General features: G+C 42.3%; 3 protein-coding genes across 4 annotated transcripts in view; 2 read left to right on the forward strand and 1 right to left on the reverse strand.

The window, feature by feature from the left end:
- Nucleotides 1-24,171: 24,171 nt before the first annotated feature.
- Nucleotides 24,172-50,906, reverse strand: dctn2 (dynactin 2 (p50)). Of its 2 annotated transcripts, none has more exons than XM_056273630.1 (14): nucleotides 50,743-50,906; nucleotides 50,334-50,402; nucleotides 47,143-47,239; nucleotides 45,527-45,588; nucleotides 45,164-45,262; nucleotides 38,352-38,512; nucleotides 37,240-37,387; nucleotides 36,340-36,405; nucleotides 35,975-36,013; nucleotides 34,440-34,517; nucleotides 29,926-29,997; nucleotides 29,595-29,697; nucleotides 28,276-28,367; nucleotides 24,172-24,990 (listed from the first exon to the last, which is right to left on the reverse strand). In XM_056273630.1, the coding sequence occupies exons 1-14, from the start codon at nucleotides 50,776-50,778 to the stop codon at nucleotides 24,904-24,906; spliced, it is 1,209 nt and encodes a 402-aa protein (XP_056129605.1). In that variant the 5' UTR covers nucleotides 50,779-50,906; the 3' UTR covers nucleotides 24,172-24,903. The 2 variants fall into 2 exon arrangements, with proteins under 2 accessions (XP_056129605.1, XP_056129604.1); XM_056273629.1 differs by having other exon boundaries at nucleotides 35,975-36,016.
- Nucleotides 50,907-51,751: 845 nt separating this feature from the next.
- kif5ab (kinesin family member 5A, b) lies at nucleotides 51,752-209,172 on the forward strand. Its single transcript, XM_056301645.1, has 29 exons — nucleotides 51,752-51,880; nucleotides 90,962-91,049; nucleotides 93,792-93,865; nucleotides 94,336-94,440; nucleotides 95,094-95,142; nucleotides 106,193-106,248; nucleotides 108,497-108,584; nucleotides 109,431-109,555; nucleotides 114,713-114,817; nucleotides 124,569-124,717; nucleotides 126,259-126,407; nucleotides 133,152-133,351; nucleotides 134,460-134,528; nucleotides 136,874-137,080; nucleotides 152,318-152,464; nucleotides 159,353-159,541; nucleotides 160,212-160,329; nucleotides 164,692-164,760; nucleotides 166,333-166,450; nucleotides 167,384-167,485; nucleotides 168,307-168,367; nucleotides 168,593-168,664; nucleotides 168,847-168,951; nucleotides 171,303-171,519; nucleotides 175,706-175,973; nucleotides 176,849-176,910; nucleotides 186,425-186,452; nucleotides 187,050-187,162; nucleotides 209,086-209,172. The coding sequence occupies exons 1-28, from the start codon at nucleotides 51,752-51,754 to the stop codon at nucleotides 187,147-187,149; spliced, it is 3,249 nt and encodes a 1,082-aa protein (XP_056157620.1). The 3' UTR covers nucleotides 187,150-187,162; nucleotides 209,086-209,172.
- A 2,310-nt stretch (nucleotides 209,173-211,482) lies between these two features.
- The window catches only part of soat2 (sterol O-acyltransferase 2), a 21,949-nt gene continuing 4,414 nt past the window's right edge, over nucleotides 211,483-229,017 (forward strand). Inside the window, exons 1-10 of the mRNA XM_056301654.1 lie at nucleotides 211,483-211,583; nucleotides 211,697-211,751; nucleotides 211,880-212,016; nucleotides 213,441-213,548; nucleotides 217,286-217,568; nucleotides 224,938-225,013; nucleotides 225,350-225,434; nucleotides 225,655-225,700; nucleotides 226,772-226,901; nucleotides 228,424-228,482. Coding sequence (XP_056157629.1) covers nucleotides 211,483-211,583; nucleotides 211,697-211,751; nucleotides 211,880-212,016; nucleotides 213,441-213,548; nucleotides 217,286-217,568; nucleotides 224,938-225,013; nucleotides 225,350-225,434; nucleotides 225,655-225,700; nucleotides 226,772-226,901; nucleotides 228,424-228,482 — 1,080 coding nt within the window. The remainder of the gene's footprint in view (nucleotides 211,584-211,696; nucleotides 211,752-211,879; nucleotides 212,017-213,440; nucleotides 213,549-217,285; nucleotides 217,569-224,937; nucleotides 225,014-225,349; nucleotides 225,435-225,654; nucleotides 225,701-226,771; nucleotides 226,902-228,423; nucleotides 228,483-229,017) is intronic.

Consider the following 229,017-nt stretch of genomic DNA (forward strand, 5'->3'; position numbering starts at 1 on the left):
TTAATTAACGCTGTGTAAAAGCGTAGCCTGTCACAGTGACACTGGGACCAAGGACCCCCTGATTCCTTCTAAAGCTTTATGTATTCATTGGAGAAAAAAACATCTTCAAAAGACGTTAAAAACGAGCTATGTGGTGTCGGAGGACAAGTGTCCTTTATTGTGGGGCTGTGTTTGTTTTGTACGGCAGTTCCCTCACAGCGCATGTCGCTGGTGTTCAAGTATTCTCACACATGCAAGTCCGCGGAGCGTCTCTGGCGCGAGTGGCGGAGCCCACCAACACCCCCTCCACATAAAACGGCCACCGACGCTCTGTTATCAGCCCAACTGGAGAAAACCATCTGTGTTGACGCTTAAACAAAACCAGAATTCAATTAGTCTGGGGGGGGGGGTCATGGGAATATGTAACATCCAACTGCGTCTGATAGCGGTCTTACCCTTTTTTTATTATTAATATATAACGGGGTAAACAGGTGACCGCGCCTGTTTTTTTTTTCCTCCTTTTTTTTTAATCACGGTAGACTTCTTGTTCTTAACCCCTCTGACGTTTCGTTGCCCTAATCCCAAACTCAGCACACAACTGTTTTTAATGCATGGTGCAACACGCACGGTTCAACATGCACAGCCTAGCAACAGCGCAAGTAGCGAATAGAAACCTCAAATACTGTCTCTAGGACCCGGGTTAAAGCGCTGGAGGAAGCGCCGTTTCCACGTCACGACTTGAGTGGCTGTTGCTGAGTAGTTGAGCATACTTTCTCGCCCCCCCCCCCTTCCTCCATCCCTCCATCCCGTCTGTTTATTTTGTCACCCCAGTTGTCTGCGCTGTATTCATCTTAGAACACTGTTTACATCCCCAAATCTGGGTTGGCAGAGACTTTTTTTTTATTTTTGGGGGGGAGGGGGTCGGTTTAGTTTTTATTAGGATGATTGGGGGGAGGGGGGCGCTTATGATCCCTGTTGTTTTTCAAAGTGATGCTCTTTTGTATTCAACGCTGAAAAAGCCAAGTAAACCTGCGCTACACAATTGATGTGTTGTTATCGTCATTGTTATTATCATTATTAGTTATTGTTAAATAATCACTAAGTTGATTTGTAGCTTTTCTTTTTCTGTCATTTATCGTTGTTTCCGATGGTGTCAAGGAAACTACAGAAAGGATGTAAACAAGTGTTCCCAACTATTCACAATTGGAAAAACAACTGATATACTAGAAAATTCACTTAATCTACTGCTAAATGTAATTTGAGAAATAGATACCACAACATTTCTGTCACATCATTCACAATCGTAGTCAAATTTACTGCACCATCAGAATTAAATCGGTAAATTCACTCATAAAGTACTGTCCAGCTTGCTATGCCATGGTTTGATAAATTGTTTTATTTTATATTATTTATTTATTTATTTATTTATTTTTGGCCAGATAAAAAAAGAAAGAAAGAAAAAAGAAATACAAATATACAACAATATAAAATTGCACTCATGGTGTAAGAAAACCCTAAGGATTTGTTGTAACAACCACCATGTAAATTATAATTCTATGAATTCACATACCTATGTCATACGTATTCAAACACATCCACGTATACACGTACGCAAAAATATAACCATGCTCAAAACCGCGTATGCCCACACACACATGCACTTAATAACCAAACACTCAAGACGACAAACCAACGATCAATAATACATAAATTAACATTACATAAAGGAATACAAACAGAATCAGAAAGGCTGTACAATACGCAATATATGAACTGACATAGATAAAAGGGAAAGGGAGTAAAAAATTTGTGATATAACATGCCATGTTATACTGCACTCTGTCAAGCAAAATGGAGACAAAGGTGTTTTGTTTTCTCTCTCACTTGTTCTCTGCCATAACACTACATTGATTCAGTTTCAGAAGTAATGTCAGTGTGGGAAAATTAGCAAAATTGATTATTACATAATTATTTTCTATACATCACTATTTTTGCTCTATTTTTCTTTTTCTTTTTCCCAGGCAGACATTATATGGAAATTTTTCTGTTCTGTTGTGCGCCCTTGGTCAAGGCTCCACGCCCTACTCCTCGCTCTCTCTCTCTCTCTCTCTCTCTCTCTCTCTCTCTCACTCACTCACTCACTCACTCACTCACTCATTCTCACACACACACATACACACATACTCACTCACTCACTCTCTCTCTCACACACACACGCGCACACACACACACACACACACACACACACACACACACACACACACACATACACACACCAGCTGTCGGAATCTTTCCCCTCTATGAACCGAGGCCAACTGGTACAGCTGTTAATATGTATTGGTGATCTGGTACATCTAACCCCGTCTCGCCTTCTCTCATTGTGTGTTTTCAGCCCAGGCTTCCTGAAGCAACAGGCAGAGAACCAGAGATCACGCTTTATCAACAGACATGAGAGCGGTTCAGCAAACCTGGAAAAAGCAATAGCCTGTAATGAACTGTGGAAGTATTTCAAGTACGAGAAAGCTGGTAGTAACTATTTTTATCTTGTGTGGGTGGACAAAATGTTTTAAATTTGACCATGTTTTCTCAAGTCGCGTCAGCTCAACGTAATTTATCCAGCACTTAGAAACACAAAGCAGAACTTATGCTTTACAAAACAGGGGGAATAAGTCAAATGATAAGGAAAAAAAACAATAAGAATAAACAGCAAAAAGTTTAAAAAAAGTAACATTTAAGAGAATAATTATGACACATTGAAAGGACAGTGACTATGAAGAGTTGTTGCGGCGATGATTAAGCCGCTCTGTTGTGAGGCGACAGCATAATTCACGGTCTTGGAGCAGCCACAGCAAAGATAACATTTTAAGGCAATATTTCTAGATCTGCAGGTGGCATTTTAAGACAAAAGGGAAAGGTAAGTTCACAGTTTCATTACCTTTTTTTGACTCCTTACTCTCTGCTGTTATCCTATTCATCTTATATATCAATTTCCATCCCCGTCAAAACCAATTTTGCATATATGTAATGTCTACGGAAGTTGCCATTTATCATTCTCTTGACAGGCTGCATATCCAGGGTGTGACTACTCTCTCTCTTGCCTTCTCTCTCTCTCTCTCTCTCTCTCTCTCTCTCTCTCTCTCTCTCGCGCGCGCGCGCTCTGTAAACGCAATGAAATGTTATTTCAGTCTTGTTGTTATTGTTGTTAGGTTGTAATGAGCTTTGGGAGACATCCCAGAAAAATCTTGTTTGTCCATTAAACCTCCTTCTACCTCCTGCCCTTCCCTCCTGGTGCCCTCCCTTCACCCCCATCATCTCTCCCTCTTCCCCTCTTTCATTCGCTCCCTGGAATCATTCTGCCCCACAACCATATTCATCCACCCTCCTTGACTCCTGCCTCCTCTCTCTCTCCCTCTCTCTCTGTCTCTCACTCTCCCTTCCATCCCTCTCTCTCTGTCTCTCACTCTCTCCTGTCCTTCCCTCTCTCCCTCTCCCTCCCTCTCTCCTTCCTTCTCTCCAGACACTTAACCTGTCCAGACCCATTGAGGAATTCTGACTGACTGAGAGGTTCGGAGGCTCCTTGCTTTCTCTTCTCTTCCTTCTCATCTCTCTGTGGTTTCTTTTTCACTTGTCAAGATATCAATTGATCGTTCTCTTCTCCCGTATTTCCTTTCAGTCTCTGGAATATTATCATTGTTATTATCATCATTAGTATTATTAGTGTTAGTATTAACATTTATTATTTTTAATATTATATTTCATTAGTATCAGATTTATATTTTATCAATTATCGTTATTATCATTGTGATTTCTATCTCTCTCTCTATCTATCTATCTATCTATCTATCTATCTATCTATCTATCTATCTATCTATCTATCTATCTATCCAACTATCTATCTCGCTCTCATACACAAACCCACACAAATTTATGAACATAATTGTTAAATGCTTACTTTAAAATGAAATCACTTTTAATCAACCTTTGATCATTTCAGATGTGAACCTCTACGTGCGACACTGCTAACCGTCACTTACTCGTATGATTTTGATGGTTTTGTTTCCAGTTACAAGAATACAGAAGTTATAGAGGGATATGTATATTTAAATTTACAGAATGCATTTCAATGGTGTTATTTTCACCTTTCAAAATCATTATAAACGATCATAAAATGCTGGCAAAACATTTTTTATGGCATTTGCTTACACGTCAAAGACAAAAGATTACAACGAGAGGGGGGGGGGCAAAAGCAGCGTTGAGCCGAAGTAAAGACTGCGGAGCTATTAAACATTAAAGGGCTGTCTGAGGCAGGTGAGTGTATTGCCAGGGAGACGGATACTCCGGGCTCTTTCCCCAACAGTCTCTTCCCTTCCTCTTAGATCCTCCCTTCTTGTTTCAGAGCCAGAGATGAATAGATGCTCTCGGTCTTGCCCTCTCTTCTTAGCCTCACAGCACCAAAGCGCAGGTCCTGCGCGAAGTAAACCCAAATATCAGTTATCCAGTGGGATGAATGTTGGACAGGAGATGGGATGAGGTGAATTTCAGGTTAGTTATACCAACCCCATGCTATATCTATCTATCTATCTATCTATCTATCTATCTATCTATCTATCTATCTATCTATCTATCTATCTATCTATCTATCTATCTATCTATCTATCTATCTATATATATATATATATACGTGTGTGTGTGTGTGTGTGTATGTGTATATATATGTATATGTATGTATATGTATATATATGTGTGTATATATATTTAGCATTTTTTCCCCCGAAACCGTCAATGGTGCTGATAGAAGTGCTCAACTAATGAGGATGGAATATGATGAGTTCACAATGCACAAAACAGGCTTGTACTGCTATATATTAAAACTTTTTTCCTGCATCTGTATTAATATATATATATATACATATATATATATTGCAGTGATGGTGTCAGGAATAATTTTGGCTTGTTTATTTTTGTAACTATATTTCTCCTAAGACTGTTTGTTTGCATGTGTATCCTGGTGCTAAAATTAATTTTATTTAGTTTATTTTTTTATGTTTATTTTTATTTTCAGCTGGGCTATGTTTGTAGTTCAACAGGTCATTTTGGACTGATCCTGACTCTAACGGCAAGCCCTGATGGAAAATGCTGTTTAAACGGACTGTGTGTATTTTCTAAGTGCTGATCAGGTACGTGAAATACCTGCAAATCAACACAGTTGAGCAAGTGGAACAAGAAAGGTAGCAGACACCCAACACATTTGTCGACATCTGCCATTTTCGAACACTTTTTTTTCATAGATTTGAATTTGCTGGGATTGCTGCATAGTTCATTAAGGGGTTGTGATTGCGAGCCAAGTGTTTGGGGTGTGGTGCAAACCCTGCTTATATTCACTGGTCATATTATGCTTCAGGAAAGCTGAAATGCCACACATTGCCTCTTTAAATGTAACTTTGATGGATGGGGTGAGCTGGTCATATCTAGAACACAAAAATAGAATGGACATGATATATGTTACACAGCGCTAGCCTGCGCTCATCCGGGCATTCCCCTCTAACTGGAGGCTTACGGTCTAATTACCTGTGTGTCACATTTTATCTGTCCTGGCTGAGGTTACTGTAGGATTTGGCAGCTGCCCCGTTTTCTGTTCTCACAGCTCGACTCCCCAACATGTAGAGGGGAGAGAATGGGCGAACCGTATCTGTGTTCCAGTTCTCCTCAAATAATGTATGGACATGATGTAAGCCTTCAGATGCCTGTGTGGTCTCTCTCTGGGTCAGTTTATTATTGCAGTGAAATACAGCTATAATGTTCAACTGAGACGATAAGAGAGAGGCACCGGTTCAGCAAGAGGTTTTTCACACTTGATATAGCATATCCAATGTAATCTCCCAATCAGACAAATCAACCTGCAGTGCCCATGGTGTCAGAGAACAGCCAGCTGTGGAAGATATGTTATCACGATGTTTTTATTATCATGAAATAGGCCTCCTGAATAAAGGGATTATGTTGTTAACTGGTGCTTAACTTTACTTCCCTGTAATCCATTCATCCCCTTCTCAGGGCTTAAAGATCTTACGGTACAGTACTTACTTTACCGGAGCTGGTCCGTCTGTCTGGATGACACATCGAAAAACATACCTGATGTCAATCTAACTCTTGCCATCTTTCTCTGTCACTAATACTGCCACCTCATTCTCAAGATTCAAGGACGTTATTGCCACATGGGTCAAAGATTGTTGTGAATGTTACTCACAGGGTAAAAAGCATTTGCAGCTTCCATTTCCACCGCAGGCCTTTCCCCCAAAGGTATCTTCCATTCCTCTTAGGTTCCCTTTCCTGTTTCGGAGCCAGAGACGAATGGATGCTCCCCATATTGGCCTCTCCTCTTAGCCTCACCGTGGCCAAGCAAAGAGCCTGCCTGAAGTCTTGTAAACCCTTATATCTTCTTTCCATCCTAGTGGGATGGATGTCGGGAAGGAGTTGGGATGAGGTGAATTAAGCCAATGACACATATAATTTCTATTATGCTTTGTTTTATTCCGCTGAGGTGCCATTACAACAAGTGCTACCGAGGTTCCCACTGTCTGGAAAAAGCAAGTGTTTGAGGCAGCATGGCTCAGGAGGTGGAGCGGGTCTAGTAATTGGAGGGTCATTGGTTTGATCCCCAGCTCTTCCAGAGAGCATGTCGAAGTGTCCCTGAGCAAGACACTGAGCCCCTAACTGTTCCTGATGAGCAGGTTGGCGCCTTGCATGGCAGCCTCCACCATCAGTGTATGAATGGGTGAATGTGAGGCATACCTTGTAAAGCGCTTTGAGTGGTCAGTAGACTAGAAAAGTGCTATATGAATGCAGTCCATTTACCAGTATTTGAAAGTCAAAATCTTTTTCTTTCTTTTTTTTTTTGTCATTTCAGTTGTACAGGTGCACCAATAAAATTAAATGTGCTTCTCACAGGTCAGCCAGTGGACATCTAATGGACACCTTATCAACAGCTTACTAATGAGTATAACAAGTATGTGGAAATTAATCATTCAGACACATAACCAAGTTTGTTTTTCAGTGCAGTTTAGATAGAGCACTGGTTATAATCTGTTAGTAATATTTGACCCCCTCTGACATAGCTTCTGGCCTTTTTCATCAACTGACCTCAGCATTTTCAGTTCTTGTCATCTCTGTGCAAACAAAATGGATTATACACTGTCAATGCCTGCACTTTTAAGGTATTAAATCTTTTCTTTAGCTGCAAGATACAACCAAATCTGTGATCCCCATTTAATAGGACTATACAGTGATGAGCCAAAACATTATGACCAACTGCCTAATATGCTGTTGGTCCTCTGTGTGCCGCCAAAACAGTGCCGACCCACCGAGACATGGACTCCACAAGACCCCTGAAGATGTCCTGTGGTATCTGGCACCAGAACATTAGCAGCAGATCCTTCAAGTCCTGTAAGTTGCGAGGTAGAGCCTTCGTGGATTGGACTTGTAAGTCCAGCACATACCACAGATGCTCAATTGGACTGAGATCTGGAGAATTTTGAGGCCAGCACAACACCTTGAACACTTCGTGTTCCTCAAATCATTCCCGAACAATGTGTGCAGTATGGCAGGGTGCATTATCCTGCTGATAGAGGCCACTTCCATCAGGGAATACCATTGCCATGAAGGGGTATACCTGGTCTGCAATGATGTTTAGGTAGGTGGCACGTGTCAAATTGACATCCACATGAATGGCTGCACCCAGGGTTTCCCAGCACAGCATTGCCCAGAGCATCACACTGCCTCCACCGGCTTGTCATCTTCCCACAGTGGATGCTAGTGCCATCACTTCCCCAGGTAAACAGCACACACGTACATGACCAGCCATGTGATCTAAAAGAAAACGAGACTCATCAGACCAGGTGACCAGTGGCGCTTCTTGCCATTCTAGCCCCCTAGGTGAGATCTCCAAACCGCCCCCCCCAAAAAAAACCCCCCACCATTTTCAGGGGAAACTACACTTTTTAATTTTACTATTATAAATATGCAATAAATAAAAGTGTAACAGCAGGTGTGCAAAAAAAAGGAGACAACATATTGTGTGCTGTTATCTTCTTATTCTTTTTTCAGCTGGTCCTGTTGGGGGTCGCCACAGCGGATCATCCATTTCCATCTGTTCCTGTCATCTGCATCTTCCTCTTTCACACCAGCCACCTAAATGTCCAATCTCACTACATCCATACACACAGTATATCTACCTTCCTTCTCTCCATCACATCAGCCAGCTCTCTCCTTTTACCAGTCATAGTGCCAACATTCAAAGTTCCAACTCTCACCTCCACGCTCCTACCCTTCCTCCTCTCCCGCTGCCTCTGGACATGCCTTCCCTCTCACCTTCTCCTTCGCCCAACAGTAGCATAGTTTCCACCGGTACCCTGCTGGCCAACAGTACTGGTGGTGGTCGTTAGTAACCTGGGCCTTGACCGATCCAGTACGGAAATCTGATTTATGATCCACATATTTGATTTAGCAAAGATTTTATGCCAGATGCCCTTCCTGACACAATCCTCCCCATTTATCCGGGCTTCGAACCGGCACTAATAATGCACTGGCTTGTGCATCCCCAGTGGCTGAGTTATATTGTGTGTAGTTATAAAATAAATAATTAAAAAAATATAAAATTAGTAACTACTAATGTGCAATAAAATATTTAACAGGGTGCATCTCTCTCATCTCACTCACAATCAGGGCCATTTTGCATTTTTGCATTATAAACGACTGCAATGGGCCGCCTAACCACCAGGCGGTCCTCGTGAGGCTGCCCCCCCCCCCCATACACACACACACACACAGAGGGCTGCCATACGATGACATCACTGACGAATTTGAATCAAAAAATCCAGTAAACAGAAATTCTTTAGAACATCATGAACACATCCCACACAGACTATAACATAATCACACAGAATTCACTTTACTGAGGTAGTTTTTAAACAGTTTGTTAATTATTTAAAAGGTTACATTTTCATTATTTTTTAATTCTGTTTACATTTATTTGTATTTATTTAGTCACTTTCTTTTTTACATGTGTATACACTTATTGATTTGTTAGTATTCTTAAATGTTCTAGTTAAAGGTTATTTATTGTTTCTATATTGCATTATAACAATCTTGTAATTTCCACTGAAAGGATTTGTGTTATTCTCTTTTTCTAATATTTGGGCAATTTCATTTTCTAAAAAAAAATGTTGTACATAATTATTTGTTTTCATATTGTGGTTTATAGGATAAGATACTTTGTCATTGTGCGCACACAACGAAATTGCATTTGGTGACTCTCAGACCAGCAGCACTAGACAAGGTAAATGATTAAAAAAACAAAACAAGAATAAAAACAGGACAAACAACATTTAGTATAAACAAGTGAGGTAGAAAAATTATGAGACAATAAAAGATAGCAGCGGCTTTTAACGTTCAAAAATAGTGCATGGGGTTATTGCACGTAGTTATCCATATTGCAGCGGCTTTAGTACCAGTTAGTCCTCAGCAGGTGTGTGTGTGTTGTGGGGGGGGGGGGGGCTACAGCTTTGGGGAAGAAGCTGTTCCTCAGCCTGTTAGTCCGGGTTTTGGTGGTGCAATATCTTTTCCCCAGTGGCAAGGGAACAAACAGACAGTGACCTGGGTGTGTTGCGTCTTTGCTGATGTTGCTGGCTTTCCTCTGTAGGCAGCCAGCAAACACAGCATCCAGGTCCGGGAGTGCAGCTCCCACAATCCTCTGTGCTATCTTTACCACCCGGGCCAAGTCCTTCCTATTCTCTGCTGTGCGGCTGGCATACCACACTATACGGAGGATGCTTTCTATTGTGCTTCTGTAAAAGTTGACTAGCAGCTGAGAGGGGAGACCAGCTTGTTTAAGTTTCCTGAGGAAGAAAAGCCTCTGTTGTGCTTTCTTCACTAGGTGGGAGGTGTTGAGAGACCATGTGAGTTCTTTGGTTATGTGGATTCCCAGGAACTTGATGTTATCCACAATATGCACCTCTTCACCATTTATGTGCAGTGGGGGTGGGGTGGTCTTCCTGGATCCCCTAAAGTCCACAATGATCTCCTTTGTTTTACTGGTGTTCAGGACCAGGTTATTGTCTGAACACCACCCAGCCAGATGTTGGAGATCCTCTCTCTAGTGTGTCTCCTCGTTGTTAGTTATGAGTCCCACTATAGTGGTGTCATCAACAAACTTCACTATAGTGTTGGAGGAGTGAATGCGGGTGCAATCGTGGGTGAAAAAGGTGAAGAGGGCTGGACTGAGCACACAGTCCTGCAGCACACCTGTGTTCAGGGTGAGGGTTGAAGATGTATGGTTACCTATCCTGACATTTTGTGGTCTGTGAGTGAGAAAATCCATAATCCATGAACAGAGTGAGGTGGTTAATCCTAGGTTGCTGAGTTTGTGTACCAGTTTATGGGGGATTATTGCATTGCAAGCGGCGCTGAAGTCAATAAAAAGCATCCTGACATATGTGTTTGGATGCTTCAGGTGGGACAGGGCTGTAAGAAATGTAATTGCGGCTGCGTCCTCTGTTGATCTGTTCCCCCGATAGGCCGATTGGTGGCTGTCCAGATCTATGGGGATGATATCCTTTATGTGAGAGAGTATAATCCTCTCAAAGCACTTCATAATAACTGGAGTCAGGGCAACTGGGCGATAGTCATTGAGGCAGTTGACTGCTGTCTTCTTGGGTACAGGTACGATAGTGGTGGATTTAAGGCAGGTGGGGACTACAGGCTTTTGTAAGGAGAGGTTGAAGAGGTCGGTGAACACCCCTGTTAGTTGGTCAGTGCATGTCTTCAGTGTGCGGCCCGACACTCTGTCTGGTCCTGCCGCTTTGGAGATATTGATTCTCCTCAGCGTGGATTTCACCTGATGGTGCTGTAGGATGAGTGCATGCTCTTCCTTGGGCAGGGTCATTTGAGCCCCCACTCTGCTGTTCTGCTTTTCGAAGCATGCAAAGAACTGGTTAAGCGTGTCGGGGAGTGCGTTGTCACAGGTGATGTGTGGGGTGCTGCAATTGTAATCTGTTGTTTTTAATACCTCTCCACATGCTCCAGGGGTGGTTGTTGTGTGTGATGTGCCCCTCAATACACTGCTTGTACCTGCGTTTAGCCTCTCTAATGTCCTTCAAGTCCCTCTGGGCATTTTTGTCGGCCAGCATGTCACCTGTCCTGAAGGCAGCATCTTAGATGGCTCAGAGCTTAGAGCATTAGACAGTGGTAGCGGAGAGGCAGACAGGAAGTGGGGGGAGAGAGAGAGGGGGTAGGTAGGACATGCAAGGTTCCATCCATCCATCCATTACCCAAACCGCTTATCCTGCTCTCAGGGTCGCAGGGATGCTGGAGCCTATCCCAGCATGTCATTGGACAGCAGGCAGGGGGGACACCGTGGACAGGCTGCCAGGCCTGGAATATTGTTTGATTGCTTTGTTGTGAAACAATTAATTTCTTAGAATGGATCAGTTAATAGACATTGTTTAAGTTATGTCTCCTGTAATGTTACTGCCTTCTTTGCATAACACTTTTTTTCACATTAAGGAAGTAGATGAATGACTCAGTAGGGGACTTTAATCTGAGAAGTGGTCTGTGGTTTTAAAGATATTGATGTTTTGGAGTAATTAGGATACCTTACATCAGTTGACCAAGGGAATAATATGGCAGAAGAGGTCACATATATGAGTCATTTAGAAAGCTCATAATGAATGAACCCATCCATATGTAGATACAGTATTCTTCCGTATTACAAAGTGCCAAGTGATGACCACTTACTAGCTATATTGTGTTGGTTGAGAATCTACTACTACTTTCGGCTGCTGCCATTAGGGGTCACCACAGCAGATCATCCGTTTCCATCTCTTTCTGTTCCCTGCATCTTCCTCTGTCACACCAGCCACCTGCATGTCCTTCCTCATCACATCCATAAACCTCCTCTTTGGCCTTCCTCTTTTCCTCTTCCCTGGCAGCTCCATATTCAGCATCCTTCTCCCAATATACCCAGCATCTCTCCTCCACACATGTCCAAGCCATCTCAATCTTGCCTCTCTTGCTTTGTCTCCAAACCGTCCGACCTGAGCTGTCCCCCTAATACACTCATTCCTAATCCTGTCCTTCTTTGTCACTCCCAGTGAAAATCTTAGCATCTTCAACTCTGCCACCTCCGCCTCCTGTCTTATCGTCAGTGCCACTGTCTCTAAACCATATAACATAGCTGATCTCACAACCATCTTGTAAACCTTCCCTTTAACTCTTGCTGGTACCCTTCTGTCGCAAATCACTCCTGACACTCCTCCACCCACTCCACCCTGCCTGCACTCTCTTCTTCACCTCTCTTCTGCACTCCCCGTTACTTTGGACAGTTGACCCCAAGTATTTAAACTCATACACCTTCATCACCTCTACTCCTTGCATCCTCACCATTCCACTGTCCTCCCTCTCATTCACGCATAGGTATTCCTTCTTGCTCCTACTGACTTTCATTCCTCTTCTCTCCAGTGCATACCTCCACCTCTCCAGGCTCTCCTCAACATGCTCCCTACTCTCGCTATAGATCACAATGTCATCCATAAACATCATAGTCCACGGAGACTCCTGCCTGATCTCGTCCGTCAACCTGTCCATCACCATTGTAAACAAGAAAGGGCTCAGCTGATCCTTGATGTAATCCCACCTCCTCCTTGAACCCATCTGTGGTGAGGTGTGCAACAAAGGTTGCTGGCCTGAATCGAACTGGCGACATTACCACCATGTGGTATGCACTGTAACCATTCAGCCATGGAGGCGCCCCTCCTTATTCACATTTTGGCGTGTGTATTAAATTCTGATTTTCTGCAGTGAATACAAGATACTAGGAGATATTACATACATTTATTCAATCAAATGGACAACCATTTCAGTTATTGGGGTAAAAAATATTTGACACTAGCTTTAGTGTGTGGTGCAATGAAGTCATCAGGCCGGGATGCCCTTGGTTCCTTGTATTCCCGGCAAAATCTGGTACTTTCTCTTCTTTCCACTTTTAGTGTCACACAAACTAAGCACCTTTGCATCACCATGCTCTACGTCTAGTTGTCCTTCAGGCTATTAGTGTAAGGTTAATGTAACGTTACTTAGACTAGCCGCCGACAGAGAAAAGCAGGCAGGTGAGAACGGGAACAGGGGAGCGTCACGTAGTGCCCCCAGTGCCCCCTAGAAGTTTATTTAAGGGCCATTATGAATCGCCCAGAGAGCCTGATATGGAGAAGGCAGCTTGTGAGAAGGGCCGGTGTGTAAGAAGAAGTCACGTTACACCAAAGCGTAAAATGTAGAAGTACCGATACAGCGTACCGGTGAGTACCGGCCCACTTCAAGCATTGTGTGTGATATAACTCATTTTGATGTGATTATGTTAGGGTTAGGGTTTTTAGAGAACAACACAAATCTTAAATAGGGCACTATAATAAATTCAGTCAAATGATAATAAACATTTGTTAACTAGAAAATATTAAACACCGCTCATTGCATGGTGTTGTTGAATCAGGGAATTCGTGTGTCCAGCACGACAGAGGATCCTAATTGACTTTCCATTGGCGTCGTTTCCGTGGTGCCGGCACGTAATTTCAGCACATTACGTGCCACCACCTTCTAATGCGAGCGTTAAGAGGTCGTGGTCCTTTCACGCATTTCTGTGAGATCAGGTTATTTTTATATGCAGTACGTTGTGAAGTGATAGGGACTTCGTGACTTGTTCAACCAAGAAGGAGGAGTTTGAAAATTGGTGAAGAAATTAGTAAAGATGTTACTTTGCACAAGTTTGATCTATCATCATAACGTGATTACTTCGGTATAACAAATATGTGACTAGTATCGTCCGGTCCAGCTCTCTTGTGATATGTACTCCATATCAATAACGACCTCATGAGTAATTCAAACAAGAGTAACGGGTGTGGAGATGGACGCAGAGCTGTATGCAGATCGTAACTGATTAAATTTGGTGTAAATTTAAAATTATTTTTCTCGCCAACACTTACCAGAGGTTCCCAAATGGTATGCCGTGAGGCAAGCCCAGGTTTGCCGTGGGATTTTGTGAAACCATACTGTGACGTGCATGGATAAGTAGACAGGCAGTACAGGAACCGCCGTGGCCGGTACGCGAACCCGTATCGCCTGCACCGCGGGAGACATCGGTAACCGCTCGACTAAAGAGTCAGACCCGTTAATTAAGGACCAACGTATCTACTTATCCATGCACGTTACAATACATTATTATTGCAATATACAACTAAAAAGTTATTCATTAATTAGCTGTCAATATTTTGTACACACTCATTTCCCATTAAAGAGACAAATTATCCGCCTAAAAAAAATTCTTTAAAATCCGTCCGTCAAAGGGAACCCGTTTTCGCTGTTCGCGCAGCAGATGTGGGAATTATTAGAGCGTGACACGTCGAAGGCCCTGATTGACAGCCAGTGTGAAGTAGGATAACAACACGAGAAATCCGTGAGGGGTAAAACGGATCGCTTTCTTGTGCGGAGTAAACCACCACTAACCATCAGTGCGGACCACGCAGCTACAAAAAAAGAGGGGGGGAACTGTCAGTAGACAGTATCACGAAAGCTGCCTGTGTTATGGCTTCACCTGGACCGGGGACGCCAACGGCCCTCAGCCCAAGTGCGTCATCTGTTGGTAGAAGTTGGCTAATGCTAACATGGCGCCAAGCAAGCTGGAGAGGCACTTGGAAACCAAACAGCCCTTCCACATTGAGAGAGACTTGGCGTACTTCAAAGAGCGCGGGATCTGAACCAGAAGCAGCAAGACCGTTTGATGGATTGTGTGAAAGTGTCTGATAAGGCTATGGAGGCAAGTTGCAAAGCAGAAGAAATCTCACACAACTGCAGACAGTCATCCTCCCCGCTTGCAAAAAATTGCAGGCGTCATGCAAGGTCTAGATGCTGCAAATAGTCCATGGGCCAGAGCCCAAAATTTCCTATTTCGGTACACTCAAGGTGGCAAAACTTACTTATAATTTTTGAAAGGATCCATGTCTGTAGATGATATTTTGGTATGATAACCATTCCTGAGTGGCAGCTGTATCACAGTTATCAGCTCATGAAGTTAACCACCCCCTAAAGTAAATTGCATTTTAGACGCTGGTGCATATCCTGGTTTAGCCTCATGGTCAGGACATTTTTCAATGTTCTATAATATTGTCTTTGGTATCATTTTAAAGGGGACATTCTTAGCTTTCATTCAAGCCCTGTTGTGGATATTTCTCACAAATATAGAGGTCACTTGAGCTCTTCAACCCGTCAATAACACACATCTTTCTGCAATGTTCGCCTAAACTATATACTTTCTTTTAGCCCTGTGGCATCTAGGAATATCAGGGACACAAAACACAAAAACTGGAATACTCACAGGACTGTAAAGATTCAGGAAATGTATAATATACCCATACTATTTCATTGTGTGAGGTGATTGTGAACCTTAAATTAGAAGGGCATTATTACTAAGAAACTAACTAGACCAAAGCCAGTAAGTCCGTGGGTCAGACCAGATATCGATATCACCCAAGGTGACACAACTTCACTGGTGCCATTTTATTTGGTACACTAACAGAAGTAAAATAATACATGATAACCTTTCCAAATGAGCAGCTATTTCATTTTTCTTTCAGGAAACCTGTTTCTGTGCCTCTCACGATTGTGTATTTGCCCAGATTTTTACAAATATAGCATTTCAACACCCCTGGTACTGATTAGCCTAGCTTAAACTCTGGGACAGTTCTTAGTTGTCCAACAACCAAGGATAACCAGTACTGTGTACTTCCATTCATTGTGCTAAGCTAGGCTAACGTGCAGCCAGATAGCTTTCTACTAAACACATATAGAGGAAACTGGTATCTATCTTCTTGTCTCACTCTGGAGAAGATTGTAAGCTAATTTACCATAATGTTAGCATGTTCTTTTAATGTATATGTTAATATGATTAGTTAAAGTGGCTACGAGGAACTTTCATCTTGTGTTGATTTTAGCGGCCTCATGTGGACAAAATACAGCTGTTGCATAGCAACTAGGTAATGTATCTATTTGTGGCTATGTAAGATAAATAATGGTAATATGACGCTGGTGAAGCAAAGTAAACTTTGTTTTAGTAGTGTTCATACACCTAAGTTACATGTATTTGTTTGTATGTGGCAGGTGAAAACTGACTGAATATGGCCACTGGTGAACAAGCAAGTTTTTACCCAATACCAAAGTGCCCACGGGTGGAGTGCATTATCCACTGTTCTGATGATACAGATAAGCTGGTTTCACTACAAAGTGTCGACTCATGGAGAACTCTGCTCAGGGCAGCTCAGATACGAAATCATGCACCAGTTTTGAAACTGGCAAAAGACATTCCTGAGGGACAGATTCCAGCAATCTACTACCACAGAAAGTGTCGCAGTATCTTCACTATGAAGCAAATTCTTGATGGCCTCCTTGCAAAAGAAAAGAAAAGTTGTGTCTCTGCTGAAGAGAAACAATCTAAGAGAGTAGCTCGACATGCTCCAAATACATCTAGGACTTATGATGCAGAGTGCATATTTTGTCAGAAAAACAGCAAATATTCCAAGAGACAGAATACGAGAGAAGTACTGGTGCAGTGTCGAGAACTGCGAGCTGATGCAAAGATCAGGAGTGCAGCCACAAAGAAAAGGAACAGCAGAATCCTTGCCATTGTGAGTAGAGACCTTGTAGCAGCTGAAGGGCACTACCACAGGTCATGCTATAGACTTTACACCAAAGAAGAGGTTTCCAAAGGAGAGGTTGCCAGCAATGAAGATGATGATGCTGCAGCCCAGTATGAAGCTGCTGTGAATAAGGCATACAATGAGCTGTTCCTCTTCATCAGGATGGAGCTTTTTGGCAATCCTCAAGTGATGACAATGACTGATCTCTCTTCTAGACTGGTAGCTTCAATGAACTCCCAAGGCATTGCCCAAGTCAAGGAATCAACCAAGAAGCACATAAGGCGAAACCTGGAGAGTGAGTTTGCTGGAACCTTGCAGATATTCCCCGATGAGAAAGGAAAATTCCTCCTCTATCCCGATAACTTGTCCATGAGGGAACTTGCCAAAGAAAATCAGTCTCTCAAAAGGGAGCTGCAGACCCTGAAAAGTGTCAGTGCACAAGATGTTATAGCCAAAGCAGCCATCAAATTGAGAGCAGACATTAAAAGTCAAGATGTTCCTCAAACCTGGCCGCCTGAAGTCAAACCAGAAGCAGAATGTCCTACCATTCCAGAGTCGCTCATTATCTTCCTGTACTCTCTACTCACAGGCTCAAATGATCCTGATCATGCATCCCAGAGAGTGCAGTGCCTTCTGCAGTCATTTGGCCATGACATAGTATATGCAGTGACATGTGGAAATACCAAGCCTTCCAAGCACATTGTTCTGCCATTCAGTGTCAAATCGTTGACAGGAAATGTAGAGTTGATAAACATCCTCAACCGACTTGGTCACAGTGTGTCCTATTCACAGATGGAAGAGATCAACACTGCTCTGTGTCTCCAGAAACTCTCATCATCAGGGAGTGGCATTGCCCTTCCAGCTAACATCCATCCTGGCATATTCACAACTTTAGCCTGGGACAATATCGACCGTCTTGAAGAAACTGTCAGTGGTGAGGGAACATCTCACAGAGTCAATGGGATTGCTGTGCAAGCAAAGCCAGTCAACCCACTTCCTGTCCAACCCATGCCCACTGTTCCCAAAACAAAGAAGAGAAGCATTGATGGACCCCCACCAATGTTACCAACTTACAATGCTGGACAACGGGTAGGGCCACCACAAAGCAAAAAGTCAGATGCCGATACTGCAGCCAATACTAAGCTTGCCAGAGAGAAAAACTTTCTTTGGGTCCTAGCACGCATGTCACAACAAGAAGAACAGTCAGTCAGCAGCTGGACAGGCTTCAACATCCTGACTCGAGGAGAGATGACGGTCATCCCCGACAATATAGGCTGTCTGCCTACCATCAATGCTCCAGCGACACAAATGTCTACTGTCAACGAGGTGCGTAACCAGTCACTGAGCATCATGCAGTGCTTAGGCCTGAGGAAGATTGTCTGTGTCTTTGACCAAGCCCTGTATGCGAAGGCTGTCGAGATCACATGGAAACACCATGACAAGTTCCATGATATCATCGTTAGGCTTGGGGTATTCCACACCATCTGCACACTGCTGGCAATAATAGGAAAGCGTTTCCAAGATGCTGGACTCAAAGACCTCTGCATTGAGTCTGGCATGATTGCAGAAGGCTCAATTGCTGGTGTTATGGATGGCCGCAAGTACAACAGGGCAGTGCGACTACACAAGCTCCTGTATGAGGCTCTCATGCGACTGACCTTGAATGGTTTCCTGTCCTGGTTGGAAGAAACTCACAGGAATGACATGGTTCACCTGAGTGAGACACTGAAGACCATTGACAGCCTTGGGAAAGAAGTCTCACAACATGCTTTGAAGGAGGTCCTCGAGAACAGCTCTTGTACACGCATCATGGATCTATTTGAAGTCTACCGTGAGTTCCTTAGAGGTGGAAACGGCAGCCTCTCGAACTTCTGGATGTCGTATTTGGACATGGTTGAAATCTTGTTGGGGCTCATCCGAGCATCCAGAGAGGGAGACTGGATGCTACACTTGGCTAGCATTCGAGCAATGATCCCATGGTGCTTTGCTTATGACAGGATGAATTATGCACACTACCTCCCCTACTACTACGCCCAGATGTCTGAGCTGCCCATCACACACCCAGATGTGTACACAGAATTCATGGAAGGAGGCTTCTCAGTCCAACTGGGCTCCACCAATCCCTTTGGCCGAATCCCTGTTGACCAAGCTATAGAAGAAACGGTGAACAAAGACACCCAAACAGCTGGAGGGACAAAGGGATTCAGCTTGAAGCCAGGAGCTGTGACCAAATATTATCTCACAGCTGAGTATAGAAGCATGTACCTCAGACAGCTGAGAGACCTGACAGGTCAAGGCAGGTGCAAATGGTCTCATCCAGATCTACAGAGTCCAAGGATCAAGAGAGATGAAGCAGATGTCCAGTATCTCATGGACCTTATGGAGAATAACATGGCTCAATCCTATGTCCCCTGATGAGATTGATTTGGTTAGCCTCTCCACTGGCAACATGGCTCCACCTGATGTGACCATAGATCTCTTGAGAGCTCTTGAGAAAGGAGAAGAGGCCTACCAAGCATTCCAGCAAACAAGGTTAGATGCAGACCCACCACCTGTGAAATTCCACGACAAGATGACCAAGCAAAGTCTGAAAACATTCTCCAATGTCAGCACAAAACAAGCTCATGGAAAGAAAGCACAGGATGTGGTTCTGAAGGCAGATAGAAACCTTTTCAGTCACATGATCCTGGTGGCTGAAAGCAGGAAGGTGAATCTGAAGGATGTCCTTGCCTACCCATTGGGCCCACTACCATGGGCACTGGCAAATGCTGATGGGTCCTTACGAAAAACAAACAAGGCTGCACTTGCCAGAGAGCTTGAAAAGAATGTATCTCCTGCAGAAGACATCCCAATCCCATCTACTTCCATCATTGATGGGATGAGCCTGGTCCAAAACATGAATGGCAACAACAAAACCCTTGCACAGATGGCAGAGTCAGCCTTGACCCAGGTCCTCCATGAGGGAGCACAGAGTGGGAGGATTGATGTTGTTTTTGATGTCTATCACCAGACTTCGATCAAAGATGCTGAACGACTGAACCGGGGTGGAGACATCACTCTCCAGTACAAGAATCTTGCAGGGGGACACCACGTCCAGCAGTGGAGAAAATTTCTGTGCAGTTCCTCCAACAAGACCAGTCTCATCAAGTTTCTGGTGGAAGAGTGGAAACTCCCACGATACAGAGCTATGCTGCATGGCAAGGTGTTGTACATGACCTGTGAGGAAACCTGCTACAAGTTGACAGAAGATGGGTGTGAGGAAGCAGCAGAACTGCACTCCACACATGAAGAAGCTGACACCCGTCTGCTCCTGCATGCATTGCATGCAGCAAATGCGGGCTCAAAGTCAGTTATCATCACAGCCGAGGACACTGATGTCATGGTGCTTTGTCTTGGCTTCCAGAAGGACATCACCTGTCCCATCTACCAGAAGTGTGGGACTCAGAACCGCACACGGTTTGTCGACATCACCAAACTGGCAAGTTCACTTGGAGACAGCATCTGTGACAGCCTAATTGGCTTACATGCCTTCACAGGCTGCGACACTGTCAGTGCATTGGCTGGTCGAGGGAAGCTGAATGCCCTGAAGATAGTGAGAAAGCACACTTCCTGCCAAGAGACTTTTAGTCAACTGGGACAGACATGGAATGTGAGTGATGAGCTGTTCCAGAAAATTGAGCAGTTCACCTGTCGGATGTATGTTGCTAATAGCAGCACTGCTGAGGTGAACAAACTGCGTTACCAGCTCTTCTGCACCAAAAGGGGAGAGGTTGAGTCCAGCCAGCTGCCACCATGTAGAGACTGTCTCTTTATGCATGTTCAACAAGCCAACTATCAGGCAGCAATATGGAAGTGCTGTCTGCAGGCTAACCCTGTGGTGCCAAGCCCTACTGAGTATGGATGGACAGACGATGAAGGCAAGCTGGCCATTTACTGGATGCGCTCCCCACCTGCACCAGATGTGGTCTTGGAAATGCTAACATGCAAGTGTGTGCATTCATGCAAAATGCCAAGCTGCATGTGCCTGTCAAATGGACTTCCATGCACAGACATGTGCAGGTTACAGACCTGCAGTAACCAAAAACAGCAGGATGGTCCAGAACTGGACTTTGAACTTGGGGAGTCAGATGAGAGAAACGAGCAGTTTGATGAATGACAGTGTGATGATTCTGATGGTATTACTGTGGTAGTAGTCTATTGATGCACAGGATGTTGATTCTGGACTTGGTTACCCAGAGCTTGATAACAATAATGTAACCATATTCACATATACCCATTACCCTACCCATTACCATTACATATACCCACTAATGATATGGGATTACATGTATCATTGACTAAGTATATGTAAATGTCAATGTTGTTTAAAATATTAAAATAGTTCATTACCTCACTATGGTATTCCTTTTTATCATGTATTTTGATTGTGTATTTAAACAAATGTATAGAGACCAGTTTGTGACCTAACTGGCTTTGGTCTAGTTCTCATTTAAGGCTCACAATCACCTCACACAATGAAATAGTATGGGTATATAATACATTTTCTGAATCTTTACAGTCCTGTGAGTATTCCAGTTTTTGTGTTTTGTGTCCCTGATATTCCTAGATGCCACAGGGCTAAAAGAACGTATATAGTTTAGGCGAAAATTGCAGAAAGATGTGTGTTATTGACGGGTTGAAGAGCTCAAGTGACCGCTATATTTGTGAGAAATATCCACAACAGGGCTTGAATGAAAGCTAAGAAGGTCCCCTTTAAAATGATACCAAAGACAATATTATAGAACATTGAAAAATGTCCTGACCATGAGGCTAAACCAGGATATGCACCAGCGTCTAAAATGCAATTTAGTTTAGCGGGTGGTTAACTTCATGAGCTGATAACTGTGATACAGCTGCCACTCAGGAATGGTTATCATACCAAAATATCATCTACAGACATGGATCCTTTCAAAAATTATAAGTAAGTTTTGCCACCTTGAGTGTACCGAAATATCGTCTGGCCCATGGACTAAAATGCGCTATCAAAAGTGCCTTCGTCTGACAAAACAAGCAAAAGAAGAACCGACATCACATGTCAGGTGACACTGAGCAACAGCTGACCAAGAAACTGCAGATGAGCGGCACATTTCCTCTACAAATAGACGAATCCACAAACACAAGTGGGGCTGACCAACTTCTGGCAAACGTCAGGTATGTTGATGGTGACTCTATTAAAGAGACTTTTCTCTTCTGCAAAGAAATAGAAAGCCAAACAACGGGAGGAGAAATATCCAGGGTAACAGTTAATTTAACTATTAACATATTTATTTTTATACTGTTAGATAACTTGAATTCTCTCTCTCTCTCTCTCTCTCTCTCTCTCTCTCTCTCTCTCTCTCTCTCTCTCTCTCTCTCTCTCTCTCTCTCTCTCTCTCTCTCTCTCTCTCACACACACACACACACATTTTTTCTGTCTCTCCCTCATTTCAGTTTTAATTTTGTGACCCGTTTGGTATAAAATGGTTGTGTTGCCGCTCTTTTCGATGACATTTTACAAAGTTTAAAATGAATTATTGAATTATTTTGTTAATATTTCATGAGTAAGTTGTTTGTCAAATTTTGTTTCCTACCACAGTCCAAAGAAATGTAGGTCAGGTGACTCGGCCATACTAAATTGTCCCTAGGTATGAATGTGTGTGTGTGTGTGTGTGTGTGTGTGTGTGTGTGTGTGTGTGTGTGTGTGTGTGTCGTGATGGCCAGGCAGGCCTGTCCAGGGTGTCTCCCCGCCTGCCGCACAGTGACTGCTGGGATAGGCTCCAGCATCCCCGCGACCCTGAGAGCAGGGTAAGCGGTTCAGATAATGGCTGGATGGATTAGTCAATAAAAATAAACGTTTACAGAGTGATAACGGGTTATAGAGGCTATTTTGCACGGATTTGAATACAGGTGTGTCTTGAGATTTTGGCTTGCCCTTTGGTGTGCCTTGGGCAGAAAAAGTCTGAAAACCACTGACTTAGACAAACAACTAGCATCGTTGGAAAGCGCAAGTCGTGCCGTTTCATTTGATATGCGATCCACCTCGCTGCTGCAATGAACACTTCGTGAGCAATTCAACCGAGAACAAGGGGATGTCAATTTGGACGCAAATTGCGCCTGTGGTTGGGTTTGGGATGGGGGGGCACTGTAAGATGTCGCTTAGGGCCCCAAAATATTCAGAAACAGCCCTGCTCATAAATAAATCATTCTGAATGCATGCGTTATTCGTTTCATTTTTACAATCATTAAAAATACATATTGATCGAATTGTCCCCAAAATACATTTTTAAGTAGCGGGTGGGGGCACAAAGGGTGCCCTAGGCGGCCGCCTAGGTTGCCCATGGTTGCCTAGAAACGCCCCTGCAGGCGACCCTCTTCCACTGCTCCAAGGTCCAATTCCGACAGTGTCCATTGTAAATGCTTTCGACAGGGGTCATCATAGGCACTCTGACCGGTCTGCGATGCACGGCTGTGACACATTCCTGCTGTAATCAACATTAAAACTTTCTCTGAAAGTCACTCAGGTCTTTACTCCTGCTCGTTTCTCCTGCATCCAATACCTACGAGAACGGGACTGTTCGCGTACCATCTAATCTACCCAGACCTTGACCATGAGTCCTTGTTTGAAGGTTATCAACGTTATTCGTTTCGCCTGCGTGGTCAGGTTTCGGCTCATCAGTGCATATAATTAGGACCTTTGTGTCACAGATATAACTTGATGCTAATCAGACTGGATTGCATAAGAAACCTGCCTATTCTTTAATCAGATCTCATTTGCGCCAAACAGTTTAAAGTGAAATCAATCGTAAAATCGCGATGCTTTTAATTTAGTCATTACAATTAAAGCCGATGTTGAAGGTCAGCAAGATACAACTGACTTGATGTTAAGTCGTACAAAGGCTTTGATATTTATACATCGTTCCAAAGATCTAACTGTACTGCTTACTGGTATATACCGAGTGTAGACGTCAACAGCTTGAAGACCTGCTGGCACATAAACACCATCCAGGTGGGCTTATGCTTCAGCATGCCAGTTTTTAAAGGCAACACACTGCCATCTAGTGGCTACACATAGGCAGTAGAACGTAATTTGTTCTTGCACTGTCTAGATTTTGAGACATTGTGTTATCTTATTAATGTATTAAAATTATACTTTACATTGTCAACATATTTTGCAAGTAGGTGTCTGGGTAGATAGGTGCATCATTAACCAGTTACACATCCAATATGTCCCATAGCATTCTGATAGGTTATTGAGGTACCAATTCGAAAGTTATATTTTACAAACTTCACAGCACTGTGGATTTTTACCCCCCCCCCCCCAGTCGAGGAAATTACAGAAGTGATATAATTAAAGTAATGCTTACATATTTATCTTTAAGTAGTTTGTATGAATTCTTCAAATGATTGAGCATTGATCTATTGATCTTCCATTAAGTAAAATGAGTCCAGCTTATAGCACTTTATTGTTTCCTTGACCACAGATGTACAGTATAGTCCATTCGTAGGCAAAGACACAGCAGATTAAAAGCTCATCTGTGGCAACTCGTCTCAGTCATAATAGTTTACAAGTGACTGACCATAAAGATAAAAGGTACACAGGCATATTTACAAGCATTCCTTCTGTGACCTGACCCGGACAAAAGCACACATGGCCTCCTGCAACAACACTAAGACGATCGAACGTGATTTTTGTGCACAGAGGATGGCGTTGTTGATCTTTCACAAGGCAAGTAGCCATCTTGCGGTACGGTGAATCATTTCAGGTGACGAAAGCATATTGTACATAACCAAAACCGGTGTGATGGGTTTGATAAGGGAATGGACATGCCCCCCCCCCAATGTTTAATATCTATAATTACAAAAACAAGCTGATCTAAAATGTAATAGGCTTAGCAGGGAACTGCAATCAGTGGCATGTATTGAGTGGAAGAAAGCATTTTCAGCTGATATCAATATATTTCAATGCGAGAAAGGTTGGATGGGAGGGAGACGAGTGTTTAATCACCACTATTTGATATTCGCTTTCCACCTTTACAATATTTTGCTTAGCAAAGAAATGGTAGAGATGGAGGAGTGGAGAAAAATATTAGCCTGAAGTGAGTAAGAGACGGTCTATCCCCCTCTTATTCCTCCCTGTTCTCCACATTCCTAAACTGCTCCAAAATGTGGTCTGTATTTATTTGGAGACCTTCTTCATTCTCTGATCCAGGGCAGAAAAGTTTTCCTCTATGGACATGAGGTTCTCCTTCATGGTCTGTTGAACCTAGGGGAGGAGAGAAGAGGAAACACTGGTTAGATGTAACAAGAGGAAAAAAAGTGGAGCGGTTAGGAAGCAGTGAATTAGTTTGAGAGTAGGAGGAACGAGTCTGTTGATAACAATGATAAGGACAACTTCATAGAACTTTTCTTTTCCAAAACAGGATTTACAAATTAAAACCAAACATTACAACAGAAATTAAAATAAATAAGGGCTATACAAAAAGGCCAGTTTGAAAAAAAAAAGAATCTTTTAGGAGTGGATTTTAAACTATGATAATTCCATCCATCCATTATCCAAACCGCTTATCCTGCTCTCAGGGTCGTGGGGATGCTGGAGCCTAGGGAGACATCCTGGACAGGCCGCCAGACCATCACAGGGCCAACATACACCCACACATTCACACCTAGGGACAATTTAGTACGGCTGATTCACCTGACCTACATGTCTTTGGACTGTGGGAGGAAACTACTACCCTGTTACTTGCTCTTAGCACTTATTGTATTCACCCATTTAAAAAAAAAAAACCTTCCTGCGCTTTTACTTTAACACTGGCTTTGCTCTTAGATGTTTGTTTAGAGAGAAGATGCACTTATGACCTCTGACGACTTGTAGTTCTCCTGATTTCCTCCGTTAAATGCACTTATTGTAAGCCGCTTTGGATAAAAGCATCAGCGAAATGACTAATGTAATGTAATGAAACCGGGGAAACCCACGCAGACCCAGGGATAACATGCAAACTCCACACAGAGGATGACCTGGGATGACCCCCAAGGTTGGACTACCCAGGACCTTCTTGCTGTGAGGCAATCGCGCTAACCACTGCGCCACCGTGCCGCCGCTATTATAAATGTTATATATTTAAATTATTACCATTTATTATATCCAATTTACAAATCTCTTCGATACCATCACTTCACCACTTATTTTTCAGACAATAGCTAATTAATCCACAATTATCCATATTAATAATGCTCTTGTAGTTACTTTTTCTTAAGGGTTACCATCTAGTTGGAATTTTCTGGCTAAAATCATACAGCACAATCTTTTATGGCTTCACCGTGGTAGCAAAAATAGTGAGAATAAGGAGGACAGAGGAGGGTTTGGAAAAGAAGCAAAAATAAACAGATCAAGCTCGCAAAGGGCCTTTACCAACAAAGGGGCCAACACATTTAAAAAAAAAAAAAAAAAAAACAAACATGATACACACAAAAGTCTAACATTTCTGGACATTCATTACACCTACAATCAAAAGCCCATTATGTAGGCTGTGCACTGAAATCAATAACTAGAACTCTGGTTTAACAATGTTTTTTGTTCGGCGGTGGGAAAGGCGCTCAAACAACACACACAGGTAGCCATTTCATTTCAAATTATTCTCTAGGATTTGGAGTGGTCAAACATCAATCTAATTAATTCTTATCCTGATAGCTGTCACTGAGTTACACAAAACCGGTGATCTTCAAGATTGCAGCTTTAAAAGATGGTTATCTATGATGCTATCCCAATCGAGAGGAGGGAGAGGAGACTACACTATAAGCAGTGAGAGGAAGGCTATGGCAGGATGAGAGAAAAGTTTGATCAGAGAAGGGAGAAAATATTAAGAGGAAGGCAAAGGTGAGGCAACTGAGGGGAGGAGGAAGGATGGGGTGGGAGGAGAGAGAAAACTTAAGGATAAGGAAAGGAGCACAGATGAGGTGCATACTGGAGGGGAGTGGGGTGGCCCGGAAAGTAGCACGAGGGGACGGGCAGAGCAGAGGAGGAGAGCCGTGTCAAATAAGGGAAGAGACATGCAGGAAGTGGTGATGAAATGAGGGAAGAGCAGGGGATAAGCTGTGAGGAAGAGAAACAGAAAAGTTACCAGAATAGCTGGGTCCATAAATACTAAATTAAGCAACATTACGTAAACATAAAACCTTGGCCTAGATGTGAAGGGTGTTAAAAGAAAAAAAAAAGTGACAGTGCTGTTAAAAGCCATTTTTATGCAAGCATTTTTGAAAGGTTAAGGAGCAGTGGAGCTTGCAATAGCAGGGCGAATCGTTTTCTGTCAGGCAAAGCTGTGAGGGCATGTCAATTTCAGATTCAATAAAGCACTAAGGCCTTGACAGAGACTTCAGAATTCATTCAATCAATGTAGGTCTTTAGAAAGTAAGGCCAACATTTATCTGTAACACAGAGGTCATTTTGAAATGAAAGAGCTGGAACAGAAGGCTTTGCTCTTTTAACTCATTTAACCATCAAGCCAAAGGCCTTGGACTATGAAAAAAACAGCACAACCAAATGAGCATATGGCCTTCGAATGTTTTTATTCTCAGTGGAGAAAAGTGTTTTGTGCTCTGCATTTATTCAAAGATCTATTTGTAATTGTTAGTTTCAATCTAATTTACACACAATAATTAAATACCTATTTTTCCAATTTTTTAAAATCTAATTTTAAATTTAATTTAAAAAAAATTTAATTTAAAATTTTCCGACATCTTAATATTATTCAAATTTCTATACCTTTTCTTAGTAACCCACAAGTATATTACATGATGTTACATATAATTAGTCATAATTAGATATTGAGATTTTTTTATATTCTTAGGTACATAAATACTCACCAAAGGATATTGTTTAGGTAGCCCTAGGGGTTTTTTTCTACTTAATTTAATCTCGTTCATGCCCTTATTTTTATTCTAAGAATTGAAATTAGTCAAATTCCTTGTGTGTGTAAACCTACTTGGTGCTCATTACAATTAGAACGTCGAGTCAAGGCTAGGTGTGGGGTTTTATATCGGAATGAATAGTAGCGACCTCCTTCAGTTGCGTGTTTGGTTTTGTAGCGACCTCCTTCAGTTGCGTGTTTGGTTTTGTTTTTGGACTTTTTTCACCCTTTATCTCCCCAATTGTATCTGGCCAATTACCCAAATCCTGTGAGCCGTCCCGGTCGCTGCCCCACCCCCTCTGCCGATCCAGGGAGGGCTGCAGACATGTCTCCTTTGATATACGTGAAGTCACCAGCCGATTCTTTTTCGCACCTGACAGTGAGGAGTTTGGCCAGGAGGACATAGCGTGTGGGAGGATCAAGCTATTGCCCCCAGTTTCCCCCCCACCCCCCAAACAGGTGCCTCAACCGACCAGAGGAGGCGCTAGTGCAGCGACCAGGACACATACCCACATCTGGCTTCCCATCCGCAGACACAGCTAATTGTGTCTGTAGGGACGCCCGACCGAGCCGGAGGTAACACGGGGATTCAATCCAGCAATGTGTCTACTGGTGTTGGTGTATACTGGCCTTTAATGTCATACCTGTGTGAGCAATGTGTTATTGTCCTTCAGAGAGTTGTTGATCATCTGTTGAGTCGTGTCCAGGTGGGTCAACAGCTGGCCAAACTGCATGGCTGAGAGTGAGAGAGAGAATTGTGAGTAAAACTGATGAAGCAACCAAACTGAAATCAATGAATTAATGCTCAAAAAGCATTTTTTTGTTTGTTATTGTTTGTTTACTTGACAGATGATGCATTAGACCTTCAGCTGATGAATCAATGCACATATTGAAATGAAAAAAAAAGCACTTATATTTTTCCTCAATCAGGAGGAGAGAGACAGAAAAGCCGTTAAACCATATTGACTGCATAACATTGTCTAAGACTGAGATTGGAGCGAACAGAACTGGGATGATAAATGACCTCTTTCAGCAACGAGATGAAATTATCAATCCATTAATGTGAGGGGAGGGTTCTACTTTCATGTGCTAAATAGAAAAAAAGACGATAATGTCATATGTAATACTATGCATCTAATTTCTTCCTTCGGGGACGCTGAATATTATTGTGGGGTTTAATCTAATTCAATTAACCATACTGAACACCCCTCTTCTATTCACTTTTGGACTCTTGTAGTAATATAATGGCATGGTTTAGAGTAATTCCATTAGCCCTTCGAATCCTATTTTTGCTTACTTTTCATCTGTTGTGTCAGTCATAAATTGCCACTGTGGGTGCTAATCTCTCAAGCAAAGTTGTGGTTCCCAGTGTTAAAATAGCATGTTTGAAATGGGACCCTGGTTCAGATGCAGCAGCTACTTACTAAATTTTCTGGGGTGCATGTGCTTTTGTGTTGAATACAAACCATGGTAAGATAAAGTGCTAAGCGCAAGTACGTATACGAGTGTGCTTCTGGGCAGTGTTCTGGGGGTGGGCATCCAATGGTTAGCGTAAAAAGAGGGGGAATGTGGTTGTGTTTGTTTTTGAAGGATTTTGAACCAAGGCTTGGATAAATACAAACGAAATTGTTTGCATGCGTCAGTGTAAATTGCTAATGGTAAGGCTGAATTACGGACAGCCTGTTTAACAATATCAAGTGCAGGAGAAAATCATTACAGGCTGCTATAACATGAAATATTTCTAATTGAAATTAAAACTGAAAAAGAAAAAACTATCATTAACAGCACCAAAATAAAAGCTACTTATAAACACACCAGCTGAGATGATTTTATCCATTCTCTTGTTGAACCCTACAGGGGGCATTACTTCAGGCTTTATTTGTGTGTGTGTGTGTGTGTGTGTGTGTGTGTGTGTGTGTGTGTGTGTGTAGACAAGAGTTGTTGGCCTACTAAACTGTGTCACCTTGCTCATGTAACTCCTTGACAGCTATGAGCCTCTGCACCACCTGGGGTATGGAGGTAGCCATGGCATCCCACTTCTGCACTGTGTCATAAAGTTGTGACACCTGAAAGGGAGTCACATAGTTAAGACCAGCAGTCAGACCTCTGTCTAAAATAATACTTGTTTTCAGGATTCAGTATGTATAGTTTAGTAAAGTTTGTTGAAGATTTTACAAAATGTGAAGAATCACAGAAATAACAAAAATTACAGCTATAGGACTCTACCAAGTGTGTTGGATGGAAAAGTTAGCATCTGTATCAAGACTGTTCACTCACACACAGGGTTGCCCCACCTTATTCTGTGTGTCAGCATCCTCAATGGTTGCTTTGTGCTTAGCAATCTCATTCATTTTCCCGAGGACACTCTGGAAAAAAAAAAAAGTTTAAGAAAGGGAATAATTCCAAGGTTAATCAGTTCTCAGTACAGTTGTGTTACCTGTCATATGCCAGGCCGGGCCTCATTTATCAAGCAGGGTATAAACACTTTTTTTGCAAATCATTTGCAAAGACATTTATGCAAGGAGTACAGTATTTAAAGTCTTAAGGAGTCACGTTAGTTTGGGAAAGTGTATTTTGCAAGAGCAGAGCACTCGCAAATTCTACATAAAGAAAAATCTAAATCTACGTTATCTATTTGTTTTTTGGGCTTTGACGGGCTAATGATGAATTGCTTTTCATAAATTTGAATACATTAATTAACATGTTTGGGCAAGGAGGAGTACACTAAGTATTTAATTGCAAATATCAGTTAACAGAAAATAATGTATAGCCCAATTTTTTTCCCTCCTTTGTCTCCCCAATTGTATCCGGCCAATTATCCCACTCTTCCGAGCCATCCCCGGTTGCTGCTCCACACCCTCTGCCGATCTGGGGAGAGCTGCAGACTACCACATGCTTCCTCCAATACGTGGAGCCGCTTCTTTTCACCTAACAGTGAGGAGTTTCGCCAGGGGGACGTAGCGTGTCGGGAGGATCACACTATTCCCCCCAGTTCCCCCTCCCCCCCGAACAGGTGCCCCGACCGACCAGAGGAGGCGCTAGTGCAGCGACCAGGACACACCCACATCCAGCTCCCCACCCGACATGGCCACTTATGTCTGTAGGGATGCCCGACCAAGCCAGAGGTAACACGGGGATTTGATCCGGCAATCCCCGTGTTGGTAGACAACGGAATAGACTGCCATGCCACCCGAACGCCCTACAGCCCGATAATTTAATAAAGGTTTGGCATTTCCTTATTTGAACTTCAAGTGCAGGTTATTTGTATAGAAAAAGTTAACATTCTGTTAATATAAACCTTAACTGCTTTTCAGCCATTTTCCTTTTTGAATAATTTGTTGGTCATTTTTTTCTTCTTCTTCACCAGCATTGTACTCTGTTGAAGACACTGCATTAACCTCCACTCTCATTCCCATAAAGTTGAACCAGTACATCCGAACACAAAATTTATAGGGAGAAATATTTCATCACTCATCTAAATGACTTTGTCAGTCTTAACTGACTGCAGATATGCCCCAACCTTATAAACAGCACAGTTGCATAGTGACCGAAACCAATGATTGGTTTCATATGCAAATTGCCATGACCATTAACCAGAGTTACAATGACCATGTGTACTATTCACAGAGGATTGGGGAATAGTTGCAATCACAGCACTGTAAGATGGTGACAGATGTAACCTTAACACCCCCCCCCCCCCCAATTCAGAGATGGTCGTTCCCTCTTCACATAGATGGCCTCTTTGACTCCCCGTTCAAACCAGTAATCCTCCTAATCAAGGATGTGCACATTATCATCCTTGAAAGAGTGGCCACTGGCCTGTAGATGGGTGTAGACTGTGGAGTCCTGGCCTGACAAGGTAGCTCTTATGTGTTGTTATCCTCTTCGCCAGCATCTGGTTTCCCCAATGTACAAGTCACGGCAATCCTACTGGCACTTCACAGCAAACACTATATTGCTCCGTTTGTGCTGGGGGACCCGATCCTTGAGATCCAATTTCTGGTGCAGTGTGTTTTGGGGTTTGAAAGCAACAGAGACATGTTGTTTGGAAAATACACGTCACAACCGTTCTGACATTCCCACCACATACAGCATCACCACTGCTTTACGCTTAGGCAGCGGTTGCCCTTCTCTTCTCTTCGATTGGCTGGTGCACTGTTTGTGCATCTTCCTGGCTTTGACAAATGCTCAGCTGGGATAACCACACTTAAGAAGAACCTATTTTATGTGAGATTTTTCCCCTTCCCCAGCCGCTATGTCGGTGGCAACGTTGTTAGCTCAGTGCCACAGCACCCTGATGACTCCTAGTTTGTGCTCCAGTGGCTGATGAGAGTCAAACCTTAAGTACTGATCAGTATACGTTGGTTTATGGTAAACAACAATCAAATGTCCCATCACCAATTGCAATTTCACAGGCTAATAAGGCTAACCTGTCATTTTTCCACATCCTCCCTGGTGAACTTCATGTGGTTGTCCACAGAGTTAATGCGGTCGGTTAAATGTGGTACGTCCTGAGATTTAATGTTAAACCAGGTGCCGTCCATAAATCTGAACCAATGGCTAGGTGGTGTCCCTGGGTAAGACATCAGAGAACCTCTTTTCCTCCATATACAAGTTTGCCACTACAGGTGAGACTGGGGAACCCATAGCACACCTATGCTTCTGTCTATAGTACTGCCCCCTGTATGTGAAGTATGTGGACTGAAGACAACTTCAGGAGCAGACACAGTTGCTCAGTGTTTAAGGGTTGTCCTATTGCTAAAGGTGGAGTCGTCCTGTTATTTCATATGGAATACCTCCACTGCATCATCAACAGAAACGCACGTGAAAAGACGTAACATCATAAGAGACCATTGTTCCATCTGCCTCTATAATGATGTCCCTCACTTTATCCACAAAAACCATAGTGTTCTGACTGTGATGTTTAAGCTAAAAGCTTAAAGATGTTATAGGTCACTGAGTTAATTATGCTAACAATAGGCCATAATGGCACATCCTGTTTATGTATCTTAGGTAACCCATACAGACTAGGTGTAGCTTCCCCTGAGTATAATCTATGGTACAAAATCTGTCGATAGCATTGTCCTGTTCTAACAGCTTCAGCCAATATACCACCTTTTTCTTGTAACCACTGCCTGGATCTCGTTTCTGGGGCTCCTAAGTATTTATGTCGCTAAGTACCATCATAACTTTCTCATGGTAGTATGTCTGGTTTAATAAAACAGTATATCTGCCTTTGTCTGTCCCAAGGATGATGACGTTATTATCCTTACTGAGTCGTGAGTGCATTCCTCTCATCTCTGCTTATGTTTGACGGCGGCGGCTTTGCATTGCTGAGGCAGACTGAAACTTTTGCTCACAGTTGCTCCGCTTCCAGGTCTGTGATGTTGTTGTGACAGATCACCAATTCCATGGCTGAGCTCAGTTCCATTAGTAGGATTTGCCTCGGCATGACAGCAAAATTCACCCCCTTACCAAGGATGTCTTTCTCCACCTGAGTGAGTTGTCTGTCAAACTGATTCTTCACCAACTTGTCCGCATCACTGGCGTGTGTCTGGCATCCGTCTGCTGTTGAGGGCACCATCCATTGTCTGCCGATGTCTCTGGCGTGCAGCAAGTGGGTCTAAATTCTTTTGCTAGCTGGTTTTTCGACTTTCTATGTTGTGCTAGACGAGCCTTCTCCATGAACTTAATCACATATTGGAAAGTGGTCTCATCTAGACAGGATGCAAGTCTGTTGGATCTACCCTGTCACCATCTTACAATGCTGTGACTGCAACTATTCCCCAATCCTCTGTGAATAGTACACATGGCCATTTTAACTCTAGTTAATGGTCATGGCAATTTGCATATGAAACCTATCATTGGTTTCGGTCATTATGCAATTGTGCTGTTTATAAGGCTGGGGGATATCTACTGTCAGTTGAGACTGATGAAGTCACTTAGATGAGTGATAAAATGTTTCTCCCACTAAACGTTGTGTCCAGATGAACTTACTCAGCTTTCTGGGATTTCCTTACCTGGATTACTGAGCATGCATCAAGACCTCCACTGTCATTTCTTCCCAGATTTTTTTGTCTGTCTGGCACAGTAATGCCACTGCCAACACTCTTGAATGTAATGTGGTTTCAAAGTGTACAAGGTTCAATATAAAGTCAAACTCCGCCTCTAGCTACGATTTGGACACCATTTTGCTCTGTTGAATTAGCAGCCCAATTTATTTTCCTTACATAGAGAACAATGGGTGTCAACACTTTTCAGCCACAAAGGGTTGGTATTCATCAACATGCTAATGTGAATAAAAATGAAATCTGTGCTCTTGCCAGTTGTGTAAATCTGGCTAGGAAATTAGATTTGGTTATGTGCACAAGAAAATACACATTTTTATTAACAGATTAATAATTGAGCCCCAGTGTTCAGATTAGAGAAAGATAAATATTAGTCAACTAATGACCGATATAAATCCATATTCAATTTAATGTTATATTAGTTTTCTATGCCTGTCCTTTTGATTCAATTTCCCCCTCACCAATTGACATCTGACCTCATCACTCAAATGTGCAAAATGTATTAAGCTAAAAGTACAATAGCATACACATATAGCAAGCATTTTAAAAGAATTTCACACAATTTCACTTTTTGAAAAATTTTCCCAATTAGCTTTTGGGAGATATTACTGCTCCTCTGCAGCAAGAATGAGGTTCAAAACAGATAAACTACAGCAGATTTACATTTTCCATGCACATTCTTTTCAGGGATGGAAGATTTCTGACTCAGTGCCAAGTAATTTGTACCTGGGGCAACCTACCTGCAGTCTGGCTTCCACCTGATCCAATGTGGTGGAGTCCAGGGCACTAACCCTTGCCTGCAAGAGCTCCATGGTGTCCTGATATATCCACACACAAATACACAAATGAGCCAACAAACCGGGAAAAAAAAAACGATCCACAAGTGCTTAGACAGCCAGCCAAACAAATTCTAATGCTGATAGAGAAGTTAGCTAATGGGCACTGATATACACTCACTGGCCACTTTATTAGGTACACCTTGCTAGTACCGGGTTGGACCCCCTTTTGCCTTCAGAACTGCCTTAATCCTTCGTGGCATAGATTCAACAAGGTACTGGAAACATTCCTCAGAGAGTTTGGTCCATATTGACATAATAGCATCACGCAGTTGCTGCAGATTTGTCGGCTGCACATCCATGATGTGAATCTCCCGGTCCACCACATCCCAAAGGTGCTCTATTGGATTGAGATCTGGTGACTGTGGACGCCATTTGAGTACAGTGAACTCATTGTCATGTTCAAGAAACCAGTCCGAGATGATTCGAGCTTTATGACATGGCGCGTTATCCTGCTGGAAGTAGCCATCAGAAGATGAGAACACTGTGGTCATAAAGGGATGGACATGGTCAGCAACAATACTCAGGTAGGCTGTGGCGTTGACACGATGCTCAATTGGTACTAAGGGGCCCAAAGTGTGCCAAGAAAATACCCCCCACACCATTACACCACCACCACCAGCCTGAGCCGTTGATAGAAGGCAGGATGGATCCATGCTTTCATGTTGTTGACGCCAAATTCTGACCCTACCATCCGAATGTTGCAGCAGAAATCGAGACTCATCAGACCAGGCAACGTTTTTCCAATCTTCTATTGTCCAATTTTGGTGAGCCTGTGCGAATTGTAGCCTCAGTTTCCTGTTCTTAGCTGACAGGAGTGGCACCCGGTGTGGTCTTCTGCTGCTGTAGCCCATCTGCCTCAAGGTTAAACGTGTTGTGCATTCAGAGATGCTCTTCTGCATACCTCGGTTGTAATGAGTGGTTATTTGAGTTACTGTTGCCTTTCTATCAGCTCGAACCAGTTTGGCCATTCTCCTCTGCCCTCTGGCATCAACAAGGCATTTTCGCCCACAGAACTGCCACTCACTGGATATTTTCTCTTTTTCGGGCCATTCTCTGTAAACCCTAGAGATGGTTGTGCGTGAAAATCCCAGTAGATCAGCAGTTTCTGAAATACTCAGACCAGCCCGTCTGGCACCAACAACCATGCCACGTTCAAAGTCACTTAAATCACCTTTCTTCCCCATTCTGATGCTCGGTTTGAACTGCAGCAGATCGTCTTGACCATGTCTACATGCCTAAATGCATTGAGTTGCTGCCATGTGATTGGCTGATTAGAAATTTGCGTTAACGAGCAGTTGGACATGTGTGCCTAATAAAGTGGCCGGTGAGTGTATATGCCTTTCCATGTACAGGTCAGTTCTCCAGTTGGAGATCAAGTTCAGGGGAAAGTACCTGAAAGTGTGGAATGTTTCAAGAAAAAGTAGCTCGTGACTCACCATTAAACTGACCCCTTGTACACCAACACTCAAGGGGCCCTGCTATACATACATACACACACACACACACACACACACACACACACACACACACACACACACACACACACACACACACACAAAAAACACCTTTTTAAAAGCACATCTATAAAAATACAGACGTGAAAAGTCAGTAAGGGAAAATGCACAGGTTTGTGTTTATGCGATTAAACAAAAATATACTTCTGTGTGTACACATGTCTGTGGATGTGTTTGCACTGTGTGTGTTTGTCTGTCTATGGTGTATGGAAGGTGCTTGTAGCATTTGGATAGCGTTTCTACTGCATGTTTGCGTTCTGTGTTGTTTGTGCCAAGAGCCTAAGTACCTGTTTGTCTGATCCTGAGCCAACAGCAATCTCCAGTTCTGCAAGACGCTTCTCCAGCTCTGACATCTACAAGGAGAGAACAGGACAACACATGACCAAACAAGACAACACATGACCGGACCAGACAAGACATGACTAGACCGGACAGGACCAGACCGGACCAGACATGGACCAAACCGGACCAGACATGACCAGACCAGTCTAGACAAGACATTGACCAAACATTGACTAGACCAGACCAAACCAGACATTGACTGGTCATGACCAGACATGACTGGACCGGACATGACCAAACTGGACAGGACCGGACCAGACAGGACCTGACCAGACATTGATCAGACCAGACATGGACCAGACTGAACCAGACATTGACCAGACCAGACCAGACTGGGCCAGACCGGACCAGACACTGACCAGACCAGACAAGACCAACATTGAAATGACCGGACCAGACATGACATGACCAGACCAGACATGGTCGGACCGGCCCAGACATGACATGACCAAACCAGAACAGACATGACATGACCAGACCAGATATCACCGGACCGGACCAGACATGACATGACCTGACCACATATGACATGAACGGACCAGACATGACCTGACCGTACCAGACCAGACCAGATCAGACAAGACATGACCAGACCAGACCATACCACATCAGACCAGACCAGACCATGACCAGCCCCCCCCCCATGACCAGCCCCCCCCTCCACACACACACACAGGCTTTTTGTCCAGCCATTACCATCTAATATTCTAACAAGCCCCTCACAAGACTGAGAACAGATGTAACAAATTAATGACTCCCAGTGCTGAGACAACCATTTACTGCAGTGAAACTATCATCCCCGATACTTGCTACAAGCCCATCTTCCTTTTTCCCCTCTGCCTTACCTTAGCAGACTCGTTGAATTTCTCCTGCTCTGGTCTGCTGTGGAGCTCATACAGAACCACTCCGTCTGGGCCCTTGGCTGCCACCTTGCTGTCACCAGTGGAGGTGCCATGACTACTTCTGGCTGCCTCCAACTGAGTTAGCAGACGCCTAGAAGGGGAAGAGAAAGAGAGGAAGGAGAGAGGTAGATGGAGAGAGAGAGATACAATGTATTCAAGTGACTGCAGTCATTATTATTGGTTAGCCTCTGCCCTCCTACTATCCAACTCCCACTCTTTCCAAATGTTCACCACTTGCCCATATCGGGAGGGGTAATGCGGTCTTGGGTTATGACAAGTGGGTCCGAGTACTCTTCTCTCTGCCCAATGCATAACCCCTCCCCTTTATCGTCTCTGCATTTTCCCCCTTCATCTCACAACCTATACATTCACTCATCCCTTGTTCACTTGTTTGGTGTGAAGCTGAGGTTTAATAGGTCTGAGATCCTGATTTCTTTACTCCTTCCTCCTGCTCTCTTTTCACCCCCTCCTACCCTACATCAATCCAACTTCCTGCCTGCCAAGTCCAGTTGGCAGGGTTGATGTGATGGGCTGCCTGCTTTCTTGCTGTAGCCTTCATGTTTTTCTGTTTCCCTTTCATCAACTTGTTTACTTGGAAGTGATCTGTTTAAGTCTGCAAGGGTCTATGTTTCCCTCCTCTCCCTCCTTCCCATGCTGGGAGTCCACCAGGTTGCAGCCTAGGAGATGAAAAGGTGAGCCCCACTCATCTTCCTGCCATCTACCACTTCCTTTCTTACCTCAAGTTTCTTTCACTGCCCTTTTCCTGTTTCTTTCACAATAACTATCCTTCCATCCCACCCCTGAAGATACCTACACATCTGTCTTTTGGTCTACCCATCTGACTGTCTCACTCGCACACCTCAAGCTGACTTGTGGTGAGCATTCTGGTGCAAAATGGCTGCCGTGCATCACCCAGGTGGGTGCTACACATTGGCGGTGGTTGAGGTGAGTTTCCCCCCTTCAATGTGAAGCACTTTGGGTGTCTAGAAAAGTGCTACATAAATGTAATTATTATTATTATTATTATTATTATTACTCTCTTCCTCCCAGCTCACCTGGTCAATGCTCCATCAGGATCAGCCAAGTTGATGTGGGCCTGGGGTCCCAGCAGCGAGTCCAGGTGGGCTGAGACCAGCTGCTGTTTGAGCTGGGCCGCCTGCTGGGCCAGCACCACTGGGGTAAGACGTTCCTCCGTACTGGCCTCTTTTGTGGTGGCCTGGAGGGGAAGACGACAGCACATACGTTTAAACCTAGACAACACAAAAAGAGCAATCAAGTTTCCTTGACAACAGCCGCCATGCTTCCAATCAAATGTTAAGCACAGTTTAAGTAAACTTGTAAAAGTTAAAAGGGGGATGGAGCTGGACAGTTGAATTTCCATTTGCTGATTTTTGACAACAATTTCCCTGTGTGCAAGATGAACTCATCAAAAACATACAAAAATAAAAAACAGCTGCCATTGACAAGTAATTGAAACTTAATTTTCAACAGGGAAAGTAAAAATCTTTTAATGGTTGTGTCCTTACAGGAGAAAAATTTTCAAAAAATTATTCCAAATAAATGTCAGCACAGTAATTGGAATTGCAAGCTTTTGGGGAAATATACTGTAATGAATTAGAAAACATGAATAAATACAAAAAGCTATTAGCCTAAGTCTAGAATGTTTCACAACCTGAATCTAACAAGAGTCAAACAGACATACAAACGCCCATATTTCTGTTATAACAACACTTTTAATGAGATAGCCATAACAGTGTAATACTCCGATGTTTTTCTGACAAAGAAATCACAAATCACCCAGAAATATAATTATTATTATTTTTACCAAATTTGGAGGAGGAATGAAGGATTTTGGAGGAATGAAAGTCAGAAGGCGCAAGACAGAATACATATGCATGAATGAGAGGGATAGTGGGGCAGCTTAGCATAAAAATTGTGCATTTTGTGATAAAAGTGTCAAACTTGGTACATATGTAGCTTAATAAATTTAGAAGAAATTTGGATATGGAGCCACTGAAAATTAACCCTGTAGTGGCCATGGGAGGCATGGACGTTATTAGATCACTTTTAGCGGGGCTGTGGCCTCCCTAAATTTCATATCAGCCATTACATCGAGACAGAGGAGAATGTTACCTTTCCAGATATACCAATATTATTGTTCTAGTCCAAACAGAACCAGAGATATGCCATTTTACATATCGGATGTCACCAATGCATGTTTAAAAAACTAAGTTCCCAGTCAATTTTGAGACATTATTCCTCTATACACTATGTATAGACATCTATACCTAAACACTCCTCTTTCTGTTGGTCAAGGTTAAGAACCAGCGATTGCAGGAAACAAAACACAATTCAGTACTTCAACAGTGTATATTGTTTTTTTTTTTACTTACAAAAGTAACTGCTTATCAACTGGCTCTTGATCTCAAACGTCTCAATCTCACTTGAAAAGTTAACTGTGTTAACACTCCCCCTCACAGGCACACAGGGCAGTGCATTCAAGCGCTGCTTTTTTGCACTTGCAGCGCTTCACACAGCCGTTCTTGCACCTGCATGATACTAGTTCATGGCAGGTGTGGGAGGCCTCGGGTAGTTCTGTCTAATATGACTCCAAAATTCCTTCCTGGTTCCTGGTCCAGCCCCAGTTGTCCTCTGGTGAAGGCAACTCTGGTGTAGGTAACAGCATCTGGCCCCACACATATCCTCCCTGATAGACTGCCCTCTTCACATGTTGCTCCAGGGCTGCCTTTGTTGGTGGTATCAGCTGAACGTTGTTTTTCTTTGCAAACATCTTCTTTCGTGCTTTATTTATGTCCATGCACTTGCTCGTACTGTCATACAGGAGTATGACAAATCTTTCTATGCTCCTCATGATCTCTTCTGGTATGTCACCTGGTGCAGAGGAAAGCGTCAGGAGAGCATCTGTCAGGTCTGGCAAAACGATCCATACTGCCCAAGCAGTTTTCTTACCATGTCCAGCAAAATTGGATACAGTGTCACACCCAGTGAGAGCATGAAACATTGGTAGGGCATGTGACTTTTCAGGTCCTAATCCCACAGCCAGTTCATGGGCGGCTAGGTAGCGGAAGCTCTTGCCGGTTCTAAAAGCCAGCCTGTTACGACCCTCGGTCTGGAGAGGGTGCAACTATTAGTGTACTGAGTAACAGTGAGGTGAGGGTGCAACACAGTGAGACATAAACGTATAGATTTAATAAAATAAATATATTTATTAACAATGACAGGACAAGGGAACCGAACGGTTGCCAAAACAAACTATTAACAAAAGTAACCCACCCTTGACAGTGCTGAAAAGCACCAAACCTAAAGACAAAAAGGTGGCAACCGCTGCTAACCTAGTGTGTCTAACAGAGGTAAGCTACGTGATGGGGTGTTTGCCCATGGGCATCTTACCTTGATTCCCTCGCCCAAAAGAGCTAAACAACTAAACATAACTCAAAATAGTCACAATGCAAACTAAACCAAAAACGGGCCAGACGTTACAAACACAAAGTAACTACATCACACAAACTAAACTAGCTGGCCGGTGAACTGAAGACATGTGGGGGTTTAAAATGGGAGACTGAACAGCTGATGAAGATTGGATTCGTTGACCGGTTGATTAGGTGATGAGGAGCACCTGAATGTAGAGTCAGAGTGATACAGGAGGCAACAAAACTATACGGACACACCCGTGGCCGTAACACCCCCACCCATAAAAACAATCCCCTACAGGCTTGTTAACAACAAAAAAAACAAAAAAAAAACCCACAAGAACCAAAACAAGACAATGTGCTACATAACAGCAACATGTGACCAAACAAAACGGTGGAGCACCTCAGCCACAACAAAGGGTCACCACAAGTAGCGCCGCTACATCCAAAATGTGACCCAAATATGGCCAGCACCTTCCCACCAACACATGGTCACCTACCAAGTGGCCCTCAACCACAACAAGTTACTGACAGACAACACAAAGTAGCGCACACACCGTCACGGTGGCGACCCACGCTAAATGACGTAGCTGCGTTCGACCCGCAGGTGAACCAGCTACAACTCGTGACCACACCTCGGTCACCGTGGCGACCCACGCCAAGTGACGTAGCTGCGTTCGACCCGCAGGTGAGCCAGCTACAACTCGTGACCACACCTCGGTCACCGTGGCGACCCACGCCAAATGACGTAGCTGCGTTCGACCCGCAGGTGAACCAGCTACAACTCGTGACCACAGTCACACACAAGGTGTGCCAGCGTGGACCAGCTGGTGGTGGAAGCAAAGAGCGCAGCGCGCCCCGCACTCATAGCCTTAAAGGTCTACCGTCCGCAACTCCCCTCCAGCCTCTCTGCCACAAATCCCGCCCCCCAAATCTCCCACTGAAGACCTGACTCAGCCTGCCTCTCAGGCGGGGGTCAGCACCCACGCCGAGTGCAACACAGGGGACCAGGGATCAAACCACAACAGCCTGGCCGGCAGCTCCGCCCTAGTATCGGACCTCGTCCGCGTCGGCACGAAGCTCTGCCACCAGAACCAACACCATGGCAGAGGATGAAAGGAAGTGGACCAGCAGCCACAGCCGTACCCACCACCAAACCAAGAACACACCAACAACACCTGTTAACACTAAACAATAATGAACACTGTGCTTAACACCACCCAACACCGAACGCTAACACAGCACACTACAGGAAACAGCAACTAGCCAGACCAAAGCCGCCAATATCCCGGACGAGCCCCCATTTGTTACGACCCTCGGTCTGGAGAGGGTGCAACTATTAGTGTACTGAGTAACAGTGAGGTGAGGGTGCAACACAGTGAGACATAAACGTATAGATATAATAAAATAAATATATTTATTAACAATGACAGGACAAGGGAACCGAACGGTTGCCAAAACAAACTATTAACAAAAGTAACCCACCCTTGACAGTGCTGAAAAGCACCAAACCTAAAGACAAAAAGGTGGCAACCGCTGCTAACCTAGTGTGTCTAACAGAGGTAAGCTACGTGATGGGGTGTTTGCCCATGGGCATCTTACCTTGATCCCCTCGCCCAAAAGAGCTAAACAACTAAACATAACTCAAAATAGTCACAATGCAAACTAAACCAAAAATGGGCCAGACGTTACAAACACAAAGTAACTACATCACACAAACTAAACTAGCTGGCCGGTGAACTGAAGACATGTGGGGGTTTAAAATGGGAGACTGAACAGCTGATGAAGATTGGATTCGTTGACCGGTTGATTAGGTGATGAGGAGCACCTGAATGTAGAGTCAGAGTGATACAGGAGGCAACAAAACTATACGGACACACCCGTGGCCGTAACACAGCCACAGTTGTTTTTCTGGTTGTAGCTTTTGGGCAAGTGACACAGCCAAAACCATGACATCGGTTTCAACAGTTCTGATCAGTATTCTGGAGTGGCCATGTTGGCCGGCATGGGATGCATGTAGAAGCATGCGAGTGTCCGCTTCCTCATGGGTGCATGGTGTAATTGATGACAGGTCTAGTAGTAGAGGCTTGCTGCGGACTCCCTCTCCATCAGTGATTACGAGCTACTTGTCCTCCTGGTCAAACCAATTAAGCAGAGCTTCTGACAGATATGTGAACAGCTCTGTCTTGTTGCTGTAAACACGGAGGAAATTCTGCCAGTTTCTTGGGATAGCTAGCTAGCTTACTAGAACGGGAGCAAGGTAACGTTAGCTATGTAAAGGTAGCTAGCTAGCTAGCTTACTAGAATGTTAGCTAGCTAGCTAACAATAGCTAGTTTCATGGAATGGTAGCTAGAGTTTTGTCTGAGTCATCTATCAGAAAACATTTCTAAACTGACCCATTTTCTTTTATTCTTTATCACCTCTTTACCTACCTGCCAAACGCTCTGTCAGAACTGTCAATGTCACTTGTCATGCAGTAGCTGCGGCATCTAGTGGTGATGATTAGTAGCAATGGGCAAATTTGGAGTGGCCCAATACCCAGTTTTGTTCCCCAATATATTTATCAACATACTGTATGCACCAAATTTGGTACTTTTATCATGTGAATAATGTTTTGAAATGTGAATAATGTCTCAAAAGTGACTGGGAACTTAGTTTTTTCAACATCCATTGGTGACATCCGATATGTAAAATGGCCTATCTCTGGTTCTATTTGGACTAGAACAATAATATTGGTATCTCTGGAAAGGTAACATTCTTCTCTGTCTTGAGGCCACAGCCCCGCTAAAAGCAATCTAATAACGTCCATGCCTGCCATGGCCACTACGGAGTTAATTTTCAGTGGCTCCATATCCAAAGTTCTTCTAAATATATTAAGCTACATATGTACCAGGTTCGGTGCTTTTATCACAAAATGCACAATCCTTATGAATATTGGAGTTAAGCTGCCCACTAGGAGGACACTGGAATGATAAAGATGAAAGGAGTAGAGGTGACGAAGGCGTATGAGTTTAAATACTTGGGTTCAACTGTACGAAGCAACGGGGAGTGCAGAAGAGAGTGCAGGCAGGGTGGAGTGGTTGGAGAAGAGTGTCAGGAGTGCTTTACGACAGAAGGGTACCAGCAAGAGTTTAAGGGAAGGTTTACAAAATGGTTGTAAGACCAGCTATGTTATATGGTTTGGAGACAGTGACACTGATGAAAAAACAGGAGGTGGAGCTGGAGGTTGCAGAGTTGAAGATGCTAAGATTTTCATTAGGAATGAAGAAGAGCAGGATTAGGGATGATTATGTTAGAGGGACTGCTCAAGTTGGACGGTTTGAAGACAAAGCAAGAGAGGCAAGATTGAAATGGCTTGGACATGTGTGGAGGAGAGATACTGGGTATATTGGAAGAAGGATGCTGAATATGGAGCTGCCAGGGAGAGGAAAAGATGAAGGCCAAAGAGGAAGTTTATGAATGTGGTGAGAGAGGAGATGCAGGTGGCTGGTGTGACAGAGGAAGATGCAGAGGGCAGGAAGAGATGGAAATGGATGATCCGTTGTGGCGACCCCTAACGGGAGCAGTCAAAAGTAGTAGTAGATTATTTTTACCAATTACCGACACAGTAAAGAACCAAAAATAAATGAATGAACTGTAATAAACAGAACAAGGTAGTGCAACAGCAGCACAGCTAAGGTGTTCAGCTTTTTGTCATCCCTTTAGCGACCAACGCGAACTGAAGTGTGATGTCACCACTGTGAGAGAGATGTCAAGCGCCCCAACTGAGATGGTATAGTATATTTCCACATTTTAACAGTGCAATTAAAAAGTAAAAGTATAGTGCAAGAATGTGCTGGCAAAATTTATTTTTGCAGTTCGCCTTTATTGATAGCCTACATTTAGCAAAAAATGAATATCCGAATCCCAAAATTGGAAACCAAATACCTACCCAACGAACAAATACCCAAACAGTCGAAAACTTGGGTCCAGCCCTACATGACTCCAAGGAGTATTGAAGCCATCATAAAACTGCCAATTTTCAGAATGCCAATTTTCAGAATGTTTGTTGTCAACAGACACTACTAAGGGGGCATTTTCTTGTCAAAGGTGAATTCGACTTTAAAACTCTGAATTAGATTGGCTACTTCTCAACAGCAAGACTTCTAAATATCCCTTTGGGAAATGGATTAACCTAAGCTCAATTTCACGATATATTTGACGTCATAATGCAGCAACACAAACACAGCTGTGGCTTGGACTGTGCCAACGGTAAAACTCAACTGACTGTGTTTTTGGCACTCCAGTTAACAAGTACTGGCATGACGTAGAAATGAATTGCAGGAAAATCCGAGTGACAAGTTAATGAATTTGAGTGCAAACCTCATCGTAAAAGATGGCTAACTAAAGTGCAGCATCCATAGCAAACGCTTGGCAGAAGTGTGTGTGTATGAACCTGGATTGCATCCACTTCCTGGGAAAGTTCCTGGATCTCATTCACCAACCGTTGGTACTTCTGCTGAGGCGTCTCCTTCTCTCCACAGCCCTCTCCCAGCTAGAGAAAGGGGGGCGAGAGAGAAACATCACAAAATAAAATATAATCCAGCCACAGACAACACAGCAGCTATGAAAAAAAAAATCAGATGATACATAAGACTCTTTGATATCTTCAGAGAATGTGTGCATCAAGCAAATTATCGAAACACAAAGAAAAACAAATTATATTTAATGGCCTTGTTATCCTGCAAATTTAGAATGCCCTCTTAAATTACACTAGAAAAACTTGGAATACTGCAATTACAGTGTGGAATGTACTCACAATTTCATACTCTCCCGATTCATAGCCCACTCTTTTGCTTTTACTGATTCTGTCAGAAAAGTCTGCAAGAAGATACCAAGAAAGGATGTTAATACAAAGTCCAACCTGAGTAATAACAATACTAATCACCAATTGATTGATTGATGGAAAGCATTTTGAGGCAAATTGCCATAAAAATTCTTATTTCACAATATTTCTTCTTTTTCTCAAATAATCAATGAATTTGTTCCCTTTGTTAAACCATACCTTTACTGAAAGCCATAGTATAATGTTCGTAAGGACAGTTGTCATTTTGCTTGCTGCCACCACAACCTTTAGTAAGGTCAAAGGACAGCTAGAGAACAGCACCCGGTTGCTGGTACGGATTCAGTATCTTGCTCACGGAAACTTAACTAGAGCAAATGTTTGCAGAGAAAGGGTTTGAACTATGGTGATATGAGATGAGATGTCATCTCAGATTTTTATAATATTGGGATACTAGAAGAACCCCGCTACAATGTAGCGGTTTGGTTATCCACCCGTCTTAAATCTCCCTCCTCTTCATCCTGCCAGCTAACTGCCTTCCCCCTGCCCCTAACCCCCCCCCCCACTCCAACTCCCTCCCCCCAAATGCTCAGAATCATCTGAAATGCAGAGAAAAGTGGTTTACCCCCCCACTCCAACTCCCTCCCCCCAAATGCTCAGAATCATCTGAAATGCTGAGAAAAGTGGTTTTTAGCCATTTTTAGAAAATGCATATTTTGCATAATTATTATAATTATATTTTAATGTTCTGCTATTTTTCTGGTCCCCTCTGGAACAATACCTACCACCTCCAAAAAAAATTAGGATCATAAGTGCATTTTTGCAAAAATGCATATATTTTGCATAATGCCAAAACATTTCTAAGTCCCAGAAATTTTTTTTTATATAGGTGAAAAAATCAAAGATGCTCAGAATCATCTGAAATGCCGAGAAAAGTGGTTTTTAGCCATTTTTAGAAAAATTCATATTTTGCATATTTATGCATAATTATGCATAATTTTTAATTTTCTGGGATTTTTCCCTTACTCTCTGAGACAATACCTACCACCTCCAAAAAGAATTAGGATCATAAATGCTTTAGTTTTCGGTCCCGCGATCTACACTAACACACACACACACACACTAACACCACACACACACACACACACACACACACACACACACACACACACACACACATTCCGAAAATATATGAGTAGATAAGTTAAGTGTTGTCCTTCCCTGGTCTTAAAGGTTGTATTCCAGTAAAGTGATATTTTTTTCTGAACTTACTGGACTGGTTTAGCAGTGAAATGAACAATGAATACCCCTAACTCCTTGGTCATCATATCAACATTACTAATGACAATATCTCAACATTTTCTTGTATGTAAATATCATATGAAAGCACCAATTCATCCTCAAAATATCACCATGTTATCGATAGAGGTATTCAGTCAAAAATATTGACATTTGATTTTGCCAATATCACCTAGCCTTAGTTTGAACCCAGCTCCTCTAGCTGAATGGTGGTCTTCCTTCTCATTACTTCTCTGCCCGCACTACATTGCCTCAAAAAGCTGGCCTACAATCGACATCCATTGTGAACTGACCGAGTCCCTTGGTACCAATGTGCTTGTCTTTAAACTTGTCATAGGCTGCGTTGGGGTTGACCACGATCCTGTCCACGCTGTCACTGCAAAGCTCCTCCTGTCATGGACAACACCGGCAAAACAAAGTCAGACACACAAACACACACCTGGTGAATAATATATTTTATTTTTATTTATTTATTTATTTATTTATGTTTAATCATACAGGCAAAGGCTTCTGTAAACTCAGAGACAGAGCCCAGACTTAGAGGGAGCCTTGGCTAACGCTCTATGTCAGTAAGCCAAAAGCTTGCTTCAAGCCCCAAGGTAGACTTGAAATATGTTGGCAGGCTGGGAAGATTTGAGAGGAAAATTTCAAGTTTCATAATCCCGGAAATCTGATGTGTGGGTGTAGGATTACAAGGTTCTCCACATGGGTACGCTGATGATTTCAGGTTTTTTTTCCCCCAGAGGTTAAATTATACCAGCCATCAAGTAAAAAATTCAGCTGTAGCCTTTCATTCATTTCATTCTGCTTTCAAGGTTTGTATAGAGCAGATCCAAACAATAATTCTAAGATGTCAAACAGGCAAGAGAAAGACTCGCCATTACAGCTCCTTCATTTTATAGCCACATATAAACTTAAACAAGATACTGATAAAAGTGCAATTTAGTATGGTGTAAATTTCAAAGGATTAGTATGTATGTTATACATATGTAGAAGCCTGCTATGGTAACTGCAATGTTATCTGGGTGAGAAGAGCAGAACCAAGATCAAAAAAGCTGATAGACTTGCTTCTCTAAATGACAACTCTTTGATTAGTGATTTTTAGGGTCCACACATGACAGGATCATTTGATCACAAATTTAAGATAATTAATTAAGATGAACCAAAAGGGATGGATATGATTAATATACCACCAATGCCTCTATGCAAACAACATTGAAACATACAGACACAAATGTACATGCAAGACAGACAAGCAGATGGAGGGATATTAGGAGAGGAAGCAGGAGGGTGGGGTGTGAGTTAGTCAAGCTCTTACCAGCTCCTTGGGTTTCCAAAGAGAGTTAGAGAAAAACAACGGAAGAGCAGAGGGAGAGAAAAAGTAGGGGGGAGAAAGAGAGAGAAACAACACAGATTAATGTGGTTATCACATGCCATGCACACAGCAGGAGAAGTTGGCTGGGATTTTAGGGAGAGAAGAAAGAGAGCAGTGTTCTGACAGTGGTTTCTGCAAACACTGGAAGACACTGTTGGTTCAAAATAGCTCATGATGTCTTCAGTTCTTTCTCTCTTCCCCCCTCAGGGTGGTCCATGATCCATCAACAGCCATTGCTTGTCTGTTGATAGCACACTCTACATTATGAAGCATTATATACAACACACAGTCACTGTACGCCCTTAGTCTAGGACACTGTCAGCCATGTAACATTGGGGATCAATCTAGTGTTGTTTGTATTGCAATCATTTAATTTATTGCCATAGAAATCAGAATTTCTTATTGACTAAATAGATTTAAATTTAGTTTCTCACAAACATCGACACATCCTAAATCAATAAGTTAAGGAGGGTGTTATGATCAACATGCATTCTATTCTGATTTGAGCATCGGTTAGACTAAATATAGACAATTGCTGGTTTTAATTGAAGTTAAATGTTTAGTTAATCAGTAAGCAAATTAGGAAGTTAGTAAGGAAGCAAACTGCATGAATGTTGGGTTAAAAATGGGAAATTTTACCTAAAAAACTGATAGTATCCTGCCAATAAATGCCACACACATACACCTACATTGCTTCATCAAGATTATAAGGCTGCCGAGAGGAGGAAAGTAACTTGATATTTGATATATATCTAACTCACATGATCATCATCAAAAATAAAAAATAAAAATTAACATCAAAATAACAAACCCCCCAAAAGATTGAAACAAAACAACTTAAAACAGAGGTATGAGTAGGATCAATTACTTGCTCTTCAAAACTAAACCTAACTGAAGTAATCCTCTGAAACTGCGACAGAATTACAGAGCATGAAAAAGGGGCTCCTCCTTAAACTATACTCATTCCCAATCAAAAGAGGTAGGAAAGTGGATATGAGGTTGAAACCCATGCAACTGAAATCCTGCAGTACACTCACTGAGAGGAAAATAGAACCAATCTTACTTGTATACACTAGGGTCCCAGGAGGGGTGAGGAAGAGTCAAAACAAAGGGCCACAGGGAGGGTAAAGGAAAATGCCAATTAGGTTTTGTTGTGTTTGGCAGTCAAAGTGACAAACGTGGAAAAACAAAACTGCATCAAAATTTCTTGACTCATGCAGGGACTAATGTAGTCATGAAACACATTTAATTATGGAAAGGGTAGTTTAAAGAAAATTGACCAGCACTCAACAAGTTTAAGTAGGTCTTCTACAGATACATTTGACTCTAAATATGCAGTGAGTGCTCTGGACAATTATTTTTTTATTCCTACTTTTTGCAGTTTGATGACCATTGTAAGCCATATATTTAAGAATTAATATAGACAATGTTGTGATAGTCTCAAAAACATATGGTATGGATGCACATCTACAAATCAGGAACAAGTGTAATACACTATCACATCTACTGCAAGATCACATTATGAAAATGAAACAGGACTACTGACATCAATTCAGAACAAATTGTGGGTAAAATGTATATTTAGAAATACTCTCTTATAGTTACCACACATACCTTTTTGATGGTCTAGACATAACTCCTGAGTTTACAAGCTGGCATCAATCAAATTTAAATACATTCTACTACGTTAACAATTTACACATCAGCGGTACATTGCTGATGAAGTGTAAATGGCTTACTACAATACTGCGAGACTTTATAAAAGCGTGACCTTACATGTAAACAGGGAAAATGACACTGCAACTGTTTCCACTATGTTTTCCAGGTCAATAAATGATTTAGGCTACAGCAGGATTAGTTGCAGGTATGATTCTACAATGATGACCTAGTAACAATGGTAGGTAATTTTATATCAACCTGTAAGAAAATTATTCGTCTTGCCTACGTACGTTTCTCAGAATGGATCGAGTGGCAATGTTTATGGAGAAAAAGAGAGCGATTAGGCCAAAATGTTCACTATAGATGTCAAGAGTAGCTAAATGGCGCTAGCAGATTAGGCTAGTACTAGCTTAGTGTTGATTTTCAGACATGGTGAGGATGTTTACTAACCGACTCAAATTGTGCCTGGTCATCTTCTGGGAGGTCACCGGTTTCGTAGACGTCGGGCTCGTTAAAGGCCTATAATAATATGGATAATCAGTTAAACATTTACAGAATGACTACAACGCTACTGTAGGATACAATGCCGGCCAACGCCCCAGTTCATTGGGCGACACACTTGCAATTACTTGACATTTGCAAGCTAATGGGTACCATTACAACTCCATACTGCAATACATTGACTGGAAAAGAATGAAACGAGATTACTGCTTATAAACATGGCTGTTTTTAATGCGAAATAAACCCACCCTTGTCAGGATGAACACAAGAGAATTCATAAACGGCTAGTTAGCTGCCGTTAGCATCAATGCTAATCTTGCTAGCAAATCAGTTTGCTACTGTAGCATTAGTCACTTACGATTCCTGGTAGATTGGCATATTTTGGATCAGCCATTGCTACTGGTATGTCAAATATGAAGCCAGTCGATCAACAAGTGAAATATAATGAGTCTCAAAACCGTTTACTTAATCTCGATATGAGGATAGAAACAAGTCTCCCAGCCGGCTGTTGGAGGAGCTCGCTCGATGACGTAGCAGGGTGCGCATTCAAATGACCGGTAGTGTGCAAATGGGCGGAGCTAATGCACATCTGCGCAAAGGAGGTAACACCCCCCTCCGACGGATTGCTGGAGTAACAAAACAAGCGTCCCCCTACTCATCTGACCGCTGGTGACGCGCGTCTCCGCGGCTCCTAGTGTTTCATTCCACTTTCTTAATGGACAGCCGTCTCCAACTCTTTTAAACCAGACTGATTTTATTTTACTCATACTTCAAATCGTTGGTTAGTTTTAAGAATGAAAGCATGGTTCTTATTTGCATTGTTCAATTTATGACAAAGAACGGTCACACGGTGGCGCGAAAGTCATTGACAAACGGCTTAATCGGTAGTCCTCAGTGGTGCTGATGAGAGAAAGGCGACGCTGCTTTAACCACGCCCCGCCCCCATTGAGAGGCAAGGCACCAGTCCGTCAATGATTCGAGGCATGCTTCGGTAAACCCTGCAACCTGTCCAGACTCAGCCAGTTGGAAGAGCGCGGATTACTCTTCTTGTGACAACTCTTCCTCTTTTTTAAATACGGAACTTGTACCTGAGATTGGTTTAAGGGCAATAGACACAAGAAAACTATTTCAATGAGCTTCTATCTTTGAGTTATAATTCTTTGACACGTCTGGTTGTAGTCTTCGTTAAAAAAAACTCGAATTTTTCTATCCCCCCCAAATGCCTCGTCTGTCTTTCACGGAGGAAGATTGCGTGTGGACGTAGCCGGTGGTTTTAGCCTATGCACGATAGTCTACGGGAAAGGGTTGCTTTTGGTTGATAGGAACCTCTTTCCGTATTTTGGAAACGCGTCCAATTATTTTCCATAATGGCTGATGCGAACGCAGAATGCAACATCAAGGTGTTATGTCGTTTTCGTCCACTGAACCAGTCCGAAATTGTCCGCGGAGATAAGTTCATCCCTGTATTTCAAGGAGATGACACTGTCATCCTCGGGGTAAGTTTTTTCTCTGCTCCCTTTCATCTATCATTTTTTCATGCAATCAACGAGGCCACTGTACAAAGTGTAATATAGAGGTTTAGACTCTCACCTCGCGTACAACACAAATACTGATCAACCAAGTCTGGGTTTATCTAGATTTAATAAAACTCCAACCACATAATGCGTTCCCTCCCCCCAAAATATGGGGAATGGGAAACCTTATTATATTACATAACATTGATATTCAGTTTCTTGGCTTATTGTAGGCTACACGTTGCTGCCAATAAAAGCAATGGTCCATACAGCCTGTAAAAAAAAAAACCTGCCCATTGAGTCATGCAGAGAAAGGCAAAATCAACATTTGTCAGCAGTCTATTACAGCCGCTCATGTTGTGTTTATGACAGCAGCTGAAGATGTTAGACGTCTCATTCTTAATTAAAATGGGACCAATAAACTCAAATCAGCTTTGGCAGGGCAAATGCAAATGTATTTTGAACCTGAGAGTTTCTCATTTTTCAAAAACGCATTCAAGTGGACCCCACCTTTATGCTTCGAATTTACATTGCCCAGCTACTGACTGCATTACTGGAATAAATGTTCCTGTTTATGTGCAGTGAATTAGTAAACCGGACAGATTGAGCTAATTTCTGATGTATCTATCACACAGCCATTATCAAGTACTAAAACTCTAAACAAACATGTTTTTTCTCTGTGTGTGGTATGACAGCAATTAAGTGTTTTGTTTATTTATTTATTTTCTTGGCCTTTTAAATTGCTTTGTAATAAATCACAAAGCTGCAAGCCATCGTTTTCACTATGGAATAGAAATGAAATGTAAATGAAAAAGTGAGCATATTTAGCACTCATGCCCACCGGAGGCTGAGGTTAAAAGTATGATTGTGCTCACTACACCAGTCATATATGAAATCATTGGGCACATAAATGAAAAGCATATCTCACCTAAATGCAAATATTGTCATCTTTACACTGCAAAGTGTATCCAGCATATTTAAGTATATCTAAAATGAAACGAGTGCAGATATAGTACGTACTTGTATGCGCACAAAAACACTCACACACAGAGAGAAAGGAAGAAGGAAAGTGGGAGATAGAAATGGATAGAGTGGATAGAATGAGAGAGAGAATACAAACACAAAAGAAATCCACACCCACTGGGCCTGAGGGTTTTAGCCAGATGCCCTGTCGATGAAGTCAACAGGGAACCCCTATTGTCTTGCTCTTCTATCACACACACACACACACACACACACACACACAAACACACACACACACACACACACACACACACACACACACACACACACACACACACACACAATATCTTGTATTTCAGTCTTTGACCCCTCATTGACTACATTCAGCCCGAACCCTTAACCCGAACCTTAATCATCAGAACTACACAGTTAACCTTAACCCTTAGCCTAACCTTAATATAATCCTTATTTTATCCTTAAACCTAAACCCAGGTCCTAATCCTAAAATAGTGAGGACCAGCCAATATGGCCTCATTTTACAAAAATGTCCTCACTCTGATGGTTAAAAACTCAAATTGGTCCTCACAAGATAGAAGTACAAGTACACACACACACACACACACACACACACAACGAAATGCATCACAGATTGTTGGGAAGGATATCCTTGTGTGGTTGCACTGCATCACTGGATCACTGGTAGTAGCATACCAGACCCATGGGTCTTCTTTTGCACAAGCAGATCCATTATCACACATTTGATGCTTTTTGGGAATGTCAGATTGTCTGGGTTTTTTTTAACACCAGGAGAGAGATTGTTTATAAAGAGGCACAACCACTGATTCCCGTCAATCGTTGTGGAAATGCTTCGAAAGTGTCTCAGTTTCCAGTGTTACTGAATTTTATAGCCATTTAGATTATTGTTATGTATTGTCTGATGTCGGCATGTCTGGTGATGCAATGGATCAAGATCAGCATTGAACCAGATTGAGGCACTACACACCTTGCATTAGCGTATACAAAATGACAAGCAGCAATGGTGCATAATCATATCCCATGATTCTGCAAATTGTGCTCAGACACCATGAAATGACCGCGAGAAAGAGTATTGCTGATGTGCTATGCTGAGGCTCTATCGGGCTACCTATATGCAGCGCTGCAGCAGAAGAACTGAAGACCCATAGTAACGAGTAAGGGAAGTGTGTACCTTTCTAATTTATTTTTTATTCATTCTGTGCACACACAACCCTCCCTCAATATCTCTCTCTCTCAGTTATCTTGAACAAGAGGTGATCACCAAAGTGTACACAGGCTTCTCTTCTTTGGGGCTATAATTACTTTGGAGACATGCAGGTTGTGGGCTTTCTCTTTTGTACTAAGGTGCATTTCTGGTTTGTAACCTCTCTCTTGTAGCTTTGGATTGTTTCTCCACAAATTTGTGTTTAATATTTCTCCTCAGAGTGAAAGACTAGGCTTCAGGACAGATCAGGATTAAAGCATACTGGGCAGACAGGCACCCCACATGCTCTGTAGTTGCTGCCGTATGAAGCCTTCACATCCTGATGGTTGATTATAATAATTCATGATGGAACATTTTGTGATAAAGCTCTGAAGGTCATCATTTCATTTTTTTTTGTCCCCACCAGAAAAGAGGGATCTGTTTAATGGCCAATTTACACACGGCAACTGTTTTTATGTCAATTTTTTCATGTTTCTTCAAGTGAAGCAAACATGGTCCTTATGAACATACATACAAGCCATAGATTTCTCAAAGAAGTCAGGGTGCTTGGTCTCCTACAGAGCCCTCCTGGAGCAATTTTGAGGGTCGTGATAGTGGGTACCAGATGGCGAAGAATTTATATGATTGAGAGATGTTCCCTTCATTAATTTGAAATGACAGAATACCAGAAAGCATCATTATATGGCATATTTGCACAAAGAAACTGGATTTTGTTTTCTTCATATCTCTCTCTCCAAGTGACACAAAGCAACTCTCTCTTTTTAAGGAGGTCAGTGTAGATGGTCCCCTGCAATGTAGCAAACTTAAAGCATTTTTTATCACAGCATTGCTCAAGGGTAAATTGACAGTGATGGTGGACTCCTCAGATTTGCATGCAACCTTCCAGGTGCCAGCTCATACATGAAGTAGACCCTCCTGTTCAGGACAGGATTCAAATCAACAATCTTCAGATTATAGTTAACACTTTTTATCTCAGGGCTGTTCAGCTGCTCTCTGTCCTGCTGCCCTGGGTGTCGGATGGAGATGCAGCCCCGTCACCATCAGCATCACCCATCCAACACATGGGTAACAGGCAGAAGAAGGCGTGAACAAACAAAATGGCTAAGATCAGAAAAGTTTTGTTTGCTGGTGTGAACTGTATGAACCGATTAAGGATTGTTCATAAAGTCTGATGGAACCTTATTCAAGGTTGTTGTTTTGTTTTGTTTTGTTTTGTTTTGGGGGGGTTGTTTTGTTTTTTTTTGCAATTGGGTGGATAAGGGTTGAATGAAAATAAACAAATTACCATTATAGAAATCACCCTTTCATGTGCCTACCTTGCATCAGTTTTGAAGTCCACTGTGGGTGGAGCAGCAGCAGTGGTGGCTATGATGCGCCAAGCGTATTGGAAATATGTCTTCTATTGTGACGACATAGGCATTTACCAATACACAGGATAGGATGTTACAATCATTGTGCCCCTCCGGAGAGAGCATCCACACTGAAGACCAGTTCAGATAAAAAGATAATGTAATAAGCCATGTCCTGACCCAATGTCCTACCCTGTCAGTGGTCACCACAGAGGACATCAGCCTACACATCATTAATCTAAGTGAACTATCTCAACCTAAACTAAACCACCTCAAGCAGGTTTTACAGCATGAGCCTTTATAAAGTGGGCACCTTCCCTCACTGATGCCTTGTTGAGTTAGGCCCACAATATCTCAAGAAGGCTCAGCAGTCTATTCCAGTGTCCTAAAACCACTCTCAGCAAACACAACCAATACCTTTGTTTACTGTCTGCATACTGCCAGTATCTCAAACACACAAAGATTGAGTTGTGGGGCCAGTGACCACAAAGGATTACTGCTTCCATTGCTGAGCAGTTACATCAGACAGGCATACAGATGTTGGCCCCATTTACACTTGGAACTACAAAATGCATTATAGGTGATAAGATAGCAATCTGATCCTCTGCAGTCTGATTCTCTCAAAATCTTTTTGTTGGTGTTCCAGGCAGTTCAAGTACCTGCACCGACTTGCCTGCAAACCCATAATATTAACATGCAAACTCTTGTTCGCCCCCTTCGTTCCATCCGTGGTTGGCTGTCTGTCCCCTCTACCTAAGTGACAAGTTCTGAGTTGAGAGTCTTTTCTCACCTGATCCCAAAATGACTCCCCATCTCTATCAACTGACTCCTTTTCTTCAAGAAAGGCCAAAACTGCTGCTCCTCAAGGCATACCTTAATCCTTAAATGGTCTCTTGGCATTTTGCAGCTAATATGAATTGGTGTAGGCTATTTTTATTCTGCTCATACCGACTTAAACATCGTTAATATTGGTGCTATTGTGCTCTCCTTCTACCTGCACTTGATATTTTATGCTTTAATGATGATAATTTGCCTGTTTTGCTGGTATGGGACAATGTAAATGTACTTTATACTTTAATTGTCTTACTATCCACATCTTGATCACACACTTACACTAATGGATTTGAAACGACATGCACTCTTGGCTATGATATGATTACTATATTGTGCTCTATGAGGCCTGTTGGTAACACTCAATCTATCTGCTAATTGCTGACTCTCTTGCAAGTCACTTTGGATAAAAGTGCCTCATAAATGTAAATGATCCTGACATGTGGATTGTCCCAACAGAAAATAAGGTGATGCTCATAAAGAGGAATTTTCATATTGTGCAGAAAAGCACTGAGGGAATGCAATCTAATTTCCAAGCGACTACCAAAACCCATTTTTGATACCTGGTGAAAATACGGTTTGGCTAAATCACATTGGGGTGCAATCTGGATACAAGTCAGACAAACTGCCTAATTTCAAGGGGACCTTTGGGGCTCTTGTCAATAATATATATCACAGTTGGGGTTAAATTCAATTCTAAACATTTTTGTGAAACGTTTGTGCCAGGGATGACAAATTTGAAGGACTGATGAAACAGTGGAATTGCTTGTTGTTTTTTTCCTAAAGACACCTCCAGGCTTCGATGTTGCAAAGCACTTCGCCCCTCCAGTAATTTCCATGATTGCAGGCATATATTTCAGTCCCCGATGGTATGATGTGAAAATGTCATCTTTTCATCAGAGAGTGATGGTCACCCGTGGACTCCTACCAGGCACTGTAACAGTAATAACTATACTCAGCCTGTTCTGCCCAGAGGCATGGCCTCTGTGTTCCCTCCATGTCGAGCGACACAGCTGTCACAAGTATCTCACTGTCTTCAAGAATGCACCATCACTGAGGGCCAGCTTGCACCTCCTAATCGTCTGGCAAGCAAAAAAGAAAAAGTGACACAATGAATCATGAATCAGATGTGGTGTAATGAATAGATAGAAGAGAATAGCCATGCCTCAGAGATAGCAGGCAATGAATCTTTTTCTTGCTCTCACAGGATGAAACATAAATCACACACCAATGCCATATGTGCTGTATATGGGCAGGGATTACAGAGGATGGATTGTCTTTAACACATCAAAAGAATGGCAGCAGGCAGTGATTAATGATTATTCATATGCTGGCATGAAATACCAGCTTTTTTGGTGGTGTTCAGAACACGAGAACTCTGCCAAATGAAACTTGCACCGGAGCTGTGAGAAACCCGTGGCTGTTTTTTGTTTTTGTTTGTTTGTTTTTTTGGACTTTCCCCCCATTCTTTCTCCCCAGCTTACTAAGCCAATTACCCCACTCTTCCGAGCTGCTCCCGCCCGGTCGCTGCTCCACCCCCTCTGCTGATCCGGGGAGGGCTGCAGACATTTAAAGACATGTGGAGACTCCACGTCTCCTCCGACACATGTGGAGTCGCCAGCCACTTCTTTTCACCTGACAGAGAGGAGTTTCGCCAGGGGATGTAGCGCGTAGAAGGATCACGCTATTCCCCCCCAGTCCCCCCCCCCCAACAGGTGCCCCGACCGACCAGAGGAGGCGCTAGTGCAGCAACCAGGACACATACCCACATCCGGCTTCCCACCCGCAGACACGGCCAGTTGTGTCTGTAAGGACGCCCGACCAAGCTTGAGGTAACATGGGGATTCGAACTAGTGACCTCCATATTGGTAGGCAATGGAATAGGTTGCTATGCCACCTGGACGCCCCAACCCATCCCTGTTTTATCGTTTCTTGTTTGCAGATGTTTCTCTTGAGTTGTATTTGGAGCCACATTTTGAATTTCTTTGTCTACCATGAAACAACGTTTAGATTTACTTTGCTGCTGGTTTTTCAGACCCTCGTTATTAGTTATTAATTATTAATTATAAGTCATTACCCGATCTCATTGCCAACCTTAGAGTCCAACCGTCTAACAATGGGTTATGGTTAGACATCCAAAGGAATTGAATCAAGTGCAACTGGACTTGGTTATGTATCCGTGAAGACGTTTCGCCTCTCATCCAAGAGGCTTCATCAGTTCGTGCCTTTCTGACTAGACCAAGGCAAGCTAGTCTGACTGGCTGGTGATGAGACTCAGCTATTTATCCTCTTTGGAGTCGTTATCAGAGGTATTGATGTGCATGGCTCTTTTGTGTTCCAATGTTTAGCAACGACGGTCGTTGGAGGTGTTAGATTCGACTTCGTTGGTGCTCCATTCAGTGGTCATGAATCATTGGAGCCGTTAGTGACTGACTGTTGTTCTTGGAGGCTAAGCTTTTGAGTCTCCTGGGTAGAGATGAAAGGACAGCATTGTAAGTGGGAAATAGGTGGTGTCGCAGACCTCCTCCTCTGTTGAGGGATGGTTTTTCCAGTTTCGCATAGATGACTTCCTTCACCCCTCTTTCAAACCATCTATCTTCCCCGTCCAAAATGTGTACGTTGCTGTCCTCAAAGGAGTGTGTCTTCTCCTTTAAGTGTAGATAAACTGCTGAGTCTTGTCCTGAGGAGTTTGGCCTTCTGTATTGGGTCATCCGTTTGTGTAGTGGTTGTTTGGTTTCTCCTATGTATAGGTCAGTGCAATCCTCATTGCATTGTACAGCATACACCAGATTGCTTTTCTGGGTGTGTGGTACATGGTCTTTGGGATGAACCAGTTTTTGTCGGAGTGTGTTGCTGGGTTTGAAGTATACCGGGATGCGGTGTTTGTTAAAAATTCTCCTGAGTTTCTCGGAGACCCAAGAAACATACGGGATGACTGTGCTATTCCTTCTGTTCCTCTTCTCCTCATCGCTCGGAGACATGTTATGGTTAGAGTAGGTCCTTTTCCCTATAAATTCCTACAGTGTATGATGAGACAACCAGCATGTTTTAATTAGGCTACGTCACGGTTGAAGTCCAAACTTACTCAGTTTTGGTGCCAGGCTTTACAGCTATCACAGTTACAAGCTGCAGAGGTTGTCATTATGCTTAACTGTCAACAATTATCCTGTTAGTCTCAGCATTAGGTGTTTTTTTTGGGGGGGGGTTCCCCTTTTGCTCCCCAGTTATACACAGAGTCCATCGTGTCTGTAGGGATGCCTGATCAAGCCGGAGGTAACACGAGGATTCGAACCGGCGATCCCCATGTTGGTAGGCAACGGAATAGACCGCCACGCCACCCGGACGCCCAGCATTAGGTGGTTTTAATAAAATTCTTGATCTATAGCTAGTGGAGAATATCAACTCCCTTGCCCCGGTTTTGACCTCCCTATTATCTCCATGCTAGCGTCAAGCCAATGTATTATCTTTTCTTGCTTAATGTGATAGATCAGATTTTGACTTGTCTGTAATGAAATGGTTAAAGGCCCTAAACTTGTGTTAGCAGGTCCAATGGAAACAAGCCCATTGAAGAACTATTGATTTGTTTTTTCCTACCAACCATCTATAATTCTATGGATTGCCTGTCCTTGACTTGTTACCTCGCATTCTTACAGTAGTATAGCTATTTAAACACTGCAGTGCTCACCACTCATTTCTTAATGTTGTCTTTTCCAGGCATATGTGCAAAAGATAAGAACAATGATACATAAGCGATCCTATTTCACCAGCAAAAGATTCAATGACATGCTTTTATCGTTCAATGAATGTCAATGAATCAATTAATCAGACCTTATCTATAAAGCCCATATTGTACTTTACATGTAATGCATTTTGCAGTGTGTTCGCAAACACAATGACGTGTACTTCACATGAGAACAAGCAAACATAACAAACGTAATCTGAAATATACACCAAGTGGCCAAAATATTAAAACCACCTGCCAAATACTGTGTAGATCCCCTCGTGCCCCAAAACAGCTCTGAACTGTCGAGGCATGGAATCCACAAGACCTCTGAAGGTGTCCTCTGGTATCTGGTACCAAGACTTTAGCAGCAGATCCTTTAAGTCCTGTAAGTTGTGAAGTTGGGCCTCTATGGATCGGACTTGTTTTTCCAGCACGTCCTACAGATGCTCAATCAGAGCGAGCTCTGGGGAATTTGGAGGCCAAGGTAACACCTTGAACTCTTTGTCATGTTGTCTTTATGCATGCTCAATAATCTGGGTAAGGAAGTCACAGAAAGTTGAATCAGTTCATCTGGACACAACGTTTATTGAGAGAGAAACGTTTCATTACTCATCTAAGTGACCTTTTCAGTCTCAACTTGCTGCAGGTATTTCCACCCTTATAAACAATACAGTGGCATAACGACTGAATTGGTTTCATATGCAAATTGCCGTGACCATTATCTAGTGTTACAATGGCTATGTGTACTATTCACAGAGGATTTGGGAATGTTTGCAATCACAGCACTGTAAAATGGCAACAGATGTACTCTTAGCCCCCCACCCAGTTCAGGGATGGTCATTCCCTATTAACGTAGATGGACTCTTTGGATGGGCCCCATCTACAGGCCAGCGGCCACTCTTTCAAAGGATGAGGATGTGCACATCCTTGATAGGGAGGGACGCTGGTTTGAGCAGGGAGTCAAAGAGGCCAAGTATGTGAAGATGGCTTCTTTGACCTCCTTCCTTGGACCACTTGGTAGTTAATGACCACTGCATACCGGGAACACCCCAGCAGACCTGCCGTTTTGGAGATGCTCTGAACCAGTCGTCTAGCCATCACAGTTTGGCCCTCGTCAATGTTGTGCACGACGCGTTGCTCAGATCCTTACGCTTGCCGATTTTTCCCACTTTCAAAAACATCAACTTCAAGAACTGACTGTTCACTTGCTGTCTAATATATCCCACCCCTTGACAGGTGTCATTATAACGAGATAATCAATGTTATCCACTTACCTCTCAGTGGTTTTAATGTTTTGGCTGATCAGTGTACATGAAACACACACACACACACACACACACACACACACACACACACACACACACACACACACACACATATGCAATCATCGCTGATGGAGCAACAGCTCATCTCCTGTCAAACTGAGAAGTGATTGTCTTTTCTTCTACTTGCCTATTTTGCAAATGTGTCTGAGCTAATGAAAAGGAAGTAGCTGTTGTTGAACCAAACCACTGACAGTGCGTGTCCGATGCCATGTAAGGATATCTCTACCTGCCCCATGTCTTTCATTTCATGGGTCATTATATTTATGTATAGAATCAACGTTTTTAAAATTAATTACGAAAGAAAAGTTTACATTGCAGTTTAAAAGTGGAACAACACAAAAAACAAGAGGAAACAGTAGGAGTTGTACAAAAATAGACCGGTTAGAGCCGTTGCTCATTAAAAGTACTTCCCTATACTTTCCTTTTTTTTTTTTACTATGTGCTGTCCAATTAGGACCAGCGCCTTGGTATAAACTTCAGTGCTTTTACACCATAGCAGTGGTGCAAGGACCCTATCCAATTAGACAATGTAATGGGATTCCAGTGCAGGGTTCATATCCACCCTCTTTGAAGGCACCCTCACTGGCAGAACGACTGCCCAAAAAGACCTTGCCCTTTTACCCCCCCGCCCCCCGCCACCATATAAATTTTTCATAGTATTTACTTACGTTTCACCATATTTCACGGTGTAATGATTTTGCCACTCGTTTCCCTCCCATATAAGTCACGAGTCATGACTCCATGGCAGTTTGGAAAAGAAGAGTCCACCTGTCTTCCTTCTCATTAAGTCAGGTAGAGGCTTCCAGCAGGTATAAATGGTGGTAGCAGGGACACTCTTGTTGCTCAAGAACCTGCATATAAAGAGATCAAATTATCTGACAAAGTTCAGTGTATGCAAATAGGTCTAGAGAGAAGGTGACGGTCTAGGGTCTGCAAAATGAGCACATACTTGATGAGGTGGATTCTGCAGTAAGAAATATTTCTTACCCTATTAAAAAAAATACTCAAAACTCAGTGCTTCATGGTGAAGTGGTTCTACCAACCAACAGAGAAAAACTAATTTAGTCTATCTGTGATCTGCAGGGGATGCCTCCCTCTCTTCTTAGCATCAATATTAATTTGATTTTGACACCAATTTTGGCTCCAGCAGCAACATGCTGCAGGGTGATAACTGTTATATTTTTCTGTCTTTAGTTTTACTCTGTGTGCATGTGTGCCAGGTTTCGATAAGCCTGTGTCAGTTCGTCATGAATTTTCTGCCCATTTTCCCTCCTTTTATGTCCAAACTGGGCTTTCGACAACCAGGCCTCCAGCACTGAGGAGCGTTCACCGGAACATCATCTCCTCATTTGCCATGGCCCTTGCCCAAGATCTTGCCTGTCCACGCTGTCTGCCAGTGGCTTTCATTGGCGGGGACATCATGTGGCACATGCTCACCCGCGTGTATGCACGGGCCAAGACCCCAAGCAGTTGGTGCTATATTAGCCTGGTGATTGGATAGCATGGATTCGTGGGGAGAGGCAAAATCAAACCCAGCTCTCACTCTCTCCATTAATCACTGTTCAGTTTATTGAACTGACACCTGAGAGCACTGACATCTATTCTGGGTCACTGATTTTTCCAGCATTTCTTCAAGGAACCATGTTTTCAACTACATTTGTCCCGTGCTTCAAAACCGATTGTACAGTTTCTTTTTTGCATATTAGCTTGCTAACCTAATACCCTTTTTCAATACTGCCTGATAAGTGCTTGGGAAGTCTTTGTAAATATAAATTGCAGACATACTGTTATCTTTGCATGATAGGGGTTTGGGTTACAAACTGGACTTTTAAAAACACTGATATATGCTTATTGTTTATTTTTATCGGCATTAATCGTTACAAATGCAACAACAACCCCCATCAAAAGAATATGAACCTTACAAAAAACATAATTCAATTAACAACAGAATCCCCCGTGCAAATCTGTGCCTCATTATTGCAGTATATCAACCATGAATGAATTACTGCAACCTATCATTACAATTAGTGTTTCTAACCATGTTTACACATTTATCCCCATGTTTACTAATCAAACAAATCTAATAAAAGATGTTGTATTCCCAAGAATAAACTCTTTAGTTGCTCTTTAAAAAAAATTATTTTACTGATTGCTTGAGTTATGAAGTGTGGTAGACCATCTCAATGAGAAATGCTGTAGCTATAGACATAACAGGTTTTTTTCCCCCATTGTATTGGTTCTCTCTTGAGGAATTATAACATGGCCCCTAATCACCTGTCTTGTAGCGAATATTATTTGTGAGTACAGACATGTACTTGTAAACGAAGTTAAAAGACTGCATGTTAAACTGTCCTCCACTGATCAGGGTGAATTTTGTCTATACTTACTGTCCCCAAACACTGGAGTGCAAGCTTTACTCCTCTGGTCTGCACTAGCTAAAGTTAATGCAACTCTTTACATGCTGTACTCGACCAGATTGCTTGGCAGTAGTGAAACTGTGACAATACCAAGGCTCGTATAACCTTTGGAGTAGAGAAGGGCGGAACATCCTCCTATAACAGACACACCTTTCCTTATTTTAGCAACTATTTTGTTAATGTCATAACCTCAGAATAGTTGCCCATCAAGGGTGACCCCTGGAATTTTAGCCTCGGTGACTTGCCCCTTAGAAATGCCTCTGATGGAGAAACATAACTATTTCTCTCTCCTTAGTGCATGGTTTGACCCAAAAACCACAAAAGTAGTCTTTAGTCTTACTTGGCTTTGGTTACCCAGTCTGATATCAAATTATCTTAATTCTTAAGTGTAACATTAACTCATCCATGCTCTTTGATGATGCAGACATGGCGGAATCATCAGCTAACATAGCTAAATGGGATTTATGCAAGACAAGTGGCTGATCATTGGTAAAGATAGAGAATAGCAATGGTTCCATGCAACTTCCCCGGGGGACACCATACTGTACTGCACCATACTGCAGAAACACTACCATTTAAGAAATCCTTTTGCATTCTATTAGAAAAGTGGTTTCTTAACTAACCAAGGGCCCAAAGATTGAAACCAATAAGCAGTAAGTTTCATTAAGAGCATCTCATAATCTAGTATATCAAACACATCACTGAAACCAAGTTAGACAGGACCCACAGTCATTTTCCTGTTGATACCACTCAACCACTGATCAGTCATCTTCTTTAAAGCTGTACTAGTGAAATGACCCTCCTTGTAGAGGTGCTGAAATTCAGAAGTTTATTAACAGGAAAGTAATGTAAAACCTAATCAAACACCGTTATTTTCATTAACTACTAGGCATATGATTTATACTGATTATGTATTTGTTGAAAGAGTTGGAAATATCTTAATTTTTTTTCAAATAAAGTTACAATCTCTTCTAAACGACATTTGCCCAAATGTACTCATCATGTAGAGCTTCCCATGGTTTCTATCCATCAATTTGAATTTCTTTCATCATATTCTAATAGTTAATTTTCTTTTTCATTTTTATCACTTGTGGTGCTTTTCCACAGTAGGGCCGAATGGTTTTGAGCGCAGAAAGGAACTGTTCCGATGGCATTTCTATTAGTGAACCAACTGGTGTGGAATGACTCTAAACCGTGCTCATTTCTGGATTTTTGTCACCATTTGATTACCATGCCAAACTCAGCCAGATTGTGCTGTTGGGAGGGCCTAATGACGTCGGTATTCAATGATTGGTTTTACATTCACATCACATACAGTAATGCCACGTCTGATACGGTCAGATAGTACATGTTCCTCTGGGAAAGACACACCAATCCATCCATTAAAACAGCAAAAAATACAAAGTGGTATGTCTTTCTCTAGGGAGCCATCTTTGATATAATGTTGATATCCTACGGGACCATTATTACATCCTGCACTTATCCTATAGTGCATACTGAACTCACAACAAGCAGGCGTTTGTCTCTATCAGAAAATGAAACAAAGCAAAAAAAGTCTGAATCGGTGTCGTGGTCAGTGGAGGAGAAGCTGGCACCAGCATTCCATGTACGTTATGTCGACGGACACCATAGTGTAATTTTGTTGTTGCCATAGTAATTTTTCTTTGGGACTTCCTAGTCTTGATTTCAGTGTCACTGCTAATGGAAACACAAATGATAACTGTGCACAAGACTCCTTGCGGGGGACGCAGTGGCCTTGATTACAGCCTCAGCACGATAATGGAAAAGAGGCACTGGTTTCTAAGTGAGCAGTATGATGTACAGTCAGCTGCATTAGACTCACTTACCACCTTTTTCAGCAGATAAATTGACATAGCAGCACCTCTTGGGCACACAGTTAAAAAATAATGGGAAAAAAGGTACCCTTTGGTAAGGATAAACAATGCATTCATCAACGAAGAAGAAAGATTCACGCCACTCCCACAGTTTATTTTCATAAAAGGACTTAATTAAAACTGCATATTCAAATGGACTATTGAAAAAACTCAACTGGCATCAGAGGAGGTAATACTGCAGTAGACAGTAGGCACGTGGCCCATCGTCTGGCTAAGGGCTTACAAATGATAATAGAGGACAAGTTCAAAGTACAAATGAACAATAAGAGACTTAATACAATGCTTTCATTAGACTGTCATTGAATTGAAACATATGCATTAAATAAAGTAATCCTTCCACTGGCAGAAAATCAGCAGTGAACTCCAGACCTTCGTTAAGGCAAAGAAAACAATAAACTCCAGACGTCCAGACCTTTGTTAAGGCCTGGCTATATAGTAGATGGTAATTTTGAATCCAAAAAAGCCTTGTATTGGTTTGAACCTTTTTGGCCATCAGCTTTTCTAATTGAAGTACGAATGTGGTCTTTGCCCATTACCTGCAGAGTTGAAGGATTACCCCGATCTAATGTCTTATGATGTCTGGCCATTGGGTAATCAGCATTTCCTGTGCAAATGGCTTATATATGTTCTAACTAATGGTCTTGCGGGTGTCTTTTTGTTCTGCTTATCGACAGTAAAACATCTGGACATCCTAATCTGAATATGACGTGATTTTGCAGTTGATTAAATGCGGTCATTTATGGATCAATGAATGATGGTTTACATAAACGTGGCTCGGCCCTAAACCATATATCCAGATTTCAAAGGCAGATCAAAAAGACAACTGCAAGACCGTTTGGCAGAATATAAATATGTCAGTCATACAGATAAAGAGGAGTAAAGGAGTTTACTGCTTTCTTGCAGTGCTTGATGGTGTCTATTATGTCATCTTATGGCTATTCTCGGGATTTGCTGCCAGAGGAGGGAATACATTATGTAATGCACATGTTGCAATTAATGACTTTATATACTCAAAGTATGTCAAGTCTCATATTGTATTGTCCATTTGTATTTTAAGTCTGTCTTCCATTATGATTGGTAAGTCCTTCAGGATTCAAGATTCTTTATTTGTTACGTCTCATTATAAGCGTAAGACAGCAAAATTCTTGAGTTTCGGCTCCTCAACACTGCAGCAACAATACACAGCAAAAAACGGAGTGTTAATTGAGTTAAATTAACACAAATGGATCCTTTCGGGTCCATTTGTACACTCTCAGAGTTAAATTAACACGCAGGAAATTAAATGAACACTCATGATTTTACTGTGTAGTAACTCAACAGCAACAAAACAGAATAAAAAAGCAGCAACAATAATAGTGTGTGATGTATGTAAGATGGCATGTGTGTGTGTGTGTGTGTGTGTGTGTGTGTGTGTGTGTGTGTGTGTAGGCCCAGCCCCAATAAATGTGCACACACGTGTGTGTGTGAAGCTATCTGCATATCTGTGCATGCTAAGCTACCTCTGTGTGCATGTGTGTGTGTGTGTGTGTGTGTGTGTGAGATGTGTGTAAACTGAAGATCACAGGTCAGTACCATCAGTCCGGCACCAGGCTTAATGTCTTTTAATGTTCTTTGTTCAAAAGCCAGGTTGCTTGGTGGAAAAACCTGTTTCGGAGCCTACTGGTCTGGGCTTTGAGGCTGTGCTACCGCTTGCCTGATGGTAGCAGCTGGAACAGTCCATAGTTGGGGTGGCTGGGGTCTTTGATAATCCTACGGGCTTTGCTGACACAACGTCTATTGTATATGTCCTGGATGGAGGGAAACTCATATCCACTGATGTCCTGGGCCGTCCGCACAACCCTTAGCCAGCTGATGAGATATATGTATATCTACTGACTACTGCAGCATTGCTTCACTTGATATCAGTTGAGGTACTTGAAAGAAGACCGTGGGTTGGTTACTATATATATGTATAAGGACTTGTGTGATGGGGAGTTTTGTTTCACTCCCTGGAGGAGGCAATGATGCCTGAAGAGGGCAATGATGATAATGTCCTATTATACTGGACCTTGAGTCATGTCCCTAATAAAGTCATGTTCACAGAAGGATTTTAAAGAGCCCTATAAAAGAACTTTATGTCCAACTGTAAGAACTTTAACTTTTCTGTTATCACTAAATCACAAGACGCATATAACACTTTCGTTACATTGTCGTTGCATTGCAAATGATAAAGCCTTTTGAGCATACTTCTTTAGTATTAGCGAAAACATGGTCATGACATGTCTGTTGATGTCTGTCTTGCCAAATTGGTATACACCTGAGAAGGTAAATTCATCACCTGAGATAAATTACACAATTTAGTAGTGTTAAAAAAATATTAATCAGTTTTCCTTTCAAAAAACTAATGTTTCTGAGAAACAGTCTATATTGAGGTCACATTGAGAATAAATCTCTCAATGTTTGTAGCTTCCCTTTTTTTCCCTCCCCAATTTACTTTGGCCAATTACTCCACTCTTCCGAGCCATCTCGGTCGCTGCTCCACCCCCTCTGCTGATCCGGGGAGGGCTGTAGACTACCACATGCCTCCTTTGATACATGTGGAGTCGCCAGCCGCTTCTTTTCACCTGACAGCGAGGAGTTTCGTCAGGGGGACGTAGTGCGTGGGAGAATCACGCTATTCCCCCCAATTCCTCCTCCTCCCTGAACAGAGGAGGCGCTAGCGCAGCGACCAGGACACATACCCACATCTGGCTTCCTACCCGCAGACACGGCCAATTGTGTCTGTAGGGACCAACACGGGGATTCAAACTGGCAATCCCCATGTTGGTAGGCAGCGGAATAGACCGCCACGCCACCCGGATGCCCCATGTCTGTAGCTTTCTGAAGCATTAAACACATTTCCTCTTAATATTTAATATTCATACTAGGTGGCCTATAATGACACTCAAAGAGAAATAGTTTGGTGTAAGGTAAATAATTTTGCATCCATAGGGCCTCTCCTTTAACCCTATACCTAACAGGCATTGTATATGCAACATATTGCCACACCATCACCATAGCTGTCTGTGTCTGTCATTTATAAAAATGTCATATCCTGAAACTGCAATTTCATTTTCATTTCGAGGTGGATCTGTGTGTTTCTGAAATGGCTAGTATGTGTAAAAATAAAGGCGCCCACCTCGGGAATTTTATAAGACTGCATACATAGCGACGCATGATTCTTAATTCTTCTTAACTCATGATTTAAGAGACACGATCACATTGTGCCACCATATATAGGGGATTGTGCCACAATGAAGAATTTCTACTTTTAAGGCTCCCGAAATCCACTGGTACATGGCATCAACAAGCCTGCATCTTTTTCTGCTCTTTCCCTCCGTTCCTTGCCTCTATCTATGGCTCCCTGACTTGCTCATTAATTCCACTCCTTAACAAACTCTTAATGGCATTTCTTTTTCTTCTCAGTGCCTTTTGTTATACAAATTAAGTTTCTGCATGGCTCTGTCATTAGTTACAGTGACTTACAGAGTGAATCCCTTCGACAATGATGCCGACTTTTGCTGCAAAGTAACATCATTTCTCACTGCTTCTTGTGTTGCTTATTTTCCACCCTGTTATTATACTGGTACAAGAGGATTTGATAATAGCCACAAGTGTGTACGTTGACAGAAATGTGGATTCATTCTATATTTACATCCACTCTTTCTAGCTCTTTCATGGTCTTGCCATATGTGAGATTAACATGGCTTTTTTTAATGATGGGATACAGGTCACTAGCATATTGGCAAGATTGTGCATATTTCTCTGGTGCTCATGCTTTTGAGTCTCAGTGGCAGTTAAAAGTTCCAGATTTAGAAATAATTCAGACCAGGACCACACGAAGCACACTTATTACAAATTGACACTGAACAAGAGAACGCCTTGGCTCTCACATTTCTTGATGCATTCATTATCGTTTCTTTGGGACGTTGCCTCTCCCCTAATACCAGTCAATAGGGCTGCTCATGGCATGTTTTCTAATTGAATTCCCCATAGCTAGAGTTCAGTGGCTTGGAAAAGAGCACTCTGTCTTACGGCAACTTCTCTCTCCAACAAAGGCATAACAGAACTAAAACTTTATCTCACCTTCCAATAATAAGTTCATAAGAGGTAGGTAAATATATCTTTCTAGTGGAAAATGTGTATATAAAATTACATACTACCAATCTGAAAAGTGCTCTCAACCCTTTTTTAGTATGCCTCAGTGGGTCAAGCTTTTATTCTCTCGTTTGATATTTATATATTCATTCATTATACCTGAATACTTAATCAAATTCAGGGATGCAGGGGGCTGGAGTCTATCTCAACCAGGCATTAGACAGAAGGCAGGTCACCAGTCCATCACAGGGTTCACATCCTGTAAATTTCCAATGGCAGTGTAGAGTCTCTTTGACTGCAAAGACATGTACCCAGGAAAAATCACACAAGCTTTGCCGAGGGATCCTCTTGTTTTGAGGCAAAAGTCCTAACCACTGTAGCGGGGACAACAGTACAACACAGCGCTTTGAATGGCATAGGATGTGTTCCTAATAAGTAAACTCTCAATACCTGCAGATCACAAATGCTGTATGGCATTTCAAGCCTAAGCAGACCTCGAATAGATAAACTCTGGGTATTGTCGTCTCGTCGTAAATCAGCGAGCCAGAGACACACTCACAGCCCTTTCACACATATGAACTACCTTAATACCATACACGAACTACTTTAATTTTCCATTTTAATCGATCAATTAAGATATACAATAAAAGTAACCTTGAACCTTTCACACCTCATCATCATCATCATCACGTGATACATCACTAAACCACACTCATTTAATATTAACAACCACATTTTCTATTCCTTTTATTCTTTGTTGTTTCCGAGCAAAGGCAGGGCATGAAAATAAAGTGTGGGAATGAATGTGTTGTGTCCTGGTTTGAGCAGTGGACAGATCAAGCTGAAAGTGGGTCGATTGTTGTGAGGTAAACGGAGACAGTTATTATCAAATCACAAGTCATTTGATATTCCCTTTGAGATGAAATAAGATGAAGTAAAGCTAATAGCTTTCTGTCTTTCAGTGTCTCAGGTTCAAGTCAAAGCTTTCTTCTCCAAGGTTAATGCGCCTTTTTCCTATCAGACTTCTCAAGAGCTAGCAGCCATGTGAAGAACAGAGACGGAATCAACAGAATTAATCTATCTATCTATCTATCTATCTATCTATCTATCTATCTATCTATCTATAGGATGAGGTGACACCTCAGGTGAATGTGTCACACAAGCCTATTCAGTGAATAATAGGTGCTTTTCTGTGCCCTTGCTCTCGTTTCTGTATCTTTGTCTCAATCCACGTCATTACAAGCATTTTCTGTCCATCTCCGTAGCTTATCAAGTCCTGCCATTTCTTTCTTATTTGCTTTTTCTCTCTCTTTATCGCTCTCTTTCCGTCTTGTTATCTTAAGGGAGCCGGGGGTTATTTGGGATCTCTCTCTCTCTCTCTCTCTCTCTCTCTCTCTCTCTCTCTCTCTCTCTCTCTCTCTCTCTCTCTCTCTCTCTCTCTCTCTCTCTCTCTCTCTCTCTCTCTCTCTCTCTCTCTCTCTCTCTCTCTCTCTCTCTCTCTCTCCCCCCCCCCCCCCGTTATCCTCAGGGATGTTGATGTGGTGCTAGCCTTGCCGCCCTGAAATTGCATGAACAATACACAACCTTTCCTTCAATCTGTTCTGCTCTCCCTACTGTACTCGTTTCCCCATCTCGTCCCCTTGATGAATTATGCAGAGAGCTCCACTTCGATGTGGAACTAATTACTCTACTTCTGTACAAGGATCATTTATAAATAACTTGATGATATAAAAATGAGTTGAAACTATTAGACGAGTGTTAAGAATACAACATTTGACTGCTAAACCTAGATTAACTAGAGGGAAAGCAGACTCAAAATGATGAAAATACCCAAGCTTATTACAAAAATAACTCTTAAACTCGAAATCTACTACTAAGAAAGAAAAGAATGAAGCCACTTTATTTTTTGTCATTGTACAGGTTTCAACGAAATTTGTTCTCTGCATTTAACCCATCCTATTGTATAAGAGCAGTGGGCAGCTGCATTACCCGGGGACCAACTCCCGTTTTTCTTTTGATTGTCTTGGTACAGGCAGGGGTATTAACCCTAACATGCATGTCTTTTTGATGGTGGGATGAAACTGGAGCACCCAGAAGAAACCCATGCAGACACGGGGAGAACATGCAAACTCCACACAGAAAGGACCTGGGACAGCCTGGGGTTCGAACCCAGGACCTTCTTGCTGTGAGGCAACAGTGATAACCACTGGCCCACCATGCCCCCTACTACTTTTGGATGCTCCCATTAGGGGTCGCCACTGCGGATCATCCATTTCCATTTCTTCCTGTCCTCTGCATCTTCCTCTGTGACGCCAGCCACCAGCATGTCCACCCTCACCACATCCATAAACCTCGTCTTTGGCCTTCCTCTGTTCCTTTTCCCTGGCAGCTCCATATTCAGCATCTTTTTCCCAATATACCCAACATCTCGCCTCCGCACATGTCCAAACCATCTCAATCTTGCCTCTCTTGCTTTGTCTCCAAACTGTCCAACCTTAGCTGTCCCTCTAATGTACTTGTTCCTAATCCTGTCCTTCATCACTCCCAACGAAAATCTTCGCACCTTCAACTCGGTCATCTTCAGCTCCGCCTCCTGTCTTTTCGTCAGTGCCACCGTCTTCAAACTATACAACATAGCTGGTCTCACTACCATCTTGTAAACCTTCCCTTTAACTCTTGCTGGTAACCTTCTGTTGCAAATCACTCCTGACACTCTTCTCCACCCACCCCACCCTACCTGCACTCTCTTCTTCATCTCTCTTTCACACTCCCTGTTAATTTGAACGGTTGACCCCAAGTATTTAAACTCATCCACCTTCATCACCTCTACTCGACGTATCCTCACCATTCTGCTGTCCTGCCTCTCGTTCACGCATATATATTCCGTCTTGCTCCTACTGACTTTCATTCCTCTTCTCTCTCTCCACCCCAGTGCATACTTCCACCTCTCCAGGCTTTCCTCAATCTGCTCCCTACTCTTACCAGAGATCACAATGTCATCCGCGAACATCATAGTTCACAAAGACTCCTGCCTGATCTCATCCATCAACCTGTCCATCACCACTGCAAACAAGAAAGGGCTCAGAACCGACCCTTGATGTAATTCCACCTCCACCTTAGTCCATCTGTCATTCCAACTGCACACCTCACCACTGGCACACTTCCCTCATACATATCCTGCACCACTCCTACATACTTCTCTGCCACTCCTAACTTCCTCATACAATACCATATGCTTTTTTCTAAATTCACAAAGACACAATGTAACTCCTTCTGGCCATCTCTATACTTCTCCATCGACATTCTCAAAGCAAACATCCCATCTCTAGTGCTCTTTCATGGCATGAAACCATACTGCTGCTTGCTAATCATTACCTCTCCTCTTAACCTAGCTTCCACTACTCTTTCCCATATATTTATGCTGTGGCTGATCAACATTATATCTCTGTAGTTACTACAGCTCTGCACATCACCCTTATTGTTGAAAATTGGTACCAGTATTCTTCTTTTCCACTCCTCAGGCATCCTCTCACTTTCCAAGATCGTGTTAAATAATCTTGCTAAAAACTCTACAGCCATCTCTCCTAAACACCTCCATGTCTCCACAGGCATGGGGTCGACATCACCTGGACCAACCGCCCTTCCACTTTTCATCCTCTTCATAGCTGCCCTCACTTCCTCCTTGCTAATCAACCTCACTTCCTGATTCACTATCCCCACATCATCCAATCTTCTCTCTCTCATGTTCTTCGTTCATCAGCCCCTCAAAGTACTCCTTCCACCTTCTCAACACACTCTCCTTGTTTATCAACACATTTCCATCTCTATTCTTCATCGCCCTAACCTGCTGCACATCCTTCCCAGCTCAGTCCCTCTGTCTAGCCAATCAGTACAAGTCCATTTCTCCTTCCTTAGTGTCCAACCTCTCATACAACTCACCATATGCCTTTTCCTTTCGTTTCACCACCTCTCTCTTTGCTTTATGCCGCATCCCGTTGTACTCCTGTCTACTTTCTTCATCTCTCTGACCATCCCACTTCTTCTTTGCCAAACTCTTCCTCTGTATACTTTGCTGTACTTCCTCATTCCACCACCATGTCTCCTTGTCTTCCTTCCTCTGTCCAGATGACACACCAAGTACCTACCTAGCTGTCTCCCTCACTATTTCTGCAGTGGTTCCCTAGCCACTTGGCAACTCTTCACTATCACCAGTGCCGGTCTTAACTCCTCTCTGAACGCCACACAACAGTTTTCCTTCTTCGACTTCCACCATTTGATCCTTGGCTCTGCCTTCACTCTCTTCCTCTTCTTGGTCTCCAAATCATCCTGCAGACCACCATCTGATGCTGCCTAGCTATGTTCTCCCCTGTCACCACCTTGCAGTCTCCAATCCCTTTCAGATTACGCCTCCTGCATAAAATATAGTCCACCTGTGTGCACTTTCTTCCACTTTTATACGTCACCGTGTTCCTCCCTCTTCTTGGAATATGTATTCACCACAGCCATTTCCATCCTTTTCACAAAATCCACCACCATCTGTACTTCACATTCCTCTCCTTGACACTGTATCTGCCCATCACCTCCTCATCACCTCTGTTCCCTTCACCAACATGCCCACTGAAGTCCGCTCCAATCAGCAATTTCTCCTCCTTGTGTACACTCTCCACTACTTCATCCAATTCACTCGAAAATTCTTCTTTCTCTTCCATCTCACATCCAACTTGCGGGGCATATGCACTGATAGCATTCATCAACTCACTTTCAATTTCCAGCTTCATACTCATCAGCCCATCCAACCAGTGTTGTAGTACTCGAGTCCAGGACTCGGACTCGAGTCCGACTCGAGTCCTGATTTTCATGACTCGTGACTCGACTTGGACTTGAGCACTGATGACTCGGACTTGGACTCGCGAATTTACTGCATCCGGACTCGAAAGTTGGAGACCCGGACTCTGACATTTTAATGAATAAAGACTGTTTTTGTTAGATTTTTTTTAAATAATAGGCCCCATTAAAATATATTGATAGCTATATTAATACTGTAACATTATTCAATTCCGTGTAAGGGCAGGCACGTGTGTTCCACCTACATGCGGATTCACGTGGCGTGCATACTGTCATGTTCAGTAGTGCGAAGATGCCTAAAGAGACGCCCCGAATTGTGCGCTTTGCTTACACAGATTTTACAACAAATTCCAGCAAGATCACTGCTAGATGTTCGATATGTAAATGAACTATTGAGGAGAAAACCGGGACAACCTCAAACTTCAACAGACATCTGTCAAGGATGCACCCAGAAAAGTAAGTGATATGCAGTCAGTTGATGATATGGTTGGTGATCAGTTAACGTTAGCTAGCTCGCTATCTAGCTACGGTAACAATAGCCTCTGAAGTAACTCAACCACTGGTCCAAGATGTTGGGTTAGGTCGTGTGGCGGGTATATCATATCACTAGAACCAAGTGAAATTGTATAGGTAAGTTAAGTAACGTTACTGTTAGAATGCTAATGCAGCATTGCACAGAAAAGTCACAGTACGGTTCGCTTTCGGTACGAGCGTGCCATCGATCTCACTAATGATGAGTTGGTAAGTAACACGCAGCGTCTTCATGTTATAGGGAGATTAAAACTGATTTTTCCTATTTATCATTTAGCTAATTACCAAGTAGCATACACTTAACGGAAAAAACACACCACTCTGAACTACCGTGTTAGCATTAATCTTAACTAGCAATAACAAATCCGCACATGGCAGATCTCCGCCATGAATATTCTCCAAGTGCGGAGAAGGAAGAAGTCTAGCCTATATGCATCCACAAATAATGTTGATAAAATGTGCACAACTTTACAATGCAAATAAAAATAATTGTGGGTCCGCGGTGGCGTAGCGGTCTAAGCATCGGCTTGGTGTCGATGCAGTTGCCCACTGGGGACTGGGGTTCGCGCCCCGGTCTCGTCAGATCCGACTATGGCCGGACTCGATGAAGCAGCAATCATTGGCAACGCTGTCTTCGGGAGGGGGGCGGAGTCGGCTTGTGTTCGTCATGTGAATGCGTCTCTGTGTGTGTCGGAAAAACAGTGGTTCGGCTTGGATTCGCCTTGTCACGAAAGTGGGGAGGCGCTTTCCTTCGAGACTGCCGGCCGGAGAGATGCAGTTGGCGAACGCATGCAATACGAGGGTGGGTGTTTGAATTAAAATAGGGATCAATTGGCCACTAAATTGGGAGAAAAAAGGGAAAAATCAGAAATAAATTTATATAAATAAAAATAATTGTAGGCTATTACTCGCTAAATGGACTAATTGAAGAAAGCTAATGTGGATGCCGCCACTGGTTTTCTTGAGAGCTGGAGACGGTATGAGATTTGACGGATGTGGCATTTCCCCCCCGATGTACCGAAAACTACCGAACCGTATGGTGATTGGTGACACCGCATAGGCTACTGTAAATATGGGGATATTTTTCTTTGCATATATGCAGCATTGGGTGTGCCAAATTCTAAAAATAGACTCGCGCGACGTAGCTTTTGAACAGTACTATGAACTGGCTCTATCTTCTAACAAAATCACACCCTCCCTGACCCATACAGAATAAACATACAGACTCACGGAGGATAGAGAGTTAAAGCTCAGCTAGGTAGCATGTAACATACTTAAGTCAATAATTAAATGACTGGGTTTTGCTAATTAATCCCTGTCCTGTTAGTCTCATAAATTATGTATCTTTTCTCATACTTTTCATTTATCCAGCGAGCTTACATTAGTTAATCTACTAATATGGTAATGTTAGTTATACAGATAACTAAATATGTAACTTAACTGGTTATGGTTCAAACAACTATGTGTATAATGTGTAACATTTGTATTGTTATTGCATATTGTTATAGCTATAACGTTACACATTTTTTGCTGTGAGAAAGATTACTTGAAACAGTTTGGCATCAGCAAGCTAAAGTGTGTATCCTATCTTCCCCTAGGTTCCAAGAATACCGTGCCTCCACTGCTTCAGATGTGATGCCAGCTGCTTCAGCTCAGAAGACTATCACATCATTTTTAAATGATGGACAGCAAAGGATGTACGACCTCAAACATCCACGTCAGAAGGCTATAAGTGATGCCCTTGTAAAAGATCTAATCATTAAGTGCTGCTTGCCACTCTCCATCGTTGACAACGAGGACTTCAAGCACTTCCTGCATGTCCTGGACCCTCAGTACCGGCCCATAGCAAGATCCACAATTTCCTCTGTGACCATTCCAGGAATGGTGGAAGTCAAGAAAGAACAGATAAAGAGCCAGCTGGCAGAAGCATCGAGTGTTGCTGTTACCACAGACATTTGGAGTGATCGAAAGATGCGGTCATTCCTTGGAGTGACAGCACACACAGTGGCAATGGATAAAAAAAAAACAGGAACTCAGTCTTCAGTCATATCTTCTTTCCTGCAAAAGAGTGCATGGCACAAGATCAACTTTGTCATACCTGACAATGCATCAAAGCTTTCCAGGCCAGCTTTCCCCTAGAGGATCCTTGTGATGCTGAAGCTCATGATCCCAGCACATTTGAGGAGGATGATGAAATATGGCAAGACCTGATGCCAGAAGATCAACAGACAGTCAATGACACTTTGGCTGAGAACTGTAAGATGCAGAGACTATCATGCTTCACACATTCACTGCAGTTGGTCATAAAAGATGGTCTGAAAGACACCAGTGGGCTGTCAAGCACCCTAGCAAAGCTGTCCCATGCAGCCAACCTCCTCCACAGTGGCACCTCGTTTAAAGACTGCTTTGAAGCATGTTTTGGTGATGCAACAATTCCAACAGCGAATGCCACACGATGGAATTCCACTCTGAAGCAGGTGAAGGCTTATGTGCATTTAGACATGCAAAAGCTGTCCAGTGTGTTGGAATCAGAGGGGCACAAAAGCCTTATCTTATCCCCGCGAGAGTATGCTCAGCTTAAAGAACTGATCGAAGTTCTTGATCCGTTCTTAGAGGCAACCAACCTAACTCAGGGTGAGACTACTGTCACCGTCAGTGTGATTGTGCCCTGTGTCCTCACTCTGCGCTGTCACCTGCAGGAAATAAGAGGAAAAGCCAGATACTGTGGGCCTCTGGTTGAGAGCTCTGGAGAGCTCCTTGAAAACAAGGTTTGCAGAGGTTTTCAGTGCAGTCAAGATACCAGGCTGTGAGCCAGCTGAAGGAAGAGGCCCCACCAAATTTCCTTTCACCAATGCCTACTTCATAGCATCTGTGTTGGACCCAGCATTTGGCTTCCAGTGGCTAGAACATGATGTGCAGCTGGACAGTGACATCAAAGATGTGCTGAAGACTGAGATCAAAGGTGAGAAATGTTTTGATTAACGTTAGTTAAGTGATTAACTATTTGATTGTTGTGATGTTTATATCATTGAAGGTGTTACAATAAAGCACATAGGCGTGTCATTTGTCATGTAGGCCTAGTCAATAATAACATATTTGTAATGAGTCCCCCATGCCCCCTCTCATTTCAGAGTATATAAAGGCAGAAGGTGACAAGCAAGCGGTATCAACAGCAGATGCAGCGGAAGCAACAGGACCAGGGGAAGGTGAACTTTCAGAGTCTCCTCCTGAGAAGCAGTTGAGAATGTTTTCCCACTATAGGAGGACTCCCTCCTCCACCGAGAAGAAGCCGTCTGGCCAGGCTCAGTTGACTGCATACCTCGACTTGATCACTGAGAAGGACTCTGACTCAGTCCCGTGCCTCAGATTTTGGCAGCAAAACAAATCCAAATTCCCTACCCTCTATCAGATTGCCACACAGGTATTCTCTATCCCTGCCTCCAGTGCGCCCATTGAAAGGGTATTTAGTCATGGAGGCATTTTGATGAGGCCTCACCGTGCAAGGTTGAGTAGTTCCATGCTGTCAGATCTTATGTTTTTGAAATGCAACGTGTATGCTTAAAACTAATGCCACCAGCCTTTTGTTCCTAACTATTCCTGAGAGACAATGTCTTTTGACTAGTTTTTATGAATGTATTGTATGCTGTAGAACTTACTTCTGTATACTGTTTCCACCATTTGCTAATATCATGCTATTCACAGCTATCAATGTGTTTTGAAGCACATCCAATGTTCAGAATGTCAAAGAAATTCAGACTGTTCTAAAAATGTGTGTGTGCGTGCGTGCATGTGTGCAAGTGTGTGGGTGTGCATTTGTTTGGCTATCATGTCACAAAGTAAATAAACTCCCTTTGAAATGGTGACAGCTGTGTCATTTTTTTTTAATGTAGACCTTTTTTATTTGTATGTCAGATCTTTGACTGTGCCCGAGTGGATCACTGGAGCCATCTTGGAACTCGACTCAGACTCAACCTTGATGACTCGGACTCGGACTCGGGTAATAGTGACTCGACTCGGACTCGACTCGACTTTTCTTTGGTGACTCGGACTCGGACTTGGACTCGAACACTGGGGACTCGAGACTCGACTCGGACTCGAGGTTTAGTGACTCGACTACAACACTGCATCCAACACTCTCTTCACCCCAACACACTCTTGACATACTCTTCCTTCAGAATGATCCCTACCCCATTTCTCCTCCTATCCGCACCATGGTAGAAGAGTTTGAACCCACCTCCAATGCTCCTGGCCTTACTCCTGGTCTCTTGCATACACAGCATATTTACCTTTATTCTCTCCATCCTATCAGCCAGCTATCTCCCTTCACCAGTCATAGTGCAAACATTCAAAGTTCCGACTCTCACCTCCACACTCCTACCCTTCCTTCTCTCCTGCTTCCTCTGGATATGCCTTTCCACCTCTCCTTCTCCTTCGCCCAACAGTAACATAGTTTCCACCGGGATCTTGCTGGCCAACTGTACTGGTGGCAGTCGTTGGTAACCTGGGCCTCAACCAATCCAGTATGGAAATCGGATTTAAGCTCCACATATTTGATTTGGCAAAGGTTTTATGCCAGATGCGCTTCCTGGTGGAACCCTCCCCATTTATCCGGGCTTGGGATCGGCACTAAGAATACACTGACTTGTGCATCCTCAGCGGCCGTGATCTACTGTTAAACTCCAAATACTGACTCTTAATAGCAATGCATTTCATTTTTAACAAAAACTTATTCACCCTGAAGCATTGTGCCAGCCTACTAGGCCTAGGTTTTTCAGCGGAGCGAATTATGAAATTCATTGAATTTTGGCAACATTGTCTGACTTGGGGTTTTTGTGGAAGTGAATGGCACTGAGGGGTTCTCTATTGTTGAGTGAACTGCTAATGATGTTGTTATCTTCAGCTGGAAGCCTGATTAGCTTAAAGAATGTAGCAGCCAGTGGCAGCCTCCTGTCATTCTCACTCTGTGTCTGTGTGTGTGTGTGTGTGTGTGTGTGTGTGTGTGCATGTGCGTGCGTGTGTGTGTGAATTGTGTGCATGTGTTAATGAGTGTGCCCATGCTTGCCTGTGTGTGTGTGTGTGTGTGTGTGTGTGTGTGTGTGTGTGTGTGTGTGTGTGTGCTAGAAAGAGAAAGGCCAAGTGAATTAATGAGTGGGAGAGAAAGAGAGACATGGACAGACAGTGAAAGATGCACTCACGAAGCATGGGAGAGAGTGATTGTGTGTGTGTGGATACGTACCATTGTATACATTCAATACAAAGATGGGCTATGACACATGCACTTACACACACACACACACACACACACACACAGAAAGAGCAATACATACAGAAAGACAAACAGAGGTTGAATACCCAGCGACCAAGAGACAGACATGTATTCTCATGAGTACCCACCCACTCACATACACACAGATTTTTCTTTTCCTTTTCCCCTCTTCCATTTGTAGTTTTCTGATATTATATACATATGGTTATCTCTCATTGTAGTTAGACACGTGGACAGTATTAACAATGGTGCATTCATGCAAACAGAGCATTTTTGAGTTGAATTGAGAGACAAAAAGAGCGGGTGAGGGAGATGGAGCCTTGTAATGCTTCTGACAGAGGAGTGCAGGACAGACACCCCTCCCCCCTCCTCCTCCTCCTCCTTCCACCACCTCCACCGCCACTCACACTGATCTGACAAACCAACACCAGAGCAGTGAAAGGGACCTCACAGCAAAACGAGCAGTTTGCATCTCTATCTGTCTGTCTGTCTGTCTGCCTCTCTGTCTGCCTCTCTATCTGTCTGTTTGCCTGCCTGCCTGTCTGTCTCTCTGCCTGTCTTTCTGCCTGCCTACCTGTGTGTCTGTGTGTGTATATGTCTGTCTGTCTGCCTGCCTGCCTGCCTGCCTGTTCACCAGAGTGTAGGGAAAGAGAGAACACACCGCTAATCCTCTCAGCATCTCATCAAACTCTGCCTTTTAATATTCAGCAAACTGTCTCCTGTGTGCTCAGGGTAATGCTTGGTATGGAGCAATATGGAATGGCAAGATGGTAAAAAGCCGAGAGTTAAATTTCAATCACCTGTCTGTGTGTGTGTGTGTGTGTGTGTGTGTGTGTGTGTGTATACACTTGCCTAGATGAACCCCACCCACCCGCTGGTGAAAAGCCTCTTTGGCCCCCAGGGTCTTGCCCATTAACACTGTGCTTACCAGCAGTTCATCGTTTAAATTCAGCAGCTGTGGTAACCAGATCTCGCTCCCTCTCCTTCTCTCTCTCTCCCTTTTCTTTTGCTCTCTCTTGAGCCTGTCTCCTTCATTTTTCTTTTTAGTTCTTTCGCTTTTTCTTCCTTCTTCCTGTCCCTCAATTTGATTTCCTCATTTTTCCTTCCCTCCCTCTCTAGCGTGCACCTGTTTTGGTTATATATTACTCTCGTCATCCCAGTCTCTCCTTTGCTCTCTCTTTCTTTTGCTGTACCGTTTAATTTAAAGGGCACCGTCCTCTCACTTTTCTTTTCTCTTTATTAATCGTTTTTTCTTTCCCCTGTTTCTCTGTTTATTATCTTGCCATTTTCAATTTCCTCTCTCCTCTTTTTCTCCCTCTCCTTATCTATCCCCTGCTCTTTTTTTTTCTGGCAGCCTCTCCCCTCCATCCAATCCTTCCTTTTTCTTTGTCTCCTGTCAGACAGCAGATTGCATGCTTGGGTTGGACAGCATATGGGCTGTTTGACATGGCACACAAAAGCTAATGGGTGTGAGCAGTGTCTGCATGTTTAAACAGGACTGCATATGTGAACTGCACGCACACACACACACACACACACACACACACACACACACACACACACACACACACACACACACGTGTACGCATGAAAAAAACACACTATCGTGTACGCATGAACAAACACTCAAAGGGATAGCTACACAAATGAGAAGCACTCAAAGAAACACATGCACATACTCATGTACATGAATACTTATGTACATACACAAGGATTCAACCGTCCTCCTACCAACCTGAACAAACACTTGCACGCACACACACACACACACACACACACACACACACACACACACACACACACACACACACACACACACACACACACACACACACACACACACACACAGAGTTTAGGGCTAACATTTAAATTGACAAACAAAGGAATCTGTTCTGGTCTGTGCATATTAAGTGCAGTAAGACAGACACATACAGAGAGACAGGTAGAGCAGATGGAGACGGATCATCTTTATGCAGTGAAGGCTCAGATTAGCACTTCAACAGGGAAGCCAGCATAACAAATGACTGGCAAAAGGCTGTTTTTCATCCACCTTACATAACTGACTCAATTTAACTCACCCCAACAAAGGCCAAATTATGATTCCTAGCACTTTCCATCAACATCTCTCTCTCCCTCTCCCCCTTTTCCTTCCTTCTTAATGGTTTGATGTCTTGTGTGCCTTCCATTTGCGTAAAAGGGCCATTTCACGATTCCTAACTCGCTTTATCATCCCTCTCTCCCTCTCTGCTGTTTGCATTCTCTTCCTGTGTGTTAATAGTTTGCTGTATTGTTAGACTTGTATGTGTATGTAGCATTGGGACTTCATCGCAGGGTAAAGAGCGAGATCTAATCAGTTCTGACTGGGAACTTGTTTATACAGTATCTGTTGGTGTGATTACACCACTTGAAAAAAACATCCAAACAGTTGCTCTCTGGATAAAAAAAAGAAGAAGAAGAAAAAAGAAGAATCAACCTCAGGAACAACTAGAAGAGTGCACTCAGTGCAGTGCAGATCTCCCCTTCTGCGGTGCTCGGATTTGGGCGAAAAACCAGCGTAGGAGTTAGCCCTCAGTTGTGGTATAAAATAAGTTTTTATTTATCATTTGCACAAAACTCAATGAAGCGTGGATCAGACTGAATATGCCAGTTTGAAAAGGTACGTTTTGAGATGGGATTTGAAGGTTGAAAGAGAGTCAATGTTCTGAATGTCTTGTGGGAGAGAGTTCCATAGGCGGGGGACAGAATGACTGAAGGCTCTAGACCCCATGGTAGTCAAGCGGGCCAAAGGTGTAGTAAGTTGGAGAGCAGAAGAGGATCTGAGAGTGCGGGAGTGTGTGTGGCTATGAAGGAGTTCAGAAAGATATGAAGGAGCTGGTTATTAAGGGCCTTAAAGGTGAGAAGCAGTATCTTGGCGGTACTGTTAGGTGTAAGTGATGGGTGGAGACGATTAATATTACATAGGTGGAAGTATGCAGACTGAGCAACATTGTTGATGGGAGCTTCAAAAGATAATGTACTGTCCAAGAGGACACCCAGACTCTTAACCTGAGGCAATGGAGGAACTATAGAACTGTCAATAGTTAGGGGAAAACTAGCAGGTTTAGCTGAAGTAGATTTAGTACCTACTAAGAGGACCTTGGTTTCCTCACTATTAAGTTTGAGGAAGTGGTATGAAAACCAGGATTTAATTTCTAGTAGGCAGTCAGAAAGGGAAATGGTGGAAGAGTGGAGGTAGACTTTGATGATAGATAAAGCTGGGTGTCATCCGTGTAGCAGTAAAATTGAATGCCAAATTTCCTGAAAATGTGGCCAGGAGGTAATAGGTAAATAATAAACAGGAGGGGTCCCAATACAGAGCCCCGGGAAACACCGGTAGTAACAGGAAAGGACTGTGAGCTCAAATTTTTAAGTTGGACAAACTGAATGTGGCCAGAGAGATATGATCTAAACCAGTCAATGGGGGTGCTAGTTATTCCAGTTGAAGCTAATCTCTCTAGGAGGATGTTGTGTGAGATGGTATCAAAGGCTGCGATCAGGTCAAGAAAGACAAGTACGGTTAATAGCCCAGAGTCAGCTGCCATCAACAGATCATTAGTAATTTTCACCAAGGCTGTCTCCGTACTGTGCATGGAGCGAAAACCAGACTGGACTTGTTCAAACAGATTCTTGTGCATCAAGTGAGCGTGTAACTGAGATGCGACTGTTCTTTCAAGTGTTTTAAAAAGAAATGGTAAATTTGAGATTGGGCAAAAATTATTCAAATTGTTGGGGTCTGCACAAGGGTTAGGTGATCTTACATTCAGAATTATATTCCATGATGCAGTCTTGCCAGAGTATTTTATACACAAATAGTACAAATTCAGAGTTTTATAAGCACTCCACCAGACAGTCTAAACATCTATGCCTTGCTTTGTAACATATAAAGAGAGGTCAGTTTTCTTTCTGATGTAAAGGTGCTCAGCTCTGGAATTGCCACTTATATCTGGTGGAAAACACCCTCTCTCAGATTTTTAAAGGTTTTTAAAAGAGACCGTGATTGCAATTCAACACATATGATGAAGTTCAATTTCCGTTTTTGGGTACATAATTATGTTATTTTGTTCAGTGCTTGTGTGTATGTTTATAGTGTTTGTAAGTGTATATCTAGGTAGATGAAAGATGAGGATTGCATATAACCCGCTGCAGGATTTTACTTCACCTGCACAAGTACATGTTTCTTGCCTCGTTGTTCATTTTACTTTTGGTACAAACAAAATAAAACGAAAATAAAAATGATACTTTCAATACAAATAGTTCACAGCAGTAGCCGAATCTCTGTGGTGGACTGGCATTCTCTGATAGCTAATAGTCTTTCGAATCCCGAAACTTTAAATCAGATTAAGTGGACAATGAATGAATGACCTGGATCAAGATAAAAATGTTTTGTTGCAACCACTGTCATTTCTTTGGAGTCTGTTCTCATTCACTCAAATATCAAGTCTAACAAAGTTCTATTGACCCCTATTGTTAGAGTTAAAATAAGGAGAGCAGCTTCAAAATCTGGAGACTTGGTCTGATCACTCAGGTTTATAAATGGGCGTGCACTCCGAGAGAGAAGAAGAAGCTCGTCAAGAGTGATGGAGCCCTGCTCACAAGTTCTCTGTGTCCTTGAGAGAGAACGACTCCCCATCACATCCTTTAAACACAATGGTTCACTCAAGACATGTGACCCATAAACAAAGAAAATTAGTCGGACGTATGAGTCCAAACATCCCAGAAAAACCAAAGGATTGTTTTGATCTGTAGCTCCCACATGTCCCAAATGAGCACATGTTCTTCTGTTGCTCAACACTTGACCTTTGCTAAAAACTGAGGCCTCTTGTGAATGTGACACAGGGAAATGGATGTGAAGAAATAATCCATAGCAGATGGTCCTTACGCACATCTGATTCCCAAATGCCCTCGTCATGTATCCTCCAGGCGTCGCCTGCACCAGAACAACTTTTATATTATAGTATATATTTCTATTTGCTTCACTTCTATAAAGAAAGTATTACAAATTTGTCATTGAAGGGAAAATCTGTCAGAGGAAATTGAGTAATACACATTCTAAAGGCAATGTTGCTCCTTTATATATTGTAGCGAATTCGGGGGACAATGCAACCACAGGAACTGCTGCGGCCGGGAAGCGAACCCGTATCGCCCGCACCACAGGAGGCATTGCTAACCGCTCGACTAAAGGGTCAGACCCGCCAGCCAGCGGCCAGCGTGTCTACTAATCCATGCACGTTACAATATGATAAAACACAAACATGCATGCAGCAAAAAATCCCATTCCATACACAATTTTATTTGTAACTTTATTTCTAGTTTTTCCCCTTATCCCATCCGATTAACCCAATGGCATATGGCCAGAACTCTTGTCGAATAACTCCCCTGGCTCACGTTTTCACAGGAAATCAACTGATGGACAGGGTCTTTGACGTGATTCTTTTATTGTAACATCTTGACTACGCTTAAATCAAGCAGAGTTCTGTCTTGTAAGGATGTTGTCTGAAGTCTTGCAAAATGTAGTTTGCATTTATTTATTTTTAGTAATATTGCATTAATTTCTTTTAAATTATATTGCCACAGTTGGTAATATTTAATCATATTGTCAGCTAGCTACGTAGCATGGCAGGAAACGGCACGTGCATTGCCTAAATAAATAAAACAGTCCTTTAAAGCAGTCTACAGTCCTGAGCAGTCAGGTTGCTAAACCACACTGTGATAACGCCTGTGAAGACACTCTTGATGGTACTGTGATAAAAGTTCATAAGAGTTTTGGTACTCATACCAAATTTCTTGAGATGCCTCAGAAAAATACAGTCTGCTGTGCCTTCTTGAGGATGCAATTGGTGTTGAGAGACCATGTGAGGGTGTCTGTGATGTGTAAGCCGAGAAAAATCTAAACCTGTCCACAATTTCAATAGATGAACCATTGATGGAAATAGGAATGTGATTTTCTCTGATGATTCTAAAATCAACAATGATTTCCTTTGTCTTATTGACTTTTAGAGAGAGGATGTTATCATGGCATCATATAGTTAAATCTTCCACTTCCCTCCCTATAGGCCGTCTCATCAATGTTGCTTATTAGTCCAATCACTGTGGTGTCATCTGCAAATATAATGATGCCGTTGTTGTCATATTTGAGAACAGTCATGTGTAAAGAGACTGTACAATAGGGGACTGAGACAGCAGCCCTGAGGCGCACCAGTCCTAAGAACTAATACGGATGAGTATGTTTTACCTATTCTCACAGTCTGGGGCCTGCCTGTCAAGAAATCAAATAGCCAATTACAGATCAAGTTGCCCAGACCAAGACCTCTGAGTTTCAACACTAGTTTGGATGGTACAATTGTATTAAAAGCAGAGCTGAATCAATAAACAAAATTCAGACATAGGTATTTTTCTTTTCAATGTGTACTAAAGTAGTATGCAGAGCAAGTGAGATAGGATCATCTACAGATCTATTGGAACAGCAGGCAAACTGTAAAGGGTCAAGGGTTAACAGGAATGTTACATTTTATATACAATATTACTAATCTGTCCAGACACTTCATAATAACAGAGGTAAAGGCAACAGATTGGTAATCATTAAGGCAAGAGACGGGTGTTTTCTTTGGTACAGGCACAATGGTGATTTTCTTAAAACATGGTGGAACCACACACAATGACAGGGACAGGTTTAAAATGTGAGTAAAAACCTGAGATAGCTGAGTGTAACATGCCCTGAGGACACAGGAAGGGATGCCGTCTGGGCCAGCAGCTTTATGAGCCTTAACTCTTTTATTAAAAGTTTTACTCACATCAGCCTCTGTCGCCTGTAGATCGACCTCATCGGGTTGGCACTGTGCTGCGGTAACTGGGTCCAAGTTGTGAGCCTCAAAGTGGGTATAAAAGTTGTTCAGCTCATCTGAGAGAAGCAGAGAGGTGTTGATACCCACCCTGGGTTAAGATTTATAGTCCGTAATCGCCTGCAGCCCCCTCCACATCCACCACGAGTCACAGCCACTGTAGTCATTTTCCAGTTTGTCCCTATAGTGTCTTTTAACGGCTTTGATGGCTCTCTTTTGACATGATCACTGGCCAGAGGATCAGCAGCCAACAGGCGTGACATTTTCCTATCGGCCTGCCATCAGCCAGTATGAGTGACACCTGCGCACTGGTTGGCCTGTGATTAGGTGCACCTGTGCTGGGGACGATTTGACTGGGCGCTCGTAGCGAGTCGCCATAGTACGGCGCCATCTTCGATCTCGTCATGAGATTGATCAGATCTGTTTTGGAGAAAAAGACGTGGTGTTGAAATGACCATGAAAGAATATTGAGCAAAGAATACAAAAACAATGCCCTGCATACCTTGTTTTTTTTTTAAACAATCAGAATGAATCTTATTTAATTTTGAACGTTTTCTTATAGTGGAAATTGGAGGGTTTCCGTGCAACGTCATCACAGATGCGTGCGCAACTAGGGGGCAGAAAGCAGCAACAGTGCAAAGATTTTAACCAAGATAGAGCTCAGATACAGCAGAGATGACGCGCAGTTGTTGTGCAATAAACTGCACAAACCGCCAAAAGGATGGGTGGAAAATGTTCATTTTCACTGTTGAACTGCTTTGGTAGCTTTCAGAAGATCATGCATCTCATAATCTTTTGAGCTATCAAAGCGGTTTTGCCTCCTGGCTGCGTACGCACCCAGTAATGTTTGTAAACGGGAAACCCGTCTATTGACGTGATGCATTTCTTGTCGTGACATTTAGGTATAGTTTAGGAAAAGAGTGCATGGCAATTTTATTAAAATGCGGAACCACTGTCTTGCACAGACAGCAGAAACACTGCCTTATGTTTTATACATAAGCCATAGAACCACTGATCAATATATTTTTTGGATATTTGGGCAGCAAAAAAAAGTCAGGAAAGTACTGTAATAGAATCCTGAAAGCATTTTATACACATTGGTCTTACATAGGATGTACTATGTTCTTCTGAGCAGTCAATTATTGTTGAATTAATCAAAATTGCATTGCCTGGTTGTGTATTCATCTTGCATTTTTAACCAAAATACTGAAGAATCCACAAGAATCTGCAGTCCTCACATGACAACAGTACTTGTGTGTTTCATAAGATTATTAGCACAATTTAAAAAGTCTGAATTCAAGAGATATTTGACTCAAAACATGACCTTGGGGAAAAGATGTGTTGAGTGTTATTCTCCTGCCTTCGTTTGGCCAGACAGTACAGTGTACTTTAACAATAATTCGGGCTTCTTTATCCAAAGAAAGCAAATCCAAATTCAGCTCACGATCACAGCTGATAGCAGCAGATCCCAAAGCCAGCCCACATCAGCTGATGTTTTGGCTGATTATCTTCTATGCATCCAATTGGGAAATCTCATACAAGGGTGCCTTACTTAAGCTGCTTCAGGCAGTCTACCTTTCCTGCTTTCTCTGCAAGCCACTTTTCAACCAGGCCTCCACCCCAGCTCCTCCTTTTCATGCTGTGTCCGACTTAATCAGTGTCATTTCTGTTGTCATTGATGCCTGCTCTGTTCTGTACACTATGGGGGGTCTTTGCGGTTGCTCCCCCTGCTTTAGGCTTTCCACGAAGGGCAGGGAGATCCCAGAAAAGAGACATGCCACCAAATATAACTTACTGCAGGTGGCAATAAAGTTTTCACTGTATTAAGTGGTCCTGACTGAAATGCAATAATAAATATGGAGCAGAGTGACAAATTTCAACGGACGAGAGGGAATTGTTCAGGGTAGCATACTTTTAAGAGCGCGCAATAACATTTCCTATGCTGGTGCTCTTACAGATTCATTAAGAAACATTTTGAAGTCAGTCAGACATTTGACACTTAATTCTTCAATACCTGTGTGCTACCAAACGTCATCATGGTTGCTTGATTGAGAATATCTTCTACGAAACCTTTCCTGTTCATTGACCTCTGTTGTCTATCAGCAAGAGGGCTCTGGGCCCAAACTCAGCCTTTGTGAGTGTAGAAGGGCTAGAAAAAGGATTTCACTCCACGTTTACAGCGTATTGGTTTCCTGCGAGTACTCTGGTTTCCTCCCACAGTTTGAAGACATGTGGATTAGGTGAATTGGATATTGTAGATTGCCCATATGTGTGTATAAATGATGTGTGAGGGACTACTTAGGCAGGCCTTGTGATAGAGTTGCATCCTGTCCGAGGTGTCCGTCTCCTGCACAGTATCTGGGATAGGCTTCAGCTGCACCTTGAACTTGATTTAGTAGGTGTATGGAAAATAAGTAAATTTACCAAATCAAAGAAATTAAAAGCTCTATTATTGTGAATCTTTAATTATGAATCTCCACAACTCAGCTGCAAATGTCTATTTCGCTTTGACAATCTGTTTTGAAATGATTTTACATATAACCTGTAATTTCGATTATGCACCAGGGGTGTGTGCAGAATCCACAGATTTTTCTTAACAGATACAAAATCCTTCTGCTCCTTCTGGGAAGGGCAGTGCTTGTTCATGTGAACCAGAGGTTAATGGTGAGCTAGCAATCTTGGTGATTCTGTTCTAACTCTGGGTACGTCTGGCACTCTCAGGATGAGCAGGGTAAGAATAGGTTGTCTGACACTTGTATTAAACAAACACACACACACACACACACACACACACACACACACACACACACACACACACACACACACACACACACACACACACACACACAGAGTGGAGGAAGGAAAATGTCACACAGTCTGGCCCCTCAAAGAGATTAAATTGCAGTGTCTGCCTCTTCATCACCCGCCTGTGTCTTGCCTTCTGATTAATGGGTGACTAAACAGCTGCATGGCCAGTTAACAAGTTGGCTAATTACCTGACTGCATGGCTGGCTGGATGACTAGCTCAACTGCTGAGAGCTATGCCAAGTTGCATAAATGACTAACATTACAGGGCCATTTGAGTAGCTGTGGACTGGTTGACCCTTCTCCATCTGTGGACTGAGCTAAAAGGCTGTTTTTTTTACCTGATTGTCTGATCAACTGATATTGCCGAGGACCAGTTCTATCCATGTAATCCATTCTATTCTGTAAAGACAATACATCTCTCTTTTTTCCTTCTGGTCTTTTCCCTCTCTTATACACCCACACATGATGCGGTTCCAGCTCATTTAATTTCCTTTCATCCCTCCACATTTTTTTCCTCTTCCATGCCTCTTCTCTCCACTCCCTCACGCTGCTGCTTGAGTCCTTAAGTCATATACCTCTGATGGAATCACATACTAGATGATGTGTCCCCCCCCCCCCCAGTAACAGCATTTTCCTCACGACCTATGCTGTGCTATATGCATTTAAAACACACTGTGTTCACAGTATCATTCAAAGAGGGAGAGAATGGCATGCACGCACGCACACACACACACACACACACACATACACACTTATCAAGACAGAATTCACAGCAATTAATACATGAGAGCTGAGGTATGGACAGCAGGTTTGAATGCTTTCTAAACCCCACATGTTGTGCCAAGTATTGACTGTGGTTTTCCTGGACTTCACAGGGGAAATCTTATGTGTTTGACCGGGTCTTCCCTGTTAATACCACCCAGGAGCAAGTCTACAATACCTGCGCCAAGCACATCGTCAAAGGTGAGTCACGGCACCACAGTTCATTTCACTATCCCTTGACACATGACAGGCAGAAGAGGTAAGGTGAAATCGGATATATATATAAATACACACACACACACACACACACACACACACACACACACACACACACACACACACACACACACACACACACACACACACACACACACATATATATATATATATATATGAGAAAACCCCCCACATATTCTCAGGTTCCCTTATCTGCTTTGTCAGTTCTCTCTGCACACCTCGCTCCATCTCATCTATACCGGCCCCCTCCTCCACACCCCCACCGCCTTCAACCAAGTAACTCTGTATATATCAGCTGCGCTGTTCACGCACAGTCAGAAAACCAATTTCCAGGACATGACAGCTGACATGAAACCTTCAGGTAAGATAATCAAAATGCAAGAAACATAAAGCGCGTGCTTATCGTTAGCACAGCAGGGTCAGCATACCTTAAAGGTGTAGATCAAACAAATTCAACTTCTCAGTGACAGTCAGTCATGTCTGGCTCTATCTCCAAGCCCCCCCCCCCCCCCGATTCAACACCTTTCTTTCTCTTCTTCTGTCTGCGGGTTCCTCCCCCTGGCTTTACGGTTCCAATTTTTTGCCACCTTCAAAAAGAGTAAAGACTTCACTAAACCGGCGGTAGATATAGCCAGTAAAAGATACCACTGCGAAGAGATATGACTGTGAGATTACTGCAAAACCTGAGAAGAACGAGAGGGAGCCAGAGGGTGGGAATGTGGGGGGGTTGAAAAATTGAAATTGGGGGTTTAGTGAAAAAAAGGGATGAAAGAGAGATTTCAAATTTGCGGAAGGAAGGAAGAGAAATAGAGAGAAGCTGGAAGGAGGCCAGAGAGAGTTGCTTTGACTCAGATTGTCAGCAGTAAAAAAAGGTACATTACCAGTTTCATAGCGCCTCTGTTTCCCTCCACCCTCTTTCTCCGTCTCTCCATCTCTCTCTATTTTCTCATTTCTCTCTCTATTTGTCCATTTGTCTATGCATCTGTATGTCTACCGGTCTGCCTCTGTTGCTGCCTTTCTCTGGCTCTCACTCTTTTTTCTGTCTGCCTCTGTCTATCTGTCTGTCTATGTATCTATCAGTCTGTCATTTGGTCTATCTATCTTTCTTTCTGTCTGTCTCTCTCGCTCTCTCTAGCTCTGTGTTTATCTCCATACACACACACACACACACACACACACACACACACACACACACACACACACACACACACACACACACACACACTGGCTCCCTTTCTTACATTTTGAGTCTATCTATCTATCTATCTATCTATCTATCTATCTATCTATCTATCTATCTATCTATCTATCTATCTATCTATCTATCTATCTATCTATCTATCTATCTATCTATCTATCTATCTATCTATCTATCTATCTATCGATCTATCTATCTAGCTAGCTATCTAGCTAGCTATCTATCTCCTTTGTCTCTCTTTGCATTCTCCTTTGTGGTGGGCTTTTATTGTCAGCTCTCCTTATCTTTCTCTGTCTTCATTTCCTCTCAGTCAGATTGATCCCCGCCCTCTCTCTCTCTCTCTCTCTCTTTCGTTCTCTCTCACACACTGTTGTTTTACCAGCACCATCCTCTTATTTATATCACACCTCACCTCAGTCTCCCCATGACCAGAATGGCTTTCTGGAGGCAGAGGATAAGGAAATGCTTCTGAGCTGGACTGAGGGGTGTGACTGCGAAGCATGATTTATATTTGAAATTCAGAATGTTTTTTGGTGCAACATTTGCTTTGCGTCGATGGGGATTTTACCATAGGTGTTTGCCCACATAGTATCTGCAAGTAGCACTCAGGTGTGTCTTTCAGGGCACTTTTACCAAATCAATTTTTACAGAAAAACATATGCGTACGTATATGTGTATCATGTATACATATATATCCACTTCATAAACAAATTTGTAGTGTTTTGTTGAGCAATTGCTGTTGTATTGGGTGAATATAAATGTTAACTGCATGCACTGAATTACAATGTGTGCATGCTGTGTTAAGCTAGCAGATATCCTTCCTTATTCGGTGTAGGTGTGACTCATGGCCCTGCAAACACACTCAATGTGCTGCTGAGATTTTGATGCCATCTGTGGCTCTGTGAGCCGTGGTTAGCCCTTCTCTGTATTTATTTGCAGAAATGTTTATATGTACTTTTCCAGAAGGATGCTTTGTCTTTGAGAGTGCGGGCCACAGAAGGAAGGGCAGATTATAAGCGGGGAACAAAAAGGGGTGCGGGGGGGGGGGCTGGTTGTGAAAAATGGTACCGTATGCTTGCAGCTGAAAGTTGGTGCAATTACTTTCTGGTCACCCCTCACCATCCCATCTTTGAACTTGGTATGCCATTTTTTGGGGGGGGGGGATTTGGCATTTTGCACTTTATCCTGCTGTGATGGCAGTTTGACATTCAAGCAGTTTTGCTTTTCAGCCCTGAGCATTATAACCTCAAACTCTGGGTAAGAATGAGGGATAATTAAAAGAGGGGCTAATGTGTTTTTTTTGTGTGTGCAACCACAATCCATTTATACATGACTATCTATCTATCTATCTATCTATCTATCTATCTATCTATCTATCTATCTATCTATCTATCTATCTATCTATCTATCTATCTATCTATCTATCTATCTATCCCATGTATCTGTCTGTCTGGTTGTTTCAGCTTTGCTCCTTGTTATTCATCATCTATCTTTGGTTTCCATTATAGATGTGCTGGGGGGATACAATGGAACCATCTTTGCCTATGGCCAGACATCCTCTGGAAAGACACACACCATGGAGGTACAGTGTGACTAAATAATTGATAATTGAGCAGGGAGGTTTTCTGCCTGCTGTGGTTCTCCCTCTCTCAAAACGCTCTCTCTCTCTCTCTCTCTCTGTCTCTCCCCACCTTACTTCTTTTTGTCTTATTTTCTTACTTGCTCTTAAGCACACACACACACACACACACACACACACACACACACACACACACACACACACACACACCTTCCCTCTCTTGTACATGTTCCCTTATCTCCTCCTTGTCCTATGTCCTACTCAATCACGTTCATCACAGCAATCTCCTTTACAGCCCACCGCATGTGAATTGACAACCTTTACAACCCTCTCTACGAAATAATCTCTGGATCCCCTTAGAGCTGAGTCTAGTCTGCCATCTCTCCCCTTAATGGCTTCTCCACTTTGTTCCTCTCAAATCCTCCACTACTCCTCAAGCATCCTCTTTTCCCTCCATTCTTCTCTTTTCCCAGGGAAAACTTCATGATCCTCAGGGGATGGGCATCATTCCCAGGATTGCGGAGGACATCTTTGAACACATATTCGCCATGGATGAGAACCTCGAGTTCCACATAAAGGTTTGTGTGAAATTTAGCTTCACACACCTACACACACACGCACACAAACATTAGCTGAGTTTTATCACAGCAGGCTGGTATTTTCAGTTTGAATGCAGTTGAATAATAGCTGATGTGGATTGGCAGAGCAGACACAGGCAGGGTTTAAATAAAACATAATGGATAAATCGTGTTTGTCAAGACCCATTTGTTGTGCCTTTTTTTTTTTGCAATGACGCCGCAGTCTTTTAATAGATGGTAATAGCTCACCAGACACATAGGAGATTATCCAATGCCTGTTTTACAGATTTGTATAATCAGCTGCCCTCCCTCTGGTTCTTGCTATTATTTTCATCTCACTCTTTCTATTGCACTCCCTCCCTCTCTCCATGTCCTCTCCTACTTAACCACCTCAGTTATATTTTCTTTAATGTATCTATCCTGCTCTCTCTCTCGCTCTCTCTCTCTCTCTCTCTCTCTCTCTCTCTGGCTCTCTCTCCCTGTCCATCTCAATTACTTTCTATTTTGTCATTATCTCTCTGTCTGCCCCCCTCGCTTTATTTTCCTCCTCTCCTCATTCACTCTCTTTCCTTCTGTGTCCTCCTCTTCCCGTCTCTTCCTCTCTATCGCTCTCCGTCAAAGATTAGTCATCCATGTTTCTTATCTTGCTCCAGGTGTCCTATTTTGAGATCTACATGGATAAAATCCGGGACCTGCTGGATGGTGGGTGCATGCATTGCACAGCTCAGCAACACATGATTAATGGATTGTGTACATAAGACAAAAACAAAAACACCATACACCCACACTATTTTGCTAAAATGCACAATCCTTGGCCTCTCCAGATCCAAAGCTAGATAAACAGGTACTTACTGTTTTGTGCCAGTGATTTTCATTCATAATATTAATAATAATAGTAATATCACTGATACTAAGAAACCCTTGTGTTGTTTGAAGTTCTGAGTTTATGGGCAGTGGTGAAATTTGAGTTAAAATTAGAATGCATACAGAGAGAGAAAGACACACAAACTATCTCTCTTTGTGAGATTATCTATATTTGACAGCACAGTCTCATAGTTTTACATGCCAAAGTCACCACAGCAATATTACAGGTGTAGTGCATAGCAGCATCACTGAGGTATCTAGCCGGAGTGGAATGATGGAAAGGCCCAGATAAAGAGCTGTGGGTGGTATCCATCTGATTACATCTCTAATGGTGCCAGTACCAGTGGTGAAAGCGCCCATCTGTATGCAGGCGGAGTAGACAGGGACTTGGGGAGCGTTCCTATAAATGAACAAGGAGAAGACAACAAGCATGATGAAATAAGACGGTAGGGGATAGATCATTGTGTAGACATATATACAGATATGTAATAGGTTCAGGGATGATGATGCATTGATGGAAAAGCTCACACACAGGTGTGTGCACACACATGCTGTTAGACACACACAAGCTTGCATCAACAAACAAGTTGGATTTTCCTACAAGAAACAGTTTTGCTTGTGTTGTCTAGTAAAATTAATATGTTAATGCACATGTTAGTATAGGGATGGACACTTCCATGCACCTGTCAAAGAAGGTTGAATCAGTTCATCTGGACACAACATTTATTAACAGAAACATTTCATCATTCATCTAGGTGACTTAATTCAATCTAAACTGACTGCAGGTTTCCCCACCCTTATAAACAATACAATGGCATAAAGACCGAAATCAACGACCAGTTTCATATGTGTGGTGTATGAAACACTAATACTGTTCTAAACTGTTTAAGTAGATAACTGGAAAGTGCACATGGCAGACTTATGACAGTAACGTAGTATATTTATTTTTACGCTATAACAACCTAGCTATCCCAAGTAGAGCGGAGTACCAAGAGGACGCCCTGGTGGCGATTCTGCCTTATATACTCTTCAGGAACAACCAATAGCTGACCTCCACCTCATTCAGCACCAATCACATTTGAATGTGCACATTCAAAACCAACCAACCCACACTGGTTAATATTCTGTGTTGGGAACCACAATATGCAAATAAGCGTGACCATTAACTAGAGTTACAATGGCCATGTGTACTATTCACAAAGGATTGGGGAATAGTTGCAATCACAGCATTGTAAGATGGTAACAGATGTACGTTTAGCCCGCTTCACATAGATGGACTCTTTGACTCTCCGTTCAAACCAGCGTTCCTCCCAATCAAGGATGTGCACATCATCATCCCTGAAAGAGTGGCCACTCGCCTGTAGATGGATGTAGACTGTGGAGTCCTGGCCTGACGTGTTAGCTCTTCTGTGTTGTGCCATTCTTTTGGTCAGTGTCTGTTCAGTTTCCCCAATATACAAGTCACGGCAATCCTCCCGACACTTAACAGCATCCAGGGGTGGGCAATCTTATCCAGAAAGGGCTGGTGAGGGGGCAGGTTTTTGTTCCAACCAAGCAGTTACACACCTGTGTCTCCCAATCAAGTTCCTCAGTGAAGATCCTACTGGTTGATTAGTGGGATCAGGTGTGTAACCACTTGGTTGGAACAAAAAACCTTCACCGACACCAGCCCTTTCTGGATAAGATTGGCCACCCCCATACACTATATTGCTCTGTTTGTGCCGGGGGACCTGAGTACATCTGTCACCATCTTATTATGATTGCAACTATTCCCCAATCCTCTGTGGCCATTGAAACTCTAGTTAATGGTCACACCTATTTGCATATGAAACTAATCGTTGGTTTTGGTTGTTATGCCACTGTATTGTTCATAAGGGTGGGGATACCTGCAGTCAGTTTAGACTGAAGAGGTCACTTAGATGAGTGATGAAACGTTTCTGTCAATAAACATATCCACATGAACTGATTCAACTTTCTTTGATTTTCTTACCTGGATTATTGAGCATGCATCAAGACATTCCATGCACCTGCATAGAAAAAGGTATGTGTGGACACACGTTTGTTTGTATACCCTTGTGTGGACAAGAATTTTTTAAAATCCTATTTCCCCTTCCCCAAACCCTAAAACTAACCCCAATCTTAACCCTCTCCCTAACACTGAGGCCAACCCTTACACTTACCTTATGGTCATCCAAAAACACCCCAAATTTTAACCTCACATTAACCCCTAACCCTAATATTAGACTTAATCCTAACCATAACCCTAGTTGTAACCCGTCTTCAACCCAACCCTTAGCCAAGAAATTACCCTTTCTCCTCATGGGGACCTAAAATAATAATAAAAAAAAAACATCCCCATGAGATCAGCGGTACGTACTTTTACTGTTCTTATGAGGACATTAATGCCTCACAAATGTAGACACACACACACACACACACACACACACACAGACACACACACACACATTCGCATACACATCATAGCCTCCAAAGAAAAATCAGCGCAACCCAGCGATAATTTAATCATCCTCAGAAACACAGGGCTTTCAAATGTCAACTAACTGGGATGACACATTTTACCCTTGTATCACTTGACCCCCCCCCCTAAAAAAAAACAAAACAGTTTTGGCCTTTGGCATTTTTTGAGGCATTTGCTGAACTTCCGATTTAACACAGTTCCATTCTGTCAAAACTTATTTACTTAAATAAGCAGGAGGTTGCCATGTTTTCTGTCACTACAGCGGCACAGTCAGAAATGTAGGAATGATGAGTCAACTTTGGCAACAGTTTAACAAATACAAATCCACACCAACATGCACACACTTATTTTCATTTGAATGCACACACACACACACACACACACACACACACACACACACACACACACACACACTTGCTCATAGGACACCCTAAAACTTACTTATTCACTCTTGTAAACATGTGTACAGACAAGGCCACATGTAAATAGTACATATATACAGCAAGAAATTAAACAATATCCCACTTTGTTTGCTCTCTTGCTGTGGTGATACCCCCCCCCCCACACACACACACACAGATCATATTCACTTACAAACACATCCATGTCATGTATTGGTTAGTTGTTTGACACCTGTCAGTACCCGTAATGAGGACGTCATGAGAAGACGCATTGTAGGCTGGGAGTTCTTCTGATAAAGAGAGCAAAGAGTTGAATACGTCTGTGATAATATATGTTATATAATGTTGTCTAAATTAGGTGATTTTGCATTAGGAAGGCTGTTGGAACTGTACAATAAGATCTGGGAGGAAGGCAAACTTCCAATAGTGTGGAAGGAGGCTGTCATTGTTCCTGTCAAAAAACCTGGGAAAGACACTGCCACTCCAGTTAGTTATAGGCCTATAGTTTTGACATCACACACATGCAAAATTATGGAAAGAATGGTTACAGAAAGGTTGATGTATTACATAGAAAAGAATGAATTAATCACTTCATGTCAGAGTGGGTTTAGAAGAGGGTGTAGTACTTTAGATCCACTGTTATGCCTGAAGTCTGACATCAAGAAGCTCAAGTAAATAGTGTGTTGTAGCTGTTTTCTTTGATGTGGAGAAGGCTTATGACATGATGTGGAAGGAAGGACTCTTAATAAAATTGGATATTATGGGTGCTGGAGGTAAAATATATAATTGGATTAGGGACTTTTCATTTGGCCGTGCTATTCGAGGTCATGTTGGGAACCAATTTTCAGAGCGATATGTAGATGAGAATGGAACCCCTCAGGGTAGTTTGATTAGTCCTCTTCTGTTCTCCATTATGATAAATTATATATATATATATATATATATATATATATATATATATATATATATATATATATAAGCAGGTAGGTCCAGATTTTGGTAAGTCACTTTTTGAAGATGATGGAGCACTTTGGAAAAGGGGTAGGGATATAAAATGTGTTGTGGGAAAAGTTCAGGAGGCAACTATATAAGTTGAAAACTGGGTTCTGACATGGGGGTTTAAGTTGTCAGTAGAAAAATCAGAAAATGTATTTTTTACAAGGAAAAGGGTATGAGAAGATGTTAGTTTAAAACTCCATGACCAAGGATTAGGGAAAATGAAAGCATTTAAATTCCTTGCAATATGGGTGGATAAGAGGGTCAAATGGAAAAATCACATTGATAAAATAGAAGATAAATGTAAAAAAGTTTTGAATGTTATGAGATCCTTGGCAGGCACTACATGGGGGGTTGATACAGTTGCTTTAAGGAGCATTGATACAGCTTTAATTAGATCAGTCCTAGATTATGGTTTTATTGTGTTTTGTTCAGCTGCATGTACTTCTTTAAAAAGGCTAGACAGAATCCAGGCTCAAGCATTAAGGCTGTGTTGTGGAGCAGTCAAGTCTACACCAGTGTCAGCACTTCAGGTAGAAGTTGGAGAAATGCTTCTTTATTTAAGGAGGAGACAGTTAATGGCCAAGTATTGGGCAACTCTGCAGGGACATAAAGATTCACATCATACAAAACAGATTTTAGATATGAGTTTGGAAAGTAACAAATTCAGAATATCAGTTGTTCTACCACAGTTACTACCTCAACCAGTAGTAGATTTCTCTACTACTGAATCGTTTACACTCAAAAAGAAATACAGTCAATGCGCAGGCTTATGTTAACACTGTTATATGTGAAATATATGGACAATATATTTATTGATGGGTCCAAAAATCCAGAGAATGGAAACACCAGTTGTGCATTTTATGTTCCTGAGTTAAAGGTCAGAGTAAAAAAGTGAGCAAGTAATCACTTAACGGTGTATACAGTAGAAATGTTGGCTATCTCATTAGCTCTTCAGTGGGTAGAAGAAATTCAACCAAGGCACGTTTTAATTTGCTCAGACTCCAGTGCAACCTTAGATAGCTTAAAAAATACATCTTCAAATTTTCGACAAGATATTCTCTATGAAATATTACAGCTATTATACAGGATTGTTAGATTGGGAATAGATGCTCAGTTTATGTGGATACCAGCTCATGTAGGTATTAGGGGAAATGAAACTGGACCAACAGGCCAAAAACAGATAGAAAGCAAGTCAAATAGAACTGTCAGTTCCAATCAGCAAAGTGGAAACAAAATAATTTGTAAGACACAAAGTCAAGGCACAATGACAGGAATTATGGGACAATAATCGAAAAGGAAGACATCTGTACCGGATCCAACAGGAAGTAGAGTAGAAAGGACTTGTGGGGGGGGCAGAAGAGAACAGAACATCATTAGCAGGTTAAGATTAGGTCATACAAGACTGAATTCCTCATTGCAACTCATCGGGAAACATCAAACAGGGAACTGTGATGTCTGCTGCCAACCTGAGACTACAGAACATGTATTTTTTATTTGCCCAACATATGCAAGAGAGAGAGATTAATACTACAAACTATATCGGAACAAAAAGGAATTATGCACATGGACCTAAACTCAATTTTCACAAGGAACACTGGGAATGATGTACTTAAATATATATTCACCTTTCTTAAGGATACTGGCCTGATGGGAAGTATATTTTAAGGACTCTTTAATGTAACAGTAGGTGGCGATAATGCCCCATTTGGTTGCAATTCGCCAATAAAATAAAAGAAGAAGAGAAAGATTACGTCTGTGTCATGGGTATGACTTAATTCGCTGTGTCTACCGGTCTAATTGAATTGCGACGAGGATAACGACCGTGCTCGTTTATTAGATAGATATTCAAGTTTAGGTAGCAAAACCGGCATTCAGAATTTTGCCTGCTTCGCCGAGCCAGCCACGTTGGGCCCAAGATGGACGTGGTGGCTACCGTCTTTGGAACTAAATGTCGACGGCAACGGACTCATTATTGAGGACGACTCTACAGATGCCCCGAGACAGCGGAGAAGAGCTCCACTATTACACTTAGCCGGACCAGATGTACAAGACATATTCTCGACTTTACCGAACACAGGTCTACCAGCGGACTATGCGGCGGCAGTTCGCGCTTTAAATCTCTACGTCGTACTCCAAATCAACACAGCATTTGCCAGACAGGCGTTTCACAAGCCGTCACCAAAAGCCAGGTGAGACTGTACAACAATGTTCCACTCTTTTGCGGAAGGCAGCCAGAGACTGTGGGTTTTGGGGGGATTCTGATCATCAGATAAGAGACGCTATCCTGTGTAGATGTACATCTACAAACAATGTGCGGAGGAAACGGCTAGAAGACGGGCTAGGCCTTAACGCTCACCCGCGCGTTACAAATAGCCCCACGGTGTGAAAATGTCGAGGGGCAGATGTCAGCCATGTCATGCACGGAGAAGGCGGAGACAGAGAGACTGTTCGTCGCATTACACAAAATGGAGGGAAATGGGTGAAAAGAGCGGCAAGGAAACCAAAGGGAAATGGAGATAACGACGAAAGGAAATGTTACAGATGTGGACACAAGGACGTGGACAAGGATCCGAAATGCCCAGCGTGGGGACAAACGTGTCATAAGTGCGGTGGGAAGGATAATTTTTCAAGTATGCCGCACAAAGGGTAGGCCTATAAAGAAACACAGTATGAACAATGTAGAGGGACAGAACTGACTTTGCATTTGTGATTAATGGGAATGACATGACTGGGAGACTTACCTTTTGTGTAGGGGGAGTAAATCTGAAAATGCTGATTGACTCTGGTGCAACCAGTAATGTTATTGACGAAAACACATGGAGATGGGGGAAGTTAGAACGTGTTGTCATTCATACATTCCTAAGACAGCGAGAAAGTTATTTTCTTAGGCGTCTAGCCAACCTCTGTCAGTTAAAGGTGCCTTTACATGTAAGATTACAATAGGTAGCAAAACTGAGCAGACAGAGTTCATTGTGATTAAGGGCAATGGGGAGCCACTACTAGGAAGGGAGACGACCATGAAACTTGGAGTTTTAAAAATATGCGCAGATGTCTCAGCTGTGGTAGACATAAGACAGTTATTCGAACAGCAGTATTCAAAGGTTTTCCAGGGAGTAGGACGGCTGAACACAAAACAGACAAACCTGTACATAGACCCGAAGGTAAAACCTGTGGCCCAGCCGCAGAGGCGTATACTGTTCAACCTAAGTGGGGCAGTAGAGGCCAAAATAAAACAATTGTTGGACATGGACATTATTGAACCGGTAACTGGCCCCACCCCATGGGTAAACCCTGCAGTTATTGTACCAAAATGAGACCATGATGTTAGGTTGTCTAGACATGAGACATGCAACCAGGCCATAGTGAGAGAGCGATATCCAATCCCCACTGTGGACGAGATACTTCAAGAGATGAATGGCTCAACAGTGTTTAGTAAGCTAGACCTGAAATGGGGCTATCAACAGCTTGAACTGACCGCAGAGTCAAGAGAAATCACCACCTTTGTAGTGCATAACGGTGTGTACAGACACAAAAAACTAATATTTGGGGTATCTTCAGCTAGCGAACAGTACCAACATGTAATAGCTAATATCTTGGCTGGAATTGAAGGTGTTGAAAACATCTCAGACGACATCATCGTGCACACAGCCGACCGGGAAACACATGACAGATGCCTGCACTCTGTCATGACCAGACTGATGGAAAGGGGACTGACGCTGAAGCTGGAAAAGTTGTCAATTTACCATGGACAGGTTAATAGTCATGGGAATATTGTTGTCTGAAAATCAGAATCAGAAAGAATTTACTTGACTCACTGGATTATTTTGCTCCTTATTTGTTGAGCACTTTCCCTATCATTGAGTTTTTCTTTTAACAAAGTTTTATATCTTATATATATATATATATATCATCCATCCATCCATTATCTTAACCGCTTGTCCTGCTCTCAGGGTCGCGGGGATGCTGGAGCCTATTCCAGCAGTCATTGGGCAGCAGGCGGGGAGACACCCTGGACAGGCCGCCAGGCCATCACAGGGCACACACACACGCGCACACACGCACACATTCATATCTAGGTCCAATTTAGTAGGGCCAATTCACCTGACTTACATGTCTTTGGACTGTGGGAGGAAACTGGAGCCCCCAGAGGAAACCCACGCAGACACAGGGAGAACATGCAAACTCCACACAGAGGACAACCTGGGATGACCCACCAAGGTTGGACTACCCCGGGGCTCGAACAGGACCTTCTTGCTGTGAGAGAGAGAGAGAGAGAGAGAGAGAGAGAGAGAGAGAGAGAGAGAGAGAGAGAGAGAGAGAGAGAGAGAGAGAGAGAGAGAGAGAGAGAGAGAGAGAGAGAGAGAGAGAGAGAGAGAGAGAGAGAGAGAGAGAGAGAGAGAGAGAGAGAGAGAGAGAGAGAGAGAGAGAGAGAGAGAGAGAGAGAGAGAGAGAGAGAGAGAGAGAGAGAGAAACAAGCCTGTTTCATGCCATAAGCAATCATCAGCTAAAGGGCATCGGACCAACGGCAGAGAGAGTGCGAGTGGTGGCAGATGCTCAAGAGCCAGAGAATGCTGCAGAGGTGAGGAGTTTCTTAGGACTTGTGGGGTATAGTAGCAGATTCATCCCACAATTTGCAACATTATCAGAGCCACTGCGTCGCTTAACAAGAAAGGACACACTTTGTATTTGGATCCCAACAGAGAAGGTCATTCAAGGCGCTTAAGAAGGCACTGGCTAGAGCTGGCACCTTAGCATATTTTGACAAGGACACACCAACCAAAGTGATAGCGGATGCCAGTCCGGTAGGTTTAGGTGCAGTACTGGTTCAGAACCAACAGGGACAGGATGTGTAGATATGCTATGTGAGTTGTAGTTTAACTGACTGCAAGAGGAAATACTCTCAAACAGCGAGAGAGACGCTAGCTCTTGTATGGGCTTTCGAGAGACTACACCCCTATGTGTATGGCCGAAGGTTTGATTTGGTAACTGACCATAAGCCATTAAAAATAATATATTGGCCCCAATCCAAACCCTGTGCCCGCATAGAAAAGTGGTTACTTAGGCTGAAGCCATAGACTTTTAAAGTGGTACACATCCTGGGCAAACAAAACATTGCTGACCCATTGTCACGACTGTTGGGAGAAACAGCAAAGCAAGAGAGACACGCCCATGGCTCAGATGATTATGTGAGCTTTGTAGCCATAAATGCCACACCCAAAGCACTCACTACTAGAGAGGTGGAAGAGGCCTCTGCAACCGATCCAGAACTAATTGAAGTGCGGAAGGCAATCACAACTGGACATTTTGGAAGCTAAAACTTATGCAGCAATTGTGAATGAGCTGTGCGTAGTGGGGTACCTAGTTCTTTGTGGAACACATATTGTGCTACCCACAACTTTGCATGCAAGAGCGCCAGTGTTAGCACATGAGGAAAATATGGGGATCGTTGGGACTAAGCAACGTCTCAGGACCAAGGTGTGGTGGCCTGGCATGGATAGGGCAGTTGAAAAATGCTGTAAAAGTTGCCACGGCTGTCAAATAGTGGCCAGACCCGACCCACCTGAACCATTACAACCGACACCATTACCGGACTTGGCAGGACTTGGCTATAGACTTACTTGGGCCCCTGCCATCCAATCACTACATTATTGTAGTTGATTATTACAGTTGCTACTATGAGTATGATGTCATGACTTCCACGACAACAGAGAAGGTTATTGATAGCCTAGAGTCTATCTTTAGCCGCTATGGTCTGCCTATCTCCTGTAAAAGTGACAGCGGCCCCTAGTTCAAGTCAGAGTTATTCAGACTTCTGTTTGAACAGCGGGATTAAACACCTGCAAACAACAGCAAAATGGGCTCAGGCTAACGGAGAACTCGAGCGACAAAATGCATGATGACGATGATCAGGATTGCTCATTCAGAAGGACTCGTTTGGAAACGTGAGCTTAGAACGTATGTGGCCATGTACAGGAGCATTGACCACGCCACAACAAGGAAGAGCCCAGCCGAGTTACTCTTTAAACACAAAATGAGAGGAAAGCTGCCAGAGATCACGGAGTCAAATGCAGACATGGAAGTGCGTGACCGGGACACGGAACAGAAGGGCAAGTCCAAACTGTACGCAAATGAATGCCGAAGTATTCAGAAGTGGACATAGGCGATACAGTTGTAGTACGTCAGGAAAAAGTGGACAAGTTCACTACCCATTTCAATGCATCACCCCACAAAGTCATAAATAAGACAGAATCGAGTAGTTGTAGAATCTCCAGAAGGAGAACACTACTCTAGAAACACTGGATTTGTTAAAAGATACTGAACCAATGGCTCAACAGAGTCACTCTGTGGGTAGGAGGAGACAAAGGGAAGAGAGGACAGTACAGTGGACTTTGATACACGTACCACTGTGACACAGACAGTACCCACTAACACTAACACGCCAGACATGACTAAGACAACCAGACCTCAGAGGGTTAAAAGACCACCTGATTGAATGTCTGATGACATCACACCGACGTCACAACCTAATATGTGCATAAACTGTATGGGTGATGTTGATGGGTAGACAATAAATAGTTGATGTTAAAACATGTTTAAGCACTAGTTGGTTGGAAAGCCACAGGTCTGTAAGATGTCTGTGAGCAAAAAAAATAAATTGTTTTTGCAATGCCGCTGTTGGCAACTGTTTTGTAAATTGTACGTTTGTTTCCAAGGAAAACAGGGTTATCGTGTTGGTTAGTTGTTTGAGTCCTGTCAGTACCTGAGTGAGGACATGAGAAGATGCATTGTATGCCGGGAGTTCTTCTGATAAAGAGAGCAAAAGAGTTGAATACGTCTGTGTCATAAGTATGATTTAATTCACTGTGTCTATCAGTCTAAATGAATGCATTAAGACAGACAGACAGACACAACAATGCATACATAATTACTCATGCATGTACACACAGACACAAACACATTTGTATAAGCAACAAAATGACCTCCGATCATCTTTGCCCTCTCACCACAGTGACAAAAACCAACCTGTCGGTGCATGAAGACAAGAACAGGGTTCCCTATGTGAAGGTGAGTCATTGTAGCTGGACTTTATTCTCTCCGACAGTGTGTGAAGTCTCCTCTCTTGTTTTCGTGTCATTGTTGCAAGTGACATGTTTGTCACTGGCAAAAGGGTATTGTGGATTCTAATTGGAAGCAAAGGAAACTAAAGTTTCATCCTAACATGGTGTCTGCGCATGTGGGCAAGTATTGAGCACAAAGCATATGTGCATGCTTTTGCAAGTTTTCGTGATTGGGTATGTATGTTAAAGCTAGAGTAGGTAACTGAACATTCCAATGCAAATCTTTCCACCTCTCTCCCTGCTGCCTCGTATCACCGCTAAGTTCCTCCTACCAAATGACCTCTGTATCACTCTTAAAACGTGACAAGTGACATGAATTTTTACATTTCCTTACAACAATGAATTATTTTCCACCATTTAAGTAACTCAGTTCATGTAATCCTAATGTTGATACACACTACTCCCACTTGTCTAGCAGCGATTATATCCTAACTATCGAGATTCTGAGTAACTGGAGACAAAACTTTTTTTGTACTCCACGTAGATCATAAACCTTTGAATATAAAAGTGACTAATTGAAATCAGTTGAGAAATGTAAATGTCATAGTGTGTTTTATTCAGAAAAACCGCAGCACCCCCATTTACTTGTATTTGTTTACAGGCCAGTCTTTCCTGGTCCAATAGACCCCTTATCACGTGACGTAAAAGCTGCATTGTAAACAAGATGCACGCGCAGAAAGTGGCAAAACATGGCCGAGAAACAACGTGCGTACCTATGAAACTCACAGATAAAATACATATAAAACTTAAAATTAAATGGAACTTAGAATTAAATGGAAAAAATGTTCAAAATTTGAGATATGTTGAAGGCCTAAGCAAGGCAGACAGAAAGCATTACGAGTCGAAACTTATTCTAAGCACTGGAGAAAAACTTCCCGAACCGTTTTTGCTTTCTGAAGCTCAGTGGACAGGTGATATCACGAAATTGCCAAACATCGGCTGGAGGGATGTGACGGAATACCTCATAGATACACCAAATATATTTATGAAAGAGTCAATAAAAGCATACAAGTCTTTAGAAGCATACGATTACTTTGTTGGTGGGAATGTCCAAGACTGTTTTTACCATCCGTTATCTAAGGAAAACAAGTTTCGCCTCATCAAATCAAAGATAAGCCCTCATAGTTTGTTTGTGGGATTGAATTGTTTGTATTCAACAAAAGTTGAATTGTTTGTACAGTTATGAGATCGAGGCTGAAGTCAAATTATGACCTCAAGCATCATGACACAAGAAAGCTGATGGAATCGTTGTCAGTTTTGAGGAAGGCTAGGCATTGACAACTCAAACTTTGGTTTGGGAGTTGCTCTACTAGGACAGTATCACATTTGGAGCTGTTATTTACATATGTTCAATCACAATACTTATTTGTGAAATCAATGGATACATACAAGATATGACATGTTCGCCGCAAATCTTTGCGTTTGATATTTGCTGTTCTGACCACGTCTTCCAGTCCTCCCAACAGATTGTATGAATCCACGCCTGTCTTCTTTGTTTTTTTGAATAGTTTTCCCTTTAGGCATGTTATAAAAATGCAGATGCTTGTTTTTACCATTTTTACAATTTGTACAACCAGCAGCGCAAAACTGTGAGGCATTTCGTTTGGTTTTAAATCAATTTTTCCATGAAGATCTCTTTGAGTTGAACGTACTAATGTTTACAAACACAAGACTCGTGGCCCCCTTTTGCCTCACAAGCTGCACATGCACATTTGGCGCATGTAAATAAGGGAACATGTCTATATGGCGGCAACGTTGACGTACGATGCAGCGTCTATGTATATGTGTCTGTGGTTACAACCGCAAGCGACTGGCGGGGTGGGGCTGATGCGAATTGATCACGTACACGCCCATCTGCATTTGTAGAACAGCCAATAGGAACGCCCTCTCTCTGAAATGACCTGTGTTTAGCTAAAATCTTCCGTCTTGGGCTAGGTTTTCTAAAGCCTGAATACAGAGCCAAGAAGAGGTGCAAAAGCCTAGTTTTCTCTCAGACCACATGAATAACAATATGCTGAAAGGTTACTATGGAATTTTTGCCCAAGGATGCCATAAAAAATTAACTAGCCCAGCTTTAATGTGTATGCGCATGTGGGTTTGTATGTGTTTGTTTTATTGTATTTGCATGCTTGTTTGTTTTTGTATGTACACCTGCCACCCACAAACATTTGTGTGCCCATGTTTTTGTTGCTCAGGGCTGCACCGAGCGCTTCGTAACAAGTCCTGAGGAAGTGATGGATGTCATAGATCAAGGCAAAGCCAACCGCCATGTTGCTGTCACCAGTGAGTCACATCTTTCCTCCTCCCTTATCTCATGTTCTTCAGATGACTTATACCAGATTTTTACACACATTAAGCTACAATCCTGAAAGACTGTCAGTTTTGTTTAGTTTACCGATATACATGGTGATATGTGGTAATTGCAATGGTGTTTGGCCACTCCAAATTCCAGAGATCAATTTGAAATGAAGCAGAGTTGTCAGTGCTGTTGTGTCAGCATCTTCCACACTTCCAAACAGATGTTGATGTTGTATTTTCCGCCACATTTGCTTGTTAGATACAACAGCGTCAAACCCAACCTTATCTGCCTTTCTTTTCATATTCGGCTGCTGTAATGAAGACATAATATGTGAATATGTGCATATGCGCTTTATCAGGAGCCACAGAAAACATCAAAATGAGCAACTACAAAAGCATTCGTGATTTGAATATTTGTAAATCAGCTTTTGTCTTTGATTACTCCAGTATGGCAGCATATTGTTATTACGCCAGCGACACGCCAGTGATATAAAGTACCGAACATTAAATTTGTTTGCATGTAAATCTTCGGGATAGTAATTTTAAGGCAAGCTTTGATTAAACGAGAATGTGAAAAGTGCAGTATGAAAGAAATGGAACATCTCTTAACAAGTGTGTCTATAGAAAGCAACAAACTGATTGACAGAAACGGAAGCCTGGCTGTTGTAGGATAATGTCTTTTTCCAAGTCTGAAATAGATTTGTCCCTATCTCCTGGACCTACTCCTGTACTGTCATGCCTTATCTCCTCTCCTCTTCTTTTCTCTCCCTTCCTGCTTGCTCCTCTGTTGCTAATTTTTTCTCACCTTTTGCTCCTGTTTTCTTTCTTTAGACATGAATGAGCACAGTTCTCGAAGCCACAGTATCTTCCTGATAAACATCAAACAGGAGCACGTGGAGACAGAGCAGAAACTGAGCGGGAAACTTTACCTGGTCGACTTGGCAGGAAGTGAGAAGGTGAGAGGGCAGAGGCGTGTGTGTGTGTGTGTGTGTGTGCGCTAATTTTTCTTACCAGATGGGTAAGATTTTTCTATACATTCAACAAAACTTTATCTTGAGCAGTATTCTTTAAACGCCGGCTGTCAGCCGAGTCAACTACTTTCTTACTGTTTGTATTTTTTTTTTGGGCTGGACCTTACAGGGGCCAGCCATACACATGCAGTTGTGCGTGACTGAGTGAATGCCTGAATGACTGATGGAGTTTAATCATTGGTCGGACAGCCAAGTTGGAGTTTCCCCATTGGCCATGCGAGCAATTTTCTATTATGTCATCAGCTGTTGGTGGAACCGATGTCAAAACAGCTGCTTTTTAAACATAGTCGCGCAAAAACAGCTGTTTAATAAATGTATTCGCAGTCCAGCCACATACTAGGTTTTAACCTAGTCTTGTTTGTTTCATAGCGAGTTGTTTCTCGCCCTTCTCAGTGTAAGGTACCTTGCAGGTTTTCTCCTTTCCAACAAACAAAATAGACTCATGGCTTTTTGTTATTGTGAGCTGCATTACACACTGATTGTATCACGCTGATTTATTGACGAGGAGTGTTCTGTCTATCCTATATTGCTTCTAATGTCAACTATGCCACTCTGAAGGCTTCCAAATCAGCATAGCCCATGTATTTTTATTTCACTTGTCCTGCTCTCAGATGTGTCTGCTTGCTTGCTTATGAGATTATATTGACTGGAAAGTCCTCCTTTTTCTGAATGACATACATTTGATCGACAAAACGCTTGTGATTCAATAGCGCAAACTATGCGGGAAAATTGCCTCGAACCATTTGGAAATGCACTTGGAATTATCCATGCACCGTGTAGTCTATAAATTAGTTTGATCTATGAAAATTTCAAGGAAGGAAAACACCCCTCACCATATTGTTAATCACAGTATGTTAGGAGGGATGTGATGGCATCCACAGTTTCAACAGCCATGTTCATGTTACCCATTTAGAAGTCACACCCCTAGGGTTTATAGCCTGATCATGTGTGACGTAGATTCTTCTTTCCCCAGGGTTATCATGTGGGGATGTCAGTAAATATTGATGTAGGCCCACAGAGGTCTGCTGCTTCAGCTTTCTCACTGCATGTATTAACAACTTTATTCTTTTATCATATTACAGAGAAGCCTGTGTCACACAAAAGGAAAAGAGCACCACCAAGCCCAGCTCAGGACTCTGTCTTCATTCTTTAGCAAACCTGTTGGTCAGTTAATACAAAATGATAAAAAATATTTGCTTACCTTAAAATGTAACTTAATATTGGTATCCATATTACAATATTCTAGGTATTTTGTTTTTGTTTAAGTCTTTATGTCCATTCAACTTGATAGATAGATAGATGACAGTTACTTTATTCATTATTAAACAAATCTTAACTAATGTAAAAATAAGCCTTTAGTATTTGCCCTACTAGTCCCATTAAAAGTAATAGAGACGTTTCATGTAGAGAGAGCTGTTCAGAGAGCAGTGTAATAAATGTTTAAAAGTTTGTTACCATCTTTAAATAAAAAAAAGAAGAAAAAGAATAGCCTTAAAAATGTGTGATAGACAACTTTAGCTCATGGTGTTGAGCAGCAACCCCCCCCCCCAATCCCCTCCGGGGTCCCCATCTGGCTATTATTTGCACCCAGCTGGACATTGTATGCACTAGTGGAAAACCCTTTTTACTTCGCAATACCGCTCTATACAAATATTCGAAACTAATTTTCAACCTTTCAAAACTGAGTTTAAACATTGATGAATTGGCCTTGATCCTTCACAACTTTGGTTTAGCTATTCAAACCTGATTTGGACCTTATGGGATATGGCACCACACTGCTGTCATGGTAACAGAGATCAAGCCCTGAAAATAAATGCTGTGCATCACTATGTTATTTCTCTGTTGTTCACATTTAATTTGGCACACGTTTCATAAATCTGGGAATTTTGCATTCTTTAAAGTCCTCTTTCCAGTCAGTTCCTACCCAATAAGGCTTACAGCCACTAACAGACAATTTGCTAGGGAATACTTTCACTGAATAAATTCAATAAAGATAAAGGTCCTTCTTTAAACCTTTCATGTTCCAGCGCCCAAAAGCAAAACTGGATATTTTTATTTGTTTTTGTGCCTCCTTTTCTTGGGGTTTCCATTCAACCTTGCTCATTTCTACAGCCTGTTTTGCAACCTATTAGGGCTTATGACATGCCAGTGACATAGTGAAAAATTGGTCCATAACGAAACAGCAGAAGGTGAACTTCAGTTTTATATATATACTATATATATATATATATATACACACACACACACACACACACACACACACACACCTTACCTGGCGTTGCCTGGGGAGAATGTTCTCACCAAAACAACCAACAGGATCGACTCTTTACGATATGCGATGATGAAATATAGGATAAATTATGATATGATACATGTGATAAACGAATGTTATTAACGAAAATTATCAAATGTCATAATTTTCAATCCATTCATCAAGCTTCTTTGCCAATGTGTGTATTAATTGGTCAGTGCTCAAGCACCTCAGGGTAAACCACGTTGCGTGCCTTCAGGCTAGCATTGACAATGTTAGGTGTAGTGCCTACCTTCACCACTGGAAGGATTTGCCGGAAGTCTCTACAAAGCATTGTTGGAATACCTCTTTTGCAAATAAATCAAATTTTTTACTTGGTTTTTGAAATATTTTTTCGAACTGTGCAGTCCTTGGAAAGTGCTGATTCTAAAGATACCTTTTTTTTTTTGTTCTACAATGAGTATTTCTGTTTCATGCCATAAGCAATCATCAGCTGATAATTGCTTATGGCATGAAACAGGCTTGTACTGTCTCATAAACAATTTACTTGACTCACTGGATAATCCATCCATCCATTATCTTAACTGCTTATCCTGCTCTCAGGGTCGCGGGGATGCTGGAGCCTATTTCAGCAGTCATTGGGCGGCAGGCGGGGAGACACCCTGGACAGGCCGCCACAGGGCACACAAACACGCACGCACACACACAGACATTTGTTCCAAGGGACAATTGAGTACGGCCAATTCACCTGACTTACATGTTTTTGGACTGTGGGAGGAAGCCGGAGCCCCTGGAAGAAACCCAAGCGGACACGGGGAGAAATGCAAACTCCACAAGGAGGATGACCCGGGATGACCCACCAAGGCTGGACTACCCCGGGGCTCGAACCCAGGACCTTACTGATGTGAGGCGACCGCGCTAATCACTGCGCCACCGTGCCGCCCTCACTGGATTATTTTGCTCTTCATTTGTTGAGCTCTTTCCCTACCGTTGAGTGTTTCTTTAAACAAAGTTTATATACGTATATATATGAGAAAACAGCTCTATTTTGTCATTGTATTCTTACAATGAATGTGTTCTCTGCATTTAACCCATCCTATTGTATAGGATCGGTGGGCGGCTGCAGCACCCGCGGACCAACTCCAGTTCTTCTTTCCATTGCCTTGGTCAGGGCCACAGTATTAACCCTAACATGCATCTCTTTTTGATGGTGGGAAGAAACCGGAGCACCCGGAGGAAACCCATGCAGACACAGGGAGAATGTGTAAACTCCACACAGAATAATTATGACTGGTTTGGGTTTTATTCTACTTTTAATGCAAAGTAGGAGGGATTTAGATATTTATGAGAAAGCCAAAGGTAAGAACAATCAATTTCTGAGAAGTGCTGTAATCAGTTAAAAAAACAAAAAAGAAGAAAGTAACTAGACTAAACTCTGGCCCCAGTGCACATTTTATCCTTGATACAATTTTAAACCTCAAAAGCTCTTTGTCAGGTCAGCAAAGAGGGAACCCCAAAGAGCCGTATAATTGCTTCCCTGTTTTGAGGGGCGCAAAAAAAAAATGGCGTCAGGCTTCACTAGCTCCTCAAAACCAATTTAACTGCAGGACACAGGTCATAGGGAAAAAAAGGAGGCGTCAAACACATGAAACACCCCTTTCCAGCTGATTCTTGGTTGTGTTTTTCCTGTTTTTTCCAATTCAGATCTTGATACTGTTGATGCAAAGTGTAAACTATTTCCCTCAAGGCATCCACTTAACCAAGTATGCATAGTGAGGCTGAGGGCTACAAACTGGGATAGATGCTGACTGCTGTGCTTTTAAACTAATACCTGCTGATGAAGCATCATCGGCCCATCTTTGGCAATCCCTGAGGAGGAGAGAAAGAAAAGGCTATGCTCAGATAACTTCCTGGCCTCTGAGACAAAATGTTAATGACTGGCTATACAATAGGTGGTGTGCAGATAAAGATGTGTAAGATGTGTTGCGTATACACCTGGTGCATGCTTCTTTACCTGTTACTCCTAAATTACCTCCCATTCCCATTAATTGCAAATGATGATGAGATTGCATGATTATGTGTCGTCATATCACCTTCTCTTTGCTCCAGAATCCGGGCGAAAGATGAAAGCAATCTGTCTGAGGAGGGTTTCATCTTTTATACATCCCTTCTTCAAAAGCGCCTTCATAAACAAGTCTTTTTCATAATTCTTGCTTCACTCTTTTATTACTGATTTAATTCCGTTTTCTTTCATTTTGTTTTTTTAGTGTTCTCCTAATTAGCTGTAACTTTTTATTCTATTAATATTGCTTGTCTTTTATGGATTACACATTGACATGTCAGTCACTATTCGTGCAACTGTTTTTTTGTGTGTTTTTTTTTTTTTTTTTTGCTTATGTATTCACTGTTCATTTTGCTTTTTATTCTGCTGTAGAGCAAGTTGTGCCTTTTTTTTTTTTAGAAAAAGGGCTATACCAGTAAATGTTGTTGCTACAGTATTATTGCTTCCCACCTGGATATCTGTATTCAGTGACAACTCTGACATAGAGTAGTGTAACTTACATTTTGAGTCATGCCATAAAATCCAGCTGAAAGCCTGCACTATCGTTTAATATCTAAAAAGAATTGTGGGAAAATTTAAAATCCTTCTGATGAAGGATTTTAAATTTAAAAACACGTTGTTTTCCAAAATAGAAACACTTTATTTTTTCCCACACAGTAGACCATGTCAGTCGTCACGTGGGGTGAAAATAACAGAGGTTACTACGACATTTGGAAAGGTACTGTACTTCAAGGAACTAATTCCACCGATGTGTTTGTATCTGTGTCAGGTCAGTAAGACGGGCGCTGAGGGAGCAGTTCTGGATGAGGCCAAGAACATCAACAAGTCTCTGTCAGCCCTGGGGAACGTAATTTCAGCCTTGGCGGAGGGAACGGTAAGATGAAAACATCCATGCGTTTCCCCTTGTCCAGCTCGGCGCTGGCGAATTGCATGCTCACCTGTTTTGACCTCCCCTTAAAATGCTTCTTTGTACTAGACAGCAAATGGCTTACTGACAAAACACGGATGATGCTGTTATTGTGCCCCTGCTCAGTAATGATGAAACTGACCACAGTCCAGTGGTGGATGATTTTAGTAACTGGTGTAAATGCTCCTTCTTGGACATAAATGTGTCCAAAACGAAGGAAATGATAATTGACTTGAGGAAGAAGTCTACCCTTATTCTTCCTGCTGTTATTCATGGCCAGGCTGTTGAAGTTGTCCAACAGTGTAAGTATCTGGGGACAAAAACTGATGATAAGTTAACTTTTGAACCAAATACTGATGTTGTTTATGCAAAGGCCCATCAGCACATGTATTTTTATGGTACGCTCAGAAGTCTTTAATGTTGATGCCATATTTATGAGAATGTTTTATCAAGTCTGTTCTTACCTTCTCTTTTATTTGTGGGTTTTGGTCACTTGCCTTGAAAAACGGGGACAGGTTAGAAAGAATTGTTAAGATGTGCAGGAAAATTGCAGGTACAAATCTAAATGACTTCTCCCATATGTACAAAGCCAGAGCCACAAAGAAGGCTCAGTCTATTCTTGCTGACCCGAATTACCCCTTGTTCATTGTGTTCAGGTTGCTTCCATCTGGTCGCAGATACATAACCTGCCTAGATGCAGGACCAATAGATATAAGAATTTATTTGTCCCTGCTGCTATTGGCCTTTGGAATAATATTATGTAATTCTGTTTCTTTGTGTGAATAGTTTGTGTGTTGATCAGTGTTTGTTGATCATCGATGTTGATGCTGACTGTGCAACAAATTGCCCCTCGGGGATAGTTAAGATTACCTTGACCTTGAAATGATGTTTTTTCCAAAATAGTCTCCAGGCATCAGTGAATTGGGTAAAGATGCTAGCTTAGGACTTCTTAAGTCAAGCCAAATCAAGTTAATTTTATTTGTATAGCCCAATATCACTAATTAGAAATTTGCCTCAAGGGGCTTTGCAGCAACACAACATCCTGTCCTTAGATTCTCGCATCAGATAAGGAACAACTCCCTAAAAAAAAAAAAACAACCTTTAACAGGAAGGAAAAAATAGGAAGAAACCTCAGGAGAGCAACAGAGGAGGGATCTCTCTCCCAAGGTGGACAACGTGCAATGGATGTTGTGTTTATACAATTTGCACAATACAGCAATTGAAAGAGTATAACAAAATTATAATGAAATTATAAAATGTATAAAGAATATGATGAGGATGCCAAGCAGTGTCTTAACGCCACCGGAAAAGCCCAGCAGCACCCGAGCCACGCGACCAGAATCACCGTGTAAAAAAAAAAAAAGGTCACACATCTTAGTGAGAGAAGGATATAACATTAAAACAGGATAACACAATAATGTGGATTTATAAGACTATAAAAATAAAATGTGATGAGGGGGATGCCACGCAGTGTCCAGGTGGCGACCACTGTCACCATGGAGACCTGGGAGGAGGACAGACTGCACGTGCTCACAAGGGAGACTCACATCACATCATTCACACACAGAAAAAGAGAAAGGAGAAAACATCATTCAGAGAGAGAGAAAAAACATGAGAGAAGAGAAACGTTTGCAATAGTCAATAATCTATACACTATAATCTCATTGGCAGAACAGTGCTTGGTGAATTAGTTGAGACAGAAACCGACCCGCCATGCTGTACAGGTTGTGAATCACTCAACTTAAAGGCAACTAATTGTAGGCTAAGGCAAAAAGATGAGTTTTATTAAGTTTGGATTTAAAGGACTCAACAGACTCTGATTGTCTGATGGAAGCAGGCAGGTTATTCCACAAGAATGGCTCCTGATAGGAAAAGGCCCTGCCATCAGCTGACTTCTTTTTAACTTTGGATACACACAGGAGCCCTGTATTTTGAGAGTGAAGAGCTTGAGATGGAATGTACGATATAAGGAGATCAGACAGGTAAGATGGGGCAAGTCCATTTAGGATTTTATAAGTCAGCAGAAGCACCTTGAAGTCTGATCTAACATGGATAGGAAGCCAGTGAGGGGAGGCAAGAATTGGTGTAATATGGTCAAATTTCATAGAATTAGTTAGGATTCTAGCTGTCGCATTCTAAACCGTCTGAAGACTTTAGTACTAGCATGTGGCAGACCTGAAAACAACATTACAGTAGTCAAGTCTGGATGAAACAAATGCATGTATTCGAGTCTCTGCATCAGCCATGGACAGGAAAGACTGAATTTTAACTATATTATGTAAGTGAAAAAAGGCAGTCTTGGCGATTTCTTTAATATGCTTATCAAAGGAAAGGCTGGGATCAAATGTAACACCAAGATGTTTTTCTGCCACACTTTGTGAAATCACAGAGTTGTTGATTGTTATGATTACTTGATCAAATTGATGTCTGTGTCACGCAGGTCCAATGACCAGCATCTCGGGTTCATTCATTCATTAATTCATTAATTAATTCATCTTGAGCCGCTTCTCCAGGGTTGGGTCACACTGGCAGCAAGCTAAGTAGGGCACTCCAGATGTCCCTCTCCCCAGCAATGCCCTCCAGCTCCTCCTGAGGGATCCCAAGGCATTCCCCGGCCAGATTGGACATGTAGTCCCTCCAGCGAGTTCTGCGTCTACCCCGGGGTCTCCTCCCAGTTGGCCATGCTCGGAAAACCTCCAAAGGAAGGTGCCCAGGAGGCATCCTATCAGATGCCCAAACCACCTCAACTGGCTCCTTTTGACGCGAAGGAGCAGCGGCTCTACTCCGAGCTCCCCCTAGATGTCCAAGCTCCTCACCCTATCTCTAAGGCTGAGCCCAGACACCCTACAGATGACTAATTTCAGCTGCTTGTATCCGCGATGTCACCCTTTCGGTCACTACCCAAAGCCCATACGAAGATCGACTGGTAAATTGAGAGAGAGCTTTGCCTTCTGGCTCAGCTCATTCTTCACCACAACAGTCTAGTACAACATCCGCATTACTGCTGATGCTGCACCAATCCACCTCATGAGCAAGACCCCGAGATACCTGAACTCCATCATTTGAGGCAACAACTCATCCCCCACCCAGAGGGAGCAAGCCACCATTTTCCGGTAGAGAACCATGGCCTCAGACTTGGAGGTGCTGACTGTCACCCCACCCATTTCACACTCAGCTGCAAACTGCCCCAGTGCACGCTGTAGGTCGTGTTCTGATGAAGCCAACAAAGCCACATCATCTGTGAAGAGCAGAGATGCAATTCTGAGGTTCCAAAACGGACACACTCCTCACCTTGGCTGCACCTTGAGACCCTGTCCATGAATATCACAAACAGAATTGGAGGCAAGGGACAACCTTGGCGGAGTCCGACACCCACCGAAAACGTGTTTGACATTGTACCGGGAATGCAGACACAGCTCTCACTTTGGCTATACAAGGAGCAGATGGCTTGTAGCAGCTGCCCCGGTACCCCATACTCGCGCTGTACCCCCCACAGTGTCCCGAGGTACACGGTCATAAGCCTTCTCCAAGTCCATAAAACACATGTAGTCTGGCTGGTCAAACTCCCATGCCCCCCTCAGCACTTCTGCAAGGGTAAAGAGTTGGTCCGTCGTTCCACGGCCATGACGGAATCCGCATTGTTCCTTCCTGGATCTGAGATTTGGCAATCGGCCAGAGCCTCCTTTTCAGCAACCTAGAGTAGAGTTCCCCAGGGAGGCTGAGCAATGTGATGCCCCAATAATTGGGGCACACCCTCCAGTCCCCCTTCTTGAATATGGGAACCACCACCCCAGTCTGCCACTCCACAGGTAATGTCCCTGACCTCCACGCGACACTGAAGAGGTGTGTCAGCCAAGACAGCCCAACAATGTCCAGAGCCTTCAGCATCTCAAGGCGAATCTCATCCACACCCGGCACCTTGCCACCGAGGAGTTTCTTAACTATCTCAGAGACCTCTGCCAGGGATATGGGTGGGGCTTCCCCTGAGTCTTCAGATTCTACCTCCTCCACTGAGGATGTGTTAGCTGGGTTCAGCAGCTCCTCAAAGGGTTCTTTCCATCACTTGACAACATCCCCAGTCTGGGTCAACAGTTCCCCTCCCCGGCTGAACACAGCCCAAATCAAGCCCTGCTTCTCTTTCCTGAGTCGCCGGATGGTTTGCCAGAGCTTCCTTGAGGCCAACCGAAAGTCCTGCATGGCCTTGCCGAACATCTCCCACACCCCTGTTTTTGCTTCCAAAGCTGCAGCCCTGCCAAAGCCACAGCCCTTCTGGCCTCCCAGTACCTGGCTGCTGCTTCAGGAGAGCCCTTGGCCAACCAAGTCCGAAAGGCCTCCTTCTTCAGCCTGACGGCTTCCCTCACCGCCATTGTCCACCAGCAGGTTCTTAGGTTGCCACCTCGACAGGCACCGATGACCTTATGACCACAGCTCCTGCCTGCCGCATCTGCAATAGAGGCTTTGAACATAGCCCACTCAGACTCCATGTCCACAGCCTCCCTCGGGATACATGAGAACTTCTTCCGGAGGAGGGAGTTGAAGACCTCACGGACATGGGCCTCCGCCAGACGTTCCCAGTTCACTCTCACTACACGTTTGGGTTTGCCAGGTCTGTCTGGCAGCCTTCCCCACCATCTGATCCAACTCACCACCAGTTGGTGATCAGTTGACAGCTCTGTTCCTCTTGTCATCCGAGTATCCAAAACATACAGCCGCAGATCTGATGATATGACCAGAAATTCTATCATCGATCTTCGGCCTAAGGTATTCTGGTACCAAGTACACTTATCAACTACCTTATGTTCGAACATGGTGTTCGTTATGGCCAATCCATGACTCACACAGAAGTCCAACAACAAGGCACTGCTTGGGTTCAGATCAGGGAGGCTGTTCTTCCCAATCACGCCCCTCCAGGTTTCTCCATCGTTGCCCATGTGAGCGTTGAAGTCCCCCAGCAGAACTATAGAGTCCTTAGGTGGGACTATAGTTCTGCTGGGGTCTATAGTTCATCTCAGGTTTATCTGAATTTAAAAGCAGAATGTTTAGTGACGTCCACTTTTTTACAGCAGCCAAGCAGGCCTCTAAAGTAGTCATTTGAGTATGATCATCAGCCCTTATAGGCACATACAGTTGAATATCATCAGCATTGCAATGGAAATTTATTCCATAATTGGGTATAATTTGGCCAAGAGGTGAAATATAAAGAGAAAAGTAGAGGGCCAAGAACGGTGCCTTGAGGTACACCATATTAACGTCAGATAATTTTGATGTAATATTACTATAGCAAACACAATGTGTTCATCCAGATAAGTTGGACTTAAGTCAAGAGAGAGCTAAGCCAGAGACACCAAAAATTACAATTTAATCTGTCTAATAGTATACAGTGATCGGTGATGTCAAAGGCTGCACTGAGGCTAAGTAGTAGAAGAACAGAAGTGGAATCAGAGTCCATAGCTGGTAAAAGATCGTTCACCATTCTGTTCAGAGCAGTTTCAGTGGAGTGACAGGCCCTGAAAGCCAATCGAAAAGGTTCATATATATAGATGGTTTTCTTCTATATGGATCGAACGTTGTTGATACACAACTCTCTAGTACTTTAGAAAAGAATGGAAGATTAGAGACTGGTTGATAGTTATTAAGAGACCCTGGATTGAGGTGTGGGTTTTTTTGTTTTTTTTTTAAGTAGAGGTTTAACCACAGTTGTCTTAAAACTGCTGGGAACAGTCCCAGTAGTAAGTGATAAATTAACAGTGTCTAGCATTGTAGGTCCCAGGAAAGGCCAGAGGTCTTTTACAAAGTTTTGCTGGTAAGGGGTCAAGTAGGCACGTAGTTGATTTGGAAGCTGACACAAGTTTAACCCATCTGAAATGTACAAAGCCAAACATGTTGTAATTCTCCATTCCCCTAGATAGCGCTGCCTCTGGAGTTTTAGCTGAGTCATTCTATCGTGGCTAGATAGATCAGATCAGTCTCCTGTTTTGAGAGTGAAAATTGTGAGAAGCTGCTTCAAGGGAAACGTTTTACCAAAGAGTTGGTTTTGGTTATTGTTATTAGCGAGTGATAATCACCAGAAGCCTTTTTGTTGGTGCATTATATTTTCTTCTTCTGGAAAAAGTTTGAGCGATTCTCCAGTGAGTGCAGCTGAAGGAAAAATGCTACCTAGCTGGCTATAATAGCCACATTCTGATTCAATATGCAGTTGTGAGATAAGCCATTTTAATGAGCTTCCACTCTTAAGTATTTTTGTTAATGTTGTTATGTCCTTTGTAATTAAAAGCCAACTGAAGATGAATGTGAGATCGGTGTTAATCTCCCTTTGCAAGCTAGAACGTTATTTTCTTTACATACATGGGCACTCTCATTAGTGAAATCAAATGGAGTGTGTTCTAGAATGTTCCATGTTATATTTCCCAGCTGCGAAGTAACTAACGGGCTAATGTTTGGAGGCTTAAAGCCATTATAAAGATGTTCGTAAACTTCTTTTAAGTGATGTTCATGTAGTGGATTAGCACGTTAGTTCATGACGCCAATGGTTTAAATGGCTATTTAGGTAAGGCATCTATTTAGATATAGATTTGTGAAGGCTATAGTACCTCATGTTAATTATTTGTATGATTACTGGCGGTGTAAGTTATTTTTGAGTTGACATTACATCGCACAGAAGGTAAAAAATTGATGGTGATTACAGAATGAATATTGCTAATGATAACAAAATACTGTGCAGTACTAATGTTAGTTTTTTGCACTAGTGTATGCATTTTTTGTTTGTTTTTGTTTTTTTGTGCACATTCTGATTGGTCTGATGGCGAGCCAGCGATTCTGGATACTTGGGAGTGTGGAATGCTAATGTGGCATATGCTATCAAAGGCCTTAACCTCTCAGCTAGTGAGCAGCTTGATCTTCTCATGAAAAGGTTAGGCAAAGACTCAACTGAACATGCCAGGCAAATAAGAACAGTGTATGTGAATCAGCCAGAACATGGGCTCAGGGCTACATGGGATCGGCTCAATGAATATTATGGCGCACCGGAGGTCATAGAGAGCTCCTTGTTCAAAAGGCTAGAGAGCTTCCCCAAAATTCCAAATAAAAATGGTCAAAAACTAAGAGAGCTGGGGGACTTGCTAATGGAAATGCAAGCTGCAAAGGCAGATGGTGATTTACTATGACTTACCTACCTAGACATGCTTCGCGGTGCTGGTGTTGGTCGCGGTTTGGAATACTTTTGGCTGCTCCGAAAGTAGTAGCAGTAGTAGTTTTCCACACGTGATTCCCAATTTTATGGAATACTGTTAATAAACATTATTGCTTTTTTTTTCCTACTCAACCAGTATTCGTGACCAATAGGCTCGGTGCATTAATGTCTCGCTGCGGAACTTCCGGGTGTGTCAGTTTGCATAAGAACTTCCGGTAAAACCGGATGCTTATGTCCTACTGAATCATTAGTTGTCATTTCATTTAATCGCCCCTGCCAAATTAACTCACCTGTTCAGTCTCTCAACCCCCCACCACGCCTCTTTCTAACACACACCCACACGTAGTAGATTGCAATAAGTACTGGGCTATACTTTAACAACTGTACAGAAGATACAATGTGAAACTACCATGTCATGTATTATGGCTTGTGTCCTAAGGTTTGCTACCTATGAGCATTTCATGTGCTTCTGGCGCTTGATTGAGCTGTCTAATGATGCTGTTACTCACCATCGTAGTTGTCAGTGTAGTTCGAAATATACATCTTAAACCCATTTTCTTTTTTGCTCGTCTGAGCTACCGAGGAAGCACTCACGATGCAATGTACATCGTTGACTGTGATTTTAGGGAGGTCCTGCAAACAGCAAGTGTAAAACAAAGCCATCTCTTCTCTCAACAAATCAGACCGGAAGTTGTTGTATCGGTGACTCATTGATATGATATGAATTGGGATTGGGGCACCCCAGTGACTCACCTGGTAGAGTGCGTACCTCATAAGGCTGAGTCCTTACCGCAGCAGCCTGGGTTCGAATCCGGCCCAGGCCCTTTGCTGCATGTCATCCCCCCTCTCTTCCCTGCCTTTCCTGTCTTTCTCTATCGCTATCAAATAAAGGCGGAAAACTACCAATTTACAAGTAAATGCTAGAGTTGAGCACATCCCATAAAGTCTGTCTCTGTTTAGAGTTCTGTGGTCTTGGGCCGTGTCCAAACTTACATGGATAGATTTGAAAACACATCTCTTTTTTCCCCCTCTGTGGCTTTCCATCAACACTAAGCCGGGTTTGTTCAACCTCCAGAGTGGTCTATTTTTTTTTTTGGGGGGGGGGAAGGGGCACTCCAAAGTGGATGAATTTGAAAATGCCACTCTTGTGTTGCAGTGTGATGCGGTGGAGAAAACAGAGCTTTTCAAACACGCTGACGTATGATTGTCATTTGATGTAGACTTCAACCATCTTATTAACCAGCACGTACCCAAAAGAAAATCAGATCTAGGCATTTTTGTATTGTTTTGGTGTTTCAATGTGGATAGGGAACTTTTTGAAAAATCATCTGAAAACGTTAGTGTGGACAGAAAACTTTTGAATTGTTTTAAGACATGAATATGGTGTTTTTAAATTTGTCCAGATGAGTGTAGGCATGGCTTTATTAAGCTGATTGTAATTTTTTCACGCTAGCATGGTTAAATGGTCTGTCTACCTGTGAGATTTTTTTGTTTCAAAACATGTAATCTGTGATGTCCATGCAGTTGGCACTTCTGTCTCTCTTCCTTTAGGGCCTTTTAATGTTTAAAGTAATTGAATGGCTATGAAAATCTAATTTTGTCCTGTGTGTCTACTCATCTCTACCCCTTCTTATCCATCTATTTTCCCTCCATTGCATTCATTCCTTGTGTCCTTCTAGCACCACCGTCGAAATTACATTTTCCATTCCACAGATCTCTGAAGGTCAAGGGATTTCTTCATCGAGTTGTCAGACTTTAAAAGCCTTTACTTCTGTTGTCTAAATAAAATTAATATTTTAATGCACATATAAGTATAGAGATGCACGCTTCCATGCACCTGCATAGAAATAGGTGCATGTGCATACAAACTTTTGTTTACGTGTATATACCCTTGAGGGGACAAGAATTTCCAAAATCCCATTTCCCTGACCCCAAACCCTAACATTAACCCCAATATTAACCCTTTCCCTAACACTAACCCCAGCCATTACCGTAACCTTAACCTTATCTACTACTACTACTTTCGGCTGCTCCTGTTAGGGGTCGCCACAGCGGATCATCCATTTCCATTTCTTCCTGTCTTCTGCATCTTCCTCTGTCACACCAGCCATCTGCATGTCTTCCCTCACCACATCCATAAACCTGCTCTTTGGCCTTCCTGTTTTCCTCTTCCCTGGAGCTGCCAGGGAAGAGGGAAAGTGGAAATAACCTTAACCTTATGATCACCCAAAAACACCCCATATTTTAACCTAGCCTAGAACAGTATTTACTTATTAGTAATTTGGCTAGGAGGTAGTCAAGTCTCTTTGAAAGCCTTTTTTAAGCTTCAGTAAAGATAGTGTTTATGCACAAAAGAATGAGGAAAGCATCTTTTTTTCTGTCCCTTGCACAGTGTGAGAGCTCGGTTAGAAAGAGTGCAGTCTTCAAAGCAAGCATATGTTTCTGCTCACTCGATGCCCCTCTTTCTGTTTCTCATGCCTCTTTGTCCCCCCCCCCACCTTCTCTTTCTCTCCTTCTTTCTCCTTATAGAAAACCCACGTGCCGTATCGTGACAGCAAGATGACTCGCATCCTGCAGGACTCTCTGGGTGGGAACTGTCGTACTACCATGTTCATCTGTTGCTCTCCCTCCAGCTACAATGACGCAGAGACCAAATCCACCCTGATGTTTGGCCAACGGTAACATACTTCCATGCTCTGCTACACTAAGCTAAAGGCCTCCTCGCTTTTCCCATGCTGAAATTACTTTTCCCATGCTGAAATGTGTTCAGTTCAGATATGATACTCGCACATTACCACCTCCAACTCAGCTTTAGACGGCCCACAGAATGCTTTAGATATGGCCCCTTTTTGCCTTCTGGCTCTGTAGTCTTTTTTTGGAGGGGGGTGAAGTTCGAGATTTCCAAATGTTAAACTTCAGAGATTAGGTTTCTGTGTTGGTTTTCTACTGCCTTTGCTTTCCCCAACTTAAAGGAGGTCAGACTCTATTAGAGGAGCACCCTGGAAGAGCTGACTGTGTGAATGTTACTTTCCTCTACTGATGAATTCCTTCAATAGTGACTGACAAGCATTTGAAATTAAATTAATAATTTATCACTAAGAGCTTCCACGGCAGGAGGCCGTGTTGAGGAACATTATTGAATTGATCGTCTGGTCTCTAATCACCTGATTCTCTGCGTGGGCTGTCAGCCACAGTAGCGTAGTGGGCATTTAATGTTGCACTCATTTCATGATTGAAATCGCTGTATGACACTGGGTTCAAAGGGCATGATGTTGTCAGGATATCAGAGAGGATCATCATCTTCCTTCTTGGGTGTGATATCTGTCACACTGCAATAGATAATCATGAAATTATGATAACTGCACATTATATTACAATCAACATTTTTCCACAGACAGAATTTGACATGGGAGATTAACAACATGGGACATGGGAGATTAACAAAGATAAACTGATAACCGAAAAGATACATACATACATACATACATACATACATACATACATACATACATATGCACACACTTATTCATGTGTACATCCTGTACATACACACATACATGTTGTGAATATGTTCTGAATTCCAAAGATCTACAGCATTTTGGTTTTCAGCATCCCTACCCGCCTCCTTCTTCATGCACTACTAACCACAGCCAGCAGGAACTCAATTTGCAAATCTATTAATGAAAGGAAAGCTCTTTATTGACTGGCACAAACTGAAACGTCTTTGCAAGAAGATCAGCCTCTCTGAGGAGGAGAAACACTGTGAGATGAGTGTAGTTGTTGATTTTGAACATGTTTTTTTTGGTTAGTTTACAATACAAACAGTTCATCACACGCCCATCACTCAAACCGCTAATGTTTGTTTCCATTATATGTGGTCTGTCTTGTCCTGGCCAAGACAGACCGCACCATCGTTGCAGACAGAAAGAAATATTGAAATATTGAATATTGAGAAATATTGAAAGCGATATGAAAAGTTAACAGAGGTTAAGGCACCCAAAGGTTAATTGGGCTCAAGTGTAAAAGAAGACTGAAAAGGTGAACTTATCAGGATTCTCACTGCCTCATGGCCCAAACCTCCCCCACCTGGCACATTTGGTTGGCTATAGTCTTCTTACTTCCTTTTATAGTTTTTCTTCCCCTTTCCCCCTTTCTTTCTCCATACCCTTAACCTCACCCTATCTCCCCTACCCCCCCCTCCCCACACACACACCCCAAGGGCTAAGACCATCAGGAATACAGTGTCAGTGAACCTGGAGCTGACAGCAGAGCAGTGGAAGAGGAAATTTGAGAAGGAGAAGGAGAAGAACAGGATGATGAAGGAGACCATTCAGAGACTAGAAGCTGAGCTGAGCCGATGGAGGAATGGTGAGACCCACTGCGTTTGCGTGTTCTTTAACAAAATCCTTCAACTCTGGAAGTGATTCAGTTTCTCCAAACTTCAAAATTTTACAATGATATGAGTAATGATTGCTAATGTGTTAGTGATAAAGTAATAATACAATTTACAAATATTTGGTTTATGCAACGTTAGCCTCACTGCATTGTTTGTCAGTGCAAAAAAAAATAATTAAAAAAATACCAATAACCTAAAAAACCGTGTTCATAAATTGGCTGTTTTATGCAAAATTAGTTCAACTCACCCCCCCCCTCAATGGCTTATTAGATAGTTCTCAGTCATAATTTTCTTTATTCATATGCATGATTTAGATGTATAATAAGTTTCTAGTTTGATACAATTAAAATATAAACTTCACTAATTGCCATTCAGGTGAATAATAACTGGTAATAATCATTAATAAATGTATCACAGGCTTGGTTTGTCTTTGACAGATAATAGCAGTGAAAAAGTATGGTGGTATTGAATGCATCTGCTTTTTGCTCAACCCAAATGATAGACAGGCAGATGCACGCACGCACACACGCACACACACACACCATCATCATCATCCTCGGCAGTCACTTGGGGTTGAGTATGACTGTCCGCCTAGGTCCTTGTGGGTCTTCAGGTGGGCATAGAGACCAATCCTGGAGCCGCATATTTTGAGGCAATCTGGGCAAGGGTGTGAAGAAGTGGTTGAGGATGTAGTTTGGGCCTTTCTAGTAACTCGCTCTTTTCTAAGTCTGCGTTTGTTTTCAGCAGCACAGTGGAGGTCATGGTTGTAGCGCCCCGCACCCTCACGGACAGCCAGTCTCCAGGCCTCCCTGTTTGTTGCTGCTTGTTCCCATGTGTTAAGGTCAATGCCAAACCTTTTGATGTGGGCCTTGATGTTATATTTATATTTCTTCTTTTGTCCTCCTGGTGCATGGCATCCTGTAATGAGCTGAGAGTAAAGGACTTGTTTTGGGAGGCGAGAGTCAGACACGTGGAGGACATGGCCAGTCCATCTCGGCTGATGTTTTGCGATGGTGGCAGTTATAGTAGGCATGTTGGCCTCCTCGAGGACACTGAAGTTGGTGTGCTTATCCTCCCAGCTGATCTTAAGGCTCTTCCTGAGGCCTGAAGGTTGCGGTTTTCAAAAACCCTTTTACTCAATCTCGAGAAGACCTGGCTGGCACAACTGAGACGATGGTGTATTTCAGTGTGATTCTTGGCTTTCGGGGAAAGAAGGCTGCCAAGATATTGGAACTGTTCCACGTTTTCGAGTCTGATGTTGTCTACAGAGATGGATGGGGGCTGAGCAGGCATCTTTCTGTTGGGTATGGGTTGGTAGAGGATATGGGTCTTTTTTATGTTACTGGCCAGGCCAAGCTGCTTGTATGCCTTTGCAAAGGTGTTCAGTATGGTCTGTAGTTCCTCTTGTATGAGGGACACTAAGACGTTTTCATCGGCATACTGCAGCTCTATGATGGATGTGGTGGTGGTTTTGCCTTTAGCCCTGAATCTGTTAATGTTCAAAAGATCCTTGTCAGTCCTGTACATGATTTGACTCCCTGAAGCAGATTGGGACCCATGAGGCGGAGGATGGTGGCAATGAAGACAGAGAGCAGGGTTAGGGCAATGACACAGCCTTGTTTAACTACTGTATGGACCTTGAAAGACTTTGTCTTGTGTCCATAACTGCTGAGTACTCTAGCTGACATATTGTCATGTAGTAGTCATAGTACTCGGATATATTTGTCAAGACAGCCTATTTTGACAGAACTAGACAGAGGGGCCTGGTGGTTTATGGAATTAGAAGCTTTGGTTAAGTCTATGAAGGTCATGTACAATGGTTGATTCTGTTCCTGAGCTTTTTCTTGGAGTTGGCGAGCAGTAAAAATCATGTCCATGGTGCCTCTGTTAGGATGAAAACTGCTCAGGGATTCTGGCAGAATTTCCTCTGATATTGGGAGGAGTCTGTTGGCCAAGACCCTAGCCAGGGCTTTCCCTGTGGTGGAAAGCAAGAAAATCCCATGATAGTTTCCGTACTTAGCTTTGTCCCCTTTCTTAAAGATAGAGTCAATGGGTGTGTCCCTAAGTTGCACAAGGATTTCCTTTTTCCCATATTTTAAGTAGCAGGGCATGGATATGTTTGAAGAGTGCAGGTCCACCTGCCCTCAGTACTTCTGCAGGTATTCCATCAGGACCAGCAGCCTTGTTGATTTTCATCTTCCTGATGGCATCATCGACTTCTCTTAGACTAGGTGGTGCTGCCATGTCCTCCTCTTTGGGATATTGGAGGAGTTGTTGGAGGGCAGCCATCCCAGGGCTAGAGTCCCAGTTTAAAAGATCCTGGTAGTGCTCTTTCCACTTCTTTGATTGACTCGTTGTCTGTTAGCTGTGTGTGCCCATTTTTGGAGCGAAGGTGGGTTAGATGGCGGTGGTTGGGACCGTATATTGCTTTAGTAGCATAGTAGAAGCCTCTGGTATCCCCAGCATCTGCAAGGTGCTGGATCTCAAGGGTCTTCTTCATCCACCACTGTTTTTTTCAATTCCCTGACCTGACTTTGGACAGCTGACTTTGCTCTTGCATGGGTAGCTCATTTATTCTGGCAGTTGATGTCATTCTGCCAGATGGAAAAGGCTTGCCTCTTGATGTTGATTAACCGTTGGATTTCAGGGTAATTCTCATCAAACCAATCCTGGTGGTTCTTCACCTTATGTCCAAGAGTGGTTTTCCAGGTGACAGTGATTGCAGTTCTTTGCATATCCCGGTGGCTTTCAATATCATCTGGATAATGCTTGGGCATTGATGTACTGAGCATGGCCTGGAACTGTTGACAAGAGGAGGTATCAGTAAGTCTTTCTAGGTTTGAGCTTTGAGCGGCTCTGCTTTTTCTACTCTTCTTTTCTGGTGAAGTTGGATGGACAGGGTAGGCAGTGGTCAGTCCAGCAATCATCTGCGCTGATCATCACTCTGGTGTTAAGTACCTTGTGTCGGTCTCTTTGAGGGATGATAATGTAGTCAATGAGGTAACAGATGTTAGAACAAGTGTGCCTCCAAGTTGTTTTTCTGGCAGAAGAGTGTGTTGGTGATGATTAGGTTGTTTTCTGAGCATGTCGTTAACAGCAGGATGACATTGGAGTTTGTGTTTCCAACTCCTTCCTTGCCAATTATGCCTCTCCACAAGTTGTAATTTTGTCCCACTCTGGCATTGAAATTGCCAAGCAGAATTAGCTTATCCTCCTTGGGGACTTTGGTGAGAACATTGTCCAGGTCTGCATAGGTCTCCTTTACTTCATCTTGTGAGTCAAGTGTTGGAGTGTATACACTGATGACAGTGATGCTTTTTTTTTATTCACAAGCACCAGTCGTATTGTCATCAGGTGTTCATTGACGCCCAGTGGAAGCTCAGCAAGTTGGCAAATGCGGCTGTTTTTGATGACAAAGCCCACACTGGATCCTCGGCTCATCAGCTGCGTTTCCTTTCCAGAAAAAAGTGTAACCGCCCTTCTCCTCTTTCAGCTGCCCTTGGTCGGCCAATCAGGTTTCAGAGAGTGCGGCAATATCAATCTGGAATCTTCTCAGTTCTCGGCTGATGATGGCAGTACGCCATTCGGGTCGATTACTGGATTGATTGTCCATGAGGGTTTGTATGTTCCAAGCTCCAAAACATACGAGTTTCTGTTTCTGACTGCATGGTGGCGATCCCTCTGGATGCAGTGGTGCAAACAGCAGGTATGAGATAGACCATGTTTAGGGCACCTTTTCTAGTCCCCTCCCCAACTGGGGTGAGCAGAGCGGATCCTAAATGGGGCTGCTTAGTAGTGGGTACAGCAACCGAGAAGCTGCTCTGCCTCAGTCCCAGGGCTTAGCAACTGATCATACACCCACCGCCTGTGTCCAGGTTGTGGCTAGGGGCTAATAGACTTCACTGTCCTGCCCCCATCACCTCTTCCTAATTGCCACAGGGCTTTGACCCAGGATGTTTATGGGTTAATCCTTGCGGAAGGATGCCTGCATGTGACAGCTTCTTACGTGGAGAGGCTGGTGCACCTGCAGCCACCACACAGTCCTTGGCAGGGGGTGGCCGGAGTCCAATAGCATGGAGAACCAAGACGATTGGGGTCCCTCCTCTGTTGCAGCCTTCATCCGCCTTCACTGGTGTTTTGACCTGAAGACATCTTCCGCCAGTTCCGCCGTTGAGGTCTTTGTTGGATCGTGCTTCATCTGCAACCTCCCCCTTGACCTATCTGCCTTGCTGAGCCTACCAGGAGCCAAGCACCGGACAGCATAGCTCTTGGGATCATTAGTACACTCAAGCTTCTCCATCATGACAAGGTGGCAATCCAGGAGGAGACACTCACGCATGCGTGCCACACACACACACACACACACACACACACCCACACACACACAATTGTCCCTACTCCTGCATGCAATCAGGTACTTTCTGAGATTAAAATTATGTCAGCATGCCAGCCGTAGATGTTATTTTTCAGTCCACATTGGTGCAAAATGACCCTCACTTTCTGTAATTTTATTGAAGGCACATTGAGATGTTCAAAAAGGACAGTAAAATGGTCTCTTTTGGCCTGTCTCCAACATCTTTCAAATAATCACTCTCGGTACCTTTGTTTGATGACATTCATTAACTTTACACTTTGTCTAATTGGATTCCTTAAGTGTTTTTGAGGCAGAGATGCTGGAGGCTTTTATGACTTATGCATCTTTAAGAATTAGTAGTCATCACAGTAGGCAGCTGATAATTGTATATACAGATGCTTCTTAACTCACGCCGGTGTTTTCTCAATGGCCGTCTCTCTCTCTCTCTCTCTCTTGCTCTCTCTCTCTCTCTCACACACACACACACATATACTCGCAAATCTATACTTGTGGGGCCCCCTCATTGACTACATTCATTTCCTAGCCCTTAACCCTAACCTTAACCACGCAAACTACATGCCTAACCTTAACCTAACCCTAATTCTAACATGAACCCTAAAACCAAGTCCTAACCCTAAAATAGACCCTTTTACTTATGGGGCCCCATAAAATGGCCCCAAAAGGCAGGTGGTTTCTGGTTTTTCTATCCTAATGGGGATATTATTAGGATAGAAAAACATGCTACACACACACCCACACACACCACAAAAACCTATACATACATGCCCAGAGACATTGACACACATGTAGCCACATGCACAGACATGCACATCCAGACACATGCATAGGGAAATAAACACACTTTCATGTATATACAAGTAGCATGAGCACACAGACAGACACACGCACAAACATTTGCACATACAAATTTTGAAACACAGGCAAGTACGGAAACGATCTTATATGAACATGCACATGCATTCAGCACACACTGAAGTGCATGCATATGCACACATTCTCAGACTCATGCACTCACATACATACAAAGAGGACTGATCATGTTCTCCCTCTGGAGTTTAGGTCTATTCAAATGTCAGTGAACTCAGTATTAGTGATAAGGTTGACATTCAAGCTGTGTAGTAAATCCTGTCTATTGTTTTACCTTCCAGATGCTTGTCAGTGTGCTAATTATGAATTTCAGAACATTGTAGAACAAATTTATGTTGCATTTTTTTAGTAGAAATAAATATTTTTACTGGCTCAGCTCATTCACTTACTCACAATGACCAACATAAAGGGGAGGCCCCCTCACACACACACACACACACACACATTAAATCAATAATTACACACACATTGTACCACAAAATATATAGATAATACGCACACACAAAAAACCCACATATAAGCACACACATATACAAACACACATACATAAATTCATTTATACAAAAAGCACATAAATTCATGCTACACACATAAAACATACTCCAACAAACATACACATATACACAATACACACGCCAACAAATACACACACACACACAGATACCAACTATACATACTCACAGTTTCATTGGCTGTCTTCCTCCATCGCACTTCTAATCTCTTAATGGATAATTTTGCCCACACATTTTGCCCCACTCCTCCCTCAGTGCCCTCCATTTTGTTACTGTCTTTGGGACATGAGTTCCTAAAGATGGATGCTGTTGACTTTCATTATGTAACTCATTACCCCAACTATAAACCAAGGATGCCCTAAACATGAAAACAGCTTTTAGTCTGGGATATGACAATGATAAAGAAGACCAACTCTGTAATTAAATAAAAGTACCGCCCCATTGATGAAGGCATTGTTTTGTTCTGGCCAGCAAATTATACCAGAAAAGGGATAAGCTCTCTGTCAGAAAACTGAAAATAAATTCTTTAATGAAACATTGATACCATGTGACATTCTGGGTGAGACTAGTGTGTTTTGGTCTGGGACTCCTCACTTTTCTGTGTCAAGGGGATATTTCTAAACCAAAATGAATTAATATTCAGGGGTGAGGCAAGGACATGGTGGAAAACTTGTCTGAGCGAAAGAACACACAGAGGGAACTGAGGGATATGCTTGTACCGGTGCACTTGTGGTTGAGCACAATAAACAGAAACAGGTACACGGGAATATTTGTAAACCAAAAATGAATTAGAATTCTGCAGAAGATTGAAGACATGCAGGACAAATAAAAAGCATACCCTTAACTGATGCCCTCATTTGTATGCAATGAGGTGCCAGCCACTGGAGCAAAATGCCCTCTCTTATTCAGAGCATCCTGAGAACTGTTGTTCAGACCTGACTTTGTTTGTACCTGATCTTTAGGTGAGGATGTTCCAGAGACAGACCAGCTGACCCCGGGGGCAGCAGAGGTCCATCCAATTCCCCCTGAGGCCGAGGAGCCGCTGCCAGACATCTGCAGCCCCGCCTCCCTGGCCTCCTCCATTGTGGTGCGGATCTCCGAGGAGGAGCGGCAAAAGTATGAGGAGGAGATCCGCAAGCTCTACAAACAGCTGGATGACAAGGTGATGAATGGGAAGGCTTATAGCAGATGGTATCGTCTGTCTGAATACGTTAATACATAAGACAGCTGCGATACCTGCATGAATGCAAAGAGATGAGCACACATGTATCATCTCTGTAAATGATGTTTGGAAAAGACGTAGAGCTGAATCTCATTGATCCAAATCCCTTAAGGAGTGAATGCCATTTGGTAATTCTCAACCTCAGTCCTAAATTTATGCAGAATATAATACACGAACATGTACCCAAATCCCCCCCCACACACACACACACACACACAACACACAGTCCCCGGTTTTCAATTTAAATGGTTTTATCATAATACATCAGCAAACATCTCCTCAACATCATAGAGAAATTAGAATGTTATTGTACTGTTGCAACTTTTATTTTTTCCTCTCACTTATGACCAATGTAAAGATTGTGGCTCAAATAAACAACATATTACTATTTTATTATTTTTACTGTTTTTATTACTATAATAATAGTACAATGCTTTGCCTACATGCAGCTTCACAGCGTATTTGTGCATATCAGGCAGTCCATAGGGATGCATTTATCACATTTTTTCACTCTAATTCTGTGATGAATCTGCTACAGTAGAGCTGACAGTGCACATTCTGTGTTATGTGTTGATACAGAACAAACGCCTGGGGAGAAATTAAACTTATTCCATTATATTCACTGTTTATTTGTGTGTGTGTGTGTGTGTGTGTGTGTGTGTGTGTGTGTGTGTGTGTGTGTGTGCGTGCGTGCGTGCGTGCGTGCGTGTGTGCAGTCGTAGATGGGAGGGGTTTTATGCTCATACTCAGAAGTGGTCATACTGCATTTTTCCATTATTACACACAATTAGATGATTATAGAAAAAAACTAAATCCCCTTAGAGTAGTAAACTGATACATGATCCACAACCAATACTATATTCTTGATAAAGGTACAATATTCTATATCTTTGTAGCTCCAGAAGCTTCTACAATAGGGCCTTCAATCAACTATGAAAGGCTTTTCAACCCTACCATACTTTAATAACATGATCTTGAGATTGCATCTTCTTTTTTTTACGAACTTGCATGAACTGTGTCACCTCACTGTGTGTATTAACCACTGTAGGATGACGAGATCAACCACCAGAGCCAGATGGTTGAGAAACTGAAGGAGCAGATGCTGGATCAGGAGGAGGTAAAAGACCTCATGATGCATGGTGTCTTTTAATCTGTGTGGTTGACTGGTCCACAGGAGACAGCAGCGTGTGTTTATAGATATAGCCTCCATATGTGTCCCATGTATAACCAACGCAGCATTGAGCATTTTGATTGCAGCATTGAGTGATTTTGAAGAGATACTTGAAGTGGACTTCTGTAATGTGAAGCAACTTTTAATAGGAATTTAAGGAAAGTCAAAAGATTTGAAATATAAATCAGTTGTGTCTCTCTCTATAAGCTGCTTTTGAGCAATTAAAGACTGTGCAGGTCTACATCAAGAGAATCTAATTCAATTCTGCCCTATTGATTTCACTTTATTTTAAAATATCTGTCATGACATTTTTCCACCATAAATAAGTGCAACGACTTTTGTAAGTTTTTTTCTAAACTACGTTTTTTTTATATATATTTTGGTGTTTCCATTCTTTTCTCATCCACATCTTCAAAAATCACCATTGGAATAGATAGATGGAAGCATAGTACTGATGCACAGGCCAAAAGAAAACCTGCAGCTTATACAAATACTCCCCAACAATAACATCAGTCAGTGTTAATTAATATGGTTATTATGTCCCTTCATTTAACACTGTTGACTACAGAGACACGGTGGCGGCACGGTGGCACAGTGGTTAGCGCGGTCGCCTCACAGCAAGAAAGTCCTGGTTTCGAGCCCCTGGGTAGTCCAACCGTGGGGGTCATCCAAGGTCATCTTCTGTGTGGAGTTTGCATGTTCTCCCCGTGTCTGCATGGGTTTCCTCGGGGGGCTCCGGTTTCCTCCCACAGTCCAAAGACATGTAGGTCAGGTGAATCGGCCATACTAAATTGTCCCTAGGTATGAATGTTTGTGTGTGTCGACATCGACCCTGTGTGATGGCCTGGCGGCCTGTCCAGGGTGTCTCCCCACCTGCCGCCCAATGACTGCTGGGATAGGCTCCAGCATCCCCGCAACCCTGAGAGCAGGATAAGCGGTTCGGATAATGGCTGGAATGGACTGCAGAGACAATCAGTTATGAGAAATTCATGGCTAACTTCATCGCAGGCTAATTAAAATATATTAAACATGTTGGATTGGATATGACGGTCTGATATGGGGTCTAATGTACAGTAGATGTTGCTGGTTCTTTTTTACCCTCAGTCTGCAAATGTAATTGAAAAAAAAATAGAAGAAAATAAACAGCAAAAGATACAGGCTAATTGGTAATAGATTTCCCATTTACAGCATCTACTGATCCGTATGGCTAAACCAGAGGCAAACTAGCCTGCCTCAAAGCTGCAGAATCGACTGCACAGGCAGTTGCCAGTGGCTGGTGAAAGACTCCACGTTTACAAATACCCATTCATCTGTAGCATAAAAGGCTCTGCAGTGGATTACAACATGTTCTGTACGAGCACACACGCTGGCAAGTAGCCAGTCTCCTTTTTTAATAACACATTATTTTAGCCAAACAGAATCTGTTTGCTGCAGTGGAAAATGGCAGACACCCCAGGAAGTAAAATACCCCATGTTTAATGTTCTCCACTCTGTCTCAGAATGCCTCACAGTGGACTACATTAATGTGTATAGTACAGACACACCACAGCTAGTGGATGATCTCTGCTTTTTAAACCATTAGTTGACAGTCAAACATAGAGCTGCAATACTGCCATGCAACAGACCTTAGGTTATGAAAGATGTGATATTTAAAACGTTCATCTCTCTGCCTGCATTGCAACACAGTCCCACAGTGGATTAAAGCACACAACACACTGACAGGAGCACTATGGTGTTTGTTTTTACATTAAGTAATATTCTTCTGGTGAAGAATACTCTGTGTGTTCGGGTGTGCACAGGATAACAGCTTAAACCCACCCTTCAAAAAAGAAAACTGACAAGGTAAAAGGAGGGCACACTGGGAGAGACATCTTTTTTTCTTTTCATTTTTTTTACAATGTTTGTGATTAAGTAAAGTACAAAAACATATGCACGCCCAGCAGTCATTCATGGCATTGTGTCTGTAAGCTTTTTCTCTGCCTGCTCAAACACACACATAAGTAAATAGAGTTTAATTAGATGTAAATATAATCAGCTAGCATATCACACACCTATTTGTGTGTGTGCGCATGTGTGTCTTGTACATGGACATTTTATGTCCACAAGTTTTCTTGATCACCAACGAAGTAAGTTTGCACATACAAGGGATTTGACTTGTGTACATAGTATTTGTGCAAGTAATTACAGTATTATGCCTCTTTACAATATCCTTTCCTTTTTTTACATACATTTTTCAGTGTTTACAATTCACATCCACTTACCATCTTGTAATGATAAACCTCATTCGTCAGCTCCTGGCATCGTCTCGTGGGGACAGTGAGAAGGTCCAGTCTGAGCTGAGCAGGCTGCAGACTGAGAATGACTCAGCCAAGGCAGAAGTGAAAGAGGTGCTGCAGGCCCTGGAAGAGCTAGCAGTCAACTATGACCAGAAGAGTCTGGAGGTGGAGGAGAAGAGCATGCAGAGCAAGCTGCTGGCAGAGGAGCTGGCTAAGAAAATGGTGGGTTTGGGGTGATTTCAAGGGGTTCAACTGTCAGTAGTCTTTTACTTTTGATGTTTGTGGCTTCAAATCTGGCTTGTGGTCATTGTCCCATGTCATACTTCAAATTTTCCTTCTTTTTAAAAGCAATATAAGTAAGGTCCAGTCGCTTCTCTGCTATGTCTAATCATGCAAAATGCTTTTTTTTTTTGATTTTGAGATACTTTATTGATCCCCGTAGGGAAATTACACTCTGCATTTAACCCATCATAGCTGTGTAGCTAGGAGGAGTGGGCAGCCACCGTGCAGCACCCAGGGACCAACTCCACTTCATCTAGCCATGCCTCGGTCAGGGGCCAGACAGGAGTATTAACCCTAACATGTATGTCTTTTTTGATGGTGGGGTAAACCGGCGCACCCAGAGAAAACCCACAGCAGACACGGGGAGAACATGCAAACTCCACACCGAGGATGACCTGGGATGACCCCCAAGGTTGGACAACCCCGGGGTTCGAACCCAGGACCTTCTTGCTGTGAGGCGACAGTGCTAACCACTGGGCCACCGTGCCACCACATAATTTGATCATTTTTATTTTTGATAATTTAGTTTAATTTAGATAGTTTGATAATTGGAAATGGGGTGGCACAGTGACTTAGTGGTTATTTATTCAATTCAGTTCAGTTTAATTCAGTTCAGCTTAATTCAATGCAATGCCCTTTATTGTCATTGCTTATGCCGTTTATTGTAATTGCATAAGTAAATGAAATTGAGCCTCTGAGAAATTGGTGATACACATAAAAAGGGACACAAAATATAAAAGAACCGAGGACTAAATTAAGACAATTAAAAGTTACAAAAATGTAAAAATGTGTAATATCAGAATCAAAAAGACTGTAATTTCATTTCATGTACTTGCACACATGAAATGAAATGAAACATCGTTTCCCCCAGCCCACAGCAGTGCAACACAAAGACAAAAACACATATCAAAAAAACTACAAGAACACATACACTACCGTTCAAAAGTTTGGGATCACCCAAACAATTTTGTGTTTTCCATGAAAAGTCACACTTATTCACCACCATATGTTGTGAAATGAATAGAAAATAGAGTCAAGACATTGACAAGGTTAGAAATAATGATTTGTATTTGAAATAAGATTTTTTTTACATCAAACTTTGCTTTCGTCAAAGAATCCTCCATTTGCAGCAATTACAGCATTGCAGACCTTTGGCATTCTAGCTGTTAATTTGTTGAGGTAATCTAGAGAAATTGCACCCCACGCTTCCAGAAGCAGCTCCCACAAGTTGGATTGGTTGGATGGGCACTTCTTTGTGCAGATTGAGTTTCTGGAGCATCACATTTGTGGGGTCAATTAAACGCTCAAAATGGCCAGAAAAAGAGAACTTTCATCTGAAACGCGACAGTCTATTCTTGTTCTTAGAAATGAAGGCTATTCCATGCGAGAAATTGCTAAGAAATTGAAGATTTCCTACACCGGTGTGTACTACTCCCTTCAGAGGACAGCACAAACAGGCTCTAACCAGAGTAGAAAAAGAAGTGGGAGGCCGCGTTGCACAACTGAGCAAGAAGATAAGTACATTAGAGTCTCTAGTTTGAGAAACAGACGCCTCACAGGTCCCCAACTGGCATCTTCATTAAATAGTACCTGTTAGAGCCTGTTTGTGCTGTCCTCTGAAGGGAGTAGTACACACCGGTGTAGGAAATCTTCAATTTCTTAGCAATTTCTCGCATGGAATAGCCTTCATTTCTAAGAACAAGAATAGACTGTCGAGTTTCAGATGAAAGTTCTCTTTTTCTGGCCATTTTGAGCGTTTAATTGACCCCACAAATGTGATGCTCCAGAAACTCAATCTGCTCAAAGAAGTGCCCATCCAACCAATCCAACTTGTGGGAGCTGCTTCTGGAAGCGTGGGGTGCAATTTCTCCAGATTACCTCAACAAATTAACAGCTAGAATGCCAAAGGTCTGCAATGCTGTAATTGCTGCAAATGGAGGATTCTTTGACGAAAGCAAAGTTTGATGTAAAAAAAATCTTATTTCAAATACAAATCATTATTTCTAACCTTGTCAATGTCTTGACTCTATTTTCTATTCATTTCACAACATATGGTGGTGAATAAGTGTGACTTTTCATGGAAAACACAAAATTGTTTGGGTGATCCCAAACTTTTGAACGGTAGTGTATATCCAAGCTAACACATCTAAAGTAAAAAAAAAAAATCACTGTCCAGGAGAAGAAAGGCCAGCCAGGATGATTGTCGGAACTGCTGGTCTGCATGGGCTATCAGTTAGCTTAGCCTGCCCCGCTTCTGCATCCTGTCAGACCGCCCTCTGTGTTTCCTCTTCGGGCGCAGCTCCGGTCAGGGCTGTGGTCCTTGGGCCCACAGGATGCAGCAGACCAAGATCCCTCAGCCAATCCAATGCTAGCTCTCCCAGCCAGACACCCTCAACACGCCTCCCCACACTCCACATGACAACACTAAAAACACAGTCAAGACTAGGTGAGTAATAACTTGCATTGTGAAAATAGCTTTAGGGAACATGGCTGTTTGACATTAATTAGAAAGGGAACATATTGCACATGATTTTTACTTCATAGAAAGGAGGTTATGGGTTTGATCTTGGTCTTTTTGTAAAGAGTTTGCATTTGCTTTAACTGAGTACCCTGGTTCTATCCCACAGTCCAAACACGTTTGTTAGGTGAAATAGAGATTTAGTTACCCATGGGTATGAATGGTGTGTGAGTGATTTTGTGTTTGGGAGTCCACTGATAGAATGAATTAAATGGGTATAAAGAATTGATAAATAAATTATTGGGATTGCTGCAATCAAAGCCCTTGGATGCCCTATGAAAGGACCAATAATTTCTATTGGAAAAGTAACTAACTTGGACACTAACACTAACTTGGAGGTGAAAGTACTTTATGTTTGTCAAGTCTATTAAGCAGATTTCTGATTATGTAAATGCAGCGATTTTGTTAAATGTTAACTAATTTAGCAAAATCGCAAACAATTCAATTAACACTATGGCTGTCTTGATAACAACCAAGTGAGATAAGCGATATACAAAAAAATTACAATTCAAAATGATTTTTTTTAGGCTTAAGAAAGAAACTCTTAAAAGGACAGACTGAAGCTGCAAACAGCTTTAAAAGACATGTAGATAAAGGTAATTAGTTACAGAATAGGATCAAAAGAAATTAGAACAAATATGGAAAAATAATTGCTCCCAGTGAAATACAGAGGAAGACACCAGGAAGAAATAGAGAGATACATGAAAGGAAGAAAATATTGAGAGAAAGCTTAAAAAAAGAAGAAAAAAAAACATGCCAAGGCTACTGGCTCTGGCGCACTGGACCAAAGGGGTCATTATTCACAATCTTAACACCCCTTCAATATTTTATCAGCCATTTTACACTCTGTCATAGTGTCATGCCCTCTCTCCCTCCGTGTCCGTCTCCTGAAGCTGGTGCAGAGAATGATGAAAGGAGCTGACGATACAGTTGCTCACTGTGAACGTCGCTCAACTAACACTCTTAAACCCCCACCTCCCCCCCTTTTTTATTATCCTCAATCATTCCCCTAGCGCAACTCTTCTACAGCTCTATCAGCTTAGTGCTTTCTCCTTTGACCCTTCACCTGTGTTACATCTGTGTGGGGAAGCTGCCAGAGACATTTATGTCCTAAATGATAGGAGAGGCTTACATTTCCAGCTTTAAACAGCCAAGGGGGTCCTCCTGACCCATCATGAGCAATATCTCCACGTGCACTAGCACTTCAACCCTACTATTTATGCTATTATATTTCCTTTTTTTTTTGTGTTCCAAAATGGTGAGGCACTAGTTTAAAAAAAAACGGTTACCTTGGACCACATTCATCAATGTCCTCACCACTCTGTCACCTCAGTTGTCTTAATTTTAGCTTTAAGTGGGAGCTCCTTAGTTCTCATGCGGGGGGGGGGGGGGTGTTATAACTTGCCGTCCCTTCCATCCTTCTGTTCGTTCTCCTTTTCTTTCATCCTCCTTCTGTCTGTCCCTTCAAGACCCTGGCTCTTTCATCTGTATCCTGCCTGCCATTTCTCATGCCAAACTGGCTGTGCATCCTTCTTTTTCTAAACTTGTCCATATTTCTTTATCTATCTAAAATGTTGCCCCTCCATACTCCCTGTCACTTATTTAATAATTGATTGAAAATCAGTTGGAAAAAAAGAGAAATTATAGATTATGTTCATAAATTATTTTACCTCTGTGATTTCACATTAGAATCGGATCGAGGCTGAAGTTATTTAGAAGAGATGAGATAGAAGGTTCGTAAGAGTGAATATTGGAGTTTAGAAAGGCACATAATGGTTCATTAAGTTAAGATGATTTTCAAACCACATTAGTCTTAATGTAAAATTTCCACCCTAAAACAAAGTTTTCACATAATGTATACTTGATCATATTGTAGCATTAACCGCTATTAAAAAAAACACACTTCGAAACTTACAACTGAGCGTTGCTTTATTCACGGCTGTTGTCGGCCACAGCCATGCCGTACACATAGCCATTAAAACCCGACTCACAGGTCGTCTCTCTCGCCAAAGACCCGACCCACCAACCCTTGACTCGGCAACTGTGTACCATCCCCCCAGAACTGCAAAACATCTCCCCCAACTATGTACAACTAACACTTATACCCCCCTGGTGAACCTGAACACATTACAATATAATAAATATACTCACTATCTCCTTAATGGGCATTTAAAACTTTCTCAAAATGCCAGAAAACAGGTAGCAGGGATTTAATCTGTGATGTCTAAAGGTTGTCTTTTCATAAGTTCAAGCTCAGTTAGCAGTCAACCTAATAAGCAAGTTAATGCACATGAAGAATTGTGACACTCAGGATGGGAAAGAGAACTGCCATGTCTTACTGCTATGGGCCAGGTTCATATAAATGTAAAGAATCAGACAAAAATCTTTCATTTTGCTAACACATGATTGTAAGAGTTCCTCTTACGCTGTTTTTGGTCAAGGAAAACAGCTGGGAATACCACCTGGAAACAAACATGTCTTGGCGGCGTCATCATGCTGCTAAAGTGCTTGTTGCACACTTTTGTATTGGATGTAATCTATATGCAGACATATGGGTCACAGGTACGCATAGACTTAGCCATGTCTTTGAGGAAAAAATGTCTTGATGCATGCTCAATAATTTAGGTAAGAAAATCAAAGAAGGTTGAATCAGTTCATCTGGATACAACGTTTATTGACGGATACGTTTCTTCAGTCTAAACTGACTGCAGGTATCCCCACCCCTTATAACAGGCCCTGGTTAAGTGTGGCTATCCTAACTGGGCGTTTGTCAAAGCCAGGAAGACGCCCAAATAGTGCACCAGCCAATCGAAGAGAGGAGGACAACACCTGCCTAAGCATAAACCAGTGGTGATTCCATACGTGGCGGGAGTGTCGGAATAGCTGAGATGCGTATTTTCCAAACACCGCGTCTCAGTTGCTTTCAATCCCCAAAACATGCTGCACCAGAATTTGGTCGACAACAAGGATCGGGTCCCCTGGCACAAACAGAGCAATATCGTGTATGCTGTTAAGTGCCAGGAGGATTGTTGTGACTTGTACATTGGGGAAACTAAACAGATGCTGGCCAAGAGAATGACACAATACAGAAGAGCTAACATGTCAGGCAAGGACTCAGCGGTCTACACCCAGCTACAGGCCAGTGGCCACTCTTTCAGGGATGAGGAAGTATACATAGGGAGGGATGCTGGTTGAATGGGGAGTCAAAGAGGCCATCTATGTTAATGGAACGACCATCCCTGAACCGCAGGGCGGGGGGGGGGGGTAAGAGTACATCTGTCACCATCTTACAATGCTGTGATTACAAACATTACTAAATCCTCTGTGAATAGTACACATGGCCATTGAAACTCTAGTTAATGGTCACGCCCATATTTGAATATGACACTGGTCATTGGTTTCAGTCATTATGCAGCTGTATTGTTTATAAGGGTGGGGTTACCTACAGTCCGTTCAGACTGAAGAGGCCACTTAGATGAGTGATGGAAACAAATCTGTCAATAAACGTGTCCACATGAACTGATTCAACTTTCTTTGATCTTTCAGGAACCACAGCTAACTTTTTAATGTTATGTTGTACACTTGCTACTACTACTCTCGGCTGTTCTCATTAGGGGTCGCCACAGCGGATCATCCGTTTCCATTTCTTCCTGTCCTCTGCATCTTCCTCTGTCACACCAGCCCACATCCACAAACCTCCTCTATGGCCTCCCTCTTTTCCTCTTCCCTAGCAGCTCCATAATCAGCATCCTTCTCCCAATATACCCAGAATCTCTCCTCCGTACATGTCCAAGCCATCTCAATCTTGCCTCTTTTGCTTTGTCTCCAAACTGTCCAGCCTGAGCTGTCCCTCTATTATAATCATTCCTAATTCTGTCCATCATTCCCAATGAAAAGCTTAGCATCTTCAACTGCCACCTCCAGCTCCGCGTCCTGTCCTTTCGTCAGTGCTGCTGTCTCCAAACCATATAACATAGTTGGTCTCACAACCATCTTGTAAACCTTCCCATTAACTCTTGCTGGTAACCTTCTGTCGCAAATCACTCCTGACACTCTTCTCCACCCACTCCACCCTGCCTGCACTCTCTTCTTCACCTCTCTTCTGCACTCCCCGTTACTTCTGGACAGTTGACCCCAAGTATTTAAACTCATATGCCTTCTTCACCTCGCATCTTCACCTTTCCACTGTCCTCCCTCTCATTCACGTATAGATGTCTGTGAATGTTCTCATTCATCCAGGTCATGGTTATCCAGGGATAACCATGGATATTCACGTATAGGTATTCGTCTCCAGGCTCTCCTCACCTGCACCCTACTCTTGCTACAGATCACAATATCATCCGCAAACATCATAGTCCACGGAGACTCCTGCCTGACCTCGTCCATCACCATTGCAAACAAGAAAAGGCTCAGAGCCGATCCTTGATGTAATCCCACCTCCACCTTGAACCCATTTGTCATTCCAACCGCACTATTGTCACACTTCCCCCGTACATACCGTGCACCACTCCTACATACTTCTCTGCAGCTCCCGACTTCCTTATACAGCACCACACCTCCTCTCTTGGCACCCTGTCATATGCTTTCTCTAAATCCACAAAGACACAATGTAACCCCTTCTGGCCTTCTCTATACTTCTCAATCAACATTCTCAAAGCAAACATCCTATCTGTGGTGCTCTTTTGTGGCATGAAACCATGCTACTGCTCGCTAATCGTCACCTCTCCTCTTAACCTAGCTTCTATGACTCTTTCCCATATATTTATGCTGTGGCTGATCAACTTTATACCTCTGTAGTTGCTGCAGTTCTGCACATCGCCCTTGTTCTTTAAAATCGGTACCAGTATGCTCTCCACTCCTCAGCCATCCTCTCACTTGCCAAGATTGTGTTAAACAATCTAGTTAAAAACCCCACTGCCATCTCTCCTAAACATCTCCATGCCTCCACAGATATATCATCAGGACCAACTGCCTTTTCACTCTTTATCCTCTTCATAGCTGCCCTCACTTCCTCCTTGCTAATCCACTGCACTTCCTGATTCACTATCCCCACATCATCCAACCTTCTCGCTCTCATTTTCTTCATTCATCAGCCCCTCAAAGTACTACTTCTACCTTCTCATTACACTCTCCTCGCTTGTCAGCACATTTCCATCTATATACTTGATTGCCCTAACCTGCTGCACATCCTTCCCAGCTTGGTCCCTGTCTAGCCAATCGGTACAAGTCCTTTTCTCCTTCCTTAGTGTCTAACCTCTCATGCAACTCACCATATGCCTTTCCTTTGCCACCTCTCTCTTTGCTTTACGTTGCATCTCCTTGTACTCTTGTCTACTTTCTTCATCTCTCTGCCTATCCCACTTCTTCTTTGCCAACCACTTCCTCTGTATACTTTGCTGTACTTCCTCATTCCACCATCAAGTCTCCTTGTCTTGCATCGATGACACACCAAGTACCTTCCTAGCTGTCTCCCCCACTATTTCTGCAGTACTTGCCCAGCCATCCAGCAACTCTTCACTACAACCCATTGCCTGTCTTATCTCCTCCCCGAACGCCACACAACAGTCTTCCTTCTTCAGCTTCAACCATTTGATCCTTGGCTCTGCCATCATTCGCTTCTTCTTCTTGGTATCCAAAGTCATCCTACAGACCACCATCTGATGCTGCCTAGCTACATTCTCCCCTGTCACCACCTTGCATTCTCCAATCCCTTTTAGATCACGCCTTCTACATAAGATATAGTCCACCTGTGTGCACTTTCCTCCACTCTTATATGCCACCATATGTTCCTCCCTCTTCTTGAAATATGTATTCACCACAGCTATTTCCATCCTTTTCGCAAAATCCACCATCATCTGTCCTTCTATATTTCCCTCCTTGACACCATACCTGCCCATCACCGCCTCATCACCTCTGTTCCCTTCACCAATATGCCCATTGAAGTCCGCTCCAATCACCACTCTCTTCCCCCTTGGGTACACTTTCCACCACTTCATCCAACTCACTCCAGAATTCTTCTTTCTCTTCCATCTCACACCCAACTTGTGGGGCATATGCGCTGATAACATTCATCAAGACACCTTCATACTCATCACTCTGTCTGACACTCTCTTCACCTCCAGCACACTTGACATACTCTTTCTTCAGAATTAACCCTACCCCATTTCTCCTCCCACCATGGTAGAAGAGTTTGAACCCACCTCTGATGCTCCTGGCCTTACTCCCCTTCCACCTGGTCTCTTGCACACACACAGTATACCTACCTTTCTTCTTTCCATCATATCAGCCAGCTTTCTATTGCCAACGTTCAAAGTTACGACTCTCACCTCCACACCAAACGAATTTACAATATTTACCATACCTGCCACTGGAGACAAGCTGCACACAGCAACAATTAACACACAACAGGAATCCACCTCCTTACGGTCTTATTCAAAGAAAATTATCCCGGACGAGCCCCCAATTGTTACGTTCCCCGTTAAAGGTCCAGGGGATGAGGGGAAGTAACAAAGAAAATAAAAGTATCCCGGGGGAATAAGAAAGGTGGGAGGTGGAACCAGGTGTAAAAACAGATTTATTAACAAAAAGACCCTTTAGTCAAACTATAAAATAAACAGGCAACTAAAGATGCTGGCTCTTAACTAACCAGGCTTTAACAAAAACTCAGATCAAACCAAACCAAAACAAGGACACTAATAAGCTTCACCCTCCTTCTCAAGGAGTATAGACACAAGAGCTTGCTCTCTGGTTGGCAACAATGGCCCACTGGCCGTCTCTCTCCACACACTGCTACCAACAATGGCCCACTGGCACTGTTGGGTGTCACTCTCCAAGTTATATACCCAGCTGATGAGGAATTGGGGTCACCTGGGCTCAATCAGCAGCTCCACAGGAGGCGGGGCATCACCCGGAGAGGGAAAACTACAGACACACGGCACTAGGGCCGTAACAAGCTAAAAGTCCACAAAACCGGCTTGAAAATGAAGAAAATCTGAAACTTTTGCATCGGAGTCAACGGAGCACCGCCATGAAAGTGTCTGAGCCTCTGTCGGAGCCTGTCCTATCATGCGCTGTGAGTGGCCAGTCTGCGTTTCAGGGGCATGGCTTAGCGAAGGGTCAACTGTGGTATAAAGGCCTGTGTCCATGCAATTTTTGTGCTGCTCGCATCTTTTTTCTATACAGATCCTGTGAAGTTCAGCATTGACAGTGCTCAACGTCCCTGGCGCAAAAACACCCTCAGCGTACAGCTTTTTTCCCCTGCTGCACCCATGGTGGTTTCAGTTGAAAAAAAGTTCAACTTGACAATATCAACACTTCCAGCAGTGGCGAAGGAGAAACTGATCCTGGCTGTCACTGATAACCCATCCATCCATCCATCCATCCATCCATCCATCCATCCATCCATTCATTATCCAAACCACTTATCCTGCTCAGGGTCGTGGGATGCTGGATCCTATCTCAGCAAGCATTGGGTGGCAGGTGTGGAGACACCTTGGACAGGCCGCCAGTCCATCACAGCACTGACACATACACACATACATTCACACCTAGGGACAATTTAGTACGGCCGATTCACCTAACCTACATGTCTTTGGGCTGTGGGAGGAAACCGGAGCACCCGGAGGAAACCCACGCAGACACGGAGAGAACATGCAAACGCCACACAGAGGACGACCTGGGACGGACCACCAAGGTTGGACTTCCCCAGGAGTTGAACCCAGGACCTTCTTGCTCTGGCAACCCAGTTATTTACAGTTTGTCATGCACCCAGTCTTCTTTTTTTAAGGTTTATCAATACCCATGTTGAGTGCTGCTGCCAATGCCAGAGCTCAATTTTTTTCCATCATTTTAGCCAACCTTTCTTAAGTAAACTTTAGAAACTTTTAATAATAATATTATTAGAGAATAATGGAGTGGTTATCTATCCATCTAGCTATCTATCTTCATGTTCCCAACAAAAGAATGCTGAAGTGCTAGAAGATGGTTTTTGTAACCTAGCAACAATAAGCACTTGAAAATGAGATTGTGGGTGCTGTCAGAGCAAAAAAAACAAAAAAAAAACAAAAGCATCTGGTGGACGCAGACCCTTAAACAGGTTTATCAAATGTTTTGAATCACCGTGTGAGGTTCTTGATCAGTCATAACTGTACAAAAAATATTATTAATATTATTATTATTTCCCCCCCACCCCTTTTTCTCCCAAATTGTACTTTGGCCAAATACCCTATTTTCGGAGCTATCCCAGTCACTGTTCCACCCCCTCTGCCAATCCGAGGAGGGCTGCAGACTACCACATGCCTCCTCCGATACATGTGGAGTCACCAGCTGCTTCTTTTCACCTGATAGTGAGGCGTTTCACCGGGGGACATAGCACATGGGAGGATCATGCTATTCCCCCCAGTCCCCCCCCCTGAACAGGTGCCCTGCAGGACCAGAGAAGGCGCTAGTGCAGCAACCAGGACACATACCACATCTGGCTTCCCATTTGCAGACACAGCCAACTGTGTTTGTAGGGACGCTCGATCAAGCCGGAGGTAACACGGGGATTCAAACCGGCGATCCCCTTGTTGGTAGGCAATGAAATAGATCACCATGCTACCCAGATGCACAAAAATTATTAGGCTGACAGCCCCAGTAGCATGCGAGATTAGCAACAAGACAGATTTACGCACACACGGACAGAAAAACCTGAGGTTTTTACTGCCTCCCCCCCTTTTTCTCCCCAGTTGTACTTGGCCAATCACTCTGCTCTCTGAGATGTCCTGGTCACTGCTCCACCCCCTCTGCCGATCCAGGGGAGGGTTGCAGACTTCCACATGCCTCCTCTGATACATGGGGAATCGCCAGCCGCTTCCTTTCACCTGACAGTGAGGTGTTTCGCCAGGGGGACGTAGCATATGGGAGGATCACGCTGTTCCCTCCAGTTCCCCCTCCTCTCCTAACAGGCGCCCCGACCGACCAGAGGAGGCGTTAGTGCAGTGACCAGGACTCATACCCACATCCTGCTTCCCACCCACAGACACAGCCAATTGTGTCTATAGGGACGCATGACCAAGCCAGAGGCAAGACGGGGCTTCGAACTGGCGATCCCCGTGTTGGTAGGCAACGAATGCAACCAAATCTAAAATGAACTTGCACATTCCAAAAGAAAAAGGTTGCTATGTAACCATTTTGGTCTAACCATAACCCTGTCTTTACTTTTATACTTTTATAATATAATAAAGCTGAGTAAACATTTTATGCTCGGGCATGCGCGACTCACATCTATGGTTGCCTCAGCTCAGGCAGTGTCAAGAATATGCAGCACTTCCTGTTTTGACTAAAACCAGGAAGTTTTTCCTTTATAACCTTTGCATTTTTTGGATATAAAGATAATTTTGATAATGTTTGATCCTGTGCTGTCCAATCTGAGCCAACCGTAGATGTGAGTCATGCATGCACAAGTGTAAATGGTTTACCCAGCTTTATTATATTATGGAAATAAAGACAGAGTTTATTATTTTTGGTTCGTCCAGTGTTCCTCCAGTTCTCTTGTGCTGAGATCAGCAGTGAATGATTTGCTGACTTGTGAAATACGACAGAGTTCTCTTTTACTTTATGACTTATACACTGTCGCTGCCTGATCTAAGTCAACCGTGGGCATGCATGACTCGCATCAATGGTTGACTCAGATCGGGCAGCAACAGAGAGCAGTGTTGGTTAAGTTAGCTAGAGAGTGAATGAAGAGAGGGAGCAGCGGTAGCGAGAACAGACGTTTTTTAAAGGTTTTGAATCACTGCAACCACGAGGGGTTCTTGATCATACAGTCACAACTATGCACAAAAACATATTAGGTATTAGGCTGATAGGTCCAGTACTATGTGAGATTAGCTGCGGACACGCACACGCACACACACATGCGCACGTAACCAAATGCATAATCCACCCCAGGCTACCGCCTGGCGGAGATACACTACCGTTCAAAAGTTTGGGATCACAAAGAAATGTCCATATTTTTGAAGGAAAAGCACTGTACTGTTCAATGAAGATAACTTTAAACTAGTCTTAACTTTAAAGAAATACACTCTATATATTGCTAATGTGGTAAATGACTATTCTAGCTGCAAATGTCTGGTTTTTGGTGCAATATCTACATAGGTGTATAGAGGCCCATTTCAAGCAACTATCACTCCAGTGTTCTAATGGTACAATGTGTTTCCTCATTGGCTCAGAAGGCTAATTGATGATTAGAAAACCCTTGTGCAATCATGTTCACACATCAGAAAACAGTTTAGCTCGTTACAGAAGCTACAAAACTGACCTTCCTTTGAGCAGATTGAGTTTCTGGAGCATTACATTTGTGGGGTCAATTAAACGCTCAAAATGGCCAGAAAAAGAGAACTTTCATCTGAAACTCGACAGTCTATTCTTGTTCTTAGAAATGAAGGCTATTCCATGCGAGAAATTGCTAAGAAATTGAAGATTTCCTACACCGGTGTGTACTACTCCCTTCAGAGGACAGCACAAACAGGCTCTAACCAGAGTAGAAAAAGAAGTGGGAGGCCACGTTGCACAACTGAGCAAGAAGATAAGTACATTAGAGTCTCTAGTTTGAGAAACAGACGCCTCACAGGTCCCCAACTGGCATCTTCATTAAATAGTACCCGCAAAACACCAGTGTCAACATCTACAGTGAAGAGGCGGCTGCGGGATTCTGGGCTTCAGGGCAGAGTGGCAAAGAAAAAGCCATATCTGAGACTGACCAATAAAAGAAAAAGATTAAGATGGGCAAAAGAACACAGACATTGGACAGAGGAAGACTGGAAAAAAGTGTTGTGGACAGATGAATCCAAGTCTGAGGTGTTTGGATCACAAAGAAGAACGTTTGTGAGACGCAGAACAAATGAAAAGATGCTGGAAGAATGCCTGACGCCATCTGTTAAGCATGGTGGAGGTAATGTGATGGTCTGGGGTTGCTTTGGTGCTGGTAAGGTGGGAGATTTGTACAGGGTAAAAGGGATTCTGAATAAGGAAGGCTATCACTCCATTTTGCAACGCCATGCCATACCCAGTGGACAGCGCTTGATTGGAGCCAATTTCATCCTACAACAGGACAATGACCCTAAACACACCTCCAAATTGTGCAAGAACTATTTAGAGCAGAAGCAGGCAGCTGGTATTCTATCGGTAATGGAGTGGCCGGCGCAGTCACCAGATCTGAACCCCATTGAGCTGTTGTGGGAGCAGCTTGACCGTATGGTACGCAAGAAGTGCCCATCCAACCAATCCAACTTGTGGGAGCTGCTTCTGGAAGCGTGGGGTGCAATTTCTCCAGATTACCTCAACAAATTAACAGCTAGAATGCCAAAGGTCTGCAATGCTGTAATTGCTGCAAATGGAGGATTCTTTGACGAAAGCAAAGTTTGATGTAAAAAAAATCTTATTTCAAATACAAATCTTTATTTCTAACCTTGTCAATGTCTTGACTCTATTTTCTATTCATTTCACAACATATGGTGGTGAATAAGTGTGACTTTTCATGGAAAACACAAAATTGTTTGGGTGATCCCAAACTTTTGAACGGTAGTGTAAATTTCTAGAAGAGGGTATTTAGGTATCGGCAGTAAATGGGTCTGCACATTGAGGAATATCAAATGGACATGGAATTTAAGCAATGAAGACAATAAGGTTAACAAGTATGACAGAAAATTTGGAACCGAAGTAAAAATGAACCTTGGGCCCAAATCAGGCTCTGATGAAAATCAAAGTAAAAAGGAAGAATAGTCACATGGTAAATTTAAGCTTCCATAATGTTTTATTGCTGCAACTTTTTAGTTGACAAGGTCTTATTTAGACAATCACCCATGTGCAGGAAATACTACATAGAAACTATAGAAAGTCAGAAAGATCAAATGACATCATAATTTTAGTTTATTCATACAAATTAAACATTGAACTAACAAGATAAATGAAATGTGGAAAAATATATACAAATACAAAAATACATCCAAGTATATACAAATACACAACATAAACCTTCACAGGCTTAGACCTCCTCAATTTTAACAAATATTTCACTTGTGAGTAGCTAAGCTATCATATTACTTAAATTACAGAAACTGAAATATGAAAGAAAATGTTCCTACACACATGATACAGAATACATTTCCCTTTCTCCCAGTTAATATCACGGTGGCAGCTCAAACCAAGACTGAAACATACACAGACTTGTACATGTGTTATTTGGGTTTGAGGGTTATAGATGTTTTCCCTGCTGTTAGGGACAGTAACCATAGGTAGAAAATGAAGGATGTGGTAAGTCTAATCACTCACTTTCAGAGAGCCTTTCATCGATTCCCCTCTATCCATATTATCTATTGATTTGTAATTTAGTGCCTATTATGCTTTACGGCTCCAGTTTCTCAGATGAAAATAATGTGAAGGGTTGAAATGCTTCTTATAAAACTCCAATACTCTCACTCATTCCTTCCTCTCATCTTTTCCTATTTCCTAAACATCCTAGCTAGTCTATGGTCTCCACCTTGGATCTTTCCCTCAAATCTCTTTCATCTTCCTGTGGTTTGCCTCTTCTCAAATCTACTTCCATTGAACTCTTCAATTCCTTTCGTCTCATCTTAGCCTCCATTCAATCCCCTTTCTTCTTTTCCCATCTGCCTCAGGCTCTCCTGATGGCATTGGAGGCAGAGCTTTCCCGTATCCAGGAAGCGAGCGGGAACCAGAGGAAGCGCATTGCTGAGATCCTCAACGGACTGATGAGGGATCTGAATGAGTTCAGCACCATCATGGGAAACGGAGACCTCAAGCTGGTGAGTGAGGCCTCAATAATACACACAGACTTTGCAGTGTGGTGAAAAAACAACAAATCAACTCAAACGCAACAAGAGCTCAAGAAAATGGAAATCAGGATTCCACACCGTAAACTTTGAACTCAAGGCCATTTTCTGTAATTGGATGTTGAAAATCTGTCAGTAAAGTGAAGAACAATATAATTATTATAAGTCCCATGGAACGTCATGTAGAACACCACCTACTTCCATGATTTGATGTACACTACCGTTCAAAAGTTTGGGATCACCCAAACAATTTTGTGTTTTCCATGAAAAGTCACACTTATTCACCACCATATGTTGTGAAATGAATAGAAAATAGAGTCAAGACATTGACAAGGTTAGAAATAATGATTTGTATTTGAAATAAGATTTTTTTTACATCAAACTTTGCTTTCGTCAAAGAATCCTCCATTTGCAGCAATTACAGCATTGCAGACCTTTGGCATTCTAGCTGTTAATTTGTTGAGGTAATCTGGAGAAATTGCACCCCACGCTTCCAGAAGCAGCTCCCACAAGTTGGATTGGTTGGATGGGCACTTCTTTGAGCAGATTGAGTTTCTGGAGCATCACATTTGTGGGGTCAATTAAACGCTCAAAATGGCCAGAAAAAGAGAACTTTCATCTGAAACTCGACAGTCTATTCTTGTTCTTAGAAATGAAGGCTATTCCATGCGAGAAATTGCTAAGAAATTGAAGATTTCCTACACCGGTGTGTACTACTCCCTTCAGAGGACAGCACAAACAGGCTCTAACCAGAGTAGAAAAAGAAGTGGGAGGCCGCGTTGCACAACTGAGCAAGAAGATAAGTACATTAGAGTCTCTAGTTTGAGAAACAGACGCCTCACAGGTCCCCAACTGGCATCTTCATTAAATAGTACCTGTTAGAGCCTGTTTGTGCTGTCCTCTGAAGGGAGTAGTACACACCGGTGTAGGAAATCTTCAATTTCTTAGCAATTTCTCGCATGGAATAGCCTTCATTTCTAAGAACAAGAATAGACTGTCGAGTTTCAGATGAAAGTTCTCTTTTTCTGGCCATTTTGAGCGTTTAATTGACCCCACAAATGTGATGCTCCAGAAACTCAATCTGCTCAAAGAAGTGCCCATCCAACCAATCCAACTTGTGGGAGCTGCTTCTGGAAGCGTGGGGTGCAATTTCTCCAGATTACCTCAACAAATTAACAGCTAGAATGCCAAAGGTCTGCAATGCTGTAATTGCTGCAAATGGAGGATTCTTTGACGAAAGCAAAGTTTGATGTAAAAAAAATCTTATTTCAAATACAAATCATTATTTCTAACCTTGTCAATGTCTTGACTCTATTTTCTATTCATTTCACAACATATGGTGGTGAATAAGTGTGACTTTTCATGGAAAACACGAAATTGTTTGGGTGATCCCAAACTTTTGAACGGTAGTGTATATCTGAATGAAACGTAATGGTCAGGTTGGAATTTATGAGGGAGTGTGTTTGATTTGACTGACAATCAGTAATGGACGGATATTTTTAGAAGAATATGCTGTTAGTTAGTTTCAATTTGATGGCAGAAGGTCACACGTCTTCTCTCAATCTTGGTCCCAAGTCATTGGACATTTTTGTTAGTGTAAGCCTGCAAATGCAGGATTCCATAACTTAAAAAAATTATTTATTGGGAAGAGAAAAGCATTACTCTTATAAACACAAAAAATAGAAGGATTTTTTTTCTGAACTTGTAGAACATGTTGTTAAATAGATGTAAATTAAGTGCAGATAAAACAACAAGAACAAACAAAAAAAATTCATTTCATGAGAGCTTTAATCTTCCAATTTTTTTTCCATTTGAAATTAACATCAAATTACGGAGCCTGGGATGTGACATGGTATTGTACATGTGCATTTTATAACTCGCACATGTGCTTTAAGCAAGGTGCACGCGCACTTTACTAAAGTTTACGCCACCCCCCCCTGCAGGGCAGGGGTTGCTCCGTTAATGCCTGGCCAGAGCTCTACTTCAGAAAACGGTAAGGTGCACAAATAGCCTACTTCTGTATTACATATTAGAAGTTAAGAATGTTTAGTTATCTAGCTATTATATTACACTTGTGAACTGAAATGCCGTAGTAAGGCAGGGGGGCGTGTGCTTTAGTAAAGCGCACGTGTGACTTAGCAAAACGCGTACGCGCTATATAAAAAATTATGTCCATGTCACCTCCCGACCACAGTCACGCCATCTGCAATCCAGAAAAGCTCAGTTATGCCATCTGCACCTTAACTTTTAGTGCACATCTACATTGCACTTTACGGTAGCCCATTTGTCAAGTCAAGTCAACTTTATTTGTATAGCCCAATATCACAAATTTGTCACGCAACTGCACAGGGTGAAAGGAATTATGTTTGCACGTTCAATGCAAGATATGAAAAAATCAATAGAATTGGGTTCTATAACTTCATTTAAATAATCTGCTCAGGTCTAATTCACCTAAAACAATCTGTCTGCCCCTCAAAAAGTGTTAAATGTTTTTTATGTTTGGAGTCAATGGCGTGCTCAGTCCTCTCTGTAGTTAAGTAATATATTTGTCAGGTGCTCTTTGGTCCAAGGTTAGTAGTTTCGTGGCATTTGCGTGGGCATTTTTAGGTCCATTTTGGATATGTCAAAGTTTCAATAAAGACATTTTTAATTACACGGAGTGCCTTGGTCGGAGAGATTTGTTCTCTTTTTCTCATCTGTTAAATGTTTTTTATTGGATAGCAAAGTCCATAATATGCCTATTTTAAAAAAAATCTATGAAGTTATCATATCAGAATGTTTTTGTCACATGCCACTAGATTCTTTAAGACTGGCTTGCCAGGTAATAATGACTTTAATTTCATGCTTTTTTACTGTCGCAATTAGGAACTGTGGGATGCCAAAAATCCTGCAAAATGGCCATTCACTTATGTATATGTTATATTTTAAAGGTCCATAAATTGAGCAATTCAAAATATTATCAGCAAACTCCACTAAATTCCTGAAGACCAGGTGCCCCTGTATCCTTGGCATGAAATTCATGCCTTTTTACTATAGCAATTTGGATTTTTGGGATGCCAAAATACTCCTAAATGCCCATTTACTTCAATACATGCCACTTTTTAAAAGCCTATAAAATATTGACATCAAATTGTTATCAACAAACTCTACTACATTCTTAAAGACCAGGTCTTCACATATCCCTGTCATGAATTTCATGCCTTTTTATTGTAGCAATTTGGATTTATGGGACGCCAAAATCCTCCTAATCACCATTCACTTGAATACATGCTGCTTTTTAAATGTCAATAACATAAGATATCAAATTACTATCAGCAAATTCTACTAGAATCGAGTTGCTTTTTTTTTTAAGTAGAGGTTTAACCACAGCTGTCTTAAAACTGCTGGGAACAGTGCCAGTAGTAAGTGATAAATTAACAATGTCTAGCATTGTAGGTCCCAGGAAAGGCCAGAGATCTTTAAACATTTTCGCTGGTAAAGGGTCAAGTAGGCAAGTAGTTGGTTTAGAAGCTGAAACGAGCTTAGTCAAAGTATCGAGAGATAGTCTCAAAAGCTGTAATAACAGGGACTATCGGTGACTCATTGTATAGATATGAATTTGGTAAGACGGGCTCTGCAGGAGTAGCTGGAGTTGAAGAAGTATTTTTGTTTATGATATCATTAACCTTATTGCAGAAAAAGTCTAGAAACTCATGGGCCTTGAATGGAGAGCAGCTAATAGATGCCTGGTTTTTAGTAAGTTTAGATACAGTGTCAAAGAGAAATCTGGGTTTTTGTTTATTAATATTGCTTAAGCGAGAGAGATACGCTGCTTTTGCAGCAGATAAAGCACACTTGTATTTCAATAAACACTCATGCCAAGATAGGTAAAAAAAACTTCCAATTTCGATTTTTACCATTTATGTTCCAGTCTCCTGCAGGCCCGCTTAAGAGCAAGTGTCTTGCCGTTAAGCCAGGGTGTAGACCTCTCTAGTCATCTAGTTCTGGTAGTGAGAGGTACAACTGAATCGAGGAGACTAGAAAGGGCCACAATTAAGTCACTAGTGAAATTTTCAACACAGTCAGTCTCTACAGTGAAAGGAGCCAAGCCTTCAGGTAGCAGCTACAGTGGATAGACCAGTGTGGTGAGTGGAGATTACATCTGTGCTGACATTAACTGGACTGGCCAATGATGCTTCAAATTTGATGAGAAAATGATCTGACGCAGCAGATGTGGTTGGCAAGACATTCAGATCAGAAACAGCTATCCCTTTAGATAAAACCAAATCAAGGATGTTACCACTCAAGTGAGTTGAGTCTTGAACAAACTGAGCAAACCCAAAAGTATCAACAAGCACCAGAAAGGCTTTACTTATAGGATCAGCAGCCTTATTCAGACAAATATTGAAATCACCAAGAATTAGAATCTCATCAGAATGAGTAACAAGACCTTAGACAAATTCTCCAAATTCTTCAAGAAATAGTGAGTAAGAGCCACGAGGTCAATAGAGTATCACAATCTGGACTGAGCTGAGTCTATTCATGGCTGAGAGAGATGAAGCCAGAACAAGAGCCTCAAAAGACTGGAATTTGGATTCAAATGTAGAAGTCAGATTGAAAACAGACTTGTATATTAAGGCAACACCCCGCCTTGTTTATTTGACTGAGCTACATGGGTGTAAGTATAGTCTGATGGAGAAGCTTCATTTAAGGGAAGGAAAACATTTGGTTTCAGTCAGGTTTCATGTAACTCAATCATATCGAAACTACATTCAAGAATCACATCATTTATTAGTAAGGCTTTGGTAGACAATGATCTGATATTTATGAAACCAAATTTAAGCATCTTGTGGAAATGATCAGTAGTAGGCAGAACTTTAGCACGACCAATAGGTGAAACATTAATTGGAATTACACCTTGTATTATTAGTTGATCATTTTGATGACCTGCGCTTTGGATGATATTGTGGTCACACTTTTGAAAACATTAAATGTTTGGCTCTGTAGATTATTAGGTACTTTGTTGCGCATTTCACCACCACCAGTGTTAGGAATGATTATTAGATTTTTGTGTTTCACACATTTAGGAGAGGAGAGCTGGGGAGCAAGTAAATGCATACATGGAATACACATATCACAAAGTACACAGATAACAAAGTGCATGTTCACTTTATGTACTAACCTGCCAGTGGTCTTGGAAGTTATCAGGGCAAACTGTCATGAGTCTACTTTACAGGAAGGTATCATTTGCTAAACCACTCAAAGCAGCTATTAGAGGGTTGAGGTTAATTTTAGATTTTTTTTAATGTTTGTTTTTTGGGGGGTTTTTTTAGGGGAAAAAAAGAGTACAGGCACTTACCTTGCTGTTGAGTTGTAAGACAGCTGAAAGAGAGACAGAATAGGGGAGACATGAGAAAGTGACTCCAAAGGCTTAATGAACTTTGAGCATTTGATCTAAATATGAGATTTGATAAGTTGCCAAGGGTTTGAGGAAAGACATCAATGTCTATCAATATTTGGCTTGATCCACAGACTTGTCTTAACGATCATATTTAAATTGATATTGATGTGTTTGTTCTCTCCTCCACGGTTCATTCAGCAACAGCAGCTGCTAAAGAATGCCATTAATGTAATGAATGTGTTTAAACAAATCACCACGAGGCTCCTTAAAGATCCCGCCCTTCCTTAACAACCCAACCATTTTTACATAGCACTCACTTAATCTATACGCACATCTCTCTCTCTCTCTCTCTCTCTCTCTCTCTCTCTCTCTCTCTCTCTCTCTCTCTCTCTCTCTCTCTATATATATATATTTCTGTTTCTCTATTTATTTTTTCTCTTCCTTTCTTTCTCTCATAAACTCACACATACACTCCCAAACAATCTTAAGTGCTCTCAAGCACTCTCTCCTCCTCTCTCCTTCACATACACTAACATGCACTCAAATAATCTTGTGTTGTCTCTTTTACGTTTTCTTTTTGAAACACACACACACACACACACACGCATGCATGCATGCACTTACACATACATGCACACATTCTTGATCTGGTGTGTTTATTGTTTTTTCTCTCTCATAAGCACCCACGCACACTATGGTGAGCCGTTTTGGCTTTCAATCTCATAATCCATCACAAATTCCATTTTCACTAGTTGAAATGTGACATTTGCGTATCAGAATTTTAATTACAGAGTTATATAGTTCAACTCCAATTGTTGATATCAGAAATTGAATTTTAACTATTATGCCAAGTGTTGATATCGGCAGTTGCCGATATCAAAAGTGGATACTAGCACTAGCAAAAATTGAACATGTAATCTGTCTGTGAATGTTCTCATTCATCCAGGTCATGGTTATCCAAAGGAGTTGAATCAAGTGCAACTGGACTTGGTATATATCCGTGAAGACGTTTTGCCTCTCATCCAAGAGGCTTCCTCAGTTCGTGCCTTTCTGACTAGACCAAGCTAGTCTGACTGGCTGGTAATGAGACTCAGAATTTATCCACTTTGGAGTCGACGACTCCAAACCGTTGTCGTCGTCTGACAACGACTCCAAACCGTACGGTTGGTCTAGTCAGAAAGGCGCGAACTGAGGAAGCCTCTTGGATGAGAGGCAAAACGTCTTCACGGATATATACCAAGTCCAGTTGCACTTGATTCAACTCCTTTGGATAACATGTAATATCAAAAAGTAGATTGAAAGCTAAAATGGCTCTCACACACATGCATTATTTTGTGTTTCTTCTTTCTTGCTTTACCCTGCCTCTCTCCTGTCTGCCCACCATTCTCTCTCTCTCTCTCTCTCTCTCTCTCTCTCTCTCTCTCTCTCTCTCTCTCTCTCTCTCTCTCTCTCTCTCTCTCTCTCTCTATGCCTCCTCCCAGCCCATTGAAATCACAGGGGCAATCGAGGAGGAATTCACGGTGGCACGTCTCTACATCAGCAAAATCAAGTCAGAGGTGAAGTCCATGTTGAAGCGCTGCCGTCACCTAGAGAATCTTCAGATGGAGTGTCACCGCAAGATGGAGGAGACTGGAAGAGAGCTGTCCTCCTGTCAACTTCTAATTTCACAGGTAAGATGAAAGTGGAAGGTGCAGGAATCAAAAAAGGGAGTAGATTGGGATTGGCTGTGATGTTTTTAAAATGATGTGGTATGGATGGATGGATGGATGGATGGATGGATGGATGGATGGATGGATGGATGGATGGATACATGGATTGATAGAGAGATGCATGAATGAATGGATACATTGATTAATGAATGAATACATGGATAGATGAATGGCAATACTGGGTATGACTGGATAATACTGGTATGCTGTAATGAAAAGCATCTGGTGTGATAATGAGGCTTAGCATCAGTAAATCCCTTAGTATATAAGTTGTTTGTGTGTGAGTTTGGCAATGATGATGATAGCAGTGTTGTTGATGATGATGATGATGTTGATGTTAATGTGATAGTGGTAATGATAAACATGGCTGTGACATGTTTGATAGCATTTTTGTCTGTTCTCAGTTTGAACTTTCATGATGTGAAGCAGAGGGACATTGCTGTCATAGGATTTATTACCTTATCAACCTAGATTATTAATATTTAACATGGCCTATTTCCCTGCTACAGAAAGCAAAAAGTGCATTTTTTTTATCTCTTGCCGGTTTGTGAGTGTAGAAAGTGCTCTCTTGGGCCAAGAGCTTTTCACATTGGTACGCCTGACACATCTGAGGTACTGTTCTGACTTTCAGCATGAGGCGAAGATCCGTTCTCTCACAGAGTACATGCAGAACATGGAACTGAAGAAGAGACAGCTGGAGGAAAGCTATGACTGTGTGACCGAGGAGCTAGCCAAACTCCAAGCTCAAGGTAGAGCTTTGTACTGCATCTCAATGTGGTTAAACAAACTGGACAACGTAGTGAAAATATGAAATATGCCCAAACCAAGGGTAAACGTGACACCATCACCATCAGTATAGAAAGGATATTACAGAAATAATCCATCTCCATTGCGAATAGAGGAAGAAAAAATTTTTAAATGTCCCCAAAGAATAAGGCAAAGCATTTGCCTTAAAAAGCCAGACAAATTTTAATGATTTGATTATCATGAAGTTTTCTTTGTGACATGGTCTGGCCTCCCTTTGGTTTGAGAGTGATTTCTAAAGGGCAAGCACAACAAAAAAAGTGGAAAACAGCAGAAATGTAAACAGAAATCATTATGTTTCCATCAACAGGTTTACGTTAATTTTTAGTTGCCAGTAAGAAATGCTGAATGGAGACTCATTCCAAATTTAATTCAAAAATCCTGAATATTTGGGTGTCCGGGTAGCATAGTGGTCTATTCCATTGCCTACCAACATGGGGATTGCTGGTTCAGATCCCCATGTTACCACCGGTTTGGTCGGGCATCCCTACAGACACAATTGTCCGTGTCTGCGGGTGGGAAGCCGGATGTGGGTATGTGTCCTGGTCGCTGCACTGGTGCCCCCTCTGGTCGGTCGGGGTGCCTGTTCGGGGGGACGGGGGGAATAGTATGATCCTCCCACACACTACATACCCCTGGCGAAACTCCTCACTATCAAGTGATAGGAAGCGGCTGGCGACTCCACATGTATCGGAGGAGACATGGTGGTCTGCAGCCCTCCCCGGATTGGCAGAGGGAGTGGACCAGTGACCAGGACAGCTCGGAGGAATGGGGTGGTTGGCCGGATACAATTGGGGAGAAAAGAGGGTGGGGGGAATCCTGAATATTTGATCTTGCTTGAGATGGGAGAAAGTTAGCATGTCAGTAAAGACAAGCTGCAGTAAAAGTGGGATGTATACAGAATTTTCAAATAATCCATGACATAGCGGGGTAATGTCAGAGGAGAGGTGACAGTTAGCGATCGGCAGTATGGTTTCATGCCACGAAAGAGCACTACAGATGCGATGTTTGCTTTGAGAATGTTGATTGAGAAGTATAGAGAAGGCCAGAAGGAGTTACATTGTGTCTTTGTAGATTTAGAGAAAGCATACGACAGGGTGCTGAGACAGGAGGTGTGGTATTGTATGAGGAAGTCGGGAGTTGCAGAGAAGTATGTAGGAGTGGTACAGGATATGTATGAGGGAAGTGTGACAATGGTGAGGTGTGCGGTTGGAATGACAGATGGGTTCAAGGTGGGAGGTGGGATTACATCAAGGATCGGCTCTGAGCCTTTTCTTGATTGCAATGTTGACAGACAAGTTGACGGACGAGATCAGGCAGGAGTCTCCGTGGACGATGATGTTTGCAGATGATATTGTGATCTGTAGCAAGAGTAGGGTGCAGGTTGAGGAGAGCCTGGAGAGGTGCAGGTATGCACTGGAGAGAAGAGGAATGAAAGTCAGTAGGAGCAAGACGGAATACCTATGCGTGAATGAGAGGGAGGACAGCGGAATGGTGAGGATGCAAGAAGTAGAGGTGACAAAGGCATATGAGTTTAAATACTTGGGGTCAACTGTCCAAAGTAACGCGGAGTGCAGAAGAGAGGTGAAGAAGAGAGGGCAGGCGGGGTGGAGTGGGTGGAGAAGAGTGTCAGAAGTGATTTGCGACAGAAGGGTAGCAGCAAGAGTTAAAGGGAGGGTTTGCAAGATGGTTGTGAGACCAGCTATGTTATATGGTTTGGAGGCAGTGGCACTGACGAAAAGACAGGAGGCGGAGCTGGAGGTGGCAGAGTTGAAGATGCTCAGATTTTCATTGGGAGTGACGAAGAAGGACAGGATTAGGAACGAGTATATTAGAGGGACTGCTCAAGTTGGACGGTTTGGAGACAAAGCAAGAGAGGCAAGATTGAGATGGCTTGGACATGTGTGGAGGAGAGATACTGGGTATATTGGGAGAAGGATGCTGAATATGGAGCTACCAGTGAAGAGGAAAAGAGGAAGGCCAAAGAGGAGGTTTATGGATGTGGTGAGGGAAGACATGCAGGTGGCTGGTGTGACAGAGGAAGATGCAGAAGACAGGGAGAAATGGAAACGGATGATCAGCTGTGGCGACCCCTAACAGGAGCAGCCGAAAGTAGTATCAATAGATAGCGAGGTAATGTCAGAAGCCATTGCTTCAGCCATTACAGTGTAATACCGCCCACTGTATTTCCTTATCTTTGTTTTTGGACAGCATGGAATATGACAGGTACAGGTGACAAAAGCTTGAATAATGAAACCATCTCATAGGTTTCCTCGTACAAATACCTTGGTGTTTTTATTGATAGTTCACTCACCTGGAGCATGCATGTTGATGGTCTCTGTAGCAAACTGCAACAACGCTCACACTTCTTGTGGTGACTCATCCCCTTGGGGATGAATAAAGTATTCTGATTCTGGTGATTCTGATTCTGACTCAGAATTCACAGTGTTGACAGAAGTTTATGGTAGTTTTTAAAAAAAATTTTTTATCAGGTGGTCTTTAGGAGCCTAATAAGATATGGCATCACAGCTCGGTTTGGTAACCTCTCTGTGCAATTGAATTCCAAACTAGTCCAACTCACGCAGACTGCAAGATAATAGGTGTTTTATGTATGTGGGATGTTTTTTTATGGTTGCAGCATGGGTGGAAGCCCGATCCAAATTTCCTACAATGTGGGACAATAAAGTAAATCTTGAATAATTCTCCAAACCTGTGATTGGACGGTCAGTTTTTTAGATGAGAGGGAGGCCAGACCTAATCTCAGAGAAAGAGCAATGTGCCTGACTGATGAGATTGGTTTAGCTTGCAAGGCTTAGAACATTGTACTATGTTTTGATTTTAGAAAATTAGCCTAAACACAAATTACTGTAATACCAACAATATGTCATCGATATTAAATGTCCTGACTTAGGAGAAGGGAGAATCAATCCATTTGGACAAACTTTACCCTCAAGGTGGGACACTTCACAATTTTTAAGCACACGGCCCAGCAGATTCAAGGTTAGGGTTATATTTGACCCATCCAACTTCCGGCTAGGTCAAATATTTCAACCCATTGAACATATGTACAACAAATAACAGGCATAGATCGAGGTGTCTGCACTACAATTCTAAGGTAGAATGTCAGGTTTATTAACAAAATCAAATACACAATACTAGATCCTGACTCAAAACTCGAGATGTCAATACTTGCAAACGCACAAAGCAACAGATCTGAGGTGACTAAAAAAAGCCGAATTAAAGGAGCAAGCCAGAATTGATATTCGTTGGTCTAAACAAATCATAGGATATATATTCTTTCAACAGAGCTTTAAAATTACAAATTACAGCAACAACCTACTGCTGTAGGGTATTCTCATTCTCACCAGACAAAAGTACTTCGATACAAGTAATCGACGTATACAAATTATTAATCCCTATTCACAGTTTAACTTGGTGAATAGAAACAATGATGTATAGTAAAGTATGGCAGAGTACCCATTTGTTACTGTTAGTTCTCACATTTTTTTCACTATAGTGTACGGCAACATACGTATCTACCAAAAATTCCTTAATTAGTTGCAAATTAGATGTTTGGGTACTTAATTAATCTTATGTCCTTGGATCCTTTTTTAAGTTCTCAGATTTTCTCTAAAGTGCTTATGTCATTGTGCCACTACTAAGACATACCTCCGGTAAGAGTAAACTAATTAGGCAGTCTGTAAACATGAAAACATCAATTCAAATTTCAACAGCCATTCAACTATTTGAATGCCTGTTTCAGGGGCCTTCCTTTTAATTTAATAGACAGCCAGGTTAAACACGGTATCGGTAGTATGGCACCCCCAAAGCCCAAATCCAAGATAAGCAGTAGACTTAAGGACAAATAAATTCAGGGATTGAGCGGTGACATGGTAGAGACACTGCAGTGAGTAAATCAAAACAAGTAAGTAGTGAGTAGATCAACACAAGTTACACTAGGTAATAGATACAATAGATAGATAGATAGATAGATACAATAGATAGATAGCTTTCGTATATATTGATCAATATGTGCAGTGTGACACGTGTTTGCATTGTCAAACAGCGCGAGGAGTGGTATGTGTATGACTCAGTAAGTGAACAGCAGATAGTCACTCAGAAAGTTTAATTCATAACAGCAGATATGAAACAACATGAGGTACAAATTGGGTCATCATAACTAACAGTCAGAAATTGTATTGTTGCCAGTGTTATGTCACTGTCACGTCTTTAATCTTAAGCTTGTCATTCCCGCGTGTGTGTGTGTGTCTGGGGGGGGGGCATACATGTGGTTCTGTATGTTTTAGAGACCATGTCACAGCTGGTCAGATGGGAGAAGCAGACAGCTGCCCAAGGACCAAGTGATGTAAAGGTAATTATAGCAACAGCGCAGAAGCTACATTTCCATGGCGCTGTGTTTGTAATAATTACATTTATATAGCACTTTTCTAGACACTCAATGCGCTTCACATTGAAGGGGGTAGCTCACCTCAACCACCACCAATGTGTAGCACCCACCTGGGTGATGCACGGCAACCATTTTGCACCAGAACGCTCACCACACATCAGCTTGAGGTGGAGAGGGAGGAATCATTGAGCCAAAATTGTGTGTAAATTTTTGTAAATTTGTGTAAATTTTGAACTTGCAGATAAACTAAACATAATCTCAAAGTAAACAACAAAAAAAAAGATCCTCACTCAACCCCTCCTTAAGAGAAGCAAGCCAGTCGGAGAGTTGATGGTTTGTATCCCAGGACTTGGTCGGTGATGCTGGTTTGACCTGACAACCGGATTCTTTGTATCAAGGTCCTAGATATGGCCCTTGTAAGATTGTGACCATGAGCAAGGCACATCAACCCAACTGAAGGCACTGTTTTATGGTTGACATTGTACAAGCTCCCAGCTTGGACAACTGGATCTATTTCCATAAGAATAAATGGATTAATAAAGTATAACTTAACTACGTAACTTAAAGCTTTTCGACATCACGAGAAAGGTTGTACTGTCACTTGAGGTAGTGAAGAGTGATTCAAACACAATTTTTCACATTTCTCCAAAGACAGGTAAATCTTGTCGGCCCTCCTGTTTTTCTTTTGAATATTTCGATGGATATTTTCCCCTGCCCTGTGCGCAGGAAGAGAGTGTTAAATTTTTAAAATGTGCTAATGGAACTGCAGCTGTTCAGCATTTATGTTTTTTCAGCTTTTTGAAGAGCTCACTCTAAATTCATTTTACATTAGGTGGAAACGTTGCCTGTGAAAACAGTTTGATGTAATAATGGTGTTATGACCTTTTATCCCTAGGCTGCAGTTCAGTTGCTAGTTTGTGTGTCTATTTGTCTGTGCACATGCACATGTGTATGTGCACATGTGTTCGTGCGCATATGTGTGTGTGTATGGTTTCACATACATATTCATGCCTCTATAAGTATGCATTGTTGTATGCACTGTAATGTCTTTCATGCATGTGCTGTTGTACCTCAATATGACGTGTTCCCCAATAGTAGAAGATGTGTTGAACACTCCGTAGCTACATGTGTATGCATATGTTCACACATGTGTTTATATGTCCATCTGTGTGTTTTTGTATAAGTCAAATTGTGCATCTGTGTTTGTTACATATATATTTTGCAACCATTCATGTGTGTCTCACCACCATCTCCTCTGTGGTGGCTGACACATAACTGCTAGTTTATGATGTGTGTGTGTGTGTGTGTGTGTGTGTGTGTGTGTGTGCGCGTGCGCGCGCGTCATTTGTGTTAGTGCCCAATTCCCACGTGTGCTTGCGGCAATCCATGTGTGCACTGATGTGTGTAATTCTCTCTGTTTATATTTGGGTTTCATACTTGTTACATCGCCATCCTCTCTCTCTCTCTCTCTCTCTCTCTCTGTATATATGCTTCTCTCTCCTCTCACTGTACCCCCCCCCCTCCCCTCCCGGTTCAAAATAACCTCAGAGGGCCCTGGAGCAGCAGATGGAGTCACACCGTGAGTCACACAGTAAGCAGCTGGGCCGCCTACGAGACGAGATCAATGAAAAGCAGAAGCTCATCGACGACCTAACCGAGTCAGTGCCTCATTTTGAAATCCCTTTCCTCTGACTTGCATGCTGTTCAAATGGGCAGGCGACATTAGAAGTTTATAACTTGTCTCAGGGACAGTGCTCAGTCCTCCCCACACACACACACACGCATCCCTGGGGAAGTATTTTTAGAGCAGAAGTGCTGATCTGTTGCCTCTTTGCATCTTTTTCATGAGAGGTTCTCATTTAGCATCCGCATAGCACAGCACGTGGATGGGTCTCAGATTTTCCCAACAAGCCTAGCAGTGGTGCTTGCCTGATGCTTAGCAATAAAAAATAAACATCTATATAGAATGTATCTAAAATTTTAAAAAAAAAGAAATATAAAACACAGGAAACACTTTAAAAGCTAAAATATGGTTTTATGATTAAAAAATAAGGTACCACACTAGTTTAAAAAGAGAGAAAAATCAAACACGTTACATATAATAAAAGTCAATAAAACCGACTGTCATACTAACTTGGGGCAATATTTCCATTGATGAAAACCGTCAAAGTTTCAGTGCCCCAACAGCTGATACACTTCTAATAAAATCTAAACAAAAAAACTATATTTTCAATTTTGAAGTCTAACCATAGTGCCAGCCTACAGCCTAATCGTTGTTTCACTTTACTCTTTGAATCCACTACATTGCATTGCAATTTACACTTATGGTGTTTAGTTAAAACACTTCTGTGGCAACTTAAGAGTGCAACAAAATCGCCAAATCATATAAATCACAAGGAATTCATTGTGAGATTGAAGATTTCTGTGACAACACGATCCAAAAAAGACAAGTGCATGGGAAAAAGTTGAGTTCAAGATTAGGATGATCAATTAGTTTTTTTTTTCAAGAAGAAAATGAAATGAAAATGTGTTGACCCTGGTGTCTGTCCAGTGAGATGGCACTCATCCTGCACTGTGTTTATTTTGTCCAGTCGTAACCAGAGGCAGCATCTCGAACTGGAACAACTGCATGGTGACTTTGAGCATCTGAGGAGCCAGGAACATCACAAGAGCCGGCAGCTGGAGGAGCTGACGTGAGCCTCTGTTTTATTCTCCTGGCCAGTATAAAAATACGTCACCCACCATATGGCAGCTAGGGGCCAACTTTATTTCCTGTAGATTAATCTGCAACGAGTTAGCCTCTCAACCCCCGACCCTCCCCACTGCCCTTCATCTTTCGCAATCCCTATTGCTCTCATTTTTCTCTCTCTCATTTTTCTTAGTTTTCTCTTTTTCTGTCTCTTCCTGCCTTTCTGTCTGACTGACTACACATGTCAACTGTCTTGCTCATCTCTCTCTCTTTCTCTCTCTCTCTCTCTCTCTCTCTCTCTCTCTCTCTCTCTCTCTCTCTCTCTCTCTCTCTCTCTCTCTCTCTCTCTCTCATAAAACTTCAATCTCTATGTTCCCCCTGGAATTTTTTAGCTGAAATCATCTGGAAGCTGACTGATGTGTCACTGTGGGCTATTGGGAAGCGTATGGCAGTGTTAACCTAGCATGCGTCTCTCTAAACTGATCAGTGCAGTGTATTTATTATGTGTATCTGACAGTAGATCGTTATTAATGTACTTGTTTGTCCACTCAACCTTCCTATATTTTTGATTCACACATTTTTGTGTCACTTATTCTGTACTAAATCAGATAACACGGAGCTCAGTGTCATATTTCTGAAATGATTTGCCTCATGGTGTAATTTCTTTTTGGGGGGGGGACCATTGATTACTTTATTTCTTGCCATTTCTATCTATCTATCTATCTATCTATCTATCTATCTATCTATCTATCTATCTATCTATCTATCTATCTATCTATCTATCTATCTATCTATCTATCTCTTGCTTTCTCTCTCTCCCCAAAGATTTCTCCACGAGCGGCATGAGCAGTCTAAACAGGATCTCAAAGGGCTGGAGGAAACTGTCGTAAGTCATTATTTGCTATGACAGTTCAGTCAGCTCCCTTTGAGGACAGTGATCCTCCAGATACTCTCTCTCACTTCTTTTACTATTCTTTTCTACTTAACTTTCCTTCTTTCTTTCGCTGTCTTGGGATCTCTTTCGGGATATCTGCCTGCCTTTCTCTTTTCGTTCTCTTGCTTTGAGCTCTCTTTCTTTCTTGCCATCTTTCTTCATTTTATTTCCCCCCAGGCTCGGGAACTGCAGACCCTCCACAACCTTAGGAAGCTTTTTGTCCAAGACCTCACGACTCGAGTTAAAAAAGTGAGTAAGAGAAATCTAAGCTGCCTACAACCTAGAGAGAAATTAATCCATATTTTACACTGTATTTGTAGGTTTCCTCACCAGTAATGTACACGGCTAAGTTAACGCTCCTGCTACAAATTCTACATTTTCCCACAGCTCTACAGCATCCAGTGTTATTCACCCAGCCTTTTGGTTTTCAGAGTTCGGAAATGGAGCCTGATGATAGCGGGGGGTATACCACCCAGAAGCAGAAGATCTCCTTTCTTGAAAACAACCTGGACCAGCTTACAAAAGTTCACAAACAGGTACCAGTGAGCAGATGAGCCAGTAAAAGAAGGAAAAGGGGGAGTTCTTGAGCAGAGCCGTAATGGGCCCTTTCGAATGGGTATCACAGTGCTAAATTAGAAGCATCATGGTCTGTGGACCAGGATCACATGTTGTCAGGGGGCCCAGAATTATTCGCAACACCCCTGCAAAAGAGCAGCAGATGAATATGGAATCTGGCTTGAATATGAAATCATGGACCAGACTAATCTTGCAAGATTCATATTTGATTGCGGTGCTTATGGTTGTTTATGATTCCACTGCATCAGATCTCAGTGACAAAGTTCCCTCAAATCAGTCTCCAAAGCTGAGATCGGACCATTTTCATTTTGGCTAGGTCCACCTTTTTAAAATTGCTCTCAATAGAGAGCCGAGACCCAATCACCCAAGACAGATCGATGTGATCAACCTGCAAGCGTGGTCTGGCTCTCGGGCTATATGAAAATATTCATTGTTAGGGAAAATGTAGAAATATCAATATATCTGTCTATCATCCATGAAAAAAGCAACAAATGACCAATTTTGCTTAGCCCTGGAATCCTAGTATTTTGTGCCTGGAGGCAGCATTGAGGTGGAAATAAAGTCCATTCATACAGTGAAATACAACTTAAAAAAGAAATGGTTGAATAGAATACAGGAAGAGAAAAAATTCAAACAAAGAAAATAGTCTGGCATTTGTCATTGCCGTCCTCTGGGCAAAAGTAACGGGAGAGCACCATCAATCATTCCTCTTGTCCAGCATCTGATAGAAGTCCCCTTCGAAACACAACCAGGGCGTGGCAACTAATAACCACCGCCTCAGGCCCAGGTTGACTAATAGATTAATACATGCTAACTCAAATACACAAATGCAAACATATAAATGCATGAGCATAAACGGGCAACAGCAGGTTGTCCCCCCCCTCGCTCTTTTTCTCCCTCTCACATCCATACGTACGCATACACTCTCTTTGAAAACCAATTGCAGAATTATGCTGTAATAGAGAAATATGAAGTCACTGAGTTACACAAACATGCATACATACATGTACATACACATATACACATTGGCAGTTTCACACACTATCTTGTCTATCTCGCTCTCTCTTTTTTTGCTCTTGGGTGTACACGTATACATTCTGGGACCCCAGCCATATCCTAAACATTTTAAACAGAGACATTCACACACACAAACACTTATGTACACACATATGCATAAGCACATACAGACACACACATACACACACTGATACAAGTAAAAAAAACTATAAAAAAAACATACACTTAGCAAACAACTTTTTCTGATTTTTCTTCCTTTCTGATGCGTGAATGCATAAACCTTCTTGCATTAGATATGGAGATGTCAGCGATTACAAACACCCACACCTCCCACATAAAAACAAAATATTGGCTTGTTTCACTCCCTCTCCCCTCTCTTATCTCGTTTGCACAAATACACAAAAACTCATGCACACACACACACACACACACACACATATTAGCCAAATTTCTCCATCTCTTTTGCTCTCTCTCCCTTGCTCTCTATCTCTCTTACATCTCTCATTTATGCGTCCACATGTAATCGTTTAAGTGCTGAGTGCTGAATGTTGCTGCAGACTGGCACTCACTCATACAGACAAGGAGAGAGAGGCTGCACTGCAGCAGTGTTTAAGGCAGAACTGGCTGCAGGGAGATGCCATTCCATCTACCACCTGCTGATACAGTGAGAGAGAAAGACTAAAGGTGGGTCTGTAACTTAGCAGGGTCTGATGATGACCCGACAGACGAGGCTGTACACGAGACTGCACATGAGATCTCTCTATCTGTCTGTCTGTAAATCTATCTGCCTGTCTCTCTGTCTAATTGCCTGTCTGCAAAACAAGTACACGCATGCATTCACTCACACCTTGGCACACACACACACACACTGTCGATCTCTGTCGTACCTCATTACAGTTTATTTCTCCTGTGGGGGAGGAACCTGCCCTCATTATTTGTCATCGCTATTAAAATGATTAACCCCCAACGGTTAAATAAGCATCCCATTACCTCAAGGCAGCTCCACTGAACCTTAGAAACCCTTGCTTGTCTTCACTGTTAGCTTGCTTTGACCTGTAGCCAAACCTTAACATAGATGCTAACAGTCCGCCTCCCTTAGGGACTTTGATTAGCATGCATAACCCCAATGTGCTTTTGTTGGTGGGTGTGTGTGTGTGTGTGTGTGTGTGTGTGTGTGTGTGTGTGTGTGTGTGTGTGTGTGTGTGTGTGTGTGTGTGTGTGTGTGTGTGTGTGTGTGTGCGCGTGTGTGTGTGTGTGTGTGTTTGCATGCCTGCATGTGTTTTAATGTTCCAAGTTGGTACGTGACAATGCAGATCTTCGCTGTGAGCTTCCAAAACTGGAGAAACGTCTTCGGTCTACGGCTGAGCGAGTTAAGGCCCTGGAGGGTGCACTGAAGGAGGCCAAAGAAGGAGCCATGAAGGACCGGCGCCGATATCAGCAGGAGGTGGAGCGCATCAAAGACGTGATGAGAACCCGGCACCCCCTACGCAGGCCCCATGCTGCACAGATAGGTAGTGCCCACTCCGTTTCTTTAATTCTGTAACTCTTACTCCGTCTGTCTCGTTTCCCAGCTACTTAGCTTTGTGGTCATATTGACACAACCTGGGCAGAAGAAAAAAGCTTTTGGGTTGAGGGTCCCCAGGAATACAGAATACAAGCTTTGATTCTTTAAGATACATTTCAAGTAACTTTTGAAGTTGAGAATTAAAAAAAAACTTAATGGGTTTGCCAAAGTGTTAGGAGAAAAGGAAAACATAAATGAATAAGGGCGTCCAGATAGCGTAGCGGTCTATTCTGTTGCCTACCAACGCGGGGATCGCTGGTTTGAATCCCCGTGTTACCTCCAGCTTGGTCGGGCATCTCTACAGACACAATTGGCCGTGTCTGCAGGTGGGAAGCCGGATGTGGGTATATGTCCTGGTCGCTGCACTAGCGCCTCCTCTAGTCGATCAGGGCGCCTGTTCGGGGGGGAGGGGGAACTGGGGGGGAATAGCGTGATCCTCCCACGCGCTATGTCCCCCTGGCGAAACTCCTCACTCGGGTGAAAAGAAGCAGCTTGTGACTCCACATGTATTGGAGGAGGCATTTGGTAGTCTGCAGCCCTCCCTGGATTGGCAGAGGGGGTGGAGCAGCAACCGGGGCAGCTCGGAAGAGTGGGGTAATTGGCCGGATACAATTGGGAAGAAAAAAAAAAGGGGGGGGGATTGTAAAAAAAAAAACAAGAATTTAAGCCCACTTTTTGGCATCTGGGGATGAATGGATTTTGCATTAACGAACAATGAAAATTGAATATTTGTATTTCTCCTTTGGCAAGTAGTTGTGTTAACCCTTTCCTGTTTTTGCTTTTGAATGTTTGTGATAGTATATTCCTGCACACAAGGAGACTGTTTGACTGCTTAGTAAGAGATAATGGAAAAATTGCAGTAGAAATCTTAAGACTTAACTTTTCTTAAAATCCATTTAATGCTTAAATAGAAACATAGCAACTGACATCGAAGATATTTCCATTTTAAAAAATGATAAATACATAAACAGCACAGATCACAATCACTTGAGCACCATGCCACTCTGACCAGTTTGAGTTACATAAGATTTCCAAAACTGTTGATATGCTGAGTTTTAAATAGTCAAGCATGCTGCCACAAACACATACAAAGTCACACATAAAAATGGTCAAATAGGACGTATGACTTTCTTATCCCTGATCCCTGTTTGTAATTTTATCAAGAACTCTTCAATTGGAGTGTCATGCTTACCAAATATTTTAGGTTTGAATATGAATAATACACTGCAGATAAAAGGAAGATGGGAACCTGAAATGAATACAGATATACCACAGGACATATGGGAAGAAATATGCACTGAAGCAAATCTAGTAACCAGTTCGAATACATGGAGGGAATTCAAATGGAAGGTAATTATGAGGCGCTTTCAGACACCAGAATTAGTGGCTAAAATGGGCCCAACACACTCAAATAAATGCTGGAGAAACTGTGGAACACAAATTGCCAACCATACCCACATATTTTCGACATGTCCTAAATTAAGAACATTTTGGGAAGAGGTGTTTGAGGCACTTAAAGAAATATTCCACCAAAACTTCACAAAAGATCCAAAGATGGCATTATCGGGAATAATAACGGAAGGGATTGATGGAAGAACAAAAAAATTTCTTTTACAAATATTAGTAACAGCAGCAATTAAATGCATCACAATTAAGTGGTTAAAACCTGACACCCCCCCCCCCACATACAATTTATGGACTGAGAAAGTATGGGAATTATATCAGATGGAACAAATAACATACTCTTTGAGACTTCAGACATATACAGTGCTGCTTGAAAGTATGTGAACCCCTTGAGCAGTTTAGATGTTTCTGTTGTTTTACCATGATTTTCTTATTTTATCATCACTAGTTTTTATATATGAAATGTCAGATATATGTTTATCAATTGCATCTACTTGTTTAGTGGGACTTGTTTAAGTAGCCCAAAAACTACATGAAACATGGAATTAGGGTATGTGCAAAAGTAAGTGAACCCCCAGCTGCATTGGTTAAGTCAAGCAGGTAACAGACTTAGGTGAAACACATTTGGGTGCTTAATTAATCATTTAAGCAGACCAATGAAATGAGACATCCTTGGGAAAGGGTTTGGCCTGCACTAATTAAAAGAGAGAGGAAACCAACCAAACCACTGGTCCCATACAAATCAACAATGCCAAGAGCAAAGGTGATATCCGAGGACATGAAGAAGAGGGTAGTGACAGCCCATCAGTCTGGGGAGGGCTATAAGACCATCTCCAAAAGATTCCAGCTCCATCCATCCACTGTAAGACATATAATTTACAAATGGACGGCCTTCAACATGACAGCAACTCTGCCTAGAAGTGGACGCCCATCAAAACTATCACCCAGAAGCACCAGAAAAATAATACATCAGGTAAAGGCCAACCCACACATCACCTCTAGAGAGTTGCAGACCTCTCTGATAGCATCTGGGACAAATGTGCATGTGTCTACAATCAGACGAAAATTGAATAGCCATGACATTCATGGGAGGGTTGCTAGAAGGAAGCCTCTGCTCTCAAAAAAGAACAAAACTGCCCATTTCAACTTTGCCAGAGAGCACTTGGACAAACCAGAGACCTTCTGGAAGTCCATTCTATGGACAGACGAGTCCAAAATAGAATTATTTGGTCACAATCAAAACCAACATGTTTGATGAAAAGCCAACACTGCATATGAAGAAAAGAACCTCCTCCCAACAGTGAAGCATGGTGGTGCAAATGTGAAGGTCTGGGGCTGCTTTTCTGCTTCTGGACGACTCCATATTATCCAAGGAACCATGAATTCTCTGGCATATCAACAAATTCTTGACCAGAATCTCCTGCCATCAGCCAGGGAGTTGAAGCTGGGATGAAAATGGATTGTGCAACAAGATAATGACCCAAAGCATTCCAGTAAAACTACAAAGGCATGGCTTCAGAGAAAGAGGATTCGTACTCTGGATAGGCCCAGTCAAAGTCCGGACCTTAATCCAATTGAAATGTTGTGGCGAGACCTGAAGAAGTTGGCACATACCAGATGTCCCTCCAACCTCTCTCAACTGGCTGAGTTCTGCAAGGAGGAGTGGGCCAAAATCCCCATAAGCAGATGCGAGTGACTGGTTAGTGGTTACAGAAGATGTTTGGTTGAAGTAATGGCTGCAAAAGGAGGAGCTACTAATACAAGGGTTCACATACTTTTGCACATGTTAAATTTTCAGTTTTTGTGAAATAAACCACCTTTGTTGAATTAAATAATGAAAATATATCGCTTTTTGTGTGTGTGTCCATTATTTGGAAGGTGTGCTTTACAAATTGGGATTTGGATGTATGTGTAATAAGCTTATTTTAATGTTTTGTACAAAAACAGTGACCCTGTCTGGAGGGTTCACAAACTTTCAAGCAGCACTGTATATTTATTAAAAGGTGGAGCCCGGCCATGGCTATACTGAGACAGGGAAGTGTTCCAAACCCTTGTATACACTCTGTGTCATACATGCGTCTCTTATCTTCTCAATTCACCTTATCTGTTTATGCATATACATGCACCCATACCTCTACACACATTCGTACACAACTCCCCTCCCTGACCCTGACCCTGACCCCGACCCCTCCTTTCCTTTTTTTTAAATTATTAATGTCTTTAATTTATACCGCCATAACAACTAACACTTCAGGCTGAAGTAAAGGGTTTTTTTTCCCCCTTTTTTTAAAATTTTTTTTATTTCTTTTTCTTAAATTATCTGTAAACCATATAGGTACAGCTGAAAAAATGAAGAAGAAAAAAACAGTAGGCAAAATTGTGAATCTGGTTGTATAAGTTGTTGAAATTGAAATAAAAACTAAGTTAAAAAAAAGTTAAATGCTTTTCAAAATGATTAAACATCAATTGTTAGTCAATTAAATCAGCAATGCATGGCATGACTGTGTTTACTTTCAGTAAAAGCAATTTAATCTCAGAATGGGTGATTGTAGAGGCTATACAGCATCCAATAATACACACAAATCCAATATGAATAAGATGACTTGATGCTAATTATACAGCTAGGAACTGCACTTATTCATAGCAGGCTAGGCAGAGGTGAAGTAAGGTGCCTTATCCAGTCAGTCAGTCAGTCAGTCAATTAATCCATTTGGTTCTACTACTTCCAGCCAAACCTGTGCGGCCTGGCCAATATACGGCATGCTCTCCTACCAACCCCTTCTTCATACGTGGCTACCATGATCACCCCGTCGCCCTCAGCAGCACTTTCTTCAACAGCAGTAACAGCCAACAAGCCCCACATGCTGAGCCCTCAGCCCCAGAGCCAGCCGATGATGAATCAAGCACCCACCAGGCCAGCACCAACCAGAACAGTCCTATCAAGCAGACTGATTCCCAAAACAATGATACCTGTGACAATGATGCTCTCAACAAAATGTAAGTAGACCGACCACATACTGTCTTTGTAGGGTGAAAGAAAGCTGCTCACACACAGACCACACACATTTACTTAAGTGTTGTACAGTACAGAGACTGGTACATAGTCTCTCAGAACAAGAGCCAACTAATAGGTAGGAGATGCAGACTACTATAAAAATTAATGATGGATGGACTTGTTTGCAGATAGGCAATTAGACAGAGAGACAGACAGATGCACGCATACGCACGCACGCACACACACAGACCCATACACTGTGTATCTCTGCCTTCCACCAAACACATTTTGGTATAGGCCACAACTAAGATAACCCTATTCCCTTGCATCCGCAACCCTGGATTGGAATAAGCAAGCAGAGAGAGCAAACAATTATTAAATTTTACAAAGAAAAACTAAGACACACATCAGCCGATGATTTATTCCCAAATTTCAGTATACAGGAATTATTCATAAGGTGGTGACAATCATGGGTTCAAGTCCATGAATACTGGGATGGCATCCAGTGCTTTACCTGTGCCCTGGTCCATAGGGTTTAGTGGTTGTGCCAGGAAAGGCAGCAGATGTAAAATTTTGCCAAATCATTATGCGGATTGACAAGACCATACCAGATCGGTTGAGACTCCATACGGGATCAGTCAAGGCCTGGGTTAACAACAGCTGCCATTGGTGCTGTGCCCTCACAGGGTACTGATGGAAACTAAAATCTGCTGTGGTGACCCCTGAGAAACAGGGAGCAAGCCGAAAGAAGATAAAGGAATTATTCAAAATATTGATATTTGTATTGGTTCTGTTGATGGGGAGGTACATTTAATAAAGATTAAAGGTTCCTATATTGAATCCCTTTGGCCTTATCCACACTCTACTCTCCATGTAGGCCCCCAGCTGAACCAGTGAACACAACAGAGGAAGCTGCTGAGAGGCTCGACTCAGAAAATGGTGAGCGCCTTTCATAAATTACTGCTGATAAAATCATTCCTAACAAGGCCCACAAGAGAAAATTTGCCTGTTATGAAAATTTCTTCACGATATTTTAGTCCATAATGAAACCTGCTACGCTATCCTCATTGCTTTCAATCTCCAGTTCTTCCCCAAGGCGATCGGTTCCAAATGTCGCCTGTGTATCACAGCTATTATACTTGAATGTCACATTATATACACTCTTTACTGAGTGCCGGTTGTTATGCCAATTCACAGTAATTACCCCTCTGGTGTAATAACAGTTATATATATACTTCTCTTGTCTATCGTTCTGTGGACATGTGCAGTTGAGTTTGAGTAGTCGTGTAATTGGTGTGAAAGTTAGTCTGAGCCTTGACTGTCGGGGTATGAGAGGGCTTCAGTAAACTACTATGGTCCTCTCTTACATTCGTCATACTGTAAAGAGGTTAATACTTAGCAGATGGAAGAAAAAATTAAATGCAATGACTTCTGTTGCATTGTGTTTTGGAGTGTGTTTGTGTGTGTGCGTGCACATGAGTATCCACGCATGCACTTGTCTATTTTTGCTTGTGTCTGTGTTTCAGTCTAGCAACTAAAACCAAGTATTTTTGTGTTTTTACAAAAAATGTTCTTTTACTTGCAGACAGCCTCCTCTCTGTATCAACTTGTGCATTTTTGCTTGAGCCTTTGTGTATTTCACTCTTAAGCACTTGTGTGTGTGTGTGTGTGTGTGTGTGTGTGTGTGTGTGTGTGTGTGTGTGTGTGTACACGTGCATCTTTCTTTACCTTATCTGTCCATCTGTGTGTGTTTACCGACGGTCTGTGTATGTGCCAGATAGCCTCCTCTCCTTGTGTGTGACTTTTATGTCCATCTGTGTGTTTGGCTGCGTGTGTTGCTGTGTGTGTTGTTGTGCAATAGTGCGTGTGTTTATCTACACACTCACCCATCAGTAGCAGGGTACAGAGGAGATAGATGAGGGCTGCAGTGTCATTAGTCACCCAGACAGAGAGTGTGGCCAGATAAACAGGAGGCCCATCTCAGCCTCTGACCCACTGATGACTTCAGCTGGCACCGCCGTGTGACCGTCTCTTACCTTGATCGCTCAACAGACACCGTCAATCCAGTAAAAGCCCCATTTAAACTGGATCTGTTTCACTGGGAGAGGTTCTGCAGTTGAACGTATTATCAATTACGAACACAGTAGCCACATCTTGAGTCCACCATTTTAAAAATCCAGAGAAAGTTATTTAAAGTTTTTCAGAAAAAAACTGAAGTCATCAGATAATGTTTGAATGTATATAATTTTATAATACATTACAATTTATGCAGCCAACACACAAGCGCGAGACACACTTTAACAGCTTGGGTTGGCAATGAGTAGTTGTTTGAGGGAAATCTAAAGGGATCCTTGGTCCCATTTAAAATGGTCCTCTAGAATTTCTCCATGTAATGTAATCCATTATCCAAACCACTTATCCTACACAGGGTCGCGGGGATGCTGGAGCCTATCCCAGCAGTCACTGGACGGCAGGCGGAGAGACCCTGGACAGGCCGCCAGGCCATCGCAAGGCTGACACATTCACATCTAGGGACAATGTAATAAACTAAGAATAACTCTTACGGGACTTCTCCTAGGTCAGAAAGTACCAAAAAAATCTCAGCCAATACCCCATACTCTCAATTTCCAGCTGTTTACATGCAGTTTTTTTTCTCTTTTCTTTGTTACAGTAGGTCCTTTTGAATCAGTAAGAGCTCCTGTAAAGCAGTTGCTTTTGTTAGCTGTCAAAATCAAATTTTGTTTCTACCTCTGCAGCTATGCCAGAGAGAGTACTTTGAGCCACCATGTAATCAGTGGTGCATGAGCTCCCCTGATAATGGCCAACAAATCAAATAGAAGCAGAGAGGCTGAGTAAAGTGCCAGCTAATGAATTTATGCCAGAAGAAAACTGGAAACACACACACACAAACACACCTTGTTTGCCTGACATTTCTTGATCCCCCACATCAGAGCTGGCCTTGGCATAGTTGGTGTCCAAGGCCAAACTTTGGCTGGCGCCTCCACCCCAGCCCATACCATGATCTGCCCACCAACCCTTCACCTCCCCAATATGCCAACCACTGAGGCCACTGTGCCAACTAACATCCTATGTCTGCACATCACAATCAAGATAAAGGTTCCTGTCTTAAGAATTTGATTTACTTTGGTAATATATGGAAAAGCCATATAAAAAATAAAACTGCGCAAAAGAATAAACAATATTAACCAGAATAAAATGTTAAAAACAGCTTGTGTGTTTGCTAATAGAAATGATTAAAAAATTATGTCAAACACAAAAAACAGCTATGGAATAAAAACTGTATTTTACATGCAGTCAAAACAACAAGAAATTATGGCAGGGTGTGTTGAGGTAGAAAGGGGCAGAGTGGCCCAGGATTTGCAGGGATAGAGGGACCAAAACATTTAAGAAATTAATCTGGAGAGAGGAAAGGAGAAAATCATTGCACCTGTCATGATAAATAGGAGAAGCAGTTGCAGTTACACTCAGCCAATAAAAGCCCAAAGCACATTTTCATAATGCTTGCTGAACCCCAAGCAATTTCAAGACGTTTTTCACTCTGTAATGCTAAGTATAGCCAACACATTTTTGCATGCAAATATCAAGTGATGTATCTGAATTCAGTACTGTCATCTTATCGCACCTTGTCAACCCTGATCCTTAAGCATAAAACTTTTAATTCGTTTAACTACAAAGAAGCCAAAAAGTCACTATATCATTTCATTGCTCACACTCATGTCAAAATCTTGGAAAAGGTCATTTTAAATCTGCACATTTTCCAAAGGTCTTTACAAATATGCACAGACATGTTAGGTCATATATATGTATATGTATATGTATATATATATATATATATATATATATATATATATACATACATACATACACACACACACACACACACACACACACACACACATATATATATATATATATATATATATATATATATATACAGTGCATCCGGAAAGTATTCACACCCCTTCACTTTCCCCACATTTTGTTATGTTACAGCCTTATTCCAAAATGGATTAAATTCCTTTTTTTTTCTCATCAATCTACACACAATACCCCATAATGACAAAGTGAAAAAGGTTTTGTAGAAATTTTTGCAAATTTATTAAAAATAAAAAACTGAAATATTGCATGTACATAAGTATTCACGCCCTTTGCTATGACACTCAAAATTGAGCTCAGGTTCATCCTGTTTCCACTGATCATCCTTGAGATGTTTCTACATCTTGATTGGAGTCCGCCTGTAGTAAATTCAATTGATTGGACATGATTTGGAAATGCACACACCTGTCTATATAAGGTCCCACTGTTGACAGTGCATGTCAGAGCAGAAACCAAGCCATGAAGTCAAAGGAATTGTCTGTGGACCTCCGAGACAGGATTGTATCGAGGCACAGATCTGGGGAAGGGTACAAAAAAAATTCTACAGCTTTGAAGGTCCCGAAGAGCACAGTGGTCTCCATCATTCATAAATGGAAGAAGTTTGGATCCACCAGGACTCTTCCTAGAACTGGCTGCCCAGCCAAACTGAGCAATCGGGGGAGAAGGGCCTTGGTCAGGGAGGTGACTAAGAACCTGATGGTCACTGACAGAGCTCCAGCGTTCCTCTGTGGAGATGGGAGAACCTTCCAGAAGGACAACCATCTCTGCAGCACTCCACCAATCAGGCCTTTATGGTAGAGTGGCCAGACGGAAGCCTCTGCTCAGTAAAAGGCACATGACAGCCCGCTTGGAGTTTGCCAGAAAGCACCTAAAGGACTCTCAGACCATGAGAAACAAGATTCTCTGATCTGATGAAACCAAGATTGAACTCTTTGGCCTGAATGCCAAACGTCACGTCTGGAGGAAACCAGGCACCTCTCATCACCTTGCTAATACCATCCCTACAGTGAAGCATGGTGGTGGCAGCATCATGCTGTGGGGATGTTTTTCAGTGGCAGGAACTGGGAGACTAGTTAGGATCGAGGGAAAGATGAATGGAGCAAAGTACAGAGAGATCCTTGATGAAAACCTGCTCCAGAGCACTCAGGACCTCTGACTGGGGCGAAGGTTTACCTTTCAACACGACAACGACCCTAAGCACACAGCCAAGACAATGAAGGGGTGGCTTCGGGACAAGTCTGTGAATGTCCTTGAGTGGCCCAGCCAGAGCCCAGACTTGAACTCCATTGAACATCTCTGGAAAGACCTGAAAGCAGCAATGCTCCCCATCTAACCTTACAGAGCTCAAGAGGATCTGCAGAGAAGAATGGGAGAAATACCCCCAATATAGGTGTGCCAAGCTTGTAGCTTCATACCCAAGAAGACTTGAGGCTGTAATCGCTGCCAAGGGTGCCTCAACCAAGTACTGAGTAAAGGGTGTGAATACTTACGTACATGCAATATTTCAGTTTAAAATTTTTAAAAATTTCTACAAAACCTTTTTCGCTTTGTCATTATGGGGTATTGTATGTAGATTTATGAGAAAAAAAGGAATTTAATCCATTTTGGAATAAGGCTGTAACATAACAAAATGTGGGGAAAGTGAAGGGGTGTGAATACTTTCCGGATGCACTGTATATAATCCATTGAGTCAAGTAAATTCCTTGATATATATTTATATATATATATATATATATATATATATATATATATATATACTCATTGGCCACTTTATTAGGTACACCTTGCTGGTACCGGGTTGGACCCCCTTTTGCCTTCAGAACTGCCTTAATCCTTCGTGGCATAGATTCAACAAGGTACTGGAAACATTCCTCAGAGAGTTTGGTCCATATTGACATGATAGCATCACGCAGTTGCTGCAGATTTGTCGGCTGCACATCCATGATGCGAATCTCCCGGTCCACTACATCCCAAAGGTGCTCTATTGGATTGAGATCTGGTGACTGTGGAGGCCATTTGAGTACAGTGAACTCATTGTCATGTTCAAGAAACCAGTCTGAGAGGATTCGAGCTTTATGACATGGCGCGTTATCCTGCTGGAAGTAGCCATCAGAAGATGGGAACACTGTGGTCATAAAGGGATGGACATGGTCAGCAACAATACTCAGGTAGGCTGTGGCGTTGACACGATGCTCAATTGGTACTAAGGGGCCCAAAGTGTGCCAAGAAAATATCCCCCACACCATTACACCACCACCACCAGCCTGAACCGTTGATACAAGGCAGGATGGATCCATGCTTTCATGTTGTTGACGCCAAATTCTGACCCTACCATCCGAATGTTGCAGCGGAAATCGAGACTCATCAGACCAGGCAACGTTTTTCCAATCTTCTATTGTCCAATTTTGGTGAGCCTGTGCGAATTGTAAGCTCAGTTTCCTGTTCTTAGCTGACAGGAGTGGCACCCGGTGTGGTCTTCTGCTGCTGTAGCCCATCTGCCTCAAGGTTCGACGTGTTGTGCGTTCAGAGATGCTCTTCTGCATACCTCAGTTGTAATGAGTGGTTATTTGAGTTACTGTTGCCTTTCTATCAGCTCGAACCAGTCTGGCCATTCTCCTCTGACCTCTGACATCAACAAGGCATTTTCGCCCACAGAACTGCCACTCACTGGATATTTTCTCTTTTTCAGACCATTCTCTGTAAACCCTAGAGATGGTTGTGCGTGAAAATCCCAGTAGATCAGCAGTTTCTGCAATGCTCAGACCAGCCCGTCTGGCACCAACAACCATGCCACGTTCAAAGTCACTTAAATCACCTTTCTTCCCCATTCTGATGCTCGGTTTGAACTGCAGCAGATCGTCTTGACCATGTCTACATGCCTAAATGCATTGAGTTGCTGCCATGTGATTGGCTGATTAGAAATTTGCGTTAATGAGCAGTTGGACGGGTGTGCCTAATAAAGTGGCCGGTGAGTGTATATATATATATAGATACACTACCGTTCAAAAGTTTGGGATCACATTGAAATGTCCATATTTTTGAAGGAAAAGCACTGTACTGTTCAATGAAGATAACTTTAAACTAGTCTTAACTTTAAAGAAATACACTCTATACATTGCTAATGTGGTAAATGACTATTCTAGCTGCAAATGTCTGGTTTTTGGTGCAATATCTACATAGGTGTATAGAGGCCCATTTCAAGCAACTATCACTCCAGTGTTCTAATGGTACAATGTGTTTGCTCATTGGCTCAGAAGGCTAATTGATGATTAGAAAACCCTTGTGCAATCATGTTCACACATCTGAAAACAGTTTAGCTCGTTACAGAAGCTACAAAACTGACCTTCCTTTGAGCAGATTGAGTTTCTGGAGCATCACATTTGTGGGGTCAATTAAACGCTCAAAATGGCCAGAAAAAGAGAACTTTCATCTGAAACTCGACAGTCTATTCTTGTTCTTAGAAATGAAGGCTATTCCATGCGAGAAATTGCTAAGAAATTGAAGATTTCCTACACCGGTGTGTACTACTCCCTTCAGAGGACAGCACAAACAGGCTCTAACCAGAGTAGAAAAAGAAGTGGGAGGCCGCGTTGCACAACTGAGCAAGAAGATAAGTACATTAGAGTCTCTAGTTTGAGAAACAGACGCCTCACAGGTCCCCAACTGGCATCTTCATTAAATAGTACCCGCAAAACACCAGTGTCAACATCTACAGTGAAGAGGCGGCTGCGGGATTCTGGGCTTCAGGGCAGAGTGGCAAAGAAAAAGCCATATCTGAGACTGACCAATAAAAGAAAAAGATTAAGATGGGCAAAAGAACACAGACATTGGACAGAGGAAGACTGGAAAAAAGTGTTGTGGATGGATGAATCCAAGTTTGAGGTGTTTGGATCACAAAGAAGAACGTTTGTGAGACGCAGAACAAATGAAAAGATGCTGGAAGAATGCCTGACGCCATCTGTTAAGCATGGTGGAGGTAATGTGATGGTCTGGGGTTGCTTTGGTGCTGGTAAGGTGGGAGATTTGTACAGGGTAAAAGGGATTCTGAATAAGGAAGGCTATCACTCCATTTTGCAACGCCATGCCATACCCAGTGGACAGCGCTTGATTGGAGCCAATTTCATCCTACAACAGGACAATGACCCTAAACACACCTCCAAATTGTGCAAGAACTATTTAGAGCAGAAGCAGGCAGCTGGTATTCTATCGGTAATGGAGTGGCCAGCGCAGTCACCAGATCTGAACCCCATTGAGCTGTTGTGGGAGCAGCTTGACCGTATGGTACGCAAGAAGTGCCCATCCAACCAATCCAACTTGTGGGAGCTGCTTCTGGAAGCGTGGGGTGCAATTTCTCCAGATTACCTCAACAAATTAACAGCTAGAATGCCAAAGGTCTGCAATGCTGTAATTGCTGCAAATGGAGGATTCTTTGACGAAAGCAAAGTTTGATGTAAAAAAAATCTTATTTCAAATACAAATCATTATTTCTAACCTTGTCAATGTCTTGACTCTATTTTCTATTCATTTCACAACATATGGTGGTGAATAAGTGTGACTTTTCATGGAAAACACAAAATAGTTTGGGTGATCCCAAACTTTTGAACGGTAGTGTATATATATAGATATATATATATAGATATATCCAACCATGAGTCTCAAGCATGAAGAGCTGGACTGCATCAGGCCCTGATAAAATCCACGCCTATTGGCTGAAGAAGTTAACAGCACTCCATGAATGTCTGGCAACACAGATGAACCAGCTGCTAACACCAGGGTTTCACCCTGACTGGCTCACACAGGGGAGAACAATACTGATCATGAAGGATCCCCATCTTCAGGATACAACACCTTCAAACTACCAGTCGATAACCTGCCTCTCTACAACATGGAAGATCCTGTCAGGCATCATAGCAGCTAAGCTGAATGGGCACATTAGTCAATACATGAGCGAAAATCATATAAGGGAATTGGGAACAACACCAGAGGGTCAAAGCATCAGCTACTGGTTGATAGAGCAGTCTACCAAGACTCTTAAGATCAGACAGACCAATCTGAGCACAGGCCAACAATTCAATGCCTCACACATGTTTACTGGAGTGCTTGGCACTATGCAAAGCCAACAGAACACTAATAGCCTTAATCAATTACTCAATGCAGCACTGGAAAACAACAATAGAGGCCAACTCAAAGACAATTGCACAGGTAACCGTCAAATATGGCATATACCGGGGGATGCGCTGTCCCCTCTGTTGTTCTGCATAGGCCTGAACCCCTTCAGTCAGATCATCACAAAGAGTGGATATGGATACAGGTTCAAAAGTGGAGTTATCATAGGCCACCTCCTATAAATGGATGACATCAAGCTGTATGCCAGGAATGAGTGAGACAATGACTCGCTGATCCATCTCAGCAGGCTCTACAGCGACGACATCGGGATGTCATTCAGACAGGACAAGTGCGGTCAAATGGTGGCAAAAAGAGGAAAGGTGGTGAATACTGAAGGGGTTGTATTACTAGATGGCAGGATAACAGACATACAGGACAGTTGCAAGTATCTGGGTATTTATTCTACAGGCAAATGGAAACCAAAGGGAGGCAGCAAGGAGGTCAGCTACAGCCAAATACCTCCAGAGAGTGAGACAGGGCCTTAGAAGCCATCTCAATGAGAAGAATAAGATCCAAGCCATCAACACATATGCCATACCAGTCATCAGTTATCTGGTGAAATAATAAGCTGGCCAAAGGAGGAGGTAAAGGCCACAGATATCAGGGCACAGAAACTTCTCACGATGCACAGAAGGCTCCACCCGAAGTCCAGCAGCCTGAGACTTAACGATAAGTGAAAAGATGGGGGCCGAGGGTTAGTGAGTGTCAGGGCCAGAATGAGACAAGGAACATATACAAGTACATCAGAAAGAGGGCCCCCATAGGATGAGCTGCTGAGTGAGTACCTGAGGCAGCAGAAGACAGAGTAGGGAGGAAGAATGGGTATCATGGAAGACTAAGCCCCTCAATGGGACGTACCATTGAAAGATAGAATACGTGGCCGATATCGAGAAATCCTGCCACTGAAGGACAACACAGAGGCTCAGATCATAGCAGCACAAAAACAGGCACTCGGCACCAGATCAGTTGAGGCAGGGGTCTACCACAACAGACAAGACCCAAGATGTAGGCTGTGTAGTAGTAATAGTAGTTTTTATAGTTGTAGCTCCACTACTAGAAAAGTGCAGTAATAGTATAGCAGTCCCCTGCTACACTGTTGTTTGTTGTTGTGTGTTGTTGCTGTGCTTTTTTCCTTTATCCTCTTCTCTATTGAGCTTGACTTTATAAAAGTCCCCGACATAGCGATGCTTACTTTCACACCCACCTCTCAACTTCTCACTCCCAAGCCATTCATTTTAAATGGCTTTGAGCTATTACACTTAATCCCACATACTTTGTCTTTGATAAATCTGCTTTTGTGTAACACACACAGACACACACACACACACACACACACTTCTCACTGTGCACCTGCTTGCCTGCCTGCTTACACACTTTTATGTGTCCACAGGAAACACAACAGATATCAATGATAACAGGTAAGACTGGCACACCATCACTGATTAGCACACAATCCCATGTTTAGGTTGTTGTCTCCTTCATGTAGGCCTTCCTATTGCCTGACCTCTAGGAACCTCAAAAATGTCAGTGTATCAAGAAAAGAGATTGATTTTTCTAGTTTATTTCCTTTTTTTTCTTTTACTGTGTATTACCAACAGTTTTGCTTGGTTTCAAGGCTATGATATGTTTGGTATTCATAGAAGATGCCAGCTGTTCCAGATTGGGCAAAACAATTTAAAACTTCCCCAAGGGAGATTAAAAAAATAATAATTATATGTCTACCTTCCGTTTTGAATTTACGATTATGTCTGACAATAGCCTATAAAGAGACAACATGGCTCCTGTTGCATGTTTATGACTTATTGAATATTAATATGTTGATTTGTTTTTACACTCTTTTGTCAAAAAAATTAACATTGGCCGCTATCGCTGCTTTTCCCTCCGCACTACTGTGGCTCCCCGAACCACTGCTGCCCTCTTGTGGGTGTCACTGTCACTGCACTTGTTGCTGCGGCCCCGGTTGTTGGCGATGATGATGATGGTGGTATATGATGCTGGTGGTGTATTGCATACAGCGTGTGTCTGAGTGTGAGTTCTGTGTCCAGAAGTCACATCTGTGATAACCATGACCCAGCCAAACTCTATGACCTGCACACCGAGGCTTCCCCCAGCTAATGACCCACAGCAGGTTTGACCCTTTTCTAATGCTTTTTTTTTCCAAGTCAAGTGTCACAATCGCTCAGTGTCTTCAGTCAACCAATCAAAGCCTTGGTCCACTGATCCACAAGCATACCCTATTCATAACAGATATGAAAACAGTGAACCGCTGCAGGCGTGTTTCATTTCAAATGATTACATGCAGCACATCAATTGCCAAATGTGACACCGCCATAGTGGTTGCAGCATTGGCCCAAAGGGTTAAATTAGATGTATGATCTCAATGCTACCTGTTCAAACTCCCAAGCTGTGAAAACTTGGCCCAAGGAAGGGAATGGGTAATGTGTTATCTTCCCTTAAAACCTACCACCATAATGCCTTTTACGAAGGCAGTTTATCCCCGAGTGATGTCATGTTTTTTAGTCAAGTGTGACCATTGCCAACAGTTCTGTATACTTTATAGTGAACCCTTTTTCCGGAATGATTCTATATTTGTTTTCTCAGAGATGTATAGTATTTTAAAATGAAACCCTACATTGTAAGGCTTCAGCTGGTCTCATATCAGTATTTTTTGAGCTCTTGAATAAATCCATTCTCAGGATCAGGGATTGAAATTTAATATATGATATTGCTCTTAGTAGGACCCATACAGAAAGGGATATCTATGGGGGAAAAGCGTAAGCATTTGGGTTTTACATTCCTACCACAATGTTTTATACTCACAGGGGATTTGTTTGGTGTCCTTTTTTTTTTTTGATTACATGTAATCTGGTCAAAACGTAGGCATGCAGAGCGTCTGCACTGAGAGTGTCTAATCTAATTGAAGTTACATTTATTTGGCCCACCAGTGTTGTGATGCAGTTCTAAGCTCAACACTAACCTGACCCGTGTTGTAATTTATAGAAAACTGTCCGGTAATTTGCCAGGGGTCAAAACCCATAGACCAGCCATGTAATGCATGCTTTGATATGAAAGGGTTATCATTTAGGAAAAGGAAAGAACAAAGGATAAAGTTTTCTGCAGAATCAATATAAGCTTTGCACAGTGTGGCTGAAGTTTAGTCTATAAGAAGGAAGTCTAAATGTGGCCCCAGTGTGTTCCCTACCATTTTCTAATACACTGGCTCACAGAAAAGAGACCAGAACTAAAACGCTTCTCGACTCCTTCCTTATGGCAGCATTAGCTTGACTCAGTGTGTCGTCTCTTTCCTGACTCTTTCTTCTGGCTCGATGCATTTTGCCTGTCTCTCTCACTTTCCGTCTCCCTCTATCTGCTGTTCTCACTTGGTCTGTATCTTTTGTTTCTTTTTGTCTCTCTTCTCTCCAGGTGGCTCTTTCCTAAGAGGTGTCTTCTGTAAATTTGCATGCAGCTACTCATTGTCCTTGCAACCCTCCCTCTCCCGTCCTAACCCCTACTGAAAAGACTTCTACAGCTTATTCGGTTTCAATGAATCTTTGCGCAATCTTTGCGCAGAATTGAAACACAAATTAGTCGCAATCCCGTTACCTGGTTTTCGGTGACGTTAACAGTCGCTATGTTTGCAGGACTGCTGCATGGAAAAACATCCGAGAGAAAACTAGAAATGGGTCGATAGCGTTTACTTGCTATTAGAGAACTCTGACAATGCTGTTTCCATTGATCTCTTTTCGCATGGTTTCTTTATAGTCTCTTTTATGTGATATTTTTGGTATTTTCATTCGATCTTTTTCTCGCAGCCACTATATATATGCATCAAAATAGTTTGATTGAAATGCAGCATACGCTTATCTCTGGCCTCCTCTACCTTTCGCACTTATTTTGCTGGTGATGTATTGGGTACATGGGAGTCATAAAGAACTATAGCAACTACTATCATCTTACATAGTAGAAGAGGCAGCTTAACCATATCAGTCCAAGCCGTCTCCTTAATAGTTTGAATAAAAAGAGACGTCATCTGCGAAGAGGAGGTTGGGGGTGAGGAAGGTGTAGTGCTATCTGTGATCACTGCGGTGTGCCATTTGGCTCGGTGAACAAGTCAAAATGAAGGCACAGCTGCACTGTCAGAAGTAATGACAGCGTTTTATTGATTTATAATACAGTGAATTTATCTGCAACACTTTATTTGCCTGGCCCATTTTCCTCTTCCAGGCTTTTGGCTACAACTGTAATTACTTTGGCCTTGGCCTCTTTGGGACCTATTGTTAAATTCATGAGCACACACACACACACACACATGAGGAAACCACTATTTAGTAAATGAGCAGTTACATTACAGTCAATACAACGAAACATTATTATAACAAAAATAATACAATGAAACATCTCCATAGACCAGGTACATGGAATATATTTTAAGGCAATATAAATGGGAAATTCCACACACACAAAAAATACTTTATCAAAATCAAAAGCAATGATTTTGATGGCAAGTTTCCAACCAAAAGTCCCCAATATATCACCACCATAACAGGGTGTTAACAAAAGGGAATAGTCACTGAATGGAACACACACACACACGTATTATGCAAGCATACACATAGTCTCTCTCTCTCTCTCTCTCTCTCTCTCTCTCTCTCTCTCTCTCTCTCTCTCTCTCTCTCTCTCTCACACACACACACACACACAGATCAGCGAACTGTAGAACAAAGTGGGATTATGTACTTGTAATCCTTCAGGATTAAGTTGTACAAGTTTTTGTATGAGGATATATTTGAGATCCATAAATCCATATTTATACCCCCTTTTTATTCCTGTTATTCCCTTGATAATACTGGTTAGCCAAACCTGTCTTTAAAATTGGCATTTCATTTCTATGATTCCCTTTACTGTATCTGAAGTCTAAGATCACCAGTGTTGTTTCTACCCTATCTCACTGCTTACTCTTTTTTTTCTTTTTTCTTTTTTTTTAACCTGTAAAAAATTACCAACATCCACTGTCTGTCTTGGATTTGAGCTTTCCAGTCAGGGTTATGTGATCTAAGCGCATGGAAGGGTATAAAATAGAGCGGGGAAACAAAACTTTTAGGAAACGTGTAGCAACTATTTTTATACTGCCAGTTTTGGGGAAAATGATTTAGATTGACTATTTGTTTTATTCATAATGTTATCCGTTTGCTATTTAATCTTTATTTATAGCCGTTATGGCATGTAATGTGTTTATGTTTATTCTTATTTCCCAAATGTCTTTGTGTTGAAGTTGATTATTACAATGCAGAGTGCTACATGTATGTAGAAGTAGGTGTTAAGAACTGTATGTCACTTTGTCATTGAAAATAGAAAATAAGCACAGCTGCCACTTCAAAATGTATTTATCAAGAAATCACTGATCCTTTTCTTGTCTCTGCAGACCACCTCATATTGTAACCAAAGCTTTGTAGGCAGCTGTCAGGGAGTTGTGTAGAGAAAGTCTTGCTATGTGGATGGCATATATACGTTTTTGTTTTTTTTTTGCTAGATGTTGTAGAACAATGTATGGAACGTTCCAGCATATATACATTGAACATATTGATGAGATCAACCATGGGGTTACTTTGGATTATCAAGACATATCAGGTGGAAATGCAATCTTATCTCTCAGATAAGATAAGCACACACACACACGCATATGTACTCGCGCGCACACACACGACATCATGTGTTCTTTGCTTGATGCAATACCTCATCAGCCAGTGAGGTTGTTGACCTCTGTACTTATCAAGACAGATGTATTACATACAGATGCAGGGTATCAGACAGGGGATGTGTTAGCTGGTGACTATCCGACTGTCTCATGGATTTAAAGAGACACGCCGGTGGTCGGTCCCATCACCGTGGTAACCCCACCTCCTCTTAACCTCCTGATCAGACAGTCAGGATGAGAGGGCCCAAGGTGCCCATGAGGGGCCATTGTGGGACGGTGAGTGTGTGTGAGCATGTCCGTCCGTCTGCATATGTGAGTTTAAGTCTGTGTGTAGTGTATGTGTGCACGGAAGAGACTATTTGTGTGTGTGTTTGGAGTGTGTTTTCCTCGGGGATGCCTTTTAAAAACATTTAATTTTTCCCTTTGTCTTGTTATGAGGCTGATTAGCATCGCAGAAAGCACTTTTACATATTTTCTTAATGATGTCCCTCTCATTATATTTTTAGATCTCCCAAAACCTCTCCCTTAAATCATCTTGTACTGTACTTGTAGAAATCGAACCTGCTCCTAAGGGTCTTAAAAAGGTCATTGAACTGAAGAATTGAACTGCATTGACTTAAACGCTATACATCATTGAAAGTCAGCGTATTTATAGTAAGTAACCCATAAAACCCATGACTCACATGTGAATGGCATTCATTATCAAAGCATCACTCAATACAGAGTGCAAGAAACAACCTTTCCACTCTTCTGCTGACGTGCACTATGTTTGTGTACTGGCCTGTTTCAAATTAAACGTTTGAAGGTGAGATCCCAGAGTCTTATTGATCTATTTGTCTTCCTATAAAACCAATCGGAAAATAGACTTGGGCATATAACAGTATAGAAGGATATGCTACTGTAGCCCAGTTATGCACGGGAAGAGGTATTAAAAAAAACAGAGTGGATAACAGTGTAGACTTTTAGAAAAGGTGGTCTGTTTGCGAATTGTCTGTTTGTTAGTACATTTGATTGTTGGTTTGTTTATAGCGTGTGATGTAGTGCATGCAGTACATGCCTCTGTAGCTGCTGAAAATAACAGTACTGATATCACATGAAACTTTCAATAAAGGTGATCCTGTCTCTAAATCATCGCATTGTCATCTTTCTTTTCTTTAAAGCTCAGAGCTCATGCCTTTGTCATTGTTATTGTTATTACTATAACCCAAAGGTATATTTCCTAGAGAAAATATGAGGGCTAGCCGCAAGTCTTAGCAAGGTGCTGCTAGGAGGGTGGTTGGTGCTACTAGGACTAAGGGCCCCCACTCTTTTAAGAAATCATTTTCCAGGACTTTTCAGAGACATTTTCCAGGACTTTTTTCCTGATCTACATGACAGCCTTTCCTCAATGAAGGTCATATTAGTCAGTAATTTTTCCCCTTTCCCCCCCCCAATTGTATCCAGCCAATTACTCCATTCTTCCAAGCCCTCCTGGTCGCTGCTCCACCACCTCTGCCAATCCGGGGAGGGCTGCAGACTACCACATGTTTTCTCCAATACATGTGGAGTCGCCAGCCGCTTCTTTTCACCTGACAGTGAGGAGTTTCACATGTCAGAGGAGGCGCTAGTGCAGCGACCAGGACACATACCCACATCCGGCTTCCCACTCGCAGACACAGCCAGTTTTGTCAGTAGGGACACCCGAACAAGTCAGAGGTAACACGGGGATTCGAACCGGCGATCCCTGTGTTATATTAGTCAGTATTACCTATCAGCATAAGCCTCAGTCAAGTCTCTTAATGGACTGTGTACCTGAACGCAACACCCAAACTTCAAGCACCAATGTGCAATCTCAGCAGATAAAAATATGATAAAAAAAAAAAAGATATCAGCTAAAAATCACACTTAAATATGCAATCTCAGCAGGTAAAAACATTATTTCATTATTTAGCTTTGCAATTTTCCATGACCTCAATAATGTTCCCGGGACATTTGATTGGTTTTATAATTTTTGTGTTTTCCTTGATTGGAAAACTAGTCCATACATTTCCAGGTTTTCCAGGAACTCAGTAGGGTATTTAAGTTGTATAGCCACCCGCAGGACATCCCATTATAACCAGAAAATGGCACATAGAAACCTGTGAACAGCCAATCATAGTTAGCCTCAACAAGACTTAACATTCTGCCATTTATTTCTATGACATATAAACAGAAATAAACTAGTTTGAGTCAAGTCAATTTTATTTGTCCTTAGTTTTGGCGAGAATGACAAAGACAAATTGTGGAAACAACATTAGCATACCAGATTCCAGCTAGATCACTGAAAATAATAATATTAATATGTGTTGGACTTGGAACAACTAATGAAAATAGATTGCACTTAGATTTTCAAAGGTGTTTTGTGTTTGTTTTGTTTTTTTGCCCTTTGTGACAGTTTCAATTTATAAGGCGCAAGTTGTTGTAAAGAGGAGCAAACGCAGAGCCAGAGAAGAGAGATTGATTGTGAATGACGGCCAACCAAAACAGATCAATAAGAAAAGAAATGCAGTGTTCAGAGGGAACGGTGTCCTAAGGGTCTTTGACTTTGGCCACTTGACAGTGGATTATTTTTATTTATTTATTTAGCTTTACTTTCTTTTCCTTTTTTTTGCCAATTTTGCTTCACGTTAATCAGTGACATTTCATTTCAAAACAGTCACACAATGGAGGGAATTCTACACTGATGAGCCAAAACAGTATGGCCACCTGCCTAATATGCTGTTTGGTCCTCTGTGCACCACCGTAACAGCGCCAACCCGCCAAGGCATGGACTCCACAAGACCCCTGAAGGCAGATGTGTCAAGCCCGTTCAAACTGGGGGGGGGGGGGGGGGGGGGCTGTTAAGTGCCAGGAGGATTGCCGTGACTTGTACATTGGGGAAACTAAACAGATGCTGGCCAAGAGGATGGGACAACACAGAAGGGCTAACACATTAGGCCAGGACGTCACAGTCTACATCCATCTACAGGCCAGTGGCCACTCTTTCAAGGATGAGGATGTGCACATCCTTGATAGGGAGGAATGCTGGTTTGAACGGGGAGTCAAAGAGGCGATCTATGTTAACAGGGAACGACCATTCGACCATCCCTAAACCGGGGGGGGGGGCTAAGACTACATCTGTCACCAATGCTGTGATTGCAACTATTCCACAATCCTCTGAATAGTATGCATGGCCATTGTAACTAATTAATGGTCACAGCAATTTGCATATGAAACTGATCATTGGTTTCGGCCATTATGCAGTTGTGCTGTTTATAAGGTTTGGAGGTACCTGCAGTCAGTTTAGACTGACAAAGTCACTTGAATGAGTGATGAAACGTTCCTCCCACTAAACGTTGTGTCCAGATGAACTGATTCAGCTTTCTGGGAGTCAAACATATTCTTCTAATTATGTGATAGATCATACCTAAAAAAAGTCACACACGCCCTTTCCCTAGGGTAGTGGTTTCTTCCAAAAGTTTCAGGATGAAATCGGTTCGCAACAGCAAGTGCATACGCATCAATGCTGGAGGAGATGTAGGCCCTACATCTCCTCCAGCAGGCTACAGCTTAACGGTGTGTTGCTGAAGGGTTTCAGGGTTCGAATTATAAACTCAGCTTCTTGGGGGTCTCCAAAAACAGGGCAAAAAAAATGTACGCATGCGCTCAATTCATGCCCACACAGCGATGGGACTTTTTTTATTACAGTGTATGACTGGATAAGCACTGACACGAGCACCGTGTCAAGGAAATTGAATGTTTAGCCTAATGCCCTAGAACCAGCTACTAGGCCTACTACTAAACTGTAGTGGAGGACTTTGAGTATTTTTTACCAAACTTTGGTATATTTTACCAAACACAAAACAATATTATATAGGCCTACTATATATAAAATATATAACAATATTTTTATTTTACCCAAAACAAAACAAAAAACAGTTGCCATGTTAAAATCAAGGACAATTAGTTGCTTACTTCGAGAGTCGAGATCACTAACACTCACTTACACACGTAAATGGCAAATGCATGGCACAGTGGCCAGTGACATGGAAGTCCAACATATCCATCTGTGGTCCCGCTCCCGACGTTAGTAGTTGTACTAACATTAGAGCCCAGGCGAACCTATAAGAAGGCATAACGTTAGTTTACATAAACGCACATTAATGTATACTAAACACTGCTAACTAAACGGGAAATTCAAAATCAATCTGAAAGAGTGTTAACTAGCCATGCTTTTCTGTAGAAAATGCAAAATGACTTGATCAAGCCTTACCTCGTTAACGTTAGTGGTGGTCGAGTCCTCTTCAGAAATGTCGCTAGCAGCAGCCGAGCTAATGTTAACGTCGCTGACTTTTTCTGAATCAGCAACTTTTTTAGCTTTTGAGCTGTTAAAACCAAAGTCCAGCAGGCTTGCAGTGAGCTGTCTTTTTGCTGGCCGAGGAGGAGGCATGGTGAAAACTATTGCACATTACCTGATGTGACTAGCTAAGACAATATTAAGACAACATTAATAACGTTCCATCTCCCCTCCTTGGCGCCCTTGTCAACGTTTCAAGCATACCGAGTTTCCCAAAACCAAGGTTGCTTTAGGCTACCCTACAGCGCCCCACAGTGTCTCTGTGGTGAAGTGCAGCCAAATGTCCTATTCACGGACGAATAATGGTGCGTAGTTCTTTTCGAAAACATATTTATTTAAAACAATTTATTTCACTAACATAAAGAATCCTAATAACATTGAAAGATACTTTTTAAAATATTTTGTTAGAGACCCCCACAGATCTAGAGTTTTACAGCTTTCAAGGGAGCTAATGCCTCTTTCATGGGAGCTCAGCTCCCATTGGTTCCCACATAATTCGAACACAGGGTTTAGTAGCGCATCAATCCCTTTTTCAAACATTCATTCATTCATGAAAAATGAAATGCAGTTAGGTACACACAATTGCATGTAAGAAATATAGGCATAGTTTGCTTTGCAAGATAGTTGAATCTTAAATATGTAAAGATAAACTCTAAAGGTGTCTCCAGTTATATGTCTGCACAGAGTCAGAATGAGATTATTGCATGCATTGGAAATTAAGTCAGAGGTGCAATCATAGATGAAGAAAAGGAGGCAAAATTCGTCTCTGTGTGCCTTGATAAAGCTCCAGACTCATCTAAACAGGATCAGTTGTAGGTCATTCTTAAATTTGTTGACAAAGCAGCCAAAAAACAGGAGTGCCTAAATTTAGTGCAGTCTTGCCAAGAATCTCATGGAGACAATGGAGAAATGTGGCCTTGATGTCAACAATATCGGGGGTAAGGATATGATGGCTGTGCTGCTATGTCTGGAATATATATAGGGGTGTGCAAGCTATCATAAATAGAGCAGTGAGAAGACATACTTTGTGCATTGCTATGCACATTGATTGAACCTAGTTGTGATTGATATGTGTTGTAAGAACATAGCCTCACACAACTCTGGTGTCAGTGAGCAGCTCTACTCCTTCATGGATGGTTCAACCAAAAGACATGGTCTGTTCATTGATGTGCAAAAGGAGCTGATGGAAAATGACCACAAGAGACCCAAGACAGTGAAGGCTTTGAATGTCAGAAGATGGGCAGCACGAATTTACAACTGCTGAGTCCTTTTTACCATGGATTCTGTGGTGAAGACATTGTCATCGGATTCAGACCACTGATGCATTTGACCGACCGGGACACAGCAAGAACTGCAATGGCGCTGAGAAAAGCGATTGATTTTTAATTCTGTCTCCATCTGGTGGCCTTGAGTAGAATTCTCACAGTGGCTGGCCTCTCAAAATCCCCCCAGGGTGAAAACATGGACAGCTGCACAGCATGTGGATGACTGCCAAACGGAGCTATCTGTCCTGAGGACAGATGACGTTTTTGTGGAGATGTGGGATGGAGCAGAGATGGTTACCTCAAAGATCAATGTTCAGTGGAGAGAAAGAAGAAGCAGAAAGGTTTCAGAGAGACTGGAGAACAACTGGCAAAATCAGCCACAGATGATTCCAAAAGAGGAGATGAAGGTTCATTCTTACTTTAACTCTTAACCTCTCCATGCAGAGCATCATAGACAGATTCAGCAATGAGACCCTACCACTTCTCAAACATTCAAGCAGCCTCACAAAGCCATCAGCAGAGAAGATCCCACACCTTCAACAGCTGTGTACATACTACAGTGGAAATGTAAATTCAGAACAAGCCTAAATGGAGTACCAACTCTTGATACACAGACTCCAGAGAGAAGAAACACCACCAAGTAAGATGATGGCTATTTACCAGTTCATGGTTGAGAATAATCTTCTTAAAGCATATCCTGAGGTCAGCAAGCTCTACCAGCTCGTCATCATACTCCCACTCACATCATGCAGCAATGAAAGATGCTTCTCTTCACTTAAATTAATGAAGAACAGACTGCGTTCCACGATGATGCAAAAAAAGATGGCTGATCCGAAGGTCATGGCAGTCGAGGCAGAGAGGACACAGGAAGTGAACATGGAGAGAGTTAGGGATTCCTTTTGGAGTCTTGCAGACAGACGTTAAGGTAGGCAGGAAAATCCGACACTTAGCTATTATTGCCCCCCCTTTCTCTCGCTCTCATATAATTCATTAATATCCCGCTCCTCATTTGGTGAGCACTTTTATCAATACCATTGATGGTTTCCAGGAAAAAAATTATATATATATATATATAGACAGAGAGAGAGAGAGAGAGAGAAGAGAGAGGTGTGATTACAAATTATGTACTTAGGCTAGTGGTGATGATGGATCTTTCAAGGAGGCTGAGCAGTTTGGAAAATAGGTTACTACTGCTCAGTCTGAGCTTTTATTGGCAGTGGAGCAAATACTGCTATGTGATGTCAGCGCAGTCTCATCTGTACTCATGCTGCTTCCTGTGCAATGTGTTTGAAAATACAGCTATTACCTGGTTGGGGGGTTCTTTTCAACTGTGGCTTTATTATCTGGGTTCTCTAAATTAATTTGTATTGTGGATATAGCCTTTTTATGTGAATTTACGCCCCTTAAATTTTTTGGGTGAAGCACACAAAATTTATCTCTTTCAAGAAAAGTGGCAGCTGCGTCGAAGTGAGTGAATAAGTGGAGTTTCATTTTCAATAACCTTAACAGTACAAATAACTGACATGAAAATCTCTAAATAAATATACAGCATTTACCCTAATGTAAAGTGGGAGTTTACTGAGCGACAAAATCTGATTTAGTGAAGTATTAAAATACCCCCCCCCCCAAAGTCTTTGAATATTGCATCATTGTTTTCTTTTGGACCCCATGCCTGCTCTAATTATGGCCCCTCACACACACACACACACACACACACACACACACACACGATGCCCCTGCCTGAAGGTGTCCTGTGGTATCTGGCACCTAAACATTAGCAGCAGATCCTTCAAGTCCTGTAAGTTGTGATTGGACTTGTCAGTCAGCACATCCCATAGATGCTCAATCAGATTGAGATCTGGAGAATTTGGAGGCCTGGGCAACACCTTGAACACTTCATCATGTTGCTCAAACCATTCCCGAATAATTTGTGCAGTGTGGCAGGGAGCATTATCTTTCTGAAAGAGGCCACTGCCATCAAGGAATACCATTGCCATGAAGGGGTGTACCTGGTCTGCAACGATGTTTAGGTAGGTGGCATGTGTCAAATTGACATCCACATGAATGGCCGGACCCAGGGTTTCCCAGTAGAATATTGCTCAGATTATCGCACTCCCTTCACTGGCTTGTCATCTTTCTACAGTGTGTCCTGGTACCATCACTTCCCCAGGTAAATGACACACGTACATGGCCATCCACATGATTTAGAAGAAAACAGGACTCATCGGACTAGGCGACCTTCTTCTACTGCTCCAGGGTCCAGTTCTGATGATTGCGTGCCCATTGTAGGTGCTTTCGATGGTGGATATGGGTCATCATGGGTACTCTGACCAGTCTGCTGCTACATAGCCCCATAAGCAGCAGGGTACGATGCACTGTGTGTTGTGAAACATTCCTCCTGTAACCATCATTTAAATTATCTGTGACTTGTGCCACAATAGACCTTCTGTCGCTTTGGACCAGACAAGATAGCCTTCATTACCCTCACACATATTAATGAGCCTTGGGTGTCCAACACCCTGTCATCGGTTTGTGGTTTGTCCTTCTTCGGATCACTGTCGGTAGGTACTCACCACTGCTGACCAGAAGCCCCCCAAAAGCCTTGCCGTTACAGAGATGCTCTGACCCAGTTGTCTGGCCATAACAATTTGACCCTTGTCGAATTCGCTCAGGTCTTTCCTCCTGCCCATTTCTCCTACATCCAACTTGTTAACTACGAGAACTGATTATTCACTTACCATCTAATCTACCCAGACCTTGACATGTGCCCTTAATTGGAGATGATCAACATTATTCGGTTCACCAGTGAGTGGTCATAATGTTTTGGCTCAACAGTGTGTACACAAATTTTTACTGTAAACACTTAACAAATGTTCTATTGTATAGGATTTATATTGTTTTTTCTTTTTTTCCCAAATTTTAGTCTGAATAAAGGCACATTTTGATGCCTAAATCCCTTCACAACCTCCTCACCCACTTCATATTCATATATAGCGTTTTTTGTTTTTTTGGAAACCATCAATAGTGTAGATAAAAGTGCTCAACAAATGAGGAGTGAGTCAAGTAAATTCTTTATGAGACAGTACAAGCCTGTTTCATGCCATAAGCAATCATCAACTGTCAGTAAAGCTACTCAAGGAAAGGACATGCCATTTACGCCTTGTCAGCACATCACGTGCACAGTGTCCAATGGGGAAGGGAGTGGTGCAACATACAAAAATTCAAGGATGAGCTGATGATTGCTTATGACATGAAACAGGCTTGTACTGTCTCATTAAAAAAAAAATTACTTGACTCACTAGATTATATATATATATATATATATATATATATATATATATATATATATATATTACTACTACTACTTTCGGCTGCTCATATCAGGGATCGTCACAGCGGATCATCCGTTTCCGTTTCTTTTATATTGTGACGTGGTCAAGTAATGGACTCCTCGGCCAGCCTTTCAGAGCTAACCAGCAAGATTTTAATGACCGTAAGACAAGCCAGTGATAACAGACGCATATATGTATTTGTCTTAACTTCCTTTCTTTTCCAAGCCACAGAACCGACCTTACCTATTTGCCTACTCTTTACACTCATCGTGGTAAATAGCATGCTGTCTAATACAACTTCTCTAATAACGTCCCCATTACCTTCCACAACATTCCCGCTATCTGTAACAGATTTGCCCGTTTTTAACATGTTCAATATCCCACAAAAAAACCAAAATATTAACACTCTTCAGTTACATCGTGGGTAATATGCAAATGAACCCCCTGACTTCCAGCAGGAACACTCCAGTAGAATTCGCTACACTATATACAGTGCATCCAGAAAGTATTCACACCCCTTCACTTTCCCCACATTTTGTTATGTTACAGCCTTATTCCAAAATGGATTAAATTCCTTTTTTTTTCTCATCAATCTACACACAATACCCCATAATGAGAAAGGGAAAAAGGTTTTGTAGAAATTTTTGCAAATTTATTAAAAATAAAAAACTGAAATATTGCATGTACATAAGTATTCACACTCTTTGCTATGACACTCAAAATTAAGCTCAGGTTCATCCTGTTTCCACTGATCATCCTTGAGATGTTTCTACATCTTGATTGGAGTCCACCTGTAGTAAATTCAATGGATTGGACATGGTTTGGAAAGGCACACACCTGTCTATATAAGGTCCCACTGTTGACAGTGCATGTCAGAGCAGAAACCAAGCCATGAAGTCAAAGGAATTGTCGGTGGACCTCCGAGACAGGATTGTATCGAGGCACAGATCTGGGGAAGGGTACAAAAAAATGTCTACAGCTTTGAAGGTCCCGAAGAGCACAGTGGTCTCCATCATTCGTAAATGGAAGAAGTTTGGATCCACCAGGACTCTTCCTAGAGCTGGCCGCCCAGCCAAACTGAGCAATCGGGGGAGAAGTGCCTTGGTCAGGGAGGTGACCAAGAACCCGATGGTCACTCTGACAGAGCTCCAGCATTCCTCTGTGGAGATGGGAGAACCTTCCAGAAGGACAACCATCTCTGCAGCACTCCACCAATCAGGCCTTTATGATAGAGTGGCCAGACGGAAGCCTCTGCTCAGTAAAAGGCACATGACAGCCTGCTTGGAGTTTGCCAGAAAGCACCTAAAGGACTCTCAGACCATGAGAAACAAGATTCTCTGGTCTGATGAAACCAAGATTGAACTCTTTGGCCTGAATGCCAAACGTCACGTCTGGAGGAAACCAGGCACCTCTCATCACCTTGCTAATACCACCCCTACAGTGAAGCATGGTGGTGGCAGCATCATGCTGTGGGGATGTTCTTCAGCGGCAGGAACTGGGAGACTAGTCAGGATCGAGGGAAAGATGAATGGAGCAAAGTACAGAGAGATCCTTGATGAAAACCTGCTCCAGAGTGGTCAGGACCTCAGACTGGGGCGAATGTTTACCTTTCAACACGACTACGACCCTAAGCACACAGCCAAGACAACGAAGGGGTGGCTTCAGCACAAGTCTGTGAATGTCCTTGAGTGGCCCAGCCAGAGCCCAGACTTGAACCCCATTGAACATCTCTGGAAAGACTTGAAAATAGCTTTTGCAGCAATACTCCCCATCTAACCTTACAGAGCTCGAGAGGATCTGCAGAGAAGAATGGGAGAAATACCCCAAATATAGGTGTGCCAAGCTTGTAGCTTCATACCCAAGACTTGAGGCAGTAATCGCTGTCAAGGGTGCCTCAACCAAATACTGAGTAAAGGGTGTGAATACTTATATATATAAAATGTTCTTTGATAATCATTGGTAGATAGTCCCAGGCATGCTTAGTCCTCTTACTTGTTAGCATCGCACTGACTCAAATTCCTTATATTTGCAAACTTGACAACTAATGAAACTAATTTGACTTGAAATAATATTTTGCGTAAGTTAACCAAAATTTAGGTTGTGACACTAACCTATAAAGAGCTTTGCACTGCCAAACAGTAACTTCCTTCCTTACAGCGAAGCAGATCAACCATTGGTATCTGTTACTGACTTGATCCCATCACATGGTCAACACGTTGAAAGATGGAAAAAATCTAAATGATCTAAATTAAGCACTAAATTAATAAATAAATCACCACAGCTAAAGAAAAACATTTACATATATCCATATTTTGGAAATCTACTACTGCTACTTTCGGCTGCTCCCATTAGAGGTCGCCACAGTGGATCATCCGTTTCCATTTCTTCCTGTCCTCTGCATCTTCCGCTGTCACGCCAGCTACCTGCATGTCCTCCCTCACCACATCCATAAACCTCCTCTTGGCCTTCCTCTTTTCCTCTTGCCTGGCAGCTCCATATTCAGCATCCTTCTCCCAATATACCCAGCATCTCTCCTCCACACATGTCCAAGCCATCTGAATTTTGCCTCTCTTGCTTTGTCTCCAAACCATCCAACCTGCGCTGTCCCTCTAATACACTTGTTACTAATCCTGTCCTTCTTCACCACTCCCAATGAAAATCTTAGCTCTGCCACCTCCAGCTCTGCCTCCTGTCTTTTCGTCAGTGCCACCATCTCCAATACAACATAGCTGGTCTTGCTACCATCTTGTAAACCTTCCCTTTAACTTTTGCTGGTGCCCTTCTGTTGCAAATTACTCCTGACACTCGGTCGCTCTGTCTAGCCAATTGGTACAAGTCCTTTTCCCCTTCCTTAGTGTCTAATCTCTCATATAACTCTCCATGTGTCTTTTCCTTTGCCTTTGCCACCTCTCTCTTTGATTTAAGCTGCATCTCCTTGTACTCCTGTCTACTTTCTTCATCTCTCTGCCTATCCCACTTCTTCTTTGCCAACCACTTCCTCTGTATACTTTGCTGTACTTCCTCATTCCACCACCAGGTCTCCTTGTTTTCCTTCTGTCCAGATGACACACCAAGTATCTTCCTAGCTGTCTCCCTCACTATTTCTGCAGTGGTTGTCCAGCCATCTGGCAACTCTTCACTGCCACCCAGTGCCTGTCTTAACTCCTGCCTGAACTCCACACAACAGTCTTCCTTCTTCAACTTCCACCATTTGATCCTTGGCTCTGCCTTCACTTGCTTGTTCTTCTTGGTCTCCAAAGTCATCCTACAGACCACCATCCAATGCTGCCTAGCTACATTCTCCCATCACCACCTTGCAGTCTCCACTCCCTTTCAGATTGCGCCTTCTACATAAGATATAGTCCACCTGTGTGCACTTTCCTCCACTCTTGTACGTCGCCATGTGTTCCTTCCTCTTCTTGAAATACGTAGTCACCACAGCCATTTCCATCCTTTTCTCAAAACCCATCACCATCTGTCCTTCCACATTCCTCTCCTTGACACCATATCTACCCATCACCTCCTCATCACCTCTGTTCCCTTCACCAACATGCCGATTGAAGTCTGCTCCAATCACCACTCTCTCCGTCTTGGGTACACTCTCCACCACGTCATCCAACTCACTCCAGAATTCTTCTTTCTCTTCTATCTCACACCCGACTTGCGGGGCATATGCGCTGATAATATTCATCGACACACCTTCGATTTCCAGCTTCATACCCATCACTCTGTCCAACACTCTCTTCACCTCCAACACACTCTTGACATACTCTTCCTTCAGAATTACCCCTACCCCATTTCTTCTCCCATCCGCACCATGGTAAAAGAGTTTTAACCCACCTCTAATGCTCCTGGCCTTACTCCCCTTCCACCTGGTCTCTTGCACACACAGTATATCTACCTTTCTTCTCTCCGTCATATCAGGCAGCTCTCTCCCTTTACCAGTCATAGTGCCAACATTCAAAGTTCCGACTCTCACCTCCACACTCCTACTCTTCCTCCTCTCTAGCTGCCTCTGGACATGCCTTCCCCTTCACCTTCTCCTTTGCCCAACAGTAGGATAGTTTCCACCAGCACCCTGCTGGCCAACAGTACCAGTGGCGGTCGTTGGTAACCTGATCATAAATCAGATTTCCATACTGGAAATCTGATTTATGATCCACATATTTGATTTGGCAAAGTTTTTACGCCAGATGCCTTTCCTGATGCAACCTTCCCCATGTATCTGGGCTTGGGACCGGCACTAAGAATACACTGGCTTGTGCATCCTCAGTGGTTGGGTTATTGATATTTCGGAAATGCACAACCATATGTTCTTGAAACACGACGGCTTAACACTCATGAGTAATCAAATCCTGTCATTGTCACAAGTCAAAATAAGACCTCAAGGTTAATAAACCAGCTCGCAAAGTGAACTGTAAATTGCTTGATTACCAACACACAAACACAGCTTGTCTGTCTTTGAATGGGATCTGCTCTCCAAAGGTTAAAAAATCTGACTTTTGCTATTTTTGTTTCAACATAACTACTTAGCACAAAGAGAAATTAGAGTATGTTATATGTAAAGTAAAATACAGCAAGAATAACAAGTACAATTGCAAATAAAAGCATGATACATACACTTGGCGTGTTTTTCTTAGTATACCAGACTGGAGGGTAAGCTCCATATCTGTAGTCTAGCCCCCGCTCAAACCAGTGACCTCATTCATTCAGATAGGAAGGTAAAAAGAGGACGAACAGCACAGGACCTTCCAATTGCCGGAAGCCAAAAGGGGCAAAGTTCATTCCCTCACTTCACAGAAACTGTGACACAGTCATGAGAAAGCACTCATGGACTGTGGACACACTATAATTCTCAACACTCTCTCACCTCACAGACCACTGACTTACTTTTTTTGCCTTTATTTCTGATGACCTGTGAAACCAGAGCCCGAGGTTAAAAGACTGTGGTGAGTACAAATATGACCGGTCTAATGATAAATGACGCTGCATTTTTTTTTTGTAGATCTTGCATTCATAAAAACTATTTTTTTAAATAGTGTCATTCTAATTTTGTTCTACCCGATAGCCTTCATTCACTTACACTGTTTCTAGCCCACTGGTTATACACAAAAGTATTGACAATACTGCATATGAGACAATATGTACTTAGTCTCATGTTTCACCTGTCATGATGTCATAATACACCCAGGAAGTAATAAAGTGAAAATGATAGTCGCACAACTGAATAATGATATAGAAGTCTTCACAAGGTTGCTTTTTATATTTAATGTCAGTTTGCTGCTGGAGTAAGCTGTGATGCAATCAATTTGAATGGGTGAATATATAATCCAATGTGATTCAATCAACTTTAGGTGGTAAAAAAAACACATTTCAACACACAAGAGTATGAAAGAGGAACCCCTTACTCATAGATGAATTTTTTTGAGCAAAAGACAGAAATATATGGCTTTGTTTCAAAGAATAACATCAGTCCTGGGTGAAATCTCAACATTTCTTTGCAAAAATGTTGATATGCATATTTGCTGCGATAACTCAGAGCAAGCCCAACATTGTACACCTGCTGGTTGTAATCTGCTTACAGGTGTGCAGGACCTAATGCATATGCAAAAAAGCATAGTATCATATCTACAGTCTTGAAAAGACTGTTGACCCATCAGATAATATTTTACAAAACCTACTACCCTCAGGTAGGCCAAGATGTCTGTTATTTGTTCAAAGCCGAACATGCTCTCATCTTTTCATGAATTCATCTTTATAGGAATCAAGCCTCCCACTAAACTCCCTAAACTCCCTATACTCCCCACACTCCTTTCTTAGTGCTGAAAGTCATTGTGTCATAGTTCTTTCCTTAAAACTAGTTCTGTATTCTGCCCATTAAGCTAGTTAATCACATTTGTTTACAATGCAACCTCATTTGTTTCAGTTTGTTTTCAATAAATGAGTTTTAACTCTAAAAGCAAGTCAGCACAAACCACCTTAAAAGTGACACTTGAATTTTATTTGGCAATGCCATTTGTTGCCTTGCTGAATTGTTGTTAGCTACATGTATTTCTCACCCAACCTTCCCAGAGGTCATAAATAGCTGAGAAATTACCAACACCAGAGTCAAAGCCTCACTGGACCAGTGTATCTAATAGGTAGGTAGGAATCAATCCCAGTTACTATAAAGCAAATCAAATCAAATCAATTTGATTTGTATAGCCCAATATCACAAATTACAAATTTGCCTCAGTGGGCTTAACAGCAACACAACATCCTGTACTTAGACCCTCTCATCGGATAAGAAACAACTCCCTAAAGAAAACCCTTTAACAGGGAGAAAAAAATAGGAAGAAACCTCAGGGAGAGCAACAGAGGAGGGATCTCTCTCCCAAGACAGACAACGTGCAATAGATGTTGTGTTTACGCAATTTACATGATACAACATTGAAAGAGGATAACAGAATTATAATGACCATGTAAAATGTATGAAGAATATGATGAAGAGGACGCCAAGCAGTGTCCAGACCCCACCACACGACCATCATCATCATGTAAAATAAATAAATAAATACCAATTTGGCAATATATAACTGACTAAAAATCTGAGAAAATCAATTAAAAATTGCCAATGTACAATCCCAATATGTGATCATTTCACTTGTAACAACTTGGTGACTATCAATTTGTGATTGATGTATTGGCCAGCAATATAGTCCATGTTTTGAAGCAGTTCTTTTTTTTTCAGATTTTTTCAACCCAATTGTACTTGGCTAATTATCCCAGTCTTCCGAGCCATCCCAGTCGCTGCTCCACCCCCTCTGCCAATCCGGGGAGGGCTGCAGACTACCACATGTCTCCTCCGATACATGATGAGTCGCCAGCCACTTCTTTTCACCTGACAGTGAGGAGTTTCACCAGGGGGACGTAGCACGTGGGAGGATCACGCTATTCCCCCCAGTCCCCCCTCCCCCCCCGAACAGGCACCCCGCCCGACCAGAGGAGGCGCTGATGCAGCGACCAGGACACATACCCACATCCGGCTTCCCATCCACAGACACAGCCAATTGTATTTGTAGGGACGCCCAACCAAGCTGGAGTTAACGTGGGGATTTGAACTGGGGATTCGAACCGGCGAGCCCCGTGTTGGTAGGCAATGGAATAGACTGCCATGCCACCCAGACGCCCCATATCATTATTTTGATGTGCAATGTTTCAGCATGGAAGCACTGGAATAACTAATTTAGTCCTCTTGAGACCATCAAACTCATTATAATCCATTGCCTAGTGAATCAATAATGCTACATGAATGTTTCTACTCCAAGATGCAGATGCTTAACTTCAGCAAAGTTGGGAGGCTGCAAGATGGTTAGTGAAAATAACATCATTGTCAGTTTTTAACAAATGAACAAACTGACTAAAGCAACCCAAACCTCCCCTGAGTTTAATTCTGTGCAGAGAGCTATTGCATTGTCAGATGATGGTTGATCAGCTTTAAAGCAAAACATGCTTTTTCATGATCTCTCTCTCTCTCGCCCCCATTAAATCGGCTTCGACCCCTTCTATAATCTGCATATCTCTGCAAAGCTCATCTGCCATTAACAAAGAACTGTAATGAGTGATCAAAAAGCATGGATAAACCGGAGTCACTCTCGGTCATCCAAGTGTCTTTTTTATCTCTTCTTCAAGTCTGTTGACAAAGTCCCTCCCCGTTCTCTTCACCGTTGCATAGCCGTCTTTTCTATGTGTCAGGTCTTTGTCCTCCAGTAGACCTCTTTTCTATTTCTATCTCAAATATACCTTATCTGGGATTTTTCAACCTCTGCCGGGGTGGTGTAAACATGGATTATCATTTGTTTACATTGTGTAGCATAACGTGCATTGACTGTGGAGGGCATTTATCTTATGAAAAAGCTTCAGGGTAACTATAGTTCAAAGCTCTTGACCCACCTTACTTAATTAAGTTGACTAGGGATTCTTTATGTCGATTTGTTTTCATCTCAGGAACACAAGTAAACTTCTCACCCAGGGAACAGATTTATCAACAATATTGATCTCCTGTCATATAAGAAAGCCATAATTTAAGAGGCCTGTGACCCATTCTGGCTTAATACTGTGGCAAGGTTAAGGCATTTTACTGGACAACAGTAAAGTAGACTGCAAAGTAGTCACAGTTGTACAAAAGCCCAGTGGTCAATCAATACAGCTTCATTTAACAGGGACATTCCAAGTCCACAACGATCCCTTTGCAAAGGCTCAGCATGATGGTTCAATGAATTCTCTTCTTGTCAACTATACATGCTGTCCACATGTTTCAGTCTAACTTTCGAATAAATGTCAAGCAAATTATTAAATGTCGCAAAAAAAGTGAATTAAAGCATGTTTCCATCAGATCTGTTTAAGTAAATAAATATAACACTGAACATAGGCCTGCATCTCCTATATCCTATGTCCATGCTTCAACACCCATAAAAAATATGAAACAGAGACAGATGATAATGTGATTGAATTCATTTTTAAAGCAGAAAATGTATCTTCATTTCAATTTATTGCATTTTCTTATCAAAGTGTATACGCCTCAAGCAAACGTAAAAACATTTATGCAAATTTTGGGGACTTAACACAATATTTTTCATTTCCATCAAGTTATTTTTTTATTTGAAATGACAAAATTCCCATAAAAATATTTGAATGGAAACATGGTTATCATCAATATACTGCAAGCTTCTCTACTGAGAAGACAATCATTTATAAAGGCATGGAGATTGAATATATACAATATATACAGGTGTTCATCGTTGGCGAGATGAACAACTGCTGATTCTACCTGACCCAAAATGAATACCTAAACCAGCCCCCCACCTGCCATAAGTGCCATCAGCATTAGACAGCTACCTGTGATTTTTATACTGTATAATTTTTACCAATTCAGAATGCTGACACCCCTTCCTACTAGATCCTATAAAGTTAATGTAGATCATTTTCCATATACTTGTCATTCCCAGTATAGTCAAGTGGCTTTAAATAATGACTTGTTGTATTTTGTCAGGAATATAAACACAATATAAATAACAACAGTGTATATCTGGGACGCCAGCATAAGGTATACACTAAGGAATAAATAGTGAAGGAAACCAGAAGGGATTAATGCAAGCCAGGAATAACTTCAATATATTTTAGCAAATCCAGGGGGTTAGCCCGCACCACGCCTGCACCACGGGCGACTGCGCTAACCAGTCAACTAAAGGGTCTGACCCATTAGCCAAGGGCTAATAAATCTAGGCATATTTGATCATTACAATATTATAAACTCTCCTCTTATATGCTTTGTTTGTATTTTCTTCCATTAGGTTTCTAAGTTTGTATTTTCTTCCATTAAGTTTCTAACATATGGCCCTAACTGTTGTTTCATACATATATCAGGAAAAATCATGCCAACTACTGAACCACCCAATGGACTGTGGCAAAGAAACAGCAAGACTCCTCAATCAAATGAAACTTCCAGCTATGGTATGGTGAATGCAAAAGTTTATTCACACACTTACTAAGGCCATAGATGTGTATTTGGAGGATTTAGATTTATGATGGTAATATCATCAAGACAATCCCACTCTACTTAATGCCACTCGCCGTGGCATTAAGCAAAAGCAGAAGCTTAAGCCTTTTTTCACTGAGTTTGGTAGAATTAGCTGACCGATATAAATCTTAAAACAGCTCCTGTGATATAAATTATCCTTATTATCCCTTCTTATGTTTACTAGTTTATGCCACTCCAGTAAGGTGATGATATGTATGTTATTTCTCACACAGCCATGGTTGTATTTACAATCAACTACTGAAGTTGTATATGTGTTTCTGTTTGCAGACGGGAGCCATCAGGACACACAGGCAGAAGATCTAAAACACTGGCAAAAACATGTACAGGTAATCTCATCTATCGAGCGGATCACGTTGATGTAGGCCTTATCTCCTCACCAGTGCCAGGGGAATTATCTAATATGTAGTTGTATATACTGATAGGGTGTCGGTGTGGGGTTGGACCCGCATGCAAAAAAACAGCAGACAGAAATCAGGCTTTAAACAATAATTCAGTCTTGACTTGAGCAGCAAAATCAGGAACCAAAAAATAGTATTATACAAAAGAACTAAGAATATCTAAATTATGAAAAAGTTATAAACAAAGAGAGAGAAGATCATAAAGATGCTACTCAAACTACAAAAGGAAAACTACTTGCAAGGCAAGAAAACTATGAACCTCAAAGGGCATAGTAAGCATAGTCATGAACGGCATAGTAATCATGGCAAAATAGCTGTGAAAACTGAGCAAGGGAGTGACTGAAGCGAGGGGTTTAAATAATCGGGAAAACAGGTATGCCAAATTAACTCTAATGAATGAAGGTATATCAGGTGACAATAATACATAGTGATTCGTGACTGGGCATGAAGAATGGGTGAAGGGTGATATCTAGTGGTATCCCCAGGTAGTGGATCCCACAGTCGGGACAGAGCCCTTCCCCCCCAATGGGCAGCTCCCGCTAACCCAGCAAGTGCGTCAGGATGAAGACTGTGGTGTAGTCACTGACAAGACTGGGGTCCAGGATTTTGCAACGGAGAAGCCATGATCTCTCCTTTGGACTGTACCACCAGGTGTCCCAGTCCACCATGTCCTTAATCGCTCGGTCCACCCGATGATAGGACAGGATGCAGTGGACCGTGCAGGCAGGACCCCCCTTGATGAGGTGGGGTCAAGGGGGAGTCAAGAGGAAGAGGCCAGAAGACTCGAAACGACAGGTTTCGTTAGAGAGAAGTGGAATATGGGGTGGACCCGCATGGAGGAAGGCAGGTAAAGCTGGTAGGTCACCAGGTTTATCCAGTGTACGATCTTGAAAGGTCTGATGAAGCGGAGAGCCAGTTTCCGGGACTGCAGCTTGAGGGGGAGGTTGAGGGTGGACAGCCACACCCATTTACAGTTGGCCTGGTGCTGCACCCTTGCTGAGGCCTGTTGGAGAGCTCTGCACACCACAGTTCAGATGTGCTGACAGCACTTGACATGAGCCTGTGCGGAGGGCATCTATGCATCACCCTCCTGCTTGGGAAATAGGGCCGGTTGTTACCCACACTGGCACTGGAAGGGGGACAGTCCATAGCACCTCAGTATCCCCTCCAGATCCTGGTTGATGCGCTCTGTCTGCCCGTTCAACTGGGGATGGAAACCAGAGGACAGATTGACAGAGGCGCCAATGTGAGAGGCGAAAGTCCTCCAGAATTTGGAGGCAAACCGAGGACCCCAGTCTGACATGATGTCCTGTGGCAGACTATGGTGATGGAAGATGTATTGGGCCACTAATTTGGCAATTCTCCTGACCAGAGGGAAGTTTGGGAAGAGGAATGAAATGAGCAGCTTTGGAAAAGCAATCCAAAACCACCAAAATAGTGTTGAAACTGTGATGGCAGGAGCCCCAACACAAAGTCTAGGGTGATGTGGGACCAGGGACATTTGGGAATGGGCAGCGGGTGAAGTAGGCCAGCCAGAGATTGATGCAGGGTTTTGCTTCAGGTGCAGTATGCGCAAACAGCGACAAAGGACCATGTGTCTATCTCTGCCATTGTCCACCAGAATCTCTTCCCCAGAAACTCCAGACTTCTGGTGGCCCCAGGGTGGCTTGTGAAGTCTGAGGCATGGGCCCAATGGGAAGCTGAGGATGCATGGCCTTCGGCACTAAGAGGCGATTCGGTGGTCCACCTCTGGGATCTGGCACACGACATGGAGTCACTCTTACTGCCTCCTTGATACACAAACACAATGTCACTTGAGCCGTGATGAGAGAACTGGGAATGATGGGCTCGGGCTCGTTCCACATCGGTAGGGTTAAACTGCAGGGAGAGTGCGTCCAGCTTAAGATTCTTGGCTCCAGGACACGGTAGGAGATGGTGAAGTCAAAGTGTGTGATGAAGAGTGCCCAACTGGCCTGGTGGGAGTTGAGGCTCTTGGCTGTCCTGATGTAGGCCAGGTTTTTTTTATCCATCTACACAGTGAAGGGGTGGACGGCTCACTCCAGCCAGTGCCTCCACTCATCAAGGGCCAAGGGGTGAGGGAATCAGGCTCGGTGTACACTGAAGCGTGGGTCTTGGCAGCGGCTTGGGCTGTCTGTTACCAAAATGTCACCAGCTGCTGGAAATACACAAAAAAAAAACTCCCCTTTTGTCTTGGTTATAGAAGGTGAAGGTGAAGGTCTTGGAACAGGTCCAGGATCAGCTCAACAATCTCTTAGACCAAGCCCTAACTGAGTCAGTCCAGCCCTTCACCCTGAGGAAACAGTCAGTGGATAAGATGACAAACAGCCCCAAATCCAGGTGAGCATAACTAGGACACTAATTCCAAGTGCTTTTTAGCTGTTTCTTTTTTATTAGCCTGAATCTAAATGACAGATCACAGTGGACAGCCAAGCTCAGTTGGCTACCTCAAAGGTAACTGCCTTATCAAATCTATCTATAAACCTGAACCGGGTAGCCTCATGAGCCAGACCAATCTCCTGAGTCAACTGCATTGATCTTTTGCAAGATTGGGTCAGATGTCCGTCTCATTGGAGGCCCTTCCAAAAACTGAGTGGTCCAGTCACAGCATTGGAGACCGATCCAAGAGGGCAAAGTAGCTGAGACACCATGCAGCAGGATTGTATACAACAGCGATGGAGGGAACAAAGTCAATATGAAATGATTTTCTATGACAACAACTGCATTTCTGGAACAGCTCTCAGGGGAAAGGAGGCCAATCACTAATTTACAAAAGATCAATATGATCCAATATTCAGATTGGTCTGGTTTACGAGGCTAACAGTTCGACATTCGCTCGCTAAATCATTCAATGAGGTTTTTTTTCCAACTTTTACGTCATTAATTTAAGCAATTTCACAAAAAGAACACAACGTACTTGGTAGAGTGCAAATGTGACCCTGACAAGGTGTGATAACGGGAAAAAAATCAGCACTGGCTCATCAGGAGTGCATTAAGAATGCCAGTACAGAAGTAATCCCCTCGTTCTGCTCAGAGAGATTATGACAGCCAATATACTAGATGTCACTATCTTTACATTCATCCATTGAAATAAGTGTGCATGACTGTCTGTGTCTTTTTTGGTGTCTGTGTGTTTATCTGTCTGTCTTGACTTGACTGTATGCTCGGTTTCAGAAACCACAGGATGGAGGATGGCAAAGTGTTCATGGACAGGGCGTCTATTTTAGAGTAAGTAGAGATAACTGTGTCACTGTCTTTACCCTGACAACAAAACATAGGACTCACATTGGTTACGTATATCACAGATCATTAACGTCATTCTTAATCCCGCAAACTTTCACAGGATTTGTAGATTATAGAAGGTCTCTCTCTGTCTGTGGCATTGTTTCATTTTATTTGTTCTGCATGCCTCCCAGATAAATACAATATAAGACAAAAAGCTCTTAGTATGTATTCACCCTCAACAGATATCTTTTGCTGCAATTACTGCATAACTTGTTGGGGACTGTGAGTGAAAGACAAAAAGTCTTTCAGGTGGCATTGAGTGATAAAGACAACTAACTGGCGCTGTTCCTTTGATTTTGAATGCAGAAATTTGGGAATTGGGATGGGCTGGATTTGTTTACTTTGTTTCCATCAATAAATGGTACTGCATTTTATATGTAAAATGACTGAAACAAGGTTAAAAATACAGCACAGTACGTTCAGTGGAACTGTTTATGTTAACTCAGTTCTGGTGTTTTCCCTTTCTTCATCTTTGTCAGTGAGTTGTTTGAGATCAGTCACATCAGAACCATCTACCACATGTTCATAGCCGTGCTCTTCATCTTCTTCATCAGCACACTGGCCGTTGACTACATTGACCAGGGCAGGTCTGTCAGACTGTGTGTGTGTGTGTATGTATGTATATATATATATATATATATATATATATATATATATATATATATATATATAGCAGGGTTTTTTTTCTTCCGGAAACCATCAATGGTGTTGATAAAAGTGCTCAACAAATGAGTGGAAAATATATATATATGCTTATGCCTGGATCTCTGTGAATGTGTGTGTGTGAGGTGGAGAGAGAGAGAGAGAGAATCTGAGTGTGTATATGTTTTGTGTGTGAAATAACCACCTGTTTATGTGCATGACTGTAGGCTTACAAACTGTTCATCCCAATATACATGTTGTGTGTGTGAGTGGTTGGATACTGGCTTGGACTTTTTTTGTATATGAATTTGTTATTAGTGTGTGTGTGTGTGTGTGTGTGTGTGTGTGTGTGTGTGTGTGTGTGTCCCTGACATTGCCATGTTGCAAACTTTACAAACCCGGACCAACTTGCCAAAACTCCATCACTGAATGTTCTCCTTCCCTTCTTATCTACTTGCCTCTAACTAAGCCTTATTGGATTCCTCTCTCACCTCCTCACTCCACTCATCTGGCTAGAGACAGATAGAGCAATCAATCCTTCTGAGACTTTCTAGTGTTGCTTTGGGCAGCACAGGATTTGGTCATTTTTTGCAAGGCCAGGGTTGAGGGCTTTCATTCCCATTGGCACAAAGGCAAGTGGGAACTTTAATTAGTGCGCCCATTTTGTACATTTGATTATTGGCGGGAAGACAGTAAAGGAACTCAATAACTTTCCCAGGATGTGAAAATAACATCTGATCCCTGGTAAAATAATTTAAATTACTCCAGCAGTATAACTATTCCAAAGAATTTCCTTCAAACAAGTGACAAAATGTTTTAATTAAGCAGAATATTTCAGTAATGCTAAATGTAGCCTCTGGATTTAAGAAAACTCTTGCAGTAAACTGATATACCACACCAGGAGGGAGTAAAATAATTTCATCTCCTCGAATGTTTGTATTTTACTCATTTAAAGGGAAATATGAGTTTGGGACTCAATCCTAGACAAAATGATTTGTTGAGATGATTATTTTACACAGAATGAAATGTTAATCAACTTTGGGAAAACAATCTATGAAAGTTTAAATTATTTACACAACAGGGAGCATTACATGAATGATGAACTTTAATCTTTGAATTTCACATGAATCAGTATTTCATAGAAGAATTAGCACTTTCACCACTTTTTTTATTTATACATATGAAAAAAAAAGCTACAATATATAATTAGAAAGAGAAGGTGAAGGAGCATTGTCTGAAAACCCTCATGGGGCATTCTCCAGGCAGCATACTACAGGAAAACAAACCGTCACAGCAATGCAGTATGAACAATTTGTATCTATTAATAATTCCAGCTTCAGCAAAAGACGGCGACACACTTCAGCACCTGACAAAATGCATCCCATAAACCCCCATGTTACAGCAGCACAATGACCCAGTCAAAGTCACAAGACACACACACACACAAACATTCATTATACATGCAAGTATACACAAACACTATCATTAACAGACTAAGAACACACACTCATGCGATATGGCTTAGAGCTTTCATAGGACAAGAACGTATTGACCATTAAAACAAAAAAATAATTCCAGGGCTGCAGTAAAAATTACAACAAACATCAACAACATGTATAATCACTCATACTGTACAGTACTGTGAGGGTTCTAGTCTTCCCTCTCTCCTGCATTTGGCCCCAAGTTCTCATCAACATCACATCTTATGTCTTCTCTGCCGATGCATCTTGGGTCTAATCCAATCCTGGCAATCTTCAGGAGAAGTGTCTCCACACCCCGCATTCATTGCATCCAGTAAGGACATCTGGTCATGTGGAAGGTTGTCATAAACCTTCCACCTCCACGCAGAGAAAAACTCCTCTATGGGGTTTAGGGGGTGGGATTATGGAGGCAGGAAGAGTACCGATAACCTGGGATGTGCAGCAAACCAGTCTGTGGCTGCAGTAGAGTGGTGGAATGCCACATCATCCCACACAATAACCAAGGTAGGGGAATTTTTTTCCCCTCGACTTCTCTCCTCCGCTGGCACAAATTGATTTTGCAGGTTATCCAGAAAAGAAATGAACCTCTGTATTGTAGGGGCCAACCAGTTGTTTATGTAACAGCAAACCATCATTGGACAGTGCTGCACACATAGTGATGTTAACGCCTCTCTGGCCAGGGACATCCAGTTAGCCATCCATCCATTATCTGAACCGCTTATCCTGCTGTCAGGGTCGCGGGGATGCTGGAGCCTATTCCAGCAGTCACTGGGCGGCAGGCAGGGAGACACCCTGGACAGGCCACCAGGCCATCACAGGGCCGACATCCAGTTATTCTGTCTAATCCCATTTCTTCCCCCATAGCATGGTTTTGCCAGGTTGAATCCAGCTTCATCCACAAAGATGAATGTATGTGCAGTTTGCCTGGCTTCCATCTCCATTACTCTCAAATACAGTAAATCCACAGTACTTTACATTATGCATAGCTGTGTATGTACCCCATTTGGTTATTGAACAAACGTCTGACCTCGACATATTGATACCAGAGTTCTTTCACACGTTTACCATTTCTCTCAATGGGTACAGTGTACAACTGCATCATCCTTATTTTGTTTATGTCATTGTGCTGACCGTATTCACATTCCCAAAAGTAATGTTGTATGCCAGCACTCTGTACCAAATGTCCTGCAGTTTTATTGCATTGTTGCCAATTACCATGTCAACAATGGCAATTTCTGGGCGTCCAGGTAGTGTGGCAGTTTATTCCATTTCATACCAACACAAGGATCGCCAGTTCGAATCCCTGTGTTACCTCCGGCTTGGTCGGGTGTCCCTACAGACACAATTGGCTGTGTCTGTGGGTGGGAAGCCGGATGTGGGTATATGTCCTGGTCACTGCACTAGCACCTCCTCTGGTTGGTTGGGGCGCCTGTTCGGGGGGAGGGGGAACTGGGGGGAATGGCGTGATCCTCCCACGTGCTACGTCCCCCTGGTGAAACTCCTCACTGTCAGGTGAAAAGAAGCAGCTGGCAACTCCACATGTAGCGGAGGAGGCACGTGGTAATCTGCATCCCTCCCTGGATCGGAGGAGTGGGGTAATTGGAAAGGTACAATTGGGGAGAAAAATGGGGTGAAGCAGGACACCTGGGTAGGCTTTCAGCTGAAGTTGTAATCAGCTGTGTTTGGAATGATTATTAGTTCATTTTATTGTAAATGTTTTGCTAAGATTTTCTATATATTTCAACATGGTTGATGCAGAAATGCATGAACAGTTTTGAAAAAAGTGTTTTAATATTTGAAAAATGTGCCGCAAATATATAGTATTTTGCAGGTGGTGCAGTATGAATGTGAAAAGAGTTCATGGATTTTGGAAAATGTGGTCATTGAATACATTTTGTGTAAAAGCAATGAAAAATGATTCACAGTTTGGTCCACATAGACTTCTGTTTCGCTGTGTGAAGAGTCTTGACAATGTGATTTCAGTTTTGACCAATGCATGTTAGCAATAAAAAAAACCAAAATATTTCTAGACATGTACATGCAATCAGATTCTTAGATACTTATAGTTTTTTTGATGATCTTAGTCTTAGAATGATGTTTTATGCTCCGTTTTTTTGGAGGGTTTTTATGTGAGCGTCACTTCAAATCAGATTACCAGATGATCAGCAAAACTTTGAACTCTTTGTGTTCCACGTGCTCAGGCTGGTGCTGGAGTTTGACCTGCTTTTCTATGCCTTTGGGAAGCTTTGGACAGTTGCCTGGGCCTGGATGACAATGTTTGCCTATACACTGTTTGTTCCCTACTGCTCCATGGGCATCTGGGGAGCCTTTTACCACCACACCCACTCTAAAATGAGGCTGTCTCTGGGGACGGGGCTGGTCCTGGCCACCCTTCAGTCCTGCGCGCTGGGGCTTTTCCCCATCTATGTTGTCATACACAAACAGCTGCCTCCGGCCTCACGCTTCATTGTCACGCTGGAACAGGTAAGTGTGTGTGTGTGTGTGTGTGTGTGTGTGTGTGTGTGTGTGTGTGTGTGTGTGTGTGTGTACAGCAGCAAGGGAGCCTGGAGAATCTGATTAGGATGTAACATAAAGACACATAGGGCAGAGCAAAGAAAAGCACAGCAGAAGAATAGAATAGACGAGCCAGAGAGAACCATATAAGGAACTAAATTAAAAAAAAGGCACCAAGAGTCCACTCATGAGGAAAGCAATAACTATCATAACTGTATGTAACTGGGGCATCTGGGTGGCGTGGCGGTCTATTCCGTTGTCTACCAACACTGGGATTGCTGGTTCAAATCCCTGTGTGACCTCCAGTTTGGTCGGACATCCCTACACACACAATTGGCTGTGACTGTGGGTGGGAAGCCAGATGTTGGTATGTGTCCTAGTCGCTGCACTAACGCCTCCTCAGGTTGGCCGGGGCACCTGTTCAGGGGGGAAGGGGAACCGGGGGGGAATAGCATGATCCTCCCATGTGCTATATCCCCCTGGGGAAACTCCTCACTCAGGTGAAAAGAAGCACCTGGTTATTCCACATATATTGGAGGAGACGTGGTAGTCTGCAGCCTTCCCCGGATCGGTAGAGGGGGTGGAGCACAGACCGGGATGGCTCAGAAGAGTGGGGTAATTGGCCAAGTACAATTGGGGAGAAAAAGGGGGAAAATCCCCCCCCCCAAAAAAAACTGTACAGTGCATCCGGAAAGTATTCATGCCCCTTCACTTTCCCCACATTTTGTTATGTTACAGCCTTATTCCAAAATGGATTAAATTCCTTTTTTTTCTCATCAATCTACACACAATACCCCATAATGACAAAGTGAAAAAGGTTTTGTAGAAATTTTTGCTGAAATATTGCATGTACATACGTAAGTATTCACACCCTTTGCTATAACACTCGAAATTGAGCTCAAGTTCATCCTGTTTCCACTGATCATCCTTGAGATGTTTCTACATCTTGATTGGAGTCCGCCTGTAGTAAATTCAACTGATTGGACATGATTTGGAAATGCACACACCTGTCTATATAAGGTCCCACTGTTGACAGTGCATGTCAGAGCAGAAACCAAGCCATGAAGTCAAAGGAATCGCATGTGGACCTCCAAGACAGGATTGTATCAAGGCACAGATCTGGGGAAGGGTACAAAAAAAATGTCTACAGCTTTGAAGGTCCTGAAGAGCACAGTGGTCTCCATCATGCATAAATGGAAGAAGTTTGGATCCACCAGGACTCTTCCTAGAGCTGGCCGCCAAGCCAAACTGAGCAATCAGGGGAGAAGGGCCTTGGTCAAGGAGGTGACCAAGAACCCGATGGTCACTCTGACAGAGCTCCAGTGTTCCTCTGTGGAGATGGGAGAACCTTCCAGAAGGACAACCATCTCTGCAGCACTCCACCAAGCAGGCCTTTATGGTAGAGTGGCCAGACGGAAGCCTCTGCTCAGTAAAAGGCACATGACAGCCCGCTTGGAGTTTGCCAAAAAGCACCTAAAGGACTCTCAGACCATGAGAAACAAGATTCTCTGGTCTGATGAAACCAAGATTGAACTCTTTGGCCTGAATGCCAAACGTCACGTCTGGAGGAAACCAGGCACCTCTCATCACTTTGCTAATACCATCCCTACAGTGAAGCATGGTGGTGGCAGCATCATGCTGTGGAGATGTTCTTCAGCGGCAGGAAATGGGAGACTAGTCAGGATCGAGGGAAAGCTGAATGGAGCAAAGTACAGAGAGATCTTTGATGAAAACCTGCTCCAGAGCGCTCAGGACCTCAGACTGGGGCGAAGGTTTACCTTTCAACACGACAACAACCCTAAGCACACAGCCAAAACAACGAAGGAGTGGCTTCGGGACAAGTCTGTGAACGTCCTTGAGTGGCCCAGCCAGAGACCAAACTTGAACCTCATTGAACATCTCTGGAAAGACCTGAAAATAGCTGTGCAGAGAAGAATGGGAGAAATACCCCAAATATAGGTATGCCAACCTTGTAGCTTCATACCCAAGAAGAGTTGAGGCTGTAATTGCTGCCAAGGGTGCCTCAGCCAAGTACTGAGTAAAGGGTGTGAATACTTATGTACATGCAATATTTCAGTTTTTTATTTTTAATACATTTGCAAAAATTTCTACAAAACCTTTTTCACTTTGTCATTATGGGGTATTGTATGTAGATTGATGAGAAAAAAAAAGGAATTTAATCCATTTTGGAATAAGGCTGTAACATAACAAAATGTGGGGAAAGTGAAGGGGTGTGAATACTTTCCGGATGCAATGTATGTAACTGTACAAGCCGCTTATCCCAATCAGGGTCGCAGGGATGCTGGAGCCTATCCCAGCAGTCATTGGGTGGCAGGCGGGGAGACACCCTGGACAGGCCGCCAGTCCATCATGGGGCACAGAGCAATCAACTATCATTTTTATAATAACACAAGCAGTTATGAGCAAGCGAAAACATTCCAAGCCAAATTCAAATCAAAAATGCCCTGTATTATTATTTTTCGCCACTAACTCCCTGAGTTGGGAGTGGGTAATTTGTGGGTTATGTGAACACCGACTCTATTCTGTGTAACTGAACCCTGTCCATTCTGAAACATCTTGTTGCTCCTGGAACAGTTCGAAGTTGTCAGTGAAGTTCAGTTTTTAAGCAGTGCATGCGGAGGAAAGCCAGGTATTTAATGCCAGCAAGCAGCTGAAACGTTCAATTCCTTTCCCTATAGTCGGGATTGGACCTGACTTAAATATCTGGCTTTTTGTAGAATGTGTCCATTAGGTGTATGAAGTCTCTTTTTAACAGCTCTGAGCCATGTGCCATTCCAGGACAAGTGTCATTTGTTCCAACATGCACAATAAGTGTGTCCGTGCCCGGATGGTCGAATAACACTTGTGGCAGTGTTTGGACCATGTCACTAACTGTAGTGTTGGGTAGACAGATAGTTTTCAAAACTTTGCTTTTGACATCTCTTATTATATGGTCACCTACCAGTAAAGCTGTCTTTGGTTTGATGTCTTATCTAGCTTGGTTAACTTCTTTTTGGCTGATATAGTAAAGTCTGATATGTTGAATTTCAGTGTGAATTGTTTGATTTGCCTCATTAAAGGAGAAAAAATAATTTCATAAAAAAAATCAAACCATTACATTATCCAAGCCGCTTATCCGAATTCGGGTCGCAGGGATGCTGGAGCCCCAGTAAAACATTCATATCAGTAAAACATCTATATGCTAATAACACAATAAATGAAAAATAAACAGTGACATTACCTTAAAAAAAAAAAGTCATCATTTTCTCTAACCTCCCACCAGCTTAAAGACACAATTAACAAATAGATCACCCAAAGCGCCTTATGGCCAAGGATAACAATTACCTAAGCTAGTAATCAACCTAAAATTTAAATGCCACCTTTCACCAGTGTTGATAAGCAGCATTGCAATAAGGAAGCCGTCTTGCCAGGACAAAGCTGATAGTGGAGAGCTCGGAAACAAAAACCAGATCTCAGCATAGCCAGTGGTTGAGCTCAGAGTGCCTTTGCGGTAATACCTCCTCATCCTCTTTAGTCCTCTGGCCCTGGTTTCCCAAAGCCAAAGCCTCACTCTGGGGGCAGGGTGATTAGGTAGTCACACCACAGGGCCCCATCTAAGTCTGAGATAATACTAAAATGCCTCTTGGCAAAACCCAATGCTGATCTGTTGATTCACACTTGTCACATGTTGTCATTTCAAATTTCAAGTTTACTTGTCATTTGAAACGGCTTCCAAGAGAGTGCAGTGGCAGCACAGAAGGAAGCTTTTCACTGCAGTACAGTGACATGCTTCCTCGTGAGTTCTCTCAATGATCGTAATGAAAAAAAAGCAAGGGGAAAAAATATGCAAAAAATTATATTGTACAAGTGAATATAAATAAACAGTAAAGGCATATATACTGACCGATGGGTGTACTGATAGATATGAATGCTCAGCTCAACCAGTTCTGGGTCAGTTCATTCATTTGTAGTACGGGACATGGGTCGAACAATGCTGTCAGTGTCATTAAACCAGCAGCCTGAAATAACTAACTGGGGAAAAAAATCATTTGTATATATATATATATGTATGTTCCCTCAAAGAAAGAGGGTCCTGGGTTTGTTCAAAGCCAGTTCTCACTTATTTGACACATGAACTAACATTCAGCTTTGTGAATTAATTTTGCATCAAAGACTTCAGAAAATAGAGTTCCCAAATATAGTGCTTAAGAATAATCCGATAATGATTTCAAAAAATTGTAGCACTATGGGGAAGTGCAATGGCTCGGTGGTTGGAAATGTTTCCTTTCAGCAAGAGGGTCCTGGGTTTGATTCTCGTTCTTGTGTGTATTTTGCATGTTTACATGGATTTAAGTCTTGGTACTCTGGTTTCTTCCCAGCGAAGACTAAATTACCCATAGGTATGAATGGAAATATGACAGATTATATGTATGGGCCCTGCTGCCTTTTGTTCCATTCCCTGCTGGGATAAGCTCTAGCCCCTAAAGGCCCTGAAATACTTTAAATTAAACCAGATATATACTATGAATAGATAAATGTATTTTAAAAATCCATATAATGACATCATTCCTTGCAGTATGCTGATTGATGACGTGCCATGCCTTAATTCCATTTAAACTGTTAAAATAATCCACCAGCACCTAAAAATGTGTTAATGCTGTAGTGGGCTTTCTGTTGTATATTCTATAAAACTCTTAAACTAACCACAACATGTAAAATACATGTAAAATGTGTAAAATATCCAAAGTATACCTAAAAATGGATTACCTGACCTATTCGGGCATCAAGGTTATACATTTATATAAAAAGTTATTTGAGGACAATTTTACACCCCGTTCTTGAACACATCAAGACAAATTTTCAGATGGGATTATCTCCCATTATCACCAGTTGGACACATTAATGTCCTAAAAATGAACACTTTTTTTTCATAGCTGGTATTTTGTTGAAGGAAAATAAAATTTGAAAAAAAATGTGTGTGTATATATATATATATATATATATATATATGTATAATCCAGTGAGTCAGGTAGATTCTTTATGAGACAGTACAAGCCTGTTTCATGCCACAAGCAATCATCAGCTGTGAATAGAGCTACTCAGGAAAGAACATACCATTTACTGCCTCGTCATGCACATCACGTGCACAACGTCCAATGGGGAAGGGAGAGGTCCGACATTCAAAAATTCAAAAACACATGATCGCTAATGGTTCAATGGGGGGTGGGGGTAGGTATTTGTCTATTGGCATGATTTATTTGTAATTACAAAATAGGTGCTTATATCTATGTCTGCAACTGCTGGCCAATTCATTCCCGTTATTCAACGTAGACATTTCTGGTTTGCAAATGATAAAATATTTTTCAGTTAGACATAGTTGGCACATTTTACTACTGGTAGAATATGCTTTGTTCTTTGAAAGGATTTCCCTGGTGGTTGAATAATTTAATTAGTTTAAAGAATGTAACATCTTTAAGCCGTTATATTTGGTCATTGGTGGACAGAAACATTAATTATTCAACCACCTGGGAAATTCTCTCAGCGAACACAGCATATTCAACCAGTAGTAAAATGTGCAATCTATGTCTAACTGAAAAATATTTTATAATTTGCAAACCAGAAATGTCCACATTGAATAACAGGAATGAATTGGCCAGCAGTTGCAGACATAGATACAAGCACCTATTTTGTAATTACAAATAAACCATGACAATAGACAAATACCATCCCCAACCCCCATTGGACCGTTAGCGATCACATGTTTTTGAATTTTTGAATGTCGCACCTCTCCCTTCCCCACTGGACGTTGTGCAGGTGATGTGCACCTGCACAGGTGCACATCACAGGTGACGAAGACGAGGAAGTAAGTGGTATGTTCTTTCCCGAGTAGCTTTATTGACAGCTGATGATTGCTTATGGCATGAAACAGGCTTGTACTGTCTCAAAGAATTTACTTGACGCACTGGATTATATATACACTACCGTTCAAAAGTTTGGGATCACCCAAACAATTTCGTGTTTTCCATGAAAAGTCACACTTATTCACCACCATATGTTGTGAAATGAATAGAAAATAGAGTCAAGACATTGACAAGGTTAGAAATAATGATTTGTATTTGAAATAAGATTTTTTTTACATCAAACTTTGCTTTCGTCAAAGAATCCTCCATTTGCAGCAATTACAGCATTGCAGACCTTTGGCATTCTAGCTGTTAATTTGTTGAGGTAATCTGGAGAAATTGCACCCCACGCTTCCAGAAGCAGCTCCCACAAGTTGGATTGGTTGGATGGGCACTTCTTTGAGCAGATTGAGTTTCTGGAGCATCACATTTGTGGGGTCAATTAAACACTCAAAATGGCCAGAAAAAGAGAACTTTCATCTGAAACTCGACAGTCTATTCTTGTTCTTAGAAATGAAGGCTATTCCATGCGAGAAATTGCTAAGAAATTGAAGATTTCCTACACCGGTGTGTACTACTCCCTTCAGAGGACAGCACAAACAGGCTCTAACAGGTACTATTTAATGAAGATGCCAGTTGGGGACCTGTGAGGCGTCTGTTTCTCAAACTAGAGACTCTAATGTACTTATCTTCTTGCTCAGTTGTGCAACGCGGCCTCCCACTTCTTTTTCTACTCTGGTTAGAGCCTGTTTGTGCTGTCCTCTGAAGGGAGTAGTACACACCGGTGTAGGAAATCTTCAATTTCTTAGCAATTTCTCGCATGGAATAGCCTTCATTTCTAAGAACAAGAATAGACTGTCGAGTTTCAGATGAAAGTTCTCTTTTTCTGGCCATTTTGAGCGTTTAATTGACCCCACAAATGTGATGCTCCAGAAACTCAATCTGCTCAAAGAAGTGCCCATCCAACCAATCCAACTTGTGGGAGCTGCTTCTGGAAGCGTGGGGTGCAATTTCTCCAGATTACCTCAACAAATTAACAGCTAGAATGCCAAAGGTCTGCAATGCTGTAATTGCTGCAAATGGAGGATTCTTTGACGAAAGCAAAGTTTGATGTAAAAAAAATCTTATTTCAAATACAAATCATTATTTCTAACCTTGTCAATGTCTTGACTCTATTTTCTATTCATTTCACAACATATGGTGGTGAATAAGTGTGACTTTTCATGGAAAACACATAATAGTTTGGGTGATCCCAAACTTTTGAACGGTAGTGTACATATCTCAATTCCAGAGAGCTCAAAGACTGTGGCTGTTGCAGATTTAGGTCATTCGCACCAATATATGTACAGCTACAGGGACATTTTAAGTATCTGCAATGAATAGAGTCCATGTGAAAATGTATATGACTAATATATTGCATATTTTGTTTTGTTTATTAGATTCGATTCTTGATGAAGAGCTACTCCTTCATAAGGGAAATCATTCCTGTTATCTTGAAGAACAAGCCAAAGGAAGGTACAGTGCTGCACTGGTGCAAGGTGCATTTCCCCCACAGGCAGTATCATTAGTCACAGTGACATTACCAGCCTACTTTGAGAAAAGGGACGAAGAGGCACCATGGTGTGGCTACCTAATGGCTCACGTGGTAGAGTTAATACCAAGGATAAATATGTCCATAACCAGTGAATAACTTAACCAGAACTAAGCAAGATTTTACTATAAATGTCTTTTAAGTGGGAGGCAAACCTGTCCTATCATGTACAGAGACAACGTGGCTCCACAGAAGGTAAAGTTCTGCAATACAAGAAATAGCCTTTATTCATGCAGTGTTGTGTTTGTTATGCTCTTCAGGAGAGGCCCCCAGGTTCCCCACATTATCCAGTTATCTCTACTTCCTCTTTTGTCCGACACTCATCTACAGGGAATCATACCCTCGGTAGGATACATAACATAACATAATGCAACATAACATAACATAGCATAGTATGGGAGATCGTGGTATAACAAAATATGACATGCCCTACCACAACACAATATGCAATATAAATGCAGAGGTATTTATTTATCTGCATCTCAACAAAAGCACCATCTTGAATTTTCAAGTGATGACATCGTTTTTTTGTTTTTTTTGTTTTGTTTTTTTTCTCTATTCAAAGGAATCCTCATATTAGATGGGATTACGTTGCTGTCACAGCGGGCAAGGTAAGGAACATGTTTATTCTATCTGTAAATCTCCTTTGAGCTTCTCCGTTTTAAATCGGTCATAGTGACTGTCTGCCATCTCTTGGTTGAAATATGAACTGCTGTGTGACTACGTGGGCTCATGTGCAGCTGGAGCCTAAAAGAGATAACGTCAGCATTGCTGCTGAAATGTGTGCGGTTTATACAGCAACCAGTCTGAAATATCGCTTCACCTTGTTCAGCATTGCTTCACATTTTGCCAAAATGTGACCCTTTTTAAGTGCTGCATCCTAAACGCTGAATAGCTTCAGGAGCATCAATCATTCAGTGTGTTGCACATTTTTAATGTCTGTGTTAATATGTTATTTTACCAACGCAACATGGTTCTTAACACTGCTAATAGCAGTGTTAAGAACCATGTTGCAGTCTGCTATACTCGATGTGTGAGCACTGCATATTAGAGGCCCACTATCCACGTTTTCTGCTATGCAGATGTTCAATAATGCAGATATTCTTGTTTATTTTCATTTTGCACTCTGTGAAAATGTACTTACCCAAATCCATTTACTCCTTTACCATCTTGACATTCTTAGATTTTCTAAATATTGATATTGCTTGACACTCTTAGTCTTCCTACTCGTATTTTCTTTTTGCATTTTGTCAAGTTTTTTCATGTGAGCATCACACCAAATCAAATTCTTTGTTTGTGTTAAGTGACTTATCAGTTATTTCATAACAGTGCCTGTAATCAATAAAACTCAGCTTGCTTTCATGGCATTGTAATTTCTAGTTATGTCACCATAGGGGGCGGCATGGCTCAGGAGGTAGAGCGGGTCATCTAGTAATTGGAAGGTCACTGGTTCGATCCCCAGCTTCTCCTGAAAGCATGTCGAAGTGTCGTTGAGCAAGACACTGAACCCCTAGCTGCTCCTGATGAGCAGGTTGGCGCCTTGCATGGCAGCCTCCGCCATCGGCATGTGCGTGTGTGTGAATGGGTGAATGTGAGACATACATGGTGAAGCTCTGGGTGGTTGGTAGACTAGAAAAGTGCATATAAATGCAGTCCATTCATGATCATCTCTTGTTGGGTAGATCCTGGGCTGCCTGTTCTACGGCTACTTCATCCTGGTGCGTCTCTGTGTACCTGTCTTCAGGAACGCAGCCAACCAGCCTTTTAGTGGAAGAACACTGGTTCTGGCCCTTTTCCATTCAACGCTACCAGGTACCATCTCTCTGCACAAACACATGCATGAATTGTGCACACTGCTATATAACCTACTTTTGTCTTTACGCTGCCTGTATTCTGCATTTCAAATAATGGAGGATTTCTGCAGTGGCGTGATGAGTGGGTAGACGGAAGATTTTAGAGCTCCCTGACAGTTGTTCAATAATTCAATAAAACAGTGGTGCTTTTGTATCTACATTGCCCATTTTGTTCACTTGGAAACAAATAATCATTCTGGCAGTATATATTTTTATTACGACGTCTTTTTGAGTACTATATTATAACTACACACTATGCCTGCTACACATGTTAAGGGTGCCATCACGATGGCTAACACCTACCAACTTAACCCCACTGCTTTGGACAATGGCTGTTCTCAGTGCTATTGAATCACTTCAAGGTGATATAACATCTGAGTTAACATCACTGAAAGAGGACATTTGTGCTTCCATGGATGCTAAAATAGGTACTTTGGCAATGTCTCTGAGGTCCGAAATTGCATTGATACGGACCGAACTGCATGGCAACTTAGCGTCAGTCACATCCGATGCTGGGGCACTGTCTAGCTGTGTGACAGAATTGCAAAAGGGGGCAAATCACTGGTTGGATGAAACTACATCCCTGGAGCGCAAGCTACAAAGTCTCACTAAACAGGTGGCTTTCCTATCCGATAAGTGTGAGGATTTAGAGGGGAAGTCACGCAGGGACAATCTGAGAATTATTGATCTACTTGAAGGCGTGGCAGGACCAGGTCCAACTGACTTCACTGCTGGATACTCAATAGGAGAGTGATGTGGAAATGTCCATTCCAGAGGGAACTTGGGATCTAGTAATTAAGAGGACACACTCCTCTACATGCACAAGACATGGCGTAATCCAGTTCAAAGTTGTGCACCACCTTCACCGGTGCAACGAGAAATTGGCTAAAATTAACCCAGATTTCGACCCAATATGTGACAGGCGCAAACAAGCCCCTGCAGTCTCTTGCATATGTTCTGGTCCTGCCCGAAACTAACTCAGTTCTGGCATTCCATCTGTGAGGCCTTGGCCGCTGTTTTATGTTTCCCACTTGAACCTTCTCTTCTGAGTGCCATCTTTGGGGTGGTTCCAGCTGGGGCACATTTAAATGCTACTCGGGCAAATCTGTGGGCCTACACCACTCTATTAGCTAGGAGATTGATACTGTTCAAGTGGAAGGAGGCTTCCCCTCCTACTTTCGCCCGTTGGATTGCAGAGGCTATGCAGTCATTGAAATTTAAAAAGATCAGAGATCACTAGAGGATCTATATCCAAATTCCATTAGACTTGGAAACCCTTTTTAGACTTAGATACTCGGTTGGTGGCTGGGGTTGATGGACTGGCAATCTAGTTCTCAAAGCTTTCTCTTCTATTCTCATTTTCCCTTTTGCTTATTTATTTACCTTTTTTTTAGTTAATTTTTTCCCCTTTTGTTCGTTTAATTTATGCTTGTTACTTTGTTAGTTTTTATTATGGTTTAATTTAATTCATGTTATTTCAGATGGCATGCCTGGAGGGATGGGAGTGTGGTGGGGGATTGTGTATGGATCTGTGGGGAGGGTGGGTGGGCAGTGGGGGTTGTAGTTGTGGATGTGTTTGAAAATGAAAATAAAGCGTGTTTAAAAAAATAATAGAGGATTTCCCACATAGAACATACATGAACAACTAAACTATAATGACAACAATAATAATACATTTTATTTGTAATGCAATTTTCATTAAAAGCAAATTTAAAAGTGCTGCAGAGTGCTCCTGGTGCAGTACAACAAACTAAGTATGCCATCATCATCCTGGGGGTTAGAAATGTACAGCTGTGTAGTTTGCATCTAATGGCTAGATTTGTCTCATAGTACTCAAATCAACTGCTAGTCTTATGACAGATATCTTGTCAGTAGGAGTCGGTTCTGTTGTGTTTTACTCACTGTGGATGATTGCAGAGGGTGTCTTTCATCTGTCTTCCAGCAAGTGATAAGATTACAGGTTGTATTATGCAATAGGACAATGGCAGGGTTATTCAAAGACTGTTTTCATGTCACACTAATAGGTTTGCTTACTTAAACTAAGTGCTAAGACAAGAGGGGTGGTCTCACATTAC

Source organism: Lampris incognitus, chromosome 2 (genome assembly GCF_029633865.1).
Source record: "Lampris incognitus isolate fLamInc1 chromosome 2, fLamInc1.hap2, whole genome shotgun sequence".
Lineage (NCBI taxonomy): Eukaryota > Metazoa > Chordata > Actinopteri > Lampriformes > Lampridae > Lampris > Lampris incognitus.

Excerpts from the sequence above, each read along its gene's own strand:
- dctn2 (XM_056273629.1), bottom strand. The coding sequence starts at position 50,778 with ATGGCTGATCCAAAATATGCCAATCTACCAGGAATC. Across the intron at positions 45,589-47,142 it reads CATTGGTACCAAGGGACTCG|ACTTTTCTGACAGAATCAGT; the intron begins GTCAGTTCACAA and ends ATCTTCTTGCAG. Across the intron at positions 28,368-29,594 it reads CAAGGAGTTACATGAGCAAG|CCATGCAGTTTGGCCAGCTG; the intron begins GTGACACAGTTT and ends TCTCACTCTCAG.
- kif5ab (XM_056301645.1), top strand. The coding sequence starts at position 51,752 with ATGGCTGATGCGAACGCAGAATGCAACATCAAGGTGTTATGTCGTTTT. Across the intron at positions 164,761-166,332 it reads ACCAAGTGATGTAAAGGTAA|AACCTCAGAGGGCCCTGGAG; the intron begins TTATAGCAACAG and ends CCGGTTCAAAAT. Across the intron at positions 175,974-176,848 it reads AATGATGCTCTCAACAAAAT|GCCCCCAGCTGAACCAGTGA; the intron begins GTAAGTAGACCG and ends CTCTCCATGTAG.